At 42.0% G+C, this 285168-nt stretch overlaps 4 protein-coding genes across 14 annotated transcripts; 3 read left to right on the top strand and 1 right to left on the bottom strand.

The window, feature by feature from the left end:
• The first annotated feature begins 48181 nt into the window (after positions 1–48181).
• Positions 48182–63118, top strand: USP1 (ubiquitin specific peptidase 1). 3 transcript variants are annotated; one of them, XM_084637486.1, is made up of 9 exons: positions 48182–48360; positions 49094–49341; positions 51391–51514; positions 53084–53191; positions 53777–53937; positions 55285–55991; positions 56712–56882; positions 58383–58584; positions 61103–63118. In XM_084637486.1, exons 2-9 carry the CDS (start codon positions 49172–49174, stop codon positions 61839–61841), a joined length of 2382 nt encoding a protein of 793 aa, XP_084493612.1. In that variant the 5' UTR covers positions 48182–48360; positions 49094–49171; the 3' UTR covers positions 61842–63118. The 3 variants fall into 3 exon arrangements, with proteins under 3 accessions (XP_084493612.1, XP_084493613.1, XP_084493614.1); XM_084637487.1 differs by lacking the exon at positions 48182–48360 and adding an exon at positions 48409–48428; XM_084637488.1 differs by lacking the exon at positions 48182–48360 and adding an exon at positions 48621–48847.
• A 5453-nt stretch (positions 63119–68571) lies between these two features.
• On the bottom strand, positions 68572–216462 carry DOCK7 (dedicator of cytokinesis 7). 5 transcript variants are annotated; one of them, XM_084637481.1, is made up of 51 exons: positions 216372–216462; positions 207448–207655; positions 198885–198990; positions 178739–178914; positions 178415–178483; positions 175401–175530; positions 175078–175290; positions 174553–174638; positions 171027–171093; positions 169384–169533; positions 166378–166458; positions 163999–164164; positions 163210–163352; positions 161478–161571; positions 160810–160972; positions 136286–136403; positions 135332–135402; positions 131874–132012; positions 131510–131611; positions 131173–131259; positions 130299–130530; positions 127007–127171; positions 126011–126180; positions 121571–121663; positions 120207–120296; positions 119101–119196; positions 118837–118977; positions 118574–118687; positions 117442–117612; positions 116523–116662; positions 108447–108616; positions 106146–106300; positions 104884–105066; positions 104055–104190; positions 102668–102764; positions 98190–98286; positions 97113–97247; positions 95998–96150; positions 94218–94376; positions 93803–93903; positions 92029–92221; positions 91393–91536; positions 90032–90163; positions 88372–88386; positions 78893–79018; positions 77321–77410; positions 76320–76556; positions 74775–74918; positions 72545–72651; positions 71307–71474; positions 68572–69927 (listed from the first exon to the last, which is right to left on the bottom strand). In XM_084637481.1, exons 2-51 carry the CDS (start codon positions 207483–207485, stop codon positions 69885–69887), a joined length of 6396 nt encoding a protein of 2131 aa, XP_084493607.1. In that variant the 5' UTR covers positions 207486–207655; positions 216372–216462; the 3' UTR covers positions 68572–69884. The 5 variants fall into 5 exon arrangements, with proteins under 5 accessions (XP_084493607.1, XP_084493608.1, XP_084493609.1 ...); XM_084637482.1 differs by lacking the exon at positions 88372–88386 and having other exon boundaries at positions 78893–79027; XM_084637483.1 differs by lacking the exon at positions 121571–121663.
• Positions 147352–155821, top strand: ANGPTL3 (angiopoietin like 3). The gene is made up of 7 exons (XM_084637485.1): positions 147352–147902; positions 149040–149150; positions 150048–150165; positions 151041–151154; positions 152352–152447; positions 154160–154432; positions 155255–155821. The coding sequence occupies exons 1-7, from the start codon at positions 147408–147410 to the stop codon at positions 155434–155436; spliced, it is 1389 nt and encodes a 462-aa protein (XP_084493611.1). The 5' UTR covers positions 147352–147407; the 3' UTR covers positions 155437–155821.
• A 12880-nt stretch (positions 216463–229342) lies between the features above and the next one.
• ATG4C (autophagy related 4C cysteine peptidase) lies at positions 229343–268143 on the top strand. 5 transcript variants are annotated; one of them, XM_084637127.1, is made up of 12 exons: positions 229343–229466; positions 234061–234189; positions 239691–239774; positions 240489–240722; positions 244877–245207; positions 247217–247287; positions 249144–249280; positions 252989–253067; positions 253735–253811; positions 258010–258129; positions 259267–259337; positions 262680–262815. In XM_084637127.1, exons 2-11 carry the CDS (start codon positions 234114–234116, stop codon positions 259315–259317), a joined length of 1260 nt encoding a protein of 419 aa, XP_084493253.1. In that variant the 5' UTR covers positions 229343–229466; positions 234061–234113; the 3' UTR covers positions 259318–259337; positions 262680–262815. The 5 variants fall into 5 exon arrangements, with proteins under 5 accessions (XP_084493253.1, XP_084493255.1, XP_084493252.1 ...); XM_084637129.1 differs by lacking the exons at positions 259267–259337; positions 262680–262815 and adding an exon at positions 267617–268143; XM_084637126.1 differs by lacking the exon at positions 259267–259337 and having other exon boundaries at positions 262680–266104.
• Positions 268144–285168: the final 17025 nt, after the last annotated feature.

Raw genomic sequence — 285168 nt, 5'->3', positions numbered from 1 at the left:
TATAGGGAACCTCTGTGTTTTTGTACTCATGTCCTGTCATTGTCCACAGATCTGGGAAACAGAGAAATTGGAATTGGTCCGTTAAGATTTTTCCCTCTCAACATCCAGAGCTGGAAAAAGGTGAGCAGATTGAGCTCTTGAAATACAAAGTGGGCCACATTCTTGGCATACCTACACGCTTCCTCCTTTACACCCATTTAGACCTTGATTCATTGAAATCTGTAAGAATCTTGTCTTTCTGCTGACTTCAGTAGACTTACATTCAGATACATAAAGAAGTAAAGAAATTAGTTAACAGAATTGTGTTTCTTTGGGATGCTTCTGCGATGTCAGAGCCTAGTACAGCAATGTAATACAGCCAACCTTTGGCCTTTCGACTAAGAGACCAGTCTCTCTGGAATCAGTGAAACCAGCTTGCTAATTCCAGAGTTGCACCTGCTTATGCAAAAAGTTAATTAGGCCCCCTGTCTAGCAGGGCAGAAACAACCCTGCTGCTCAGAGCCACCAGCCACTATCACAGAAATAGAAAGGAAAAAGAAAAATGAGGATGGTTTAGAAATGCAGCTAACGCGAGAAATAAAGAAAAACAAAGTGTGACCCGTTCTGTATATTAAAACCTGTCAACATTTAAAAGAAGACTCCTGTTGGGCTAAGTTTTCATAAAGGCAACCCTCGCCGCAGCAGTAAGCAGCCCTCCTTTCTAACTGATGTGTAAATAGAATTCATCAGAGCTCTACATTTGGCTGACCATCAGGATATTCAGCAAATCGACTATGTGGGGAGCTGGGTTAAAAGTCCAAAGGTGGGTGGATGCGTCATTAACAGAGAGAAACTGCTTTGAATGCTGTGAGCTGTAGCTCATGAAAGCTTATGCTCAAATAAATTGGTTAGTCTCTAAGGTGCCACAAGTACTCCTTTTCTTTTTGCGAATACAGACTAACACGGCTGTTACTCTGAAACCTGTCACTGTAATGAAATTACCTTTCAAGACTCCAAGGACATAAAGAAATTAGTTGTGTTTAGTGACCTTATGCTGCGGTTTTTATTCTTCTTATTTTGATACATGTACAGCTAGACTCTGACCTCTGTCTCATTCTGAGTGCTCTCTGTCTGCCTCTATCTCTCTCTTCCGCTCTATGACCTCTGAAGCAGTGCTTCTCAAGCTATCTGATGTGGGGGACCGGCAATTTTTTTTCCCAACGTGCGTGCAGACCGGCCTCCGATGGCTCGCGGACCGGGTCCGCGGACCACCACTTTGAGTAGCACTGGTCTAAAGTGTTCGGTCATATTAAGACTTTCAAAGTTCCTTGCACAGTCAAAAGAAGAAATTCTATACTTAAAACCTGTTAACTACAAACCAAACACAGGCCACCAGGCGGTTGCATATATTCTGCCATTGTCCCTTGGGCCAGGTGTTGGCCAATTGCAATCTTGGATAGGAGACTGCTAAGGAAAACATAGATGCTGCAGTGATGGTAAAACATCCCACAGCACTTTAAAAGGAAAAGAAGTGTTAATCTAAACTGAAGCTAATTTCCAATTTGGGTAATTATATGTTGCCTACACTAACCACACTACTAATCTGCAGTATTCCACCCCGGTGGAGCATGGAATTTCCCTGGAAGTTGAACAAAGAGAATGAGATGTTAGCACAGCCTGTTAAAAACATGGAGGGACTCAGAGAGAGGGAGAACAAAAGGGACAGACTTTAGGAGGAAGTTAGGGCATGTTGTCTGAGGGAACAAGTGAAGCTGAAGGAAACTGACTGTAGAGGTCAGAGAGAGACTCCATGATTCAGAGAAGTCATGAACTGGAGAAGTGTAGGGTTGCCAGGCATCCAGTTTTCGACTGGAACACCGGATTGAAAAGGGATCCTGGTGGTTCTGGTCAGCATTGCTGACCGGGCCATTAAAAGTTGGGTTGGCGGTGTAGCGGGGCTAAGGCAGGAAGCGGCTGGAAGCGGCTGGCGTGTCCCTGTGGCTCCTAGGCAGAGGGGCTAAGGCAGGAAGCGTCTGGAAGCGGCTGGTGTGTCCCTGCGGCTCCTAGGCAGAGGGGCAATCGGGGAAGCTCCGCGCACTGCCCCCACCCCCAAGTGCTGGTTCCTGTCTGGGAACCGCAGCCAATTGGGGCCAATGGAAGCTGTGGGGGCAGCACCTACGGGCATGGGCAGCACACGGAGGCCCCTGGCTCCTCCACCTATGAGGCGGACATTCCAGGAGCCATGGAGCCAGGGCAGGCAGGACCTTAGCCCTGCTGCGCCGCTGACCGGGAGCCACCAGAGGTAAGTGCCACCCAGCTGGAGCCTGCATCCTGATCCCCCTCCTTCACCCCAACCCCCTGCCCCAGGTCAGAATCTCCTCCTGCACGCTAACTCCCTCTCACAGCCCACACCCCAACCCACTGCCCCAGGCCCGAGCCCCCTCCCGCAGCCTACACCCCACACCCCCTCCCGCATCCCAACCCCCTGAGTCCATCCCACACCCAAACTCCCTCTCAGAGCCAGCACCCCCTCCTTCACCCCAACTCCCTGCCCCAGGTCAGAATCTCCTCCTGCACGCTAACTCCCTCTCAAAGCCCACACCCCAACCCCCTGCCCCAGCCCTGAGTCCCCTCCCACAGCCTACACCCCACACTCCCTTCCGCATCCCAACCCCCTGTTCCAGCCCTGAGCCCATCCCACACCCAAACTCCCTCCCAGAGCCAGCACCCCCTCCTTCACCCCAACCCCCTACCCCAGCCCTGAACCCCCCCTGCACCTCAAACCCCCCATCCCTGGCCCCACCCCAGAGTCCGTACCCCCTCCCTCACCCCGACCCCATGCCCCAGCCCAGTGAAAGTAAGTGAGGCTGCGGGAGAGCAAGTGATGGAGGGATGGGGGATGGAGTGAATGGGGGCAGGGCCTAGGAGAAGGGGCGGGCCAGGGGCGGGGCCTCACGGCAGAGGTGGTCGGTTTTGTGCAATTAGAAAGTTGGCAACCCTAGAGAAGTGCGACCCAGCTAAGTGCACCTGGATCCTTAAAGGACACTGTCCAAATCATGCTCCAGAATGGTGAGGAAACTTGGCCCGGTATTTGTAAACAGGCATGTAGTGAAATGGTTCTCAAGAGATTAACTGGGTTACTCATAGTATTACTTCCTTACTTCCTGTTTAGGTAGTGGGTTCCCCCACACTCTTTTTGTTATGTAGTTTAATAAAACAGCACATTCCCATCATGCAGTACTGTGTTTCTTGTGTACTGAACAGTCCCTTTACAAAAGGTGTTTCTTGTTTTGCTTAGATCAATATACCTCTTGTGCTATCTAATGAGTAATTGTTTTAGAAACCCTATGCAAATCTTGGGACTATTTGTCTTAACTATCATGTGAACCTGAAGAGCTAAACTGTATGTAGTATCTTACTGAGGAGTAGGCCGGTTTCAAGATAGTTCTTGAAGAGTTTATATGCAAAAATGAGGTAATAACTTTCTACTGCTTGGTCTGACTGCAGCCTGCTGCTGCCCTGTCCTGGGCATCTTTGTTTCTGCCCCAGCAGGCAGTGTGTCTCAGGAAATCAAAGTCTGCAGAGTGTACAGGAACTGTGGCATCTCTCTACTTCCTGGAGGACTTACTCTACAGTACGTTTTCCTTTTTTTAGATCCCTTTTTTTAGCTTCCCGACTTAGCTAAAACACCATTAAACTGTCAAACTATTACAAATACAACAACTGACTTAAACACAACCCAAACATGTCTCAATCAGTCTCTTAAGGCATTTCAGCAACCTTCCGAATCTGCAGTATTGCAAACCTTTTTTTGTCTGAAACACACTATTCATTCACATAGTCAATAACAGGGTCAGTTTGTAGATTGCTTTCCGCTTGTATGTCTGCTCTCACTTCACTTGTCTTGGCTAAGTCAGGTATCTTGAGCATAGGGTGACCAGATGTCCCAATTTTATAGGGACAGTCCCGATATTTGGGGCTTTTTTTTTATATTGGCTCCAATTACCCCCCACCCCCGGCCCGATTTTTCACACTTGCTAACTGGTCACCCTAGTTGAGCAGATGCTTACAATTCCGTCATAAGATTTTGCCTTCATCTGCGATCACCAACTATGAGCAAGGTACCTCTTCTTTGAACACTGTAGCTTTCACTGGCTAGTGTCAAATGCTCACTGAGTCTTTGTTTTTGACTGTGGAAGATGTCCTGCTCCTTTACTGTAATATGTTGTCTGACTATACTTACCCAGTCTTTTTCTTACTACCACACCCTCATCAGTCATCCTTTGTTTTTTGGTAACCAAGCATTTATATGTAGGCTTGGGAGATTTATATCAGTAAATGTCTATTTCACTGGACACACACAAACTGATGAAAGAATATTTCCATTAATAATTATCCAAATAAACAGATAGACAAAGTGGGTAAAATGCTGCTTGAGAACTTATTAAAGGTTGATTTAGAAATATTTATTTGTATATTTTGACATGTGATGTTGACAATTTGTGCTTTAATGGTTATAAAGCTTTAACTTTTTGAATTGCAACATCTCGTGCCATTAATTGTTGTCTGATTCCCCCATAATTTCTTGTAAAAATTTAAATAAACGTTTTAAAAGCTTAATTTTGTACAATTTTGGAAGAATTAAAATAGATAAAAATAGAAAAATACTTAAAATAAACATTGATATTATGTGTTAAAATTATATTTAAAAAATTGAATTCTGCCAAGCCTATCTGTACATCTGTCGTAGAGGCTGGATTCTCAGAGCTGATGGCAGGGTGACGTGCATTGCTGTACAGCCGTTTCAGTGGCTCTGTACAGCCATTTCAGTGTTACCTCTCTCATTGGGTCTTCCAGCACATTGTCTGATGAGAAATCTGGAGTCAAGCTAAGCCCTCTATTATGAACAGGAACAATGTATAGCAGTGAGGTCACAAAACGTTCTGCTGCTCTGTGTTCCTGCAGTGTCTGACCGTCCTGAGCTGGGCTTCTTCTTCGTTTCAAATGCTGCCCCAGCAGAAAATGTGTCCCAGGAAATCGAAGACAGCATCTAGAGTGGACAGGAAGTGTGATATTTCTGCACATCCTGGAGGTCTGTCTTATTCAATAGCACACTGTAAACCAGAGTACCCACATAGTTGGCACTCTGGGAAAGTATGTGCATAAGCAGCTGGGAAGCTTGGGGGAGGTGCCATGAGTCTCAGGGCTTAGGCAATTGGACTGTGGGGTCTCAGCCCTCAGAGGGGGTTGAGAGTAATAGGATCTGCACCCTAGGGGTGTGCCTTGAAACCCAGAGGCAACGTCTGGACTCTCCTAAGACTCAGAGAAGCTTAAAAGCAGATGAGTCCAGTATGTGGGACCCACACAGCAGTGTGGTGAGTGTCCAGAAGGGGGAACTTGAGCAGGGCTGTGACAGCTGTGGAAGGTTGGTTTTTGTTTGTTTTTAACTTATGAATCCATCCTGCCACATTAAACATTAACAGGAAAATAGTTACAGTCTGTAAGAGTGGGTGCCTAAAGTCAGGATACAGCCTCGAGCCTTCATTAGGCTTAGGAACAGTGAGTGGAGTGTGTTGCTTTCACCCTTTGATCTCCCTTCATGCAGAAAGACTCAGGATCCAGGATTCATACCATACAGGCTCAGACAGACATCTGTTATATATCAGACTTCTGCTATCTGTGTAGCATATTTTTGGGGAGACGGGATACTTTGTCATCCCTGGGTGAGATTGTTCAGGAGGGTTTTATTAGGTGGGCAGAGGAGACTTAGACAATTTCAGTAGCTGGTGGAATGATAGGTAAGGGTGTCTGTCAGCAGGGGTAGGACATGTTGGGCTCCTAAATTAATCTTTCAAATTGGTGGTGGCAGAGGAAATGAGGCAGTCATAGAAGGCCAGCTAACTAGAGAAGTTGTAGGTACATGCTCAGAGAGGATATTTACATAGCAGGAGTCCCAATATAGTGGTTCAATCTCTGCCTATGCCTGGACTCATCCCTTGAAAGCCTCTTTTGTTACAGGGTGGTACTTTTGAGAACACTTTTTTCAAAATCTTTAATGGTGACAAAGAATAATGGTTGATTTCCACTTCTGGTTGACGGTGTGAGGGGAGAGATGCAGGATGGATGCAATATGAATTTCTGAATGCCCTCCCTTCCTGGAGCTAGACTGTAGCTTGAACTATTCACCTACACAAGGAGGTGAGTAGGAGTGATAACACCCATTATATCACTCTAGAGCTACTTTGTGTCCAGGCACGCAGGAGAAGTTACTTGCTGTTAGGGGGCTTATTCCTTCACCCACTTACTTCCCTTACTTCTCACATGAACAGAGAGCAACAATACCTGAAGTCCAAAGGTGCAAACAATTCGATGTTTATTGGGGTGAACTTCCAGCAAGCATGATTCCAGTTTCCTTCCTTGGTGTCCCCCTTCCCATCTCTGACACCACAGAGCCTTACCTGTGGCCCTGTTCCCATTCCTGCCCTTAGCAGGACATGATTCCAATTTCCCCACCCCCATTCCCTGTTCCCATTTCCCCCCCCCCCACACACACTTCCTGATTGACTGCAGACTATATAGTAAAAGTTGAGTTCTTCTTAGCTATACCGTAACCAATCATTTTACTGAAATTTAACTAACCAATCCTAACATATTGTAACATGATTATTTAACCAATTATATCCCACCACCTTAATTGGTTTACACCCAGCAAAATTAATTATACAGCAGACAGAAACAATCACAGAACCAGACAGGGATTATACAGACAAACAATAGGGAAATGGGGACTAGAGTGACAGAACAACAAAGAAATGAGGATTTCACATCCCAGCTATTGATAAGTGAGTTCTTGCCAGACAGGATGCTATCAAACTAAGTTTCCTTTTACATCTTCTAGACACTTCCCTTTCTCTGGAGGTGATAGGCACTATCAGGACAGGATTGTATTCCTAACAGCCCAATAGCACCTTATTTCAATGTGACTAGTTTGGAATGTGAGGATCTGACCATTCGCTTCCCAGCTTATGGCTGCCTCTGTTGCTTAGCCAAAGATCTTAGCCTAAGCACAGGGCCTCAGACTGTCATAGTAAGAGAAGGACCTTACACCGGCAGACAGTAATTTTGATTCTTTCTTTTATACCTCTATAACTAGCCAAGTGATAAGAATACACCTAAATTCTTAGAGTATAGGCCTTTTCAGACAGGCCTGAATATCTATATCCTAACACTTGCCTTCTGGAGAAGAAAAGGAGTACTTGTGGCACCTTAGAGACTAACCAATTTATTAGAGCATAGAGGTCTTGGCTCCACCCCCACTTGCTGGCCAGAGTAGGGGAGGGAATAGTGATTTACTGCTGGTTTAGCAGGGTAGCAAGGAATTGCTTCATAGGCAAGTCTTTGATGTCTCCCATGGCTACTCCTGCAGTGAAGTAGGCTAAGCACTATCCCTTGTTCAGGGCCATGTCTAAAGTCACAATGGAGCCCTAAATACTGCTAGTGAACACGTGCAGGTTTGGCAACAAATACCCAGGGGACCCTGCATGTTTGGCAGTCCTCTGTGAATGCTCTTCAACTTTAGTTTCTTTTTAGGATTAATTTAGGACTCCAAATAATTCCCAAGATTTGTGCATTTAAAAGCTGAGAAGTAGGGAGCCGGTGTCTTTACTAGACATATACACTATATATAATGAAGAATTGTTCGAACTCTTGTTTGAATTTGTCCAGCTGCGAAGATGTAAAATTCCAGTGAATAAAATTCTTCTTCAGATATGATCCCTTTTAATGCAGGGAGTTACTGCTCAGGCAAAGTTTGCCCACTGAACTTACAGAAGTTTATGATAAAGAATGGGGAACATTTTGCTGCCTATCTAAATGGCAAACTATGTTTAAAAACTTTCAGAGCTATGGATGAGTATTTACTTGCCAAACAATAGATACTTAAAACTGATCATGAAGCCAGACAGCCTTTAAAAAAAATTTTGTTTTTAAAAATCCCTCCACTGCAAGAGTTACTGAGTGAAATTCTGTGGCCTGAGTAATGCAGAAAGTCAACTAGATGATCATAATGATCTCTTCAGTCCTTAAAATCTATTAATCTGATTCTTACATTATAGTTGGTCCCAGGGCAATCATTTCAATTTTAAAGTAAGCATTCTTTAAAGATGACTGGAAGAGGTGGGAACTAATGTTTGTGCCCTCTTTTGCTTCTTTACAATCTTCCAAGACGTGACGGGTGGTCTTTAAAAGGTCTACAGTACTTGTTTTTTTACATTAGAATTTTCAGGAGAGTTAGGTCTTGTCTTCCTCTTTGTAGCCGGAGGACTTGCAGGCTTCAGTAATGGTGGTGACACTTAAAAAGTTTCTTCCATTTTGAAAGATTCTAATAGTGTGAAGACATTTTCTATACTTAAAATGAGGAATATCACGCGCTAGGAACATTCCTTGAAACCGAAGAACCTTTTCAAGTGTGATCACTATATGTGGCGTATGAGCTTTTCAGTCCTTCTTGAAGGGGCAGGGTGTTGAATCTTTAACAATATTTTTTTCAATTTTTTCAATTTTTTAACAATATCTGTTTCTCAGATAGTTAAGGTAGGTTAACAAAAGACAAACAAAAAACAAAGTGTTGAGCAATCTGAATAAAATAACTTTCCTTCTGAATTAATTAGGTTATACTTACATGATATCTTTGATGTCATCATCCTGTCAGAGTAATCCAGGAAAAATAGGGTAGACAAAACATGAATTTCTAATGCAGAAAAGAAACTGACTAACTAAACTTTTGTGGGTTCTTTTCTTATATCATAAAGAACCGAAAAAGGGCAAAACCCACTTTTTACCTTCTTGGAAGGGGAAATCCTATATAAAGACCTGTTTAGACTATGCATCCGATGAAGTGAGCTGTAGCTCACGAAAGCTTATGCTCAAATAAATTGGTTAGTCTCTAAGGTGCCACAAGTCCTCCTTTTCTTTTTGCGAATACAGACTAACACGGCTGTTACTCTGAAACCTGTTTAGACTATAAACTCCAGTGGTCAGCGGGACTTTGGCCTAGTTCCCCAAAGGTATTAGATGCTTAACTCCCATTGATTTTAATGGGAGTTGAATGCCTAAATACCTTTGAGGATCTCTTGTCTTCCTATTTGCCTGTAAAGCCCATGCACACCTGTGTGGACAGATGAGCTAGAAACATGTCAGAACTGCAAAGCTAAGAACCAGATCTGAACCTGCCCATAGCTTTGGGGGTGTTCAGATCTGGGGTTTCATGTTTTGGCTTGGACTGATCTGTAATGCAAATAATCATAACAATGTGGTGTGGTTTGTAGCTGCTGCATATTCACTCAACCGGAAATAAATTAGTGATTTATTAATCAGTTTAATATCTCCTTTAAAGTGGGAGAGCAGCCCCCCAGGCTGGTGCGGGGTTCAATGGAGGAAGGTTTCCCTGTAGTGGTGGGAGTGGACCTGAGCTGGGAGTTGGTCACCCCTTGGGAGAGGAGCAGATCCCACTCCTGGCAAAGTGGCTTCTGGAATTTGGCACTAGTGGGCATGGTTGTATGGCTGTGATGGTGTTTGCAGTCTCATCTAGGTTCCTTCCCCAAACTCAAGGTAGACTGTGGGTGAGGCCAGAGAATCTAGCAGTGTGGATATTCTGTTGCTTGTTGCCACACAATGTGGTGGGGGCTGCAGAATTCTGCTTCAGCCCTTGTTGTTGCCTCCGTGGAGTGACTGACTCTGCATCTGTTCTGTGGCTTCAGGGGGAAGATTCCTTCTGCTCAGTCATCTCAGGCTGGCCCTTAGTGCAGAACAACAAGCTCGGAACTCCTCATCAGTGGTGGAATGCTCTGTATGCGGGCAATAGCTTTATTTTAATTGGACATTGGGACCGACGAAAGGTGGTCGCCTGGCTAAAGCTCCATCTATGGGGTATATTATATGAACGCTGGGCTTCAATCCTGCGCTGTCTCTGAAGCCACACTCTAGATGATATACAGAAATGTAACCAAAAAAACTCTTGTGTAAATTCTGCTCTCAGTTACATCAGGGTTAATCTGGGGGTGATGGCCTTGTGATTCCACTTCACTGGTGTTACTCCAGATTTACACCAGAGCGACTGAGAGCAGAATTTGGCTGATATACTTTAAAAGCAGTAAACGCTGCAGAAAGATCAATTTAACCCCTTTCCTACTCTTACTGGATGGTCACAGGTTTCAGAGTAGCAGCCGTGTTAGTCTGTATTCACAAAAAGAAAAGGAGGACTTGTGGCACTTTAGAGATTAACCAATTTATTTGAGCATAAGCTTTCATGAGCTAAAGCTCACTTCATCGGATGAAGTGAGCTTTAGCTCATGAAAGCTTATGCTCAAATAAATTGGTTAGTCTCTAAGGTGCCACAAGTCCTCCTTTTCTGGATGGTCACAGGCACTTGGCCTTCAGCTGTGTATTTCACAGAACATCTGAGACATGCTAGCATCTGCCAGAACCACACACCTTGCTGTGCGTTAGTGCTCTCATGTGCAAGAGGAGCTCACTGCATGAAAGTCAGTTCAACTGGCCCCTCGAGAAGAACAGCCTGTTACGTCTGTAATGCACAAAAACATTTTCTTCTCTTGTGTGTTGTCTCTGTTGACATAAAGGAGAGAGAGCTGAGAGGGAGAGTTTGACAAATCTGGCTGACTCTGGCCTCCCAACCCTGCAAACTTTGGGGAGATGGGAGAGAACGTGGAATTTAAAGTTGAAAACAATGCTTTGTGACCTTTAGTTTTGCTTTACTCAAAGCTAAGAGAAGAGAGGATGGAAAGGAAAGGAGGCCATGTGGCTTATGCTCCCAGAGCTGGCTTCTGCCATCCTGTCTGTATTTAATTGCTCCACAAAGCCCAAGCATGGTTTGTTCATGTCACCTACAAAGAGACTGTGGTTGCTGTGTGGCACGGGACACTGTAATGGCTGCAGCTCGGCTGCTCTCCGTCACACATACGTGTATGGCCCAGTGGGTCTGTGCTGTGTATTCAGTGGCTGTGGTGTCACCATGCCCCTCTTCCACACTCCCGGACAAAGCTGCCACAATTCTTTGTTCTACAGCTGGCAGGATTGTTCAACATCCCGTGTACACTGCCTGCTGTTTCCTCCCTGGGTGCAGTGCAAACATGCAGTCAGTGGCTAATGCATCTGGGGGCTTGCACTGTCATTTAGCTGGCCACAAGATTTTCCTTTTCTAGTCCATCTGCACTACAAATCTAAACCTGCTAGCACACAAGTGGCTGGCACAGTTATAGTCATCCATGTTCTAACACTGTTTTCGGTTGGTAGTGTGGAGAGATCAGTGTGATTAGATAATTCTGTTTGGGAGTCATGTTACAAGGGGCAGCTTTAGCGTGGGCTCATGGGTTCAGCTGCACCCACAGAAATCGTGAAAACAAGAGTGCCAGACCTGACTGGTGCCGCTCTCCCATGTGCCAGGTTGCAACACCACTCACTCAGATTTGGCCCGGAGGTGTGGCTGGGTCAAACCTAAGTGGCACTGCAATCCCATGCTCCAGGTTGCAATTACTACAGCAAAGAGCCAGGTCCAGCCCTGTGGGACAGGAGCTGCCTCCATGGGTGAGTGTGGGGTGGCCTCACGCTTCAGCCCCACCCTCTGGTGCTCCTCAGCAGCACTGGGTTTACAATGGCGCCGGGCCCATGCTCAGAAGGGGCCCCAGCCCAGTCAGCTTGCGCTGTGCCCCGAGGCCCCACTAGCTCGCTGGCTCTTCTCTGCCCACTGGCCCTTTCCCACCACTCAGTCCTCTCAGCCCGCCAGCCCAGGGCTCCTCTCTGCCCCCTGGATGGACCCCAGTGCAGCTCCAGCTCTGGCCAGTCTTGGCCAGTGTTGGGGGAGGGGGCAGTTTGGGGGGCTTAGCTGGGCCTCTCCAGGCAAGAGGGTCCTGAGGGAGCCCATTTGGGGTTGGGGCAGGCCCTGGCCTGGCTGATCACACTGCTCCCAAGGGGCCAGAGCGATTCCCTGCCCCAGGACTGGGACCAGCCCTGGCCCCACTGCCAGCTCAGCCTGGCAGACCCAGTCACCTCCCAGCAGGGCCAGTGAGTGCAGCCAGGAGGAAGGGCATGGGGGAGTGGGTCTCTGGGAAGTCAGTGGGGGGGATGCTGGGCTGTGAGGGGGTGGGGCGTACTGGGCAGTGGGGGAGGTCAGTGTGTGTTGGGGTCCTGGGCAGTGCAGGGGTCTGTGTGGGGAGCTGTGTAGTTGTGATGGTGGGGCTGTGGGGAAGGGCACTGGGGGAGATCTGTGTGTTGGGGGGGCTAGGGAGTGGGCATGCTGGGCAGCTGTGGTGGGCCTGTGGGCAGGAATGGTGGTGTGTAGGGCAGTGTGCATTTGTGATGGGCGGTCCAGGGGAAGGCACTGGGCACAGGGAATCAGAGGGTGTTGGACAGGGGGGCTGTGTGATGTGGCATGGTACTGCCCCCGAGTGGAAGGGACACACTGGCAGGACAGGGCTGGACAGGGCCAGTATGTGTCTGGCGACTGCCAGTTTGTAAACAGTGCCCTCGCACTGGGCTGGGCAGAGCAAGGCCACCCCCGCCATGCCATGCCCCATTTCCCCTGGCCGGCCCCTCGCTCTGGGGACTGGTGTCCTCATGCCATGCTCCATTGCCCCATGGGGGCCCACGGATATGTTTGGCGCTGGGCCCACAAAATGTTAATCCAGCCCTGCTCTTTAGGGCCTCCCATCCTCTGGGGGCTATTTAAAGAGCCCGCGGCTCCCCTGCTTCTACCGCCCCGGTCCTTTAAATAGCTGCCGGAGCCCTGCAGCTGCTACCTCAGGGCTCCAGCAGCGGGGCTCTGGAGGCAATTTAAAGGGCCTGGGGCTCCAGCCACTGCTGGGAGCCCCAGGCCCTTTAAATTGCCCCCTGGGGAAGCCGGGCTGCCCCAGTACGGTGCACCGGCTCTTGCCAGTATGCTGTACCAGCTTACTTTCACCTCTGGCTGTGCCACACCAATAGATGCTGATATAGAACGACCTGAAGTGCAGATGAGGTCTCTGAGACTAAGAAAAGGGAGAAGGAAGCAGATGCATGTTAAAACTTCAGAAATCAAACTGACACGACAAAACTGAATGTTCCATACCATAACTTGTCCTGTGCTCCTCTTGTGATGTCCAAGTAATTTAAAGTACTTATTTTTTTTTATGTCCGTTAACTTTAAACATTCTGTTTGTGAATCTGTATCACTTTGAAACATTTAAACAAACAAACACAAAAATATGAACTTGCCTGCCAAATAAATTTGCCCAGGCCAGCTCTGCTGAAAAAGTCACTGTGGCTTTGCAAACATAAGCAGTATAGGATAGTGCTTACAGTGCAGTCAGAGAATTGCTGCAGATATATCTGCAATTCAAGTGCCACCCTTGACTACAGGGATTTATAGGTTCCAACTCTAAAAGAAGAAGAAAAAAAGAAAATTCATATTTTAGGACAAAAAGAATTCCTGTAAAGTATAATTGTCATTTTCCCATCAAATTCCCTTTGATTGTCTTCCTTTCTGTTCTTCTTTTCTGGCTGCAATGTTGTTCTCTGAAACGCTTGTGTGCTGAGCACTAAGTTTTATGAGACTGCATGTTTCCACCCTAAAAATAGAACAAATGAATAAGCAGTGCACAATAAACAGAAATGGCTAGTTGATATTTACATTTTTAATCAACAGCTGCTTTGTGTAACTCCTGTTGAAACTGACATGTAGACACAACAAACAACTGAGCTTTGTTTCAAAACATACAATGGATGTAGCTTAATCATCTAGATTGTTATATTTTCCCATACAGCAGGAACAAAGCATGTATTTCTCTGTGCAGATTGCTTTAATTTCAGAGTAAGGAAAACAGCAAACAAATAAGGAATAAATATGAAGGACAAAATCATCAGTCATCACTCCAGGCTTTTTGGTCCTCTTCTTAAAAAGACAGCTATGGATTTCCCTTGCTTGTGGGAATCTTCAACAGACTTGGATGCCTAAAACTAGGCACCTAAATCAGTATTTAAGCAGTTAAATAAGTGGCTTGACTTTCAAAGGTGCTGAATTTTATTTCAGTGATTATATTTGTAACTGAATGGGCAGCTCCCTATCCATTTGAGAACATTCAAGCAAGCGTATATGTGCATTTATCTGATTCTGAGCTCATGTGTGATCAGGCATCAAGCTAGTCTTTCTCTTTTGTTTTTTTAAAAGGACACGCTGAAAATGGTGTTAATATAACATTATGGCAGAAGGCCACAGAACACAACATTAAAATGAACACCACATGCAGTAATACACAATACAACATGTACACCAGAGGGATGAATTACAATCACTGTGGGAATCCCATAGCTTTGATTTTCCTGATTTTTGTGATTATGGTCATATAGGATTTGCCATACTGGTCCATCAAATGATGACTGTTGATCCCTCATGTCTGGTACCCTGCCTGCAGTGATGTATCAGAGTGAGATGAAAAACTCCCATTATGCACTAGCCAACTGAGCAATGCCATACAAAGAGAAAATGTTCCTTCCTGATCCTGTGGTGTTTGGTTTACACCCTGAATCATGAAACTTGATTCCCCTTAGCATTATCACAGCCCATATAGGTACACATTTTGCTGGTTAGATACCTGTCAAGCCATTTTTAAAATCCAGCAAGAGCATTTGCCATTATGATCTCTTGCAGCCGTGAATGCCACAGGCTGGGTGGAGGCATTTGCTTTCCTTGACTAAATTTCTCTACTGTCCATTTCATCCAGTTATACCCCTATGACACTTCTTGGGGCACTCAAGGCTGTGAGTCTTCTTGTTACCATCTGCCTCTGGCATGAGGGAGTCTTGCCTATGCTGACTGGGTGTTAGCTCCCTAACACAACCAAACTGTCAGCCACTCAAGCACTCTCCTTTGGGCTACCCCAGCCCTGCCTTGCAGGTTAACAATAGATGCACCTCAGCCCCTGAGACCCTTCAAAGTGTCCCCCTGCAGTAGTCCAGCCTCTGGTCATTGGATAGCCACCAAAATCCCAGATCCTCCATTCCCAAAGGAACAATATACTCTAATTTACCAGTTTTACCTTAAACTACTGTATCATACACAGCACTCGAGTTCTATTTTAGTAAATAGTAATGTAGTAAAACAAAAGGAAATTTACTTAAGACAGGATAGAGATTCAAATAGAAACAAGTGTGAGTGATGGAAACAAATGGTAATATACCAAACAAAATCATAAAACGTGAACTGGGGCCTACACTTTTTAATAGTTATCTTTCGTGTCAAATAAAGTATATTTTCACTCTAAAGTTCAGTCTTTTGCAGCGCTTGCTAGCCCCAAAGAGCTTGGACACATGAAGCACCCCAGCTCATCAGGGTACCTCCTCAGTGAATGGATGCAGAGAGTCTCTTTCCATCCTGTGAGATGCTGAATCAGTCTTTTGTCTTTATTCACAAACAGGGTGATCCCTTCTCTATCTTATCAATCTTTTTCACTTCCATGTGATTTCGATGTTTACAGTTTGTCTTTGATAGTTTTCCATTGACTTGACTTTTCTGGATTGGTGCAAAGGTGGACAATTGAGCAAAACATGATATAATCGGCTAGCTAGAGAGGGGTACCAGCTCCACCCACTTCAAGGGGCAAGCACCACAATATATTACTTCCTAAGGAATCACTTTCACTCCAAGACCAAAAGGGCATAATTATCAATATAGTTACATTATTCCTGAAATATTACCTGTACATACATCTCACAATCATGATGAATATTGATATGTTACAAGCTTTCAATAGAGACCTCATATGCTATCCTTTATGGCTAAATACCATGAAACCAGTGTATCAGAGGTAGTGAATTTGTCAGGTCTGAGACAGGAGTTGCTTGTAAAGAACAGTAAGCCCTTTGCCAGTTGGCATTAATGGACCTCTGTGTCACAACCTTCTTCTTGTGCGAGGTGACAGTGCAGAAAGGGGAAATTGATCCATTCCCACGTATCCTTCACTTAAATCAAGTGCTTTCTTTTACCAGACCGATTAATCTCAACTATAATGTCTAAACATCATTGGACCCAATTTTGCAAGTTGCTGAGCACCTAACAGGAAGTTTCAACAACTCATGAGATTGGACCCATTGCTTTTGTGGAGTAATGTTTAGGGATTCTCTAAATCCTTTTCACAAAATTGTTCTGTTGGGGTAAGGTGTTTTTTCAAAATTCTCCTGGCACGGCTATAGTTTCTAATTAGTGACAGGCCCAAGCCACTAAGTTTGGGGCTATTCGTATCCATAATAGATACTGGATACATTACAAGAGTGCTCTAGAAATTTGATGTCTGTAAATATGTAAATAGGTGCCAGTAGATGGTACTCAAGAATATGTAGCATAGCTCCTGGGTTGTGTAGGTTTTACTTTGGTCCCATTTCTACTTCATAAATTCAGATGTTGCTTGGTCAGATGTTGTTCCATATTACTGGATTATTGAATCACAGAATCATAGAATATCAGGGTTGGAAGGGACCTCAGGAGATCATCTAGTCCAACCCCCTGCTCAAAGCAGGACCAATCCCCAATTAAATCATCCCAGCCAGGGCTTTGTCAAGCCTGACCTTAAAAACTTCTAAGGAAGGAGATTCTACCACCTCCCTAGGTAACACATTCCAGTGTTTCACCAACCTCCTAGTGAAAAAGTTTTTCCTAATATCCAACCTAAACCTCCCCCACTGCAACTTGAGACCATTACTCCTTGTCCTGTCATCTTTACCACTGAGAATAGTCTAGAACCATCCTCTTTGGAACCACCTCTCAGGTAGCTGAAAGCAGCTATCAAATCCCCCCTCATTCTTCTCTTCTGCAGACTAAACAATCCCAGTTCCCTCAGCCTCTCCTCATAACTCATGTGTTCCAGACCCCTAATCATTTTTGTTGCCCTTCGCTGGACTCTCTCCAATTTTTCCACATCCTTCTTATAGTGTGGGGCCCAAAACTGGACACAGTACTCCAGATGAGGCCTCACCAATGTCGAATAGAGGGGAACGATCACGTCCCTCGATCTGCTGGCTATGCCCCTGCTTATACATCCCAAAATGCCATTGGCCTTCTTGGCAACAAGGGCACACTGTTGACTCATATCCAGCTTCTCGTCCACTGTCACCCCTAGGTCCTTTTCTGCAGAACTGCTGCCTAGCCATTCGGTCCCTAGTCTGTAGCGGTGCATTGGATACTTCCGTCCTAAGTGCAGGACCCTGCACTTATCCTTGTTGAACCTCATCAGATTTTTTTTCGCCCAATCCTCCAATTTGTCTAGGTCCCTCTGTATCCTATCCCTACCTGCCACCGTATCTACCACTCCTCCTAGTTTGGTATCATCTGCAAATTTGCAGAGAGTGCAATCCACACCATCCTCCAGATCATTTATGAAGATATTGAACAAAATCAGCCCCAGGACCGACCCTTGGGGCACTCCACTTGATACCGGCTGCCATCTAGATATGGAAACATTGATCACTACCCGTTGAGCCCGACAATCTAGCCAACTTTCTACCCACCTTATAGTGCATTCATCCAGCCCATACTTCTTTAACTTGCTGACAAGAATACTGTGGGAGACCGTGTCAAAAGCTTTGCTAAAGTCAAGAAACAATACATCCACTGCTTTCCCTTCATCCACAGAACCAGTAATCTCATCATAGAAGGCGATTAGATTAGTCAGGCATGACCTTCCCTTGGTGAATCTATGCTGACTGTTCCTGATCACTTTCCTCTCGTGTAAGTGCTTCAGGATTGATTCCTTGAGGACCTGCTCCATGATTTTTCTGGGGACTGAGGTGAGGCTGACTGGCCTGTAGTTCCCAGGATCCTTCTTCTTCCCTTTTTTAAAGATGGGCACTATATTAGCCTTTTTCCAGTCGTCCGGGACTTCCCCCGATCGCCATGAGTTTTCAAAGATAATGGCCAATGGCTCTGCAATCACAGCCGCCAACTACTTTAGCACTCTCGGATGCAACGCATCCGGCCCCATGGACTTGTGCACGTCCAGCTTTTCTAAGTAGTCCCTAACCACCTCTTTCTCCACAGAGGGCTGGCCACCTACTCCCCATGCTGTGTTGCCCAGCGCAGCAGTCTGGGAGCTGACCTTGTTCGTGAAGCTAGAGGCAAAAAAAGCATTGAGTACATTAGCTTTTTCCACATCCTCTGTCACTAGGTTGCCTCCCTCATTCAGTAAGGGGCTCACACTTTCCTTGGCTTTCTTCTTGTTCCAACATACCTGAAGAAACCCTTCTTGTTACTCTTAACATCTCTTGCTAGCTGCAGCTCCAGGTGCGATTTGGCCCTCCTGATTTCATTCCTACATGCCCGAGCAACATTTTTATACTCTTCCCTGGTCATTTGTCCAATCTTCCACTTCTTGTAAGCTTCTTTTTTATGTTTAAGATCCGCAAGGATTTCACTGTTAAGCTAAGCTGGTCGCCTGCCATATTTACTATTCTTTCGACATATCGGGATGGTTTGTCCCTGTAACCTCAATAGGGATTCTTTGAAATACAGCCAGCTCTCCTGGACTCCTTTCCCCCTCATGTTATTTCCCCAGGGGATCTTACCCATCAGTTCCCTGAGGGAGTCGAAGTCTGCTTTCCTGAAGTCCAGGGTCCGTATTCTGCTGCTTACCTTTCTTCCCTGTGTCAGGATCCTGAACTTGACCAACTCATGGTCACTGCCTCCCAGATTCCCATACACTTTTGCTTCCCCTACTAATTCTTCCCGGTTTGTGAGCAGCAGGTCAAGAAAAGCTCTCCCCCTAGTTGACTCCTCCTGCACTTGCACCAGGAAATTGTCCCCTACATTTTCCAAAAACTTCCTGGATTGTCTGTGCACCGCTGTAGTGCTCTCCCAGCAGATATCAGGATGATTAAAGTCGCCCATGGGAACCAGGGCGTGCGATCTAGTAGCTTCTGCGAGTTGCCGGAAGAAAGCCTCATCCACCTCATCCCCCTGGTCCGGTGGTCTATAGCAGACTCCCACCACTACATCACTCTTGTTGCTCACACTTCTAAACTTAATCCAGAGACAGGAAAGTAATTTACCTGAAATGGGGCAAGCAGCCATGCAATAGGGCACCTGGCTTTTCATTTGAATTCTAACACATTATGGAAAACTACACTTCCTATCGTAGCAGGGAATCTCAGGGGCCATGTGTTACCTTGAACTGTGCTTCGACTCCTAATTATGAAAGAAAACATGCATGCCCTCAGTGAGAGAGAGAGCAAACACAACACTCTAAGACCACTTACATAATGTGACCCTTTCTCCAGTGTTATATGTAGGCTTCAGAGGCAACCCCAGGAAAAAAGAAAAGGAGGACTTGTGGCACCTTAGAGACTAACCAATTTATTAGAGCATAAGCTTTCATGAGCTACAGCTACAGCTCACTTCATCAGATGCATATCGTGGAAACTGCTATCACCAGCAGGAGAGTGAATTTGTGGGGGGGGGAGGGTGAGAAAACCTGGATTTGTGCTGGAAATGGCCCACCTGATGATCACTTTAGATAAGCTATTACCAGCAGGACAGTGGGGTGGGAGGAGGTATTGGTTCATATTCTCTGTGTATATATAAAGTCTGCTGCAGTTTCCACGATATGCATCTGATGAAGTGAGCTGTAGCTCACGAAAGCTTATGCTCTAATAAATTGGTTAGTCTCTAAGGTGCCACAAGTCCTCCTTTTCTTTTTGCGAATACAGACTAACACGGCTGTTACTCTGAAACCCCAGGAAAAACATTCAGTTGGATCCAATGGAGGACCCATTTTATATCTGGCATAGATTTCTCAGTGTACAGAACCATGTACACATCAATGTTACAGTCTTATGCATTTATCTACCTATTATATGTGTAATTATATCTATATAACTTTCTTGTGTGTAATAGATACATATGCAATTATAGGAAGTTCATATAGCACATCCAACTGTGTTTCCCCCATGTCAAAAGAGAAACTAGAGCTCTGTGGCTATGTCATGAATTACCTGGCGCTGTAGATTTCAGTCTTAAAAACAAAACACTCTGTGGTACAGGAGGGGCATGTTTCAAAATCTCAGTCTGTTACTGAGATACTCATCCAAAGTAGCCAGGCCTCCATTCTGAAGTTTGCTTTTTTGAAACTAAAACAAAAAGGCATTTGTTGCATCACACTGATGGTTTTGAAGCTTGGGTAACTGTAATAATTTCCAGTGTATTCATTGGTCATTTCCTGTTTTTTTTTAAACTGCTCTAACTAAAGCTTTGTAAACAATTAAAGGATTTTAAGTGGCTAACAAGTCAAAATTTTAGATGACTTTTCAGAACGATGTAATGGGCCTGGTTAGGCTTGCCAATTTTGGTTGGATGTATTCCTGGAGGTTTCATCACATGACATAATCTTTAATTAAAGATTAATCTTTAATTCCTGGAGATTCCAGGATAATCCTGGAGAGCTGGCAAACCTAGGCCTGGTGTAACTTCTTTGACTTCATTAGGTCAAGTATGGCTGAAACAAGCATTATCCTACAGTCTTATGCTCTTTGACATACTCCCCAGAGTCGCTCTAAACCCCTATTAGCAGTTCTGCACTTTTCTGGAGAGGAAAGATCCAACACCTGTCATGGGACAATGCCTCTATTGTTGCATCTTGCAACTAGGCCTCCTTTTGTTGAGGTCATGTCAAATCTCATAGTTAACGACCCATCAATATCTCTGAGAAGAGAACTAGAGCATCCCACTCCCTCCCCATCTGGTATTATGTTGGATCATATTAAAGTAGTTCTGTATTAAAATCACAAATGAGTTTGATTCCCCATAGTTTAAATTCTAGAGTATTACTAATTAAGAGGTCGCTTGGTTTTTGGTACTGTTTCTCTCCCTCTATGTGTGAAACTTGCAAGCTGCTAATTGTGTTAGTACATTCTAAGACAGAGTCTGTTCTCAAAGCAATTCTTTGTAACAACAACTACTCACACAGAGATAGACTCAAAGCAATACTCTATAACAACAGAAACAGCACCCAGAGACTCCCCGCCCTTTTGTTGTATTCATCTCGCTTTGTTAACAATTGTGATTAAAATAGAGATAGAGGATGTATGTGGATGGATGCTTGGTGTGGATAATAACTGAATGATCAGGGAGGTGCCAGCCTAAGAATCCAGTGTCCATCGGCTGCGGCTGAAGAAGGCGTCAAGTGGATATAACCAGAGGACCCCCCGGAGGGCAGACTGGAATCCACCCAACAGCCTCAAGAATGGGAGAACCAAAGAACAAGATAACATCTGGCAGCACGGAGCCATCAGGAATGTGCCATCTGCTGAGTGATTCAGAAACAGCATGATGAAGCAATTCCCATAGACTGGCATAGGAAGAAATTCCTATAAAAATGGACTCTAGAAAGTGAGAACTTTGGGGTCTGATTCTGCAAACCAACCTCCAGGAGCATCAGATGAGCATCTGACAAGGCCCTGCTCCCTCCTCATGTCCAGGCCACCTGGCCAGTGGCTTGGCATGAGCAACTCTAAGGCTGGTAACTATGATAACAACCTTGCAGAACCTGTGTGTGTGTATGAATGAATGTGTGAATAAATATGAAATTGAATGGAATATTATAGCTATAACTAACTGCTTACTATGAGTCTTTCTGTATTCACAATACATGTGGCATTTTGCCTTTTCCCCTTTAATAAGATCCTGCTGGTTTTTATTTTATTGGTATAACATTTTAACATTAGAGGTGACTGCATTTCAGTGTTGGTTGAATTGATTCTATATATAAGAATATAAGAACGGCCATACTGGGTCAGACCAAAGTTCCATCAAGCCCAGTATCCTGTCCACTGAAGTGGCCAATGGCAGGTGCCCCAAAGGGAATGAACAGACTGGTTATCATCAAGTGATCCATGCCCTGTCACCCAATCCCAGCTTTTGGCAAACAGAGGCTAGGGACACCATTCCTGCCCATCCCGGCTAATAGCCATTGATGGACCTATCTTCATTGGGGTGATATTAAAAGACTAAGGGATTGCACACTTTGTAGCTTGTGTAGACTGAATTTATTGCACACACCAGGGGCTCCCTCCATTCCCCCCCGCCCTCCACACTCCCTGTATGCCACCCTCCCATCCCCCTCTATTTCAGGGGCTCCCTGCAATTTCTCCTTCTGGGGTTCTATGTGCCTCACATTCCCCCTCTTCCCACAGTTGGGTCCACCATTCTCTGACGCATGCCAGCAGGTTCAATACCAGAGTCTCCCAGTCTCCCCTCACCGCCATGGCCAGGGATTCTGTGTTCGTGTTCTCTACCCCATCCTCCCCTACCATTATTCTTCTTTCTGTCTGGAAGATAAGTCATTGATGGCTGCCATCAACCAGTTGTTTGATCTAAAGACAACTGCAGAGGTGCTTGAAACTGTGTGTGTACTAAAGAACTAGCAGTGGCTTCCTGTGTCCTCCATGTTCCCTCTTTTGATTTTCTAATTTCCCCCAATTCAAGAACGTTCTTCTGTCTGTTGATGCCTACAACATTTTCTGAAATTTTAGAATTGATAGCTGCAGTGTTCAAAAGTTATCACATTAAATACATACAAACACAGAAATGCCATTGAATTGACTTTAAGGCCTCTGCACAGATGGCCAATAAATAAATGGTTACAAAGTGCTTTGAGATCCTGGGAATATAAAAGTGGATGTACCAGTGTAAGCATGAAGGGTTACTGTATCTCTGAATCTGAGGAGAACCCGAGCTGTTAGAAGTGGGGAAAGTCAGGTGGTTTTCTGTTCTGGTCACTGGAAGTGGTTAAGGAAATTGGGCACGATGTTTCATCCCGCTTCAATCTGCTTGTGAATGGTAGAGTTTGCATGAAATGGGAGTCCCCAAAAGAGTGGAATCCTGAGTGTTCACCGATTTTGCCAATATTTAAAGCCAGTGCTGTTTTGAAGTTTGTTCAGTATTCTCATCTTGTGCCAATGGCTGTGGCCCCTCCTGACAGAAGGTATTTGATCAATCCTCAGAAGCCAAATTGATTTTGTAAACGTAAACAACTCAGGGATACAAGAGCATTTTACAACCGTTCCTACTGTGAGGTCCCTATGTCTGGTTCTGATATGGGGGTGGGGAGGTTAATGAAAGAGCATATTGTCTGTGTACAATTCCCACAATATCCACAAAATTCACAGAATGCTTTTGACAATGCAGGAAACCTTATAGATTTATATGCCTAATGCTGATAGAACCCAGGGCTGACCAAAGATTTTAAATTGATCATTTTTCTACAATGTATATAACTCAACAAGTAAAGGTGGCAGAGTTCTTTCCTGCAGGGGCTAATACTCTGTAATGGAGACTCCCTCCAGGACTCTACAAATCCCACCTGCCTGGGAAGCTGTGCTTTTCAGCTACTGCGTATGGTTATTTCTGGCTATGTCTATTGAGGTTTTTAGTTTCCTAGTGCAGCTATTTTCACAGCATATGGCTACAAATCTTATCACATCAGGAGTGGTTTAATCTCTCACATCTGAGTGTTTCTGAACGGTATGCAAGTATTGCTCCTTAAACACTGCTCTTGTACTGCAAGGGAGCCAGGCTTAGGAGGCTTCTGGATACATCTCCATTATGACAGGTTTCAGAGTAGCAGCCATGTTAGTCTTTATTCGCAAAAAGAAAAGGAGTACTTGTGGCACCTTAGCGACTAACCAATTTATTTGAGCATATTTATTTGAGCTACAGCTCACTTCATCGGATGCATTCAGTGGAAAATACAGTGAGGAGATTTATATACACACAGAACATGAAAAAATGGGTAAGGAGAGTGATCACTTAAGATGAGCTATTACCAGCAGGAGAGCTGGGGGGGGGGGAGAAAACCTTTTGTAGTGATAATCAAGGTGGGCCATTTCCAGCAGTTAACAAGAACGGAGGAACAGGCTCCAAGGAGAGACTGCTGAATTGGAATTAATTTGCAAACTGGATACAATTAACTCAGGCGTGAATAGAGACTGGGAGTGGATGAGTCATTACACAAAGTAAAACTATTTCCCCATGTTTATTTCCCCCCCCCCACTGTTCCTCAGAGGTTCTTGTTAACTGCTGGAAATGGCCCACCTTGATTATCACTACAAAAGGTTTTCTTCCCCCCTCCTCCTCCCCTCTCCTGCTGGTAATAGCTCATGCATCCGATGAAGTGAGCTGTAGCTCAGGAAAGCTTATGCTCAAATAAATTGGTTAGTCTCTAAGGTGCCACAAGTACTCCTTATCTCCATTATGTGCTTTGTTAAACCTCAATATATATTTGATTAGGAATCATTTTATTTTTAAAAAACACAGAAAAACTGCTTTCTTACACAAATGGAAACTTTGCTGCAGACTGATGCTGCGGCGTCTGTGCATTACTGGTGGTGGGCTGCATTTTAAGAGGATATACTAAAGCTGGAGAGAGGGCACAGAGGCTGCTGAACAAGGGGTTTAACCTTCGCTCAGCTTCCCCTCCCCTTGCACACATGCTCAGGAGAAGAGCTATAAATTGGCTGCTGAGAGACAGTGGAGACTAGCTTATGCTCAAATAAATTGGTTAGTCTCTAAGGTGCCACAAGTACTCCTTTTCTTAGTGGGCACTAGATTGCCTCTGGGAAGGCAGGGCTTCACATAATGGATATTGTAGTTATTTAGTTCTTATGCTTAAGAGAAAACAAAAGCAGACAGTGTAATCCTCTTGGTTTGACTATGCAGTACTTAAAAGGCACCACTAAAATAAAATTTAGGTGAGATTTTCCTCAAATCCACTTTTAATAAACCTTTCTAAAAGGGTTTAGTATATAGTTAGTCCAGTACAGAATCCAGGTCTGAGCCCCTAATGCAGGGGTGGCCAACCTGAGCCTGAGAAGGATCCAGAATTTACCAATGTACATTGCCAAAGAGCCACAGTAATATGTCAGCAGCCCCCCCCATCAGCTCCCCTTCCCCCATTCCCAGCCCCAACGATCAGCGCCTCCCGCTCCCTCCCCACACCACCTGATCAGCTGTTTCGTGGTGTGCAGGAGGCTCGGGGGGGAGGGGTGGGAAGGAGGGGAGAGGAGCGAGGGCATGGCAGGCTCAGGGGAGGGGGCAGGGCCTGTGAGAGAGCCAGGGTTGAGCAGGGAGGCACATTGGAAAGTTGGCACCTGTAGCTCCACCCCTGGAGTTGGTGCCTATACTAACCGGAGCTACAGGTTGGCCACCCCTGCCCCAGTGTTACCATACATGGCCTGCTTTGAAGTTGCATCTAAAAATGCACAACGATCCCAGGGAATGATCCCTGACTTCTCTTTTTAGGCTATAACTGGGCAAAAATGCTAACAATAGCTAGTCTTATCTCCTCAGCCACCTCTAGCTATGGCAGAGTTTGACTGTACCTATGTGGGTGACTCTGGATGCCCCATTTTGCGCTGTATCGAAAGCCCTACATAGTTTGTTTCCATGCTCTGTAGGTTCCCACCCATTCAAACTACAGTCTCATTTACATAATCTCTTTCCTCCCCACCCAATATTTACTCAAGAACTACCTGAAAGAGTTTATATGTAAATTTTGACATACTTAAAAATAAGGACAAGGTAAAAGGGCCAGATCTTCAACTGGTGTAAACTGACGTAACTACATTGACTGTAGTGGTGCTTTGCCAGTTTACACCAATTAAGGATGTAGCTTAAAAGTATAAATAATACTGAAACACACATCACCAGCAACTGATGTGCCACTAAATATAACCTTCAGTAAAAGTATCAATATCTACATTATCAATTTTTTTCTGGGTAGCTATTAAAAGGAAAGTGTAAAGGTAATTCAACCAGAATGTCTTATAATTTGCTTTGACCTTCTCTTTAGGAGCTGGAGGGACTAATTTATGAGGAAAGATTAAAAGAATTAAATATGTATGGCTTGGTCAAAATAATGCTAAGGGGAATAGGATAATAATCTGCAAGTATTTGAAAGGGGAGGAATTATTTACGACTGTCAGAGGGCTATAAATAATCAGATGAAATTACACGTGGAAAACGTAAGTTACGGTTCAAGAAAAAGTTCCTTACATTGAGATCTATTAGACTGCAGAATAGATTCATCAAGGGATCATATGGAAGCCACATTGCTTGAGAGAGTTTAAAGCTAGACAAGGAGTACTTGCGGCACCTTAGAGACTAACCAATTTATTTGAGCATAAGCTTTCATGAGCTACAGCTCACTTACTGTAGCTCACGAAAGCTTATGATCAAATAAATTGGTTAGTCTCTAAGGTGCCACAAGTACTCCTTTTCTTTTTGCGAATACAGACTAACACGGCTATTACTCTGAAACCTAAAGCTAGACAGAGCATTGGGGGATGAACTGCAGGGAACAATCTTGTTTTAACAGGGAGCAGACTCCATACAATGGGTATTTTCTGTCTAACTTATTTGACTTGTTGATCACATTTGAGGGGCTGGAAATCTGGATAAACATGATTTTTCTTGTGATTGTTTCTCCTAGGGGAGCTGAGATTACTGCAACTGCTCTGGTTATTTATCTCAATTAACAAACTAAAACAATAATCCCTGTGACAGGGCGCACTTGCCCTGCACTGGTACTGCGAGAGTTAACGCTACTCTCTGGGCTGAGGAGGCCATGCCCCCTCGGCCCTGCTGGGCATGCTCTGGCTGGAGACTAGGTATAAAGGAGAGCAGCTTGACTCGTTCAGGGCTGACCCCTGAAGACGGAGGATGCACGCTGCGAGCTCCAGCCCGGGAACCGTGGACGTCCCAGACGCAGAAGCCAGGGACGCTGAGACTCTGGAGGATGCCCAAGGAGTGACGGAGCTGCTGGGAGCTGCACAGACCGAGGAGCCCAGAAGCCTTGGAGACGCCGGGAGTGGAGTCACCATGTTTTGGGCAGATTCCCCGCTGACCAGTGGTGGGCATACTTGCCACTGAAAAGGCCCTGAGCGGGGACCTGGTGGAGCAGGGAGGGCCCGGGTACCCTACTTGGTAGCTACCCACCCTGGGGTGGTGGCCCGCTTCCCTAATAGGCCACTAAGCCATACATCCCTATGGAAGGGGCAGTTATACTGACCTTGGCCATTTGGCCATGCAGCCCTTAGAGAGGGCGGTCCTACTGACTCTGGCCACTAGGCCACACCGCCTTGCTAAGCCAGGTGGGCACACTGACTCTGACCACTAGGCTAGCCATAGTGACTCGGGCCCTTTGCTTCCACAACCCTGTGGGAAGGGGCCATCACCCTGACTCTGGCCATCGGGCCACATAAACTTGAGAGAGAGTGGCCACATTGACTTTTACCACTAGGCCATGCTACCCCAGGACAAGGGGTGGTCGTAAAGACGTGGCTGTGGGGAAGTAATTACCCTCACCCTGCCCCAAGAGGGGATTGGGTGCACTTGCCCCACAACAACCCCCCAAACATGTATACATATAATTGTATACACTTTTAGTCTATGCAAAAGTACCCTGTACTACTTCTTCTCTCCTTTTCGTTTGTGTCACCCAGCTACTGCATTTGATCTTAAACTAAGGCCCTGAGCCTGGAAACATGCACATGCTTAACTTTAATTACAAAAGTAGCGCCACTGAAAGCATTGGCCCTATTCGTATGCTAAAGCTTAACTATAAACACACAAGTGTTTCCAGGATTGGGTTCTAAGATTGTAAACTCCTTGGGGCAGGGACTGTTTTATTGTATGTCTGTAGAGTGCCTAGCACAATGTGGCCCTGACCTGATTGGCTCTGAGCAATGCTGTAATGTCATAATACAAATAATTAATAGTCTAAATCAGTGGTTCCCAAACTTGTTCTGCCGCTTGTGCAGGGAAAGCCCCTGGCGGGCCCGGCCAGTTTGTTTACCTGCCGCGTCCGCAGGTTCGGCCGATCGCAGCTCCCAGTAGCCGTGGTTCGCTGCTTCAGGCCAATGGGAGCTTGCGGCAGCCAGTATGTCCCTTGGCCCGCGCTGCTTCCAGCAGCTCCCATTGGCCTGGAGCAGCAAACTGCAGTCATTGGGAGCCGCAATCGGCCAAACCTGCGGACACGGCAGGTAAACAAACCGGCGCGGCCTGCCAGGGGCTTTCCCTGCACAAGCAGTGGAACAAATTTGGGAACCACTGGTCTAAATCAATCATAACATTTGGTAGTTTCATAGAAGTTTTTATATTAATAAATTTCTTCACCTCACTGTTACCTGCATAATCAGAGTAAGGATTTTTTATTCAGAGTAACAGATATTGAATTCCCTATTGATAAATTCAAAGGTTACTCCTTCCTCATGTAGTTAACAAACCACTGGTTTTAGTTAATGTGGCTGTAAACCATCAGCCACCCCTTTCATTTTAACTTCTTAGCTTTTTAAAGATTTGATCAAAGCCCCAAAGTTGCAATTCATCAGTTCTGTGGAAGTAGGAAGGAGTCTGTGCTTCAGGTTAACAGCTTCTGCTTTTCTAGCGCTGTATCTTTTCCTTTGATGTGTCAAAACATCATGATGTTCATATAAAACCTGGAAAACATTACAAACTTTTCACAGAAGATTAAAAAAAAAATCCTATGAAATCTATTGCAGACACTGCAACTGGCATCAAACATGCTCTTCTCTAAGACATATGGCAGCAAATTAAGTGCCTGATCTACAAAGGTGCTGGGGTGCCACATCTCTTTGACTACAGTGGGAGTGCTAGGTACTCAGCACCCAAGATCATAGGGTGAAATGATCTCATGTGGTGCACAGTCCTTTCTATGGGTTTCAGAGTAACAGCCGTGTTAGTCTGTATTCGCAAAAAGAGAAGGAGTACTTGTGGCACCTTAGAGACTAACCAATTTATTTGAGCATAAGCTTTCGTGAGTTACAGCTCACTTCATCGGATGCAACATGCATCGATGCATCCGATGAAGTGAGCTGTAGCTCACGAAAGCTTATGCTCAAATAAACTGGTTAGTCTCCAAGGTGCCACAAGTACTCCTTTTCTTTTTGCGAGTCCTTTCTATGTCATTCTGCTCACACTTTCGATAGACTGCAATCATCTCTTCTGTAATATTCTGAAGCAGTGGGGCATGCATCGCATCATCCCTGAAAACAGCTTTTCATTATCTCTTTTCCAGGCGGAGGCAGGGACAGGTTTGTTTTAGCCAAAACAATGACTTTAACTCCTCCTGAGATACTCCCTTGTGTAAATGGAGTGTCAGGGAGTACTGTATCCACACCAAACACAAGCCCAGCCCGAACAAAGGGACTAATTCCTTGGAAGCGTATTCCAAACTGTTACTGATTCAAGGTGCAGACAGATGCAGAATTCTGTGCTGTCTCAATGCTTACTCCACTGTCCTGCTACTGAGGACTTGTTTCTCCACTGCCTTCCAGCTTCCCACACAAGGGGATTACTCGGTTGGCCACAAAGAGCTAGTCTACACTGGCAACATAAAAGCGCTGCCGTGGCAATGCTTTAACATGGTTTGTCTAGTCACGGCAAAACGCTGGGAGAGAGGTCTCCCAGCGCTCTAAAAAACCACCTCCACAAGGGGTGTAGCTCCCAGTGTTGGTGCACTGTCTACACCAGTGCTTTGCAGCGCTGAAACTTGCTGCGCTCGGGTGGGGGAGGGGTGTTCTTTCATACCCCTGAGCAAGAGATTTGCAGCGCTGTAAAGTGCCAGTGTAGACAGGCCCTTACATTGGCAGCACGAAGTAGACTTAATGGAACCCAGATTACTGAACAACCAAGAAATGGTACTGCTTTGTCACCACCACCTGGGCTGGATTTGATTTTACTTGTTGCCTTAGAAGGGATCTATATAGGAATAAATGTTTATGTATTTTAACTGCTATGAAGTGCCAGATTTTTCAGTGTGAGCTAGATGCCTAAATCCCATTGAATGTCAATGGGAGTTAGGCACTTCCTGCATAGGAGTTTTTGTAAATCCTACTAGGTGTTTGTCTGCATCTTTAGGCACCTAAATACCTTTGTAAATATGGCTCTTGGTTCTATAGCTTAAAAGGGTATATGCTCACAGTGGTGTTCAGGCTCATGCAGAAATTCAAACTTTACACTCTTACTATATTTATGTGTAAAGCAAATTTGTACAACAGTTCTGTTATTACTCCTACAATATATAGTACTAGTACCATAATTCAAGGGTACAAACTCCATTCAGGAATATTGAAATATAATAATTTACTCTTATATAACAAATTACATAAATCCAGAAATAGCACAAAAAGCTTTTCAAACTTAAATTGATATACCAACTCTATACAGTATACCAATCATTTTAAGGGAATGCAAATAATAAATAATAATACTTGAGACAGATATGACAATATCCTGGACAAACCTCGTAGGATTAAGATAAACGTTACTGAATTAAATTCAACACCTTTGAGATCCACTATATTAAAAATGCAATTGTTTATGTGTTGTGAGACGGTATGTAACTTTGGGGATGCTAATGTCATTCCTCTAGTTATCGGCCCTTTTTAGCCACCCCTCTGGAGAGGTTCACATATACTAGTTCAAACTAAATTCTCCAGGGATCAAGAGACAAAGAAAGGATTTGGGGATAAATAGCCTGATTTTAAACAGGCTCAGGGCCTTTTTCCTGATCCCCCAAGCGGACAGACACTATGGTCCATGGCGGGCCCCAATCCTTCAAGAAGGGTTGGAAGGACTTGGTCTACTGATATTCCATAAGACTGGGTGCCTGTTATGAGCTGAAGCTATGAACTTGAACCCACAAGGAACTCCTTGTTCATCTTCGAGTGCTTGTTCATGTCCATTCCAATCAGGTGTGAGTGCGGGCACATGCACGGCAGCCGGAAGTTTTTTTTCCAATAGCAGCATCTGTTGGGTTGGCCTGGGCACCCCCTGGAGTCGCATCTTCATGGCGCTTAATATAGAGACCTGCAGACCCACCACCCCCTCAGTTCCTTCTTACCGCTAGTGACAGTTAGCTGGAATGTCCCATAGCTCTTGCTTTAGGAAGTGTCTCTGTCCATTTCGTTTGTTTATAGTTCTTCTGTAGTTAGTAGTAGTAGTTTTATAGGTATTTTAGAGTGTGTTGGGGGTTCCCCCCCACGACTCCCCGGAGCCGTGGTATGCCGTGGTCCCTGGGGTTCAAAAAGTGTGAGGTCTGTGCCAAGTGCATGCCAAAAAGCGATCCATACACCGCATGTTTAAGCTGCCTAGGTGAGGGTCACCAAAAGGACCATTGCAGAATTTGCCACGAGTTTCGCCCAAGAACTTTAAAAGAAAGGGAGAAGCGGCTCAAAGTTCTGCTTATGGAGGCAGCTGTTCACGCCCATTCACCCGGGATCCTGCGCCCAGCGCCTCCTCCTTGGTGGGGAGCACCCCAGCACCGTCATCCAGGGAACCGGTGCTGAGAAAGGACTCTGTGCGAGACTCTCAGCACCATCATGGGTCCTTCCGCGTCCATTCAGCGGGTAGGCACCGGTCGCAATCACTGGTGCCTCAGAAGAAAAAGAAGCTGGAGAGTGATCATTCTCCCCCGGCCAAAACTAAAGAGCCGACAACTGTGAGAGCCCAGTTGGATCACAGCACCACGTTGCCTGTGAGGGTCGTGTCGACGCCAGCCCTGGAGGGACAGTTGAGTCCAGGCCCACCCTGCTCGCTGGAACCTAGGAGTCAGCAGCTGCAGTTCCCATCGACCCCGGAGGCATTTGAGGCAGCTCAGGACTTATTACGCCAAACAACGCCACCCTCACCTCCAAGGAGGGATGAACCACTGGCACCGACAGCACCGGCCCGCCCCACAGTACAATCAAGAGGGAAGCCAGCCACATTGTCCTGGTGCTTGCCTTCTCCATAGCACCCCGTGCCGCCAGTAGCCCGGGAACCAGAGCCCAGTCGGTCCCCTAGCTTCCGACACTCTGCGCCTCGCAGTGGTCTTCTTTTTCAGACATCTTGGAGTCAGAGTCCAACTCCTATCGCTCCAACAGGAGTAAGAGCAGGAGAGCCAGGTTGCGGTGGGAGAGACAAGCCTACCCAGCACCTTGGCCACTGCAGTGGCAGAACCCAACGCAGTGGCCCTTCTGGACGCCCTGGGCCTTCCATCAAAGCCAGGTACAGAGGCAGAGGTCGCGCTCGGCATCAACATCTGTAGCTTCGGCTACCTTTGTGCCACCTTCTGTCCCTCATGGACCTGCAGCTCCAGCACTCTCTGAGCCACTGCGTCTAGCTACTGAGGCGCCGCCAGCACTTACTTTGACGCCGTCGGCTGTGGCATCGTCACCAGCACCACTGACACTGGTGTCATCTGCGGCACCTATATCGGCATCGACACCTATGGTAGCACCAGCATCAATACCTCCTCCGGCATCGACAGCGATGCCTACATCCCGACAGGGGTGTCTTCTGTCCCGGCACCGAGGGGCATGGCCCCATCCGGGTCGGCACCAGCCCACGATCCACAAGATTCATGTGACCCCTTGGGTGTGACAGAAGAGAACAGCCACGCTTTATGGGGGCTTCTTCCTCACCAGATGAGACGCTGGCAGGCACTGCTATAGCCCCAGCCCTGGAGGACAACAGGGTGTTGCAGCAGTTCCTGCAGGGAGTTGCTCAGGGTCTAGGTATTCAGGCAGAGGAGGTAGTGAAGGACGCAGATCCGATGGTGGATATCCTCGCGCGCTTTGGACCTGCACGCATTGCCCTGCCTCTTATCAAGACCATATTGGACATGACCAAAACTTTATGGCAGACCCCATCCTAGTGGCCCCCCACAGCTAAGTGCAATGAAAGGTGCTATTTTGTGCCATCTAGGGCTATGAGCATTTATACTCGCACCCGCCGCCTGATTCCCTTGTCGTGGATGCTGCCAATCAGCGTGAGTGGCAAAGCTACCAGGGACCCTCCCCTAAGAACAGGGAGGTGAAAAGACTCGATCTTTTGGGGAGGAAGGTCTACCCTACGGGCAGGTTGCAGCTCCGCATTTCAAATCAGCAAGCCATTGTCAGCAGGTACTGCTATAATACATGTGGGGCAATGGCAAAATTTGCAGAGCTGCTGCCACAAGACTCCCATGCCGAATTCTTGATCTTGACCGACAAGGGTAAGCTCATTTCCCGAGCTTCCCTGCAGGCAGCTCTGGATGGAGCTGATGCAGCCACGAGGGTGATGACTACAGGCGTGGCCAAGAGAAGGGGTGCCTGGCTCCAGGTCTCTGGCCTCCCTTGCAAGGTCCAACAGACAATACAGGACTTTCCCCTTGAGGGTGTGATTCTGTTTTCCAAAAAAACGGTGTAGTGGGGCGCCTGCCCCACTCCTGGAAAACAAGGGTTAAAAGCAGCCCTGGAGAGGGCTGTGGTTGTGAAAGTCTAGGCTGATTGGGAAAGCAGCCACAGCTGGGGCCACGCCTGGCCCATAAGAGGGCTGCGGGCCAGAAGCTGGGAGAAGTCTCACTCTAGCCCTGGAGTGAGAAGGGCTGGCTGCCTGGGAGCTGAAGGTGCCTGAGGAGGGCTGGGGAAGGGCAAAGGGGAGCTGAGGAGCTCCTGCCTGGTAAACCCCCAGGCTGCAGGCCTTCGTGAAGGCCTGCACAGGTACTGGGGTTCCAGAGGTGCAGCCCAGGGTTAGGCAAAGGCAGCTGGTCCTACCCCCTTGCCTGTGATGAGTGGCCATTATAGACTACAGTCTGCCCCAGTGAGCAAAGGCTAGATGATGACTGGCAGTAGCCACTGAGGCAAGGTGGGTTTAGAGGGTTGGAGGTTCCCCAGGGAGGGGAAACCCAGATTGTGGGTTACTGCTGGGAACAGAACCCCGAGATAAAGGGGCACCGGGGTCTGGGAGGGACACGGGGCCAGCAGCAGGCAAGACACTGGCCTGCGGAGGGTGCTCTGAGGCTGGAAAGAGCTAATTCCCAGACAACCAGCAGGAGGCGCCACACCAGTGAGTCATCGACTCGCCACAGATGGATAAAAGGCTTCATAGCCTGAAGGACTCCAGAGCCACCCTCAAATCCTTGGGCCTTCACACCCCCACCACACAGCAGAGACACTCCAGGTCACAACCTCTGCCATGGTTCTTCCAACAACAGAACCGACAGGACGGTTCAAGGAGGAGGAATAGGAATGGCAGGAAGAGGCTGCAGGAATCCTCAGGCCAGGGCTCTGGCCAATCCAAGCCACCTTCGGGCCCGAAACAGGCCTTCTGAAGGGGCAATCAAAGATGGTGTACCAGTGCAAAGACTGGATCCACCCTGTCTTACCTTTTTGTCCCAACTATTTCCTTTCTGCCCTGCGTGGTCCCGCATCACATCAGACCATTGGGTGCTCTGCACAGTAGAGAGGGGATACTCCATCCAATTCTGTGCACTTCTACCTCCTTTCCCCGTCCCTCTTCAAGGACCCCTCTCACGAGCAGCTCCTTGTAAAGGAGGTGCACTTGCTCCTATTGCTAGGGGCACTGGAAGAGGTTCCTCAGGAGCAGAAGGGCAAGGCCTTCTATTCCCGGTATTTTCTAATACCGAAAGCCAAGGGGGGGCTCAAGCCCATCCTAGACCTGCAGGAGCTCAAAAGATTCATAAAGAAACTGAACTTCTGCATGGTCTCCTTGGCCTCCATCTTCCCTTCCTTGGATCCAGGGGACTGGTATGCCGCCCTCACTTTGAAGGATGCATATTTTCATATTGCAATCATTCCGTCCCACAGAAGGTACCTCAAGTTTGTGGTGAACAACAACCACTCTCATTTCACAGTCCTCCCGTTCGGCCTGTCAGCGGCACCTCAGGTGTTTACCAAGTGCATGGCAGTCGTGGGTGCATTCCTGTGCAGATGGCAGGTACAGATGTTTCCGTACCTCGACGACTGACTCATCAAGGGCCGCTCCAAGTCTCAAGTGGAGGCACAAGTCGACTTCATAAGAACGATGTTCGACCAACTGGGCCTTTTCCTCAATGTGAGAAATCAACTCTGTCCCTGGTTCAGCGGATAGAGTTCATAGGGGAGGTATTGGACTCGACACAGGCCAGAGCATACCTCCTGGAAGCAAGGTTTCAGACCCTGGGCGACATCATCCGAAGTCTCAGTCAGTTTGCCACCACCACAGCAAGAAATTGCCTGAAACTTCTAGGACACATGGTTCTATACCTATGTGGTGCAATACGTCAGGCTCAGACTCCAGCCACTCCAGTTGTGGCTAGCCTTGGTGTATCGGCTGGCTTGGGACAGTTTGGACAGGGTCGTGACTGTACCTCACCCGGTCCTTAACTCCCTCCAGTTGTGGCTCGACCCGCAGGTAGTCTGTGCAGGGGTCCCCTTCACCGGTCCTCAGCCATCCCTCTTGCTAGTGATGGACACGTCAGCCTTGAGCTGGGGAGCACATCTGGGAGACCTCAGGACACAAGGGATCTGGTCTGAGGCAGAACTCACTTTCCACATCCATGTCAGAGAGCTGAGAGCCGTGTGCCTGGCATGCCAGTTTTTCCGAGCCCATTTGACAGTTGTGTATCAGTCATGACAGACAACACCCTGGTGATGTTCTATATCAGCAAATGAGGGAGTGCACACTCTTCTCCCCTGTGCCAGGAAGCCCTCATATTGTGGGACTTGTGCATAAAGCATTCAATACACCACCTGCAAGCATCATACCTCCCTGGGGTACAGAATGAGTTGGCAGACTATTGTTGGATCATATTAAAGAAGTTCTGTATTAAAATCACAAATGACTTTGATTCCCCATAGTTTAAATTCAAGGGTATTACTAATTAAGAGGTCTCTTGGTTTTTGGTACTGTTTCTCTCCCTCTATGTGTGAAACTTGCAAGCTGCTAATTGCGTTAGTACATTCTAAGACAGAGTCTGTTCTCAAAGCAATTCACACAGAGAGACTCAAAGCAATACTCTGTAACAACAGAAACAGCACCCAGAGACTCCCCGCCCTTTTGTTGTATTAACAATTGTGATTAAAATAGAGATAGGTTTCAGAGTAGCAGCCGTGTTAGTCTGTATTCACAAAAAGAAAAGGAGTACTTGTGGCACCTTAGAGACTAACCAATTTATTTGAGCATAAGTTTCGTGAGCTAAAGCTCACTTCACCGGATGCATAAAGTGGAAAGTACAGTGAGAAGATTTTATACACACACAGACCATGAAAAAATATACATTGTAAGGAGAATGATCACTTAAGATGAGCTATTACCAGCAGGAGAGTGGGATGGGGGGGAGACAAAACCTTTTGAAGTGATAATCAAGGTGGGCCATTTCCAGCACATTTCCAGGAGTTAACAAGAACCTCTGAGGAACAGTGGGGAGGGGGAGAAATAAACAAGGGGAAATAGTTTCACTTAGTATAATGACTCAACCACTCCCAGTCTCTATTCAAGCCTAAGTTAATTGTATCCAATTTGCAAATTAATTCCAATTCAGCAATCTGTTGTTGGAGTCTGTTTTCGAAGTTTTTTTGTTGAAGGATAGTCACTTTGAGATCAGAAATCGAGTGACCAGAGAGATTGAAGTGTTCTCCGACTGATTTATGAATGTTATAATTCTTGACATCTGATTTGTGTCCATTTATTCTTTTACGTAGAGACCGTCCAGTTTACCCAATGTACATGGCAGAGGGGCATTGCTGGCACATGATGGCATATATAAAATCGGTAGATGTGCAGGTGAACGAGCCACTGATAGTGTGTCTGACGTGATTAGGCCCTATGATGGTGTCCCCTGAATAGATATGTGGGCACAGTTGGCAACGGGCTTTGTTGCAAGGATAGGTTCCTGGGTTAGTGGTTCTGTTGTGTGGTGTGTGGTTGCTGGTGAGTATTTGCTTTAAGTTTGGGGGCTGTCTGTAGGCAAGGAGTGGCCTGTCTCCCAAGATTTGTGAGAGTGATGGGTCGTCCTTCAGGATAGGTTGTAGATCCTTGATAATGCGTTGAAGAGGTTTTAGTTGGGGACTGAAGGTGACGGCTAGTGGTGTTTTGTTATTTTCTTTGTTGGAACTATCCTGTAGTAGGTGACTTCTGGGTACTCTTCTGGCTCTGTCAATCTGTTTCTTCACTTCAGCAGGTTGGTATTGTAGTTGTAAGAATGCTTGATAGAGATCTTGTAGGTGTTTGTCTCTGTCTGAGGGGTTGGAGCAAATGTGGTTGTATTGTAGAGCTTGGCTGTAGACAATGGATCGTGTGGTGTGGTCTGGGTGAAAGCTGGAGGCATGTAGGTAGGAATAGCGGTCAGTAGGTTTCTGGTATAGGGTGGTGTTTATGTGACCATTGCTTATTAGCACTGTAGTGTCCAGGAAGTGGATCTCTTGTGTGGACTGGTCCAAGCTGAGGTTGATGGTGGGATGGAAATTGTTGTAATCATGGTGGAATTCCTCAAGGGCTTCTTTTCCATGGGTCCAGATGATGAAGATGTCATCAATATAGTGCAAGTAGAGTAGGGGCATTAGGGGACGAGAGCTGAGGAAGCATTGTTCTAAGTCAGCCATAAAAATGTTGGCATACTGTGGGGCCATGCGGGTACCCATAGAAGTGCCGCTGATTTGAAGGTATACATTGTCCCCAAATGTGAAATAGTTATGGGTGAGGACAAAGTTACAAAATTCAGCCACCAGGTTTGCCGTGACATTATCGGGGATAGTGTTCCTGATGGCTTGCAGTCCATCTTTGTGTGGAATGTTGGTGTAAAGGGCTTCTACATCCATAGTGGCCAGGATGGTGTTTTCAGGAAGATCACCGATGGATTGTAGTTTCCTCAGGAAGTCAGTGGTGTCTCGAAGATAGCTGGGAGTGCTGGTAGCGTAGGGCCTGAGGAGGGAGTCTACATAGCCAGACAATCCTGCTATCAGGGTGCCAATGCCTGAGATGATGGGGCGCCCAGGATTTCCAGGTTTATGGATCTTGGGTAGCAGATAGAATACCCCAGGTCAGGGTTCCAGGGGTGTGTCTGTGTGGATTTGTTCTTGTGCTTTTTCAGGGAGTTTCTTGAGCAAATGCTGTAGTTTCTTTTGGTAACCCTCAGTGGGATCAGAGGGTAATGGCTTGTAGAAAGTGGTGTTGGAGAGCTGCCTAGCAGCCTCTTGTTCATATTCCGACCTATTCATGATGACGACAGCACCTCCTTTGTCAGCCTTTTTGATTATGATGTCAGAGTTGTTTCTGAGGCTGTGGATGGCATTGTGTTCTGCATGGCTGAGGTTATGGGGCAAGTGATGCTGCTTTTCCACAATTTCAGCCCCTGCACGTCGGCGGAAGCACTCTATGTAGAAGTCCAGTCTGCTGTTTCGACCTTCAGGAGGAGTCCATCTAGAATCCTCCTTTTTGTAGTGTTGGTAGGAAGGTCTCTGTGGATTAGTATGTTGTTCAGAGGTGTGTTGGAAATATTCCTTGAGTCGGAGACGTCGAAAATAGGATGCTAGGTCACCACAGAACTGTATCATGTTCGTGGGGGTGGAGGGGCAGAAGGAGAGGCCCCGAGATAGGACAGATTCTTCTGCTGGGTTAAGAGTATAGTTGGATAGATTAACAATATTGCTGGGTGGGTTAAGGGAACCATTGCTGTGGCTCCTTGTGGCATGTAGTAGTTTAGATAATTTAGTGTCCTTTTTCTTTTGTAGAGAAGCAAAGTGAGTGTTGTAAATCGCTTGTCTAGTTTTAGTAAAGTCCAGCCATGAGGAAGTTTGAGTCGAATGTTGTTTTTTTATGAGAGTATCCAGTTTTTAGAGCTCATTCTTAATCTTTCCCTATTTGCTGTGGAGGATGTTGATCAGGTGATTCCGCAGTTTCTTTGACAGCTTGCAGCGTGGAGCTGTCAGGAATGTGCTATCTGCTGATTGATTCAGCAACAGCATGATGAAGCAATTCCCATAGACTGGCATAGGAAGAAATTCCTATAAAAATGGACTCTAGAAAGTGAGAACTTTGGGGTCTGATTCTGCAAATCAACTTCCAGGAGCATCAGATGTGCATCTGACAAGGCCCTGCTCCCTCCTCATGTCCAGGCCACCTTGGCATGAGCAACTCTAAGTCTGGTAACTATGATAACAACCTTGCAGAACCTGTGTTCGTGTGTTTGTATGAATGAATGTGTGAATAAATATGAGATTGAATGGAATGTTATAGCTATAACTAACTGCTTACTATGATTCTTTCTGTATTCACAATAAATGTGGTATTTTGTCTTTTCCCCTTTAATAAGATCCTGCTGGTTTTTATTTTATTGGTATAACACTATCTCAGCAGGTAGTTCCACGGCCAAGAGTGGTCCTTATGCCTGGACGTCGCAAACTCAATCTTCCAACGGTGGGGCTTTCCCCAGATAGACCTGTTCGCCACGCGACACAACAGGAAGTGCCAGCAATTTTGGTCCTTTCTGAATCACAGCCAGGGCTCCATCATGGATGCGTTCCTCCTCTAAGCGTTCCCGCCCTTCACTCTTATTCACAAGGTGCTCCTCAAGATACGTAGGGAAGAGGCTTCAGTGATATTGATAGCTCCAGCCTGGCCCCACCAACACTGGTACACAGCTCTCCTGGAAATGTCTGTGGAAGCCCCAGTCACCTTGCTGCTTCTCCCGGACTTAATAACTCAGGATCATGGCCATCTCAAGCACCTGAACCTCGAGTCATTGCACCTCACAGCGGGGAAGCTCCATGGCTGTACCCCATGGAGCTCTCCTGCTTGGACCCAGTTAGACAACTCCTCCTTGGCAGTAGGAAACCCTCCACCAGGGCTACCTATCTTGCCAAGTGGAAGAGATTCTCAATCTGGTCGGCACAGTATCCTTCATCCTCAATGTTTGCCTCTATACCACTCATACTGGACTACCTTCTCCACCTCAAGCAGCAGGGGCTGTCCATGTTGTCATAAGGGTTCTCTTGGCCACAATCTCTGCCTTCCATCCAGGCGCAGAGGGCCAGTCAGTCTTTGCCAACACTTTTGTCAGCCGTTTCCTGAAAGGTCTCGACAGGCTGTATCCACATGTCCGACAGCTGATCCCAGCCTGGGACCTCAATCTGGTCCTTTCCAGACTGATGGGGCTGCGCTTTGAACCACTGCTGACAGGCTCCCAGCTCTATCTTTTGTACAAGGTGGCATTTCTGATAGCGATAACTTCAGCCAGGAGGGTGTCTGAGCTAAAGGCCCTAACATCGGAGCCTCCTTACACCGTGTTCTACAAGGACAAAGTTCAGCTCTGGCCACATCCAGCTTTCCTCCCGAAGGTTGTTTCCCAATTTCACATCAATCAGAACATCTTCCTTCCAGTGTTCTATCCTAAGCCACACTCAAGTGGCAGGGAGCACTCACTGGATGTCTGCAGAGTGCTAGCCTTCTACATCGAGAGAAAGTATCCGTTCCGGAAGTCAATTCAGCTGTCTGCGGCTATGGCAGACAGGATGAAAGATCTTCCAGTCTTCTCCCAACGAATTTCATCGTGGATCACGTCCTGCATCCGCAAGTACTACACCCTGGCAGCAGCACCTGCTGCTTCCGCTCACAGTGCACTCCACTAGGGCGCAGGTTTCTTCAGTAGTGTTCCTGGTGCAGGTTCCCACCCAGGAAACATGTAGAGCGGTGACATGGTCATCTATACATATTTTCACTGTATGTGATTACCCAGCAGGCCAGAGATGATGCAGCCTTTGGTAGAGCAGTGCTCCAATCAGTGCATAACTCCGACCCAGCCTCCAGAACTTAGGCTTGGGAGTCACCTGATTGGAATGGACATGAACAAGCACTCAAAGAAGAAAAAACAGTTACTCACCTTCTCATAACTGTTGTTCTTCGAGATGTGGTGTTCATGTCCATTCCAATACCCACCCTTCTACCCCTCTGTTGGAGTAGCTGGCAAGAAGGAACTCAGAGGGTGGTGCGCTGGCATGGCTCTATATTGAGTATCATGAAGGTGCAACTACAGGGGGCAACCAGGCCAACCTGACGGATGCTGCTATGGGAAAAATCTTCCAGCTGCGGTACACGTGCACACACCTGATTAAAATGGACATGAATAGCACATCTTGAAGAACAACAGTTATGAGAAGGTGAGTAACTGTTTTTTAGGGTTGGGTTGATCTCAGGTAAGCTTATTAGCATGAGTTGGTTCTTTTATTGTTTTTAATATGGCTTCTCTGTAGTGCTTTTAACTTAAGAATAAAATAGGGTTGCAAAGAAAGTCCTGTATGGCAACTTATAACTAAGGCTGCGATTTAGTCATGAAAGCCATGGAATCCGTGACTTCCAAAGACCTCTGTGACTTCAGCCAGTGTCAGCTGGAAGCTGCAGGGTCCCGTCACCCGCGGAGGCCGGGAGCTGGGGGTGAGTGGCAGGGGTACCCTGCAGAGCTCCCAGCTGCTGTGGGAGGCATGGGGAACCCCCGCAGGTCCCGGCTACAGCAGGAGCCAGGGGGAACCCCACAGCTTGGAGCTGCTAACAGAGGGGTGACCCTGGAGCTCTGAGCCCTCACGGGTGGGGCCCCTGGAGCTCCCAGCTTGCCTGCTGCTGCCCAGGCTCCCCATTTTGTCATGGATATTTTTAGTAAAAGTCAGAGACAGGTCATGGGCTTCTGTGATTTCTTCATTATAGCTTGTGACCTGTCCCTGACTTTTACTAAAAATATCCATGACAAAATCTTAGCCTTACGTATAAATATTGGCAATTACTCTGTTTATTAGTCTCTGAAGAAACTGCCTAGGCACACTGTCCCTGCAGGGAATAACACAGTGAAGTTAGGGAACTGTTCAGCTTGGAGAGACGTTGGTCAGAAGGAAAAGAGATGTGTGTCTCCATGTACAAGAGGTGAGGGCCTTGGGAGCTTGAAGCCTGAGAGTGGTTGCTCTTGCTGTACCAGGGGGAGTACAGGTGCAGTTGCCCTGAACTGAGACAGTACTACCCCTAAAATGCTGTCCCCTCTTGGGTGAAACATGGTAGCTCTTTAACAGCGAAGAGCAACATTAAACAGACTGACGCAGGAAATGGAAAATAACATATGCAAATGATATTACAAGGGGAACATCAGGGAAGTAAAATGTAATTATTTAAATTGGAATTTGGCCAAGATACTGTCACTAATGAGGCAACTCTTTTGAAAACTGCCATGGATCTTTAATAAGTATGTATAGTTGGGCTTTAGTTTGCCTTATCCAAAAGATAGCATAGTAGCCCTAGTACGATACTGGAGCATTGTTTCATAACTGACAAAAGGAGGAAGGCCACCTACTGAATCACCACTTGAGTTTTTCTTTCATCCTTTCCATTTAAGTACTAAGTAGGCCCAAAGATAAATTCTGATGAGATCACAAGGCTTAGAATTGTGCACTGTTTAAACCTGTTATGAAACCAATTTCACCTGACTATACTTTATTGAATATTTTTAGAATGTTCTTTCTAAAGGAATTTTCCAGCTAAGCCACACATGTAGTAGCAACAGACATCTGCATCTGTGTTCAATAGGCTTTTAACTTGATGTGCATAGCTGTTGCACCAACCCCAAAAAACAGTGAGCATCAAAGGAGGTTTCTTAGCTTCCACCGGATAAAAAAATAAATCTTGAGAAAAATGTTGACATTTGGGACAATATTAAATTATGCACCATCATGGTATATGGTTTTAATGTATCTGTTTCATATTTAGTAAAAAATATTTACTATAGCAATATCTCCTTCATATGGCGTATCCCATCTCTCTCCGTATAAATCCTGTCTATGAAAAAGAGCTGTGAAAAATAGAAGACCGTATATGGAGTAAATAAAGAGCAATTTACAGACCAATGATGAATCTGTGAGATATGGAAGACATCCTAAGGGTAACCAAAAAAAAAAAAAAATCCTCATAGTTCATATCAAGGGAAGCCACAAGTGAAATATGGAGGCCTTTCATCATAAATAGAATGATTCTGTGTTCTACAGATGTTCACTTTGTCATGTCTATTTGACAGATTTAAAATGTTTCATTCTTTTGTATTAAAATATGATAGAATTCTATCGTTTCAGGTTGAGCAGAGCTGTTTGTGTGAGTAGAGAACCTCTCCCGCTGAAGTCACAGGGGACCTTCTGCAATCTGCTTTGCCTTGTTCCCAGAGGGTAAAAAAATATATTCCAAAACTCCTTATTAGTTTGATATTCAGTCAAAGATTTTTCTTTAACAATGGAAAGATATGATTAGTCTGGGAAGAAAAGTTTTGCTGTACATAGAAAGGGTTCTTTGTAAAACTCCAGCTGACACTAAAACAAGGCTGGTTGAAACAGCCTGCTGAGTCTGGAACTATAATGTACATTGTATGTACTGGCTTCAAACCCTCATCAGAAGTAAATGAGGCCTTGTCTACACTTAAAAATGTTTGGTGGTATAGGTATCCTGGTAGAGCTATATTAAGCAAAACCTCCCTAGTGCAGACACAGCTCATAGTGGCAGAACCAGTTCCTCAAACAAAAAAAAAAAGCAATACTGTCAAAAGGACTTTCTATCTGTATAACTGTGTCTTCAGTACGGCTTTTGTCAGCATAGCTATGTAGGTTAGCGGTGTGATTTTTTTTTCGCACGCTCCTAACAGACAAAGGTATGCCAGTAAAACTTTCTAGTGTAGACCAGCCCTCAATAAGGACAGTAGTGACTGCACTGATTCCAGATAAGCAAAATGGCTGCAATGCAACTATTTTAGTACGTTTAGTAAACTGGGTTGAGTCACGACACATTTCATCCCCAACACATAAACCGAATGCATCCGATGAAGTGAGCTGTAGCTCACGAAAGCTTATGCTCAAATAAATCTGTTAGTCTCTAAGGTGCCACAAGTACTTCTTTTCTTTTTACATATACGTGTGCTTGTGTGCAAATCATACCAGCCAGGGACAATGCATGGGTTAGTAAAGGATGATGAGCAAATCCCATGCAGCCATTACTCTACTAGTCATCCTGCTTGCACAGAAAAGTAGTATACAAGTGGCCTGTGGCAGGGGATGTCCCTGGAGTTATAGCAAAACCTTAAGATGTACATACTTTGTAGTTTAAGGAGACTGTTTCTTTAATTTTGTAATTAAAATTCATTATATCCCTTAAACTGAGACACCAACCTTTTAAACTAGATGTACCCCTACACTGAAAAGTGTAAATGCACTGTTTATACTTGGCTTAAAAGTATCAAAATCCAAAAAGGAATTATAATAATCTCTTAAATTTAGTTATTAATTCAAACAAGCCTAAATTAAACTGAAGCAGCAAACTATAGAGGGGGAAAATTAAGTCTGTCTGGTTGCACAGAAACTCCATCCAAAGCTCCTCACCAGGCTATTGTTACAAAGTTTACAACAATTAGAACCAGCTCATTTCATGTTTATTCTTGGAAGGCACAACTCAGAGTTAGCTGCTTATTGGAAATAGTAATTTTACAAGTTAACTCTTTATTAAATGTCACAAACCCCAGAGTGGGTTTGTACTGTAATTAGACCAAAAGGCATTTCTTACTTTAACAGTAAAAAGACATTTTTAATGTAACAATATTTCAGATAAAATATTAAATGTTTTTATAACAAAAAAGATGCAAATATTCATTAAAATTGCAATACTTAGAACACACACAACACCTTTTACTTTCAAAGTGCTTTACAACCATTTACCAAATAATATCTCACAACACCCTTGTGAGGAAGGTATTACGCACCATTTTACAGGTGGGGAAATTGGCAGTATGTGATTTACTCAAGACACAAGAGGGGGAATCGGTAAAACATAAGACTAGAACTCAGGAATTCTTGGCTTCCAATCCTGTGCTCAGACCATACATCTCAATACAGTTGTTACTTTTAATTTTGTATAAGAACACCAAAAAAGTTGTTCTAATAAGAGGCAGCCTCCATATAATGATTTGGGTACAACAGGATGTGCAGAGGTTTTGCCTTATTTTTAAGTTTGGTGCAACAGCAAGAACCACTGTAAATAACACTAGATTTCCCCATTCAAGAACTGACCAAACATAGATTTAATTAATTTATGAGATTATCATTGTCATTAACTATTTATGTTGCAAGAGCACTTGGGGCGCCATTCATGGATCAGAGACTCATTGTGCTAGGAACTGTGAACAAAGCCCCAAAAGATGAACATTTTAAACTTTTTCTTTCATCTTGCTAATATAATCCATCCTGTTCAGATCAAGAAAAAAGCCTTTAGATCTAGTACTTATGTATTTCAACTACTCAAGTAAAAGAAATGAAATATAATTAAAATGTTGGCAATTAATGTCCAAAGAAGAATGTGTATTTCAAAGTACTTTTGGGAATTGTTCCTTGACACAAAATATTATTTGGACCTGATATTTGATGTAAGTTTTCTTTTTATTGTTTTGTCTATTTTAAACTTGATATTACCTCCAGAAATACATAAAAAAATTGAGCCTGGATTAAGATAATTCAAAACTGGCTATTTAGCAACTTCTTTTCAATAATATAAACTGAATGAAAGCAAACATTTCTAACTACAAGACCATGAATATAAGTATTCTCTACTCTTGTTTTTTTGAACAAAGTCCACTTTTACTTGTTTCAGTTTTCCTGTAAAGGTCATGTGCAAAGGGAAAAATGGGGTTGTGCCCTTTTTTGCTTTTTTATGATAAAGCCTTGAATATTTTTTCTGCTTGTTTTTTTTCTTAAGCCTTAAAAGGATGTCCATTCTTATTTCCTTTTTTGGTGGTGGACTTCTTGGTGACTCAGATGTGCATAGGAAACTTATTCAGATAATAACTGAATGGGTAGGGGTATTAAATCTTTCCAAAAGTCTCTCAAGTGTTTGAAATAGGTGTAAACATAAAAAACCCAAACTCGCAATTTTAAGCAGTCTGGGTAACCATGTCCTGTCTACTAATAAGGTTTCATTTCCTTTGGCCCTGTCTACACACTGAGTTAGCATGCAGCAAGCCAAAGAGTGAATCTACAATGCATCACCTTAGAATCATAGAATATCAGGGTTGGAAGGGACCTCAGGAGGTCATCTAGTCCAACCCCCTGTTCAAAGCAGGACCAATCCCCAATTTTGCCCCTGATCCCTAAATGGCCCCCTCAAGGATTGAACTCACAACCCTGAGTTTAGCAGGCCAATGCTCAAACCACTGAGCAATCCCTCCCCCCCTTGCTGTGTAATGTCCCATGTGGACACTTGTACCATTTAGTGAAGGTCCTGGAGTGTGGCTTAGCAACTATGCTTTCAAACAGTAGTGTGCTAACCCACACTCCAGGACTTTCACCGTGCTACACTGTTTGTAAGGGTGTCCACATGGGACTTTGTTGTGCTGCAAGCTGATGTGCTGTAGCTTCCCACCTTGGGTTGCCCTGCAATAACTCGCCACATCTATGATCCCTTTCTATCTTTGTCATAATCGTACTAGTTCCTCCACTGTCCATTGAGTCTGTCACAAAGTCTAGATTTCTAAAGTAAAAACAAGCAGGAAAATATTTTCAAAGAAAATCTCCACAAAACTTTCAGACCTACTACTGTAGAAATCAGAAAGAGGAAAAAAGGGCACCAACCTATTTTTCCCTTTGTACATCACCTTTAAAGTAAAACTATAAGAGAGAACTAAAATTTGACTTTTGTTTAAAAAAGAAATTGGGTGAAGCAGAAGCAAGCGTACCGGTGAAATGTTTGAGGGGGGGAAAAAAAAAAAGATATGAGGGCTATGGCCTACTTTCCATGTGCTGATTTGAACTACACATTGTGGGCACCACCTAGTGGAGACAGGGAGGATTCTTCATCTTGCATTCTTTATTATCTTTATCCCTACTACTGTACGACAGGGTGCTTCTTGCCCAAAGGCAATCCTCCGCCTCCCAGACCAGAGTCACCTTGACTTGAGAGGGTGAGCATGCATCTGAGCTGTTTCTCAGTCCCTTTGCAATGAGAATGTAAATACTGGTTAAAAAAGTTAACTGGTTAAATGTTTAAAATTGTATCATTTAATCGGTTAACCGTTAACCAAGGTTGCTCTGGCTGGCCTGGCGCAGTCCCTCTGGCCAATGGTTAAGGTCTGGTTAACCGATAAGCCTAATGCTTAGGTTAACCTTTTACATCCCTCTTTGCAACCCTTATATTCACGGTTGGAGTTTTATCCTGAGTCTCTCATGTATTGTTTTTTGAAAGCCCAGCCCGGGGAGGCCAGTGGTGGTGACATAGGGCTCTCAGCTTCCAGGTGTCCAAGCTCAATCGGTTTCTCGCAGCTGGCTGCAGGGAAAATCTTGAGCGCAGGGCCGAGCAGAAGGCGAACCCGCCATGGGCTACCCAACGAGCTCCTCGTGCTGGCTGAGCCCAGGGCAGGTTCTTGGGGGTCGGGGGGAGAGGTTGCAATTTTTTGACCAGACTCACTCAGAGATGCTGCTTGGTTTAGGCCACTTCTTTCCAACGCTCGCTCTCCCCCAGCCCTGGGGCTGCCAGGTTAGGGTGACCAGACAGGAAGTGTGGAAAAACCAGGGTGGGGGTGGGGGGTAATAGGCACCTATATAAGACAAAGCCCCAAATATCGGGACTGTGCCTATAAAATCGGGACATTTGGTCACCCTACCGCCAGGCCGCACCACCCACAGCTCGGGCTGGCCTCGGTGCTCGGACTGTTACAGCGCCCCGGACCACGGGGACCACGCGGGAACTGCTGCCCACAGGGCACGGGCACAGCCGCCTGGGCCTGCGCCGGCTTTGTCCCGTCCGTCCCCCACACGCCACCCGCGCTCCGCCCTACGCCTCCCTCTCTGCGTCCCCCCACCTCTCACGCCTCGCTCCAGTCCGAGAGCCGTTAAATTACCCGGGACCATTTGAACAGCCTCATAGGAATAATCCGCTCGCGCAAAACGCTGATTGGGTGATCTTCTCGCGCGGTTATTGGCGGAGGCGGCAGAGGGTGGGTGGGGTTGAGTCTGCGTGTCAGGACCTACTCACTTTCCTTGGAAAGGGAGGGGGGAGCAGACATCCATGTACGATGGTTTAACCCGTCCCATCCCCTTCCCAGGCTCGAGCCCTCTGGCCAGGCCTCTACCGCCGCACGCGCGCGCCCCGCCAGGACCCCGCGGGCTGGCAAATATATTGCCTGAGTCCAGGAGACAGACAGTTGTGGTGGGGTTCCTAGGGCGCCCCATAATGCGGCCCAGCGCGCCTACCAGATTTTTGTGAGGAGCCGACGCTCTGTTAGCCGATGCTACCCTTTCAGTCCCGAGGGTCCTGGAGGGATTTCTCTGCTGGCGTTTGCTCTGGAAGGCCGCACACGCCCTGGCGCGAGGGGGCAGGTGTCGGGTCCTGGGGCTAGGGAAAACCCGCCAACTTTCCCGTTGTGGGGAGCGCGGGACTGGGGCGCCCTGTAGTCGCCATAGCAACCAGGGAGGGTGATTCTGGGAGAGCATGCCCCCTCCCGGCGGCACCGGGGCCAAGCGAAGATGTAGCGGGTGAGGAGACGCGGCGCCGGCAGGGACCCTCCCCCCGGGAGTCAGGGGACTCACCCCGTCCCTTGCGGGTCAGGAGCGGGGGAGGGGGAGAGGGCGCCTCCGCTCACCTTGGGGCCGGTGGAGTTTGGGGGTTTCCCCGCCCGCCTCAAGATGTGCCTGGGGAGCCTGTAATTCCTCCCCGGGGGGAGGGGGCATGGCTGGAATAAAGGGCTTAGTCTGCTTTAGTCTCGCTCGCTGGGTGCGCCAGGGGCCCTGCGGCGCGGGGCAGCGGCCGCTTTCCCGCGTCGGGGCCGAACCCCGCTGCAGGCTCGGGTTGTTAGTGCTCGCAGAAGGTGCTGTCGCTGGGCGGGCTTCCCCGCCACTGAACCCCCAACAACAGCCCTGCTCTCGAGAGCGGGTCAGGCAGGCTCCAGCCCATTCGTCCCTTGGCCTCCCTGCTGGAAATGCCGCACGGGCACCAGGCGGTGTGGACCGTGTCTGCTGTGAGGTGGGCCCGGTCTTCTACACGACACTGAAACGTCAGCGTAGCCCCTTCCAGGCAGGCCCCTGGACACAGAGACGACCTGGCTTTGGTCGTTTCCAACCCCTGCCTAGATTCGGAGTGCTGAAGGTGGAACGGCTCTTGCCAGTCCTCTGAGCCACGCGGGCCACTAGAAAGTACAGTCATGAACTTTTACTGCATGCATGGCCGCTTCCCATAATAAAAGTAAATGTAACATTATGTATTTGACAGGTGTTACTACCGACTGCAGCTTTCTGTCTAGGGTGATCTTATTCCCCGTCCCCATTATTATTTGTGAGTGAGGAAAAAATGCCAGGTGTATTACCAACTGACGCTACTGGGCTTTTGAGAGGTAGCCCGTCAAAGAAAAACAGGCTTTCCCTGAAGCTTTTCCAAAAAAAGGAAACTAAAAGAGCACTGGATTTTACAGATTCACAAGAAAATGAACAAAAGAGTCCAGAATACAGAGGCTCAGAAATGTATGTAAGAGAAGATTTTCTGATTATAACCTAGGTCAATGCTAAACGTTCTAATAAGTATTTTTATTTTATATCAGAAATAGTTTGTTTAATAATGGACAAGTGGGAGTAAAAACCATCTTAATAAATGGATGTCTTATCAACCTGGCTCTTGAAAACTAAACTGTTATGCTTACTGTACTGCTCCAATAGAGAGTAAATGTCACAAAGCATATTATAATGGAATGCTTGAGTCGGTTTCATCTAACTGAACTGATTTTGGTACTTGAAACCTAATTTAAGAAAATGAGAGGTGACTGAGTTTACACTTATTATGGATGTTAACCTTGCCTGTAGAATGTCTTTTTAACTTGTGGAGAATGTGATCAATATACTAAGCTAACAAAGGATACTTATTCAGATTTACATACCAAATTATTTTAAACAAATTGATATTCTGGCTTTAAAGAATTTGCAAACAACAAACCTGTTTTTCAAAATGAGATTGAAGTGAGCCTGGGCAAGGTTCTGGATTTTAAAGTCCTATTTCTAGTACTTGTACAAGCATTGGCAGTCCCAGTACTAGCTTTCTTCCATTGCATTTCACCAGTGTCCTCAATTCCAGAATGAGGCTTCCAACTCACTTCCTACCAGCTAATGAAGAGGGTTAGATGGGAAAAGGAAAATTACAACTGCACTGATGACCATTTAATGCGTTTGTTCTGTTACACCAGTGGAATGTGTTATCAGTCTAATGCTTCTACATTAGCTTTTGGTTGCTTCGTTGCATAATGGACTGAGTCTTGCCCTTGGGTTTGTGTGCAGGAATTTCTGTGACGATAAGCTTTTGGTGATGGGATGGGGAAGGGTTAGAATGGAAAGTATACACTGTGGCATTTTTCACTTAGTGCTGCAGTAACTAAGTCTATGAAAACTCAACCGTTATAGAAGAACTTGTAGGATTTTTTCCATATTTGTTTGAAGGACTTCAGAAAAAACTGCCTGACCAGGTGTAGCACGTACATAGGTGTCCTACCAAATTCACGGTCCATTTTGTTCAATTTCACAGTCAGAGGATTTTAAAAATAATTTTCATGATTTCAGTTATTTAAATCTGAAATTTCATGGTATTGTAACTGTAGGGGTCCTGACCCAAAAGGGGGCTGTGGTGGGCAGGGTTTGCAAGGTTACTGTAGGGAATCATGGTACTATCACCCTTACTCCTGCACTGCTGCTGGTGGTGGTAGTGCCTTCAGAGCCTGGCAGGCGGAGAGCAGCAGCAGCTGCTGGCTGGGAGCCCAGCTCTGAAGGCAGTGCTGCCAGCAGCAGCGTGGAAGTAAGAATGACATGGTATGGTATTGCCACCCTACTTCTATGCTGTTGCTGGTAGGGTGCTGCCTTCAGAGCTGGGCGCCCTGCCACCCTGCTCTGAAGGAAGCGCAGAAGTAATGGTGGCAATTCTGTGACCCCCGCCACAATAATCTTGCAACCCCCCCACCTTCCCCAACGTGCTTTAGGTCAGGACCTCCAATTTGAGAAACGCTGGTGTACCATGTGAAATCTGTATAGTATAGGGTAAAAGTACACAAAACATCAGATTTCATGGGGGAAACCAGATTTCACGGCCCATGATGCGTTTTTCATGGCTGTAAATTTGGTAGGGCCCTACACGTGGGTATTGTACTATTCCTGGAATATCTGTGTGCTTATTGCAAATCTTTTTGCATAAATTCCTAGAAAATACTGTTTCTGTTGAGTGGTTCCATCTTTGCGCATACAGCATAGCACAAGTTTCAAAAACTGGTAGTTTTGGTACCATCTATGATCTGTTGACAGTATACAAAGATTAATTTTATATAGTAGTGTAAGGGCCAGATTTTTAAAGGTATTTAGGCACCCAACTCCCTTTAAAAATCCAGCCCTAAGTGTTAAAATATGTTTTGTAAGAAGTTAATAATGTGAAGGACAAACACTTCAAAAGGTCAAGGAGATGTATATGCATGTGTTCTAAGATATTTTAAAAAAAAAAAGCCTTGCTTTCTATTACATACTCTCTTCTCTGTTTAATAGTGATCAGGTTGTTCCTGCAGCACAGCCTCCTTCACCCATTAGTTGTGAGAAAAAAGACAATATGCTGCCTTTTGTGGGCTTGAACAATCTTGGCAATACTTGTTACCTTAACAGCATACTTCAGGTAAATTCATATTTTGGGGATTGGAAAAGATATTTGTGTTGTTGTTGTTAAACATTTTATACAAGCATTTTAGACTCCTAGTTTGACGAAGTATTGGGTAAAAATGGGACTGAAGGGAGATACCACACACTCAAGGCAGCCAATGGTGCACATGTATCTATATCTACTCCTGCTCACGTGCAGGAGTAATTGTTTTATAAAGAAATTACTGCGTTGCCCTAAAGGTTTGCTTCCAGGATTGGGCATGAGTTGACCAGACTTGTTCTCTGACCACACCACTTTCCTCGTTTTGCGTCATTGTGCCAAGTTGGGTGCACGAGTGGAGGCAGAACTTGGTGGTGTAAATCGCTTTGTATTCTGCAGAGGGATGCAGATTGCCCTTTAATTTAATAAAGCAAAGTTCCATCCAACACTAATAGTTGGAATATTCTAAGGGATGCTATCAAGTAGTTGAAACTCTCAATTTTATTATTTGTTTTCCAATTTATGAAATTTAAAAAAATAACTAATTTGAATCTCTTAAAACTGAAGCACTCCCCTGCAATGTTGGAAACTCTATCTTTGTACTAGTGCAGGAAACTAGAAAGACAAACCGATGACTAGTCACTTCTCTACACAAGTTTAAAAAGTGTAGTAAAGTGAAAAAATAAACAGTATAAGTGATGAAAATGAAACAACTGTTTAGTTTACTTTTCAGTCATTCATGTTAACTGACTTATCTTCTATCCCTTTAACCACTTGGGTGGAATTTTCAAGTGCCTAAGGGAGTCAGTTGCCCAATTCTTATTAAATTTTGAAGCTTTAAAATCACTGGGAGTTGGACATCTGACTCCCTTTGGCATTTTAAGTATTATTAGTGAGACTTTTTCATATTTCCACCTTAGTTTTAGTTAGTGGAGATAACTATATAAATAGTCGGGGAATTCAAAAGTAAGCTTTTCACTACAGCTATGCATTCCTGAATATCAGCAGTATTTACTCTCACTGTACTGTAAAATGAGTGTTGAGTAGCAGGGAGAAGTTTAACTTTTGAAGGATGGTCTCATGGTTAAATTGTTGGGCTGAAATTTGGTAGACAAGGTTCCCTGATCTGCAACAGACTTCCGGTGGATGTTGGATTAAGCACCTAATCTTTCTTCCTCAATTCCTTACCTGTAAAGTGGAGATAGGAAAGAATTATCTCACAAGGACTTTGGGAGGATAAATTCATTAATGTTTGAGGTATTACGGTGTTTATGACCTCCATTTCCTCAAATGCCACAGTGATTAGAACCACATAAGTACCTAGGTAGAACTTCTTTACCTTTGTGCTTAAGTTTTTAACACATTTTTATATATACATAAAATATTGTTTTTAAATTGTACTCTACCTATATTTGCAAAGTCTGGACCATCAAGGTTTCTGCATCCTTGCGTGCTGTGTAACAACCTAGGAGATGCAGAAGCAGATCTTGGCCTATGTGCATGGACTTTAATATTCGTTTTAACTTTAGTTTCATGTACAACTTTTGCTAACTTTACAGGTTTTTTTTCTTTTTTTTTTTTCTTGTTTTATACTGCTGCTGCTAGGTGTTATATTTTTGCCCTGGCTTTAAAACTGGAGTGAAACACTTATTTAACATTATTTCAAAGAAGAGAGAAATGTTAAAGGATGAAGGAGAACAAAAGTCAGACAAGGTAAATTTTATATGTATCATTTGATCTTTCTTTAGCTGTAATTATGCATAAAAGCAGCATAAATTAAAGTGTCATATCTTGGTATATGTAGGGGCACACAGTAAAGAGCTTTCTTTAACTTCCTGTTGAAGAAAATTTACCTTTATTATAGTGGAATAATTTTTGACTCATTTACAACTTATAACAGTGCTCTTCAAAGTTATTTCTGGGAGGTTTATAAGTAAGACTGCAAGTCTTTCACGGAGGTCACGGAAGTCAGATTCCGTGACTTTCTGGGACCTCCGTGACTTCCGCAGCTGCAGCGGCTAACCTCAGAGTGGCAGCAGGACCCAGGCCGACCCCCGCCCTAGAGTTATTTTGGGGCTAGAATATCCAGTGGAATCTGTTCGTTTTTCATATTCACTTTCTACAGGCAAAGAAGCAATATATTTAATGTTTCAAGAAGCACCTGCTTCCATCCCTTTAACTGATAGAAATGCTGTCAATGACTGACAGAAAAGGGATGAAGGAGGCAGGGTTAAAAACCTTCAACTGTTGTATTCAGAGGCAAAAGCTCAGCTATTGTCTTTTCTTTTATGATTACAGGGAAGTTGTAAAGAAGATCCTTTGGCAAGTTATGAACTAATCTTCAGTTTGCATTCCTTGATTCTTTCAGTGGAACAGCTTCAGGCCAGCTTTCTATTAAATCCAGAAAAATATACAGATGAACTTGCTACTCAGCCAAGAAGGCTACTAAACACACTTAGGTATAAATAATCTTAAATGAAATGTCGGAATTTTCACTGAAATTTGAGCTGATTATAATTTGTGTATTACAATTTTAAGAAAAAGTTGGGGGTTGATGTTCTTAAATTTGATACACCAGCGTAGGAAATGTGTTGTTTTTCCACATTCCATGCAGGGGATTGCATCAGTTCTGCTGCTCAGTAGAATTCTCTAGCAGCCACATAATGAAACTGATATAATCCCAGTCAATTTTACTGTGGGAAGGTGGCCCAAGATAAAATTTGTGCATCTACTGTTTCAGCTATCTCTTGTCGTATCAAAGTTTAGAGCTAAGATTACAGGCCTTGATCCTGTAAGGTTCTGAGTACTTTGGCCCAGATCCAGCAAAGCATTTAAATACGTTTGTCACTAGAACTACACAAATGCTTTAATTTAAGTATGTGCTTAAGTGCTTTGCTGGATCAGGGCTAGAGTGCTCAGCACCTTGCAGGATTCAGTCTGTGAAATGGCCATTTGCCCCTAGCCTCCTTTCCATGGCTACCTGTGGTACATGGACCTTCTCTTCAGGCCTGGACTTTTTATCCAAACATCCCTAATTTTGAATCTCAAATCATATTATAGTTAGCTACTTAGTAAATAGTCTGCAGTGGTGAATGTCTATTTTTTTATTCTTAATCCAGTGCCGAAGTAGTTCTTAAAACTGCTCTGCTTTTTGTCAATTGTAGCACTTAATGGGGATGGGCATTATTAAATAATTGAGGTAAACTGATGTTGTTTATTGATAATACACCTGGACATTGATCTTGTGGTATTGTTCTATCACAGAAAGGCAGTGTCTAGAAAATAGAGAGGGGACACAAGGAGTTAGGAATGTGGGTTCTATGCCAGACTGCCTCCAAATTATGACATTGGTCAAGTCAATTCACTTCTTTGGCCTCAGCTTTCTCATCTGTAAAATGTCCAGAAACATTTATTGCACATGAATATTGTGAGGTTGTGTCTGTATTTATATATAGTCTTTCAGTTGAGAACATAAGTGTTTATAAACTAATACATCTGTATCAATCCTTTAGTATTAGTTTCTTAACGTCTATTGGAAAAGGTAGTCTTATGTTCCAATATTTTCATCCTTTTGCGATTAACACAGAAGTGCTACACAATTTTGTATTAGTTCCTGAAACGATCAGATCCTTCCTCTTTGACTCTTCTTGTGTTTCCACCCCAGTCTGTGGACTCTCTCACTGCCAGATGTAAATTAAAAATATAAAATCTGTGTAGGAGTTCCATTGTAACACAATAACTGATCAAGTGGTAGTCTCCAGCTGTATCATTTCAAAACTATATAACACTTCCCTTTTTCTTTATAGAGAACTTAACCCTATGTATGAAGGATATCTGCAACATGATGCCCAGGAAGTATTGCAGTGTATTCTTGGTAACATCCAGGAAACGTGTCAGATATTGAAGAAGGAAGAATTGAAAAATATGCCAGTGGAAGAGCCTGTAGCTCACTTGGAGAAGTCTAATCAAAATACTGAAAGCAATGGCATTAACAGCCCTGTTGAGGAAAATGACTATGCAACAAGCAGTCACACTGCAGAGGGTTCTGAAGACAAACTATCCAAAGGAATTGGGAAAAGGAAAAGTGACACTGAGAGTGGGAATGCAAAGAAAAAATCTAAAGTATCCAAGGAGCATAATGCAGTAGAGGAAAATCAGAGACAGACCAGATCAAAGAGGAAAGCAACAGCGGAGAAACTAGAAAATCCTACGGAAGCCATTGATAAGTATTCTATTGAAAATGAGATTGCAAAGCCAACACAGAAGAAATCACGACTTAAATTAAATTGGTTTAAGTCTTCAGGCAAACAACCCAGCATTCTGTCTAAATTCTGTAGTGTCGGAAAGCTAGCAAACAACTTGGGATCCAAAGAGCAGATGAAAGAAACTGATGCCTGGGAGATTGAAAAGGCATCTGTAAAGTGTGAAAATGGTAATATAAAAGAATACTGTGAACTTGCATCCCCTGTGGAAAGTGCTGGTGAAAAAGGAACTGAAAAACCACTACAAGAAGGTTAGTAAAAGTGTGGGCTTAATGTAAACACAGTAGGACTAAGAAACCACTACATCGGGGAAGTTGGTGCTCAAATACCATAGTGAGGATATGAAATCTATTTTTCCTTAAATGGAAAATTTCTACACCCAATGTAATCCTAGATTTTTTATATATATATATAAAAAATACCTGACATACAGATGTATCTAAGACATAGAATAATAATTAGAAATTAAAGCATGAACAGAAAATAAGGCTCATTATAGTAATGCAATGTAAAAACCTTAGAAGAATGCCAAGTTTATACTTGTATTACCTCTTGCTAATTTATAATGTAGAATGTGGGTTGTGAACTTGAAAAGTCCACAAGTGTTTGTTCCGCACAAGAGAATTATTTATCATTAAGGTTAATGCCAACATATACACAATCCATGAATGATACAAAACAAATTACCCAAGCTGAGACATTTTCAATAAAAGGATAAATCTAGAATCTAATCTTAAAATAAAATTTGAGTATTTCAAGATCAAGATTTTTTTTTCATATGCTTTATTCAATATACAGTCGTCATGTGCTGGTTTTTATGGTCTGTTAAATATTATAATACAAATGAAGGAATGTGAATATCTAAAACTGAGACCAAGTCTGTTGTGCTTAATGCCAGTTCAGGAAGAATAGTACCAATAACTGTCCTTAATGTACTACTCTGAATAAGAACTTTATTTAACTTTTTCTAGGTTCAGAGTTAGCTGTTTTTGAATTAGTGGAGAAACTGTTCCAGGGTCAGTTGGTATTGAGAACACGATGTTTGGAGTGTGAATGTTTTACTGAAAGAAGAGAAGACTTTCAGGACATCAGTGTCCCAGTACAAGAAGATGAACTTTCTAAAGCAGAAGAGAGTTCTGAAAGTAAGTAACAGTAAAGGGTCACAATATACATATCTGATTCATACATTTATAGTTTTGGGGTGCCCTTGATGTTTATAATGTTACTAGAAAATGCTTTTGGTCCTGGCCACGTCAATATCTTATGATTTTCTTTAGAATTGGAAACCATAGCCTTGATAACATGGATGGATCCAAAAAGCATTAAAAAAGTTATTTTAAATTCACTCTCCTGATATGACACAGGTGCTTGCAATCCTTTTATTCATTTGAATGGACACTATCAACTTGAAAGAGCATTTCTATCTGGATTTTTTTTTTTTTGCCTAATGTATTTATAACTAACCCTTCAGAGTAAAATGTTAGGGAAATATTTTTTTCCAGCTTGTTTTGTGCATCTAACAACTTGGTGTATATAGTCAATTTTAGTTCCTCTCTCACAATTGATCAGTTTGATAATAATGATCGTGGGCCTACCCTTTCTCCCTTGTTGTAAAAAATCCTTTTAAGGAGCAAGGAAGTAGAAAACCCCATATCTAACCCTTTGAGAAAAAACAGGATATATACTGCATGAAGCATGCTCAAACTTTTTTTAAGTTTCAGTTTGAAAATGTAAATTGTCATTGTTCCTTTAGAGTGTCACCAAGATACTATGCATTTTATATTTTTGTGTATTTTCTCTCTCAAATTATATTGGTGTTTCTTGTATGGTGTCCCTAAGGCTACTTCACAAGTATCGATGATTCATATTTGTTTTATGTGAATTTTCCAAAACTGATGCACGTATATATTAACACACTAAAATTTATTTCAAAGTTGTAAAAACTGATTTTAAAAACTTCTAAATTCAGGGTAGTAAAGAAAAGGTTGTTTTAACTCCCAATGATGTAATTTGGGGGAGATTTTACTTTTCCTGACTTCCTATTACATTAGGTGGGGAAAGATGAAAATATTAATGTTGAATTAAAATAGACTAAACCTAATTCCAATTAAGTTTTCTTTTTTAAAGATTTAAAAGTTACTATCACTGCAGATGTTGGCAGTGAAGCTTTTTAATATATATATTTTTAAATCTGGTTTAAAGCTGTGAGTGCAAGCCAGACATGACAGGGAAGAGAACTTGCTAGTTATTTTGGAAACCTACCTACCTTTTAAAAATGGGCCAAATTCTGCTCTTAGATACGTGTGCACAATTCCTAGGGAAGTCAGTGGGAGTTGTGCACTTGTCTTATCTCAGCCTTTGAAGACCCTTTGTTTAAATCTGAAATACAGCAGCACACCAACTGTTTTTCAATCTGAGTTAATCTACATCCTGGGTAGTATCTCTCATTTTTGCACTTCCTGAAATTCAGTGAGCAGAGATGATTTGCTTATCTTGGTTTTCAGTCTATTTGGTGCATTTTTAATATTCTTAACTTTAATACTAGTTCTTGCAAGTGTCTTAACTTTTATAGCTTTGTTTTAAAATTCTTGTGGTATATATTGGAAATGTAAATAACTATCTGTAATAATTCTCTTTTGTAGTTTCTCCAGAGCCAAAAACAGAAATGAAGACCCTAAAATGGGCAATTTCACAGTTTGCATCAGTAGAGAGGATTGTGGGAGAGGATAAATATTTCTGTGAAAACTGCCGTCATTACACAGAAGCAGAACGCAGTCTTTTATTTGATAAAATGCCTGAAGTTATAACCGTTCACTTGAAGTGCTTTGCTGCTAATGGTTTAGAGTGAGTATTGCAGATAAACTATATTAAGAAACAGTGCTGCTGGAAGAGAAACCTTGCCAAAACAGATGCAAAAGTTTAAATAACAAAACTTGTTTGTAGCCTGAATTTAACTTTGAAAAATCCCTTGTGAAAACAGGAATACAAGTAGTTTATTATTTAGCTGTTTAGCACAGGCTCTTCATATTTTAGCAAGCCACAAAACAATTTTCTCAGTGTTTAGATTACCAAGTTTTGTAATACCCTTGTGAAAGCTGGCGAAAATATTCTCAATGTCTCATGCCAACATTATTGTTTTTCTTGTGTTCCTAATGGAACTTGAAATTTTTTTTGGAGGGGGGGGGAGAGTAAAACTTGTTTACTTGCTAATATCAACTATGGGGATAGGGATAGGTTAACTATTTCAGGATAGGTAGTTAAAGCTACAGAGCATAAAACTGGATTTGGCAACTGTAGATGGTAGAGATTTTGTCACTGAGGGAGTAGAAGACATTTTAGAAAGGAAAATATTGGAGATTAGCCTCCCAAGTTCAAAACATATTTTTAAGGTATACCAAATTTGGACCATAGTAATTTGACTATGTCTTTGACTTTTAAAAAACTCAACTAAATTAATTCAGTTACTATAAGTCCCATTTATGTCCATACCTGTAGCTGAGCATTGGCAATATGCTCTTATACTATGTAAATCTTTATTTTGCTGACAAGGTTACCGTGCCTAATTTCAATATCTACTTTTTCTTCCAAATTTATGAATGTGAATAAAAATATTATAGCAAATAGAAATGAATATGAATAGCACAATAACAGTACACATCTGAGAATTGGCTACAGCAACATACTTAATACAATTGTTTTGGGAGTAAATTGGAAAAGCGCTTGAGCAAGTCACAATAGCACTATTCAGATCTCTGTAGAGAAATAACCTTAAGGTGACAGAAGGCCACATCTGAATACATTTTCATTATATTGTGAAATGTATTAAGGTTATTTGTTGTAATCATCATCCAACCACTAAATTGGAAATTTAATGATATAGCATTACTGAGCTCACTTACAGTTTTTCATATGTTGAAACAACATATGCAGATTTGATCTGGCTTTCCAGCCCTCCCAGTATTATAAATTACAAGTGATTACTTTCCTGCCATCTGCATCATTTCCTCAGGAAGCAGTAAACGGACAAACTGCTTATTGTCTCAATATTCCACCACTTTACTTCAGTCCCAGAACATGTTCCTGCCACTCAATACTGCACAGAATCAGAATTCAAGATATTAAATGAAATTACCCAATGTTACAACTTCACTTACTGATTTAGGATGTTTTAGAGGTTGAAGCATGATGCCTGGGAATCAGGAGATATATTCTGTTCCAAAAATCTGTTAGAAGCTTCCTGTGTGACCTTGAACAAGTCACTTAATTTCTTAGGGCTTTAGTCCCGATCTATAAAATGGGGATAATATAAAATGGGGATAATGAATCAGACGGAAGAGCCCATACATTTCTGATCCTTCTGCAAGCAATTCAGAAATAAAACTATAGGGGGTTTTTGTCACAGGGACCCTCAATATTTTTGATCCTCAGTTTGTTTATAAGCTTAAACAACACTTTGTCTTCCTTGAGGATTTAGTTAGCAATTTCCAGGTGACATAGACATTTTCCAAATGTCGTATCTTTTTTTCTTCTGTCCTGGTGATCTTCAGATCCTCACTCAAAAATATTCACACTTCCATCCAGGCAAGTGATGCTATTTTGAACTGAATCCAGTCTCCTCATTTTCCCTTTGAACGATCTTGAATGCTTTCTGCAAAGGTATCGTCAGCCAAAGTGCAAGGAAGTAAGAACAGAGATCAAACTTAATACTGGAGTCAGGGATGCAGCTGAAACTGTCTGGAAAGTTTATTCTAAGGTTCCACTTTTTGGTTTCAGCATTTTAACGTGGAATAGCAATACAATATTGAAATCACTAGGCTTGGAAGAACAAAAGACACCTGCAAAACAAACAAGAACTGCCTAAGACAGTGAGCCAAAACACTGTCTTAGGTCACACCCATTGAGAGCCTTTCTAGTTTATACATGAGAAAGTCAGCTCCTTTCTAATCTGGCTGGAAGAAAAAAATAGGACAACAAGAGTGAAAGCTGAGCAATTGAGAGAAGAAGGGATTTTTAATCACTGTTTAAAATTTTGGATTTTTAGTTAACATCTAGTTAGTGCCAATAATTAACATTTTAGAGAGAGGAAATCTTGGTTAAAGATTCAGTTTCACCCTTCTAGTTAAGTTGTGTGTTAATACACATCCCCCAATAATTTTTTTAGTGATACTGGGGAAGACCAGAATTGACATTCCTATTATTTATAAGTTATAAAACAAGCAGAAAAGTTTTCTGTTGTTGTTTAAGTGTCTATACATTGGAGTAGCAGAAAAAGGCTAGAAACTTCCCCCCCATCATTTGTAGGTCACACAAAGAAAAATGTGAAATGATGTAGTAATCTAACTTTACCATTTTTCTTTCAAAGGTTTGATTGTTATGGTGGACTGTCAAAGATAAATACTCCCTTATTGACACCTCTTAAATTGTCACTAGAAGAATGGAGCACAAAGTCTACTAATGATACCTATGGATTATTTGCAGTAGTAATGCACAGTGGCATTACAATTAGCAGTGGACACTACACTGCCTCTGTCAAAATTACAGATCTTAATAGTTTAGAATTAGACAAGGGCAATTTCATCACTGACCAGATGTATGAAGTGATTAAGCCAGAACCACTGAATGAGGAGGAAGCAAGAGCTGTTGCTGAAGATTATGATGATGGTGAAGTCTCTTTTAGAGTCAATGGAAATGCACAGTCAAGTAAAACTTTGAGCAAAAAGAATATGGAAGCTGTTGGACTTCTCGGAGGACAAAAAAGTAAGTCTGACTGTGACTTGTACAACAACAAAGCAACTAACCCTGATAAGGTTGTTAATACACTAACTGAAAATAAAAATTTTGAGTCTACCAGTACTAATGGGATCTTGGAGTTTGATAAAAGTACTGAAAATGGTGATCAAAATGGTATAGCTTTCAGTGGACTAGAAAACAAAGCTTTGTATGTGTTACAAAGCTTGAAGGAATATGAGGGAAAGTGGTTGCTTTTTGATGATTCTGAAGTGAAGGTTACAGAGGAAAAGGACTTTCTGAACTCTCTCTCCCCTACATCGTCATCTACATCAACTCCTTACCTTTTGTTTTATAAGAAAATTGTAGAGTGATACTGTATTTTGTAAATATTACAGATTTGCATACATCTGTTGATGTGCTTTTTGCATCAAGATTACCTTGATGTAACAGCTGTTTGTCTTTTGAAGCTACTGGATGATATTATTATAGATCTTACAATTCTGTGTAAACAGCACAATTTGAATTAACAAACCATGTCATAGAACTTTAACTCCTACTATAACTTCTGTGCTGCGGACTAGTGATGTCACCTTCTAGGAATACAAATCTGTATAGATTCTTAAGATGTCCAAAAATACAGTCGTGGCTTTTAAATAACTAGTTCTGTCACACCTGACTTGTGTATTATTAGCTTTTTTTTTAAAAAAATAAAGTTATTTGTATTCACATTCTGGAGTAAATTTATATTAACTACTAAAACTCATCAGAGGTTGTGTATTTTTGTAACACTGGAAGCAATATTTCATATCTAGTCTTTGGGGCATCAGTACAGGGCACAAAGTAACAGCTATAGCTTATTGATGACCTTCTTCCCCCCCCACCCCACATATCTTTGCTGTGGTGTTCAAAGTACAAAAACTAACGAGGTCTTGTTAACTCATTTAGTGGATTGGAAGGAGTGGTACCACATCTTAAAGTTTAACTTAATAGTGGATGTGATGCATACTAAGATTCTTTATATTGCAAGTATTAACTGATTCCTGTTCTTAAAGATTTGAATGAGCAAACCTGCATCTGTTTTACATAGGTGTTAAGTGGACAAAGTGTAAATATGTGTGATATTGTAGGTATACCAGATGTATTTGTGGGAGAAAGAAAGCAATTCAAATTGCTGATCTGTATGCAGTGTAATAAAGTATTTTGTATTTTAAAAGCCTTCTAATTTGCATATGTGTTTGGGTGGATTAAGAATTGATCTTATTACCTTAACAGACTAATTTGTACTAAGAGCTCACTGAAATATGGGAAAACTAAAGCATTGGCTTGATAGTGTGTGTACATAGATGTATGAAATAAAAACATAAAATGATATGCATTAATTTTGTCTGAGATGAATAGATCAGATTATGTGTTTGAGAGCTTCTATAGCTCTGGCATTACTCTCTCTCCAATAGTATGGCACAAACACATTCTGCTTCTTTGATCTTTCCTCAAGGGATAAATGTTAACTAAAATTGCTTAGTTATGGCTTTTACAATAACAAGATAATTACACTGGACAAAATTTAAGCCCTTATGTGAACAGCATTTCTGATCCATCTCTTAAGTTTTAAGGCCTACAGTAATTCATATGTTAAACTGTCAATAGTCAAAGGAGTTTACCAATAAACTTTAGGAAAAAGAAGAATAATTTGTCCCAATTAGGACTAGGGTGTTTGCCGGCAAAGGCAAAGATTATTTTGAATAGGTGCTAGAAGAAGTCACTTAAGGTAAGATTCTGCTGTTGTCTGCCAGAGTCTGCCAGAGCACCTTAGTAGTGTTCTGGATCGTTCTTATTAGGGGCAAGGCCACCGTAGATGGACCCTCTGGGGCAAGGATGTCAACCATCAGGTCTGACTCTTCCGTGACTTCCTCTGCCTGGAGATTCAGGTTTAGGGCCACCCTCCTAAGAAGGTCTTGGTGTCCATTGCCGGAAGTGGGGTGGTGGTGCCCACCACCGCCTAGTCTGGCGAGGAGGAGGCACGTGGGACAGGGTCTTCCTGCCCTTCTGGCTCTCTGGAGGCTGGGTCAGGTACTTCAGAGCCCCCCGGGTGACTGGAGGTGGCTCCAGTACAAATGATGGTGCTGGTTCGGGCGCTGCACCTGAGTGTGACAGCCCAAAGTCTCTGTCTCGGGCGGGGTCCCACGGAGCCCTGGGGGTGTGGCAAGCCAGCAACGTTGCTGAGTCGCCTGTGCCCGACTACTGGGGGGGCAGAGCCCAACAGTGCCAGGGAGCGGTACCAGGGTGATGGTGAGCGGTGCCGTAACATCATGGGCTTGCCGCGATGAAGAAGCAGGGGCGGTGCCGCCATCACCATAGGCAGTGCCGAGATAGATGCTGCAGCCAGTGCCAGCGTCGGAGCTGCTGACAGGGCCTGAGCTTGCGGAGCTGGAGCTCGCATGTGCGGGGCTGGGGTCTGCAGCATCATGGCAATGAGGTCCCGTGCAGCCTCCTAGGTATCCGGCGTGGAGGGGAGGTCAAGCTCTTCCTCCAACTCCTCCCAAGTTGGGGAGTCCACCAGCACCGGACTCAATGGTGCCGGGTTTTGAGGTCCAAACCGTGGGTGTCCCGCTGGAGGACGCATCCCGGTGGAATCCCCTCGTGGCTTCTTGACTGGTGAACAACCCCTGTCCGTCTTCTTTTTCTTATGCGGCACTGGGGCCTGTGAGAGGTGCCACCTGGTAGCACTGGCCTTACGAGCTAGGGAGCAGCGCCGTGCTCCTTGGAGGAGTCTTTTCTCGGTGCTGGGACATCCCTCGCCGGGGCGCTGTGCACCGATGATGCAGGTGCTGTTCCGGTGCCAACTGGGGACGGAGGGCTGACTCCATCAGGAGGAGCTTTAAACAATAGTCCCACTCTCTCTTAGTCCTGGATCTAAAGCACCTTCAAATTGGGCACTTATCCGTCTGATGGCTCTCTCCTAAGCACTTGAGACAAGCAGCATGCGGATCGCCTGTGGGCATAGGTTTCACACACCTCTCGCATGCCTTAAACGCCTGTGACCAAGGCATGCCGCGGTGCTTGGGGAAACCGCCCCAAAGTAAGCCCAACTAACTACAAACGACTATATAACTAATAACTATTTACAACTAAGAAAAGGGAACTACGAGGTAGGCACTTGCGAATGCAAGAGACTGAGCTGCTCCAATGAGGGTCACTGGTGGTAAGAAGAAACTGAGCAGGCGGTGGGTCAGCAGGGACCTATATACACCGCCATGAAGGCGCCACTTCAGGGGTCTCCACAGCTGACCCAATGGGTACCGCTAGGGGAAAAACCTTCCGATGATCATGCACACAGCGCACACATGCACCTATTGGAATGCACATAAGCAATCACTCAAAGAAGAATAAATTCTACTCTGCTCTTAACTGGTGTTAGCTAGATATCAACAGTGAGTTCATGAGAATTGTACCTATGTATCTGAGGGCAGCATTGGGCTTAATGAAACACACACATCCCGTTATGGCAAACTAATCTTTAAGTGAATGTTTGTTCTCTATGTGGAAACATCATTGCAAGTACTAGCCAGAACTCAATCCAGTAGCTCTGGGCAGAAAAGAGGTATTTGTTCACAGATTAAAGGATTTACAGGCAATTGGAGTGGGAGGATTAAAACAAAGAATCTATACTATTTTCTATTCTGTAACCCCTCTGTGGGCTGGCATTTTACAAAGCCGTGGTAAAAGCACAATATATATTTTACATCACACATAATCCTAGAGATTAAAACTTCAAAAGGTACTATCATTGACAACTGTTGAGGGGACGCAGGAGTCCACTAATCAATTAGGAAAGACAAGGACTAGAACTCAGCCCTTACTGTTCTAACATATGAAATATCCTGCATTCTTTGAAGTACAATGAAGTCCTTTCCTGATTAAATCTAGGCTGAAAACCATCTTCCTATCAAACACTTCATTATGACTATAGTGGAAGATGTCATATTTTCCAGTCTGCTCTTAAAAGTATGATGCATACATAATAGGATCAGTAACTTATATCTGTTGTCATGACAGTGGGGGACATGGAAACTTTATAGAAAAAAATCATGTCTGGAGCATTCTCCATAGAGAATTATAGTATGCCCTCATTTCTAGCTCATATTTAAAATTATCCTTGTGTAAGGAATTAAAACTATAAGTTAGCCTATGCATCACAAAAGAAAGGGTGATAAAGCTTTAATCAAACTTCTGCAAAACTAAAATTATCTTCAAGGTGGGTAGGGCAAATAGGATAAAAATCTATTAATAAACATGCTTCAGCCTTGGAGAGATGTATGTCTGTAGTGTTACTGAGGAACACATTTAAAGGTGGCTTGGTAAATATACTTATGCTAATATAAGCTCTTTATTATTTGAATAAGTCTATAATGAGTCTTTTTCAAAAAGAGAGAAAAATCTGGCTCTGCATACCTCTTGATGCCTTCTTTCTCCACAGTAGGTATCAACAGAGTGACTGAATTATTTGGTCTAAAACAAGAATTGTCCAATTTGTGTATAATCCTACCCTGCAAAACTGGCACAATCAAAAAGCTCCTAAATATAAAACATCTTACCACACAATCCTACAACACCTAGTGTAGGGCTCACTTAATTTCAGCCTGCAAATGAAAATACATTTTGGTCCATAAAGGGATTACAGCCCTGAAAGACTGTTTCCTTAATATATGTCCTTCAATCAGTCGCAGCCACAACAGGATATTGAAACAATAATTTTACATGGAACAAAGACTACAATACAACCAATGCTAGATCCAGCTCTCTTCCATAATTACATGCAACAGCTGTAGAGAAACATCTTCATTTATAAACAATCAAGCATTTTACATGAGCCTACTGAATACTGACTATGAATGAAAAATATCCTCTGGCACAAGTTTGGAACAGATCTATCAGATGCTTACTCGCCTAAAGCCATTTCTACCATTCCTGAAATGTCAATTTGCAATAGTTGAACAAATGCAGTTTTAAATTACTCAGACTATTGTTTCTCTGCAACTGAAAATAAATAGGTCAGAATTACTATTTGACTTTACAAAATGATACATACGGTAATTCTCCATCACAATTTTTAGATTAATCATCTAAATATAAAATCATCTAATCATCTAAATATAAAAACTCTCTGAATCTGGGATAACCTCTACAGATTTACACTGACTTGGGGTCCTAGTTTTACACCCATTGTAGTTAGTGGAAGTCTTTCCACTGATTACAGTGGGTTTAAGATTGGACAACGTCCCTTCACATGTGAATGTATAACAGAACATTGTATGTAATGAGTTAATTATTTTGGGGCTATTTACCTTTCCTTCTTGATTCTTAAATATCTCTACAATGTAGGAAGAAAATAAGTACTTGTGGCACCTTAGAGACTAACAAATTTATTTGAGCATAAGCTTTCGTGAGTTACAGCTCACTTCATTGAAAGCTTATGCTCAAATAAATTTGTTAGTCTCTAAAGTGCCACAAGTCCTCCTTTTCTTTTTGCGGACACAGACTAACACGGCTGCTACTCTGAAATCTACAGTGACCTTTATATTTAAGTTGCCTAACATTTTCCATTATAAAAGGTTCTTGCATCCTTTCTGCTACAAAAAGTTCTTGAACCTCATTTTTTGCTGCCGGCCTTTGAAATTGGCTTGGAGAAAACCCCTTAGGCTAGAGAAATGCATTTTCTTTGGCCATAAAATTCCATTCAGATCTAGCGGAGATATAAACTGTTAAAAATAATTACTTCTGTATAACTTGTGTTCTTCAGAAAAATTTTGGCTGCCAAAGTAATCTTCTAAAGATAAGACAAATGCTGTTCAATTTTTAACTTAAGAGAAAAAAAAGGCAACACAAAGAACATACAATAAAATTATGTTAAAAGAAAGAAAAGGAGTACTTGTGGCACCTTAGAGACTAACAAATTTATTAGAGCATAAGCTTTCGTGAGCTACAGCTCACTTCATTGGATGCATACAGTGGAAAATATAGTGGGGAGATTTTATATGCACAGAGAACATGAAATAATGGGTGTTACCATACACACTGTAACAAGAGTGACCAGGAAAGGTGAGCTATTACCAGCCAGAAGAGTACCCAGAAGTCACCTACTACAGGACAGGCCTAACAAAGAAAATAACAGAACGCCACTGGCCATCACCTTCAGCCCCCAACTAAAACCTCTCCAGCGCATCATCAAGGATCTACAACCTATCCTGAAGGACGACCCATCACTCTCACAGATCTTGGGAGACAGGCCAGTTCTTGCTTACAGACAGCCCCCCAACCTGAAGCAAATACTCACCAGCAACCACACACCACACCACAAAAACACTAACCCAGGAACCTATCCTTGCAACAAAGCCCGTTGCCAACAGTGTCCACATATCTATTCGGGGACACCATAATAAGGCCAAATCACTTCAGCCACACTATCAGAGGCTCTTTCACCTGCACATCTACCAATGTGATATATGCCATCATGTGCCAGCAATGCCCCTCTGCCACGTACATCGGCCAAACCGGACAGTCTCTACATAAAAGAATAATTGGACACAAATCAGACGTCAAGAATTGTAACATTCAAAAACCAGTTGGAGAACACTTCAATCCCTTTGGTCACTCGATTACAGACCTAAAAGTGGCAATTCTTCAACAAAAAAACTTCAAAAACAGACTCCAACGAGAGACTGCTGAATTGGAATCAATTTGCAAACTGGATACAATTAACTTAGGCTTGAATAGAGACTGGGAGTGGATGGGTCATTACACAAAGTAAAACCATTTCTCCTTGTTTATTTCCTCTCCTACTGTTCTTGTAAAGTGCTGGAAATGGCCCATCTTGATCATCACTATGAAAGGTCTTCCCTCCCATCCCACCGCCCCCCGCTCTCCTGCTGGTAATAGTTCACCTTTCCTGATCACTCTCGTTACAGTGTGTATGGTAACACCCATTGTTTCATGTTTTCTGTGTATATAAAATCTCCCCACTATATTTTCCACTGAATGCATCCGATGAAATGAGCTGTAGCTCACGAAAGCTTATGCTCTAATAAATTTGTTAGTCTCTAAGGGGCCACAAGTACTCCTTTTCTTTTTGCGGATACAGACTAACAAGGCTGCTACTCTGAAACCTGTTAAAAGAAAATTATTTAGATTTCAAAATCCAACACTCAAAAATTAGGAGACAGGATTTATAGTTGCACAAGCAACCTTAATTGTGCCCCCTTGTGCATATGCAGAATGATTTAGTTACACTATCATATACCATTATTTTTATAGGACCCCTCTCTCAGTGCATAGGTTGGAAACATAAAGAGACAGAATTAAGGTTGCAAGGCAACCATAAATATGGGGTTTCTTGATTCAGCAACTTAAATAACTTTCTTTAAAATGTAGTTTTCTTGTATGTAATAAAATATAAACTGTAATTTCTACTAAGCACCAATGGTAATTATATGTATATTTTATTTTAACTTATTTAAATGTGTATGTCATTTTCTTCCAAGATGTGTTTTTATAGATAATTATAATAAAAAGATGACAATAAGAAGTAGTTTTACCTCAAGCACACTGCAAGAGTCAACTATACACATGAGGGGACTACTATGCTGTAACTGGGTTTCCTGGTTTAGTAGAAATTACAGTGTAAACAAGACCGTAGCAATACGTCTACTTTACCAGTACAGAAGAAACAGGTTAGAGTAAGTGGTAACACATTCGTATGTACCACAAAAAGTCATTATTTTAGGAGCATACGTAAAGTTATTTTTCCTTGCAGCAGTCTTCATCAAAGATACAAAAACAAGTTGGAGATGATATGGTCACTGCACTCATTTAAGAATTGTTGGCTTAAGACTTACCTTTCTTTTTAGCTTTCTCAAGGGTGATGAGCTCCGAAGTCCAACACATGGTGAATTAAAATGTAAACATTCACATATTTAATAGTACCATTGAAATAACCAGCACTACATTAAAAACTCTTCAAAAATGCATCTGCAAATGCGCCTAATATAAATTAAATAAATGAACTAAAAAGGAAATAAATTTAACATTAGGTAATGCTATAAATAATGATAAATGCATTTAGTGTACCTTTGAGTCATAAAAATGCCTTAAAAACAGGTAAGTTTACAGCATATCACGAGTATTTTGCATACCACTGCCATTATTTTTTTTAAACATCAATAAGTCAACATTTGACAATTCAGAATAATTTTTGGCCACTTAACACTTCAATGTAAGGAAGTAAATTGTGTGTACGTATGGAGTCCAGGACGAAGTCCAAGTTTTATTTCTCAATAAAACTTCTTTGATTCCCAACGTTGATAACATGGTTCGCTCTTTTCAATACCTTAAAATTAACTACATTTTTTAAAACTTGTTTAGATGTCCATTTTGCGAAGGCTCATTCTGCTGAAGGAGTCTCTGGGGGGGGAGGGGAGGGGAGGAGGAGAAAAAAAACAAGATAAGCTCACATTTTCCATTCTAAGTTAAAAAGTCCATGCTCTCCATTAAGATGAACAGTGCTTTTCTGTACATGATTTCTATGTTTGCTAACTTGCAAAAACTGACTTGAATTTTTAAAATTAGTTTGCTAATTTGGGTTTGCATTTTGAGAACATTTGAGTGATTTTGTGTTTTATTGACATGAATATTCATAAATATTCAGAGATTATGAAATTCAGAGGGACAGCACAAGCTCTGGGCACCTCTTAAATCCTATGGGAAATTTCACTCACGAAACATATTTCTAAACGTCGTGTGAGAAGATCAAATCTGAAATTCATGTGCATGAGCATTTGTGGCAGAAGGCCTCATAAGATCAGCCAGCCAGGGAACAGAACAGAAACAAAACTATGTGACTTACCTGACCAATTAACAACAAACTACAAATAGCTCAAATAAGGAATACTCAGAGAATGGTTCAGGAGCCATCCACAGAGTTGAGAACAAGAAAAATTTTGAATGATGATGAAACTGGAGGAATGGCAATTAGGGATAAAGAGAAGGCTAATTTACAGAATTGCCAAGCATGCCACTTCTTCAATAAGCAAGGAATGTGTAACAGGAGACACTTAACCACTATCCTGTTCTCGGGATTGTAGATTGAGGCCTGCCATTTGCAAGGGATTGTAGTAGTTTTGGGTGGATGCTTTTTACCCTAAATCCACTCCAGGAACTGCATGCAAATTCCACTTGCTCAATCATAATATGTGCACTTGTTAAAATCAGCTCTCATAACACTAATCGTGTAAATGGCTCCTGACCTGGTTGATAAAATAATTAATGATTGTATGTTAAAACTCATTGCAGAGGAATGGAAATGGTCAGTCTGCTTCAGAAAGGTCTCCCAACATGGACAACATTCACTGGCTTTCTAATGTGAAGCTCTACAATCCATACTGTGCATCTGCTAGGATACTCACCCCAGGGGTTCTTTAGCTACCACTCAGGGGATCATTGGGCTTCACTCTCTGAAATTTTAGGTACAGAACTGACTGGACTTAGAGGAGGAGTGGTCTTGAACCTGCTATGAGGAAGGAGCATCCTAATGGAATGAGGAAAAGGAGGCCATACCAGAAAAATCTGCAAAGGCAAACTGGCCAACCAATACATCCTGAAGTGCAAGACACATGGGGAAGGGGAGGGACCCACCTGCATTTCCTCTTGAAAGATCTATGGTAAGGAAAGTGGTTTTAAACACTCCCATGCCTATGTCCTCTTTATGCCATATCATTCCAGCTGAGTTTTTGTTTTTAAACATTACCCAAGCTAGGGTGAAATAGAGTAAAATTAACATCCACCTGTGGCAAGCGACAGGCAAAACTGCCTTGTATAACTGCGGGATCTTTCTATTTATCAAGGGCTGGAGCGCTTCCTTGAGCCGGTGATAGTTCCTTTCAAGCTCCCGCTGATATTCCTTTTGGTCTGGACCTATCAGGCTTTTGTTTTTGCGTAACGCATCTTCACACCTAGAAAACAAAATTTTGTAAAACTCTGGCAGACAACAGCCTGTTAATTTATTAGTATGAGAGCATTTAATACAGTTCTCCTGGCTTGACACTTAATATCCTCTATCTTGTCTTTTGGGTAATAAGAACTCAGCTTATCTGGTTGGTTTCCTTGGGGAGAGGATAGTGAGTCACATTTCCATTTCCATTTTATTCATAGAGTTGTGATTCATTTTTAAGTTTAATTTGTTCTCTTATAACATTTCTCCTCTGTGAGGAGGAATGGAAAGTTTATCTCCACAGCCATTTTCAGTCCAAGGGGGTTTAAAGATGGATGTTTTCACTGTCAGCCCTAGGAAAAGATTATCAAGCAGCTGACTATTAAATGTTCACTGTGAACGCTAGTATTTTGAACGATGTAAATTAAACAACGTGTCTAAAAAGGAATTGATAATATCGATGGCACTTTATTTCATAATGAATACCCAAGCTGCTTCTGGATCTACTAGCTCAGAAGAGGAGGGCAATATTGTAATTTCAATTATTTTCACCAATTGTTTAAATGCTTGTGAGATTTAGTGCTGGATTGAGACTGCAATTCTCTTTACCAACAAGGAAGGAAAAATATAGCAGCGGCACACGTCCTCAGAGAACTCTGCCAACATGCTTCAAAGCCACTTGGAGAGGGTAATTCAGCCTCCCTGCCAAATCAACAGTTTGCCTTTTCTGTTGACACTATCAATAAAGATATTCATTAGTGCCAATTATGGTAGTAGGGTTTTTGAGATGAGGACACCTGTCCATAAGGAACTCAGCCGAGACCACCAATTCATTTCACATACACACCCATGCCTAATGACTTGGGCCACTTGACAGTAGTTCTCAGAGACAGATGGCACGAAGGAAACAGAAAACACATTTTTTAAACAGGCTTGTTCCTTGAACAGAGCAAATGGTGAGTACTGTATCTTTTGCTACATTACAAGTGTATTCTTTTAACAGGCACTGGACACCCCCTTATATTGCTATATCAATTTCTGTTTGATGCACTGAAAGGAGTTTTTGGAAGGAGTTTGAAGCCAACACTCTACCTTTTTGTGAAGTCTTTGAAACAGAGCCGTAGTTTGTTATGGTGTCTGAAGAGCTTTGGATCATTGGGTATTTCAGACAAGAAAACCTGTGCAACTTCTAATGGTCCCTTTAGGAGTAGAAGAGAAAATAGTAAGTTTCTCTGCACTGCCTGTCATATCCATTGGAGAGATTTCTTACAAAAAGGAACTTTCATAAAATGCAACATTCCCTTAGAGCAGCAATCTCAAACTCAAAACATCATGAGGGCCACGTGAGGACTACATTGGCCTGAGGGCAACATCACTAACACCTTTCCATATAAAGATACAAAAGCCCCCCCTCCCGGCCCCGCTCCATCCCTTCCATGAGGCCCCGCCTCTTCCCACCCCTTCCCCGTCCCCATTCCAACCCCTTCCCCAAAGTCTCCACCCCAACTCCGCCCCCTCCCTGCCCCTATTCCAACCCCTTCCATGCCTCTTCTCTGCCTCTTCCCCTGAGCGTGTGGCTCCCCACTCCTCCCCCATCCCTCCTGGAAAGCGCTAAGCGCCGCCAAACAGCTGTTTGGCGGTGGGAAGCGCCTGGAAGTAGACAGGGGAGCAGGGACGCGGCACGCTGCGGGGGGGGGGGGTTGGCGGGTGAGGGGAGCTTGGCAGGCCGCAGCAAATAACTCTGCGGGCCATGTGTTTGAGACCCCTGCCTTAGAGGATGTTTCTTGGTGAATTGTGTCTTCTAAATTCAGAGTAAATCACCAACTATCGTGACAAGTGAAAGCATCTGTTTGCTCAACATAATCTTTAAAGTGTGGGTCTGCTTTTGGAAAGTGACTGTAAAATACATGAGATTCCACATTTATTCTTTCTCAATGGCTTTTAAATCAAATGTGCTCAGTTGTCAAGTAAACAGACATTTAACACTGAAAACTGAACCAGTACAGTAGTTGTTTGCCAGCCCTGCAAAATGAACATAGGGTCTGAAACTCAAGTTATAATTTTTCTGGCTTGTGCATTAGTAACGATTCTGCAGGCAAAAATCTTCCCTCATCTTTTACCTATGCAATTGTATTACTTTCAATTCCATTGATATTGCAGAAACCAAAATACAATCCAGCTCACTCACTCTTAGCTTTGGTAGCTGTGCAGGGCTAACCAGAGTGAGAAATAGCAATACTTATTTTTATCAAAAAAGCAAACAGATCATCATTCAGGATACCAACAAGCAGCAGGTCAGCTGACTAAGATGGGCCAGTTTCACATACTCACTGTATTGATCATAACCACACTTTCAACAATTGCCGCTCAAATCCTAAAATCGGTGATAGTAACTAGTCCAGAATCAACATAAAATTAATCTTGCATATGTGGTTTGGGCTGTAATCTTACGGCAGAGGAAAGGATATTCACCAAATCCATCATTTAGAGTGAGGTACTGTAACCTATTATTTACCACCTCACAGAAACATACAAAAAGCTCACTGGGGTTCCATCATTCAATTGTATTTGCCATAACCTAGAGCATTTGGACAGGAGAAAAATTTCTCTGGGAGCAGTTGTATTGGAAGTGCCCCCATTCTATGGTATGCTTGGTTTTAATTCAGGGCACTGCAACTATTTTCTACCCATAGTTGACTTTCTGTTGCTGAGGTTCTTGAGTGCTGTGTTCCCTCAACGACAGAGAGAGTAAAATCTTTTTGTAACCTCTCTGGATTTTCACTTCTCCCCTGCTAGACTATCCCTAATGCTAAAGGTGTCCAGTCTTTGCAACACAAAGGGCTACAGTGGCAATTTGCCAGGATCACAATGCTGCCTCTCATTTGTAGGGTGACAACAATTTTAAAAACCAAACTATAATTACTATTTACAGAGAACGAACAATATGCTCAGTTTTGTGCAAAACACAAAGGAAGGTACCAAACCATCACAGTAGCCACTTTCACTTAGGACCTTGATAGATGAAGAGAAATTGTATGTTGTTTACATTCCCCAGCAATAAAAACCTTCAGTTGATCTGCTCTGTCCACTTCCTGCAGAGACCAAGCTTCTGGCTGCTTGATATTTTCATTGGTACTTTAATTCTGCTACTAGCTGTCAAGTATGTTTCTAAAGTGACTGCACATTTTTAAAATTAAACAAAACAAATCCAGACGAAAGCGGTTTCCACTGACACAACTTTAAGCCTCCACCATGCTTGAACATCCAACTGAGTGATATGCAATATCCGAGTGTGTTTAAAGCACAATAAAGTGATTCTCACCTGATTTACCGTTGTACCTACTGAACCTTGCAGCACCATCTGGAGCATCTTTGGGTCTGCTGGATCTTGATGAGTTGCAAAAGCTAATTCCTGTGTTTTTTTCTGCATGTCCTCTATGGCAACTTCGATGGGTGTCAAAATTATCTGCAGAGGCAAACATTAGCCAGAAATCCGTGGACTGTATTTTTTTTTTATCATGGCCAAGATTTTCAAAAAGAGGCACCTAAAACTAGGCTCCTAGGGTGGGATTTTCAAAAAGCACCTATGTGACTTGGGAGCCTAAATCCCATTAGAAGTTAATAGGACTGGTGCTCTGAAGTCACTTTGGTGCTGTTGAAAATCCCATCTCTAAATAAGGGTCCTAAATAAGTGACTGGATTTTCAGAAGTGTTTCTGTGGCTGGATGCTCAGAGCTTTTAAAAATTAGGTCCCTTGTGCCTGTTGCACCACATTGTGTTCAATCAACCCACATGCAAGAAATTGCAGGATTACAGCCTTATTCAGGTACCTAATTATGCATTTAGGACCCTGGCTGTAGGTTCCTGTAGTGGAAAATCTTGTCTTAAATTATGTTGGGGACAATTTCTTTCTATTAATGGCAGGCTTCTGAAATAAGTGAGGGAGGGACCCAGTGTAATTGCAGAGGTGGAGCACATGTTCCTTGAGCAAAATGGCAGAGATATACATGGCAGACTCAAAGCTTGTCTACATACACAGACTTGTACAAATTCAACTTCAGGGATGATTTTAAACCAGTTCAAATGGCTATGTGGACACACTTACTTTGGTTTAAAACAGCCTCATTTTGGTTTAGTTTAAATTGATTAATTAAATAAACAAAATAAGCTAAAATAATGAGTGTTTCACCGAGGAGTTTCCACTGGTTTAAGTTTGTGTATAGAAATGGCCTCAGATAGACTAAGGTCTGAAATACTCACAAGGAACAGAAACAGCTGAGTCTGGCCTCCTCAACGGAATGATGTAACCACAACTGTTAAACTTGTAGGAACTGGCTTTGTCATTCGGGATGACACCACAAAGCCTCTGGCTTTGAAGGACAGCCCCTCCTTCTTTATTTGATTCAATACATGCAGCTGTGCTTTCTGGAGCACACAAATGCCCATGATGCAGATGAACCGCTAGTGAAAATGAGTCAATCTGCCATCCAACAGGCTAAAGTTTCATTCTTTATCCCCTGCAAATTGTTCCAATAAGAACCTCTTTGTAATGTTTTAATAAAGCAGATAACTAACCATTACCCATCTTTGTCTGTGGCAGCCTGGCCTGCTTTACAGAGCTCACTGTGCACAAGTCTCAGCAATGCAGGAAGAAAAGGAGGACTTGTGGCACCTTAGAGACTAACCAATTTATTTGAGCATGAGCTTTCGTGAGCTACAGCTCACTTCATCGGATGCAATGCAGGAGAGGCTGATAAGCTTGTTTCCACATAGTGTATTAGACTTTTTGTTGTGGCAGTACAATACATCCCTGCCCCCCCAACGCCACTGTTTGGGATTCACAATATACCTAATACACAGGTCTCACCTCTTCTTTGTGACTAACATTTATTCTAGTTTTAATGTAAGGGAAAGCATGGGAGGTCGTCAAGATTGTCTTCCGCTTGAACTGTTCATGCAGCTCCCCGTGAGCACGTCCGTCCAGGGTGAAGGGCGTGCAGTACATGAAACGCCGCAGGTTGTAGTTTTTGTCAAAATAGGTGATCCTGTCCTTCATCTCGTATGTGTCAAAGTAGGGCTCCACATAGGTTATTTGAATGTAGGCCTGGAATAGGGAAAACAAGTTTTCAGATAACAAAACACAATGCAGAGGGAAGCAAGGAGATAAATTCTGCTTCCCTCCATTTAGCTCCAAATAACCAGCCTCACCTTTAAGAAACAGGACTATTTTTTACTCTCCACTTTTTGGGGTACCTCCTGTAGACCTAAGTCACTTTTTACTCTGTCCTTACTCAAACAAAGCTCCCACTGGCTTCTGTGAGAACTGGGCATGCTCAGTAGCTTGTGGGGAGGGGGAAATGCAGCCCCCCTCCACCCCATGTGTTGGTCTCCTTATCTGTGCTCATCTGCAACACTATTCCCGACTTCCCTATGGCATCTCTCTGCTGGTCCAGGGCCCTGGAGGAAGGAATGGGCAACCCAGGTGCTCGAAGATGTGGGCAAGGAATATTGCACCACCCCTTGTACACAGCAGAGATGATGAAGAACAGATAATGCAGCATGAAGCTGCATTATCTTTTTCACTGAGCTCTCTCTGCAGTGGGGATTTCAGAAGGCCCTGACTTCCCACTGATCGCCCCAGAATCCACAGGGCCATGGCACATGTCCTGCAGCCTATTCTGCATTCTTCTGCGGGAACAGTGGTGTGGGTGGAATCTCCACATGGGGATCCTCACGGGTTTGCCATCTGTCAGCCCTCTCCAAGGAATTTAATTGCAGAAGAGGCTGTATCCAGCCCAGGATTTTGCCCTTTGTGTTTTAAGTACTTAGAAATGGCTTAAACTCGACAGTTGTGCTTTGCATTCTTACCTTGTTAGGATCTAGTTTGCATTTGTCTACAGGGTTAGAGTCCTTAATCACTTCAACCACGTCTTCACCAAATCGCTCGCCGTAAAATCCCTGAAATGGAGAACACTGCGTTGAAAAACAAACACCTATCTCTGTAATCACAGCCAGAGGATTGGGGCGATCAGGCCAAATTCAGCACAGGTGCAACTCCAATGCCTTCAGTGCAAGCTGGGCCTGGGCTGAATTTGATCTGCTGAACTGGGAAAATTAATCAGTTCAGTTCTAGAGGTTACAGCACAAAACCTGGAAGCCAGGATGGGCCTGTATCCTTCCAATCTCAGATACGGACAAATCATCTGGACTCCTTGTAAGTCTGTCACAGGCTGAACAGTGGGCACAACACAGGGTCTTTTTGAAAAGCAGATGGAGCTCAGAACTGGCATTCGCTGGTTTGAATAAATTACATGTGGGGTGGGGGAATCTGAATATCCAGATTCTAACCTCAGTTACACAATTTTAAATTTGGAGCAGCTCCATTAATTTCAACTGAGTGACATCATCAGGGTAACTGAGATAAGAATCTGGCCCTATACTTGCCTCCATTTGATCAGGAAAGGTACGTCGATAAGTGAAACAAACTTTATAGGCTACAATTTCCCGTGATTTTACGTGCCTCATTTTTTGGGACACCGAACCTGAAACACCAAAAAGTGGCCTGATTTTATTTGGGGAGGGGCAGACGTAGGGAAGGGAGGCTCATCTCTTCCTGAAAACCCATTTACATTTGTCCATAGGGTTATATGTTGTCTCGAGTTTTTCCAGAGCGAAGATTACCACTTTTCTACAAACTGCTCTGATTCGATCTCCAAAAGCATTTCTTGAGGACATGGAAGAAATCCTAACAAGCCAAACTAATATCTCCTTTATGCAGTCTCACTAAGGGGAAAAAGATAAACATCATCTGGTTTTGGTGGAGCAATGAAACAGAAGGGCTGCCTGGGGGTCAGCTGAGATCCCGGAATGAAATATTAAGAGAAAGGGGGAAATGTTAACGCAGAAAAAGAAAAAATTTGAGAAGGATTGAGAGGAATGACTGCAATAACCATATTAGTGAAGATCAGCTGCACTGACAAAGATTAATACTCAGTACAATACACCAAGAACATGGAAGTGATGTAGCAAGTCTTGGCCTCTAGCTACAGTAAGTCAAATTATTTATTGTTTCTGAGGGGAAACGCAGGGAGGCCATGCGGGCCCCTCTCAGCACAGAGTGGGGTCAGTGGTTGGAGGGAGATGTGATGGGGGCGTTGCATGCTAGGACCATTCTTAGCAGCTGAGTCACTGAGCAGGGCTCAGGGAGGGCTGGGGTAACTTAGAGCAGCTTACGTTATGCAGGAGGCTGTTTTGGTCCCTGGAGCAGCCCAGAATCAGGCTCCAAGAGGCACAATACAAAATCTCACCCACTGCCTTTGCCTAGTGATTGTTGTTTCAGCCACTACCTACGTTTTATGATAACAATCCAGCTTTCAAGGCTTGAGCAGCTCAATTGCAATTTCCAGAGGGAATTTACAGAGGTCTGCACAACAATCTCACCTCTAGTCTATGGGAAATTTCGGCTAGCTTTGTTATCGCAGGCTCCTTGTACACAAATTCTTGTTCATCCAAGTCTCCAAATTTAGTCCCGTAAAAACCAACCCGGAAGTATGTACCAAACATCCGCTTTCCATCCTACGTTTGGAGAGACAAAAGGCACTTCAGTATAAAGACTCATTCACATATGTTGTAAACTTGAGTGTTTGTAAATTTGCTCCTAACTTTGAACTGCCATTTGCTATGGGGGGTGGGGGAAGGGATAGAAGTACCTGGGCTAATCAACAAACACCACACTGAAGGTAAACTCAAAACTAGTATGAAATCGACGTTATTGGAGATAATTAATAGCCTGATCCTGCAATGAGTTCCCTCCTGGGAGGACCCCTATTGATTCAGGAGCACAGCCATCTCTCAGGCAGAACTCACTGCAAGATCCTGACCCCGCCCTGAACTCAGTGAAGCTCTGCAGATGTACATCAGCTGATTAGCTGGCCCTAGGTTTAAGGCTAGGTCAAATCAAGCTACGGTCCTTATCCTGCAATTTGTAGTGAACAAGCAAGCAGACTGTTGCATGTCTACACAGCCCCATTAAAGTCTGAGCGGCTCCATGTCAGAGCCATCTGTTCATGCACAACTAACTGCAGGATCAGGGCCTAAGTCAAGATCCACTTATTCTGTGATTTAAAAATAATCCAAAATTTAAAAGGTGTTTTATTTATTTTTTAAACAGTGCACTTTCATTCTCCTAGGGTAAACTATAGGGCCAAAGTCACTCTGAGTGGAAGCCGTTGCAATTCCATTGGCTTCCAGGCACTTGCTCCCATTTAAGCCAGTGGTGAATCTGGCCCACAGAATGTAACAGCCATGACAGTTAAACTGAAACACACAGGGTTTTTGTCGGAAAAGTCACATTTTAAAAAAGCGAGATTGAAAGATTGGAAGAAACATATTTAAAAAAAATAAATCACACCTCTGATTTTGTTAAGGATCAAAACAACTCATCACGCTGCATGCAGAAACTAGACGTGCTTTTTAGAACATGTTCACCTTTACTCTCATGGGAAAGTGTGAGGCAGAACAGAACGCATTCTCTCTCTCAGTCTTAGTGTTTGGGTGTCAAATGGCACCTCTACATGTCCAGCCCAGAGGGTGGGATTTGTATTCACTATTTTGCGGTGGGGCAATGCCGCAAGGCATTTTTGGCGACATTTGACTACTTTTTGGGTTAGGTGCAGAACAATTTCTGCTGTAAGTTGATCTTTTGTGGTAGTGGTGAAAACAGTCTGGATGGCAGGAAGGATACAAAACTGATAAGATAAAAAGAATCTGATTCATGAAAAGTGAGCAGTCAGAGGAAAGCATTCAGATATCTGATGGGAGTTCTCCTTACTGCTTTTAAATAATAAAATTGTAGTTTAGGTACATTTCCCTCATTTCAATGACTGTATTTCTTTGTAATGAAAACACATAATTGCTCGAGAGCCACATGATCCCCTCGGCCTTGGTGGTGGAGAGAACAAAAAGCAGGCAAACTAGGAGGGGTGGATATGCCATTCGCACAGCATCACCTCCCCCAGCCCAACTGAATGCCACTGGGAGTTGTGGCTGCTGAGCCCTTCAGTGCAGGGAGCTGCAGCACGTGGAACGCTCAGGTCCCTATGCTCATCGCAGGAAGTGGTCTTACTGGTTCCTTGTTCAGCAGAGGTGCCTTTTCCCTGGACAGGGCAGCCAGCTGGGCTGCCTGCATCCCTAGCTCCCTGCATCTGGTGTGCCCACAAGGCCGTGTACAGCAGAGAGCCCCCAGACAGCAGGAGCTTTGGCTATTTCCATGTTCCCCTAGGCCACAAGAACAGGAGTTTTCCATACTCCCCTAGATTACCAGAACAGAGTAGAAAGGAAGAGCTGGAAGATGCTGGAGGTGCCCATGGCTGGAAAAAAAAAAAAAAGCCTCTGATTTGTTTTTGATGGGTCACATGCTGGCCTTGTTACAGGGAAGTGAAAAGAGAAAAACATTCAGGCCCCACTTCAGCAAAGGACAGGATGTAACTTTAAGCCATTGAGGAATCACGCTGGGCCCGGCTTCACACGTGTTCAATGCTCTGCTGGATCAGTGCCCTAATGGATTACGGTATTTTAATCAAAGTATTGGATGCTACATTTGGGGACTATCAATCATGACTACATCCACATCTCTCAGCTACCCCTTATTTCAGCCCCATACCTCCTCCCATCCCACTCAGCCTTGGTGACCCTTACTCTAACTTTTCAGACGGACCCATGAAACCCAGACAATGGACAATGTTATCTATGCTAAAGAAAACACCTCATCATTTCCAGCTCACTGTGCTATTTGTTTTCTTCCTTCCATCATCTGAATAGCAATGCTTGCATGTACATGGCACCTTTCACCAGAGGATCTCAAAGCACTTCACAAAGAATTATTTCCATTATGCAGATGGGGAACTGAAACACAGAGCTATTCAGTATCTCCCTCAATGTTACGCGGAGCCTAACCCTATACTACCTACATGTCAATGGGAATTTTGCCATTGGCTGATAAGCACAGGATCAGGCCCACAGCGAGTAAGGAGTAAGTACTCTTAATTCCTAGTGCTCTTCCCTGTTCACTAGGCCATGCTGCCTTCCTTTTTGGGTCTTTGTCCCATGCTACAGGCCTGATCCTGTTCTCATGGAAATAAGTGGGATTCTTGCTATGGATTTGCACTGGTAGGATTGGGTCACGTGTCTCTTCTATCTGGGCCTAGTCAAGTTGAGAGGAAAGCCCTGCATCCTTTAGCCTTAATGGTACAAAGCAATATTCCAAATACGTTTTTAAAAGTTACTACAAGTCTCCACCGATGGCAATTCCAACGAGCACCTCCTGAAAGTCACTGGGCACCCAGGGTAACAGCTGAGCTCAGTGGGAGTGGAGGGCGCTTCCCACTTTCCAAGAAGTGCTCAGTATCACCACTGTGCAGGATTGGTCCCTGTGTTTCTGATCGTCTAAAATGCTGAGCACCGCCGATGAGGTGCACAGTGCCCTTAGCTCCGACTGCGCTCAGTTCCCCACAAATTCATCTCTAAAACTAGCTGAATTCAGTCAGCACGAAGGGGTTTGGACCTGATACAAAGGGATATTGGCTTCATCAGTGCAATATATTATTTTTAAAAAAATATAAAACTACCGAAGCAATGGTTGCTTAAAATAAAATGTGAAAGTCCTTTCAGGATGCATGTCTATGCACCCACCTCGCAACAGAAAAAAATCAAAACCCACGGATTTTTCAAAATCCAGGGCTCAACCACCTGCATGCTACTCCCTCTGAGAGGCTGTCCCAGCAGGAAAGGAGACAAAAATGGCTTTCAGCCACCTCTGTGATCTCCTGATCTTGGGGCTGGTCCCTGGCACAAGTTGGAGCAGCCTTCAGGCTGCTCTATTGTGTGCAAGTTCCCAACAGCCTCCTGGGTCACAGCAAGGGATCAGAGGGATCTAGGGGTATCCTGGCCATACCCTTATTCCCCAAACCATGCCGCTTCCCTACACCAGCCAAGGATTCCCCTAAGATAGAAGCACATGGCCAGCTTTTCCTGCTTTAGGGCTGCTTTGGGTTGTTGGAGTGGAGCCAATAAGCCTTAATCTCGGGGGGAAATGGTGGCTAATGATTTCAGTGGCATGACGCACTAAGCCAAGTAATAAGTGCTCGCAGGATTGGGCCCTTAGATTGTAAAGTCTTGGGGCCTGGACATTGTCACAGATACTTTGTTAAGCACTAGGCACATTTATGCTGCTATGCAAATATCCAGAAGTAGGAAAAGAAAATGTTGGCCGTTCATCATTGCAAAATAGTGAAGCTTTATTGGGGAAATTTACTAAACCCGCATAAACCCAGCGTGGTCAGGTTGTGTGTGCACATGTACAGATACACACATATGGACAGGGCAGGGACGGCAAAGGCAAAATCCATCTCCCCAGTCTGGAGCCAGGGTGGGGGCTTAGTACAGCCTCGCAACACATGCCAACATCCTTCACCATCAGAAAGTCCATTTACAGCGGCTTTTTGTGGCAACGAACAGTGTTTTAAGCCAGAAACCAAGTCACTTAAGATGAATCTCTGACTCTTGAAAATGATCCAAGCGAGACAATATGAACAGCAGGTGTGAGCCCTGCCGCGTGGCTATGGCTGGCAGCGTTGGTTAGCACATTAGCCTTTCACCTCTGGAGTCCTGGATTGCAGCTCCCTCTTAGTCCAAATCAAAAACCTGCCCTGCGACGTGACATCTGTGTTTAAGACTCAGGACCTGAACAGCAGGGATGTTACAGGTCAGAACTGAGGAGTGTGGGCGGAGCTTTCATGGCACCTTGCTGCAGGATGTGAGAGCTTCACTCCTGGGCTCCATGGGCTTTGGTTTACACAAGCCACTCTGCTGCACTGGGGTTTCAACAAAGACAGTCACACAGTTCCATAGTGTGCTTCCAAACGGAGTGAGCCAGTGTCAATGCCAGCCCATGGTGGGCCCTAAGGAGGAATATCCCCCCCTCCTCACAACACATACTAGTAATTAAGAGGGGGGGCTCTTGAGCTGCTCGGGGACCTAAGCAATTCCTTTGTCTGCTTATGCCTAGCGCCGGCTCTGGATTGAGCCCATCTACATAAGCAAAACAATCATTTTCAGACACTATTTTGTGCTAAAAAGATCCTCTGGTGGGGGTGGTTTGCCTATGTGGACATATTGTTATTCTCCCTTCCATAAACGCCCACTTCAGGCACAAGCTACATCATTAAAATGTCTTAAATGAGTGAGCGTTTCAGTAACAGTTAGCCTCTGGGCAGCAGGGGCAGGATTTCTTTGAGGGTTAAATAACACGGTGGGAGTGCTAATGGCACAAGCCCTGGATCCATGTACGTGAACCCTGTAGCCGAGCTGCCCAGCATGCTAAAGAACCAACTTCATCCTCCTTAAGCACCATAAAAAAGCAGGTTTCCCTGATACAAAAACAATTAAATATCTCCTAAAGCCTCCTTTCGTCTGCTGTTCCCTCAGCTTTAACCACTGGTGATCTCCATTGTGCTGCCAAGTATGCCGCTTAAAATGCATTTTTAAAGCCATTTTTAGCGTTGGGAGGTCAGCCTTGCTAAGTGGGCACAAGATCACTGACAAACAAAGGAAACAGAGCAAAGGAGAAGGAAACACTTTAACGTTTATTTGAGTTTTCAAAGGAGCATAGGGGAGTTAGGTGCCCAAATCCCACTGAATTTCAGCCTTAATGTCTATGTCCCTGTTCTCATCAATGAAATGCACAGCTGCCAGGCTTTGTGCAGTTCTGTGTATGACATGACATGCAAATTATTTGCAAATATGCAGATAAGCTCATTAAATGTGCATATTTGCAACTACCTTGTATATGATTATAAAACTTTGGTTTAAAGTCAATATACCTCTACCCCAAGCACTGTTGGGGTGCTGACAGGTGTCTGGGAAATAGGTGGGTGATATCTAGGTGGAGGTGGCTGGAAGAAGCTTTGGGGTAGTTAAGGGAGGCTGGGTTTGGTGGGAAGGCCAGCGGGGGGGGGGGGGGAGGTTAGGGTAGCTGAAAAGCTTGAGGTAGAAGCTGGGGGCAGCTATGTTTGTGGGGTGCCTTTTGATGGAGGGACGTTGTGGAAAAGATGAGGACAGCTGGCTGGGGTAGAAGTTAGAATCTTCCAGAGGTGGGCTGGTTGGTTACCAGGTTTGGGGGAGATCTGGGACCAGTACTGAGTCCCCTTCCCCTCAGTGCCACTTGCTACTTCCTACCACCACCACCGCTGCCTCCTGGATGCTCTTTTCCTGCTGAAATCCAGCAGGGGGTACAGCGACCGGGAGCCGGCTTAGCTGCCAGCTGACTATGAACACTCATGCACAACTAATTACCCCTGGTGCAGCCACAAATGAGTATCTGCATGTGCAAACCAGACAGCTGGGTGCACACCAGCTCCATCACTTTGGGCAAATGTTTAGGTGCTATTTTTAGTAACATTGAGCCTCCTGGAATTGGGAAAAGCCCAGTTTCCAGCCTGGCTGGGAAATACCTAAGGGCTTTTGCTTGTGTTAAGCCGGTGTTTGCTCGAGTTACTATAACTAGGAGCCAAGTGAGCCAGTCAGGCAAGGGTTGATTGCTGAGTCAGAGGCAGTTACATGCAAATTTGGGATTAATCAATTCAAATCATTCAAGCCTTTGCCTAATGGCGTTAAAAAAAACAAGTCAGACACCTAGGACAAAGTAGGAAACTGGACACAATGGGGAGGTGGTTGTTCTTTGAATTCCACTGGCGGGTGCAAGAAAGGTGGCTCTCCAAAGGTGTTTGTTGACTGGGCAAGACTGAAGGACAACGTCAGTCTAGGCCATACTCAAATGTACCTCAGTAGCACCAGAAGTGAAACAAAGAATTGAATTCCATGGCTAGTCTGCTTGCAATGGGCTAGATCAGCATTTCTCAAACTGGGGTCCACGGACTCCCTACTCCAGGGGTCCACAGGCCCCGCTGATCAACTCCTCCCCCTTCCTCCCTCAGCTCCTCCCCTTCTCTCTCAGCGCCTCCTGCATGCTGGGGAACAGCTGTTCAGTGGTGTGCTGGGAGGGAGGGGGAGGAGTGGGGACCGGGCATGCTAGGGGGAAGGGGCAGAATCATGTCCAGAGACGCCGGCCCCACTGATCAACTCCTCCCCCTCCCTCTCAGTGCCTCCTGCACACTGGGGAACAGCTGTTCAGTGGCATGCAGGAGGTGCTGGGAAGGAGTGGGGACGCACTTGGGGGAGGGGCCGGAAAGAAGCGGGCAAGAGGAGGGGGGCAGGGGTGGAGTGGGGCAGGAAGAGGTGGGGCGGGGTGGGGTCTGAGTGGGGTACTAGGAGGTCCGTGAAAATTTTTAAATCAAAATGGGGGTCCTCGGGTTGCTAAAGTTTGAGATCCACTGGGCTAAATAACATAACCTAATCTAAAGGGTCTTGTGTTATGAGCATGTGTTGACTCTAAATTTGCCAGGATTTTCCCATAGAAATTAAATCAATTCCAAAGGCCCTGTAAACATAGTACTGAAAACAAAACAAGTAGTTTCAAAATACTACATTGTTTCTGAAGAGAGCTAAAAATGCAGGTATGAGGGAGAAATTATTAACAAAGCATTTTCTCACCTATTATTTCAAGAAAAGTAATAGGTCTTTGGTAGGAGACGAGAATGAAGGTGAACACTGAGTAGCCATTTCAGAACTGGCAGAGCAGATAACAGCCACCATGATTTATGAAGGGTTCATGATTGTTATTATGCATGGTAAACAGCTTCCAAAATTGCTGGGAATAAAGGTTTAAAGTTATCTCTTGCACACACACACCAAAAGCTTTGCCAACTAGATTTAACTGATCAAAGGGCTGAGAAATTAGACACAGCAGGGGGCCATCTATTGACAACGGCGTAGCCTGGGTATAAACGCAGGCAGAACTGGCTCAAAATAGGTATGAGCAAAAATAACTCCTTCATACATGTTAGAGAGGGGAGTTCATAACCCCAAATCTCTCTGTTATGGTGTTTGACATTTTCTTGCTGATTTTAATCCAATGCACAAAGTCTTTAGACAGTCTTGCCAACTCTTGGAGTCTTGTGATTTCAGTAAGAATCTCCACTGGCTTTGTTTTTAAACCCTCACGGTTGCAGTGAAAAGCATGAAAAGGTGAACCCTAACAGCTCAAAAACCAGAAGGTAACTAAAAATATTAAAAACTCATGATTTTTAAGCAACATCTCATGAACGTATTGAGACCTGACTCCTGAACACTTGAGTTGGCAATACTGCTTTCCCTGGATCTGTGAGTTGGCATTGCTCTTTGGTAAAATGAAATTATTGAGGTCTCCACAGAGTAAAAAAAAAAAAGAAAAAATCCACAAAGTAGGAACTTACCACAACAGACAATAGTAAAAGTGGGGAGTAGGGTCAGCAACCAGGGCGATAGAGGAGAAAACAGAAAGTATTTTAATTAGGGAAATTCCAAAAAACAAAGCAGCAGCAATTGGCAGCAAATAAATAAATTAAAAAAAAAAAAGAGGTGTGCATCAATTAAAATATTTTAAAAAATAAGGAAAAAGAAAAACATGCAACAAACGTGAAGGCTACGAAGAAAAAGCTCAGCAAAAAGTGGCAACGAAAGTGCACAACAGTAGACGAGAACATAAACCATGGGTGTGTTTTACCATGCAATAAAACAAGACTGAATGATGTTAAAATCATAACCAATGACAAGGGGATACTTCAGGGGTCGATTTAGCATCATGAAGATTGATCAAAATAGATGCTCACAGGCTTCCATTACTTATTGGATACTGAGCACACATAACTTACATTCTATGATACAAACATTGGATTGTTGGGTCACAGTAAAAAGCAAGCGATTTACAAGGCAAGTTCTTTTACAGCAGAAATTACAAGTAAACTATTGAACTTTAATTCTTGACAAGCCAGAATTAGACATGAAGTTTATACATCTCTGGCCAAAACTCTAGGTGTAATAGAGAATATGTAGGACCTCTTATATGGGCTCCAACTCAGGACCGCGTGGGCTTACGTGCTTTCCTGAATTGGGGTCTTAAAGTACTGAACAATCTTGATAGTAAGAGTGGACCAGATTGAGTTGCTTGATTCAAAGTAAAGCAGAAGCAGATATCAGTGCTTGAAAAGCTCTTTTGGGAACTGAGGAAAATAATCTAGGAGTATATTTACAAAAAGTTAAAAAAATTAAAGTTGATGCATAAGAGCAAAAATGCAAACACAAGCAACTGACCTATTAACTGATTCATCAAAATCACAGTGAACTGGTTTGTGTGAGAGATCTAGTGGACACCGTTTATTTTTAATCCGAACGAGTGTCTCTCGTGATGGATATTGTAGAAATGCAAGCATAGGGCCTCTGCTAAAACTAAAGCAGCAGAACAAAATCTCTGGCGTTAAAAGAATTGCGCTATTTTATCCCCACCCAAAAATCTGCGTTCGAAAAAAGGTATTCAGCATTTGTTAATTACCAAGATGGAGTGGCTCTAGTATGAGCTAATGTCTGCTTAACCATTACAGGTTTCGCTTTCGACACCTCTGAGCATAAGCACTTAAATCGACCCCTGTGGGTGGGGTGAAAATATGGTATGAAGAGATGATATTCTGTGTCAATGCTGATGAGAAGAATTATAAACAAAATATAAAAACAAACTAGTGATGATACAGTGGCTCATTCACCAAAGAACCTCATTAGTGGAACACATTGGCAACCATGCACTACCTACAGCTTCTTAGCAAGAGTTTCCTACAACTACAACGATCATTTTATTGATATTTCTTTGGTTAATGAATTCAGTTTAAACAGCAGACAGCAACAGAAATACCCACAACTAGCACATGTGGGCAAAGCATTGGCATGAGTCATCTGATCAATTAGTGTTCTTTACTAACTAAAATATTACCTACCTCCCAGCCAGTACTCTGTATAATAAAAAGTAAAAAGGGCATGTCACAGAAACAAAAAAAAATGTTTCAAAGGCCAAAAACATGACCACTAATGTAAGGTATTATTAATCTGAAATGGTCTCAATGATTATAAGTTACCAGGCATCTGCTGTGGCCTATTGTTCCCTTTGGCTGAGAAGGACATTACATGACTGATGAGAGAGAGATCAACCACATTTTTGTCCTTTATTATTCTTTTTATCACGTCTGGTCAATATCCGGAATTCTGGCACAGCCATGCCACAAGTTATAATGTGGAGAGAGCAGGGCCAGATCCTCGGCTGGTGTAAATCAGGACAGTCAGTGGAGCTCTGCAGATATCCATCCACTGAAGAACTGGCTCAGCTTACACTTTTATAGAAGCGTAATTAAACCAGCTGTCACACAACATACCCAGTCCATGTGAGGGCCACTGTTTTGGTATTTGTTTTAGAATTGGCTGCTGAGTTCTGATGCTCCCTCACAGGAAAGGACAGGTGCTGTGGGCCAATCCTGTAAGGTAACAAGCACTTCCATCTCCCACTGAGCTGAGGTCCACTGAGCTCAGTGGGAGTTGATGCCTTTCAGCATCTTCCAAGAAGTGCTCAGCACTTCACAGGATGGGTCCCGCATGGCTGCTCTGACCCTGCAAGATGCTGAGTGGCTCCTATGTGGTGCCTTCAAATCCCACTGAGCATAGGCCTCAGTTCAGGAAATCTTCCCAGTTCAGGACAACTTTTAAGCACGTGATTAACCTTTAGCTTAAAGTTAAGCACGTGTTTACATGCTTTCCTGAATTGGGGCCATAGCTTTTACAATGAGCCTAGTCAGAAGTGAGCTCAGTGATTAGCAACCTATGGCTTGATCTTACATCACTGCCTACAGCCGGAGCAGGATCGGCTATGAGGTAGCTAATGTTGCACGGAAAAGAGCAGGAGAATACAGAGAGGAGATTGCACAATGTATTTAACTGAGGCTGCTTTGCTAACAACACAGCCCAGCTACCTCCGTCCTAAGTGTTTGCTTTTTCAAAAACATGGATAATGTTGTCTAACTTTTAGTTATACTGGTGGATACAATATTAAGGATTTTTTTTTTAAATAATAGGTGTGTTCAGAATGAAATCTAATTTCAGAGGCAGGAAAACAAGGATATTTTGATTTCCTTTTGTATTTTTGTTTAATAAGAAAAAAAGATTTTGGTGAAGTTCAAAATAGCCCATGCAGCCTACAAAGAGCTAAATAAAACCCAAACATTTCTTAATGCTATTTAGTAAGCTAAATGTAACAAACCTTTTTTACCAGCATGCAAACATATTTTAAAGTCACACCTGAAATTATACATCTATAACTAGTATGCACAATGCAACTGACAGATTTCTTAATAACTCCTCCTCATTTTTGTTATTTACATGAAAAGTTTGTATGTGCAGACTTGACATCCTTGTATGATTATAAAGGTCCCTAGAGTCAATACTCATCAGCGATCCTTGCATTTACTGTGGACCATCATTTTGATGTTATTCATATAATCTGATTGAAATGGCTGTCTCCTTGATAGTTAGCTTTTGGTGGAAAACAACACTAAAACATTTCAAATATCTTCACAGTTCATACTGCAGCTGGAAGATTAAAATCGTTACCTGATGAACAATTTTGCTGAATGCTTCTTGGAGTTTACCATGAATTGTGGACAGTTTCTTGGCATCTCTGTTAGCTTCGTGAATAGGAATAAGGACTTTGTAAACCTCGTTAACGGCTTCATACATGCCAGCCTACAAAAATAATATGTATCAGATGGATCCTTTTATCAATTCAACAGGAAAAGAAAAGAAATACACTGGTATACAATACATGCCCACAGTACTTCAGTAACTAAGATTACAAAATTGAAGTGGTCACTTATATGCTTACATTTATTGTAATTTAATCAGGAATCTTTTGTAGAAGAGGTATCAAATCCTCAGTAATTCATAGAACCAAAAGCACGTATAGTAGCACATTTCTATTTATTTTTAAAAAACTTATTTATTACTGAAGTTGGGATGTTCTCTTAATTTAAAATACACGCGCAAGAGGGGAGAGGCTGAACCAAATATTAAACAAGTCAATGGGAACAGTGTCTACGTCTGAGTGCACAGTATAGCCCATTAGATTTAGTGCGACTTGGGTCTGTGTAACTTGTATATTGCATTCTCAAACTGCATGAGATGGGACTTGTGAAGTGTCTCCCTGAAGCCTGCCAGGTGTCTGTCAAATAGCACCATTTGCCCTCTCACGCATGGTGATCTGACTAGGGTTCCACCTGTCACAGATGAATTTAGAAGGATCTGCAGAAGCACTATGCCTCCCTACTCCCTCATGGCTTTGCCAGTCCATTGCAGGAAATGTGCTGCCAGGCTCTGTTGTCTGTTGCCACAGGGAATTCCAAATCACGTTGTGGTAAATAATTACCTTGTTCTTAAAAGCCTGTCTCTGATGGGTACACTGCTACCATTCCATTACCTTCCCAACCTCTGCCCACTCCTAGCACCAGCCTGCGCTCTCCCGAGCCACAGACCCTGCCTAGCAATCCGTGGAGGGACATCTGCAGTATGGGGACAGGGAGGCCACAAAGATACCACCCACCAGCTGTGTGTGTGCCAGTCCCCTCTACTCAAAGGGGTGGAAGGAACTACACGGTCTTTAACTAATAATGTAGAGATAATATTTGTCTTTCACTAATGGTGAATTAGAACTAGAATTAGACCTTCCCAACTAACTAAAACTCAATTACCTTAAATGATGAACTGAAAAAACCCACAAAACGCACTCAGTGATAGGCTATGGTTGATTACAGGGGCTAACTGAGCTGCCCAGGAGAAACATTGCTACCAACACCATCAAAATAAACAAAGTGATACGGCAGAATTATACAGTCTCATTTACAAAACTTTTTCCTGAATATTGCCCAGCACTATGAGTGTTGCTGAAATAGATATAGAGAGAGATTAAAATCTTCTACCATGGAGAAAGATGCTGCAGCCTGTTCCAGCAATCCCACCAGACCTGCTTCTGTAAAATACTTCCCAGAACAGATACCTTCTTCGTCTGGTGAGACAACATCATCAGAAACTGCGGATTCTTCCAAAACATTAGAAGATATGTTCTAAGGAGACACAGTTTAGATAGAGTTGAAAAGTTTTATTTAAGCAACTACATTTAATACTCCAAAAGCTACAGGTAATCTGATACTGGGCCAAAAAGCTTTACTCAGTTTTTACTTAGGCAACATCCTCTTTGAAAGAGGCAAATTTCAAGTATTTTTCATTTCTCCACAGGCCTTGATCCAGCACTTACGCATATGATAAAACTTTAAGCCAGTGCGACTACTCACATGCTCAAAACTAAGCATGACCTTACATGCTCTGCTGGATTGAAGCCTGATGCTCTTAGTCACAACCTAATCACAAGAACAGTTTTCAACAACTGTTTCAGAAAAGTTATACCTTGTCTGGAACAGCAAAATCATATTAGATGAAGCTGTTTTCAGGACTGCTTTGATTTGTACTTAGGACTTTTATTATTGCTTTGTATCTCAGCATTAGGCGGTAGAAATGCAAAATGTACAATTGAGGGGGGGATGGAAGCACATTCCTACCTGAAATGTTACACACCCTACGGGAAGGTATTTTCGATCCTCAAGCATGCTTAAATATTCAGCCACAAGGGCTGCCGAGTGGACCAAACACTGGGCAGATTCGGCATGATTGCTCCTTTCAGAATGCTTTCCAGCCATGTTCTGTAACCAGGTCAGTCGCAGATCTGGGGAAGTCTGATAGCCTTTCGCAATTCTAGTTGCAAATAAATGTCTCGCAATTAGTGTTTATTTACTTTTATGTATATTTTACAAGTGCCTACCCATAGTTCTAGGCTTGATATAAACAGATATGAACTAGAATAAAATACAAAATAATTGCCTGGACTTCCAAGCCAAGAAACTCTTGTTGTTATCATTTCACATTTATATTGCAGTAGCACCTAAAGGCTAACCAAGTGGGGGCCCCATTGTGCTCGGCGCTGCACAAACACTGGTGTAAACAAATGCTATAGCAGTAGCATAGGAAGAAACAGGGCGGTGTTTAAATAGAAGAACTCATTTTAAAAACACTTTGACAGTTACATTAATGTTCTTGGAACATAATAACAAAGGGCTTAATCCTGGGAGGTGCTGAGCCCTCTAGCTCTGATCCAGCGAAGTGCTTAAGTACTGAGTAGTCCCCCTGGCTTCAGGTTAACCATGAACTTACATGCTTTGCTAGATCAAGGCCACAACACTCAGCTTCGTGCAGGATTAAGCTCTATTGGCTTTGGACTGGACCGGGCATACCGTGGGCAGACACTGTGTGAGCTTCCCCCCTCTTCTCTGCCAATGCACTTGGAGCATAACCTGAAATACCCAGACTGATTCAGTCTGGGGCCCCTTCTGAGCAGACACTGCCCACTGGGCTGAACAGTGCTAATTTCTGTGGTGGTCTGTGGGGTGGAAATTGGGATCAGACCCCCAAGTTCACCACTTGTCACCTGACCCTTATCCAGCTCTCTTAACAGCAAACACACTCCCAAAATCTAAGACATTTGGACCATGCCTCTCTGCAAACACCACAAGCTGATCAGATTCGTTCACCAGACTCCAGCACCTGGCCTCATAGTTTCAAAACAGACTAATAGCAGCCATTTTAGCAGCCTCTTTCTGTCCTGCTGATCACTCCTTTCCCTTTGCCTACTGCTCGCTATGGGGCTGCGCCAGGTCCCTCTGAAAACACTAGTTGTCTTTTACTTCTGTGGAGCTAGACTGGGTCCTGTATCCCAGACACTTTGCACTAGTACACAGGTCAGAATCCGGAATGGAAAATGTTATCCGAGGTTTTCCCTTCCGGGACTGATCTCTCTCCCAGTCTGCCCCACTCATGAGATGTCCTTCAGGTATTGCACAGCCGAGGAAGGCTGCACTGCTAATAGCTTTTTATAAGAATTCAGTGTTTCAATGCTATTTTGGAAGCACTAATCTTGAGCATGGGAGGAAGAGGTCTGGCGAAACTCTGAGGCCTGTGGTGAGTCTCAATGACCTCCTGTATTTGCAGGAAAGGTGGTGCCACCGAAATAGCTCAAACTGGAGGAGAGGTCAGCACAATTTGACCTCTGCATTTAGTGATACTGGCATGCTCAGCACCATGGGGATCATGGTAACGCAAGGAAAGCAGTTTTAAATGTAAAAAAGGCGATTGCTACTTTAAAAGAAAAATCACTATGACAGGGTGTTTCAAGTTCTAAAGATGGGAAATACAGCAAGAGCTGTGAGAAATTCAAATACCGTAGCTGATTGTTCAGTGGCATCCACTGAACATCTTCTGCAATAGGCATATAAACTCTACCTGTACATCAAGTCTATCAGCATTTCTGGATCTTCCTGGTGTTCCTTCATTTTCACTGTATCAGAGAGGATCATATGGAGGTTGAACACAAGATCCTGGACCTGTAATACAGAAGCCGATGTAGTGAATTGCCATCAGGAACCTCACTATACACTAACACATTAGGGCAGCTGACTACTCTGAATCTGTGCATTTGCTCCTTGTTATCAGTGGGAGCTAATCAAGGGCTTGAGTTTTATAGAGCAGCTCATGGATCCTGCTCCAGGAAATGTATCCGACAGCCCTGCTATACGTGGCTTAATCTAAAATCAGCCCGTTTTAAAAACCTAGAATGAGCCATGCCCGAAGGATTCATGAAAATCCAGCCACTCTTTCCAGCTAAATGTAACTCTTGGCCTGGTGGTATTTCTCTAACCTGATCGGGGAATGTTGTCTCCCGGAGTTCCAGATCTTCTTCAGCGTACGTCAAAATAGTCTTCAGAGAACGTCTCAAAAATTCCTCATTGAAATTCTGGGACGTTCCCACCAGGGACGAGAGGGACATGGTCACCTGCATTTTCACTCTGGCAAAGTTCTGCAACAGAAAAGTTACTACAATGAAATGACTCCGTAAGAATCGTAACTGTTCATTGCAACGCCAGCACAGTGGCATGTGCATCCTCCCACCAGCCATGGACGCAGGACAAAAACGAAACATTTAGTAACACCTTCCCTTTCTTAAGGGGGCTGGCCAGCTGAGCAGCTTAAGGGGGTTGGCCAGCTGGACAATGCACTTGTTTGGTGTCCCTGTCATTTTGTTTGTTGTGCGTCTTTGGCTGGCATATGGCAGGGGTACTTTGTTCCAGGCCAGTGTTCTCCAGAAAAGAGCTGTTAAATTTCCCTGCCTCTTCTTGCTCCCCTCTTGAGCATGGTGTATGAAATGACCTGTTGGCCCCTGTGGGACCCAGTCCCTTTAGAGGAAAAGATTACCCCATGTGTGCATGACCTTCTATTTCAGGTACCCCATTCTGTGTTGTTTCAGACCACAGGCCAAATCCTCAGCAAGAGGGTACAGAGAGCCATTGTAATTTCAGTGGACAGAGCCCTGTGATAGTGACTAAGTGAGCTCCAGTTTCCTTCCCCTTTTTGCTCTCAAATTAAGAGCATCTGAGCCCAGAAGCCTGTGCATGCTTCAGCCTCTGCTGTTCATGAACAGCAAAGATTTTATCACAAGATGAAAGAAGATCTAATCTCAGCTACAGGAACTGTGTAATGAAACACCAGGTGTTTGGGGTATACTTTGTGAGATTGCTGCAGTGGCGCTGTTAAAACATTTAATAGTAAAGTGAACACTGGGAGCTCTCTTTGTAATGTAAAGTGCATATGGGGAGAATCAGGCTGAGATCCAATTAGATTCATACAGAAAACAAAACCAACAGCACCTAATTAGTCTAGATTCATGCAGACCTTTCACAGAGGACACACTTAAGCCTTGTGATGGGACAGCCGAGGGGGCAGGTTGTGGCGGTCTCTTACAGGGGTGTGCAAGGCGGGCAGAGGGCAGTTCCTGCAGTGGCCTCAGGGGTGCCCGCTGCCCCAGCAAAGGGTACAGAGGCATAAGGAGCAGGCAGGGCCACAGAGGAGAATGCCTGCTGCACTCCCCTAGGAGGTAGTGCAGTGGTGGCATTTCCCAGGAGTGTTGCGTGTCACTGTGCGCTCCTGGCCTAATGTGGCCTCACATCATCTCCTGCCAGGGGCCTGTGCCTAAGAGCCTGACCTGGCCCTACAAAAACAGCGAGTAGTAAACAAGTCATTCGGCTTGAGAAAAATTCGACATTTCAGTGGAGGTCCCTGTCCGGCTTTTTTTAAATAAGTCCCTATAAAATGACAAAAGAGGCAGCCTGGTCTAGGGGACAGGGCATCAAACTAGAACTCAGCAGGCTGGGGTTCTAATCTCTGTGCTTCCACTGACCTGACGTGTGACGCACGGCAACGTCACTTCACTGCCCCGTGCCTCTGTTTCCCCCTCCTGTTCTTTACATGTCTTGCCTGTTTAGATTGTAAGTTCTTTGGGGCAGGGAATGTCTCTCACCAGATCCAGATACAGCGCCCCACACAGTGGGTCCCTGATTGCCAATGGGGCTTCTAGGTACTACCGTAACATAAGCAAACACCAAATGATGCTGATAGAATAACAGCAGCAGCCTTATACTTACATTTCCAATCTCAAAGTTCTGCCTCATAAGGAGGTAAAGAGAGGCACTCGCATGGGACCGTATGCTACTAATGCTGCTGCTGCAGTGTCGCAGAAGCCTCAGGCAGAGATCAGCGCACTGCTCGGTCTCCTCTTCGAACAGCAGCTCGGGGAACTGTAGTGACAGCACATGAGAAAAGTAATTCTGCTGAGGCTGCCAGCACCAACTAAGGGACTGAATTCAGAGGTGAATCTAAGGGTTCAGCTATGCGGACAATTAAACCACGGCAAGCTGGGATTTGAATCTACCATGCACTAGTCTGCTGAGGCCTGTCTGCGTGCATTAACAGTTCAATAGAGTGCTCTGAGCTAGTCCACTTACAAAGAGGACTAGATCAAAGCGCTCAAACGAACTGCTAACACGTGTCAATCGGTTGCACATGGACAGATAGACCACAGCTGGCTAGTCGGGGGTTAGATTCACACCCCGACTTGCTGCGGCCTAATTGTTCACAGAGGCGAGCCCTAAGTAATATTACAAGGAGTTTATATCGGTGTAAATTACTTTTTCTTCCAGTTCCCTTGGTTTCTATGTTAAGCCAGCTTTGACTACTAGCCTTTCTTACTCAAACTTCATTAGACTCATGGATCAAAATCCAAGGTCCGAGGGTCAAATTCTGTACGCTAGCTTGGACTCCATTACCCATGTCGAGAGGGCGAAAATTACATGATGAGGAGCTGGAAGGAGAAGAAAGGTGATGTTACATTAGGATAGAGGGTCCTTGGTGTGCATTACAGCAACATGGGCTCCTTTGGCACTGGTAGGGTGGGGGTAAATAGCTCTGAGTAGGTCTCAATGAGTAAGAGAGGCGCTAACTTGTCCATCAGCTCAGTGTGTGTAGAAAAGATGTGATATAATTTTAACAAGCAGCCCAGCAAAACAAAGTCATTTTGTCCACAGTAGTCAGACCTGAAGTGTATGACTGCAGGTAGCAAACATGAAGAATAAACAGCCTCCTTCCATTCACCAAACCCCACAGCGTAAACACTAACGTTAGGAAGTGCAAAATAACAGCCTTGCGGTGACATGACCCAAATACTGAAGAGAAAACCCCACTACATGTGCAGGACACTCACCTTTGACACCAAAGCTCTCTGCGTGGCGAAGCAGTGTTGCAGATAAAGTGCACTTTGATTACAAGCCATGCTGTGGAGAAGAACTTTCAGCACCCCACCGAGAATGCTCTCTTTGGATTCCGTCACAGACACAGTCTGTTGTCAAAATCAAATCAACAGTCACATGAACAAAGTTAACCCTTTGGCCGATCAGGTGGTGCTACTGTCCCGAATAATCTGCCCTGACCTATTACAAATGTGTGAAACTCACAAGTTTCTGAGCCAAATCCTCAGTGGGTGGAAATCAGGTGCCCTATTGAAGCCGATTTACACCTTCTGAGGATCTGTCCCTTGAAGAATTACGTAGCTCTAAGCTCTATTACAAATACTATTTTAGAGACACTTTGGCTGGCTCTTGTGTAGGTTTGGAAGGTGGAAGATGCTCCCAACACAAGAGCCAGCCACAACTGGATTCTCTGTGTTAAATTCTGGCTCTACGGAAGTCAGAGGATTTGCCATTGACTTCAATGGGGCCAGGATTTTACACCCTGAGCATGGGGATTTCTCCCCACTAACATTTAAACAACCTGAGAGACAAACAACAACAAGGCCATAGTCGCAGAGGGGAGCTCACTGCACCTCCTTATGGGATCGTTCTGGTGGCACCATCCTCCCATGCCTCTGGGAAGCACAATGCCTCCTGCAGAGCCCTGGAGCAGAATGGCAAACCTGGGAAGGAACTAGCAGGAATTTGTCAGAGGAAGGCAGGACGATGGAGTTATTACAGATTCTTCCAGGCATTATTTATACATTAAAACATGCAAGAAAATATTTCCTGCATTACACTAATGAGGGGGACAAGCACCTTTACAGAAGGCTGGAGGGATGTTTGTGATTTACGAAACAGACTGTTATAAGGCTTGGAAAAAAAATCACTGATCTTTTATCTGTTCTGGGATCTCACCTCCTGGATCCCCCTTTCTCCTGCAGCAGCAAAGCTTAAATACAAACAGCAGGAGGGCATAGTTTAAGAATCTGAACCACTTAACCTGCTAGCAAATGTTATTCGGACATCAGCAAAATCCCCCTCATCCTTACCTGGACAACTATTTCTAATGTATCCAAAATAATCAGATTTGCTTCAGTTGCAAGATTTCCATCAATAAGCGCTTCATGTTCTATCTCTGCCCTTGATCTAACAGAAGAAAAGACAGCACTCAAGTTAGAGTTAGTTTAAAAATCAGGCCAGCACATTCTCAAGGCTCACCAGTGGGAAAAACCTTGTTATAAAAGCACACAGTTAGTTACGGACAACACCACAAGAATATCTAAATGCATTAGTATATGTAAGAGTACAGAGGGAGAAAGAATTGGGTTTTTTTTATTAATGTATAAAAAAATTCAATGTGATTTAGGTTTATCACCCTCAGGCTGGGTCATGATAATTTTTTTTCCTTTCATTACTCTACCAGTAACCCTCTAATAACAGCGTCAGCAACAAAGTCCTGCTTCAAAGGTGGTTTAATAGCATTGTAAGGCATGCAACAAAAGAATGATTTTATTTTATGTTACAGGATCTGAACACAAGATGGTGCTCTATGAGCTAGTATTTTTGCACTGTTCGCACTAGTTTGCAACTACCTAGTAGCTAGGTTGGGTCCAGTATATTGTACATAGCATGTATATCTGGTATTTATGTTTTTGCCTCTACATTATATTAAAGGTTTTTAAATATCTGCCTTCCAGAGAAAATCAAATGATTGTGCTATTAAATACAATGGACCTGCTTTCCTGGAAAAGCTGACTGTGGTCCCAGTCCTACTCACACTGGTGGTCCCATGTCTTCAGTGGCACTATTGAACTTCAGTAAAATTAGCTGGATTCGGCAAATATCCAGTAGTAATTTTAAGTGTGTGATTGTGGCTTGCCTTGCTTGGCTAAGCAGGAAGGTGGCTGGGGAGGGTGCTCCCCTTGCAACCTTATGTAGGGAAAAGCTACAGTATGGGAGGGATGCACAAATGAGCTGGCTGGATGCAGGCAAAATGCACAGGCCATCCTTTAAAGATGCCAGAGCTCCCGCTATAGCACTGGCTCCTCCAGGGCCCTGGGAGCAACTCTAGCTGACTCAACCAAATTTTCTCCTGAAGCTCCTGCTGCAACATGCCTGCTCCACACCCTGCCTACCATGGAGGCCGTGCTATAAGAGAATACTTTAGTCCTAAATCTCTACATTATGAAGGCTCTGGATTGAGGCATAGACTGTACCACTATTTAAAGGATATCAATTACAAAAAGAAGGGCTGGGTGGGATCACTTCACTTGGCTGTATAGAATTCTTTGTATTGAATAATACTCTACATTCATTTGTTATAAAGTGTATATTCTAGTGTTAAACTCAACGTGTCATATTCTACCCGCAGATGGAGTATGTGCTCACAACTCTCACTGCAACAGTGGAAGTTGTGCAGAAAAGAGAGGCCAGATTTGGCTCAGAATAGCATGTGCAAGTATGACTTGGAGAGCGGGTTTATGGAGTTGTTTTAGCAGATTTTTCTTTTAAGAAAGAAAAGTAAATGATCTTTTGGCTACCATGGTAGTTCCATTAGAGACTCCAGCTGTTCAACAGGTATGTGAGGCCACTAGCAGGGATGAGAGAGATTGTTTGGGGTACAGTACCATCAGCAAGATGATGAGACACAGCTCTATAAGCCAAATTCATATCTGGTGGGGTTTTTGTTTTTTTTTTATATATTCGCTGCTATGGAATCACCCCACGGAGGAATTTGCTCCTATGTCTCTATTTCATTGGGTCCGACAGCGCAGTTCAGCTTTGCCAATGTCTGGAGGTTTGGATAAAAGCTACCTGGCTGACAAAACAAAAGGTTACATTCCTGAGTTGGGGAAAAGCAATTGGCAGAGATGGTAGAGGTGGGATTAGCCCTTTCATTTTCAGGAGCTATGCCTGTCTTTTGTTGTCAGCTGCCTGGCTGCTTCTGGATATCCAGATTGCAGCAGTAGCCAAGAGAGCCTTTTTCCAACTTCATGCAAAGTATTTTTAAGGGACCCATCGCCGTAGAATTTAAGTTCCCTTTTGCTAGATGGTTACAGGCTTTCCTTTTGGACACAGACCTCACCACAGTCATCCATACCAACATGTGCTCCACTTCAGAGAGACCTTGGAAACCTCAACCATTGCAGAGTAAGGCTGCTGGCTTATACAGGGGAGTTTCACACCTGGACCATTTCACACCTTTGCTCCACAGACTGTGCTGATTTCCCATCCATTTCAGCATGCAGTTCAAGGTGCTGATTGTGATATAAAGCTCTTTGCACACAGGAGTCTGGTTGCCTTAAAGCCTGCCTATCTCCTCCTACACTTGACAGCTGAGCCAAAAATTCCTATGTCTGAGGGCTGGTGGGTGGTCTTAGTGAAGAGTCCTTGACTATCTCCTAGATCTAGGTTTGATGGCTCTCAGAATATGTTACAAAGGCTATTTACTCAAGCTTTTCCTGAGAAGTGGGGAGAGGGTTAAAGAGTTCTTTTAGCATGGCTGACTTGTGTCCGTGTAGCTCATTTTGGCATGTGTTTAAACATTGTATTATAAGTGGATGAAGAGGCATAAGATACACTGTACATATGCAACATTAATTCATTATGTAGTGTGTACCTGTCTATCTGTGTGTGTGTGTGTGTGTATATATATATATATATATATATATATATATATATATATATATATACACACATACACACACTTCATATTAATTCTAATTTCTAAAAACTCTTGGGTTGATGCATGTCTGCAAAATGCAACAGTGAATCTTCTGGGATTCTATTCAAAGCTTGTTACACAGACATGCTAGGGCCAAACAGCAAAAATACTGCATTTCTATTGTGCCGGTCCCAAGTGCTCTGGAGATGTCATGGAAGGAGAACTATGTACCCCAGTGTACGTTGTTGATAGGATGGGTGCTCTGCAACCTGGAGGGCATGAGGCAGAGAACATAGAATCATAGAATATCAGGGTTGGAAGGGACCTTAGGAGGTCGTCTCGTCCAAGCCCCTGCTCAAAGCAGGACCAATCCCCAATTTTTGCCCCAGATCACTAAATGGCCCCCTCAAGGATTGAACTCACAAGCCTGGGTTTAGCAGGCCAATGCTCAAACCACTGAGCTATTCCTCCCCCCGAGGCTTGCGCCAAGATCAAAGCACAGGAATCCATGCACAGCAGAAATCCACGGGACCACAAATGAAGGAGGGAAACAGGGTCCAGCCATGTGGGAGGAAGGAGTAGATGCACTGTGGGTGGCTTGGCCTTCCGTCCATTTGGGCTCTAAGGCTGCCATTTCTCAGTTCCTGAACACCATTAAATTAGGCTTGAATAAAGACTGGGAGTGGATGGGTCATTACACAAAGTAAAACTATTTCCCCCTTATTTCCCCCCCTACTGTTACTCTCACCTTCTTGTCAACTGTTCGAAATGGGCCATCCTGATTATCACTACAAAAGTTTTTTTTCTCCTGCTAATAATAGTTCACCTTAATTGATCACTCTCTTTTTAGTGTGTACAGCAACACCCATTTTTTCATGTTCTCTGTGTATAGCTATCTATCTATCTTCCTACTGTATTTTCCACTGTATGCATCCGATGAAGTGGGTTTTAGCCCACGAAAGCTTATGCTCAAATAAATTTGTTAGTCTCTAAGGTGCCACAAGTCCTCCTCATTCTTTTTGCTGATACAGACTAACATGGCTACCGCTCTGAAACCTGTCATGAAACATGGCTACCACTCTGTCACTTGAGCTGTTTGAAGGCCCAGCAAAAGGACTGGCCCTAATCCATGAACATCAGAGTACCACTAAGGGAGAATGGAAGCCTGTGGGTTGCAATTTTAGAAAATGGAAAACGTGCGCAGCAAAATTCACACACCGTTCCTGAGCCTTCTAGCAAAAAACAAAGTGAACTTAAAACGTCATGGGTGTGACAAGCAAAAGGGATTATTTCAGCCAGTTACACACACAAAAAACCTTCTGCCGAGCATCACAAACAGAGCTGCAATTGTTGAGAATGCAGATGTACAAAATGAAAATTACACAAAAGAGCCACACACCAATGCTACAGTACCTGAGTGGTTTGTGGCTTCTAAAAACACAGCACATGTGGAAAAACAATCAAAGGGATGGATTAGGACAGGAAAGGAAAGCATGCTTGGACAACTCCAGAATGCTCTCATGGAATAACGGAAAGATGACATGAGACATAAATGCTATCTGTGAATATAGCTAATGGATCTTTCCTTTACATTACAACTCACTACAGGCATCTAAGAAGATAATGGAGTTTACTAGTCTTAAGTCTCATTCTGAAATGCTGAGAGAGAAATGGAAAGCGATGCGATGCCTGTCAGCATTAAAACTATTCCCCTATAATCAGCCTGTCTGAGCTTATGGCCTGATCTTGCTCACACGGAGGACAACTGGACTGTTGCCTTTGGCTTCAATGGGAGCAGAGTCAGGGCTTGAATTTTCAATGTGACCGTTCAGTTATTGATGTAGAAGGATTAGATAGAGTTACTTGTCAAACTTTTCCGTGTTTTGACGCCAGTGAGTCATATCCTTTCTCCATCTTAGATTCTCTTGACTTCCAAACGCACTCCCAGATGGACTTCTTTCTGTTGGGTAACATCAAATTTTTTAAAAATAAATCAATATTAACTTTTTCCATGTGGCAACCAAAGACTTGGTTGCAAGTAATGTGACAGACAGCATGATAAAACTCTATAGCACGCAAAGCCGTAACACTTATCTGTCCATACAGTAGAACTGCAGAGTTACGAACACCTCGGGAATGGAGATTGTTTGTAACTCTGAAATGTTCATAACTCTGAACAAAACATTGTAGTTGTTCTTTCAAAAGTTTACAACTGAACACTGAAAATACAACTTTGAGACTTTACTATACAGAAGAAAAAATGCTGCTTTTAACCATCCTAACTGAAATGAAACAAGCACAGAAACAGTTTCCTTACCTTGTCAAATCTTTTTTTGAAACTTTCCCCCCCTTTTTTTTTAGTAGTTTACATTTAACACACTACTGTATTGTATTTGGGGTTTTTCTGTTTGTTTGTTTTTGGGTCTCTGCTACTGCCTGATTGTGTACTTCCAGTTCCAAATGAGGTGTGTAGTTGACTAGTCAGTTTGTAACTCTGGTGTTCGTAACTCTGAGGTTCTACTGTACTTATATGGCCCCCCATTACCGTATTATCTAAGCACGTCTTAATCTTTAATGTATTTATCCTCACACCACCACTGTGATGTAGAGAAATACTATTATCCCCATTGTACAGATGGGGAACTGAAATACGTAGAGACTAAGTGTCTTGCCTATGTCACACAAGAAGTCTCTGGTGGAATTGGAAATTGACCCTGGTTCTCCTGGGTCTAGTGATCTAGCCAGCGGACCAGCCTTCTTATCATACTCAATACTTAGCAATATTACTCTCAATGGGGTGTTAATTCTGACACATGATGGCAATATAATTACCAAAATTGTTAACTATTTCACTGCTTATCATTTTAGCAGAAACCACCATCCATTCAGGGACTGAGTTTCCACTCTGACTCTTGACATACAGTGACAGGGTGTTGGTTCTGCCTATAAGGTCAGGCTAGCATTCCCAGACACTGTTACAGGAGTGCTCTATAAATGAGACACGTCTACACGTGTAAATAGTTAGTGCCCACACATGGTGCTCACAAATATGCAACATAGTTCCTGGGGTTTATAGGACCAATAAAACTTGTGCACTGCAAACCGCTTCCTCTGTGCAGCTCTTCAGATGGAGCTCTTAACTGATACACATATCATCCTGCAGCACTCTACTGGATCTGGGGGCTCTCTGGGGATAGTTTCAAGTGACTCTCATATAGGAAGGTCAGCAACAACAGGCACGCTTACTCACCTAGCTGCCCTCTGCTTCTTCGCACCATTTCTTGCCTCGCCCCTATGCTTCCCAAAATAGCTTCTTCAAGTTTTGCTCTCATGTCCTTCGACTTCTTAAATGTCAGACTGTTCATTCTTTCAAACACTTTCTTGCCCTGCAGATTTCAAACCAGAAAAGCACAGATGTTGAGGGAAGCCTCCTTTTACCTGGGATGGACAAGGCTAAATGCATAGAACTCCTGTCCCTGGAGACCCACAGGGCCAGGATGTTCTGCAGGAGATGTCCAGGCCATGATATCCTCTGCAGGGTCTGACAAGCCTGCAGCGGGGAGAGGACAAGGGAGACACGACCGAGGGAAGGAGCAGAGGATCAACCGGTGACCTGGGAAGCTGCTAAATCTCCACCACAAGAAATTTTCCCCGATGCCTGAGAGTGAGTAAATATGACTGTCAGCTTCTCTCTTCTCTTACTTCCTGTGGCAGCCCCTGGGGTAATAATAGGGGAAGGCACCGCCTGCCTGCCCATGGGAGTGGCAAGCTGGCAGAGCCTTTTTTTAAATCAGCCACTCTGTGATGAGGGGGCAGAGTCACTTGGTGGCTGGAAGACAGGGGGGGAAGGGACAGAGGCAGAGGGACTGGGGGCTGGTGTGTGTACAGAAAGAGGCACGGGCGCTAGGATTTTGAGGGTCAGGAGAAGAAAGCCTGGAGAGGGTGATGGATGGAAGGGGTCTCTTTGGCACTCTGTAAGGGGTGGGGACATCTGTTTTTCACTTTGTGCCTGGGTGCTTGTCTAAATCCCATTTCATGCCTCGAGGGAGCTTGAATGCAACTAACCAATATTTCCGTACCTTGTACTCAAAACAGGAGACACAGAGATACAGCAAATCCAGCAAGCGATTGAGTTGCAGCACGGAGAGGTCTGCGAACCATTTCTGCAGGACGCTTTCGTCGGCATTCCTGAGGACCCACAAGAGGCAGATCAAGAGGCTCCGGCTCGATTCTGCTGAGAAGGTCGAGTGCTGCCGACCAGTCTGAACAGACAGGAACAATCACTTCAGCCACACTTATTAGTGCCCCAAATACTTTGATAGTCCATTAAAAATAGCTGCATCAGGTAACTATGCTGGGCTAACCGATCACCATCCATCAGACAAGGGCAGGGGCGAGCAGATTTGCATAAATAATCATCATGAGTGAACGTCTGAATAACCCACGTTTCCCTTGACTGACGCAACACCTTGACAGAGTCCAGATGACACTGGAATTCAGTCCTAGCAATGCATTTTAAGCTAAATTCAAGCTATGAGAGTGTCCTCCTTTAAGCTCCTTCTCAAGACCCACCTCCACTATGACGCTTTCAATAAATTTCCAGCTAGTTAGCAGCCTGGCAAGGGACCTCCATTCATTACCAGAATTACAGTAGAGGGAAAAAAAAAAAACCCCAAAAACCTTGAAACCTGCAGATGATGGGTTTGTGTAATCTGATGTTCCCTTCATCCCAGACCATCACCCCCTCCACTAAGTCATTCAGCCTCTTGGTTTCGGTCTCATTAGACTGGAAACTCTATGTTGCAGGGGCTGTCCTTCCTTTGTACGTGTGTAGCACCCAGCAAAATGGGGCCCTAATGTTGACTGGGGTCTATGGGTGCTACTGTAACCTAAATAAGGTGAAATCCACCCCTATGCAGAGGGCCAGCCCAAGGCTCACGCCTCACTCAAGCTCCATTTATTACTTGATTAAGTGGGATTTAAGTGGGGCAGAGGCCTTGTGCTGAGAGCCTTGGCAAAAGGGTGAATTTCACCTACAATGACCATAACAGCAGCCATGGTATGGCATTTTCATCAGCTTGCTTTGAGAAGGAGGAACAGAAGCTTGGCAAAACTGACCATTCTAACTATGTGCCCTCCCTCCCATCGCAAGGACAGGAATAACCTAGTGCAAATGTTAGCTGTTTCACATCTCCCACCACCCCTGCCCTCCCTCCTGCTACATGACATGCTCAGGTGCATGCTGATCTCTGTCCCTGCTGCTTTGTGATCATCACTTTCGGGCATAATCGTATAAATATCTGCCTGTTTACACGTGCTCTGAGGGGGAACACTTTTGTACCGTTGATGTGAGTAGAAAACTGCTGGGCCGGGTGAGCTGGGGGACAGATGTTCCCGCAATGGCCATGGCAACTGTCTGACTTATCATGCTTCCACCTTCGCTTTCATAATCGTCGATGGCGACGCAGCTTGGCCTTCCTCGCTGATTGTGAGTCTCTGCAGGGAAACACACGCACCCCAGTCAAATGGTGCATTCAAAGGTCCATTCCTCACAGCTTCTCTCTGTTGGTTTCATTTAACTGTCTGGTAATGGTCACTGAAAAAATTACGTTAGACTGGTATCGCTAGCAAATGGGGATTCTCTCTCTCTCTCTCGTTATGTTATAGTTAGACTGGTATCGCTAGCAAATGGGGATTCTCTCTCTCTCTCTCTCTCTAGTTATGTAAATCAAACATATGAGACTAAGGGAAAATTTTTCAAAAATGACTATGGAATTTTGGAGTTTTAGTCTCATTTTCTAAAGTGACCTAGGCACTATGGAGTCCACGTTTCATTAAAAGTCAACAGGACTTAGGGAACCTAAGTGCCTAAGTCACTTTTGAAAATGGGATACAGACTCTTAAGATACTTAGGCACTTCTGAAAATTTCTCCCAAAGCCTTCACCATGTCATTTAACTTAAAGGGCTGAAATGCTCAAAGAAGCATGCTAAATTGCTACCAAATTCAAGCCCATGCAACTAGTCACAGACCATGAAATCTGGTCTCCCCCACGTGAAATCTTGCCTTGTGTGTGCTTCTACCCTATACTATACAGGAGACCAGTGTTTCTTGAACTGGGGTCCCAATCCAAAAGCGGGTTGTGCAGGGTCACAAGGCTACTGTAGAGGGGTTGCACTGCCAATTTTACTTCTATGTTGCCATCAGAGCTGGGCGGCTGGAGAGCGATGGTTGCCGGCCGGCCGCCCAGCTCTGAAGGCAGTGCTGCAGCCAGCAGCAGCGCAGAAGTAAAGGTGGCAATACCATAGCATGCCACCCTTATTTCTGCACTGCTGCTGGCAGCGGCGATGCCTTCAGAGCTGGGCTCACAGCCAGTAGCTGCAGAGCTTCCTACAGCCTGGAGAGATTCCTGGAAGTTCGTCTGACCAGCCCCAAGGAGTGGCCCCTGCAGGGGAAGAGGAAGTCCCATCCCACAACAGCCCAGCCAGGACCAGCAGTTGGAGCCTGGCATATGGTAGGAGCCCTTGGCCAGGGCACCCCCAACCCTGCCCCTCCCCAGCTCCAGGCCCAGCACCCTGGCACCCAGAGGTTAAAGGGGCCTTGGGTTGGCTGTGGGTGCCCAGCTCTGAAGGTAGCTCAGATGCCAGCAACAGTGCAGAAGTAAGGGTGGCAATACCACAACCCCCCTACAATAGCCTTGTGACCCCCTCAAAGCCCCCTTTTGGGCTGGGACCCCCCAAGGTTTATAACACCGTGAAATTTCAGATATAAGTATCTGAAACTGTGAAATTTATGATTTTTTAAATCCTGTGACCGTGAACTTGACCAAAATTGACTGTGAGTTTGATAGGGCCCTAGCTATATGTCAGACTATTTCATATCCAGCTTCCCCACCCTGGTCTGAAATAGCCCAAACATTTCACCCTTCAGGACACGGTCTGGCAGACTGTAGGAGAGCTACTGCAGAAGAAAACATCAGGTAATGTGTAAAGGAACATGGGAATTTGGTTTTTTGGTGCTGTCTGTTGGTACTATTGTTACATGTATGGAGCTGTTGTCTCTTTGATTGGATGTATTTTTAAGTATGTATCAGAGAGGTTTAGGGTGTCTAGATAGACATTTCTTCTTCTATTAGTCTATATAAAATAAATTGTGCCTGCAAAATTTGCATGTGGTAAAATCCTACATCCACACGGGCAAAAGGACACTCATGCACAATGAATTACTGGTTATGTGCAAACAAGTGGACAAATACAGCTTTTATGCAAGGCAATGTTGAGCATACATTTTGCAGCTGGTAGCTTACTGTGCTCACTAGCTATCTTGACGATCAATATTGTCTCATTGTTTCCCTGTACTCCCAGCCACCTTTCTGTAGCCACCAGTTGTCTCTAGATTTATATGTAGATTTTAAGCTGGAATCGTCTTCTTATTCTCTTTGTATAGCATCTAGTACAATGGGTCCTGGTCCTTGACTAGGGCTCTTGGTCACTATGGTAATACAAATAAATAAATAAATAATATACGTTGAAAATAGCAAGGCTACCAGAACAGTTTGGTTGCTCACTCCAACAGGACTGACTTAATATGCTCAAAAGTTGGGAGTAATTCAACATATATGCAAAGCTTGGTGCACAAAATACCTGTAAAATCATATAGCTGGGGCACGGTTTCCATGATCACGCCAATCAGAGGTAGATACAGCATAGCCACCCGGGCCTTTACCTGTGGGTCAGAGTACCGTGGATCGGAGTCGTGACTGGACAGTAAATTGTGTACCATATTGATGACCTTCTTATGCAATCCAAACAAACTGTTAAAAGAGAGTTGAGTCATAGGGATTGGTTAATACCTTGAAAGCAAACACTACTTTGTAACTAAGTACCTTTAAAAAAAACAAGTGTTTTTTATTTTTAACCTGGCGTGCATATACACGTATCGTTATGCAATATTTCTCAATCTCAGACTCATTTTGGAGACAGGCTTTCATGAATTCACTGGCAGCTAAGTAGTAATTTTAACTGTAGCACAAAGAATGTAAATGAGAAAAACTCCTTCACTGACATACAGGTCTGCAGGTCCTTCAGAACTGATACTATGTGAGTGCCCCAGAATCCTTCTATTGAAGAAATCTACTCGTGCTACGTTTGACGTACCAGGTCTTGTTTGTAGAGTCTCACAAATTTACAACTGGAGAACTAATGGGATTACATCATCACAAGACACAAAAGAAAGAAACCTGAGAAGGCCCAGGGTTTTTAGTTAGACTGTTTAAAACTTTGGTTTTTGTTAATACTTATTTAACTGAAACTTCTGACGAGCACCTTATGATAAAAATTCTCTTTATACAAGATTTGAACATGCCTGACCCTTCAGCTGAAAAAACTTTTCCCCAGTTCTCTGGTCCTCCAAGGAGTCAACTAGCGAAAAAACAAGGAGCTTACTTACCTGAAACTGGAAAGTCTTTGAGATGTGTGGTCCCGATCTGTATTCCACATGTGGGGGCACGCGGCTACCATGCGCCAGAGTCCAGAAATTCTAACAAGCAGTGTCCGGTGGCCCACACATATGCAGTAGTTCTCCTTGTGCTCCAGCCTTATGAGCACATAAGAAGAAGTGGAGGCCAGCACCTCTCCAGTTCCTCTTCTTACAGTGAATCCATAAAGCTCCAAAGCAGAGGAGATGGAGGGTGGGCAGTGGAATACAGACAGGGACCACATATCTCGAAGAATTTCCAGTGACGGGTAAGTAACCTCCATTTCTTCTTCAAGTGCTGGTCCCTATATGTATTCCACACATGGGTGACTGGCAAGCAGTCTTCAGACTGGAGAAGGGTGTGAGGAAGCTGGCAAGAAAGATGTCAAAAGGACTGCATCCACAGCGGAGGCTTGAACGATAGCACGTAATATTTTGTGAACGTGCAAATGGAATTCCAGATAGCCGCTCTGAATATGTCCAGTAACGGTTCTTCCTGTGGCGATGCTGTAGAGGCAGCTTGTGCTCTGGTGGAGTGTGCCCTTCTCCCGTCAGGTGGAGGGATATATGCTAATTGGTTGCAGACACTGATGCATCCAGAAATCTATGTAAAGATTCTCTGAGAGGATACAGCTTGTCCTCACAACCTTTCTGCTACGGCAAGAAATGGCCTAGGAGACTTTCAGATAGATTTGGTTCTCTGCAGGTAGAATGCTAAGGTATGTCTGATGTCAAGGGAACGAAGTTCTCCTTCCTCAGTAGAGTTGTGGGGTTTTGGGAAGAAAACAGGAAAGTGACACAGAATTCCATAAGAACCTTGGGGAGGAATTTAGGATGTTATTGAAGAGAGACCTTTTCCTTGCGAAAAACAGTATATGGTTGGTTTGCCATGAGGGCTCCCATCTCATTCACCCTTCTGGCTAAGGTAATAGTCACTCAGAATGCAATCTTCATGGACAGGTGGGACACGGAACTTGTTGCCAAGGGTTCAAATGGTGGCCCAGGGAGTGCTGATAGTACAAATTGAGGTCCAACAGGGGTGTAGGTTTGACAACTGGTGAAAAGGTCCTAACTAGGCCTTTCAGAAATCTCATTGTAATAGGGTGAGTAAAGATGGAACATCCATTACTGGAGGAAAGAAGGCACTGATCACTGCTAGATGGACCCGCAGTGAGAGCAAATGGAAAGACCTGAATGTTTTAAAAACAGAAGTCAATCTAAAACTGGGATACTTCCAGAATTTGGAGACAGCTGCTTATGCTGAACCCAGGCAGAAAAAGTCTCCATTTAGCTAGGCAGCAGGTTCTAGTTGAGTCTTTTCTACTTTGAGTAAGAATAGCTTGGAGGGATGCTGAGCAAAAGCATCCTAGTTCTGATGCCCATCCAAACACCAGGCCATTAGGAGGAGTAGTTCTGGATTGGGGTTTCTGCTTCTGCCCCCTTCTTGAGTAAGGAGATCCAGGAAGGGGTGGATCCTGATAGGAGGACAGATTGACATCCTCAGGAGCTCTGTAAACCAAAACTGTCTGGGACAGTCCTGACAGATCTTCTCAAGACCTTTGTAACAGGCAAATAGGAGAGAAGGCATGTCTGAGATTGCATGTCCACAGAAGAGCATGCCCTTGGAACCGCAACCCTTAGCTCCTCTGGGGCAGTAAAAAGGAAGCTTCCTGTTCATTTGGGAAGAAATCCCATTGAGGTGCTCCCCAGTGAGCGACTATCTTGCTCAGGATAGAGCTGTGTAACTCCCTCTTGTGAGATGCAGAGAAGTGCTTGCTCAGGTTGTCTGCTAAGGAGTTTTGGGCCCCTGGAAGGTGTGTGGCTTGGACAGCGATGCAGTTATAAATTATTTACAGATTTATTTACAGAGTATAGGGATAAAAGCTGGAGAAATCTGTGGACACAGGGATTCCATGTAGTGGTAAGAAGGAACTGAAGAGGCATTAGCCTGCACTGCCTCTAATGTCCTCAGTCTGGAGCACAAGGGGAACAAGTGGACACGGCTTGTTGGAATTTCCAGGCTCAGGAGCATGCCATGCATGTGCAGCCCATGTGCGGAATATACATAAGGACCAGCACTCAAAGAAGAACAGGAAGATAAGGGTACATATTCCTGATATTTCTAATTTAAAAAAATCCCCCAAACAAACAGGAAAAACAAGAGCAAAAGAACCTTTCTGCTCTTGTTTTTCCTGTAAAGATGCAAAAGAGGACACAGTCTAGATGTTTTTTCCCCTTTTGCAGGTCACCGGCAACACATTCCTTTTCCAATATGTAAGTTATTTTTTCTCTGAACCGCAGGAGAGCCCCACTCCTTCAATACGCTGACGGCCTGGGACTTTGGCAACCTCGGTGGCCTCCGTGAAAAGGAAAGAAATCGGAAAAACCCTTGGGTAGTTCTATAACTGCCTGCAGAGCAGATGCAGAACCTCTCTGTCCTCTATAGGCAACAAGCTTGACCCTCCTCAAGGTTCTTTGATCCAATCCATGAAGCAGGGAAGACTTTCCATGCTCCACACCTTTGTATTACATGGGCCCCAGGATTTGACTCTTAGGTATTAAAGTGCGCTGTGTATTTCAGGCATCATCTACTCTACAACTATTACTAAGTCAGTGGACCTGGTTACAAAAGGCTACCATTTGTAAATAAACCTTGGATTGTCCTACTTTTTAAACAGGTTACAGGGACATACTCAGGGTGTTACCCCTGTTAGCTTATAGAACGACTGCATTGTAACTGGGTCTTCCAGCTTGGTTATATGTGCGGTGTCACTGGGACCTAACACAACGAGGAAGGAAACATTTAAAGTGTCAGGAAATTACAAACCATGATCAGAAAAAAGTTCTTTGCTATAATTGTAAAGTAACTGCCTTTATGTCCCATTAGTAAAAGCTAAAGGAAAAACTGCCTTGGAGATCACAGGATTGCCCAGCTTATGTAACACAATCAAACAGAAATTTCAGTGCAACTTTAACTTTGTCTCTGCTCCACCACCACTTTCCATTGTTGGCATGAAGGAGATGGAAGCTGATATTCCAGAACCATATCAGAGAACAACAAAGAAGAGCTATTAGTCTTGCTAGCTGAGCTTGCATTAAATAGGTCTCGCTGCCCACAGCTGGTCTCTTTGCCATCTCAGCCCAAGATTTACCCTATATTCAGGTGTTGCACAGTTGTATTATATATTCTTTGTTTTATGGGGAGCTGTCCCAAACATGGAAGGCCAGATTCTGATTCCCTTGTGTTCAATAGTACGTACCTTCCTCCACAATTCCACTGAGTCAATAGGACTCTTGGAGGAGGAAGGTGCTACCCAACTTGAGTAAAGGGATCAGAATCTGGCCCTTAGGCAGTGAGCAACGTGGCTATATTTTCTAACAAAGGACTAAACTAGTTTTTACTCTGTTTTCCCTTTCCAGTTGCAGCTTCTTTGACCCATTCCAGGGACTCCTCCTTGAAATTATGATGTGTGTGTCATCAGAATGGAGCCAGCACATGTGAGCCTGGGTATAGAAAGCTTCAAAAGCAAATGGGAAAAGCACTTTTAAAAATGAATGGGTGAGTTACTTGAACATATGACTCAAACAGGGGAAATAATGTTTAAAGTATCTATTTGCAGCACAAAATATAATCAGCCAAATAGGCAGATCTAGTCTTAACCATCACATTAAGGATTTTTTATTTATTTTTTTACCCCTTAGACCTTATGGACCTCACATTTTCACACAATCTGTTTCCCAGTGGCTTTCCATCCAGCACCAAGTTGTGTGAGAGTGTGTGGCTGCTCACAGTGTAAGTGACCACACTGCCAGGGATGGAGGTGAAGCTGGTCTGAGCAGTGAATTCCATTGTGCGGCAGGGCAGCTGAACAAAAGCTTGGGTCAATGTCCAGACCCACTGGAACTAGTCCATGCTTAGCACTGATAACGCTGAGGGCTCTGTGTCTTTGGGTGAAAGGGGTTTCCCATGTGAGAGAGAGCTCAGCAGGCAGGCTAGATAAGAGCAGACAGAGTGCAGAGAAGAGGAGGTTACTCACCTATGTAGTAACTGATGTTATTTGAGATGAGTATCCCTGTGGGTGCTCCACTCCAAGTGTGGGTGCGCCCCTGTGCCTTCACTCAGAGATTTCTACAGCAGTACCTGTACAGGCCGTGCACGCACGGTGCTACCACGTGCGCCAGCCGTGACTCAACAGCACGTGTGCATGGCCGGGCTCCTCAGTTCCTTCTCTACAATGGAGACCACTCCAACTCCAAAGTAGAGGGGAGGAGGGTGGATAGTGGAGCACCCACATCTCGAAGAATGCAGTTACTGCACAGGTGAGTAACCTCCTCTTCAAGAGAGAGATGTCCCTGTGGGTGCTCCACTCCAGGTGACTGAAAAGCAGTGTCTCTTAAGGAGGTAGGGACTTCGGATCTGGTAAGAAAGCTGTGGATAATACAGCCCTGCCCATACGTGTATCAGTTAGGGGTCCTCGGGTAAGAGCACAGTGTTTTGCAAAGGTATGTTCGGAAGCCCAAGTGGCAAGTATCTGCGAGGGGAACGTTACGTAGGAAAGCCACAGCTGTCGACAGGGATCTGGTGGAGTGTGCTCTGATAGAAGTGGGAGGAGTCATGTTCTTCAATTGATAACGAAGGCGAGTGCAACCTGCTATCCAATTGGAAAGTCTCGGAGTAGAGATGGCTGTACCTCTGGAGCATTCCACAATGGAAACAAAGAGTTTCGGGAATTCCTAAAGGCTTTGGTCCTGTTCAAGTAAAAAGACAAAGCTCTGCACACATCTAGTGTGTGTACTGTTGACTCAAAAGTGTTTGCTTTGCAGCTTAGGGAAAAAGGTAAGTGGATAGGTTCGTTGATGTGAAAATACGCGTGCACCTTGGGAAGAAATTTGGGGTGCGGTCGGAGGGTGACTTTTGTCCTTAAAAAATACAGTGTACGGTAGATCCGCCATGAGCGCTCCGATTTCTCCTGCACGTCTGGGAGAGGTAATTGCCACTAAAAACGCAGTTGTCATGGATAGGTGCAGGACAGAGCATGTTGCTAGCAGTTCAAATGGTTGTTACGTCAAACATGGTAGGACTAAGTGAAGGTCCCAAGGTGGAGTGAGCGGTTTAATGTCTGGGTATACGGATTGGAGGCCCTTGAGCAACCTCTTTGTGATGGGATGAGCAAAGATAGTGGTTTCTCCAGTCTTGTGGTAGAACACCGTAATTGCAACTTTGATGGAGCTGAGGGAGAGTCCAGATAGTTTAAGCTCTAAAAGGTAGTTGAGTATTAATGGAAGAGGTGCGGAAGTAGGAGAGGTTTGTTTCTCAGAGCACCAGAGCGTGAATCTCGTCCACTGACGAAGATAGGTGGTACGTGTGGAATGTGTTCTGCTATGTAAAAGTACCCTTTGTACCTGGGCCAATGAGAGCTGCGAAGACAGCACTCTGGGCAGAGGCAGCGCGCAGAGCTGCCTGGCCACGCCTCTGCATAGCAACTGAGTGAGGAGGATGGCGCCGCTTCCGGGGAGCCCCAAGGTAAGCACCACCCAGCACCCGCCTCACCCCGTCCAGTGTCCCAATCTCCTTCCCCGTCCCATACCCAAAATCTCCTCCTGCTGGGGGGAGGGAAGGGGAGGTTGGTGGCTGCTGCAGGCGCACTGGCTGCTGCAGAAGTCACCGAGTCACTGACTTCCATGACAAACCCGCAGCCTTACCTATGAGGGAAGATTGAAAATATTGGATTTGTTTAGTCTGGAAAAGAGAAGACTGAGAGGGGACATGATAGCAGTTTTCAAGTATATAAAAGGTTGTTACAAGGAGGAGGGAGAAGAATTGTTCCCTTTAACCTCTGAGGATAGGACAAGAAGCAATGGGCTTAAATTGCAGCAAGGGAGGTTTAGGTTGGACTTTAGGAAAAACTTCCTAACTAACCTAACTTTAGGAAAACTTCCTAACTTTAGGAAAAACTTCCTAACCTAACAGGATGGTTAAGCACTGAAATAAGTTGTCTAGGGAAGTTGTGGAATCTCCATCATTGGAGATTTTTAAGAGCAGGTTAGACCAGAGGTGGGCAAACTACGGCCTGCGGGACCGTCCTGCCCGGCCCTTGAGCTCCCAGTCGGGGAGGCTAGCCCCCAGCCTCTCCCCTGCTGTCCCCCCACCCCTGCAGCCTCAGTTTGCTGCGCTGCCAGCGCTCTGGCCTGCCGCTCCTGCCGGGGAGCACGGCGCCATGGCTGCAAGCTCCTGCCGCTCTGAGCGCCATGGTAAGTGGGTGGGGAGCGGGGGTTGGCTATGGATAAGGGGCAGGAGATTCCGAGGGGCAGTCAGGGGGTAGGGAGCAGGGGGCGGTTGAATGGGGTGGGGGGCGGTCAGGAAACGTGGGGGATTGAATAGGGGAGCGGGGTCCCGGGGAGAGGTTAGGGGGTGGGGGTCCCGGGGGGGGTGGTCAGGGGACAAGGAGCAGCGGGGTTGTATGGGTTGGGGTTCTGAGGGGGGTGGTCAGGGGACAAGGAGCAGCGGGGTTGTATGGGTTGGGGTTCTGAGGGGGGCAGTCAGGGGACAAGGAGCAGCGGGGTTGTATGGGTTGGGGTTCTGAGGGGGGCAGTCATGGGGTGGGAAGTGGGTGGAGGCAGATTGGACTAGATGACCTCTAGAGGTCTCTTCCAGTCCTATGATTATTGGGCAGTATTCCAAGCTCTGAAAATTTCTTGCTGCATAACCTTGCCAAACAACTTTAAAATACTCTATGTTTCACTTTATCCATCTGTAGTACAGCTATATTTACCGGTCTTACAGGGGAGTTGTGAGACTTAATTTATATTTATAAAGTGCTTTGAGATCCTCAGATGAAAGGCGCTACTACACCTAAACCCAACATCAGCAGACATTTTCTGACCCTTGAAAATTATGTTCTTGCTACTGCTGCAAAAAGCTACTTTCTGATACTGCTCAACAGCAGCCTCCAAAGCCAACTGAAGAGTACCATTGAAAGGCTCCAATGGGAGACTCTCATCCCCTCATTCTCAGCTAGGAGAATGTGCCTGTAAACAGGATTGGAGAGTCAGGGTTAAAAGAGATAGGAATTGGGGCAGAGCAAGTTGGAGGGGAGGATTCTCGGGTTGGAGGACTTGTTTCCTATTCCCACTCTCCTCTCAGATTATACATGTAAATTAGCTCTGACCATGGCAGTAGTTTGCTTGTGAGCCACCATCTACTTAGATTATGGTAACCTCTTGGGAAAAAGTTGAAAACTCACCCTTCAGCATCAGGATCTAAAATGACAGCCAGCTCTGTTAACACAAGCCCTGCCAAGTAATGCTGCTGGCGGAAAGGCACAGACAATTCAAACATATTTGCAATCTTCTGGTCTTGGACATTTGTAGAGAATCCAGAACTCTGTTGAAAAACCCAAGTGTTAAAAGTTGTGTAATGAGCAACTGAGGACACAGAAGATACAGTTTATGAAATACATGACAAGCCTGTGCAGAATTCAAGAAAATCTTAATGTCAGCCACTATTTCACTCATTTTTTGGCTACATATCTACTTATGTCACATGTAACTTCATTAACCTTCAATAATTCAGAGTAGATACATTTTACTTTTGTTCCCTTCTTAGTTAAGTATATGCATTACAAACCAGATGACGAGAAAACAGCTAATCTGATGAGCAAGAGCAGTACTATTGAACAAGGCAACGTGCTTGCTGAGAAATGACTATTTTCTGCCCATGTACTCTTTTGCACAGGATGGGACAAGGTAGTAGAATGATGCTTGGATGTTACAAAGTGATAATAAATGGACCTTGGTTATTTTAATGATCACAGAAGATCAGCACAAGCCTGAATAAAAGCCTACTGTTCTTCGCTTCAAAGAAAAATGTTCTGCTTGCACAATATGGCTAGAAGTTTAGGGTTTCAGAGACACACTTTAAGCTTTCATTACGGCAATTCTAAGACGGGTAACTCAGCCGCAAAGAGTAATGCCAAACGTATTGCCCATAGGCCCCTCTAAGCCACTCTACCTGCATTGCCCGTACTTTTTAAATAAGTGATCAAAGAGGCATTAGCAGGAAAGGAACTTGAACATGTGTGTGACACACCTGTCTCTGAAATTTACTCCTATGAACAAAGCTCAGCTTGAATTTCCACATGTGGCCTTTGCTGCTTTGCCTACCTGAGAAGTTGCTGAAGACACAGACGGTGAGGGAGATGCAGGTGGCGTGAGTAGGCTACAGGGTAAATTCAGGGTGACGTAGTGCTCATGGCTGCAGATAATGCGGAGGAAGTCCAGCCTCAAGGACACAAGGATACTTGGATTTGGTAAGGAATAAAGCTTTGAAGACACCTGGCAAGAACACAGTTATACAGTTAATAGTAATACAGCACACAAATGCAGCATGTGACTTCTGACATATCCTCCATCACTGTGTTATACAGCTGAAGGACCAGATTAAAGGGGTTTATAATGCTTTAGCTGTCGTTAAATAGCAGTGAGACACACACCACTTCTTTGTAGTTTCAATTAAAAGTCTCACATAGGGGAACTGTACATTTAACATTTATCACAGCCAACAATGCTTATAACAATATAACTTTTGCATGACAGGCATACTATTTACAATTAAAAATTAAGTCCCATCTACTTCACATGCGATATTGAACTCCTACTGATTTCAGTAGGCAGTTGCACAAATAAGATCAAGGACAACACATCGGCAGGCTGGCTAGCCACACACATAGGTGCTGCCGCACCCCCTGGCTTGAAGTGGTTTCCATTATGTGCTGGGTTTACAGTTTGGTTCAATGGCTCTCAGCATCCCCACTATACCAATTGTTCCAGCATCCCTGGTCACACAGTAGGCAACAGATTTCAAATACTATTATCGTTCAGGCCATCTACTATGGAATGTTTTAATCTGTAGTAAAGATGAACCTGAAGCCCAGATCCAAATACCCACAAACGTCATGGATGCTCAGATCCAAATTTTGCAATCAAGCCCGTTTCTAATCTCTTCCTCCATTACTCTGGTGGCAACAAGCATGGAAAGAGACTCCTCTCTCCCAGTGTAACTCCACCGACTTAGTGGACTAACTCCCGATTTAGACAGTATACCTGAGAAGGAAATCAGGCACAGAGATGTAGAAGCATTAAAACACAAGCTGAATGAGACAATCAAGCTAATTTTTTTTGAAGAGACGCTGATAATGGAATGTTGTGCCCCTGCTTCACAGCTGGTCCTAAGGAAGTTACAGTAGTGTGGTGTGACACGGAACCCAGTTAATATATAACATTTCTCTGCATTTACCTGTTTGTAGCAGGCCTTAATAAGGCTAAAGACAAACCCTCTGTCCATGATAGACAGCAAATCATTGAGGAAAAATGCAAGACTGGTGTTGAGCCTTTCAATCATTTCTGTATCCTGAACAGGAGAACAAAAAGAGAAAATGCAAGGAAAAGAGCGCTGTTATATATGGTAACAAAACAGTTTCAAATTAAGGCCCCCATCTATGCACCTGGATGGAACAAGCTGCAGAATTGGCCAGGGTGCAGCTAAGTGCTTGCTATTACCTTCTGAAACCGAGAGACTATATCATTGGCAATTGTGCTGACCAGAGCAGCTATGTCATCCATGAAACGTTCTGGAAAACGATTCTTCCTTGGAGCATCCAGTTTGTCAGCAAAATACAAATGATGCACCATACTCTTCACCTATAGGAAACATATATTACTAGTAACGGTCATTTGTGAAAAGCATTATGCTATTAACAGTGGTGTCTGTTTTACTAAAAATCTGGATTAATCTTGTAAACAATGGGTTTCCAATTTGCTCACCATAAGCTCGAAGAAGAACCAGGCCTGCTGTAAAGCTGCCTCCCGAACGCTTCCACTGCAGACAACCCACTGTAAGGCCAGTTCTTCGTGAAAAAGCTAAGCAGATTCAAATCCAAAATTAGTCCCAGTACCCACGTTGGCTTGCAACACAATCCACGTGAAAAATGGAAGCCCAACACATGAAAAATATGGAGAACAATGAGGATAAGCAAAATAATAAATGTTAATGCAACAGCAGTGACAATGTCCCTTAAAGGAGCCCCCCATTAACAATATAGAACACTGTTATGATGTGTAAAGTGAGAAACATCACGTCATTTTGGTCCAACATTAAATTTTAAGTGTTGACAATTTTCTTCCCCCTCAAAGTGGTTGTTGCTCAAATTAGTTTAAAAATCTACCTTTCTGCCTGGTCAGATTCTTGAAGTAAAAGGGAGTAAAAAGGGGACATATAAAGCAATTTGAACAAAAGTGTATACTTATTTTGAGAAAGAACTTTAGCAAAATGGTACATATGGGAAAAATAAACCATACTGCGCTAACAGCCACCTTCTTGATTTAGTTTCAGTTCCCAGAAAGAACAAATCACAGACGAGCAGAAGTCCCTGGTGGTGTTTTATTATTCAAAAAGTCAACAGATTTTGTGTCACTGGCATTATTTAGGAGTAGATTCCTACTCCTTTCAATGGGCGTAAATCCAGAGTAAACCCTGATGTCACTACAGTTACGCTGGATTTACACTCATGTAAGTGAGGTCAGAATCTGGCCCTCAGTGTTAGATAGCTAACAGATTTTAATTCATTGTAGTCAAGTAAGTCAGTTACATAACCCAACAGGAGCACTAATATTTTTTTAAAATCTATAGTAATTCCATCTAAGCAACAGGAACATTCATCAGACAAACCTCTCCTGCTGTTTTGACTCATCCTCATTCACTGGGTCAGGACATTTTATATTTGCTAGTGGTCTAGTATACAGAAGTGCTCAGCAAAAGCAGTTCCCCACTGACCTCTGAAAATCAGGTCAAAATAAAAGATAGACAATCATGTTTCAGAATGACTTGACCTCCCTGCCCCACGATATCAATTGCCTTAACTGAAATCTACCTTTTTAGTTGGTAACCGTCCTGTTAATGTTTGTAAGAAACTTGACGTCTCTGTGTGCGAAGACATACGATTACAACTTCGATCTGTAGCCTACGGAGTGGAGATGAATGAATGATGACAGCACATTAAAGTTTGCTGGGGATGGTTTCTGCAGCTCAAGGACAATGTACATTTACAAAATACTGTTTAACAGTAGATTTCACAGGTTTTTACACCTTCTCCCCCCTCTCAAACTCTTAGTCATCTGTTTAAACAAACAGAGTGACAACAATCAAAAGCATTGTTGTGGTTTGGTTTGGTTTAGGTGTTTTTCTGGGTTTTTTATGGTTTTTTTTTAGATTTACATGTTCTTTAAATAAAAGCATGTTTTTATGCACAAAGACATTTAATGCTGCAAAGCATGAAACTTTTCCATACTTATATTCTGTCAACATGCAGATGTCTGGAATGTAACATTTTTATATGTTTCAGTGTCGTACCTCTCAATCTACCAGTCCAAATGTGTGGACACCCCCTCCCCCAAATGGCCCACCTATTAGTACAGGGAATTAGAAAATTACATGAGTTTTTTTCTTTTAGCATACACAACTTTATCCATAAACTCAATTTCAGGATTCAACACTTCTGATGGAAATAACTTGCCTTAATGCAAGTTAGTTCACACTAGATTTGTGTGAGAGGGAGGTAAATTTGAGTTTACAAGGAAGGAAAGTTGAGAGGTATGTTCAAAACAATCATGCAGTGTAAAGCAACAGGCAACAAGGGTTAAATAAGTGAAACCTATCTTATGTAAGCCACTACAAATTTCATACTTTGCAACACAGAACAGCTACAGCTGCATCTTATGAATCATTGCTTCCAGCACTTCATTTTGGTTTAATTATCTCTCATTCAAACATTCACATTAAAAAGGAAAGATCGATTGAATATGAAGGATACTAAATGCTTTATGAAAATGGTAAAATGGCTCACAACGTTAAAACAAAAAGCAAACATGATGCTGCATAAAATTGTGATCAATGTTCCCATTAAATAATGTGCTTCACCTAAAATAGAAACTAATGTTAAAAAACAACAACAACAAAGGAAAGGAGCTGTAGCATCTAAATTTCACAAACCAGCAACTACTGAAATGAAAGGAAGGGGACATTGTTTATGCAGTTTGTGGGTTTTCATGCAGTGTGGCGGGGAGGGGGAAGAAGTGCTAATTTTAAAATAAAAAATAAAAATCGCTAACTTTTCAAAGACTGAAAAAAGCAAGCCACCAAAACTATAGTATACACTTAAAAGGAGATGTTCTTTAGGGAAAGATCAGCCAATAAAAAACAAAAACAAAAAAAACAAAACTCTAATGTAGACACCACCTGTGTTGACTCTGCACTTGGACTGGGGTTGGATCCCCATGGGGCAGCTTTGGGACCACCAGTGTTTACCCAGGAATTGGAGCGGTCTAAACCCTGGGCATATAATAGAAAGCAGTTGGGAAAGGAAAGACATATTACATGTTGCATGCCATACAGTAGTCTAATTTAGAGATATGCAGTCCTTAAAAGAAATCAAAATGTGTTTAACACACTTGTCACCAATTAGTACTGTTAAAGCAACCTGAATTCTCAGGCATGTGTCGAGAAATTTTAGTCCCAAAGGTTATTTTATTATTTTTCAATCACACAAACACAACATAAACATTGATGAGAGCACCTGTTCAGGCTACACGTGTTGTATTTGTACTCTCCATGCACCAAAACCATTATGACACCAAATTCTGCTCTTCCTTACATCTTGAGTAAATCCAGTGACTTCAGTGGAGTTACTCAGGATTTACACGGGTGTAGCAGAACAAAATCGGGCTCATAGATGATGGGAACCACAAAAGATGGTCTGTGGGGTCTCTACATTTCTTTAGCCAGGCTACTTGCCATATAGTGTTCATAAACCCCACAAGTCCCGTTGAAAAATGTATGAGCTCTGAAGAGACATGTTCATAGCAAAGAACGCTAATATTCTGAAAAAATAGTGCCAAGCACTGGATTTCAACAAGGACCAAATGGGAAAAAAGGTGTTTTTCTAGACCCAAAGCTATATTTGAGATATGACAGTTAAAAAAAAAAGTTAGGCTTTCCATAGCACAACAAATTTTTTTTTTTCAAATTTTCATAGATTGAAAAAAACCAAACCCAGTCTAATTAATATGGAATTTGTTCCCCAAATCCTCCTCCACAAAGAGACCATGCATACAACATTTCAGGTGGAAAAGAATTATGTTCCCACTCATCCGTCCCAAGAAAGTTAAAGAAAATGTCGGAGCAGAGAAAACTGAGCTCATTCCAGAAACCGTTTTACACCATCAATCTGATCCAAATGCGATGGGAACCTATTAACTCCAAGGGGCTTTGGATCAGATCTTATGGAGTCATTACTACATAGATAGCTCCCCATAACATTCTCAAATGAGCTTCAGTTCTCACCTGGGAGAGAGGACTTTTCTAACTCCATGCCAACTTTGCTTAGATGCCAGCTAGGATGGTGGTTTTTAAAATACAGACTTTTGTCAACTACAAACTTGATCCAGACCACCAATTCACTTCTCACAACCCATTAAAAACTCACACCAAACTTGAGTCCAGATTTAAACAAGTAATCTTGAGGTTATGCCATTGAGCCATCCAGTATGAGAGAGCACAGCATTGTTGTAATTTTGCTCAAATAGACTCAGGAACAAACAAACTGACAAAACAAACTGAAAAATGCTGTTTTGTTCTGAATTGTTATTCAGCAGAAACAAACAAAAGCCCTGATCATGCAAAGGCCCAGCTTTTGACTGAGTAGAAGTCAATGGGACTACTTGCAGTGAGTCAAGTTAAGCACATGTCCTGATCCTGCAAACACCTAAACACATGTGTAACTTTGCTCACATGCACAGTCCTAATGACTGCAATATGGATCAAGTGACTTACGTGTTTACAGCAGTGGGAGCCAATTTTGTTTTATATTGGAAAACGTACAAGCCCTCCCCCAGTCACAATGTACAGAATTGAGAGTTTCTTCTTTTAAGGAGGAGTAAATACGAAGTACATACAACTTGTTAAATTCCAGGCAATGGCTGAGGTCCCAGTCCTGTAAGAGGATCTGTGTGGGTGCATCTGCTTGCTTGTGCAGATCCACTAGCAGGATTGTATTCAAGCATTATCATAGAATCATAGAATATCAGGGTTGGAAGGGACCCCAGAAGGTCATCTAGTCCAACCCCCTGCTCCAAGCAGGACCAATTCCCAGTTAAATCATCCCAGCCAGGGCTTTGTCAAGCCTGACCTTAAAAACCTCTAAGGAAGGAGATTCTACCACCTCCCTAGGTAACGCATTCCAGTGTTTCACCACCCTCTTAGTGAAAAAGTTTTTCCTAATATCCAATCTAAACCTCCCCCACTGCAACTTGAGACCATTACTCCTTGTTCTGTCATCTGCTACCATTGAGAACAGTCTAGAGCCATCCTCTTTGGAACCCCCTTTCAGGTAGTTGAAAGCAGCTATCAAATCCCCCCTCATTCTTCTCTTCTGCAGGCTAAACAATCCCAGCTCCCTCAGCCTCTCCTCATAACTCATGTGTTCCAGTCCCCTAATCATTTTTGTTGCCCTTCGCTGGACTCTCTCCAATTTATCCACATCCTTCTTGAAGTGTGGGGCCCAAAACTGGACACAGTACTCCAGATGAGGCCTCACCAATGTCGAATAGAGGGGAACGATCACGTCCCTCGATCTGCTCGCTATGCCCCTACTTATACATCCCAAAATGCCATTGGCCTTCTTGGCAACAAGGGCACACTGCTGACTCATATCCAGCTTCTCGTCCACTGTCACCCCTAGGTCCTTTTCCGCAGAACTGCTGCCTAGCCATTCGGTCCCTAGTCTGTAGCTGTGCACTGGGTTCTTCCGTCCTAAGTGCAGGACCCTGCACTTATCCTTATTGAACCTCATCAGATTCCTTTTGGCCCAATCTTCCAATTGGTCTAGGTCCTTCTGTATCCTATCCCTCCCCTCCAGCGTATCTACCACTCCTCCCAGTTTAGTATCATCCGCAAATTTGCTGAGAGTGCAATCCACACCATCCTCCAGATCATTTATGAAGATATTGAACAAAACCGGCCCCAGGACCGACCCTTGGGGCACTCCACTTGACACTGGCTGCCAACTAGACATGGAGCCATTGATCACTACCCGTTGAGCCCGACAATCTAGCCAGCTTTCTACCCACCTTATAGTGCATTATATTCATAGCAGTCAAAACCCGGATATTTTTTGGTTTTTTTCCCAGCATACTTCCAACAATTTAGGAAATCTACATATTTTTATTACAAATGCAAAATGGCATAAAGGCTATTTTGGGGGAGATGTCAAATTTGCTTCAAAAATAATACGAATCCCAAAATAGTGCAAGACAGAAAGATTAGTATCAGATCCAAAAACTCCTGCATTATGTTGATCCAAAGCAATGCTTAAACACTGTAAGAGAAATAACTTAAAGATTTTTAGAATAAAATCAGAAATATGACTCAGTGATGGCTTACATAGAATCTACCAGATAACCCATACAACAGATAACAAATATAAGGGTTTAGTCCAAACAATTAAATGAAACAAACAAAATGATGGGTGCTTTTTAAAAATAAAAACGCCTCCCATGATTGGTCCTATTTTCAAGTGAAGGCTCTTTAATAGGATGGTCAGAAGCTTAAATCGTTCTTTGGGCAAGTACAACTTGTATTTTGCACCTATGTATCACTTTCAGCATTTTATGAAGACATCTATATTTTGACTACTGGATTTAATAGATTTAAATGTAATTATTTATCTAACATTCTGTATATTCATATTCAGCCTAGTATCTGCTGACCAAGCTACTGGCAAGAAATATTTCCATTAACAGTAGTCTACACATTAGCTTTTTAAGCACAGAGTATGTATCTGGAAGAAAAATCTCTTTCCATTTTCTATTGCCACATTATTCACTCAGCCACCACATGGAAAGCGTCTAATATCCTGTGTAAATTCCACATGCACATCGCTCCCCTAGGCATTTCACAAAAGGTCAAGGTTGTTTAATTAGTGAGACAGCTAAGTGGATCTTTAAACTTTTTTAAGTCTTCTAGTCCCTGCTTTATTTATTTATTTAAAATAATGATTCACCAAACAGAACTTATCTTGTCATCTGTCTGGTGAGAAAATTACATTTTTAGTCATTCAAAAATTAGTGACATCTCTAACTCAGATCAAGCCTCCCCTGCCTTTCTTTGAATACAGGATTGACAAATGTCAAACTGACCCAGGTGTGTGACTTTACTAACAAACCTGATTAGCTGATTTTTCAAGGACTGGGTGTAAAAGTTCTTTCAAGATAGAAGGAAGAAGGAAGGGTGGTGGTGCTGGTGGGGAGTGGCTGTGACACTTTATACCAGCGGAGGGCCAGAGAATATATATAAAATTAAAAAAAAGAGTCCTGCCCTCTCAGCCACCATGTCTTTACAGAGAACACTTGTCAGGAGGCAGGGTAAGATCTGATTGGTACTTGTTTCTCTCTCCTCTTAGGGGTCTTTAGCAAGTCAAATAGAAACAGTGGCATGTGTTCTGGGAGCAAGATGCCGGCTACTTTCCCAGCATAGGAAAACACACTGAAGGGGTCATTAGTAAGGATGAGTGAATATAGATTTCTTTTTGAAAGGACAAACACATTAAAGTTCCTTCTTCATTTGCTTTAAGATTGAGGAGAAACATGGAGTTTCCTAGGAGCCTTAGTTGTGCAAACGTACCTTACTTCCAATGATTGACCGTACTTCATCATCTGGTGAGGTCGGAGTCCCAGATATATCCGGATTGCTGTTACTAAGACTCCTTGAGCGATTCAGGTTAAGGCTTGCTGGTCGGACAGCTGATCGAGCCATAGTAGCATAATGCACGGATCCCCCCAAACCACCGGGACCTACAATTTCACACAAGAGAACATCTTGTAATGTTATAAATCATGGCCACAGAGTGGCTGCTTTGCACCAGTCTGCTGCTGCAAAGCGTCTGCATACCTGGTGGATCCGGGCAGCAGGGGACTCCTCCGATGGCATAGGGTAGCTGTAGCAGCTCCTGTGCCATCCCCACACCTGGCTCTCCAGTATAGGGGATGTGGCTGGGAAAAAGGGGGCATGGTCAGAACGCCATTCTGTCCACTGATCCCTGACTATTGGAATGGCCCCTGGGGACTTTTGGCAACTGATGTAAGATAAAGCAGCCTTCAAGCTGCTCTATCTTGTGCTTGGATTCATGCTGATATTTGCCGGCCCCAAGCCCGCTTGGAGGGGCGGGGGAAGGGGCGCTGTGTCACAAACATGGCTTAATGTCACATTAACTCCACTCCAGATTTGTGTCAAGCCCAGTCTGTCCAATCTGGAGAATATGGTCTTATGTGTACATTCACAAAAGAATACATTTACTCCTAAAATAGAAGCCTTCTGCTACGTATGCTTTGCAGTTATAGAACACAGCCCATCTGACATGCTCAACACACCTTACAAACATTAACTGATTAAGCCTTTGAAGTAGGCAAGTACTATTAAACCCATTGTACAGATGGGTCCACTGAGTCACACAGCAAGCTAACGACCGAGATGTAACCCAGCAGGGATGGCTGCTAGCACCTGTTCTAAACAAGGAACAATATTCTCTCTAACATTCAGCTACATATAACAAAGCTCTTTCACCAAACTCAATTCCAATTTCTCAATAAAATGTGTTTTAAAAACAAGAAGTGAAGATACCTGGTGAAGGTGAATTGGGATAGGTATGTGGTAGACGAAAAACATAATAAATATAGGAAGTGAGAAGGTTGTTTCTGCCATGCTGGTCCTGGTTTCCTTCTAAGTTTTTGTGCAGTCTGTTTATGATTGATGCCATCGCTTCAAAAGACGCTTGACCCAGGTTAACTGAAAGAAGTAAGGTGAGCAGTTTGGTCATAAGAGTTCAGCAGTACCTGTGATCACACTATAATATCTCATTCCATTCAGAGCAGGTCATAAAACACAAAAAGTTTCTTATGAAATATTGCAAAAAGAAAAGGAGTACTTGTGGCACCTTAGAGACTAATCAATTTATTTGAGCATAAGCTTTTGTGAGCTACAGCTCACTTCATCGGATGCATACTGTGGAAAGTGTAGAAGATCTTATTATATACACACAAAGCATGAAAAAATACCTCCTCCCACCCCACTCTCTTGCTGGTAATAGCTTATCTAAAGTGATCACTCTCTTTACAATGTGTATGATAATCAAGTTGGGCCATTTCCAGAACAAATCCAGGGTTTAACAAGAACGTCTGGGGGCGGGGGGGGAGAACAAGGGGAAATTTTCCCCTTGTTTTTTCCTACTCTCCCCCCCCCCAGACGTTCTTGTTAAACCCTGGATTTGTGCTGGAAATGGCCCACCTTGATTATCATACACATTGTAAGGAGAGTGGTCACTTTGGATAAGCTATTACCAGCAGGAGAGTGAGTTTGCGTTGGGGGGGGGGGAGGAAGGTGAGAAAACCTGGATTTGTGCTGGAAATGGCCCAACTTGATTATCATACACATTGTAAGGAGAGTGATCACTTTAGATAAGCTATTACCAGCAGGAGAGTGGGGTGGGAGGAGGTATTTTTTCATGCTTTGTGTGTATATAATAAGATCTTCTACACTTTCCACAGTATGCATCCGATGAAGTGAGCTGTAGCTCACGAAAGCTTATGCTCAAATAAATTGGTTAGTTTCTAAGGTGCCACAAGTACTCCTTTTCTTTTTGCGATTACAGACTAACACGGCTGTTACTCTGAAACCTGTCATTATGCAATATTGTACTTGAAATTTGGATCAACTCTAACAAACAGTTTAAGGAGCAGATACGAGCTGCAGTGATAAGCCTCCATTTGGTTTAATACCAAATTTAATGATGTTAAGGCTCAGTCTTAGAACAAATGGGAGCAGGCTAAGGCCACAAGTTAATGAAAAGATAAAATCCTTGGGATGTTCACGGCATTCTTCTCCACTAACAGTTTTGCTGCAGTCAAGCTGCAACTGAAGTTTGAAATGTACCAACAAGAATTGCCCAGTTCTGTATCTGAACCGGTTATGTTCTAAAAATGAGTACACAGAAAACCTAATGTGGCTATAGGCTAACAAGATATGGGCAGACCCATGTTTGTAGCTGGAACCTGTGTATGACCGCAGTTATTTAAAAGGCAGCCACCAGTTTCATGAGCCCAAAACAAAAAACACTTGTGGAACAAGAGAGCTTTTTTCAAAAATAGAGCCACTCTTCAAGTTTCAAAAACACACCGTTTCCCAAACAAATAAAAAAGAAAATGATTAGTGATTTTCAAAGATGTCTAGGGGATTTAGACATATCTTCCATTGGGTCTAAATTCATTAAATTGCTTTAAAAATCTCAACTTATAGTTTTAAGCAATGAGGGCTTGAATATAATTTTCACACAAGACCTCTTTAGATTATTAGAGTGGTCTAATAAGGCTTAGGACAAATGGGACTCAGATCCTAAGATTTAAAATGGTTACTATTTGATATGCTACGTTTTAATAAGAATGGGCCAAATTCTGCTTTCACTAACACTGATATAAATCCAAAATAACTTCAATGAAGACAGTGTTGGATCTCTAAAAGCAGAATAGGACCCAATGCCTGTACTATATAAACTGACATTCACACTTGAAATCCTTCCTCCTTTTAGAAGGCAAGCTAAATCTCCGAACTGGCATACAATACATATCACTGCGCAAACGGTGCAGAGGTCACTGTAGTTAATTTTCAAGTCTATTTCCCTGGAACACCTACATCATCAACCTCATCCAAAGTGTATTAATTCTATTCCTGTCTATTCAAGATATCATACCTACATACAGCATGGGTAAGTATCTGCATGACCTTAGAGTACAAGACTCATTCATTTTCAAAGGCAGCCACCAGTAAATTCCAACTGTATATATTTATTGTCGGTGCTCCAGGAGTGAAAAGTAACTTGCTTATCAGAAGCACACCATACCTGAACAACTTGCTCACTTATTCTACCTAATCAAACAATCCCCTGAGCACACTGTGGACAGTAAGTACAGAAGTAGCTTCTTCACCTGTGTTTGAACTGTAGGACTTTAAATACTGACAGATTCTACTAAGTGCTCAATTATGTCATTTAAGCCCAGCCCATAAGAGAGTTGTGTGGAGCTGCCTTGCTCGTGGTGGAGGCAAAGGGTGGAATTCCTGCTGGCAGGATTAGATTCATAATGACTACATGAACTAGATAAGTTCATGGAAGATAGGTCCATCAACGGCTATTAGCCAGGATGGACAGGGATGATGTCCCTAGCCTCTGTTTGCCAGAAGGTGGAAATGGCGACAGGGGATGGATCACTTGGTGATTACCTATTCTGTTCATTCCCTCTGGGGCACCTGGCATTGGACACTGTCGGAAGACAGGATACTGGGCTAGATGAGCCTTTAGTCTGACCCAGTATGGCCGTTCTTATGTCCTCATGAACGAACAACATCTAAATCTAATCTTAGCTAGGCCAAGATTTTTCAAGGTGACTAGGGATGTTTGGGGTCCCAAACTCTCGGTGCTCAGCTTGGTGATACCTTAATGGGTCCTGGTTTTCAGAAAGTGCTGATCACCCATCCTCTGAAAATCAGGTCTCTTTAAGAATCTTAAATTGGGCACCATAACTCATAATAAAGGTGACCAGATAGCAAGTTGAAAAATGGAGACAGTTTTTTTCAGGGGGTGGGGAAGGGGGATAGAGTTGCGTATATAAGACAAAACCCCTAACATCAGGACATCAGGCGACCCTACTCATATGTCATTTTGGAAAAATCTTGGCCTTAGATATTTCTAGTATGTATCACTACAGATCCAGATGCCAGCATGTTTTATTTTGAGGATACATTGTATATTTGCATTCCTAAAATGTTGGCATGAATATGGGACTATTTTAATTTCTACACAAATATAATAAAGTTGAAAGCATCAGTTTATCAACTGTGTTTGTATAAAACTTCAAGAAAATACCTATTTGGCCTGCAATGACAGGAGGTCTCACTACCAGAAGAATCAGCTTGTCAAGCAGGAGATGAAGAAATCGCACTACCGGCTCCAGCTGAGATGAATTTAAAGCTGAAATGCTGCTCTTCAATTCATTTTCCAAATTGTTCTCCATAATTCTCATGTCTCCTATTCGCACAGGGAACATGTGCTCGTCCAGAGCATGAACAAGTGCAAAGAATTTGTCGAGGTAAGGGTCCTACACACAAATAAAATGAGATTTATAAATATGTTACTTTCAAAGCCTCAGTGGATCTATCTTAAGTGAGCCATTCATTGTGGATTTATCAACAAAACAAAAAGCACATGCAAACCCCCTCCCTCCAATCACATCACACACAAAACACAATATGTAAAAACAGCCAAAAAGAAACCTGGGACTTCAAAATAAAGTATGTGAAGGATTTATTAGTCAAAAGAAGTGCAGTTTCACATTACAGTTCAAGTACAACTGGAAGAGGATACATTTAGGAAAGAAAGAGAAAGATAAACAGGAAAAAAAATGAAAGTCTGAGATCTGAGTAGTACACGGTATCTAAAATTTCAAGGATATAGGCCACAGGCCAAAGAGCTGAAAGTGTTGCAGGCCATTCTGTCCTTAGGTATGCACCCAAAACTCCCACAGACTTCAATTACAGTTACCAGGGTGCACTATGAGCAGAATTTGGGGCAACGGTTCAGTTTTCAGTCCTCTCAGAACTTTACATCCCTTGTTACTTTAAGCTTTCACTGAAATTGACATGAGTTTATTACACGTTTATTACAAGAGGGAGATTCAATGTTACCATTGTCAAATGACTATCAAGCTACATGTGTGACTACGTCCACTATTAGTAGTTACCTGTGTGTGGATGGATGATACGGCAACAACTTCTACATTGAAAACTCCTTTGTGATTATCTACCCACTTCATTCCAGGAAGGGGCACCTATAGGAAATTAATAAAATCATTAACTGTGAGACACCACAGGCATTACCTGCAGGAAAAGAAAAAACACCTCCTTTGTAGAGCTACGGTTCTTCTAATTAAAATACTAACTCCATTTTATTGTCAGATGATACACACAGCACTTTTTAGAGTTAACAGCTTCCAAGAAATAGCCTAGGAATTTCAAAGGTTTCTATAGTTTTTTACTTATATCTTCTGCTGAGGAATTTCAGCATGAGCAATAACTGACCTCTGGAGAAAGCACTGAATAAGCCTGTGGTGGTTTTTCCAATGAAACAGGTAGGCAGAACTGACCAGTCTTCAAACGTCCATTTTGAAGCATTGGTATCCACTTTAAGAGAGGGGGGGAAAAAACAACACAGTATCTTGAGTCCTACAGGGTTGAAATTCACAGCAAACTTTTTGGATGGAAACATGGCTAATGTGTGATTAGTGGCCATTCTAGACTTTTACAAGTTGAAGCACTATTCAAATTATGTCATGTAATGATGTGACAATGCTGAGGGAAATAAAAACAAATACATTATGAATATATCCTGCTTTGGATCAAAATCTGATTTTGTTGAAAGCAAGACAGAAAGAAAGATGCTTACAGTGTATCCAACTGGTGTCTCAAGAGGAGTGTTTTGTTTTTGTTGGCAACTGACATGATAGAAAGTAAAAAGCAGGTGGTGATGATCAGTTAAAGTGGCAGGGAGTTTAATTTTGATTTCCTCATGAAAATCAGGAGATCTGTTTAGAAACAAAATCATCAACTCAGTTATCAATACAAATTCTGTAATTAGGATTATTACTGGCATTCAAATAAACCACGCTTAGCCTGGTTGCTTTACCTTTTGGGATGTTTATTTTTTCCAAAATCCTTTCTAGATTGGTTTAGATTGAACTCTTTGTGCAAAGAAGGAAATAAATGGAGTACCTCAGAGGGTTACAAGTTTTACTTTCTGATCAGAGTTTGGAAAAATATATTAGTCCAGACAATATTTGTACTGGTCTGCCAAAAGTTCTCATAATACTTTGGACCTTAAACATGGGAGTCATCTTTTTGAATAATTAGAAAAAGTATTTTCGCTATTTCATTGAACAGTACATAAAATCTGATCAGCTTCCAGACTTTATTTTTTAATTTAACATTTTACCAGGCTGCATTTCTTCTCCCATCAAAATCGGAGTGAACCCTAGATTCCCATGCTGCTGCTGATGTCATCTGCAGTCAGGGCTGTCCTTACACATACGCAAAGTATGCGGCTGTGTACGGCACCAGGAAATTTGCCACCAAATTTCCTGGTGCCCTGCGCAGCTGCATGTTGCTCCAGCCCCTGCCGCACCTCTTCCCCATAGCCCCCAGCCCCTGCTCGGCCCCTTCCTGCCCCTGAGGACTAGGGTGACCAGACGATGTACAGGCGGGACGCCATTTGTCCCGATATTTTGCTTCGGCAGCATTCCGGCTTTTTTTTTTTTTTTCTTCCGCTTGGGGCAGCAAAAAACCTAGCGCCAGCCCTGGTGCAGGGGGGTGAGCCTGTGGCTGCCCCTCCATGTGTCCTGATATTTTGTTCTTGTCATCTGGTCACCCTACTGAGGACTGAAGCAGGGCCGGGCTTGCACTCACTGGCGGCAGGAAGCACAGCAACCCGGCCTCAACCACGCCGCTGGTGAGTGCTGGGGGGCGGTTCCCTCTTCCCCCCCAAGCCAGCCCCACCCCCACCCCAGCAGAGGCCTGTGGCCCCACACACACACACCCTCATGGGGGGGCTGCGTAGGGACCCAGAATAGCTAGGGACGGCCTTGTCTGCAGTTCCTGTTTCCAAGTTCAAGAGGCGCCCTAGAGTCTACTGTGCCAATTAAGGCCAGTTCACAAAGCACTTAAATGGGTGCTTCACTTGAACCACATGAGCCATGTGCCACTCACACCACTGAAGTTCACTTTGTGCTTAAGGGATTTGCTGGACTGGAGCTTAATGTTTTATGCCATTTGAACGCTGAGTTTTCCAGGTTTCTGATTCTGGCTGGGATTTTTAAGGGGATGTCTTTCCGGCAGAGTTAACTTGGGATCTTATTCAGGTATTGCTGCTAACCTCATTCCCATTTACACACAGAACCCCCTCACCTGATCTGGATGGTGGATTAAGCCTGGGCTAGCTGGCCAGGCTGGAGCTACAGGCTAAAGCCCTCAGAAATCTTAGCAACGCACATGGGGGAGCTTAGCATCAACGAGGACACAATAATTTGAGTCTGGCTTTGCAGTGTGGCTGCTCACACCCAGGGCTAGGCTGACCTGGGTGCCGATCACGAGAGTTAACCTTGCAGTGAAGCCAGACCCTAAGAGAGTGACGTGGTCATCTTCTTGTGCAGTGGTTTTCAACCTGGGATCCGCGGACTCCTGGTGGTCTGTAGACTATGTCTAAGATTTCCAAAGGGGTCCACACCTCCACTTGAACATTTTTAGGAGTCCACAAATTAAAAAAGGTTGAAAACCATTGTCCTAGTGAATTTCACTGGAATTTGGGTATTTTAGGCTCCTTTGAAAATCTTAAGTTTTAACAGTATTTGTTATAGCTCTAACCAGTCTAGAGACTGTGGCTTCGGAAAGAAGGTCAGAACTGAAATGGGGAAGAGGTACAACGGTAATCAGAATGATCTGATTTTTAACATGTCCTATGTCTTGTGAATCATCAGAACTGGAAATGAAGCCTACATATTTCTGGAAAGCCATAACTCTAGGCTGTACAAGTGTATATAGCACACATTGTTAACCCTTGCTGTATGAGAGCTATTCAATAGTGCCTGTTGGAAAATCTTCATAAAAATACTCCCAATTTTTGATTGACTAATATTAAACATTAAAATGTTCACAGGTCCTTTGGACCAACAGTACTATTTTAACAATGGTCCACAATTTAAACAATCAATTCCTGGACCTCACGCCACCTCAAGCTGGAAGTAGATCTATAATTTATCAGCGTTTTTGCTCATTTTCATAAACATCTTTGAGTTCAACAAAGGCAATTTTCCTGTCTACTAATAAAAATAATAAAAAGTATGCTTTATTCTAAAAAGGAAATGACTAAATGAATTTGCTTTCTGGAAATATAAAGGACAAGTGGAGTACATAGACTTGTTATTTAATGGCTTTTGAATGAATGTTAATAATTATAAATTAGGTCAATTTTCAAATGAGATGTTCATTCTATTTACAGCAAAAAGCAAGCACATGACTTCGTTTCATAGATCTGGCATGAAATCTTTGTAAAGCATCCACTGACTTCAATGAGGCCAGGATTTCATGCTTGATTTTTGTATCGAACTACCAAATTGTCTGCTTATTTTAAGTTAGAACCATACGGAATACAGTTTTCACTAAGCTTTATACATTGCAATCAGAGTCCAATCCCAGCCCCGCTGAAGTAAGAGCCTTGTCCTTTAGTGCATTTCTGTAAATGTAAGAGGTTGTGAACAAATGTAGAAGGGGGGCCAACTTATGCATTCTTTACTCAGGTGAGTACTCCTTGCCTCAGGTAGTGCCGCTGGCTTTAATGGGACTATTTTCATGAGTAAGGACAATTAATTTGAGTAAGGGTGTCTGAGTTAGAACTTTTGGTCTCAGAACTGCAAGATGCCAAATACTCTGAGCATGTGCTTAACTTCAGCACATGAACAGTCCCCATTGATTGATATGCCTAACTTTACGCTTGTGCTTAAGTGTTTCGCTGGATCAGGCTGGCGTGCTCAATGTTCTGCAAGAAGGAAACGTTTAGGAGTCGATTCACCTCTCACATCAGTTTTATCCAGAATACTCCTGATTTACATCCCTGTGAGAGCAGACTCCGGCCCTCAATCTCTATAAAAGTACAACTGGAATATTAGGAGCGGTCTTTATTATTTTATATATGATAAGCGCTGACTGTATTGTCAGTGCTAAATAAACCATAATGAGTCAGATTCACATTGAATTGCTCCACATTCACACCAGTAAAACTCCTCTGACTTGAGTGGAGTAGCATTGTGGTGAATTAGGCCCTATCATTTTTTAAAAGCAGGTTTTGTATTTTACCTGTTATGATATACTACAGCTGTGTATGCTTCTTTTGAAAATTCGGGACAGCTAGATTTACCAAAGATAACCTGCAGAAACACAACATAAGAAGCGTTAGAGTTTGCGCCAGAGTTCTACGTCATTTGAGGCTTAGGTCCAGATCCTCAGCTGCTGTAAACTGAAGTCAATGGAGCGGTGCCGATTTAGACCAGCTGAGGATTTGTCCCTTCGTTACTATACAACATCTTTCTTGATCATTTTAAAAATTATTTCATAAACTCAGTTGCAAAAATTGGGTGGAGTGGGGCCAGCCAAAGAATGGCCCACGAAGCCATGTGGTACAGCTAGCTCTCATTCTCAGCTGGGCAACACCAGGAGAATTTCCAGACCCTGGCAAGAGAGTGCAAGATTCCCAGTCTGCATGAGAGCAAGAGGCAGGAAAACAATAAATTGAGAAGATACCAGAGAAAGAAAAGGGGATGAGATACAGAGGGAATCAAGCAAGTGTGACCAAAGGAGGAAGGAAGAAAGGGGAACAGAGAGAGCAAAAGAATGGGAGTGTGAATGTGGGAAAGGGAGAAGGAACCCACAGAGAGATCCTCAGCAGGTGTAATTCAGCGAGCTCTGCTGGATGAGGATCTGGCCCTGAATAAGACTAGATCATAAGATTCAATTTTTTTGCCACTGAAGCAAAAATATTACATTACCAGCCTAAAGGGCGGTCACTACAGACTTCCTGAGTCTGGCGCTGGAACATCAATTGCAACTCAGCTGCTTGACAAACTGCATTTAAATGTGTGCTGTGTTCTGAAATGCTCTTATTTTAATTCCAACAGAAACAGTCATCCCGAAAGGTCTTTTCAGAGCATCGCTAGTTACTGCACCACCTTTCTGGCTGCGGTGCAGACGGTAACACTTTACATTGGCAGCACCCAGCCATTACAGGAACTGAAAGCAAAGCATATTCCTTACTGGCATGGCATTGCTTGGATCCTCTCCATACATAAACTGGACTTTCACAGTGATATTCCTGGCAGAGCCCTGACGATTGGCAAAGTTAAGGCTCTGAGGGTAGACATACAGAAGATTTCTGCAAAAGACAGAAGCATTAGCATTTACCTCAACATGAAAACTCTGGGTAGCACACACAACTATTGATGCTATAATCTCCAAAAACAAATAGAAATTCAATGGAACATATGAAGGACTTGGTATTTTTTTCCTTATATCCCCCCTCTCACTCCACCCTCAAAGGTGATTTGGTTATAACTCATGCGCCAAACATCAAACCTCAATTCTCCCAACTAAGTGACAGGCTCCGATACAGTAATTCTAGGTCCTTGCCATTCTAAAGCTTTCTTGCCATTTTAAAAAGAATTCTGTTCAACGAGTATACCACATCAACAATTCCCTTGGAAAGTGAGAGCATCAATAGGGAAGCATGTGCATGGTTTTAAACTGTCCAACACACCCACCCACCCGTCTCCCATGAAGCACCTGCCTTGCTGACACTTGTGAGGGGATGACGGAGAAGACACCATGACAGTCTCAAAGTGCAGTTCTCCTCTGAAACGTGACTATATAGAAATGGAACCTACTTACTCAGCAGATCTGCACGCTCTGTCTATTAGTTGTAGCTGCTCACTCTGGTGACTGAAATAAGGTTTTACTATTTTTTATTCCTCTTAGGCCTGCAAAACCCATACAAGTGAGCTGGATTTTATTCTGACTCGTGCATCACCAACAGAATTGTGAACCATAGGCTCCATTCTCTCTTATGTAGCAATTCCCCCTGCAGGGGAGAGAAGAACCTCCAGGTGACAAATTCCTCATCGTCTTGCTCCTTGTGCAGTCATCTACACCAGTGCAAAGCAAGCGTAAGGCAGATGTAGTGCATTACTATTCTGATTTGGTGGAAGTTTTTGCACTCCCTTTGCACAGGTATAAATGACTACACAAGGTGTAGGGCAAAGAAGAATCAGGCCCCAGGAGTTTCAAACACTCAGCGTTTCCTACTCACGCTTCTATTGTGGGGGAACAGTTTGCCCCAGCCCAGTGAACCAGAGGAAGCTGGGACATCCACCCACTTCACAGATCCACAAGCATCAAGACCTCACTGGCTCCTGGAAAGCACAGATCAGAGGAGACCAAGCACTTTAAAGTCTCATGGCCTTACTCTCATTCACACTATGGCCCCTTTACACCACTCTCGCAGCACAGAGTCCTTACATTGGACATGTATATAATTTACACCCACTTAAGGGTCTTCTACGTTGCCAAAAAACAATTAGGGCTTGTCTAAATGAACAAGTCCTCTTTGAAGTGGAACTAGCTCAAAGCACTCTAATGCACAGGTAACAAAAAGATGGTCCTTGCCCCGAAGAGCTCCCCAGTCTAGGTTACTAAGTCAAGAGACAACAAGTGGACACAAGACACAGATGTGGGGGGCACAAAAGAACAGCGAGACAATTCATCAATGTAATAAGCAGCAGCCCCAGAGCATCAGCAGTGACAGACTAAAAACAAAAGGCTCCTCTTAAGATTGTCATCACAGATAACTTGCTCTCTTTATGCATCCAGAGCCCCCACTAATTTCTATAAGAATTCTGTGCATGTAGAGTGGGAATAACACTGGGCTTGAGATCGTCTGCAAGACTCTGAGAAAAGAAAGCTGCTTTTAAGGGGGTACCCACTGAAAGTCGGCTCCTGTACAAAGCAGCTCAACTCTACAGCTCCAGAATGCAACATGGGGCTGCACGGTGAACTCAGATTACTTTCCCTCTCCAGGCAGTGGAATGTGCCTACTTCTCACACGGCAAATTTACTCTCTTCAAACAAAGTCCTTCATGCCGAATGAAGCTTTTGAATTTCATCCCCATTGTTCCCCATGCCTAATCAACGTTCTCTTGTTCTTTCAGAGGGTGGCTCATGCTTTTTTTGTGGCTCTGCGAAATGTCCTCGTTCAGGCATGAATACATTTACTCTTCGATGTTCTTTTTAAAAACAGAAATTAAAATTTGCTTTAAAATGCACTTTGATCGCAAAACTTTCATTAAATATTATTAGTGCTTAAAATATTAAGTGCTTAAAAACATTATTAGTGCTTAGGGATTTAATATATTTGGGAAGCCATGCTACAAGACCCCTATATTAAAGGCAGTGTTAGGGCTGAGTTATGTAGAATGGTAGAGTTGGGCCCATGCCAAAACCCTAGATCCAAACATCCATTCTTCTCCGAGGGGCTGGGAGGAGGTGGTGGGGTAGAAGCTATCACAGCTTCTCTGTTCCACCCAAGGAATCCCCAAGCAGGGAGGGAATCCACAAGATGACTTTAGAGAGGTTGTCACACTGCAGCTAAGATCTGGCTCATCAGCTTTGGATAAATTCACAACCAAAAATATGGGGGGGGAAGACGATTAGTTGCTTCCTCCCCCACTTCCTTTTGATTCTCTCTCATTTAAATAAAGGCTGCTAGGACAATCATCATGTATATTAAGAGGAAATTTTCAAAGGCAGTAAGGCGTATGATTTCCATTAATAGCCAATGGGCGTTAGGTGCCTAACTCCTACTTGTGCCTTTGAAAATTTGCCCCTGACGATTAGTTGATACAGCCAGTGGTGTCATAAGTGTGCTTTGTCGGGGACTTAAATACAGTTCATAACAGGATAAAAAATGCCTAGCTATTCAATCAGAATATGATCCTGAATCAGCATGTCCTGGTTCTCCGCTCACTCACAAGGCCCTGGCATCAGTGATGCTACTCCAGTGTAAAACTGATGTAACTGGAACCACTTCACTCATACAGATCTTGTACAGTAAGTGCTAGATCCCAGTTTCATCTTCATTTCCCCTTTCTCCTATTAAGTTCTAATTATTTTTCCTCTCTGCTAAGCCATCAAGCCCCACCAAACAAGCCTTCCCTCCTTCATTAGAGTCACTTCATCATAAAGGCTCATTTCATCACTTGTTTTGCACAACATTCTGGGCACTTGATAACATCGTCAGCATCCCAGCCAGGCTATAATGTTCCTCTGAACATGCTGAGAGAATGTGAAGTCATGGCAAAGATTGCCTAGCTATGTGGGCTTTGTGCCAAGTTATTGGGCTGTTAAGGGTTAATTATTTGGCACAGCTTTGTTGGCAGGGTCCCTGAAGGTCAAAAGTCTACAGTCTTAGCATGGTTTCAGAGGAGGAAAATAGAGAGACAAGACTGCGTGGTTACAGAGTAGCAGCCGTGTTAGTCTGTGTTCGCAAAAAGAAAAGGAGTACTTGTGGCACCTTAGAGATTAACAAATTTATTTGAGCATAAGCTTTCGTGAGCTACAGCTCACTTCATTGGATGAATGCATCTGATGAAGTGAGCTGTAGCTCACGAAAGCTTATGCTCAAATAAATTTGTTAGTCTCTAAGGTGCCACAAGTACTCCTTTTCTCCTTAAGACTGAGTGGGACACTCTGGTGGGGCCAGAAATTTGTGTGGAGGACAGGGCTAGAGAACAGAGGGGGGATTTGCCACTGGAATGGGGCTGAGGTGCCAGTAGACATGCTCGATCGATGATGATGAAGAAAGGACTCCACAGGGACTTCGGCTGCCAGGTAACAGTTAATACCTTGTGGTTTTATTCACAGGTTTTTAAAAGTTGCAGCCAGAGGCTCTAAATCCAAAGACTTGTGTCTAGGGCTTTTACTGCAGGACATCCGCAATGCTATGCAAAATGTATGCAAAGCTTATATTATTTGCAAAGGAGCTCAAAAGTACTTTTACCTTCATAAAATGAACTGTTAAACTGCAAAGTCTTTCTCAGCCCAGGAAATTAAAGCACCAGGCAGTTCTCTAAATATTTGTGTAATGTGATTGCAGCCATTTTCTCAAATCCTTAATTTTGAATACATTTATAAAGAGGCGATCCTGAACTCTTGAAGGGATTTTCTCACCATTATTAAAATTTCCCTTTTCAGTAAAATCCAAAGACATTTTCTTTGTTTTATTCATAGTATAAAAATCCTTAAAAGTTCACTTAACGAGGGTCAGCCAGGTAGCAAGACATGAATGCCCTTCAGGATCGTGTTTGTCAAATACATCTTTTTTTTTCTAGCAGTGTGAGGTCTCAGCTCTCAGAGACAATTTTCTCCTACAGGCTCTGAATAATCTCTTGAAACTTATCATTTAATCAGGCTGTTTTTTTTCCCCTGGACCCCGGCTTGTATAAGGGTATGAATCTCTTCTGTGGCTTTGTTGTGGTATTTTGAGGGTTGGACTTTCAAAAAGTGCTTAGCATTGACCTAAGTCCAATGCTGTTGAAATAAATGGCAAAACTCTCACTGATTTTGCTGGAAATAGAATTGGCCAGTGACGAGTGCTTTGGAAAATCCCACCCATCATTTTTTTATTTTTGACTTTAGAATTTTTGACTAGCTTCCCCATTTTATTTGTTTAAATCCATTTTTTCAAAGCTTAATGTTAGAGTGATACTCATTTACACCACTTCTTCCGCCCAAGAGCACTGGACTTAATTATAGTGTGGTGTACCGTGGCTCAACTCTAGTTACTTCTTGAACCATCTTCTGAGCCTTACTGAGGACAAACTCAAGGGTCGATTCTCTTTTCCTTGGGAAAAATGGGAATACTGGAAAAGTTACTGGGGGGAAATTATGAAAAATATTTGAAAAAAATAAAAAGTGGCTTTGTTTTAAACTCTGAAAAGGAAAGCAACTTCAAACATTTGCAAAAGTGGTTTTTAATTTTTCAACCAGTTCTACTATTTTGTAACTTACAGAACAACCTATTTCCCCTTGTTTTTTCCTACCCCCCCCCCCGCCCCCCCCAGACGTTCTTGTTAAACCCTGGATTTGTGCTGGAAAGGCCCACCTTGATCATCATACACATTGTAAGGAGAGTGATCACTTTAGATAAGCTATTACCAGCAGGAGAGTGGGGTGGGGGGAGGTATTTTTTCATGCTTTGTGTGTATAAAAAGATCTTCTACACTTTCCACAGTATGCATCCGATGAAGTGAGCTGTAGCTCACGAAAGCTTATGCTCAAATAAATTGGTTAGTCTCTAAGGTGCCACAATTACTCCTTTTCTTTTTGCGAATACAGACTAACACGGCTGTTACTCTGAAACCTTACAGAACAATAGCAGTATGGGAAAACGACAATTAGTTGTCTCCCCCTGTTACAAAGTGGTGCCTTGCTTAACTGAAAACTTTATCTGAACTGCATTCACCAAGTTAAGGGTTCAATGACTTTCAGTCTTTTGACTATATGACTATCATGGGTTTTTCCATGCATAAAATACATATGTATTTATCATGCATGTTTATCTTCCTTTTTTTAAACACTGGAAGGGGAGGAACAGGCTGGGCTAATAGGTATTTTCCATCTTTAATTCCTATAATAAGGGATCTATCCATATCAATCATTTAAAATAAAACTCCACCAATGTTACAAATTAAACTGTAAGGGCCCAAAGAAATTTCGGCACAGACACAAGTACAAACTCAGGCCTCGATCTTGAAAATCCTTAAGCATGTACTTAACTTTACTCATGTGAATAGATCCTTTGAACACTATGGAGATACTCACATGAGTAAAGTAATGCAGGATGTAGTTTTTAATAGGACTAAAATCAATAGGGCACCATACACATTTAATGAGTTTCTACAGAAAGTAATCTGAAAATGCTTAGAATTTAGTAGAGAATTATATTGTGCCAATAGAGTAGTTTTGGTTTAAAGTAACTTCTTATAGGCTGTAATCTCATGGACACACCCCTTAAAACCCTGATACTGTGTGGTATAGCAATCAATCTCACTGAATCTATATAAAGCACTATGCATTCTATATCACAGTTAATTACAGTAATCATTATCATCTCAGTACAAATATGACTACTCTGTCACAGCATTATTATTATTTTACTCGCGGAGTTAATACATAACATAATCTAATAAAGGCTAAAGAAGAAAGATTAAATGGGGCTCATTTTAACAAATAGGCCAGAAGTGATTTGAGCTAACACATACTCTGTGCTGTTCCTTCAGGATTTGTTTATAAAGAATGTGTCCTGCAAGTAACATAATTTCTTCACTCTCAGTTCCATTAAGCCACAATATTTGTGGATACGACCTCCTCCACCCATCTTGTAGCCAAGTTTGTAAGCAAGGCCACGGTCAACGTCAAAAGCCACGGCCAAAGTCACTGTTATTCGATGGATTAGCCACATTCATCACAACGTACCTGGAATCTAAAGCCCTGACAAAGCAACATAGGACGTGAGCACATGCCCAACCTTTGACATGTGACTGGTTCCATTAAAATCAATGGAACTACTAAACATACTTAAAGTTATGCATGTGCAACGCTTTGCTTAAATGCGTAAACTTTTGGTGTGTATATGGACTCCACTGGCCTAGGGAATAAGTGACTAGCGGCTGCTGTCATGAAAACAGCTCAGGAGACCACAATTTTCAAATTTTATTAACAATACCTCGTAATACAGTACTATGAGTTTGTAGCAGACCTGGGGATAGTGAATATTTCTGTTAACTTTGCAATGATTTCTATATAGTCACCCTTTAATCGTGCAGAACAAACATCTTTAGATAACATTACACTTGTTGTTCTGTAGATACACCATCAAATACTGCTGACAAAAAATGAATGCACTGGTTTTATTCCCTTTTATTTTCTCATACAAACAAAACAGCACAAAACAGGAACCTTGTAAAAAATTACCTGACATTTCTCTAACACTATTAATCTGAAGATCTCAAAGTGCTTTATAAACATAAATTAGGTGACAGGACTCTTATGAAGGAGAGTATTACCTCCTTTTTACAACTGAGAAAACTGAGGTACAGGCTGGTTTAAGTGACTTGTCAATGCTAACACAGCAAGTTAGAGAACACAGGAGTGCTGACTCCCCTTCTCCTGCTCTCTTCATTCCTCTACACATTCTCTCAGGGAAATACTAAACCATTCAATAAATTACAAACTACTTAACTTCTATGCTGCTACTTAACATGTTGAATATGTTGGCGAAATACACCTTCAATGCCACCACAATACTTTGTCCATCAAGACACATTGCTTTGATTTCAATGGAACTCTAGAACATCAATGCATAGCAGAGGGAATGGGACGAACAGAGGTGAAATGATTAGGCACAAATGACCAAAAATAAACTCCTTGTTTCCAGTGTCCTTTCACACTGAAAAAACTCCACTGTTTGTTATGTCTGACAACAAGTGACCAGAGAGACAAGGTGGGTGAGATCACATCTTTTACTGGATATGACCTCCCCCACCCACTTTGTTTCTCTAATATTCTGGGACCAACATGGCTACAGCAACACTGCATATAACAGGTGATCAGACAGACTTCATTATTGGCTGGCTGGGCTAACTGCATGCCTCCTGCACATAACCACAGCCAAAACTTGAACCTGGACCCTGCCTGTCACTTTACTAGGGACATCAAAAGAGAACCTGCTTGTGACATGGTTACTAGGAGCTGTGCTAAACTTCTCTCAGCTAGAAATGGCTCCTTCTATATCTTACACTCGCTTATTTCTTACCTGACTTAAAGTAGGTTCTAATCAACTAAAAAGAAACAAACCATCCAAAAACCTCTCACATTGAGGGAAGGTAGGGATGCATGTGTGTGTATACATGCACCTATATTCATAGAATCATAGAATATCAGGGTTGGAAGGAACCTCAGGAGGTCATCTTGTCCATCTCCCTGCTCAAAGCAGGACCAATCCCCAATTTTTGCCCCAGCTCCCTAAATGGCCCCCTCAAGGATTGAACTCACAACCCTGGGTTTAGCAGACCAATGCTCAAACCACTGAGCTATCCCTCTCCCCCATGATGGCCATTCCTTTCGTGATGGCCATTTTTTCAGTTTTGTGATTTGTTCTATTAAGTAAAGAGACAGGCAGGGTAAAGTCACATCAGGTTAAACATGAAATCTTTTGGAAATTTGGTTATAAATTAAAAACATGTTAAGATAATTTGTGCCATGGGCTGGGCTGGCCCCCAGCAGCACCGTAGACCAGAGGAACGCAGAGTGGCACAAAGCTGTCTTTGACTCCCTACCCCACTTGAGTTCTGTACTCAGCGTAGCTCCATCAGATCTAAGGACTGGGCCAAAGTCCTCAAAATATCTGAGGGTAAAGAATTAAAAACCATGGATTGCCCTCCTGATGTTTAAATCTTTTCTTTGCCTGACTTTTTAGATACATTTCAGGATCAAATGCCTAATTATTCACAGCCCCTTGTGATGCTATCTGTTCATTCATCCCCCTGTCACTGCACGAATGTTTCCACAAGACATTTTCTAGTGATTTGTCTCAGCACTGTTCCAAAACAAAATCCTGAAACATGGTCTCCTACTGCAGGCTCCTGTTAGCAGACTGCATTGCAGGGCCCTAGTCAGCCGGATTGTTGTCTCATCAAGATTATCTACTTGGGATACTATGAGAAATGTGGTTGTGGTCTGCTGTGAAGTACTGACTATTATATCAGATTATTTCTTGTTTTTTCTTTGACCATATGCCAGCCAATTTATAATGAAGTTCTGAGCAGTAGAATTATGGACTTTATCCAGATTCTCTCCTACCGTTTTTCTGTGGCTGGTGTACATGAGCTAATCACTCAGATTCCTACTGCTCCAATGTAATATATTACTCTAGTTATAAATCTATGCAACAGAATTTTAAAATATTTTCATGCCACTTAATATTTTATGTTTCACTGTATGTCACCAAACTTTTATCATGCAGAGGTTCAGTGCCCAGGTTAACAACTTCATTTCAATACACCTTCCTGTTTGACACGGAGTTATGTGCACATATGCAAATAAAAAAATAAATAAAGTTGAGCAACTAGGAGGCTCTCCCCACTCCAGCACTCTAAAGAAAAACCTTGAAAATCCTCCAAAAGTGCTAGAGTGCACATTATAATCAGCGGGGGCAGATTTCCTATATTTGTACGTGACTGCACCACAAGCCACTGTTAATTCAAAACTTCATTGTTTCCTTGCAAACTGGTTGGTTCTAAAGCAGGCAATCGTTCCAGTCATAAAGCTGAACACTTTCTTCAGATCATCCTTGGAAGACTACCCCTACCCAAACTTTATTTATTTAGGGCCAAATCTAGGCTATGGAGAAGGATCTTAGGGTGAGAGAGGTCTTAGGGTATGTCTATACTATGGAAACAATACTAGCATAGCTAAATTGGAATAGTTACGCTGGCATAGCTTCATAGTGTAGACGCAGCCTGTGCTGATAGAAAGGGTTTTTCTGTCCATGTAGGAACACCACCTGCCCGAAACAATGTTAGCTACGCTGATGGCTAAACAGAGTGACACAGCTCTGTTTACATTGGGGATTATGTCAGCATAGCTATGCCAGTCAGGGGTGTGGTTTTCCCCCCCACTCTTGACCGACATAGCTATGCTGATATAACTTTCAAGTACAGACCAAGCCTAAGTATGGCTTTGCCCCTCTCACCCACCCTTGGAATGCAGCATTTCAAAGTTTGAGGTTTTGCATAGCCAAGCTAAATTAATGGCTGGTCTACACTGGGAATTTACATTGGCATAGCTACGTCTCTCAGGGGTGTGAAAAATCCACAGTTCTGAGAGACATAGCTAGGCCAGCCTAACTCCAAGTGTAGATCGTGCTAAGTCAAAAGAAGACTTAGCTATCATCTCTTGGGAGGTGGATTACCTATGCTGATGGAAGAACCCCTCTCATCAACGTAGGTAGTGTCTACACCAAAGCATTACGACGGCACAGCTGTAGCCATTTAAATGTACACATGCCTTACGACCAGGAAAAGTTTCTCTTGGTTGCGTCATCCACAAACCCATGAAAATTCACCCTGCAAACATATGGAAACCCCTGCAGAATTTCCCGCTGAAACTCACGATGTCCTAAAATCACTCCCAGCACTTAAGAGGACTGTCCAGCATAGGCATAAAGGAAATGGTAGCACGGCTACTCAGGAAGAGGATATCAAGGAAGCGGGTTAGCATGGATTGGCAGACACCCCATGCGGATGGCTCATGGTTTGCTGGAGTTTCCTTTAGGTTCCTAGGGAATCATGAGCATCAACCTTTGCCCTCCAGATCACATGATGCCTCAGAAACCCAGTGATTCACTTGTGCAAAATGATTACAAAGTGAATCTGCCAAATCAGAATTCTTCACTCACGTACACCAGTGGTAGCATTTTACATCCATTGTGCACAGGATTAAAAAACTTAGAGAAGGTGCAAGGCAGTGGAAAATCAAGCTCAATGAGTCTACATTTACTGTGCCTAGTTCTGCTGTCACTTATCCTGGGGTAGCTGAGGAGGAAATCAGTTGAAGTACATTGAATTACACCAGTGTCAAATTTCAGAGTAGCAGCCGTGTTAGTCTGTATTCGCAAAAAGAAAAGGAGGACTTGTGGCACCTTAGAGACTAACCAATTTATTTGAGCATAAGCTTTCGTGGGCTACAGCTCACTTCATCACATGCCACTAGTACTCCTTTTCTTTTTACCAGTGTCAAAGTGGTGTGAAATCAGAGTCAGGCTCAGTGAATTGCCCTTCTGTAGGATGTCCCGCCCCCTTCAGAATCTGAAACACAGAGATTGCTTCTCATTTATGGTAAGGCCCTTTTACATTCCTCTGGCAATGTAAAGAACCCTTACACTGTAATTTAGACCCTTATCCATAGTTCAAGATTATGATAAAAAAAATGAACCTGTTAAGAAAGGTGTATATCCAGCAATACATCACGTTTACCAATAATTTTAACAACAGAATAGCTGGCATATTGGAAATCTAAGTACTAGTTTAATCTGCACCAGGCTGGTCACACAGGTTTATCTTTCCAGATATCAACCTGGACAGGACAGAGGTTACATTAGTTCAATTATACATGGTTTAATGATCAACTTAATCCGTTTGCCTTTTCTGAACCGAACAGGCATATATATAGGCTAAATTCTTTAACCTAGAACCATCATACAGCAAAAGCTAAAACCAGGGAAAACATCTCTGTTCAAAACTACCTTAGGAAATTGGAAACAGACACCATGAAAATAGCCCTCATCTTTCTTTTCATTGCCCCTTGTGCTATTTCAAGTAGAATTGACAAAGACTACTCTTCCTTTGATTCTGCACCTCCTGAGCCGAACTCAAGATTTGCCATGTTAGATGATGTGCGGATTTTAGCTAATGGGCTTCTCCAGCTTGGGCACGGCCTTAAAGACTTTGTCCACAAGACCAAGGGGCAAATGAATGACATCTTTCAAAAACTGAACATTTTTGACAAGTCTTTTTATGAGCTCTCACTGCAAACCAACGAAATCAAAGTAGAAGAAGAAGAACTCAGAAAAACAACTTCCAGATTGCAGGCCAACAATGAAGAGATAAGGAATATATCCCTCGAGCTGAACTCAAAGATTGAAGACCTATTACAAGACAAGATCCAGCTTCAAGAGAAAGTAGGGGGGCTGGAAGAGAAAGTAATTAAATTAGTCCACATCCAGCCTGAAGTTCAAGAACTGAAAGAAATGACTTCACTCAAAGTAAGTAGACTTGAGGAAACCCAGAGGGTAGAAAGCCAAAGTAAATCAGGATTCTATTTTAGGGAGTGATGCTCAGACAGCCATGTTTCCTCCACACATTTCTAGAAGCAGTAATATGTATTTTGAGAAATAAGCTTTGTACATGAAACTGGAGAATAATAGTCTTGCAGAAATCAATTCAAGTGTCTTACTGAAATGTCACCAATTTTAAAGCATAAATCCCCAAAGAAATCAGTGAGGAAATATGCTTGAAAACAGATGGAATGATATGGCTCTACATATTTTGCTTTGTGCTTAAAAAAATAAATCAATTTCAAAGTACACTAAAGCATAGTGGTAAAACCCTTGGAAATCAGATTAACAAAACTACAGCACAATACAGCTCATTGCAAAATGGTGGTCTATGTGAATTCTGATAGGTTTAATGTTAAGATTTAGTAACATTTATTTTAAAAATTAACTTTAAAGAGGGGCTATCTATTTACGGTACTTATATGGTCCCCATTACCATAGTACCTGAGCGCCTCACAATCTTCAATATATTTATCCCCACAACACCCCTGGGAGTTAAGGCAGTTCCATTATCCCCAATTTACAGATGAGAACTGAGGCACAGAGAGGCTAGGTGACTTGCCCAAGGTCACACAGGAAGCACGTGGCACGGCAGGGAAATTAACCCAGGTCTTCCAAGGCCTAACCACTGGAGCATCCTTCCTCTCTACTGGCCTAGTGGTATGTGTTATTTATACAGTTCAATTAAAAACACAAGACAGCTCCACAAAAATTCATTCTTTGAATCACCTACAAAGTGGGATTAAAGTGTTTGAAATAAAGGGCCAAATGAAGGTCTCTGAAGCTGACAGCAGTTTTGCTCAAGTAAGAGCTACATAATTTGATCCAAAATTGGTGTAGATACTCATTGCAGAGGAAAAGAGAGGATTCTACCTCACAAGGCAGGACAGGGAAGGCAAAATAAAGGAAAACGATGACCATGGATGGTGCAGTGATTTTGCCTTTAAAAACTGACACCAATAAAAAAGGTTGGTTGAAGACTACTTTTGCTAAGGCATTAATCTGATCTTTCTAACACAGAATGAAAGTTGTCTTTGGTGAAGTTCCACTTTTTTCCCCCTCCAGAATTTTGTACAGCAACAAGACAACCACATTAGGCAACTTCTCAAAGTTGTACAAGAACAGCATGCACAACTTGATAAACAGCACAATCAAATAAAGGAGCTGGAAGAAAAGGTAAGAGGAACTAGTTATCGAAATACACTTCTCCTTTCCAGAATTCATTCTGATTGTCTGAGATACCTAGGGGGGAAAATAACCCCATCAGCCAAAATGCAAATCTTGGGACACAATCTTTTTATGGGTGTGCAACTGCTAAATGCTGTGGTTCTGTGGTATGTGGTTGGGGCTTAGGGCACAAGAATGCTGAGTATAAAGCTCTGCACCATGGACCATAAAACCCAAGTGGGGCATGTTTGGGGATTGTAACTTTTCTAATTTTGTTTAATTCTCTAATTACCAATCTCACTGTTTTTCCTACTCTTTCCTTTCTCCTGCTTCCCAGTGTTAAGTGATTTTCTCTTTTTCCTCCTCTCTGCTGCTATATTTATTTCAACACAGCACCATACCTCTGCACTAAAATGTTTAACCTCTGTTACCACAGCTGTGGGTACAACTGACATGGTTTTGAAATTGACATGCTCATATTTAATTTCACTCCTCAGAGCAGGCCCCAAAAGAAAAGAGTTTTTAGTGCACGGCCCAAGGGCTCCGTAAACCCTCTACAGGTTGGGACTGGTTGTCTGAGTGGTGTTATATAGGGACCAAATTAAGTTCATCCACCGATCAAGATACATGTCAAATGGACAGCTAAGCAAATTGGCAGCTTATCTTAGTGAACAAGTTTCATAGACAAAACATGAGTTTCAAAGAGGCATGTTAGTATTAATATATTCAAAATCTCCAGGAACATTTATAAAACACTTTACATATTGTACACTGATTACTTTGAAAGATTAAATTGATAATAAAAATGGATATAGTACCTTGGATTCTTGTACTAAGTATATGACTTTTGATTATAATTCCAAGATGCTTGGGAGATCCATAATACATAAATATGCTTCTTTTCAGCTAAGCAATACAAGTTTCCAAGAAAACACAGAGAGTTCATTTTCTCTGAAACAAACTGAACCAAAGATCATTCCCCTTCCTTCACATAATTCCACAGCTCCAGTTCAGGAATTCAATGGTAAGATCATATAATGCTTTAGGTATGACTGTATAACCCATTGTGTTTGCAGTAGTGCATATGTGTGCATGCATGTCCTCACTGTTAAATGGTCAGATACAGGAGGTTTTTACCTTTCTTTTTCTAGTTTCTCTATGAAGCCAGTTCTTATGAAAGGGGCTGGGTTTTCAGCTTTGGAGACTTGAGTCCTTTATTTAACCATATAAAAGGTGTAGCAGTGCACATTTCCACACACTACCCCACAAATTTGCCTCCACTTTCGTGAAGTGGGACAACTTCTAGGGTTGAAATAGTCCAGTCTTGGTAGGCAGTTCAGTCTCTGGCCTTTCTTTGGGTTACATTTTGTATCACACATACAAGGCAATACCTTTATTGTCAGTTTTGATGATGCAGGCATTTGTCCACTGGGAAATGGACTGAGACTTGGATTGACAGGACTTGGATTAGATTTTTAAAGCTGATCAGCATTTTTAGACTTCAGCAATAGTAACGTTTGGGAATTCAGTCTAATTCAAACAACCACGATTAGAACTTCGTGGAGAAAAAAAGTCATTATGTCCAACAGTCTGTTCTTAGACTATCCCTTTTGTAAGATTATCTAAATTGAAACCTTGCCTAATTGAGCAAACACCAGCTGCCCAACAGCCAGTTGGCCACTTTTCCTCTGACGTAATTTTTAGCCCTCAGAATCTAATTTGCCCATTTCACAGAAGGAACCATCATAAAAGAACACTCCCGCTGAACTAACTATTACAACTTCTGTTTTGTTCCAAGAGGTTCAAAACAGGCAACTACCTCTGCAATGTTGGATTCTGTCCTTCAGGCTTCTTAACTGCAAAAATATATTTGTAATTCTTTAATTATTGCTATTCCAGGTGTCGCTACTGATTGCACTGCCCTTTATAAGAGAGGTGAACGGACCAGTGGCATTTACTCTATTAAGCCCAACGGATCTGAAGCTTTTAATGTCTATTGTGAAATGAAATCTGGTAAGACCAGCTATGCTAGAAGCAGTAGAATTCTTCCTTTAACAGTTTACTGATAAACTGTACTGTGCTTACTGCCCTAAAATGTACACAAACTTACAGCAGACTACCCAAAAGGTTGTCATCTATTAGAAAGCTGACTGCAACCAGTGGCATTCTGAATTCGTCCCGACTTTTCAAAATACCAGAGAGAATTGAAGAAAACACTTCCACTCTTTGTTCAGTCCATTCCTCACTATAAGCAAGAGGCAAATCCACTGGCATCTACAGGAAATAGCTTTTCATCCCTTCAGCCAAATGACCACTAAAAAGCAATGATTACTAACACGGTATTACAAACAACTAGTAACTTTTCTAAATTAAACCAGTTAATTGCATAACACTCAGCATAGGCAGCTAACAGTGGTTATGCTTTGAATAGTCTGACACACATTCTTTATAAGGTTATTCCGGGGTACAGAACTGCCATGAGTTTATCAGGCCCCTCCATGCTATCACATTTCAATTAGTTTATCACCAGTCAGTGACCATGTTGGATCTAAACAAGGATTGTGTCCATGCACAACATGGCTGATACATATATAATAACTATGGCAACTACCGATGGTATATCTTTGCCAGCAGCCTACGCTGGTATCTGCTTGTCTTCCTATAACAAAGTCATAATGCTGTTATTTTGTGGTACACATGCATGTGTATCACCAGTTTGGCCAGTTGTTCTTTCTCCCATTGTATCAGAGCACAGCACAGTGCCTCTCACACTGGCCGTGCAGCTCTATGTAAGTGCCCTCTTGGCTCCCTGATCTCTGGCACAGCTACCTAGCATTTCCAAGAATACACTGATGCAAACATAGTTGGCCTGTGGTTTCATTGTGAAAAGAAGCTGCTGAAGGGTCATAATTCAAGCATGTTTGTTGTATCTGGGTCAGATGAGGGTGTCATGACCTGGTTACTACAAAAAAGAAAAAAAAAATCAGTCACGCTTCATATGAATGTTAGCGAAATATCCTAAGCAGTCAAGAGCTACCACTTGAGAGAATTTTGTTGACTGTAAATGGTATTTATTAAATGCCCAGCAAAGCTACTAACATGGAACAATTAATTTCTCTTTTTATCTATTGCTCTACTCTTGTCAAAGTCCAAACAAATGCTTAAAATGACCTAACAGGCTGATGGTTTCTTTCCCTTTGTCATTCACAGACAGCTCATGGACAGTCATTCAAAACAGAGTCAATGGATCACTAGATTTCAACCAAACCTGGGAGAGCTATGCAAATGGTTTTGGTGATCTCAAGGGTAAAGGCACTGTTTTTACTCCTTCATTTTTTATAGGTTGTTAGCGGCTTTCAAATGCTAGAATCTTCAATGACTCTAGTGCATTCACACACCAGCAGGCAGAAACAAGCAAGCCAGTCTGAGCAGCTCATATAGCTAATGTGAGACACTGTCTATTGCATACCAGAAAATATAAGGCCCTGAATTCAGCAAAGCACGTAAGCATGTGCTTACCCTTAAACATGTGCTCAAGACCTTTGCTAAATCAAGACCAAAAAGACATATTTCAAATGTTATTTTATTTATTTATATTCTGCCCTTTTCAAGTTCCCCATCCAAAGTTTTAGGTTTCCTTGACACAGATTTCCAACCACAAGAACACAAGAAATACACAGTAAACACCACCAAAGTAAGCAGCACTTCTTCCTCCCACCATACCATGTTTACACTAAACACCACCACATCAATTGTTCAAGCTCAAGACACCATTAGACTAGACAGTATTTTCTTCTCTACACGTCCAGTCTCCCAATCATTGGCAGCCAATCATCTTACCTGGCATGTGAATGGTGAAGAAACACCCATGTTTATATTAGTTATTCATCAACTCTAAGATCATTTTTAATGCCAAGCATTGGCTAACAGCTTGCCTATCCAACAGATTTGTCTATGCATCTATTTAAAATTACTTGATTCTCCTTTTACAGAAAAATGACTCACTGTGGCAGGACTCAGGTGGCAGATTCAAGCCACCAATTTCCCAGTCTGGGCACAGAGCAGAGGGTAGATAGCAGCAGGATATCAACTATTGCCTTCTTTCAGATCTGCAACAGTGAAGAGTTGCTCTATTCCTCCCTCTGGTGTTGGAGCAGTAAATAGGACTGAGACAAGCATTCTCTCATGTAGGAGGATTCTCACCTCATATTTTAAGGAATGTGCCTTACCTGGTGTAGAATTCCCACATCCCTTAACAATATAGGATGCATTTTGTTCCATAGATCAGAAAAATTCATGCAAAGGATCATAGAAGTATACAGAGATACCAATGTATGACTGTGGCCTGTGAAGAATTTTCTAACATGAATGGAAAATGGTGGAGTGCTGCTTCTTAAAGTATTGTCCTGTATTTTTTCAAAAGTGCTTGTCCTTTGATCCTTGAAATGTAGGTGGGCACCTTGCTTGTGAGGCATTCACATTTGGCAGTATTGTTTTTGGTCGGAGATCAGCAATAGACATAATAAGAAGCTGGTTCATATTTTGCTAAACAATATGTTCAACTATCAAAAAGTCCATGAAGGAGAAAAACTACTCAAATTAAATCCACTTTTTTTTCTATAAGGGCATCAAAATCCCAATGTAGGTCCCCCACCACAACCACAAGTGAAATCCATTTCCAGTACAATTAAGTTTTATATATGCCACTTGCTTCACTTATCATGCTGTTTCAGTTACGTATTTTTTTTTAATGTCTGGAGTCCCCTCTGCAGTCCTTCACAAGCACTGTGAAAATTAGGAGAGGTTCCGTTTAATTTATATATCTAGTTTTTATTGATCACGAGTGTGTAATTAAAAAGATGTAAACAAAAAGAATGTTTCAGGAGACTCTCTGAAAAGATCAAGAGTTCCCAAGACTCATACTATTGATTTAATTAAAGCAATGAATAAACCTTTTAAAATAATTGTGCTCTGTCTTAACTCCATACTAATGATATTCATGCAACCTGTCCTTGCAGGGGAATTTTGGTTGGGACTAGCGAAGTTATATTCCATTGCTAACCAAGCTGACTACATTTTACGTATTGAGCTGAAAGACTGGAAAGATAATAAACGTTACGTCGAGTACACATTCACCCTGGGAAGTCCAGAAACAGACTACACACTTCATCTTTCAGAGATCTCAGGAAATATTCCCAACGCACTGCCTGAACAAAAAAAACTGAGGTTCTCTTTGATGGATCACGACAATGCTACAAAGAGTGATTTAAACTGTCCAGAAAGATATTCAGGTACCAGTATTTGAAGCACATTAAAATTCCAGTTCCTTTGTTACATTAGATATAACTTCATGAATTACTGGGAATCTACCTATAATGCTCAGCTGTCATGGATGTTAGAGACTGAAAAGACTAGTTCACAAAATCTCTCCCCTGCAAATGAAGAACATAAAATGAAATAATAATTATCAGCACTTATATAGTGTTTTTTGTCCACAGATTTCAGAGTCCTAAGACACCACCTAAGCATTATTATCCCATTTCACACATGGGGAAAACTGAAGCACAGAAATGCTAAGTGACTTGCTCAAGGCCATAGAGTGATTAGTAGCAGAGATAGAAATGGAACTCAGGGGTGAGTTCCTTGTTCATTTAAGTCAATAGGAGTTTTGCCACAGACTTCAATGGAGCCAGGAGTTCATCTCCCGTGTACTGGGTCCTAGTCCAGCGCCCAGCCACTGGACTACATTGGCTTTCTACATATAATCCCTTCTTGCACACAACACAAGATGGACTGGATATTAATTCCACTCTATCATACGCAGCAGACTATAGTTAAGCCTGCAGCCGAGTTTCCATTTAAAGCCTGATTTTGGTGCGCTCTAAAATATACAAAATAAGTCACATTCACCTCAAAACTGATGGATATATCTAGGACAAAGGTAGAATTTTCCTACACATTTATAAAACAAAAAAACAAAAACCTCAATGGGAGTTGGATCAGGCCTAGAGAAGCCTCACTTTGAAAATGCTGTCCAAATCAGTGACTAGCCTTCTGACGTCAAACAGAAAAAGTAAAATTTGGACTAAATGACACCAAAATATTGTTTTTAGGTGGCTGGTGGCACAGAGCGTGTGGGGAAACCAATCTGAATGGAAAATATATCAAACCAAGATCAGAAGGAAAACTAGAAAGGAGACGAGGAATATACTGGAAGCCTAAGAAAGGAAGATTCTATTTGATCAGGTCAACCAAGCTGATGATACATCCTACGGATTTAGAAAGTTTTGAGTGAATCCTCATTCTGAAGTGTTTAATTGAACACATATTCACTGAATATGAAACATAATATGAACTAATAATCAGGGCCGAATGCCCAAATACAAGGCATTACATATACAGTATTCCATACTACTCAATGATACAACACGGAGGAGTCTACTGTGGTCTTATGGTATATTTTGAAAGTATTATTATTTTTTCCAATATAAATATATTTCAAGTTCAAAACTACCTACGCATCCCCACCTTTGAACACTGGTGCCTAGAAACTGGATGTGGTTTTGATATTTTGGCAGACTGTATTACATGTGGACAAGAATTTTCAGGCCAATGCATTCATTTCTGGATTATGTAGAGGAGAATATTCAAAATGTTTCAATAAAAATAACAGACTGACAGAATTCTACAGAAAACATGTAAGTATTAGTTTTGAAGAAAAAAAAGGTTTTACTTTATAAAGTAACTTACTTTCATGTTAGACTCAAGTACTGTAGTCTTGGAATGTGTCTATGCATGACTGAATTGGCAGATAATTCTGCATTTTATGGTACTATGTATTTAAATGTGAACACCCAGCTGTGTATCTTGAGCCAAATATTCATTGTTGTGCTCATGCAACTATGAAAACAGCGCATCTGGAAATCCAGAATGTGAAACTAACCTTTTATATTATACTTTGTAGAATAATTCTTAGGGCCTGATCCAAAGACTGCCATTAGTTTTTTTGCACGGATGTCAACTGGCTTTGAATCAGGCCCTTAAATTACCTTTTGGTACACCTTATTTATGGAATCAAATGGACAAAGTGCTGTGTTTGAAACAGACCGATTGCCTTTAATATAAATAGAAACCAATCCTGCAACCTGTACCTATGCAAGAAATCCCACTGAAGTCAATGGTGCAACTCAACTAATCACATTCGTAAGGACTGTAAGATCCTGCAGGACCTTCAGCCCCAATCCTGCAAACACATATTTGCATAAATTTACTCAAAGGAGGAACCCCCAAAGTCGATGGGACTATTCACATATTTATGGTTAGGCGTGCCTGTAAGTGTTTGCATGGTAGGAGCCATAGAATGTGAATATTTTGAATCATATTGACTTTTCTATCTTACCTAAAAACTGTACTGTATGAATTTTGTAGCATTTTAACATTTGTCGACATTAATAAAACCCACCTTTTTAAACTATATTTTGTCAAAATGAAAACAAGGTTGAATATAATTAGCAAATTTCAGAGAAACAATGCACTAACTAATTGAATTAGAGGTCTGATGCTGTTGAAATGCACTCATTACAATCAAAGTAAGATAATCAAGCAAGAGGAACTGCACATTTGTACTGATGTCCTGGAAATGTTTAGTTGTTTATATTATACTTTAAAAATCAATAAAGAAAATTTCCAAAAAGAAACTAATATGTAACATGAATAAAAGAAGTCTTAGGCCACGTCTACACTACCCACCGGATCGGCACGTAGTGTTCGATCTATCGGGGATCGATTTACTGCGTCTAGTATAGACACGATAAATCAATCTCCGATCACTCTGCCGTCGACTCCGGAACTCCATGGCGAGAGGCGGAAGCGGAGTCGACGGGTGAGCGGCGGCTGTCGATCCCGCGCTGCGAGGACGCGAAGTGAGTGATTCTAAGTCGATCTAAGATACGTCAACTTCAGCTACGCTATTCTCGTAGCTGAAGTTGTGTATCTTAGATCGATTCCCCCCCCCAGTGTAGACCAGGCCTTAGAGGATTAGTTTTCTGTGAGTTGGTTGCACCCATACAGAGGTTTGTCTAGTTCCAAGAGGCCAAGGAGACCCACACCAGCTTAGAGGAAAGGTAGTCTGGGGATGAGGATAAGAACTGTCTTGGGGCTGCTTATCCTCTGTGCAAATCTCAAGTCCCTTCCTGCCAGCATCCATGGAAGACAAGAAACAGCAGAGCTGTCTCACCAGTTTTTCCCACCAGCTGTTCCATCCTACCCCCAGGACTGGATCCTCACTCCCCTGTCTTGCCCCTTGTAACAATGCCTGAGTGATAGATCTACTGTGCAGCTAATTAGACTGTACTTTGAAGCCCTCCAACTTCAGTGATCTGGAATTGGGTTTTTTCATTGCTAGTAGACCAGGACTGGCCAACCTGCAGCTCCAGAGCCACCTGCGGCTCTTCAGAAGTGACTATGCCGCTCCTTGTATAGGCACCGACTCCGAGGCTGGGGCTACAGGCGCCAACTTTCCAATGTGCCGGGGAGTGCTCACTGCTCAACCCCTGGCTCTGCCACAGGCTCCGCCCCCTCCCCTGAGCCTGCCATGCTCTGGCTCCTCCCCCTCCGAGCCTCCTGAACACCATGAAACAGCTGATCAGGAGGTTTGGGGAGGGAGGAGGAGGTGCTGATTGGCAGGGCAGCCAGTGGGCAGGAAGTGCTGGGAGCAGGGGGGTGGAGCTGCTGGGGGGGCTGCGGACGTATGACTGTGGCTCTTTGGCAATGTACATTGGTAAATTCTGGCTCCTCCTCAGGCTCAGGTTGGCCACCCCTGTAATAGACTAATTCATAGATACAAACCAATTCACTTTCCAGTCAAGAAAAGTCATTACTTCCTGTTAAGCCCCAGTCACTAGATCCACAGAAGACTGCCAAACATCCGGAAAAAAGCAATGAGCGATGTCCTGTCCCTGGGGAGCAGGAAGTTGGGTCTGTAGAAAGGCTAGAACATACAGGCCATGGGAATTGTGGGATAGCACTGCCGGCCTATTCAAACATGACCTCAGCAACACATGCTTTAGCTTCATCCTCATTGCAAAGTGAGTGGGCTGAGATACAAATTTCAGTAAGACATAGTTATGGGTACCTATACTCCTGGTCAAGCTAGCACGCATGTATTCTGAGGACTTAAATACAAGTGTCAAGGGCTTTATGTATGGATTGTAGGATGGGATTGGGCTAAAACATGTATCAGACCTGCAGTTTAGACACACCTTCAATGGACTTCAGCACTAGCTACTTCTAGCAAAAGAGCTCAAGAGTTCATAGAATCATAGAATATTCAGGGTTGGAAGGGACCTCAAGAGGTCATCTAGTCCAACCCCCTACTCAAAGCAGGACCAATCCCCAATTAAATCATCCCAGCCAGGGCTTTGTCAAGCCTGACCTTAAAAACTTCTAAGGAAGGAGATTCTACCACCTCCCTAGGTAATCCCTAGTTCAACTCCTTAGTAAAAATCCTCTAGCAGGAGAGAAGGTCTTGACTGACAGGTATAGTCCCATGTTTTAGAACCCCAACACCTGACCCTTAGTGTTCTATGATGAAGAATGTGAGATGGGTTTTCATCTCTCTACTTTCACTGCCTCCATCTCCTTTCCCCAGCTGCAAAACGAGCCCTTCCCCACCTCATCGGCTCCATCCCCCATCCCCAGTCTTTGAAAGTGAGACTCCTGAGTGAGCAGAGACTATCATGCTCACAGCCCATCACCAACTCCTAATGGCCAGGCTTTGAGCTAACAGCTGTGTCCTAGAGCCAGGCTAGTTATGCCCGGCCCACAGTTGCCCAATGACTGCAGAATTCCAGCATGGGGAAAGGGATGGAAAAGATTACAAAGGGGAGGCAGGGCAGATCAGGATGGTCAGCTAGGAGAAGAATGAAGTAATTTTGAAGGGCAGAGAAGGACTGTCTCTCCCCAGAAGAACCCAGCCTCTCTTCCCCATAAAAACAGCATGTCCCTACCCAACACGGGTATAGTGAGGATAAATCCATTAAAGATTGCGAGATGCTCAGATACTATGGTAATGGGACCATATAAGTACAATAAATGAAGCAGTTAAAGAATATACTTTCAGAAACAGTTTAAATGGGTAGCTGGTAATAAAAATGTTTGTTATATACATACTACAGGGAACAAAAGAACATTTTAGTCTTGTAATGTGAAGTGCTGCTGTTCCACATGATCTGTAGGATATCAGTATAATTTCAATGCAGGTAATTGATTTTTAAATGAGCTTAATCATTTGGCTATCCATAGGATTCATATTTGAATATGTATCCAAGTGCTATGAACAGATCAACAAAATATTTACTGTGACTATATTTAAGCAGATATTAGAGATCTATGAAATATTTATACTAAAATGTAATGCAGATATGTGAACTGGTGAAATGACTCAGCAGAAAAGGACAGTTCCAGTCAGTAAGGGTTAATGTTTATAAGAAAAAAGCAAAATAAGTTAAGATAGTACGAAAGTAAAGACAGCAAATCTGTCCTCCAGCTTGGAGGGGAGCTATGGTTGGCCAAAAATGGTAATAATTTTCTGCAAGAATTCTTATTATTTAAATTGATCTTTTCCAATTTTTTTGGTGGATTTTCTTCTATTTCCTGTGAAAAATAAAAATAAATGTTCTTTCTCCTCCTCCCCCCTCTTTCCCTCCCCCAACCACCACCAAAAAAGGGGTAGGAGAGGAGAAAAAGTGAGAGAAAAGTTTTGGGGAAACCAAAATACTGAAAACTGAACACACAACATTTTGTGTTTTGTTCTGGTGCAATATTTTGAATGATAAACCTGCAATGCACCATGTAGTTCTGTCGACACATCAGAGGGCTGGGTTGAACCTAAAGCTGGTGGAAATTTTTTCTTCTAAACATTTTTTTCCAATTAAAAATAGCTTTTCAAATTATAGGAAATTTTTCTCCTAAAATTTTCATATAGTCAAAGACATTTTGCATCAAATAATTTTTTACAAGAAACATTTTTGATCTCTAGGTCCAGCCCAATCCTATGGCCCCTGAGCATGTGACCCTATCTTCCCAAAAGGCATTCTCTCCCTTCGGCCTTCCAAGATGTCACTCTTACAGCACCTCCCCATACCATATGTGCAAAAAGAGGGAAAAGATGTGCTGAAATTAACCCCTTGTTCACTGATACCATGACTCCGATTTACTGACACAGTTGTAAAACTCAGCTGGATTTGAGTTTCATTATGTAACTGAAACACTCAGGTTTATGGTTTCATGTTGGGACTGTGATGAAGTAATTATGATTTTAACACAAAACCACATGAAACGTGTGAGGTTTCAACTGAAATTTCCTTTGAGGTTTTGGGTTGTTTGTAACCGAAACTCAAGCAAACCTCATATAGACTAAAAATGAAGAAAGCTCACTCAGATATCCCCACAAATTGCTGCGTTTTATGCAGCTAGGTCTACTAGGTTCTGCAAAGAACTGTTCTACAGCTGTTTATTTTTTGCCATAAGAGAGTCTGACTCCTTATGATGTCTTTGGCACAGAGGATCTGATGCTGTGGCAAGTTTTGCAGCAAACCAGCGTGGATAAGCGTGGAAGGTCTGGACCTGCTGATCTCATAGGGATTAAAATGTATTTCAAAAATCTTACCTGTAAGTAGTATTTGGAATATACACATCCCTAGCAGGAAACTCCAGTATCTCTCTTGTAGGTCTAACTCTGCTATCTGGGTAAAGTTTGACTTGCAGCAATTCTGGAGTTAGACAGTAATGAGGATTCTCTGGGGCTGGAGATATGTCTATCTTCAGCTGAGCTATAGAAAAAAAAATTATTACAATAATTGAAAGAAAAACACAAATTCAGTGTGCATATTAATGCTGTTTTCTAGAATGGAGAAGGTTAATATACTTGCCTTTCGCTTCTGAAAAGGAAAAAAAAGTATCCTGAAAGTAACATCTATTAGCCTGTGAAATAATTTACTAAGGGAAACATCTAGACACCCATCACTTGGCACTTGAAATACTAGACTGGGTAATAAATATACAATCAGGAACTATCCTGAACTGCCAATGATATGGTTTACAACAGTAGGATTTTCCCATCTAAAAGATACACATAGATTCTATGATGCCACAGTCCTGAGGCAAATGCATTTGTGCAACACTGAAATAAAGGGTTGGGGGGGCACAGATGGGCAACAGAGAATGAGTAAGGGGATAGGAATCAGGTGGGAGTTGTGAGGGGACAGACAAACAATCTTATAATATACAATCCATAAAGGTTTCCTTCCAGCACTTTCCATCAGGATAATTAAATACCTGTAATGGGTCTCAATCTCCGTAAAACAGAAGATGGTCTTCTCATATCTGCAAGGAACTTGTACAAATCTTCATCACTCAAGCGATCCCCTTCCTATTGTTAAAGAGAAAAAAAATGCTTAATACAGTGCCTGCATAAGGATGCAATTAGGAAAAAAAAAATCACCTCTCGCCTTCCTGCACCTGACTCCAAAACGTACTTTCTTGGAACAAGATGGTGAGAACATTAATAGGTTATGTTAATATCACGGGCCCTTCCTTATGAGAACTGGGTGAAATTTTTTATTGGAAACTTTTAAAAATAAAAATAGCCTTTTTCAGATTCCCCCCCCCGCAAAAAATTTCCTACTTTCATCAAAACAGAAAATTGAATTTTCAAATTACGAAATTTCAAAGGACTTGCCCCCCTTTCTTCCCTCTGCCCTTTCTCTCCCCTTTTTGCCAATGAACACAATAGAATTAATGATGTCTACAGTTTTGGGGCGGGTTGAGAGAGAGCAGGGAGAGGAGTTCCACTTTGTCCTTTTTCTTTTTTTCATTTGCCACTTTGTAACTCGCCAAAACTTCCTCAGCTTTGGCTTGGGAGAAGCTAGAGTGGCAGAGTTACAATTTCACCTTTCCTTTTGCCGCTCGGTAATGCTTCAAAAATTAACGACATTTTCTAGAGCAGCAAAAAACACCGTAATACCACACTGAACATCATTTTATTGCACCTGGTGGCCAAAAAATAAAAAATAATAATAATTACCTCATACATTACTTAATTGAAAACAAAATAGCTTCCATTTAAAAAATAGTCCAGCCTCCCTTACCATCCTCTTATCCTTAAATACTAAATGTTTTGAAATCTTTCCCTTGCTGCTGTTCCTCAGGGAAATCCACAGCCTCAGCTGAGGAGAGCTGACATCAGCACCACAGTATCAGAAAGGATCTGTTCCACCATGGGATCTGAGCTCCAAATGCTGAGAGAATTCCAAGAACTGCTGGCCATTCTTATCTCCCACTGCAGAGCATGGTCTTGCTTCTATTGAAATCAGTGGCAAATTGCCCATTGAATTGAATAGGGTTGTTTCAACAGAGATTGAGGGCAATCTAAGAACTGAGGCCATTATGTGTGAGCTAAAGATGCAACCACCATGGTAAAGGTTATGCTACAGTTCATGGCCAAGAGCAGGTCAAATACATCAACTATCCTTTGGCACATATTCACTCAAATAAAAATAATGGATTCTCACTGGCTGCTTTGTGATTTCTTCTGTGATTATTCGAGCAAACGGGTATACTGCAGGAATGTTCATGAAAACAGCGAATTTTAAATGTTTATTAGAGAACACTGGAGAAGAATGAACTAATATTCCCCGAGGAAACCTGTTTCTATTAGTTACACTGATACAGTCAGGGAACAGTGACAATGCCATGTGACCTAAAGGTCCACTCAGAACAAACTGACAAAGCTCAAATTTCATAAATCAATTTTTCACAATGAACTTCTCAGAAAGAATCCACAGATCATGACAAACTATTTGCAAAAATGTGTCTGTAGAATAAACTTCCAGTAATATAAATGAAATCAGATGCTGCTCAAACATAATCCGTGAATGGGAAAGCAAGGCTAAATTCAGTCAATGGATTATGAATTATCCACTCAGCTCTACTCTGACCTCACCAGGAGGGCGAACCAAATCATGCTGTGTCATGGGAAACACCGCAATGACCATGGCTCTTACAGTACCTGTTTAAAGAAGTTTGTCACCGTAAGAGTAGCTGGTCTAAAGCTAGTAAGGTTGCAAGTTTCATCTCCACTGGTTGTCCTTTCTAATGAACGCCTTCCAACAATACTGGAATTCCGTCTCTCTGACCAAGATCCTTTGCGTTCTAAAAGAAAAGGAAGAAAAACAAAGAGAACTACATTTGTTTCAAGCAGATTTTCTACACAGGAAGACAACTGCTGCATTCAAAAATTATGCAATAAGCATGATAGAAGAGGTGGTTATGCTAAGACAATCACACTCCTGAGGCATCAGGAAGCTATGAAGCACAGCTGAATACCTCTGCTCCTTTCATAGCAACCTCACCCCAGTGCCTTATTGCTATTATAAAAGTCTTTATTGTGTGGAGATTTATGTATTTCTCTTGTGCTGAAAGATGATGAAGTTGGCAGTTTTGGGGATGCTGAAGAGCAGTTTCAGATGAGCTGTGTGGTTCAAAAAGATTAATCCACTCCTTTGGAAAATGTTCATCAGCCTACAATGCTCTTCAGTCTTAGCAGCCTGGGTATAAATAGCATATAACAGATGGTTTGCTTGTAAAATTCTTGAAAGATAAACCTATTTGTTACCACAGCCTTGTCCTTTTTATTTCAACCCTTTTCTAGGACTGTTACAAAGGCGTGCGTGGGGGAGGGGGAGTGGAAAGAGAGAGAACAAGCTGGTAAAAGGAAAGAGCAGTGGCCATAGGGCCTGATCTAAGCTGATTTAGCTCAGGCACATATTCCCTTATGAAAACGCAGGATATACTTAACCTCCTGTGCCAATTTCAACCTCTGTGGAATCTCTCTCCAAACTTCCAGCACTGCTGACTATGTTCATTAAATGAATGGCTGTCCAGGCAAAAGGCATTCGATATTTGCCGAGTCTTTGGCAAAACTGCTCTGCTTGGCTTTTCAACTTTTCCAATTTCTCCTTATTCTGCAAACAAAACATTAATTCCAACAGATTAAAAAAAAAAAAAAAAAAAAAAGGAAAGGGAAGGGAAGCCAGCCTCCGCTTATCAAAAACGTTTCCAGGTGCTTTGTCCATGCAAAGTAATAATAATGACTTTTACACTGATCCCTAGTATAATAAATAAATAACTATAATAATAATAATACTTTGCATTTCCATAGCACCATCTACCTGAGTATTCCCAAGTGCTTTACAAACAATAAGGAATTGAGCCTCAGAACACTCCCATCCTGTAGAGCAGTGATGATCTAAAAGAGCAGCTGATTTAATGTTCCTAAGCTTCCAGAAATTGCCAGTTCAAATCACTTGGCCCTCTGCCCTCACAAGGCAGCTAAATTATACTCCAGGAAGTCCACTAGGGATTTCATTATTGCTATTGATTTTATGAGGTGATACTATGGTGACGGGAGCAGCATAAAACCCTAAAATAATAATACCACCAGCTACCTTTTACATAGCACTTTTCCTCAGTAGATTCCAAAGTGTTTTACATAGGAGATCAGTCTTTGTCCCCATTTTACATATGGGGAAGCTGAGGCAGAAAGCAATTAAAGGGACTTGCCCATGGTCATATATAGTCTGTGGTAGAGCCCGAAATAGAACTCAGGCTTCCTGTCTCTCAGTCCTGTGCCTTTAACATGCAGATCCTGATTTATCAAGGCATGACTTTAACCACGAGTAGTCCTTCGAATTCCATGGAAATCCTCACATGCTTCAAATTAGACATGTGCTTAGGCACCTTGCTGCAACGAGGCCTTACAAAACACCACTTGCCCAAAATTCACAAACCACCTGTCTGATTCCAAAATACAATATACGTGCAGGGTCACCTCACTCATCACAGGAATGGAGGCCCGTCTAGCTTAGGGTTTATACTGCCACCCATCACCATGGTATCTGAATGCTTAGGGAGCATCATTGCATAAGAGTTCAGAAGAGAAAGTGAATATAAACTTTGCCAGCTGGAACTATGAAGGAATTTAAATAGCAACCAGAGGTTTGCAGTCTTAGCTCTTAGAAAATGTATGGTGACAGATTTGAGGGTCACATGCAGGCAGAACATCCATTCTATGGTGCAGCCAGGCTTCACCATTTCCTTTTGCTTTTCACTTCATCTGCAACACTCATTCAGGAAATCAGAAGTAAATTAAATGATAAGCAAGAGAAGATGCCACGCACCACCTCATTCTATATTCCATTAGATCGGGGGCGGGGAGGGGGGGTTTTTCTTAAGATGGCTGTGAAATCGGTTTTTAAAATTAAATTGTACAAAAACTGACTGAGCTTGGGTAAAGTTTTACAGCTCTAAACTGTAGCTCTTCTAAAGATAAAATGGAGATTTCCCATTCTATAGCCATTGCTGATCTTGGAGTAACCTACAAAGGACAACATCAAAGAAATGCCACAGCACAAGTTGTCTCTTAGATGCTACTAGTATTCCTGTCTGTTCCAGAAAGCCAGCAAAAGAATGCACTCCCTTCTAGCCTCTGATCCACAGTGATTTACCATATCCAGGCTTGCACAACCACCACTTTAACAGCTCAGAGTTCAGTAAAAATTATGGTATTCTTCTAAGCTATGAAAACTGCAGTTCCAAGCCTTCTGCATCGTAGGTAGGATTTCCACAGTAAAGTATCTAGTTGTTTGGAAGGGAAGCAGGGACGGAGAGGTAGGAATTCAACTCTAAGTGTGGGCCAAGAGGCCAAGCCTTTTGCTATGCTTCATTACACATAACTAAAAAAAATATTAGAGACAAAAATATACACTGTCTCTCTTTGTTCAGTTGGCTATTTTGTACATGCAACAGGAGCACTGGGATTACAGTTTGTTTCATGATAGTCAGTTTCCCCCCCCCGATGTGTGGGTGGATCTTCCACACAACATCAGAAGAGAGGAAAACATTTTAAAACGTGGTTGTAAAAGCACCACAATTCAAATGCTAGCAGTGGACCTCCCCAGGAGCTGTGATACTGGGATTATTTTATAATTCCCTTTTAGAAGTTGACAAGAATCCTAGTTAAAGGTATCGTTTTAATAACAGGAATAGCAGGAACCGGGACAAACCACAGTAAAGGGAAATAAGGTCAATACATTTAATTAAAATATGAATGATTAAACTTCAATATCTTTGGAAGTATCAATGCCAACATTTCCTCTAAACTTCTAAAAATCCTTACCTTTGCCGCATCCGCTTCTTTAAAAATCATATAGGGCTCTGCGCATTCGCCAATATCCCCCTGCTGTAATACTTTTTCCAGCTGTGAAGAAACAACGGGTGTTTGTGAGGACAGGGACATGTATTTATCAGAGAATGGCAAATTAATAGAACACTCTATGTAGTTTAGACATGTTCTGAAGAATAGACATTCAAAAGAGCTGAAGCTCGTTTCCCTTTTGCACCAGCAAATTTAACCATAGATGTAAATCAAAGAACATTCTCCTTGACCAGATAGTCGGAAGTGTGAGTAACACAACTGAATTGTGGGTGAAAACTGGAAGTGCAAAAATGAAGGTGCAAATTACAGCCTTTTGAACGTTTAGCCAATTGCCAAGGGCTTTTAAAGAGTTATGTGTCAGATTATTACTTCATGATTCTTCTGAATTTGGTTCTTCTCCATGTTATTTTATCTATTCGCAGTAGCACCTAAAGTTCTCGACAAGACTGGTGTCCCGTTATGCAAGGCCCAGTACAAAGGTATAGAAAATTACTGTCCCTGCCCAAAGAGCCTGAAATCTAGGAGATGAGACAAAACAGGTGGCTCACACGAATGAGCAGTGAAGAGGGCTGGGGACATATGAATTGGTTTAAAAAGCACCCCTGCCTTCACAAGCTAACCATTGCATACTTGCCATTACTTAGACTGTCAGCTCTTTGGGGGCATCTTTTTGTTCTCTGTTTGTACAGTGCCTAGCACAACGAGGCCTGGCCCATGACCAGGACTCCTAGGTAATACCATAGTACAAATAATAAAGAAGAATGTTTACCATCATCCTTTGCATGCCCAGATTAGCTAGGATGATTAGTTAGAAATGTTCAAATGCATAGCTAGTGATTTCATAATACATAACAAAGCTAACACCTATGTGAAAATTCAACTGACAAGGCAAGCTATTTTTCTATCTTATTTACTATTATCACATGATAAAAATCAAAATGTCACTGTTAAATAAATGGCTACCAGCTGTGCTTACCTCACTGGGTTTACAAGTCCTAATGTGCAAACACAAACTCCTCTGGCTAGATCCTGATTTCAGTTATATGGTGTATATCTCTGCCTCTCAGCTTGTAAAAATCAGCTACTGTGCAAACACAGACCCTGATTTTACAAGATATGCAATGACACATGTGGCAAATCTGAGATCAGAATATGACCTAAATTACCAAACTCCTTGATCTTTCTTGGGACAATTTTGACTGAGCCACCACATTAATTTACTTCCAAAAGCTTAATCTATCTGTGCATACATTCAGAATCAATTTTTAACACATGGCTTGCTATAGGGTGATGTAACCAATGGCTGTAAATACAAAGGGCGTGTCACATTCCCTTTTCTCCAATGGGAAAGAATTCATTCTGGGACTGAGGTAGAGAACTGATCCAATTGCCAATTTCAGCCAGCTGGGGAATGAATGTCCCTCCCATTGGGGCGTTCTTCTAACCAAATGAGAGGAGGAATAATGTTTTTCATCTTCACGCACCTTATTCCTGAAGTTACCAACACTACATTTTATGGGTCTAATTTTCCACCAGGCCTTATCCCAGCCTCCCTCCAGGGGCCCACAATTTTGCAGGTGCCAATAAAAAGTAGATGCAATGTATATAATTTCGATATTTATCTACCTGATCATGCTCACAGATCTGGTACTTAGATATCTTACATGACATATATGGTTCTTTCAATTACTGACCAGGTTTGAAGATCAAGCCTTTTTAGTTTTTTGCAGCTTATGTAAAGTCAGCTTTTGTAAAGTCTGCTATAGACAGCATACTAGGATGTATTCATTGACATATAAGCGGTTTCACTGTATAAGTAACTATGAATGAAATGTATTAGCACCTCAAATATACACTCAATACCAAATCAGAATACTTTTTAGAACACTGAAGCCTCTGTGCATGATAACTTTGAAGTCTATTTAAGGAAACTCTCCCCCTTCCAACCGTTAAATAGGATGCAACATTTATTTAAAAAATAAGATGTATGCTGAAAAGAGAGGACATGCAGCAAATGTAAGATGACCCTCTTAGTAATTTCTATAGAAGTCAATATTTGCCTTCCAATCAGTAATAGGGGAATAATTATTAATAATAATAATAATAATAAAAAAGACAGTTATTTCATATACAACAGACAGATACAACAGCTGAGCTTTTGATAACTAGATGCATGTGTGTGAAAGGAGAAACTGTTAAAATGATACAGTAACTAGGCAATAAATGGCAATAGAATCGTGGGATGAAATGCAACATTATTGGCACACCACATACTTAGGTCACAATTAAAAAATTATATTTAATTAACTTCAATGGGATTTAGGCTCCCAAGTGTCTAAATCACTTTTCAAAATGAGATTTAGGCTCCAAAATCAGTTAGGCATTGCAGCGCAGCAATGCCTAAGTATCTAGCTATCTGGGGCTCAGTAGAACTTCAGTAGGAGTCTCCTGATAAGATGGTTTTGAAAACGCTCCTAGGTGCCTATCTAAATCTTTAGGTGCCTAAATATCTTTGAAAATCTGGCCCTAGGTCACTTTTGAATATGGTACTTAGGCTCATGTGCTTCTTTTTTTAAATTTTACCCAGTGGCTTCTCTATCATTTTAACGCTCCACCAAACTGTTTCCTTTCACAGAAAATAGCAATCCCGAAAAAGAAGCTATGCACTAAGCTGTTTTCTAGGGTTTTCAATATTAAAACCAGCCTACTTCTCCATTGGAGAGTATCTGATATAAAAAATGTTTAACATAAAAAGAGCTATTGATACGAATCAAATTCTCAGACGCTCCTATGGGAACACCCCACGACCATCTCCTAGGGACAAAATTTGCCTGAATACATTTGAGTCACAGGCCTGTGTGGTCTACAGGTCCTAGTTTTTTATTTAAAATAAACAAGGAACAATGACATTTCTCTCTCTCTCTCACACACACACACACACACCCACCCCACACACACCCTTCTTACCTTTATTACCAGAAAAACATCCTGAGAGGGATAAGTAATAGAAAAGATGGCTGATCTGGCCAGAGTGGTAATGGCAGCAGGTGGGACATGAGGACGCAGCATTCCTTTCATTTGTTCAGAGTTTAAATCAAAGTAGAAGTTCTCTGAAATCTAAGGGAAATGTTAGCTAGCTCTAGATGTTTGTTACACTTAATAGTGAACTCTTCACGAACACCCCCGGCAATTTGAAAACATTCCTGAAAAAGACTGCACAATGCCCTCTGTTGATATCACTTATTTAGCAAACAACATTACCAATCCATATTGTCTGAAGTCCAAAACAAACAGTCTCATAAAGGCAGATGATAAGGGGAAGAGGAATGCAAAAAGAAAAGAGCAATGTAAGTTATTTATAAAACCTACTGTACCTCTCTCAAACATGATCCCTTGATTAACTATTACAACAGTTTCAAAGTGTCAGAGAAGGAAAGGTTTCAGAGTAGCAGCCGTGTTAGTCTGTAACCGCAAAAAGAACGACGAGTACTTGTGGCACCCTAGAGACTAACAAAGTTATTTGAACATAAGCTTTCGTGAGCTACAGCTCACTTCATTGGATGCATGCAGTGGAAGTATCTATAAAAGAGTAGTGTCCCCAGTCTAGGCTGAAACACAAAAATTGCATGGCATGGGGCTGAGTAACCTTAGTACACTGAAACATTCCACAGAGACATCAAATACCAGTGTCTGTAGTAAGATTCCAATGCCAAAAGGAGTAACATGCCATTATCAACAGTAGAGGTCACTAAAGCCACTTCACAAACATACTACATGAAAGAAAATGACTGAAACGATAAGATGGTCAAAACTGGCCTGAGAAATGTGACTGAAAAATTAAGCAAAGTTTACAAAGTCTACCTACTCACATTTAAAAAAGACTATTTGAGATATTCAAGCATTGAAGGGACAGTGTCAAAATAAGACATATACTTTATTTTTAAAAATATCTTTACCTTGGTTACTAACAATATCTTGGATTATAAAAACCAAAAGAATTTTCAAAATCTAGCTTACTTCTCACTATTTACACTCCGTTCACTTTGCATTTCACTCAACTTGAACTACAAAAACAGACTGGTCAGTTTTGTTTCTAGTCAGTTTCCTATTCTCATGCACTAGCAAAATGTTATTTGGATTGACAACATGCCAGGGCAATGTTTGAATCACTCAAAGAAAAATCTTTATTTTTAAAAAATCATTTTTTAGTTTAAATTTTCCATTCATACATTTTGAACCTGAAACTAGCTGACAGTGTCCCTTTACAGATATGCAGATTTAAGTTGCTTACATATTTTTAGAAAATCATGTATGTTTTAACTGATGTGTCATTAAAGACAGAGAGAATGCAGCTTTTTGAAATTTCTGTAATACCATAAACTGGGTGCCTGAGCCTGCAAAATGTACTTGTTTAAATATATGAGCAGTGCAACTGAAACCTATACTTTACTACTGGATGTTGTACCTCCTACCATAAGTAGTCCCATTGGCTTCATGATAGGAAGTATTTGCAGGATCAGGGCCTTCAACCATAAGTGCTTTGGACACATATCTTTAATGCCCCATACACAAACATGTCACCATGTAAGTAAAAAATAATAACTACATACCTTTTTCTTTTCTTTAACATCATACAAAGCCAAACTTGCAAAAATGGGTTCAATTTCAATTTCAAATCTTTAAGGGAAGAGACAAATAAATAAATTGATCTGACTTGAGTTTGACTCAAAAACAAAAACCTCACAGGGTCCTAGAGCCCAGGCTCCAGCCAGGGCCTGGAAAATCGACACAGCAATTAAACAGCATCACACCCCGAGCCGTGGGTTTTTCTTTGCTGTGGAGACATACCCAAAAAGGACCAGAATCTTATTACAGAATTCTTTCAAATGAAAACAAATTCTGCAGACACTCATGGGGCTACCAAAAAAGTGTTACTAGATAGCCACCAGCATTAGCTCAGTCTGACTACCGGATATATGAAACTTAATAGTATCCTTTTTTGTCCGGCTTCTCTCTCTTCCTCAGTTCGCATCTCAGGGAAAGATACACAAGTGGAATCTGAAACTGCTGTCAACAGGCAATGAAAACTAGACTATTTCTTCTTTCCTAGGAGCAACTGATCAGGGAAGAATTCCAGGGGCTGATCCTGATCTCACTGATTTGCAGTGGTGTAGGATCAGAATCCTAAACTCAAGCTATTTATTTGGTTATCATCTGCTGGTGCTATTGGAAGCCAAGGAAAGCACTCTAGTGGTTTCCTTGAAGAAAAGCAAATGATTAACTGATATAGCTGGACCATTGGAAATGGAGGAACCTTAGCTTCTGTGAACAGAAATTAATCTAGTTCTTATTCTTTGTATAGCTTTTCTTGCCATGCTTCTGAATTATCAAAAGATAATTTTTTCAAAAGATATATGGAGGAGTTGCTGTGTGTCTAGTGATTGGAGCAGGAGACTGGGATTCAGAACGTCTAACTTAGAATTGGTAGAATTTCTTACCCACAACCAATTTCATCTGAAAAGATTCCAATTTTCAATGGAAACATTTTTGCCTAAATTTCCTGACCAGCTCTATGGCTGGTTAGAAAACCAAAAACAATTTTTCTAAGGATTTGCATAATTTTTTTTTTTAAAACTCTTGGCATCTGAATTTTTTTCTTTCATGAGAATTTGGCACCTAGATCTCTTTTATTCCCAGAACTAGCTCTGACTCAACATGTGGTCTTGGACAAGTCACTTAATTTCTCTGGGCCGATAACCTCCCATCTGTAAAATGGTAAAATAGCACCTACCTTATGGTAGTTTATATTTGTAAATATATAGTATGCAATATCTACCATCTATTATTACAGATGGTATTATATTGTTATATTTGATGGCATCTTAGAAATCCCTGGATTAAAGATTCTAACAAAGTACAAATAATCATGGTGAATAATAATTAAGTGTCCATCTTTCATCAGAAGTATCATGATACTCTATTGATGAAATTACATTCATTCCAATGACAGGTTTGATGCCACTATTCAAAGTTATGACTTTGCTGCATGGCCATGTAGTCAAGGCCGTTGAGTATTCACAACACAAATATGTGAAAAATAACTGGCAAGGGAACACAGCAAATGATTGTTCAAGTTAGTTACTGTTGGGTAATTGTTCACTTCTCTAGTTAGATCCTCTGTGCCCTTTTGGAACCTGTCTGGTTCGCTGTGGTATATGCTTTTGAAATCAATGAAAGGTCCCAAGAGCAAAGGTATATTTTAATAGATAAGCAGCAATCTGGATTCCTGTATCAGAGAGCAGCATGGTGCTCTTACGGGCTAGTCCTACAAAGTTCTGAGCATCTCTCGGGAGACCTAAGTCGCCTCAGCTCCTTGTGAAAGGAATGATGGCCAAGTGGTTAGGGCACTAACCTGGGATTGAGAAAAACTGGGTTCAATTCCCTGCTCTGTCACAGACTTCCTGTGACAAGTTGGGCAAGTCAGTTAGCCTCTCTGTGCCTCAGTTCCTTCTCTGTAAAATGGGGTGTGATGCTAAATATGTTAAAAGATTCGGAGGCATTCAAATACCACAGTACTGAGGGCTATATCAACAGAATGAGGCAAATAGGGATGGAGCACGTTCAGCAGCTCATGGGAGGCACACAGCACCTTGCAGGAAGGAGCCCCTAAACCTCCGCATGCAGCATCATTTCTCTGTAAGAATCATACATAACATGAGCATCTGAACTTGATAGTTCTGCACTGCTCCTAACAATGAGGAGTGGAATGTCTTGGAGCAGAACATAGGAAAGGTAATTTTCCCTACATTTGCAATAAGGTCTGTCTGGCTCAGCCTGACAATGGTCCCAGGTTACAGTCCTGCTTGAGGTTTGTTTTTTTAATTGCTGTTACCCTTGTCCTTCCTCATCCCCCCCCCGCTGTTTGTTTGCCACCATTCATTAACTCACCTGTAGCTTTAAACAGTAAGCTCATTGGGGCAAGGCCCACGCATCTCTCTCTCTACCACGAAGCATCTAGCACAGTTTTGGGTGCCATAAAAATAACAAACAGTAGCACAAAGTACAAATAATCTTTGTATTAGGGGCAAATATGGTTTTGATAGATTTGCTATAAATTTACTAACACACAAAGGATAACCTCAAATAGCAGAACTCATTAATTTCTAAAATTTAACTCACTTCCATTAAATACAGCTATTTTTGGAGAGATAGCTCCATTGCTACTGCATATTATCTTGTTCTAGCTCATGACATCACTCAGTAAAATAAAAGGCTGAAATATCAGCTCATCTCTAAGGCTACATCAGGCCCTGAAGTGTTTTACCTGCAGGGGGTAAGTCCCACATATGTCTCAGTTATGAGGGGCAATGTAGTCTAACTTGAGCTCTCTAACAAGAAGGCTTGATCTAACTGAGGACACAGAAGATGAATACAGCAGTGTGGAAAATCAGTTTTGTACTTTATTTCTCTAAGGGAATAACAGTAAAATTTTACCTTGTGTTAATAGAGAAGAGTTATAGGCAATGATCCAGCAGCAGGTAACCCTATATTCAGGAGCTTCACTTCATTAAACTTGTTTAACAGGTTTCCGTTCCTCCAGTTAAAGCTTGCTAAGTGTACAAAGACTTAGCTTTTAAAAGGATACAGTCAAGGTTGTTGAGCCTGAACCTTCACATAACCCTGCCAGTTGTCTCACACTGTAAAGCCTTATCTTAAAAATCTGCAGCAATGTTTTCATTGTGATTTAAAAAAAAACAACAACAACAAAAAACTTTGCTACAGGGCAAAAAACAAAATGCCTGACTTACTCCAAGGCCCAATGTAACAAATTGAGCGTGTATGGGCTCATGATAGGTGATAGGGCACGTCGACAGATTTGTCTACAACGGATGTACAGTGAGCCAGGGAAACATGAGTGTTTTCCATTTCACACACTTACCACAAAGGTTTGACACATAAAATTGGCTGATATGAGTTCCATAATATTGCACAACTAATGACAATATAATACATGCCTTTTTAAGCCTAAGAACAATCTTAACTGTGTCCCTTTAAGTAAGGGGTAATCAACAGAGTTACTCCCATTAAACATTGGTATAACAGCTGAATTTGACCCTATATTAAAATAATACTCACTTAAGAGACAAACACTTCACAAGAAGTCTCTGACCAAAATGTTCTTTGGGTACTTCTGGGACACAAAGCCGTTCAATAGGCTCCTCCTGGAATTTGTCACAGAAGCAGTCATTTACACATGGGTCATTGCTACACTCCAATAGTATCATTAAAACGCTAATCTAGGTTCAGATTTTTTTTCTTCTAAAACATAAGTAACAATTTAATCCTCAAGATTTAACTGCATGTTGCATTCACTGTGACTATAAATAAGAGCTACGGGATTTAATTTAGGGTATCTACATAATAGGGGACTGGAGATCTACAAAGAAAAAAGGTCTTTGGAAAGTAATATCCTTGGCTAGTCCACATGCTCAAAACATATGCTACTACAGGCAAATTGGAATACAGTTTTATGGAAATTAAACTGAGATGATCTTATTTCCTTAGTACTTTAAATCCATTGTAATTTGACTTTGTCCCACATTCCCCTTACTCCTTATGTTTTCTTTCTAGACTAGTTTACTCCACATTCACTCAAAATACCTCATCTGGTGCTGGATGCAATGCAAAAAGCTCCTTGTGTCTGTTTGACTTCCTCTGATCATCATTTTGATGGTCGATTTCCTCATTTGGGGTTCGGTCAAGTAGGTTTGGAAGGAGAGCATCAGGAAGGGAGTTCTTCAGATCAAAAATACTGCATGCCCAGCTGCCCCGTGGAGTATCATCTATTGACATTGAACGTCTTTTAAGGTCATCCTGAGATTTAACAAATTAAATGTAATTAATAATGCAATAGGGAAGGAGTCATATTTTTAAAACATGGCTATCGTGTAGCTTTTACATGGCAGGGTTTTAAGGCACATTACTTGTTCATCTTGGTAACTGTTGCCATCTGGAGCTTCATCCGACTCAAAGATCTGTTTGGGGAGCCCTTTTTGCCTCTCTTTCTGTTTGTCTAATGTGTTGGGATTAAATCCGGTTCCCAGTTTGTGATATCTATTCAAAACAGAATATTTCAAGTAATTTTTATCCTTCTCACCCCCATCTCCAAACAAGCATACTTGAGCATATACAGGATTATCTCAGCACCATTTTAAATTATAAATCACTCCCAGAAATATTTGTTGTCATGCTTAACAGTAAGCTTGTAATGATGTGTGCTGCTGTGTGGAAGACTCAGGTTTATTTCCCGTTCTCCCGGTCACTTCTTGCTCTGCACTGGACTGGGAATGATTCATGTCACTCCACAGCAATATGACTGCTTTAAGATACAAAACAATACTGACTAGCTTTGAAAGGAAATCCTATGTAAGCCCAAGTAACCTGGGTGGAAAATATGGTGATTTTAAAGCTGGACCTAAAGGCAGAGTGGGTTAAACTGGCTAAAAGCATGGGGATGAACAGCCTTTGGGCCAACTTCAGGTCTGATCCTATGAAGTGCTGAGTAATATGCTGAGGGACCTCAAATTCCAATGAAATTTGAATAATACAGGCCCTGGTACTATTACAATTTATCAGTTAGCTACACAATGTTTTACCCAGATTATCTGAATGTGCAAAGCAAAGACTCAAAAGTATTACATTTCAATCACGGCTTAGCTGATAAAAGTAAAATTTGTTTTAATCTTAGCTTCATTCAATGCTTTCTAGGATTGCTGCCTCCAGTGTAGGGTAGCAAATTACTGCAAAGGTCAGCATTAGGAAACCCTATTATTTTTTCAGATAATTAGAGAAAATGTGTTTACAATTAGAGCACTCACTCAAGAGAGCCAAGGGCCCACTAAATGCTCTGGGCACAGAGAACTGCAAACAAAGATATTGGAATAAGGGATTTCTCCCCCATTAGGTTTTGCAGGATCAGAAGGGAGACATGTCAGAAGCCCCTTTTTATAGCATCCTTCTAATCTAGATAAGAAGGGCTGGATTTAGCTCCAACCAAAGCTAGTCAATGCCACTCTAACCACTGACCTGAAGGGACTGCTTATGAGCAAGTCTGTTACTGCCCCTTTTCATGTACAGCAAGCTACTCCTGCAGCAGTCACAATCCTGACAACCCATAGAGCAAGCGACCAAACTTTGAGATTTAAACTCGGTCCCTCCCAACTAGGCAGTCAGACTCTTCTCCCGCTTCACACACAACCCTGCAGCCCTTATTCAGGCAAGACACCCGCTGTCTCCCACCAGTGTTTCATCTGCACTGTTGGAACTGCACGGAGGGTTCAATCTGCAAGATTCCTATCAGTTCCTGGAGGTGCAGAGCACCCTCAACTGTAGGTAAGGGGAACTGGGTGCACTCAGCACTTCCAGGAGCTGCTCCACACTTGTAGGATCAGGCCTTCCGAGCCCCCACCACCACTTTGCTGTGGTGATAGAGCATACCCTCTGCAGAGGGTGGAGGTGGAGGTGGAGGGGGGATGTTACCTCTAGCAGTTGGTGGCTAGTATGCATCAGCTGGACCACAATCTGGGAGGCTAATTTTGTCTGTACTCCTTCTGGTCTCAAAGGGCTTAGCGATGCCTCTAGCAAGACCGAGTTGTGCCAAGGAGTGGGAGGAGGCTCACCACTTCCATGGCAGAGGTTGGAGACATTATGCCTTTGAAAGACACAATGTCTCTTGGGCACTCAGCATGCTAATCTGTACAGGGAACGCTTTCCTCAGGGCAGCCACCTGGGTCCACAACGTGGGAGTGAGAGCCAGGCCTTGTCCTCACCCAATCAGACACACCTAATTTTGTGCTGTTAACCTCCAGTGGCTATGTCTATTCTGAATACCCAGTGTTGGGAGTCAGACTTGTTTGCTTCCTGTATGAGTGGGGTAGTACTCCTTGCACTCTTTCCCTCTCTGGTGCACCCACATAGGGGAGGGCAACATTTAGACATGCACATTTGGAAACGGTGCAAACCTTTGTTAAATTTAGTGATGCATGTCTGCTGGCTATGTGGGTTATGCTGCCCCAGTATATGGCGGAAACTAGACTATTTGCTTACAAACACAGGTGAGTAAATAAAGCCGCCCCCCTCCCTTTTTTTTTTTAAAAAATTACAGACCTTGTTTTTCTTAGGCTATGCTATCTCTGAAAAGCAAGTCTTCAGCATTCCCTACAGTGGTGCTTGGGACAATATTAAATCCAGTGAACTGTAGCAGCTGCCACAAGGACATGGCAGCAGCTATCGTAGTGTCATTTTTAGGTGATGTAGCATCACACGGATCACTTGCTCCTTGGCCGTGATTCTTTTATAGTTGCCAGAACTTTAGTCATTCAAGACACACTTTTAAAAGAAAAGCTACCCAGACATTTTCCTACTGATTTGCATAAATTAATCAATTTATGTTCAGGCTCTAAACAGTTAAGTCAAAGCATTATGTAAATGTTGGTAGAGTTTAAATATTACTAAGCATTTTTAAAGTAATGTACAACTGCAGAACCTCTTTGAGAACACATGATTATTACTTTAGACACCTTTACTACAGAAATGCTCACCCACCAAAAGTGTACACTAAACCTTCCCAAACCTATTTTCTTTTTGTAAGAAACTGATGCCGAGAGAGTGAGAGAGAGATTTGACCTGCATGTTTATATTCCCTAATTTTTTCCTACCGTCCAATACCTAAAGGAAGTTATCACTGATGACAAAAAGGATTTCTGGTGCTTCAGATTCTGGGCATGGAACATCAGATACCTTAGAAGGGCCTGATTTTCAGAATGTGTTGAGCATCCACTTCACTTGGTTTAGGAAGCCAAATATGGAGAGGCACCCAAAATCCTAGTCACTTCTGAAAATGTAGGTCTGCAGTTATCATTCTGTTTGCTCATACCAGAATCCACCTTGAAAGATCAGGACCTTAAATCAAAATGATAAATATCACATTGTAACTTACTTTCTGTTCACAATTGCCCAATCTTCTGTGTAACTTCTTACACAATCCCTCACATGAGGGTCCATTTCACTGTAAAAGAATAAGACAATCTCTTCAAATCACAAAAAATTAATTTTTCTAATGACATATCGACTTTTCACTTCATAGTATATTAAAGTACGATCTTTTTCACGCACATGGAAGAATTTATTGTAAAAGAAAAATTTGGCCCCCACCTCGCAAACACTTATACCCCAAGCAGCTCCTTTGAACTCAATGGGGTCCACTTCCATGTGAAAAGATACATGTGTTTGCAGGTCAGGCCTGCAGTTTTCTGCACCTTACCTCTCTTCAGGTACAGCTGACACAAGAGTCCTACATTCTCGAGGACTGTACACAACTTCAATATCATCTGGAGGAAATTCAAGCAAGTCCCTCAAAGGCCCGGAATCCATTGCAAGTGGATGTGTAATAAGATATTCTTCCAAATCCACTGGATCCACAGCTTCCGTAAGTGGAACCTAAGAGAAGTCAAGCCGTGGGAGAGTTTTTAATGAGAACAATCAAAAGCAAGTCTTATTTTCTACTGCACTTTTAAAACCAGATTGACCTCCCAATTAAAACAGCAGCTTGGTCTATTGCCAGACTGCAGTTAGTCTGAACCAACATACAGTATGAAGCTAATTTTCACACCCTATGTTTTATCCAGCTACCTCTCCTGGTATGTATATTATGCTAATCATTATAGTATCACTGACATTGCTTCTACCACATTTTCCATAAGAGCTGGAAATTCATTAGTTTAACTCAAAAGTAAATCTCTCATTTTATTACTGGTGATCTGTCACTTTCTCTTTGATTACCCACAAATCTGAACTACCACCAAAGGTCACTCTTTGACTCAAGAGACACACAGAACTCATTTACCCTGGGGAATGCAGATACAGTTGCAAAATCACTATAAACAGTGAAGGGAACACCCCTATGAAAGCTAACACTGTCTCCATGTAAATGTCTTCTCTCGGGAATGCAAAACATAATCTACTCTTCCCCCTCAAAAAGAGTCCCACAGACTTATACTGAAGAGTAAATTAGATTCATTTACTATGCACTAAATCCTGTAGTCTTTTCCCCAGCTCCCCAAAGGAGTTTTACTTGTGTAAGATCTATAGGATTTGCACCAACCACAGCAACATGAATGGCAGATTCCGACACGTGGCTATCCCTTGACAGCATGTGATCTCCAAAATTAACAGCGTTCCATATCCCCTACACAACCATCAGATAGTGTAGGCCCAAAAACATGTCTGATCTGAAAATGGTTATAACCTGGATAGGGAATGTACTCTGTACGAAAAAGAATGACTCCTCACAGATTCTCAAATGGAAAAGTCTCCAAAATGAAAGCTACCTGCCTCTGTTGATCTATTCTGGACTATATCCTATTCTGTATTGGTTCTTATATCACACTTATCGTCATAGTATCTGAGTGTCTTCCAGCAGTGCACACCAACCAGTTTTTTTAATGCATATGCAAACGCCACCTCGCTAAGGGTTTTTGGGGGGGCACAAGCTGGACCTACTGTCAACACCCAAGGAGTATGTCTACACTGCAATGTAAGCCCAGGCTCAGACTCAGGCTTGAGCCCAAACCTCTCTTCCGTCTTGGACTCAGGCTCAGACACAGGGTCCTAGAACCCCAGGAGGATGGAGGGTTTGAGTTCAAGTTAAACTGGGACCCAGGGCTCAACCACTATTGCTTTGCAGTGTAGACTCCCTCCTCCAGACTCGGGTCCTGGGAGTCCACCAAAAGTATCCCACAATCCCATGGGCCAACTTCCTCTGTCCTCTCTATCCTAAGAATCACCAAGTGACTTCAGGGAAATGGAAGCAAGCCCCCTTACTGTAGTGCAGCAGCTCAGCGAGTCAGCGTTTAACCCTTCCATATTTTTTTTTTCCTAACTGCTGAGCTGCACACACACCTTTGGAGAACCTGTTGTGTTTGCCATGGAGACTGACCAGAAGCAGTCCTCCGCAAAGCACCCTGCTTCATGGTCGCGGGTGCACAGCCAGATTGTGGTTAATCTCAGGTGCGAGGCCCGCAAAACAGTGGACGGCAGTAAGAGTACCAGGAATGACCACACATACCAGCCAATAGCAAAGAAGCTGGCAGTGTTGGGAATTTACTGGACTGGTAACCAGTGCAGGGAGCAAATTAAGCAGCTCAGGACCAAGGACCAGAAAACTGGGGACCAGAACTGCACCTCGGGCAACTCACAGACATCCTGCCCATTTTATGAGGAGTTTGACCAGGTGCTGGGTAGTGCACTGAGCACAAAGCCAATGGCGCTGCATGATGACCTGGTTAGCAAAGTTGGTGACCTGCTGGCCCCAGAATCCAGCATGGGAACTGATGGAAGCCAGCAGCAGGTGCCAAATGAAGCTAGTGAAATGACTCTGCTGCTGACACCAGTCCCTGAGGAAGCTTTGCCACAGGAGCAGCTGCAGCATATCCTGGGGCTTTACTCTGAGCCACTTTTTGACGTTCTCTCCCTCCCCCCGAGGAACAGCCAGCGATGGAACTGGCATCAGAAACAGAAGGGACAGAAGCTGCCCCAGAGCCTGGTATGTTTATTAATACAGAAACGGGAGGAGTTTCCATTCTATGAACCAATGCAAAAGTTATTACAAGCCCCGGCTAGCAACATATATCTGCTGATGATGGATTGTATGCCAGCGTCTTGGTGTCCCCCCAGCCTACCCACCCACTTCCACCATGTGGAATTCAAAATGGTAACTAGGAAATGCAAAGAGTAAAAAACGCCTTGAAAAGTGATTTTTTACTGGAAAGGCACAGATCTTTCCTGTTTGTCAAAAATAATAGCCTTACATTGCCATGCCTGTAAGGACGCTACTCTGTAAACACTCAGCGTGGTACGTGTAACGTGCTGCCTGAAAACAGTGAACTGGGGAGCTGGGGACAATGGAAATGTGTTCCATTTATAAATCTGTTTTGCAATTTTTAGGAAAATAAAAAAGCAGCTGTGATTTTTTACTTACCGTTGTCTCTGCACTTCTTTCGCTGTGATGAACCCGGCTGGGTCCAGGGAGCTTCTGTGGTCTGAAGCAGCCCTCTCACAATATACTGAAGTTCAGGTGTCAACAGTAACATTTCATGTCCTTGATATTCCACGAGGACTTTTTCTGCACTGACACTAACTCTGTGTGTCTTGTCCTATTCCAAGGCCCTTTGACCTCTACAGCCTGCAGCACCTTCACAGCTCCCCCACATTGCAGCAGAAGCCTGGGCCAACACACCTTCACGGACCGTTCCACGAGGAAGCATTTCCATGGTGAACTTGTGGTTGAAGTTCTGGACAGGGCCAACAAGCAGCCCCAGTACCAAAGACAGAGGGACTGACGGCAAGAAGAAAGGCACGGGCGAGAGGAGAGGGGAAAGACTCAGGCTGGTTGCGCAGCTTGAGGACAGGGTTTCAGCGGGGGAGCAGGCACTTCCTTCACAGTTCCTGGAACAGGAATGGCAACTAAAGGAGGATGCCAGAGCTCAGCAGAAAGAACTTTGGAGCAGCTGCTACAATTAACGGTCAGAAGAGCACTGGCTCCTGTTGCACCCACACCACAGCCTGAGTCCCCTGCATGGTACCCTGGGATGTAGTCCAGGAAAACCTTGGACAGCGTCTCCACAATATAAACAAAACACAGAGTATTTTAGAAGTAAAGAAATTCACCATGACAGTCACCCAAACAACCTTAACTTTCCCCCTTAACACCATTAACATTCCCCCTTAACACCATTAACCATCTATTTCCCTCTCTAACCTTACTTTTTAGAAAATGACACTGCAATTATACAGCTTGCAGGTGGATTTTGAAAATGTGAACCATAGACAACTGATTTTAAGTGGCTCCCTACAAACATCACCCTAATACTAAATCATAATTTCATCATACCAGATTAGGAGGTATATACCTGTAGACATACTAGCTCTGTTTTACACTTGTACAAGTGGCAACAAGTGGCATAGCTGTATGTAGTATGCTATTTGGATAATTAGGAATTCTTCCATGGACTGTATATAGCTGTACAGAAGGACAGAGCTGTTAACTAACTAACTAGGTATGTATATAATGCTGTGCATCCATAGACCTCAAAGCACTTCATGAAGGGTGAATAAGTATTATTCTCTCCATTTTACAAACTGGGAAATCGTGACACAGAAAGGTTAAATAACTGAGCCAAGGTCACAGAATGAGCCAGTGGCACCGCTGGGAATAGAACTGAGGTTTCCTGATTCTCAGTCCAGAACCCTATCCATGTACAATCCTGATTCCCCTGGGCATTACTAAACTGAACCTACATGCAGGAAGGACAAAGGTTGTTAGAGTTTTTGGCTGTTCTCAAGGGTAGCATAACAGGGGTAAAGTTAAGGTTGTTTGAATGATCATATATAATTTTACACACACACACATTTTGGGTTTAAAATGTGCTATCCTTCCTTCTGCCCACCACCCCCACACCGGCAGTTTCAATCTTCATATACCCTAAGGAGCACTGTCCCAGAGCACCTAACATTTGAACCAAAAGTTCCACCACCAAGTTACACGTGTGCACAGCTTGACAGAGCAGCCCCCCTTTCTCATTTCCTCCCCATTTTTCTAAATTCCTCTCCTTCAGAAATAGTATGGGGGGGAAAAACACATCACTGCACAGTTGTGGCTGGAGACTGGCCACACTGCACAATATATATTAATTCAGTACCATACAGAATAACTCAGAATATGTGATCTATGTAAGGATTCAGTTATGGTTGCAGGGGAGATGCATAATTTGAATTTCCTGACTTCTGTGCATATAAAATCTCAACTGCAGTACTCCAGCAATGTAGGTTTCTTATATTTAATAGAAGAAAAAAACCTACTACCCACATGATTGAAGGACTTCATCCTGAAAAGCGCCAAAGGACCTACTGGACACCTGCCAATGCTACTGCACTCAGTGGGAGCTGTGGGTGCGCCACATGTCTCCGGACTAAGCACAAGGTTAGGCTTAACAGTTTTTCCACTATGTCTCTTCAGATGACTTGTACTGTGAAGATGTAAATAAACATAAAAGTCAAACCCAGAAGCCTAGTATTAGAATCACCATCTGTGCAGCCAAAAATACTGTCTAGCACCTGAGTAAACAGGCCAAACATAAATTCATGGTTATAAAGAGGAACTAGTTCATGTTAGACTACTGGCAGATAAACGGAAAGTGCATTGTTTTAAGCTTTAGCTATCTGTGGGGTAAAAGGTGAAGAAAGAGGAGGGAGAAGTAGGGATGAGCGAACTCGTCTATACAAAATAAGCACCAACCCAAATCCCACCAGAAGTTTAACTGAACCAGGACAGACGCTTTTATGAAGTTGTTTAAAGTTCACATAACTTTTCCTCTGCGCTGTTTTTCACTGTTACACACCTCTGCAGGCCAGGAACAGAAACAATGCACAAGTGGCTGTTCTCATGGTATTTCCAGTTTGACCCAGAGCAGAAGCTACACACACCCGATGAATTAGTTCGCCTAAGATTTCTGGACCACATATGCAGAGCCAAGGAGTCTGGATAGTTCAGATAAGCTCTGGATAAGCATCTCAAATTTTGGTTACTTATACAACCCAAACCTCTAAACCTTGTCATTTTAGGCTGCACTGCTCCCACTGAGATGAAGAAACTGTTTTATTGGTCCAGTATTGGAAGCTACAGAACTGGTTCAGTTTCAGAGGACCCTGAGGAAAACTGTGATGCAGCGAATAGATGACTACTGATGACCTATCAGGACATTATTATACTTTGTTTATGACTCATCATCTCCACAGATCATCTTGGTCTACAGCAGAAGTGAGGATAAATGACAAGAACACTGGTAAAAATCCCACACCTCATCACATAGTCAAGTGTTTTGAAATCTTACACTGCAGTCACTCAGGAAGCAAAGGAAGAAGCCATGAAGTCCAAATCAGTGAATCTGTTTCAGGCCATTAGACAGTTTGATAAATGCTCAATGTCTCCATCTGGAGAGAGAGAGTTGAGTATTATTCACTCCAAGACTACAATAAATTGTTATTGTACTTTATGGATAAGATTGTTTTAATTCAGTCTGAACTTTGGTTTTTGTGGAAGACAGCCAGTGTCTTCTCTATTTAAGTTTTGGTCAGTTCCTCTCACTGAGGATCTAAAGGTGCTAGCAGATCTTTGGACAAACATCTGCATGTTCAACCCCCCTCCTTCCTGGCAGGTAAAGTCTAGTGGCGAAATAACAGGCTATTATTATAAAAGATGTCAACAATTCTCTTCAGGTGGGCACAGTGCCAGCTTCTATTAAAGAAGTGGTTAGTAGGCCTTTTCTCAAGAAGCCACATCTGGATATTGATAATCTTGCCAACAACAACCTTGGAGGTAAAAATCCAGGCCCCACTGAAGTCAATGGCAAAATTTCCATTACTGGTCTCTAACCTTCCTCTATCTTTTTTAGAGACAGTGGTGTGGACACAACTCTGGCTGTCCCTATACTCCTCAGATTTATTTCACCCAGACCAGTACAAGTTTGGGCATAGAGACACTGTTTCTATGCCAGGGGTCAGCAGAACTAGCAACAGAGAATAACTAAGTAAGCATCCACATTGTTCCTTTGAGACCTATCAGCTGCCTTTGATACCACTGACCATGTGGTCTTGAAGGGATGAACAAAATTCTACTTGAGTTGCTCCGTTCCATTTTTCTGAAAGGACTCCGAAAGTCGTGTTTGGTGACTGCTCATCTGGCCCAAGGATTCTCACATATCTTGTCATCCCCACCTCCTCAATGTGTGCATGAGGCTGTTGCAGGCTGACAGGTGCTATGCATTTCCAGTATTCAGTGGACACTTTACATCTCTGGTCTATCAGACCTACTTGGCAAAGGTAATCAATTTACCACACTGTTTTGCTGGGACTGAGTCTTAGATGAGGTCAAACTGTCTGCAACTCAATCCAGACTGAGATTATGCTTGGGGGAACCAACCAGAAGAAATGGCAGAGTTGATATCAGTTCCCTCCACTGGTGCAGGCTGCCAGTGCTTTGTTACTCCAGCTCAGAATCTGGGGGTCCTGTTGTTGGTTCCAAGTAGCTGCAATGGTCTGAGGGTCCTCCCATATGTCTAGCCAGCGATGGGGCCAAGAACTTTTCTTGTCATTTACACTTGGCAAGAAGGTTGCAAAATGTTCCTTCTGATGTGAACCTTGGCCATGAAATGAATGGTATTACAGCGGAGATGGAGATAGGCCATGAAGGGCACCATTATTTAGCATGTGACCCAGTACTCATTGAAGTCACTTCAGTGGGCACTGGATCAGTCCCTTATAGCACAGGTTTTCAATACTGATGTCTCAAAATATGTACAGCGAAACCTGCCCTGAGATCCGCCTACAACAGCTCACCCCATGTCTCAAGAGACCTCCAGTGTTGCAGCTTGGTTTTGCCTGACCCCTAATTAAAGCATATCAATTTTTGCTGATCCCTGGGAAAGTTGCTCAAGACAGACTTCATTCCATTTTGATTCCTAAGGTCAGATTCTGCCATCCTTACTCACAGTAAGCAGTACCTTACTCTGCAAGTAGCCCCACTGAAATTAATATGGATAAAATGCTACTCCTGGACTAAGGTGCTACTTAGTGTGAGTAAAGGTGGTATAACCTGGCCCCTAGATAAGAGGTTGTACATCAAGTACAATATATAGATAAACTGCAGCTCCTACAACGCAGGCAGAACAAAAGAAATCACTTGGAGCTGGCTCTTTTCCAGGGCTAGGCCAATAAAGTCTTTATCTTCCTGAATCAAGCACATCACTTGTAACTAAATACTTTGCATATATTTTTAATCTGTCCATAGACTGACACCCCTTCCCTGCTTAACTAAGATACCAGTTTGATTGATTGGGTTTATATAAACTATTATGCATTACATTGGTGTATTTGGGCCACTGGAGTTAAGGCTGTCAGCACCTACATTATAAAACCCTATTTCAAAGGTTTATAACTCTACTGCAACAGAGACAGTCAAGCTTCTGTCTTTAAAACTCCATTATTCTTCACTGTTCCCTTAAAAACTTGAAAATAAAATTTTGTTTCCTATTGACTTTGTCCTTCTCTACATGGCAAACATAGTATTTTACTCAAGTTTAGTGCTCTTCCAGCCAAAATGCGGCTCCTTCCTGTTTATTTCCCTCTCTGTGCACCTGCAGTATCATTGGTTAGGACACAAATATGTACACCGCTCTGGCTATAAGAGGCCATATTCTCAGTTTGAGTAAATGGGCGCTGCTCCATGAAGGCCAATTCAGTGCTCTACTCTCAGAATGGTTCTCATAACTTATGTCGCTCCCCCCGCCCGCCCAAGTGACATAAGTTACGACAACCATTTTGAGAGTGGAGTTGTGGCCTGGCTCATGGCGTTGCAGCGTCACTCGCTCAAATTTGGCCTACCCGGACTCCCGTCATCACGACGGCTGGGCCAAACCTGAGTGGCGCTGGGACTCCTGGAGCAGGAAGGTGAGCCCAGCCAGCCCCAGCCACAGCAGCTGCCACAAGACCGTTTGAAACATTCTGGTGATGCAATTTTGGGTCCCAACTCAAGGGCTGAGAAACCTTTCTCTCATTCATCCCCCTACACTGAGACAGGACCAAGTATACCTAGGCTATCCCTGACAAGTGTTTGTCCAACCTGTTCTCAAAAATCACCAATGATGGGGATTCCACAGACTCCTCAGGTAACTTGTTCCAGTACTTAACTTTCCTTAGAATTAGAAAGCTTTTCCTAATTTCTCACCTAAATCTCCTTTGCTGGAAACTAAGCTCACTAGTTCTTGTCCAACCCTTGGTGAACATGGAGAACAATCCCTGTAGCTCTCCACAGCAAGCGGTCACCTCCACCTGCTTAGCCCATTCAGTGAAGCCACTGGCCAGTTTCTATTCTGCCAAAATACCATACCATGAAAATGACACTGAAGTCACAGAGACTGAATCATTCCACTAGTAAATGAAATTGATTGGAGACTGATTACATGGGACAAACCATGGTAATTAGAAATGCTGGAAAATAAAACACAGAACAAACAAATTTGTACATGACAAAATGCGGTTTTGGTTTACAATCACTAATTTGCTGAGTAGGGACAGTAGATTTTTTTACCTCCTAAACTATGAGTTAAGAGCAGTGTTCACTTTAACTGTCTAATCTTGCTCCCTTATCTCAGGTACTAATAAGTAAGTTTTTACATTTCATTTTACAGATGTGAGGAGGCGGCAGACCTCAATAACCGTTTTTGCATCACTATTAATAAAATTATTACAGATTATTTTTATAAAGTTAGGTTATTACAAATTTACCGTTACCATCACTGAATTTTAAGAGATACTTACACTTCTTGTCATAAACACAATGCTTGGAGAATTCATTAAGCAACCAAAAAAATAAGCTTGTGAGCTATTGTAATGAAATGTTCAAGCTATTTAAGAAAATTCCTAGAAAATCTCTGCTTTCTGTCAACAAGTGACAGGGAGCAAGTATCGAACAGGATGACAGCTCCTTAGTCTTAAATCCATATTTATTATCTCTAAGTGTGTTTAAAAGATTCTGGGATGCAGCTTTAAAACTTCTACTTTGTTTTAACATTCTATATACTATTTTCTTTTATACTATGTTTTGAAAGATGTAGATAAGTGTTAGTTATTGTGATTTGTGCTTTACCTAGAATATCTAGTAGGCATCTTTAATTGCAAACTGTAAATGTACTACTAATGGTAGGTCATAAAGCTTGACCAAATGGTTCCTAAAGGCAATTAACCAACACTTGTGTCTTCACAAAGAACAGGATCCCGCCCCCATCTCCAACTTACCCAAACATAAGTGTGGTATAGACATGATCTTTATCTCAAAAAAATAAAAAATTCTTGATGTTTATGTTTTAGAAAGTGATCTGGTTGTGTAAAAGAATGTAAGTCTATTCCTTATTCAGAATATTCCAAAGAGGAGTGATGTTTAGGATATGTTATCAGAGCAATAAACTAATAAACTGGGCCTCTTTACCCCTCCTCTTTGCAAAGAGAAAAACCTTTGGTTTTTAAACTCACACAAATAGAAATATCCTTGATTAACCTGATTTATTTCTAAAGTCTTCATTCTTTAAACACTGGGACCATTTATGGTTAGGAAATGTTTTACAGATATTTAAAGACGAAAACCTTTGTTGTTCTGCAAATACTTAAGAAATAGTCTTTTGAGATGCATATTTGCAAATACTTTTATCTAAATGCAAGCCTTCATATAGTAACTGCCTGATACCATTGTTAAGTAAATAGTAAGATATTTTTGGCGCAAATCTAGCAAGGTCATTTGATGCTATAACTGGTTACTAATGTAAACAGCCATTTGAGTATAGAAATATTTATATTAATTGTGGAATTAGTTATCTGGCAATGCTTAAGCCACCCCTCACCAAACTCAGCAAGACAAGAGTCACCTCTCCAAGGATTCGTAAGATGAAAGAAAATACCTTTTTTCTTGACCACTTAATATTAAAGACTCCCTTTAAAATCATTTAATTTAAAAAGACTATTTTAAGAGCAGAAAGACTTTGATATAGAAAATAGGAGTGTTTTGACTTATTTGAAACAGAATTTTAACTACTACTATACCATGAATCAACTAAAGGGATAGCTCAAAAAATGAACTTTAAACTTTTTGTTTTTTTAAACTACAGCAGAACCCCATTTATCGGAGCCTCCATTATCCAGCTCTCCGTATTAACTGAACGGGTGCTGACAGCCCTGCAGCCAGGGGCTGAAGCTCTTTGCCCATTCTCCAGATTATCCAAATTTTTGATTATCCGATCCGGCCCAATTAGATCAGATAAACGGGGTTCCACTGTATCTTTAAAATGTTATGAGAATTCCCTGCCACAAAGACAAGAGCAGTATAACCCCACAACTGAAGAATTACAACCCTGCTGCATACGCATTAGCAGGCTGCATATTCATGAGCTGAAGATGCTACCAAAACCACCCCATGAAGGTGTTGAGCCAATGAAAGGTGAGAGCGACTAATATCTGAATCCAGACAAGCCCCTGAAAAGGTATCTTCCATCTTCAGTGAGACTGTGGAAAGAGAACAGTATAAATTCCTCTGACTTAAGACACTCCAAAACACTATACTTTCCCACACTTACTCTTATTACACTCTTCCAGATATGCTTTCTTACGGTTTCAGTGCTCATCTCTAACGAAAACAGCAGCAGTGACAAGACAACTATCAAGAAGGAATGAGCTTCCAGCCCAGCACTCCTTCTGTAACATGATGACATCACCCAGACTACAGGATTATTGGTAAAATGGAGCATACAAAAGCCCTCCCAAGGGACTAGATTTAACTTGTTCTCGTTATAATGTTAATGGGACATTGGAATGCTCTAGTAATTTCAGGTACTAACAGTTTAGTCTGATTAAACATCAGATTGTTTAAACTCTGTATTCCTGGAGAGGAGACATTGTTAATGTTAGTAAACAAAGCAAAATGTGGGATTTAATTTGATTTTAAGATTCTTCATATTAATTACTATGCCTGCCTTGAATGGCTTCTTTTAAACAAGTTAAAAAACTCATTTCATGGGACTTCATTATAATCATTTACCTCTGCCCATTTATGAACTAAGTGTTCCATGATAAACTAAACCTCATTGACCAACCCTTAAATGAAATTCCTTTGCCCATCTACATGCTGCTTTGGTTCTCTCTGATATACTAAAATAGGACTCATTACTGATTTGGGGAATAATAAACTTTGGTTTACATTTACCAAAGGAAGAGTGTCACTACCAGAGAGGACCCCCTCAAAGTATTATCTCTGTTGAAAGCTCTCCACAGAGAAACAGAGGAGATGGTCACTGAAGTAACCCAGTGATGGCTGGTGAACCTTGGGGTAAGTGCGACATACCAGGAAAATAAAAAAAAAAAAAGCCTTGTCCCCTGGGTAATATATCTTGGCCCTGGAGTCACTCCAGTTGCACTGGGGCATGTGAAAGCTGGTCCCTGCAGTCTGGGTGTGCACTGGAGGAGTGTAAATTGTAGATTGCGCTAAAGTATTGCGCTCTACCTGCCCCATGTAGACCCAGCTGATGTGCTCCAAAAGGTATCTAGAACATGTGAAAGTAGTCCTGTTTGAAATGGAACTATGTCAACGAAAAGTATGTATCTTTTAGAGCCCATCAGCAGGATCTATATGGGGTGGTCAGAGCGCAAGACTTTAGAGTGCTCGACAGTCACTGCAGTCTGTGGCTTGGGCAGAGAATCCAGCACCCCGAACCCCACTGAAAAATGGCAGCAGCTCTGCCTCTTGATTGACCTTGACTGCAGTCTATGCATATGCCACAGGAGCAATGGAGAAGAATACCCGGCTACTAGATATATACAGCGAACACAGAAAATCTATAGCAGGCTGCTACAGATTTGCTGTATTCAAAATCGATATGTAGTCTCTCTCACAGACTCTTTCCCTCACACACAAGTGTTGGGTTTGTGTGCTTTGGTGAGCCCCAACACCCTCCATACATGACCTGCCACTGAAGTAACCACTGTTTATTGTCTGTGTTCTATTTAGCTTTATTTTAAATAATTTTAGTTTTAATAAAATAGCCATAGTTAATAATTGTGATTGTTTTGCTTGTCTTTAATCCTGGTGTCCCCTAAGGCCAGGCAAAGAACCTCATGTGACTAAAACAGTAAGAGTCACATCCCTGAATCCGAAGACTTGGTTCCTACCATTTCTTGTTTCTCTAGAGCATATATTTTTAGTGTTTTGGGGCATAAAGTTACGTGGCACTCGATACCTTAGAACACCTTTTCTACCCCATGGGGCAGGCCGACGGAAAGAGGAGGGTATTATAATTTTTTCCCTAGCAGTATTTTCCATTCCTTGGCAAACATTATCTTTTCCTCTTCTTCTGAATAAAGCTAAAATTAACATTGGTTCTTTTGTATAACTACGATATCATCTTATGTGATAATTACATCTTAGCTTCCATAGACGCTGATCTCAACACCGATTACATCCATGGAAAGGCTCCAACTGGCATTGGCTCAGAGATCTGAAAGTACTTTTCAAAGGGAGGAAGTATCATTAGCCTCATTTTACATGGGGAAACTGAAGCACCGAGAAGAGAAGTGTTAAGGTCAATGTCACAGTGGGAATAGAACCCAGGCCTCCCTAGTCCATTGTCTTACCCCTTGGACCACGCTGCTTGCTAACATTAAACCCAATGATGCAATAAAATGTCTTTGCACACCAACATAACAGGCAATGTCAGTGCAGTTTCAGTTGTGGAACAGTGTTTTGCTTGTGCAAAACCAGCTGAATGGCAAAATATTTTCCAGATCCTACAAAATGTTACTTTTAAAATGAAAAATACATATTTACAGTCCAGACTATTTTCTTCCTACCCTAATCAAAATATAACCATTTTAAGGTATTTTAGATAAAATTTTGGTCCCAAAAACATTTTTACCATGAAATGTTTGCCTTTCCAAGTTTTGACACAACCTTACTATTCTGCAATTTCCTGCTATAGCTTTACAATGCACAAAGAGATGCACATTTAAACATACACATAAACTGAATGTTTAAAGTATTCACAAATCAGTGCATGCATAACTATCTATTCCCATTTTAACAATGTAAATATCGTTAAACAGCAAAAGCTTTCAAAACTGCTGCTAAAAAAAGAGCAAGGGAGAGAGAGACAGACAACTAGGCTAGATGTTAGGAGATGAAGAGAAATCTTTATATTTACTGATTATTTTCCAGCTTTTGAGGGCATGGTTTGTTCTCTGTAAACGGACAATAGCAAAAATGTCAGTCAAAGAAATATAACAACAATGGATACTTGACCCTCAACCTCAGTCAACAGGTCTGCTCTTACTAACCCAAACAAGAATAACCACAAGCCCTTAAACACCAAACCAAAAGTCTGCACAACAAGATTCAGAGAAAGAGAAAGTCCCTGTGTTGCCCAGACAATAACCAGAATTAACCCAAGACTTCTACCTAACATTCCAAAAACACCCAGGTAAAACCACACCTGACATGCTAATGAATGTGTCAGCCAGGTCCCTAACTTGCCTTTAAATTCAGTGTAAAACAGCACAAACGATGAGTGCATTAAAGGCTCAGCAGTGAAAGAGTTAACAAGCATCACAGCATAATGAGTTGCTGAAAAGAAAAAGCAAACATTTAATGATGGGAAAGAAAGTGGTCACAAACAGATGAGAGTAGTCCAGACTAAACTCTTGAATTTAGCAGAAAAACAAGGCAAAGGCCTTCAGCTCTCATTGGGCCCAATCCTGCAAACTCCTCCTGAGCAAATTTCTTCAGAGGGGCTGAACACCACGAAATCAATGGGAGTTGAGGGAGGCATTCAACATCTTGCAGGATTGGTTCCCAACAAAACTCCCTCAGTAAAATGGTTGGAAGAGACAACAATCCACTTACCTGTGCAAAGGGCTGCTAATTCACCTCCTAATGATAGGGTCCAAATGCACCCAGAAGTCTATTGGGCATTACTAATATTACACAAACTCCATCATGATGGAGGGGCTGCTGGGCCAAATTTCACTGAGTGACATTGCATACAGGGTCACAACACCACCCAAGCCTGGTCTGGCCAACCCTCGGGCCGCTGGTCCTAACCTGAGTGGCATTGCGACACCATGTGCTAGGTTGCAATGCAACTCGTTTGGGGGCTCTTTCAAACAGGAGGCCCAGAGCAAATTCCTCCTCTTGTCCCCCGCCATCCCAGGCAGCACCGAATCAAACACTCTGAGACCTTAACTTTTATTTCTTACAGATAAATTGATAGTTGGGGTGTGTAACTGGGTTTTCAAATCTAAGGCCCTGAGCTTGCAAAGACTTATTGCTGTGACTAGTCCCATTGCAGCCAATAACAATATTCAGTGGGTAAAGTTAAGCACATGTGGAAGTGTCTGCATGACTGGGACCTAAATTTGTGAATTCCCCAAAGCACAACTAGAAAGAGCTGCATTTAAACTGGGAAGGGAGGAAGGCAGTAACTCATAGGCTCCTGTATTGTCACCTTAATATACTTAGTGTATTTCTCCCTCGCTTCTACGAGTAGCAAAGATAGAAACAATCATGGAATTATTTTTTCTGTTGCTCATGCAGCATAAGGATCTCGCCAAACTACAGGGAAGAGACTAGTTACATTTCAGCTGACCGTTTACTGAACTAAAAAAAAGGAGTACTTGTGGCACCTTAGAGACTAACCAATTTATTTGAGCATGAGCTTTCCTGAGCTACAGCTCACTTCATCGGATGCATACCGTGGATACTGCAGCGGACTTTATATACACACAGAGATCATGAAACAATACCTCCTCCCACCCCACTGTCCTGCTGGTAATAGCTTATCTAAAGTGATCATCAAGTTGGGCCATTTCCAGCACAAATCCAGGTTTTCTCACCCTCCACCCCCCCACACACAAACTCACTCTCCTGCTGGTAATAGCCCATCCAAAGTGACAACCCTCTACACAATGTGCATGATAATCAAGGTGGGCCATTTCCTGCACAAATCCAGGTTCTCTCACCTCCTCACCCCCCTCCAAAAACCACACACACACAAACTCACTATTCTGCTGGAAATGGCCCAACCTGATGATCACTTTAGATAAGCTATTACCAGCAGGACAGTGGGGTGGGAAGAGGTATTGTTTCATGATCTCTGTGTGTATATAAAGTCTGCTGCAGTATCCACGGTATGCATCCAATGAAGTGAGCTGTAGCTCAACGAAAGCTCATGCTCAAATAAATTGGTTAGTCTCTAAGGTGCCACAAGTACTCCTTTTTTTTTTTGCGAATACAGACTAACACGGCTGTTACTCTGAAACCTGTTTACTGCACTGCATCCCATACTCAACTGCCATCTAAGAGACTGCAAATGTGATTCAGTCAATGAGAAACTAAGGGAGAGACCTTGCAAGGTGCCAAGTGACTTCCATGTTACCAGGTTTCAGAGTAGCAGCCGGGTTAGTCTGTATTCGCAAAAAGAACAGGAGTACTTGTGGCACCTTAGAGACTAACCAATTTATTTGAGCATAAGCTTTCGTGAGCTACAGCATCCGATGAAGTGAGCTGTAGCTCACGAAAGCTTATGCTCAAATAAATTGGTTAGTCTCTAAGGTGCCACAAGTACTCCTTCTCTTTTTTCCATGTTACCAACTCCCTCACGAAGGCATATTGTTTTATAGAAAATGCCTACACGTGTCATAAGACTAACAGGATAATTACCCGCAGCCATTGCTAATGAGGAAATTGCCAAGACCGGTCAGTGGCGTGACCTCATTCGGATCGTAGCCATCTACAAATACAACTGAGCAGGATGTCTTTAATATTATAGGCTGTGTCTATGCTAGCATTAAAAAATCCTGCAGACTCAACAGTGGGAACACTAGTGTAGACCTGCTGCCAATGTTTGAGTCTCCACATTGAGGCAGCATTGTCTACTGGACAGGAAACAGGGCTCGGAGTCTAGAGACCTGGGGTGTATTCCTGGTACAGACAGTGAGCTGCATGACCTCTGTTTCCCCTCCCACCTTTTAACTCTTTCGAACGTAAGCTCTTTGGGGCAGGGATGATCTCTCACTAGGATTTGTGCAGCACCTGGCACAATGGGGTCCCAATCTCAGTTGGGGTCTCTAGGCACTAACTCTAATATTATAAGTGATTAATATGTGGTGGTTGGACATGCCTTGTCTCTACTAGAGCTACCATTGGAGACATGCATCAGAGGGAAATATTAAGAAAAAAAAATAGGGTAGATAAAGCCAGTGGGGGCCTTCACCAGTCCTCTTCATTAATCCTGCTGTACACCACAGCGGGCTACAGCAAATGTTTAAAGACACTTCTCCAACATGAAAAGGTAGAAGAATTCATTAACCTTTTCATACCTAGATTCAATAAATGAACTCATTCTTATTTAATTTTCCACCAGACTTTTTCACAACCTCTCTGGTGATTGGGCAATAATATATTAAACAATAAGTCAGATAATTCACTCAAGCAATTACACTATCAAATGCATCCAAAACAGCAACTTAGGCCCTTGTCTTGCAAGCTCGTGTGTGTGTGTGTGTGGGTGGGTGGGTGGGTGGACCCCAATGCCTGCAGAGACCGGCTATGCAGGATCAGGGCCTTATATTTTATTCTCCAGAACACACACACCTTTCCCAGAACAAAGACTATTTCTGCATAACAAAGACAACTTCTAAGGGTGTGGTTATCATAAAGCACTCCCTCTAAGGGAATTTACTGCCCAATGCCATGCCCAGTTCTTTCTAGCATCCCAGAGGTATAACACTCAGCTGAATTCTGCCCCGGACTCATGCATGACTCCCACTGACTTCAATGAGAGCCTGTCATGCATGCCCAAAGAGCAGAATTTGGCCCTAAATTCTTTACAACCAAGTCCCTGTCGTATTAGCTACACATTCAAAAAGAAAGATTCTTTACTTGCCCAGCCACGTCCTGTCACCATGCCCACTATCACTTTGAGATAATCTTACTTCTGAGTAGCATCTAGGCTCAGTGTAGAATTTAACATGACAAGCACATCAACCATTGTGAAGTCTGATATGAAATGCTGAGCTTTCAAGCAGTGTGCCATTTTCTGAGATTCTTGAGATCCTGTTTTACATTTCCACTGACTCCCCATATACACACACAGACACAGGATGCCGCAGAAGTACAAGTACAAAATAATTCACTAGGATTGATAGGAGGGAGCAGCGGGGGATGACTTAGAGCAACACACTAGTAAGGCAACATACCCCTAAGGACCTGATCCTGCTCTGAAAACAGCATGGGTAAATCCCTGTACTAGCAGAGTCCCCACAGTGTCCACTCATACAGTTCTCAGCATAGCACTGGAACACTGAATGTTTGTTTTGATGCCTGCATGATGGAAAAATCTTACAGAAGAAAGAAAATCAGAGGATACAATGCAGCTAGAAGAAAGATGACAGAGAAGAAGAAATGATACCCAGATTTACCAAGGTACGGTCAGCTGAGCAGCATCTGGGATAGGTGCAGGAAGAGATCTTACTTATAGACCTACTTCTGGATTACAAGATGGATCCTATGGGACTGGCTGGGTCATGACTGCTGTAACCTGCTCCATCTGCTGCCATAGCCCCCATGCAGCTTGCAGCAGTCCAGGACTGCCCCGGCTAAGGGACTCCTGCCATCAACCCTCTCCTTCTTTCTGCCTCCAGCCTGGAACACCTCCAGGGCTTCTGTGGCAATAGCACAGAGCTAGCCCTATAGTCCCTTTGTGCCCGCATAGCCAACATCACTGACAAAAAGGGCCCATAAGGCAACTATGGATGTGGCCCTCGACATTTGTCGGTGATCGTGGTGCTGCAGCGGCTCCACGTGAAGCAGAGGAAGATATCACAACTACTGCAGGTACCAGGAATGATAAATGTGGCGCTTTGAATAAAACTTCAAAAGTATTCCCAGCATGAAGCTAACTCACTTCTTTAAGCTGGAGGTTATCCCTGCCTTCTGCGATGCAAGCATGGCCTTTTAATGTTAGGTTGACTCTAAGGAAGTATGTGTGCTCTGGATGAGAAAGCTGGAAAGGTTTTAAATGCATCACAGGGGATGCAGACTAAAGTAGGAGGTGCTATATCAGAAGCTGATCCTCAGTAGGCCCTTACTGCAAAACAGGATGACCACATCGTATCCCAAAAGCATGTGTGCCAGGGTTCCATGCTCCAGGGAGGATTTCCAGCAACTGATACTACACAGAAGAGAACACTTCACTGCACAGCTGGTATGAAAGATGAAAAGTTACAGGTATCTAGAACTTGGAATGCAACAGTTAAGCAGACCCATTTTATGAGGACAGGGTGATGCAATGAATTATTTTCAACATAGATTGGTCTAACACAGAGCAATGATGTAGGCATCATGAATGTTTCCCAGAATGCAGTTCCACCTTGAGCAAGTACATGGGAATTTTCACCCCCTCTGTATCTGATGACTTGGATTTATGTCCAGAGAGCTGGTTCAATTCTGAAATCTGAGCAGAAGATGGTGAGTATAATTTGCCTCAATGTGGGCAATGCTGACAATTTTGTTTCCAATATTCAACTGCTCTTAAAAAAAAAGAAAACCAACCTCAGCTCATCTGAATAATTTCACACATTTAAATAAATGCATACTCCTCAGTGATAACCATCTCCAAACTCTCACCTTCCCTTCTAAAGCATTTTATCAGGGAAACTTATTCCATTTGCTGCCATTCCATCCCCAAAGACCAAGACAAGACTCCAACTTTCTAAGGCCATGTGTACACTACCCACTGGATCGGAGGATAGTAATCGATTTATTGGGGATCGATTTATTGCATCTAGTGCAGACACGATAAATCGATCCCTGATCGCTCTGCCGTCAACTCCAGAACTCCACCACGGCAAGAGGCAGAAGCGGAGTCGACAGGGGAGCGGCAGCGGTCGCTCCCGTGCCGCAAGAACACGAAGTAAGTGATTCTGAGTCAATCTAAGATACACAACTTCAGCTACTAGAATAGCGTAGCTGAAGTCGACATATCTTAGATCGATTCCCCCCCCCCAGTGAAGACCAGACCTAAGGCCCTGACCCTGCATTAAGCTGAGTGGGCAGAACCCTGCATGCATGCAGCACTGATTGCAGGACTGAGACCTTAAAGGGATAAACAACGGCTACAGTCCTACAAAGGGAGCCACATGAACATATATTTGGAGTATCCACCCATGCAGACTGTTTGCAGGATTCAGACCATTGATCTAAAGAAAGGCCAGCCTAATTGCCTCTGCCATCCCTTTCCTGCTCCTATGCACCAGTGGTGGAGTGCAGCTGGCACAGAAGCTGGCTATGCTGCTTTGTGCCTGCTGAGAGCTCCCCTAAAGGAATTCTCAGCTAGCCAGTTAGAATCAGATTCTCTCTTTTGCACTGCCTGAGTTGTGCAAAATGGATGGAATTTGGTAAGAGAATCTGGCCCCATGTCTCAGAAGAAGGCCTCTGGTCTAGATTCACATGGGAAAATTCAGCTGAGTACTGCAGGACCTAATAGGTGGTATTCACAATTCTGAGTGAGGCACGGAGGTTCCCCATGCATTGTATGGGGAGAATTAGGTGCCTAAAAAAGGATTCACAGAAGCCAGCAAGCTGAGGAAGGGCTGCCTAAGCTAGCCAGTAGTAAATTATTTGCCTAAATGTTTTTATTATCAGTTAATTCATTACATTGTTATCACTTATAGAACAGTGGTTTTTTTTCCTGACTTGCAATCAAAACAACTTGCATCTTCTTCTTTACTGTGGCACTGTATAAAGGAAGAGCGTTACTTACAGTTGTATGATGGGAGACACTGCCTCCAATACTAAGGTTTTTGAGAAGTTGAGGAGACCCGCCATACTGCCCCGAGATCTGCTTCCTGACTTCTGCTGCCACAGTTCTGAAACAAGAGAGGAACAATTTAACTTTTGTAAACCAGGGCAAAATGTCAGGTAGGTGCTTCCGCTGTAGGAATATTGTTGACCCGTGAGGACAGAATGTGTGTATGAGACTTCCCAGTACTTACAGAATCTACTGCAGGGCAAAAAAATTCAGATTCTTAAGCCAAATACAAACATTTTCCTCTTGTGTGGTGCATTTCCAAGCCACAACAAAATGAGACGTGGCATCCAACTGGCTGAACCCGTCCCTAGCAAGCTCCTTCCACTTTTCCTGTGTGGAAAGACCTTCTGCAGCACTCTCGGTGCCCCCCAGCAGTTCAGACCTCAGTCACAAACCAGCTCTTGTATGTGCTCGCTCACTCATTCCTGAACCGTGTGTGTGTGCCATGACTTCTCTTTCACCTCAATGATTACAGATTGGCAGAGACTTCTTCGCTGAAGTCCAACCCCCACCGCCCCCCGAATAACTGTGCAGCCTAGAAAGTAGGTTGGGATAGCTGAGGAGGCGACACCTGGAAAATGCACTGACTAAGCCCTGGACGGCATTTAAAGCCATTTCTCCCAAGCTCGTCGAAATCTTAGGGGAGGGCAGCAAAAGTGCCGCTGTGATGGCTCTGTAGCTAGAGACTGAAACAGGCCCACATCCTCTGTGGCTCAGGCACAGAAAAAGACATGTAACGTACACTGACCTGCTGGGTTGTACTGCCGCATGCTCTCTGCTACAGGTGAATCCCACCATTGCTTTCCTCTTGGGCACAGGGGAATGCAAATTATGCCCCTCTGTGCCTGCAGGGTGAATTAAATACTATGTGTCCCCTTTGCTTTTTTTATGTTCCTAGGCGAGCATCCCCCCCATCACAGGATAGCATTAAAACATAAGACAGCTTTATTTACAAACAGTAGCAAAGGGACAGAGACAACATAAGGAAAAACGTGGGTAAAAAAAGGAAAAGGAGTACTTGTGGCACCTGAGAGACTAACCAATTTATTTGAGCATGAGCTTTCGTGAGCTACAGCTCACGAAAGCTTATGCTCAAATAAATTGGTTAGTCTCTCAGGTGCCACAAGTACTCCTTTTCTTTTTGTGAATACAGACTAACACGGCTGTTACTCTGAAACCGGTAAAAAAAGGAACATCCCTAAAAACAACACTGGGCCAAATCCTGGGCCTCAGGTTGTCCATAGTGCTCAGCCCTGCAACCCACTGGAAACTTTCCCATAGCCTTGGAAGGGGATGGAAATGGAACACTCCCACCAGAAACTGAGCTGGTCAAAGCGTTTCAAATTTTGAAAACTTGACCAAAAAAAAATAAAATAAAAAAATAAAAATTGTTGAAAAATAAAGTTTTGCCAAAAGAATGTCATCCAGCTCTTTGCAATACCCTTTCTCACGAGCCCACCCCATTAGCCGAAGGCAATGCCCAGCTTGCCCAGCCTCAAGATAACCCCCAAAAATCTTCCAACATTTTTTTCAAACACAGCTGGCTCTGTGGTGTAAACCAGCAGAGTCACGGCTAATTGAACGAGCTCTGACTTAACTCTTAGGTAAGCCACCATAGGGTGTGATTGGCGGGTTCCACTTGCTGGAAAGAAGGTTAAAACCTTTCTGAGCAAGGACTTGACAACAGGGTCTGCTCTCATTGTTGGGATTGCCAAGGAAGTTAGCAATGGCAGAGTGCAAGGGGGCTGGCAGCAGGGGAAAGCCATTGATGTCAAGGAGGGAGGAAAAATTTATAAAAAAGGAAGAGGCTAGAACAACCAGGCCTAGTGTGGAGAGCAGATGTTTCCTCGGTCCAGAGAATGGGGGTAAGATTAGCTAAAGGAAGCACTATTTTACCTTAAAAATAACTTGGACTATAGAAAACTGTTTTTATGCACTCTGGCTGCAAGAAGTCATTTGATTCATATTTGACTTTACCACAGGAAGCTTTGTTTTCACTTCCAGAAGCTGAAAGTTGAATGTAGACCAGCCAGCTCCTGCTGGGGACTGACAGGCAGCCTATTCTCGTCCATAAGGATCTATCATCCTTGTGTTGGTTTTTCCCCTATCTACTTGGCTGTTAATAGTCATAGAAAAGTTTGGAATGTACTAAAATTAGTCTTAGACATGGAAAATATTCTGCATCTATAGCTGATGAGAGACTTAAAAGCATGCCTTATGTTGCAGATGAGCCTGGCTTTAAACCTGATCCCTTACTTGTTACATGTTTTGAGTATCTCCTCAGGCAACACAGAACAGAGCTCTTCATTGCATGGCTGGTATGGAGGCTACAGTTATCTAGGACTTGGAATGCAACAGGGGGAGGGGAAAAAATCTGACCACAGATTTACAGATCTAAATATTGTTTCTAGATGGAAAGTTTAGCCAGAGGAGCAAATTTATCTTCAACTGTGAAGCCACAGCTGATGTCTAGATATGTTACTAAATGTTGCACCTTTGGCTGTGTGGTGACTTCTTTAAACTTGACTCCATCATGTAACAAGCAACCCATTCTATTCTGATGTAGTTCTTGGTTCTTGTTCTTCTTTGTAGGTTCAGCTCTTGCATGATAATGACCTGGGTGTTTGGGAATTCTTGCAGTGGTAGGAGGGCAAAAATGGAGATTTGTCCCAGTTTCAAGCAAGGGCCAGCTACACTACAATTGCGGTGTTGCCTGGGTACACGAGTTTGCATGGGTGCAGCTATGGCGGTTGAAATAATCAGTACTGACAAGGCCTTAGCTCGGTAAGTCAGTGCAGTACAAGCCTGCATGGAGGGTAGGAGAAGGGATGAAACATCATAAAACAAAAGGGGACATTGCTATAACCATGAGATGGTGCTTCTTTGAAGGATTCTCTACTACTATCATCCTCATCTTCCAACTATTCAAACGAAGACCTAGTTAAGTACTTCTGCCCAAGAAACTAGAATTCTCTTCTCACAACAGAGAATAGTGACAAGACTAATAGAAAAAAAATGAACATAAGTCTAGAAGCCAGAAATCGTGAAGTGTTTGGGATGATTTATAAATTCAATGGAGTCATGATATCTGAGCCCCCAGCAGGAGTACAAAACAGAAAAGGAATGTGCTATATCAGATAGGCTAAAAAGGCTGCAATGCTCCAAAGCTAATCAGAAAAAGCTTTCCTGACACAAGCCTCTGATTCAAAGACTCTTGTGCTGGTAATAGAATAAAATGAACAACAATGGTAAAGCTTTTAATTGGAATGACAAATCAAGAATTAGTTCTACCGTAATCATCTGACGCTAACATCATACTTAGTTTATCTGGAATTCTTAGACAAATATTCCACAACTTTGTCACAGGACACTGTCACATGACTGACTATGCTTAAAGTACACTTTTTCCTAGTAACACTCTTTCTGATCTTATTCTTCACTGGATAATTACTGTGAACATATGTAATGTCACAAAAATACAGAATATGCCAAAGGAGGGGGGCAAATCCCCTAGGAGCCCGTTTTTAAAGAAAAACAAAACTAGTCTTTTTTTTTAAAGTACTATCACTAACTAGACAATGAGCTGCAAGCAAAACCAAACTTGATTGCACTTTATATATGATGATATCCAGGACATATGTTAACAATGAGTTTCTAATCATGTGTCTATTTGCTGGTGTTATTCACTTCTAAACTAGAATCAAGCTGCTAAATATTATAAAGCCCATACATCACCCTTCACTTCTCCCTAAAACATGCTCAATTTTTACTCACATTTTAATATGAGATCTTATTTTGTCATGTAGTTTGAGGAAGTATCTTTCCCACAGTTCTCCATATTTTGAACTGTGGAATAAAAAAATGTCTGTTTCTCTCTCCCATCAAGATTGTTACTCTTTCTGGCTTTCCAGTTCTTTTGTTGTCTTGTTTATGATCCTTAATCGTGTATTTAGTGATGCTCTGCCTACAGTATTTTACTGTAGAAAGACAGCCTTACAGTAAAGTGTGCTTGCAGATCTAACAATCAAGCTGCTTCTCTTTCAGCAGTTCAGAGAATTCTGTTCAATGTTTCTGTTTCTAAAAGGGTTTTGAGCATTGTTCATTTCTCAGTTGGATTATTTGTAGCATGGCTTTGAACATCAGTGTATAATGTTATTCCACTCCCAGATCTGAAGTTTGTGTATTGGTCTTCTAAGCTTTCTCTACACTGGGGATAATTTCTGGAAGATTTTTCTGGAGGGAATATAACTGTTTCTAAATTTGATAAGAATCTGAGGAAAACTTCCACGGTGCAGATGTGTTCCAACTGTTCTGGAATAAGAGTGTGTCTTGATTAAGATGATACCAGAACTAGGTATCTTGTGGGGTTTTTATATTGGTTAGCAGAGGAATGACCCTGTTCTAATACTACCAATATAGTAAAACCAATAGATTTCTAGAAAGGCAAACAACTGTCTCACCCTTCATCCCTGAGCTGCAGTGGGGAGAGGTGTAGCCCAAGTTACATCTTGTAAGGGGTTCCCCCAATGAACTTATCAAGATCCTCCACCAAAGAGGGAAATTACTTCTAATATGAACTCTCTTACACCAGGAGGAAGCAACAACGGAAAGGTTAGTCTTTTGTTTTGAGGTCCATCTTTAGTGATGAACTGTTCTCCTTGCCCTTATTCCATTGACCAGTCAGTCATTTTTCTGAACTCTCTCTAGAATGGTGTATACTCAAACACGTTTGAAAGCCAAAGGTTAAACAGGTGCAAAAGTCCCAGCACTTATTGTCTCTCTTTAGGGACTGAGGGTCTGAGGTTGGGGAGAGGGAGTGCTGACGCTTTCACTAAAGGCACCTTACACCTTAGCCTCTTCTAGTTTGCTGCATTTGTGATAACTGTTATAAAGCTATTTAACGTGAAGACGACATTGCCATCATTTGGTGGCTGGTCCTGTGCCCACTGAAGCCAATGAGGGCTTTGATATTGGTTTCAATAGGTGCAGGATCAGACCATCTCAGCATGTGAATTATTTGGGCTAAGAACAACCCTCAATCTCTACTGGACCTAAGCAGACTAAAGACTGAGGGCCAGAGACTCACAACTTCATCAGATACATGGAGTGGAAAATACAGAGGCAGGTATAAATACACAGCACATTAAAAGATGGGAGTTGCCTAAGGCAATATATAATGTTGTTATATCTGCCCCTGAATTTTCCACTCCATGCATCTGATGAAGTGAATGTTAGCCCACAAAAGCTTATGCCCAAATAAATGTGTTAGTCTGTAAGGTACCACAAGGACTCCTCATTGTTTTAGCATCCACGGTAGAGTTTATACCGATATAACTATATTTTTTTCTTTTTTTAAATCACATGCCTAACTGACCTACATATACTGTTACAACTTCCAGGGCAGACCAGGCCTCAGGCATTAACTAACCCACCTCAGTCAGTCGGCTCAACACTGAGGCCTTTTTAGATAGGGTGAGGGAGGAATAGTACATACATAATAGTCATAGTGCAGACCAAGAATTTTGCATCTTTTTGAACACTTCCAGTAAGAAAATGTTGCACTGCAGTGGTGTCTGGCACCACTTCTGTTGCTCATAGTAAAATAACCTCATAGTGATGAACGTATACCACTGATGGGACTCCTATTCTGCATCCACTTGTGAGGTAGACCACATTGGTTAGGGGAAATAGTAGACAATGTATCAGTGCTATGATGACTAGGAAGCACAGAATTACCTGGATAGTATTTCAGAAAAAGTAATAACGAAAGTCTGTACACTTCCTCACTCAGAAAATTCTTCCCCAAAACTACTCTAAAATCCAACCCAGAATCCCGCACACACTCTGGCAGGTAATCCTACAAATTGTATTCTGCTTTAATATTACCCAAAGTGTGTGATAGCTACATGAACACACTCACTACAGGCCAAACTTTGATCTGTGTGACTAGCTCTATGAGTATGGCAAACAGGATGTCAATGTGTGAAAAATGTATCACGGATATTCTACTTCAAACAATGGCATGAAGATTAAAACAAGAGAAGGCTTCCGACAGCCACAGGGAAAAGCTCTAGGAACCTACAAGTGCAAGCAGTTTGCCAGAGTTCAGATTCTAGGACTCCACAACAGCAATGTTTTGAGGAGCCATTTGTGTATTGGTATAAGTACAAAAAATAAGTTACCTGGCTTCAGAATTCCTAAATACTGCTCTACCAGAATAACTAGACATAGGGCTTATCCAGTCATATCCATTAACAGTAGTTTTGCTCTAAGAAACTGTCAGTGTAGTGTGCTATATTAACCTGTCCATGTGCAGGTAAAATTTGCATATAAATCACATACTCCATGTCAGAAGGTCCATAACTCTTCTCTGCAAGTGTCAGAAAGGAAACATCTGTACCTGCACAGTGTCATTTGATTGCTTTAAAACACAACAAAAGGCTACAGCACTGCAAGGTATACAAAGATGGCATTATAGCAATTTCCTCCCCTTCCTATACTGTGAGGTTAACATCTGTAACAGTGATTTGGAAACTTAAAAGCTACTCAACTAGAGCCAGACAGAGATGTCACAAAGGGAGGGTGGCAAATTATTGTGTAGACTCTTCACCAGAGCTGCAGAACTCACAAATTCTTACTCCTGACTTTCCTAGAATTCCTGCCTCTCATGCAGCTGTACCCATGACTGCAAGTTAGAACCAGGAAAAGTGCCCTGATGGCAAAAGCAGCTCCCGCCACACCATGTGATGGGAAGAGGTCTGGTGAAATTCTTGGGTCATCGATTTTTCACATCAGTCTCTGACTAGCACATTCTAATAAATCTGAAGCCCCTCTTCTCACCTGCCTATGCCCTAAGAAGGAAGGAGCACAGAGCTGCATTCTTTCCTGTAACCCCTACAATGGGAGGGATAGCACTCTTCCCCTCCCCCACCTTCTCCCATGAATCACTTCAGTAACTGCTTCTGCAGCTTTCTGATTCTGAAAACTGAAAGTGACATTCAGTTCATGGCTGCCCAGAGCCATCTGAATAGCAGCAGTGAAACTGACCAGTCTAGGTAATTTCACTCTGCTGCTTGGGAAAGGAAGGAGCAGCCACAGAGACCCTTAACCAATCTGCTCTCAGGCTCTCAAAAACAGCACTGCATCAGTTCACACTTGGAAGCATGTGTGTGTTTGTGGCTGGAAATGTAACTTTTAAAAAGGCTGTAGAAAGTTGCTAGTGGAATTCTTTTAAATTCTGCTCTGTACCAAAAAACCATTCCATATTAAAATGTTATATACACCTTAGTGTTTGCACAGGTCTCTAGAGGCACAAACCTAGCTGGCTTATCACAGCATGTATAAGGAAGGGAGCTGTATCCTGCATTTTACAGAAGGGGAGAAGGGACTGAGGCAGAGGTTAAGTGACTCTCCCAAGGTGCCCCTGCTGAACTGGTGCTAAAAGTCCATGGGATTCCAGACCCATGCACCTTCCACTAGACTAATCTGCGTGACATACATTTGGTCAGTAGAGGAAGAATTATATTCCAGTAGTAGTTCTAAATTCTTGATACAATGTCTGAGTAATATTTTATACTAGTACAGCCCTAGCATCGTACCCCTATATCTAGACAGCACACATGGAACAGCTCTAATTTTTCAGAAGACTTCAGAGCCACCTGGTACAAAAGCAGAGGTGAAATGCGAGGGTGCAGAATGCTGTCAGCAAGACTTGCCCAATGTGTGTTTAACCCAAAAGAGTTTCAATGAATTGAGGTGACACCATGTACACATATATAAACACACAATAACAACTGCAGATGGAGCTTAGCCCAGGGATCTCCTTCCCCCACCCCCTTTTGTGGCGGAATGAGGAAACACAATCTCCACAGCAACCCCATTAATTGCCTTTGTTGTTTTGATTAAAGCAGACCCGTGGCTAATTTGAGCCTTCTCTTCCGAACGGATCTTCCCTCCTGCCGGGGCCGGGGGGATGTCAAAAGGCCAGGAGCAAAACATTACAGAAGTGTTTTGCTTCTTCACGCTGGACATCTCGCGCTGCGCCCTGCACCCCACCCCGCCCGCCGCACTGACAGCGCCAGCCAGGGCGGCGCTGGGGAACCTGTCAGCCTGCACAATGGGACTGTGGCCGACCCTGGGTTTCTCCAGCATCCAACGCACGTAAACAAACCTCCCCAGACCCTCCCTGGGAGCACAATGCACCCGAGCCGCCCCGGCGGAGCGCGATGCATCCCAGCCGCCCGCGCCCCCCCACCCGCGATCGGGACCACGCACAGACACAACGCAACCCGCGGCAACACAAAACCAACCGGCCCCAAGCGGGCCGGCGAGTAACCCGGGACCGGGGAGCCGAACCGCCAGGCGGGTGAGCGGGGGCATCTCCAGCCCCGACTAGGCCCCTTCTGCCGCTACCGGCCCAGCCCGGCGCTCAGTGCCCGCCCAGCGCTGCTCCAGCGGGAGGCGGCCGCGGTGCACACGCCTCCCGGGAGCGCGGCGCTCCGCGGGGGCCCTTTACCTGCTGATCTTCTGGGCGAAGGCGCGGCGCTCGGCCATGGCTGCGGCGGCTCGGGCTGGGAGCCGAACGCTTCTCCCCTCGCCGCCGCCGAGCCGGGAGCAGCGAAGGAGCCGGGAAAGGGCGCCGTAATGCTGCGGAGAGACACGCAGCCGGAATTTGCCGGCCCAGCACGCAACCACGATTCCACGCTGACAATCCCACCCCACCCCTTCCAGGCAAGGCAGGCGGGGGGAGGATGAGCCGCTCTTCGCCGATATGCGGTACGGCGGCGAGGGGGTGCGGGGGGAAGGCCAAGGGCTGTCTGAGGAGTTATTGTCCCATTGTAGGGCGGGGGTTAGGGCAGAGCGGCCCCAGGCCCCCGAATCTCCTCTTGGGGAGTGACTGGGAGTCGCCCTCGCCAGCGCCGGGAACAGGGACCTGGGGGGGACACAGTGTCACGGCCCTGAACCCCACTGAAGTACATGGAAGGGGGGAGCCGGGCCGCTTTGCAGGCGGACGCGGCCCGGGCAGAGATGCTGCTGGAAAAGGCAGGGAGCGTCCCTCGTTGGCAGATGATCGTTTTCCGGCCTTTCCCCGTGAGGGCGGTTAAACAGATTGTGTGGGAACCCACGTCCCCGACCCAAAGGGCGTGGCAGTCCAGCCCCTGACTTGGGCCCCCCAATGCATGGGCCGCGCTTTGTCCCACCGCGTCAGCCCGGAGTCAGCCCCTCAGCTCTTCGGGCAGGGGCCCTACTTCTGTACATGGCACAGGGTTAGGCGTGCCGTTTTCCCTCACCAAATAACACTGCTCTCTTACCGCGAGGCAGGCTAACACGCCTCACCAGGAGATCTCAAAGCGCTCTGCAACCCTTCTTGACATGTTTAGCCTCACCCCAAAGTAGGATTATCCTCATTTTACAGATCGCTGCGAAGGGAGGCATAGAGAGGCCAAGTGTCTTACCCAAGGTCACGCATACAGTCTAGAGCAGAGAATTGAACCCAGGTTGCCTAAGTCTTAGATTTCTGCCCAAACCACTGGGTCATTCTTCCTCTCTAGAAAGTTGGGTTGCCGGCCATTCTGACTTGTGAGTGCAGTCTCACCGCTGGGTTCAGATTACAGAAATTTGAAGGAATCCTGAAATATCTTTTGGTGTAGACACGACATCACGGTGCTGTGACTCTCTTACATTTTATAACTTTTGATTTAGTCAAGTGACAAGCCAAATGGTCCATTTTTCTGCATTTTTTTTCATTTTATTACATCCATTCTGACCCCTGCCCATCTGTTTTGTCCATCTGCATCTTTAAGCGATGGGGCTGTCTTCATTTGTCACACAGCACCTAGTACAATGGGTCTTGATCCTTTCACTGGGTGCTGCTGTAATACAAATGACAAATAATAGCCGTGTAATGTTGCATACTGATGATCGAATACACTTTGTACTTGCCTAGCAGTTCTTCATCTAAGATCTCAGCATGCTTTAGAAAGGATAAGTATTGTTATTCCCATTTTACGGATTAAACATAGAATCATAGGACTGGAAGGGACCTTGAGAGGTCCTCTAGTCCAGTCCCCTGTACTTGTGGCAGGACTAATTATCTAGACCTTTCCTGACAGATGTTTAACCTGCTCTTAAAAATCTCCAATGATGGAGATTCTACAACGTCCCTAGGCAATTTATTCCAGTGCTTAACCACCCTGACAGGAAGCTTTTCCTAATGTCCAACCTAAAACTCCACTGCTGCAATTTAAGATCATTGCTTCTTGTCCTATCTTCAGAGGTTAAGAAAAACAAATTTTCTTCCTCCTCCTTGTAACAACCTTTTATGTACTTGAAAACTGCTATCATGTCCCCTCTCAGTCTTCTCTTTTCCAGACTAAACAAACCCAATTTTTTCAATCTTCCCTCATACGTCATGCTTTCTAGACCTTTAATCATTTTTGTTGCTCTTCTTTGGACTCTCTCCAATTTGTCCACATCCTTCCTGAAATGTGGTGCCCAGCACTGGACACAATACTCCAGTTGAGGCTTAATCAGAGCGGAAGAATTACTTCTCGGGTCTTGCTTACAAAACTCCTGGTAATACATCCCAGAATGATGTTTGCTTTTTTGGCAACAGTGTTACACTGTTGACTCATATTTAGCTTGTGGTCCTCTAGGACCCCCAGATCCCTTTCTGCAGTACTCCTTCCTAGGCAGTCATTTCCCATTTTGTATGTGTGCAACTGACTGTTCCTTCCTAAGAGGAGTACTTTGCATTTGTCCTTATTGAATTTCATCCTATTTACTTCAGACCATTTCTCCAGTTTGTCCATATCATTTTGAATTTTAATCCTATCCCCTAAAGCACTTGCAACCCCTTCCAGTTTGATATCGTCCGCAAACTTTAGAAGTGTGCTCTGTATGCCATTATCTAAATCATTGATGAAGATATTGAACAGAACCAGACCCAGAACTGATCCCTGCGGGACCCCATTCGTTATGCCCTTCCAGCATGACTGTGAACCACTGATAACTACTCTTTGGGAATGGTTTTCCAACCAGTTTTGCACCCACCTTATAGTAGCTCTGTCTAGGTTGCATCTCCCTAGTTTGTTTATGCGAAGGTCATGTCAGGCAGTATCAAAAGCTTTACTAAAGTCAAGATATATCACGTCTACCGCTTCCCCCTAAACACAGGGCTTGCTACCCTGTCAAAGAAAGCTATCAGGTTGGTTTAACACCATTTGTTTTTGACAAATCCATGCTGTTACTTATCACCTTATCTTCTAGATCTGGGGTGCGCAAACTATGTCCCGTGGGCCGGATCCAGCCTGCTAGTTGTTTTAATGCAGCCCTCAAGCTCCCGCTGGGGAGCAGGGTCTGGGGCTTATCCCGCTCCAGTGCTCCAGCTGGGAAGCGAGGTCTGGAGCCGCTCCACGAGGCTCCTGGAAGCAGCAGCATGGCCCTGCTCCTGCTCCTATGCATAGGAACAACCAGGAGGCTCCGCTCTGCATGCTGCCCCCGCCCCAAGCACCGCCCCTGCAACTCCCATTGGCCTGGAACTGCAGCCAATGGGAGTTGCAGGGGCGGCGCCTGCGGACAGTGCAGCGCACAGAGCTGCCTGGCCGTGGTTCCACGTAGGAGCCAGCGGGGGGACATGGCTGCTGCTTATGGGAACTGTTTGAGGTAAGCGCCACACTCCTGAGCCTCTCCCCACACCCCAACCCCCTGCCCCAGCCCCGATCCTCCTCCCGCCCTCTGTTCCCCTCAATCCCAGCCTGGAGCACCCTTCTGCACCCCAAACCTCTCATCCCCATTCCCACCCCAGAGTCCACATCCCCAGCCAGAGCCTGCACCTCTTATCCCCCTCCTGCCCTCCGAACTCCTCGCTCCCAGCCTGGAGCACCCTCCTACACCCCAAACTCCTCATCCCCAGCCCCACTCCAGAGCCTGCATCCCCAGCCAGGGCCCTCACCCCCCCCCCCCGACTGTACTTCCCCACCCCAGCCCGGAGCCCCTTCCTGCACCCTGAACTCCTCATTTCTGGCCCCACCCCGGAGCCCGCACCCCCAATCAGAGCCCACACCCCATCCCCAATTTTGTGAGCATTCATGGCCTGCCATACAATTTCTATTCCCAGATGTGGCCCTCAGGCCAAAAAGTTTGCCCATCCTGTTCTAGATGTTTGCCATAATTAAGTCACACCTTGATTGCCATGACATCACAAGACCTTTTTTTTTGCTTTAAGAAGTAATAGCCACTCATAGCTATGAGAAACCGATCTCCATCTGATGTGTTGACTCAAAACTTCACTCCAGTGAATTATGTGGCTCTAATACACATTAATTTCACTTTATGTGGCTCCGGCTCCAGTTCATGTAGATTTGTATTCCCTGAGTTTGATTTCAAACCACCCCTGAAGCTCTAGGATGAATCTACCAAGTGTCACCTGGTTTTGAACTTGAACCATGAAAACTTTGCATGATTTTTAGAATACAGTTTATAATGAAATGGTAAACAGATCCAGGTTCTTTCCCTTTAACAAACCCTCTGTTGAATGCTGCTGTTATTATTTGCATTGCGTAGGGGCCCCAGTCATAGACCAGGACCCATTGTGCTAAGTGCTGTACAAACACAGACCAAAAAGACGGGCCCTGCTCAAAAGGGCTTACTTAAGGGGTCTACGTATAAGACAAGCGCCAACAGATAGATATAGACAAATGTGGGAGTCCAAGCAAACAATGAGTCGTTATTGGTCAGCATGATAGGCAGTGGTCTTTGCATACTAGCAGCCTAACCATTGTCACTAACCTATGCATTTTAAGTTTGTGATTAAACCAGTTACATTTCACTTTGTATAGCATTTGCAAAAAACTGAAACCATCTCTAGCATTTGCAACAAGGCGAAAGCTAGGACAAATACTGAACAAATAGCTTTGACTGGAGAAAGGAGGGCTTTGTGGAGACAGCAGGAGTAGCTGAGAAGAGAATTGCTGGGCTGCAAAACAGATGCCCTGTCTCCACAAGGGAAATCTTCTAAAACATTTTCACGGTTGCTAATACTGTTCCTGCTCACCATGTTTAGTGTAGGCTAAATTGGGATAGAGTCTAAAAACCTGGTCAGCTGCCCATCTACTAAGGCTCCTAATGATGCTAATACCAGTGACAAGGTCATAGTGAATGGACTCTGACTCCATCAGGGCTAATGGGGCTAGATTCTATGCTGCATCTCAGTAGGCAAAGCCTGAAGCAGTAGGCAAAGCTGGTTTTCTGCCACCTTTGCACTGCCTAGATTCTGAGCTGTTGTAGGGGTTGTAATGGACCCACTATAAACTAGAAGAGTCCAGGGGCAGCCTTACTTAGGCTGCCTATGGACTTCTCTGAAGCCCAGAATCCCTATAGTACTGAGTGCTGTGATCATATCCCCTCTCACCCCGATTTGTCTCCGCCCAGCTTTGCTGCTCCAGCAGCTCACCTTGGTCTGTGTCTGTGAGGAGGCTGGAGAGCATCTCACAAGGCTGCTATGCCAGGGGAATTCTCCTGTACATCTTTTATGCTGTTGCAGTAGCAGAATATAGCCCCAGGAGTCGTGGTCAGAATCCTGCCCAGTAGCTCTAAAATCTCCCCCTATATATTTTCTCTTAAACTTTGAAAATCTCCCCTTGCCTAATAGTAATTTAGAAGGGAATCAGATACATGCACCGTACTTTCAACCCAAACAAGTACAATTTATGTTTGTTAAGGTAGCAACTGTAAAAGGGGAGTGGAGGTGAAGCATATTTTGGTGTTTTAGAAAAAAAAAAAGAAAGACTGAACTGTTACCTAGGATACTTTCTAGATGGCATTGTTTCAAAGCCACTCTTTCCCAACATACTCCATACATTAAATCTACAAATGGAAACTATTAATAGTAATCAAGGAAGTGTCCATTATACCTACTGTTAATTCATCAGGTTCCATCTGTTTGCATTGTATTAATATTTCTAACCCACTGAGTATGCAAGCTAAAATCTATCACTTTTTAACACTTGGAAAGATACTATTTTCCAGTAGCATAGAATTATTCTGCTTCTCAGTTCATGTACATGCACTGTATTTACATTGTGCATATGACAGTGATAGCCAGGGCCCCAATTCTGCAAACACTTGCACACATACTCAGCTTTCTGCACATGAGTCACCCCACTGGAGTCAATGGGTCTACTCACATATATAAAGTTAATCAAATGCTGGAAGGATTGGGGCCCGTGACAAACTGCAGAGTCATGTAATAAACTGGATGAAAATATGTAATACACACACACACATAGTCAAAAGCAGAGACTTATTGTATGTCACTTGAAAATAGCTTCTTTACAGAGGGGGGGAAATGGATTCATTTTAGGGCACACTGAAGATGTTATGTAGAACTGCTCAGAATATCAATCCCTTAGATTGCAGCCTCATAAAGTGTACAGGATAAATCAATTAGCTCACTCACACATGAATGATTTCACATCCGAGAATACATGAGCTAAGCAGACTTGGCCTTCTGCGATCCTGACCATAAACCCCTCAGCAGCTTCAACAAAGTGCGCAACCTGTGGGTCCTGTGGTCCATCCCATTACCATCGAGACCAAGCACATTTACAAGCACATCAAGACCAAGTTCTACATCTGGCCCACCGATGGCTACGAGGTAGGTGTGCAGGGGCAGGCGTACTGGCTGTGGGTGGAGGACCTCCTGATCTCACTCGTATTGCATAACCCTGACGATGTCGACAGTACTAACTACTTTGGGGCCCGCAGAGCTGCTGCGAATGGGGGGCCTCGGTCACCTCCCCCTCCCGTCAGTGCATCAGCAGCTTCCACCTGACCAAGCGCTCCTTTCGGCAGCCAATTGTGGGCCCCATGTGCGGGTGGATGCTGACCCATGACCAGTTAAATGAGACACTCGGGTGGTTTTGCATTGCTCAGATAAACACCTTCGGGCCTTTCCCCAACAACCAGCAGTACGCGGGCAACTACAACAACGTGTACACCATGAAGTCCATCATAGGGGACACCACTCAGGACTGGGTGGGCTGGGCGCGGATGATCATCAAGACACACTGGAAGTTTTGCTTTAACGAGATTCCCCCCTTTGAGAAACGGCGAGGCTTAATGCACATGCTGGAGGGCAACACCATACTGCAGGCTCATCACCAAAAGATGATGTACGGACGCCCCTTTACCTTTGATACTGAGCGCGAGGGCTTTGAAATGCTGTAATCAATAACATGGCATTGTACCCAATCAAGCATGTCTGTCATCATTAGGGCCTTAAAATAGTGCCATCTTCTTAAAGAACCACCACAAAATATTTCCTTCTTCTCTTCCTCCTCACCATATGGAATTTCCTTTTTGAAATTCCACTAGTCTGAGATGCAGGATGGACAATATTCAATCCTGTACCAGTGGCAAATATAAGGTCCTATTTCTTTCAACTCTTCAGACCAAATATTGTGAGACTTACACCACTGGAAAGAGAAAATTCTTATCACTACAGCAGGGGACACAGCACATGGCTCTAGTCCTGTAACTTACTGAGAGACTGGGCTTTAGAATTACAATGATAATGCATACAGAAAAGCTAATACTGATGATTCAGAGGTTTCTAAGATTCTGATTATAACTCTTCTTTCCTTCCAAATGCCGAACTATTGGACTCATAGTAACAAAAGAACCTGGCTTGGCACATAGGGACATGAAAAATAGTCCCAATTTTTTTAAACTTTCTAAATATAGGTTAAAGACTTTCTAAAATAATTTTTCTGTTAAATTTGTGGCATATAGTGAATACATAATAATGTGGTGTATAATTTTCAAAAGCACGTTAAGTCCCATTGACTTTCACTGAGCCTTAGACTCCTAAGTCACTTTTGAAAATGGCATTTATGGCACTTGAAAATTAAGTCCCATTTTCAAAAGAGACTTAGGAATCTAAGTCTCAATGAAAGTTAATGGGACTTAGGCTCTTAACTCACTTTTGAAAATGTTCACCTGTGGTGTAAAGATTTTATGACTGATTACTTATCAGGATGGCTTGACTTGTAGAACTTGAGTAATGTGGCTTTCCTAAATAAAACCTTTAAACTACACCATCGCGCAGTGTAATATACCATTGCAAATACCTGTAATATATTCTTTATGCATTCTTTCTGATTATATTTTCCCTTCTCACTGTAGCTCTAACTTGATCATTTGATAAAGTTTGTATTATCCGTTATAGCTGGCACTCTGTGGTGTTCTTTCAAGATGTGCAGCACAGCAAGGCATAACGCAAGGGGGATGGACTACAAAAGTAGCTTTAAGCCACATTTGCATGCATTTGATTCTGGGCTCCACTTCCAGGGTCCCTTGTAGCACTCAGTAGGCCCTGCACAGGGAGGTTGCATCCACAATACACTGTAAAGTACAGAATTCAGGAGCTGCTCTAATTTACCATGTCCCCCTTCCAGGCTTCCTATTAACTGCTGCACAGCAGCTGATAAATGAGAATCTCTGTCACTAAATGTATAGGATAGAGCTGGGCAAATTTTTCTTTTTCCTTTAAGAAAATAGTAAAGTCACACCAAAAAATGTGAATAGTTTTAGTGCCCTGAAAAATGCAAGCTTAGGTTGAATTTGGTAAATAGTTTTGACTGGAAAAAAGCCTGGAAATGTTTAAATATTTTTTAAATAAACCATTTTGACATTTTGTTTTGAAATGACCTTTTCAAAATGAACTGTTGATTCAAAAGGTTATGTTCGACCCAAATTACATTTTGGGGTGGTTTTGGCAACAAAAAATTGGGGGAAAAGGTCAGGTTTGGTTCAAAAAGAACCAAATTTGGGAAAGAGGGGGTAGATTTTTGGATTCAGACAGTGAACCAAGAAGTCAGTTAATAGCTCAGCTCTAGTTGGGATTCCATTCCTGCTCTGGCACAACACGTGTGAATAAACGTGTAGGAGGAGGCCTATGCCATGCCCATGTCAGAAGATTTCTCCCTCTGCCAGCTAAGAGGCTCTTAGGATGCCCGTACATCACTGCAGCAGCATACCCTACAGGGGCCAAATCCTTCCTTTTTCTTTTCTTTTTTTTTTTTTAAATAAATAATTTTGTTTTCATTCTGTTCAAGCAGGTAAATATCCATAAGTAGCAAAGTACAGAAGTAATAACAGAGATGAGAAAATCCTGACTTCATGTTATCTAATGTGTAAGATCTGCCCACAGAGAGAAGAATGTATATTTAAGTTTCCAAGCTATAAAATGAATAAAACGAATATAGTCTTGTAGCTAACGTAGATTAAACCATAATTTATATTCCCTCCGTGTAGAATTATGCACTGCAGATTGATAGGCTCTCTCCATATATTTGGTCTAAATATGAAAAAAATCTCTCAACCCAGTGAACCTCAACAAGCAAATATCTGAAAAATAATAGAAACATTTCTTGTTACTTTCCAGATAGCTACAGCCCAGCAACAAACTACCACATCAGTGCCAATGAATTTAAATCATATCAGATGGGTGAGGCTGGTAGAAATGTATACATGACCTTGTAAGGAAGACCAACAGATACTGTAGATTGACGGTCTCAACATTTTTCAGCGCATGGAACATTAACCAACAGAATGAAGGAAAAATTGAAGATCTGTAAGAAAAGATGCAGTCTCTTTTCTAGTATGCTCCCAATAACACCAAACACTAACATTCATGTTATCAACAAATCTTTTCTTCATACTGCTGACAGGCAGTCTGACTGATCTTCTGGTTCAGAACCATAAACTCTGAATTCTAATCCTAGCGCTGCCACTGACTTGCTGTGTGAGTCACTTACCCTCTCTGCCTCGATTTCCTCATCTCTAAAACTGGATATAATATTTACTTGAAAAGGTGGTGTGGAACTAATTCGCTAAATTTCATACATTGCTTTTGAAAATATAAAGTGGTACGTAAGAGCTAAGTAGTACTGTGATCCTGCAATAATTACTGGAGTAGTGCCATGAATAATGCTATGAAAGTCAATGGCAGGACTCGTAGAAAGCTCTACCCTGGGGTAGTATGTATTTGCAGATCTGAGCCAATCATAATTAAATGAACTTAAATAAACTGTTTGTAAGCACACACATTCTTTATTATATACAAATTCATTTCTTTAGAGAAGAGAATGATTTTACAAACCTCACACACATAAACCTGCTAAAATGCAGTTACATTCTATGAATTGCCTCTGTCAGAATGGTATTGTGGGGATCAGTGTTTGACTTCCACTGATTCAATAACAAACTTCTTAGATTCATATTAAAAAGCTGCTTTTTCTAACTGCCATTTTGGCAAATTCAGCTTGTCCTTCGAAAGCTGAGTTGTGTTCTTTCTGAAATTAAAATAAAACTGGACCCTGTAAGCAAGAAAGAGACCAAACCTAAAATCAAACTAAAATATGTTAAAGGAAATGGACACATACCAAAATTCATAGGAAAAGCTTGTGAAAATAATCAAGAAGAAACTGGTCAAGAAGGATTCCTCTATGGAGTGAAGATAAAGGAGCTGTTTAGGGAGGGACAATATACGGAACATCTCAGCTACCGTCTACCCGTGCTTTTGGAAAAGCTCTAACAGGCTTATACTTTGCTGATGACAAATATCACAATTGTTGAAGACACTCTGCTTATGTCTGAATTTGCAACACCTGAGGAAGCAGATGCATCAGATGAGGTATTCAACTTGGGTAGTCGCTCTCTTTGGATCAAAAATTACAACCTATGGCCGTGATCCTGCAAAGGCACATACACATGCTTAACTTTACACACAGCAGAGTCACAACAAGTTGACATTTTTATTTTCAACTGAAAGGTCATGAGATTTTAAAAAATTAAAGCAGAACTGCTTCAGTTTCCATGGCATGCCTAGAGTAGGGGCTGAGCCAAAGTTACTGCCACAGGAACTGACTATCTATCTATCTATCTATCGTATCTCTCCTAGGTATTCTAGAAATTCCTGAAACTAAAGTACCTAAAGGCTGAATACATTACATACATTTCAGTGTACACACTCTAGTCAATAGAGAACATCATAATGTAGAACTTGGGAGAAGCATATTGACCTTCTTGACTAAAGCAACAAACAAACAGTAGAATAGTGGTGTTTTGGGTCTATTTTTTAGTATTTTATGATTCACAAATGTGTTTATTCACACACACCATTGGGGCCTGGAGATACTTGCAAGTGTTTCTCAAAAGCCTGGAAATTCCTATTTCTCCCCTTTAACTCTTCCTTCACCCTTCCTCCTGCCTTTGCAATACAGTTATGGATGTGTGGGGCTTAGACCTGGATTCCTTCTGAAACAGTCTGTTAAACAGCAGCACAGTTTAGAGCAACTCTGGACACTTTCTAAAATCCTATTGGGCATGAAGCATAAATGTTGACCACATGGATACATTACATTTCAAAATCTATCAGACTAATTAAGAAAGCAGTTTAAAAGAAAGTTTCTGAGTGATCAAGTGAAGCTAGACTGCACTCACTGCTCTTCACCCAGTGACTTAGTTTCATGGGCAGAAATGTGACAATTTCTATTACTGAAAATGGAAATATGTATCTCAAGTACAGGAAACTACTAAATAACTGACTTCAGGGCACTGGCCCACTGCAAGTCAAGTGCTGCAACTTGATTTTCTTTGTTGGTGTTAGGCAGTTGAGGAAATAGTTTGCAGCCAATTATTTAAGCATAAAATTAACAATGATTTCATTTTTAAATGAATGCAGCTAGTTATAAAACCTGTACTAACATGGTTGTAAATAGGAGTTATTCATAGGGACATAGATGTTCAAGATGGAGAGATACTGGATGACCTAGCCAGTATATCTATGTGCAAGTGCAGGATTATTGCCATATATAAAGGCAGAGATGTGGAACCTCTCCACTCCACCGATCAGCAGAAGGGTTGTGAACACTGAAACTACTTTGGAGCCTCATTGGCTGGGGATGGGCAAATAGGAGAAGCTGACCTCTCCACATCCCAGAGTCCTGGTTGGCTAGAGATCTGGCACCAGCCAGAAAGCCAGGGGGCCATGCCCCCCACTTTTTAACATAAGAAACATATGTGCTGTGGGAAAAACCATGATCGTACTGCTAATGGCCAAGATGCACTATGAGATCGGATCAGATGCATTCCTAGATATCCACGGCAATCTGGATGATCACATAATGAAAACTGCATTAAGTTTAAATTTTTTTGCTCAGCAGATATTGTATTACTTCTGTCTGCTACAGCCTGTTGATGGTGTTTACTAGGTTTTCTACAAATATTTTTTACTTTTTATAAAACATTAGAAAAAACATCATTTTATATGGTAGCTCTTAGATAGGGACACATTTACCTCCCTTCAAAGTTGTTTGTTGTTATTTATTTTGATAACACCTTTTTCCAAGGAGATTTAAAATTTAGGGTTACAATTGTTAAAACATGCATTACAAATAAACAAGGATGATTTGACACAGTGCAGTATTAATAGTGGAGTATACGCAATAAAATGATAAATGTAAGTGATGTACAATAAAATACAGACCCAATGTTTAGAACTAAAGTTGTTTTTTTGTTTGTTCATATTATAATATACCTTAAATATTATAATGTGGCTACATTTTGTATTCTGGTTATTTGTGTTACAGTTGTACTCTGCAGGATATTTAAGTAATATTTTAATTCCCCTGCCACTTTGGCCTTGGCCCCGCCCCACCCCCCACTTCTATAAATGTTCCGACACCCTTGGCTGGCAGGAAATACCACTCCTCCTTGCTGCTGCCAGTTCTCCACTGATTAGATTGCCAATTGAGAAGGGACCGTACAGGCTGCAGCAGGAAGTGCATGCTGCCACTGCAAGGATACAGCAGGTTGAGACTTCTCCACTAAAGAATCAGCCACTGTCTGAAGGGAAGGAGGGGCCTTACCCTGGGACAAAGGAGCCAAGACTGGGGCAGTCAAGATTGTTTTTGATTGATGGAGCTTGAGTTCCTTGTAGGCATCTGGGATTTCTGTGACACATCCACTGACTGTTCTTAGCAATGTCAGTGGGATTCTAATAAAGCTGATGGGAGAAAGCTGTGCCTTGGACTGACGCCTGGGTGAATTCCTGCCTCCCAAAGGCAGGGAAGAGAGGCCCCAGCACAAAGGATTAGACTGAAATGGATGTTAAGGGAAAATGAGTTTCACACAGTCTAGGCCCAAACACCTGCTGACCTAACATATAATCCTTAAAAGGCACATGCTGAAGCCAAACCCCAGAATGAGGCTCCAAGAGAGCTCCAGTTAGTACTGGAACAAATTAATTAGGACGGTTGTGGAATCTCCATCAACAGAGGCTTTTAAGAGCAGGTTAGAAAAAACACCTGTCAGGGATAGTCTAACTAATACTCAGTCCTGGCTCAGTGCAGGGGATTGGACTGGACGACCTATTGAGGTCCCTTCCAGCCCTACATTTCTATGATTTTTATGAAATATAGCCAATCTAGAGTCTACCATTAAGAGTTTTTAAAACTATCAAAGACAACTTACATGGATAGTCTTTAGGCCCCATATATGTTGCAACCATAACTTCATCAGGGGCCCCCAAGTACACATGGTTGAAGTGTAGATGGGACCTAAGTGTCCCTACAACTAGTTTAAAACTCTGAAGCGTCCAGAGCTTTAGCCTGGTTATTCTAGAAAGGGCCTAATGCACTACAGCTCTTATCCAAATTATAATCAGAGTAAGGGAAAACTCTTGGTGTAACTAGCATTCCTGACTCTTTATAGTTGTAATGTAAACAGACCCTTCAATTTAATTCACTTTACGGGCCTCCAGTGTAAAGAGTGCATAATTGAGCAAACAAGCTTCTGTATTCTGGTCTAGACTCCAGCAATAAACAGGCATTGCTAAAACCTTATCAAGAGGGAATTAAAATAGCCCAGTTGTATGGTCATAAGGAGAAATCTTCTTATAAGGTTGGCACAGGATTAAGAAGGGTGAAGCCTGGCCACATTGGACAATGGGAGACACTCAGGGACATAAGACTGGGAGGGACTGACTGGGACATCAAGTCTCCCCCCACCCCCCGCCGTTGCACACAACCCCATCATATAATCCCATTCATAACTTTATCAAACTCCATTTTAAAACTAATTAGGTCGTTTGCCCCACTGCTATTGTTCCAGAACCTCATTCCTTCTAATTATGTACTATATCTGACCCAGGGCTTTCTATGGGAAAAGGCATGAGCAGCAGTAATAGCAACATCTTAACTAATCTGCTATTTTCAAATAAACCCTCTCCAAGAAGAGGAGATACGAGGAATACATCAATAACTTCTTCCAACCTTCGAGACTTTTGTTGTGAGGTGCTGGGCGCCTTCACATACCCAGGATGCAACATTATCCAAAAGTTACTCCACTAAAAGGGCTGAACTTGTAGTGAGAAGATGAGTTGGGATTAGACTACTGCAGAGATGAGCGGGTTTGAGGTGAAACAAAGTGAGGGAATAGGATAAAGAGAGAGAATAGCAGAGAAAGAAGGAACAGGAAAATAGGGATGAGACAGGTGACAGAAAGAACCAAAAATATAACTGTAAGCTTTTCAGGTCTTTTCTCTGTCTTCCTAGGCATTTGTACAATGCTTAGCACAATAAAGCCATGATTCTGACTAGGGCTTTTGGGGGCTGCCATAATATAACCTATTTAATATTTAAAAGGAACCCGAACGAGAGGATAGGAAAGGGGAGAAAGACAAAGTAATACAGGAATGAAAAGGAGCAGAAGACACAGGAGGAGAAGAAAAGGGAAGACAGAAATGGTTTGCTATAGCAGCATCCCCTCCTGTCAGGCACTATTTCATAGGCAAGAATGACTTGAAATGTGATAAAAGAGGTAACGCTGTTGCATTGTTTGGGGATAACAACAATGTTAATTTTCAGAGTAGCAGCCGTGTTAGTCTGTATCCGCAAAAAGAAAAGGAGTACTTGTGGTACCTTGGAGACTAACAAATTTATTTGAGGATAAGCTTTCGTGAGCTACAGCTCACATCCGATGAAGTGAGCTGTCGCTCACAAAAGCTTATGCTCAAATAAATTTGTTAGTCTCTAAGGTGCCACAAATACTCCTTTTCTTTTAACAATGCTGCAATATCTAGACCAAATACAGCAACTTTGAGGGACACTATAAAGCCTGACTGACCCTAGTTGTTTTTGCCAACAATACTTTTTTAAATGTCCATATATCTTTTTTAATTGCTCTGCTGATCTTGGGAGTGGGAGAAAACTATTAACTCACGACATCAAGGGCTAAAATGCTGGATGGGGGAAATCCACATTTCTCTGCTGGGAGATTTAGCAACAACAAATTCAGGGAATGACCAATCTATTTTATGTATCTCAGAGTTATAGTTAGGTTCAACCTGTGTGTCTATATAATGAAGGTTCACACACTGAGTATATCTAAGAATATCGATGTATTTATGACACTGTGGCAATTCTACTACACTAAAGGCCTTCTGCACCCAAGTGTAGTGGGATGGAAGAGAAGTAACTCATCTATTCACTTAGGCATCTGTCCACTAGCCAGATACCTCTTTTAAAATAAGTGACTATATTTTGTTATCTTTATTTTCTGAACTTTTTAGAGAATTTTTACTTGGTTCTTATCACAGTAGGTGAGTGACTTTCTGCCAGTATAATGATGAGTCATCAGGCTTGTTACCTGTGCTGTCTAGCTCTTCCACACCAGTATAAAAGATCTCTTTCACTACCTTCAAAGCACTTTGCAAACACCAGTTAGGAAAAATATTAAATAATAATAGATATTGTCTTTATTAGCCTATTCATTCAATTCTGTCAGCTATTACTGCTTGTTGTATTATTCTTACATAAAGTTCCTCAAAGAAAACACACTTTCCACTGAAAATATGTCCAGCATAACCCAAAGTGCAAATAATATAAATATTTCATTGCAAATTAAGAGAGCCATCTACTGGCAACTAGGTGAAACCTTTTAAATTCATTAAGGGCCAAATCTTGTCACCTAACTCATGCAAGTAGTTCCATTCAAGTCAATGGACTAAACATGAGCAAAGTAAACTGGATAATAAGGATCTTTTCATTTTTATGTTCTTATTACATCCCTCAGATCTATCTTGCTCCTTTTAAAGATAGGTAAATTAAGGCACAAGGAGGGTAAGTGATTCAGCAAGTCAGTGACAGAGCTGGGAACAGAACCTAGGCGTCCTGCCTCCCTGTCCCTTGCAGTAACTATTAGGCTCACGCAAGCACTGAAGATCAAGAAGTTTGGATGGTGAAGGGTGTTCTTTATCCCTCTCAACTTTCTCCATCAATACAATAAGTCAGGGACAGCTCATTAGTTTTGAATATCAAAGAAAATCATGCTAAGAAAGTTGTAGTGCAAAGCAAGCTTCTTTCTAAACCAATGGTTCCTAACCGGTGAGGCCCACAAGGGGATCATGATTCCTTTCTGGAGCAGGTACAGCGGTTCCAGTTCCATCTCATCTCAGTTGCCACTAAAGTGATGAAAAAACAGAGCGGAACTCTGAGCTTCTACCCTGCCTCTGTCTTTGGTCCCAAAGAGACTAGGAGAAGGTGGTGTTTACCAGGGCCAGCTCCAGGCACCAGCGAAGGAAGCAGGTGCCTGGGGCGGCTAATAGAAAGGGGCAGCACTCCGTCCGTCATCGGGGCGGCACGTCCGGGTCTTCAGCGGCGGGCCCTGCAGTCCCTCTCTTCCTCTTCGGCGGCAGCTCAACCAGGCTTGGGGGTTTTTTCGTATTTTTTTTTCTTCGCTGCTTGGGGCAGCAAAAAAGGTGGAGCCGGCCCTGCTGTTGATGCTGGAGCAGTGGGACTGGAGCAGCTCTCCTTTGGAGTGGCGGGGAGAAGATCTGAAACCAAAATTGCATTGGCCTCTTCTGCAGCCTATGTAAGGCAAGTGAAGTATAGAGCATCTCCCTTAACTTTTAATCTTGTTTTTGTCACAGGTTTACTATTGTTCTTGCGCGCTAATATAAAAAAGTAACATACACTTATATTATGTTTTCTATCAACAGATTTTAAATATTTACTTGCTGGTATTGCATAATTTAGCACTCCTGGAGCTGGGAAGTTGTTTGTATGGAAGTTCATGCTATTACAATGCTAAAAGTATAAACTTCCTCTATGACTTTTGTGTGAAGTTTGCTATATGCAAGATGTTTCCTCCAATCTCTCTTCTACAGAAATATAACTTGGTGCATTGGCTCTCAACCTTTCCAAACTACTGTACCCCTTTCAGGAGTCTGATTTGTCTTGCATAACCCCAACTATCATCTCACTTTAAAACTACTTGCTTACAAAATCAGACATAAAGATACAAAAGTGTCACAGCACGCTATTACTGACAAATTGCTTACTTTCTCATGTTTACCATATAAATTATAAAATAAATCAATTGGAATATAAATACTGTACTTACATTTCAGTGTATCATAAATAAAGCAGTATAAACAAGACATTGTCTGTATGAAATTTTAGTTTGTACTGATTTCACCTCTTGTAACCTATCCCTGGTTGAGAACCACTGACTTATAGTGTATGTGAAGCAAACTAATCCACGTATATTGTTATTTATGGTTGCCTGCTGTAATTATTTTGTAATCAAAGCCTTGTTTTGCATGATCTGACAGATGCACAAAGCAGAAAATAAATATTTTCATTCTCATAACCTGGATGCCCTAGGGATTAACAGTGTATATCTAGATGGCATGTTGTGTGTCCTATCAAATCAAGACATAGTTATTAGATTTCATTGTAGGGAGGTGCAGGCAACTAATGTCAGGCGAGGGAAGAGTCATTTTATTTGATACATCAAGCAACTCTTTGTTCTTATATTGGTAAATTCTGGCCACCCTAGCTGCTCTAAACTCCATATGCAAGACCATACACTAACAGACAAGTACCCTAATCTGTCTTTGTATCTGAAAATAAAAACAAAGATTCAACTTTAAAAATATATTTTCAAATTAGGTTATAAACCATGAAGGGCAGGGACCTTGTTTTCCTCTCTTTGTACAGTGCCTACCACAGTGGACCCCCCCACTCCTGATTGGGCCTTTGACAGCTTAGTTCAAATAGCAAATAACAATAGATAAGACTACAATCCTATTTTGAATAAACATTTTATCATTTTTTCTGGCAGACAAGCACATGCAGCATAAATTACTTCCAGTCCTTCCTCTTCTCTTTCTTGAGCTAAAAAAGGACAATAGAGAATTGTATGCTGCAGGTGCAACAGTAAAATAGAAGCTTGCTCTTTTATAACATTTTTGATCAGTATCTCTCAAAGCTCTTTGCAAAGGAGGTTGCCACCATTACCCCCATTTTACCGATAGAGAAACTGAGGCAGAGAAAGGCAGTGACTTGTCCTACCAACCTGCAGTGGTAGTGGTAGGCGAGAATGGAACCCAGGACCTGTGTTTGCTCTCCACTAGGTGTATGGTACTTTCATGCTTCATGTGATGCAGCATTTCTCTTGTGTGATTGTAACAAATATGTATCTAGAGAGAACCTGGAGATCTTTTGCTCTAAAACAGCTCCAATAACATGAGACAAGTAAAATATCTATGGACTATATACTAGCACTGAGTCTCATTTCCCTACATAGGTCAGCTGATATGGTCATATGTTTGTAAGGAGATCTAAATTTCTACGATTCTATGAAATGTCAGAACTGGAAGGGACATCAATAAGTCATCTAGTCCAGTCCCCTGCACTGAAGCAGGACTAAGTGTTATCTAGAACATCCCAGACAGGTATTTGTCTAACTTGTCCTTTAAAACCTTCAATGACAGAGATTCCACAGCCTCCCTAGGTAATTTGTTCCAGTTCTAAACTACCCTTATAGTCACAAAGTTTTTCCTAATGTCAAACCCAGGGGTCGGCAACCTTTCAAAGATGAAGAGCCATTTTTTTTGTTTTTGTCTTTGACCAAAATATTTCAAGAGCCGCATCACACACAAAGTATTGGGGTGCAGGAGGGGCTGAGGGGTGTGGGCAGGAGTTTGGGTGCAGGAGGGAGCTCCAGGCTGGTGCAGAGCGTTGGGGTGCAAGGAGAGGGTGCAGGGTCTGTAAGGGAGTTTGGGTGCAGGAGGGGGTTCTGACCTGGCTCCTGCATGCCGTGGCCCCATGCCGCTCCTGGATGCTGCCTGCTGCTGGCACATCTCTGCATGCCCCTTGGAGGGAGGAGGGCAGCGGGTCTCCGTGTGCTGCCCACAAGCATTGCCCCCACAGCTCCCATTGGCCAGTTCCCAGAATTGAACACAATACTCTAGCTAAGGCCTTATCAGTGCAGAGGAGAGTGAAAGAATTACTTCTCATGCCTTGCTTACAATACTCTTGCTAATACATCCCAGAATGATGGTCACTTTTGGCAACAATATTATATTGTTGACTCATATTTACTTTGTGATACATTATAGCCCCCAGATCCTTATCTGAAGTACTCCTTCCTTGGCAGTCATTTCCCATTTTGAATTTGTGCAATTGATTTCTCCTTCCTAAGTGTAGTACTTTGCAATGTTGTTATTGAATTTCATCCTATTTATTTCAGACCATTTCTCCAGTTTGTGAAGATCATTGTGCATTCTAATCCTGCATGGTGTTTTCTCCAATCCACAGGGCTTGCAGTATTGTTCACAAACTTGATATTGTTCAAAAACTTGTTAAGTGTACTTTCTATGCCATTATCAATTAAGATATTATATAGAATCAGATACAGGATAGATCCCTGCTCTCTTGAGTATTCTTTTCCAACCAGTTGTGCACTCACCTTATAGTAGTTTTGTCTAGGCTCTATTTCTCTAGTTTATTTATGAGAAGATCACGTGAGACAGCATAAAAAGCCTCACTGAAGTCAAGATATATCACATCTACTGCTTCTCCCCATCCACAAGGCTTGTTACCTGTCACAGAAGGACATTAGATTTGTTTGACATGATTTGTCCTTGACAAATCCATATTGACCGTTACTTATCTTATTTTCCTCTAGGTGCTTACAAATTGACTGTTGATTATTTGCTCCATTATCTTTCTGGGTACTGACGGTAAGCTGACAGGTCTATAACTTCCTGGGTTGTCCTTATTCCCCTTTTTGTAGATAGGTACTTTATTTGTCCTTTCCCAGTCCTCTGGGATCTCTCCCATCCTCCACGAGTTCTCAAAGATAATCACTTATGGATCAGAGATCTCTTCAGACAGTTCTTTAAGCATTCTAGGATGTATATCATGAGGCCCTGCCGACCGTAGGACATTTAACTCATCTAATTAATTCTTAATTTGTTCTTTTGCTATTTTACCCTCAGATTCTACCCCATTTACATTGATGTTCACTATGTTAGTTGTCCAATCACTGCTAACTTTTCTGGAGAAAACTGAAACAAAAAAGGCGTTTAACATTTTGGCCATTGCTGCATTTTCTGTTATTGTCTTTCCCTCCTCGTTGAGTAATCAGCCTACCTTGTTCTTCCTCTTGCTTCCAATGTATTCGTAAAATGTTTTCTTGCTACCCTTTAAGTCCCTAGCTAGTATAGTCTCCAGTTTTTGCCTTGGCCTTTCTAATTTTGTCCCTAAAGGCTTGTGGGTTTTTTAAAAATATATATTCATCCATTGTAATTCAACCTCATTTCCACTTTTTGTATGACACTTCCCCGAGTTTCAGGTCTCTGAAGATTTTCACTTCCTATCTTTTACCCAGAAGAAGGGAGTAGTGCAAAGAGAGGGCATGTAATGTATTCTTTATGCACCCAAACCTGCCCCTAGTGGAATGGGAACACAAGGAATGCAGGAATCTATTACTTATATAGTATCTTTAGAAGAATTGCCAATCCCATAAGTTCAAAAATCTTAAGTCAGATGCCCAAAAATCATGAGATTGGGCCAAAAATGGCAAACAATTTTTAAAATATTCTATTGTTTATTGTCCTGTTTTTCTATTTTTTGAACTTCCTCTGCACCCCTTCCCTCTCCCCTGCTCATGAGTTTTACAGTGTCACCACGTCTCCCAAACTTTATAGAGTAAGGTGATTTTTGGCCCCTGCTGCAAGAGCTCTTACTAGAGGACGCAGTTGACATCAAATGACAAAGATTTGTGTGAAAATGCCATCTGATGGTGCAGAACTTCCAGCTTCTCCTCAAATGTTTACTAATTCTGTGTTCCACTGCCTAGCCCAGCAATTAATTCTGCCCCACCATTCATCTGCACCTTGCCCCTCAACACATCTCTACTCCTTCTGCAATTGTGAGGGCTTTTCACCCCTGCTTCCAGGATTGGGCTGGCAGCTGCAGCAGGGGCCTTTTCTCTCCCAGACTTGATGTTGCACTGGTGGAAAGGAAAAACAGACTGACCTATTTTTTGGAGGGGTAACAAAAAAAAAAAAAAATGAGAACTACCTTGAACTGATGGACATTTTCTGCTGCCTCCTCCCTGGCTGTGAAAATGTTATGGGCTGCTCCCTCTCCCGCATGCAACATCTCTTCTCTGGAGGAAAGGAGTACTTGTGGCACCTTAGAGACTAACCAATTTATTTGAGCATGAGCTTTCGTGAGCTACAGCTCACTTCATTGGATGCGATGAAGTGACCTGTGCTCACGAAAGCTCATGCTCAAATAAATTGGTTAGTCTCTAAGGTGCCACAAGTACTCCTTTTCTTTTTGCGAATACAGACTAACACGGCTGTTACTCTGAAACTTCTCTGGAGGGAATACTAGCTTCCCCTGCAGCAGTTCTGATTGGGAGGCAGTGGTGCTTAGTGGATAGGGCACTAGACTTGGACTCAGGAGCCTTACGGCCAAGTCCAGGCTTTGCCATGCACCTGCTAGGTAACCTTAGGCAAGCCATTTCACTGTCCAGTGCCTGGGTTTCCCCACGTATCAAATGGGGGGAAACGATACTTACCCTCCTGTGTAAAGAGCTTCGAGCGCTTTCTGATGAATATGCAAGAGCTAGGCACTATTACGATTGGCTGCTCCTCCCCAGGAGACAGGTACGTAGGGAAGGCAGCCAAGCAGAGGAGATATTCCCCCGGGCCAGTGCTGCAAATCAAGCTTCTGGAGTTATTGCTAGTCTGGCTCCAGCGACTAGTCTGGCTCCAGTTGCATTAGTGGCGATTACACCTGACACGTGCTGACGCCGCTCTGGTGCTTTTAACATGCAAATGAGCCGCCCCCGTCTCCAAAAGGGGCGGTGCCAGCGACGCGGAGCAAAAGTGTTGTAACCGCAGCCGAGCACGAGGCCGGGGGCGGGGAACACAGCTATCCCAGGGAACACGGCTCCCGGCATACCGCGCGCGCTGTTTCTCCCCGCCGGGAGCAGGGCATGCTGGGACTTGTAGTCGCTGGCGTGTCCAGCGCGGTTGACGGCGTCCCGTGACCGGCGGCCGGAAATGGAGGCCAGCAGGTTCCGGACTCTGGAGCGCGCTAACGGGTCCTGCTTCGCCTCCTGAGCCGTACGGCGGCCGCGAGGGGCCAGCCGGCGCGCGGTGGCGGGGTGAGCGGCTCCCTTTTCCCGCCCGCCCGCTGGGGCGGAGGGAGCGTCCGGGTCCTGCCCGCAGGCTGGAGGGGGCGAGCGTGGCTCCTGCGGGCCCCTATGGGGTCGGGACAGCGGGAGGGGGCGGAGCGAGCGCCCCTCGGGGGACCGGGAGAGCCAGCGCTGGGGGAGCCTGACTGTCCCTGGCGGTGTCACCGGGAGGCTGGCTGGGCGCCCCGGGGTGCATGGCTCGGTGCCTTGGGGAGGGTGGCTTTGGTTCCCCCAGTGAGGTGGGCGAGGGATGTTTAGTGAGAGGCCTGTGTCTTCCTGTCTGCTTCAGTTTTGGCGCCTGGGGGGCAGGTTAAGATCTTAACAGGCTTTTCCATCCCGGGAGACCACCCTCCCCAAGGGAAGGGGCGCAAAGAGACTGCCCTGGGTGAGGCCGTGCTTGGTGGTGGTGTCATTATGCCAGCAGGAGGGCGCGGCATAGAGCGGCTACATGGGAAACCTGTCAGCGGCGCCGCTGTGCTGCTGTAAGGTCTGTAGTTTAGACGGAGCCTTGGTGCAGTACGCCCATTCTACAAGGGCTGCAAACTTTGGTGTTCTTTAAACAATTCTGTATAGTTGATGGCTTAGGCCTCACCAGAGAGAGCTGCTCACTTGCTGTTGATGAGTGAGCAAGCAAAGTTTTCAATACCTGCAAGAACAACGAGGAGTCCGATGGCACCTTAAGGACTAACAGATTTATTTGGGCATAAGCTTTTGTGGGTAAAAAAACACTTCTTCAGTTATGCCCAAAGAAACCTTAGTCTTTTAGGGGCTACCGGGAGACTTGTTTTTATGGATACAGACTAACACGGCTACCCCCTAATACTTAATACCTTCAAGGGTTTTAAAAAAATTAACAGTATGCGTACGTTGATATTTCATTATTGTACTATTCATCCATCTCTTCCCCTTCTCCACTCTTTATCGTTCAAAGCAAGCACCTGTAAACTTTGTTCATAAAGTGCACGTGTATCTATGATGCCTTCTAAGTACCTAGGCAGTTATATTTTGTAGTACAAAATAAAGTTGTGAATAGCTCTTTATGCTTAAGAGCATAAAAAAATGCAGCGTGACACCCTTCATGCTTTCAACAGTCCGATACTAACATTCAAAAGCCTTCAGAGCAAACAAATCCCAGAAGAATCAGTATCTTTCTTCTCTCCAAGAAGTTACTAACAAGGGTAGTTTGCAGAACTGGCACTAATTTCTGCCAATTTAAGTACCAAAGAATAATCTGAAACAGTTCCTAAAGGTCTGCTTGTCAAAAGCTTTTATTCAGCAGTAAATCCTGAATGGGTAAAATGTTCTATCTTTGTCTGAGAAAAAAACTTGTTCTCTTCACCTGCCCTTCAAGGATACTGTTTTGAAATACCCTTTACATTTATCAGAGTGTAATTTATTGACTGTCTGAATGTGTGGTTTTTGTTAGAAAAGTGACTATAAAAATGATATTTTGGCATTCCATATTTAGTCTCTGTCAGTGACTTCCATATGAATTTTGAACACTGTCATTACTGCAAGTGCAATCTCTTCTGAAAAACAAACTGGGTTCTTTTTTCTTCTCACATCACCAATAATAAAGATCCTGGAATCCAGAATTTCTCTAGCGATCTTACTGGTGATGCATAAAGCAGAGTAGATTAGAGCTTGCTCTTCTGTCGCTAAATTAGTTAGTTAATAAATTAGGCTGTTAGTAAAAAGTCAGCAAAAACTTTCCACAGTACCTAGGAGCCTGATAACACTCAGAGAATTTTGTGTGTATGGTGTCTTCTGGCACTTTGTACTGTAGGATTATATTAATAATGTTTCTTATTAGACAACTTCTCAAAATTATAATAAACCTTTCGTAGAGAACAGAAGCTCTAGGTTTTAGAGGGGGCTTGCAGCAAGCAGTGTCTGTTGGGTCTGATTCTCTTCTCATACTGACCTTTTATTGCTATAACTCCACTGATTTCAGTAGAGTTACTCCTGATTCCTATCAGCATGAGAATTGAATAGCCCAGTGTGTTTTCTCCCAAAGTGAAACATTTGACTCTTCGAACTTGGTATTCTTTTCAATACTATACTAAAGACAGGAGGATTTCTAGGAAAGAAATGTATGAGGGTAAAAAGAAAAGTGTACCAGTGTGGCTAGCATCTTTTAGGGGAAAACAAGATTTATGTTTCTCTTCAGAATACTTTTAGAATTTCTTTCAATCCCGAGGTTAAGCAGAGAGAGCTTTTATAACTATAGAGGCCATTGGTTGCCATAAATGACCGTCCTTGATTGATCCTATGAGAGCAATAACAGAATCACGAAGAAGCTAATCTCTAGCTCCCTCAGATAATCACAACTATTATCCCTGTTACCTGTCCACACAAAGTCTCTTCTTTTCTTTCCTTCTTAATTTTCCTCCAAAACACACACACACAATCTAAAGGACCCGATTAATAAAGGAAAGGATGTTGAGTTGTCACTCTTTATGAAGCTTTGTTTTCTGTGTTTCTGTTAGTAAAATAGTCGTTAATTTATTTTATTTCTTGGTTTATGTGACTGAACAAAAAGAAAACTAATACCAGAATTGCTCCTTTCTGTGGGGAAGAAAAAAACTTAGAAGAGGATGTTTGACAAGTTTCCACCCAAATCATTCCGTGGATGGGGACGAAGAGAATAACATGACAGTGTTTACACTCTTGTGCCATAGGCTGCATTTTCACTCCCAACTGTACAGAGCTCTGGAGACACAATGCCTTGTAACTTCTCACTGGTTCTGGGGAACTTGACATCTCTTCTCCATCCTTAACTCTGATGGAGTTATGTCAGTGATATGCTGCCAGGACTTTTCTTGGTGCTGGCTGCCAAGAGTTAAACGTGTCTTCCCCAAGGTGGAGGGAGTAAGGTAATACAGCCTCGTCCCATGCATTTCTGTTCCGATCCTGCCCCCAATGGAGAGCCTCTCGTGTGAAGGGGAGTTTTGGCTTTCGATTTCCAAACTTTTAAAGGAAAGAAAGTGTAATTAATGTCCGTGATGGAGTTGCCCACATCTCAAGCCATTTAATTATAATAGTAAGCCCTCTTGTTTGATAAAACGCTGAGTGAATTATTCTACTTGGCTACAAAGAGGGCAATGACTATAATGATCTACCTATAATGCCAAGATCCATTTTCGAGGCTAGAAAAGTTTGGTCTTGTAGCAGGGACTCTTAATTCGTTCAGCCTTTTGTTAAAACTTTTGGTCTACTTAACATGGGCAAGAAAATGCTCCTCAACCAAGTATTTTAACGTAAATGTATTTCTGGTGAAAGGTGCCAGCTTGACAACTATAGAAACTGAAGTCCTCTATTTATTGGTAAAGCATGTGCAATTTAGGCAGTTGTATTGTTCAAAGCAACCTTTCTTGTTAAGTGGCACTGATGGACAGACTACCAAGGGAGTTCTGTTCAGTTCTCTCAGACTTCTTCGGAGAAGAAAAAAACCAGGTGAGGGTAGTATGCCGCTTTTATGTATTATAAAGAAATGGGGCATTAGAAGCTGCAGCACAAACTGATTCAGCTTTCAAACATGTTAGTAAGTATGCACTGCATTTCGCATTGTTTGATTATTCCAGGAATCAGTTTCCCTTTCTTGACAACTTGTAAGTAGCTTTTTAAAACATTAAGTGAATTAGTTTGCAAGGTAATCGCTGCTCCCACTATTTTATGTATTCGGTCTAGTTATGTTGCTAAAATGATCACCTTCTAGCAACATAACTAGACCGAATACATAAAATATATGTATGAAAACCCTTTTTGTCTTTTGTACAAAACAAGATAAAAGTAGAAGGGAAACTGCAATTAGCCTGTACATGTAATTAGAGGTGATGTAAAGTACACTATAAAAGATCTCTAGAAAATATTGATAAAATAAATACTGTTGCAAAATAAATTTAATTTTATAATCTTCTATAACAAATTGTTTCTGTACAAAATAGTCTCAGTTCTCTTACACATAAAACCTGTTTTCAGTAACTATTTTCTTCCTTTTCCTCCACAAGCTCAACATCTTCCTCTTTGTCTTCCGTCCCACTTCTCTCCCCACTCCAGCACCACCTCCTCATCAAAACACACACACACTCTGCATTGGAAAGGTCTGGTTTATATCTGAAACCAACACTGCAGTGTCCTTTTTTTAAAAGTTATTTTTATATTATTTTTATGTGCTCATAATCCTAGATGTGAGCAAAATAAACTTATAAAACTCTCTAATATAGGGATTCAAGCATTCCGCTCTAACTACAAATTGAAACTTGAGTGTGAGGTTACATACACTAGTGTGGTCTATGTGGTCTAGATCAGTTTCTGGAACAGAGAACCGATGGAGGGCATATTTTATTTAGCTTTGTACAGTAGTTTTATTGTATATTTCGAATTAAATGCTTTTATTACACATTCATAGAACATATGATTGTTTTTCAGTCCCTGGAAGTGGAGGATTCTGAAAGTTTATTATTGTTTCTGGTCATATTAGGTTTAAGTACCTAAGCATGCTGGTGATACTATACAATGTATACTCTATGCCCATAGTTATGTTTATTTTTTGTTTTTGCAGTGACAAATTCATGTCCTGCAAGACAGTGATGGCTTTTTCTCTAGAATTTGAATATGGAGGCCACAGGGACAGATGAAGTGGAAAAGCTAAAATCCAAGTTCATGTCTGCATGGCACAATATGAAATACAGTAAGTGAAACAGTGGATAAAATCCTGACTCCATTGAAGTCAATAGTTTTGCCATTGACTTCAGTGGGGAGCCAAGATTTCAAACAGTAAGTATATTTGTATACATCTATTAATCAGAAATGTAACTTGGACTTTGAAACCAATTTGTTCTTCAACAATAAACTAAATAATCTGGGAAAACAAACTCATTTAGATATTCTCTTTCACTTTAAATATTTTAAGGATTTATTTTTTCAGTGACTGACTTAGGTCAGAAAAACAGATTGGCATTAAGCACAGATGACATGACAGTTTTGCATAGGATCTTAAACAGAGAAGTTGTAAAATCAGGCTATAGGAATGTCTACACTTGTGAGTTAGAGTGCATTAAAGCAGTCCAGTGCTCCCTAACTCACAACGCATCCACGCTGGCAAGGCATGTAGAGCACCCTGACTCCGCGGCTGGAGCGCTCCTGGTAATCCATCTTCATGATTGGCATAACGCTTGGTGCACCATGGCTGGAGCGCCGCAGTACCAGTGTGGATACCCTGGTCTGTTAATGCGCTCTGATCAGCCTCCAGAACTGTCCCACAATGCCTGTTCTAGCCAGTCTGGTCGTCACTTTGAACTCTACTGCCCTGCCCTCAGATGATGAATCATCAGACCTGCCCTTTAAATTCTCTGGGAATTTTGAAAATACCCTTCCTGTTTGCTCAGCAAGGCATGGAGTGCTCTCAGTGCATCTTTCCAGGTGACCATGCCTCCACGCACCAGGCGATCTCTGGTATGGAGCAATGGCAAGGTGCTGGACCTCATCAGTGTTTGTGGGGAGGAAGCTGTCCAGTCCCATCTGCGCTCCAGCCGTAGGAATTACGATACCTTCAGACAGATATCAACGGACATGATGGAAAGGGGCCATGACAGGGATGCACTGCAGTGCAGGGTTAAAATGAAGGAGCTGCAGAATGCCTACCACAAAGCCTGTAAGGCAAACTGCCGCTCCGGTTCTGCCCTCCGCAACCTGCCATTTCTACAAAGAGCTGGACGCAATACTGGGGATGACCCCACCTCCACTCCAAGGACCACCATGGAGACTTCAGAGCCCAGCTCAACAAGGCAGGAAGAGGAGGAGGAAAGCGGGAGTGAGGGTGCTGAAGAGGAGGAAGACACCCTGGCAGCTCTAGATGCATGCAGCCAGGAACTGTTCTCAAGCCAGGAGGAAGGTAGCCAGTCACAGTGGCCAGTGCTTTTTGAAGGACAAACACCAGAGGACATGCCCGGTAAGCGGCTTTTATTTTGGGAAGGAAGTTATTTGGTGCAGGCTCTTGGGACGAGGAGGATTAGGTCTGCATGCATGCCTAGATGTGGAATAGGGCATTGATGTGCTCTCTCACATCCTGGTAATTTGCCTCAGTGATCTTTTCAAAGGTCTCATCCAGAAGCCATGCAATGCGCTTGCACAGGTTCCTTGGGAGCGCTACTGTACTCCTTGTCCTAGTCAGGCTAACATGTCCGTGCCACTGTGCCGTGAGGCAAGCTGCATATGGGCCAGGGCAGAAGCTGCATTGTAGTAGAAGACCCTCCCTTGCTTTCCAGGTCACCCTGAGCAGCGAGATATCTTCCAGGATGAACTCCTGTGGAAAATGTGAGGACAGTATTCAGTATAGGGGCCCCCTGCAACTGTTGGCTCTCCCCAAGGCACAGAAACCGAGAGGACAGTACGGCAGTGAAACAATCAGTCCCCCTTGACCCCTGTGCTTACTCACCATTTTGGGGCTTCTGTGGGTTACGTGAGCTCGCTTTGGGCTGGGCAAATTCTGCTATTGTTTAGACTGTGCTCGTCTTTAAGTACGGGCAAATCATTGCTCTGTCTGGTGTGAACAATGCTGCCTCTGTTAAGTGTTGCATTTTGCCTTTACAGATGCAATCTTGAGATCTCACCTGTCCGTGTTATTACCGGCCAAAAGACTCCAAAGAATTAGGAAGAGGCCATGTAGAAGCAAAGAAGACATGCTGCATGAAGTAATGTAGCAGCCCCTTCATGAAAATCAAAAAGTGCAGGAGTGGAGGGAGAGTAAAAGGAGGTTCTGCCAGCAGAATGCAGAGCGCTGGCACCAAAGAACGGAGCAGCTGATAAGCATTATGGAGTGCCAAGCGGACTCAATCCAGGAGCTTGTAGCCATGCAGGCGGAGAACTACTGCCCCCCCCCCACTCCCCCAGCCCTTGTCCCAAAACTCTTTCCCTTGTGCCCCCATGTCACCTCCAACTCACTTTCCCCAACATCCGGGTTCTTATTGCCACCAGCTGCCTCCAACACCTGTAGCTTCACCACCCAACCCTGTAAACTACTACCATTACCCACTGCAGTCAGCCCCCATCACCATGCATTTTAGCCAGCCTGAAGTGCAGCACTCATTGCACAGCACTCCAGACAGGAAGGCTGAGTATGAGAACAGGACAAGCAAATCTGTGATTGAACTGTTCCCTACCCCGTCCCTTTGCCCTTTCTGTTTCCCAAGCAGTTGTTTCTTTTCAATAAATGAATCTTCTTTCTTTATTATTGCATTAAGTAAAAGATACTTTAGCCCAGGAAAGCAACAGGCACTGCAAAGCAAGCACAGATTCCTACTAACATTGGAACCACTGCACTTCACTCCCGTGCAGGGCACCAAACATTACTGGTGGCTTTCAGTCTCAAATTGCTCCCTCAAGGCATCCCTAATCCTTGCAGCCCTGCTCTGGGCTCCTCTAATAGCCCTGCTCTCTTGCTGTTCAAATTCAGCCTCCAGGTGTTGAACCTCTGAGTTCCATGCCTGAGTGAATCTTCCACCCTTTCCTCTGCAAATGTTACGGAGGGTGCAGCACGCGAATATAACTGCCGGGATGTTGTCATTGGCCAGGTCCAGCTTTCCATACAGAGAGCGCCAGCGGCCCTTTAAACGGCCAAAAGCACGCTCCACAGTCATTCTGCACCAACTCAGCCTGTTGTTGAACTGCTCCTTGCTGCTGTCAAGGCTCCCTGTGTAGGGTTTCATGAGCCATGGCATTAAAGGCTAAGCGGGGCCTCCAGGGATCACAGTGGGTATTTCAACTTCCCCTATGGTGATTTTCTGGTCTGGGAAAAAAGTCCCGGCTTGTAGCTTCCTGAACAGACCAGTGTTCTGAAAGATGCATGTGTCATGCACCTTTCTGGGCCAGCCTGCGTTAATGTCAATGAAATGTCCACAGTGATCCATAAGTGCCTGGAGAACCATAGAGAAATAGCCCTTCCGATTAATGTACTCGGAGGCTAGGTGGACTGGTGCCAGAATTGGAGTATGAGTCCCATCTATCACCCCTCTGCAGTTAGGGAAACCCATTTGTGCAAAACCAGCCACAATGTCATGCACGTTACCCAAAGCCACGGTTCTTCTGAACAGGATGCAATTAATGGCCCTGCAAACTTGCATCAACATGATTCCAACGGTCGACTTTCCCACTCCAAACTGGTTAGCGACTGATCGGTAGCTGTCTGGAGTTGCCAGCTTCCAGATTGCAATAGCCATCCGCTTCTCCACCGGCAGGGCAGCTCTCAATCTCATGTCCTTGCACTGCAGGGTGGGGGCGAGCTCATCACACAGTCCCATGGAAGTGGCTTTTCTCATCGGAAAGTTCTGCAACCCCTGCTCGTCATCCCAGACTTGCATGACGATGTGGTCCCACCACTCAGTGCTTGTTTTCCGAGCCCAAAAGAGGCATTCCACGGTGGTGAGCATATCCGTGAATGCCACAAGCAATCTCGTGTCATACGCGTCATGCGAGTCAACGTCATCGTTAGACTCCTCGCTGTCAGTTTGTAGCTTAAGGAGTAACTCGACTGCCAAACATGACGTTCTGGCAAGACCCATCAGCATATTCCTCAGCACTTTGGGATCCATTCCCGCAGAACGAAAGGGAAGACAGAGCGCACAGAACAAAAAACGTTAAAATGGTGCTAAATGTGGATAGAAGCACAGGGATTGCTGGGATGCGAAGCGATGCATCATGGGGCGTTGGGACAGGACCCAGAATGCCCCACAACCTCCTGCCCCCTTCCCACAAGCTACAGCACTAGAATGGGAAGAGGTGCCCTGTGGGATAGCTGCCGATAATGCACCAGTCCCAATGCCGCTGCAAATGTGGCCACGCCGGTGCGCTTGCAGCTGACAGTGTGGACACGCTGCAGCGCTTTCCGTACTGTGCTCTCCGAGGGCTGGTTTAACTCTCAGCGCTCTACATCTGCAAATGTAGCCGTGCCCTGTGTGTAAGACTACAGCAGCACAGCTGCAGCTATGCTGCTGTAGTGCTTGTAGTGTAGATGCTTCTTACATCGATAGAAGGGGCTTTTCTGTCAGTGTAATTAACCCACCTGTCCAAGAGGTCGTAGCTAGGTTGACGGAAGAATGTATTTACACTGGGTGGGGAGTTAGGTCTACGTAGCCATGGGACTCAGGGCATGAAATTTTTCACAGCCCTGAGTGACAGAGGTAGCTCTATCTAATTTTTAGTTGTAGACCAGGCCTCAGTATGAGCAGTTCTCATTGGTAGTGTATTTTGATAAAGTTAAGACTCTGGGTCAAATCCTGTCTCCATCAAAGTCAATGGGGTGTGGATTTCACCCTTTGTCTCTTCTCTCTCAAAACAGTTCAGAAGTAGGCAAATCTCAAAACTTGGTCACGAGGAATTAATTAGCTTTTATCTTCCCATTTCCCCTCAAGGCCTGAGGTCAAAATTTACATCTTAAGTCAGTGGAAGTTATTTTTGAGTGAAGACTGCAGGATTTGGGCCTAAATGGGGGGGGGGGAGGGGGAATTGGTGCAATGTTTGCTAATATTAAATATTCAAATCAGGACGTGCAGCGGTTAAGATTAAACATGGAACCTTAATTCTACCCTTTGTGGCTATATGTTACACTATTGTGTTTCTCAATGAAGTATGTAAGTGTTGAAGTTCTGACAGCAACATTAACTCACCCATTTTGTGCATATATATTTTTTTATTCCTGTTTTTCTCAAATATGCATCTTAATCTTGTGACTAAATGTATACAGTAAAACTTTGCAGGTTGTGCATTGTGGCTTTTTAGTATTGCTGTTGGAAGCTTAACTTGAGTATTTTAATATAGTAATTAAAAGAATCACAAAATTAAACTGTATAGTAATGAGTTCATGCAAAAAGGCAGAGTTAACATAAGTTCAAACTTAACTTTTGCATTTCATGACTTCAGTGCTTACCTATGAAATTTTCAGGTTGCATAACATCTTATGTGGATGATATTGTTTTTACAAGGGCTACGTTACTTTAAGCTTGTTGACTATAAATCCATTCATGTGTCTTAACAATAGAACCTGTTTGTATTATTCAATCTATAAAATAATTCCAATTCCAGTGTGGTGTTTCCATGTTCTACTAACTTGTGTGACTTTTTGTATAATGAAATGTTTTTGGAAGTGTTTTGAAATATTTCAGCGACAAACTTTTGTTTGCTTTGTATCTCTTTTAGGTTGGGTATTGAAAACAAAAACTTACTTTAGAAGAAATTCTGCTGTCTTCTTGCTGGGAAAATGTTACCATTTCAAGTCTGATGGTAAGTGTAAAGGATTTAATTGATCCCATTTTGGCACTGCTCTGTGAAGTCTTTGTAATAATCTACCAAAACCTTTATTAATAGAGAATTAAAGTTCACAATTTAAATATGGAAAAGCTAGAATATTCTCAGTTAAGTTTCCAAAACCAGTCTTAATACCTGCCCCATCCCACTGTTCACACATAGGCCAGAGAACCCAGCCATTGTCAAATCAGACTTCATCCTTTGCGTGCATACGTTTTATAACCTATGCTTGAGTTTACTCATCTGTAAAATGGGTACTGAGGCTTAATCAAAGGTACTGCATAAACTCAGCCTTGTTCAGGAGAATGAAATGGTAATACCAACATCAAAGTAACACCTTCCTTGATGATTTCCTAGTCCCTGTTAACTCTTTCCTGTGCAAATTTGCCCTCTTATGGTAGCCGTTTTCCCAGCATGCCTTTCTCAATTTGGCCACTTATATTTAGTAGGACCAAGCAGCTGCAGCCTTAAAATGGCCGTTTCAATTGACAGCTGCTACCTGAATCATTCTTTTTTTCAGCTGCTACATACCTTTTATGTTTCTCCTCAGGTTTCGCTACTTGTTGCGGAGGAGATACTGTAGTCTCCTAGGGAATTCCTATTTTTTAATAGTATAATTTTATTTTAATTAACAAAAGTCCTGTGTCAGTTAATTTCAAAGCTGTAACTTGTGTTATGTGTGTCTTGCAGAACCCAGTGAACTCTCTCCAGATGGATCCTGCTTCGATATAGTCGACAAAGTCATTTCTGGAAATGTAGAAGAGTTTCGTAAAGATTTTATTTCTAGAATATGGTTGACTTACAGAGAGGATTTTCCTCAGATAAAAGAATCTGCTTTGACAACAGACTGTGGTTGGGGTTGTACACTGAGAACTGGCCAGATGCTGCTGGCTCAAGGGCTTGTGCTTCATTTTCTTGGTAGAGGTAAGCATGAAGAGTAGATCATTTTTGGTTTTGTCAGGAGGTAGAACCAAGCATCAGGATGCAGGTGGCCCTTTGTTAATGATGAGGAACATGTATCAGCTTTCGCATATGCATCCAGTAAACTTAGCTAGCTAAAGTGCTTGCTTGCTTTTGATTCTGGACTGCTTTTTAAGAATATAGGAATTGCTTTACTGAATTAGACTAATGGTCTGTCTAGTCCAGGAGCCAGTCTCTGATGATGGTGAATACTAGCTGCTTCAAAGGAAGCTTCAGGAAACCCTGTAGAAGTTAGTTTTGGCCACAGCGAAAATTTCTTCCTAACCCTTATTATCCAAAGGGTAGCTTATGGCTGAAGTATGAGAGTTTATGTCCATTTCAAAACTCCTAACTAAAAAATAAAACAAAACACGCACCTTTACTTCAGTAACTGCATCTTCTTGTTATCCATGTAAATGTTCAATCCTTTTTAGAAACCTAGTAGGTTCTTGACCTCAGTGATATCTTGCGGTAATGAGTTCCACTGCCGAATTGTGTGCTGTGTGCAGAAAGTATTTCCTTCATCAGATTTAAATTTGTCATCTTTCAATTTTCTTTAATTCTTGTATCATGAGAGAGCATTAACAGAAGTTTCTAATCTATTATCTGCATGATTCACTATTTTTTTTCCCTGGTGGGGTTTGGAAAAGTTATTTTTCTGCTTCCCTTTGTGTTTTCTTATCTTAACCTTGTTCTTTCAAGATGTACTGTCTTACAGCCGCAGTCCCCTTTGGGGAAAATTGACTGCTTTCTGGGGTTGAGCATATTACCTCTCATGCTCTCCCCAGTCTTTTCAAACCCAAGAGGTGATAGACTGGAAATACAAAGCTGTTTCCTGCATGGTAGTTTGTTTCAGTACCACTAGGTCTGCAAGCCAGCCACCGTCTCAGTATTTCATCCTCTTTCCTTCCATCCCTTCTATAATACATGTATCCGTTCCCTGTTGATCAGTTCCTGTGCTGGGTTGGCTGTCCCCCATTGTCAAAGACCTTTCAACTCTGTCAGTCCCAAACTATGGTTTATTGCAAGGGAGTGTGTTGTTTTGTTTACTCAGCGATTTGGTGGTCTATGAGGGTTGTATTTATAACTAACATAAAAACATAGCATTCCGAAGGTCCAGCTCAGTAATATTTTGCAAATACTATGTAAGCCAAGAACCAAATCTTGCATGGTTCTTAAAGCCCTAAAACCACCACATCAGAAAATGCAAATTTGACTATTCTTTAGTTGTCCAGTAGCAAAATTGAACTGTGGAATTGACATAGCTAGCATTCTTTTTGTTGTAAGCACTTTGTCTGCTTAAAATATTATTTTGTTCCATTTGCCCCAACCCCAACATCCAAACATATGAAATTATTGTGTTTGGAGATGGCTTATTCACTGATCCTACCCCAGTTTCCCCATAAATACAGCTTTTGTTGCACATAAATCTTTTATTTAAATTTTTTTAAAACCCTGCACAATCTGGATAGAACACTAAACATGAATATGCCCGTGAGGCTGTAGGAGTAGCCCAGTTTAACATTATCAAAACAAAAGGGTCTTGACTAGTCTTAATCTAAAGTGTATTTTTTAAAAACTGTACTTAAAAATCATTCTTGTACTATCCACTATGTATCCTCACTTGTGAGTCATGTGCTGCACTACTTCGGAGCTCCCAACCTCCCACATTTCTGTGGGAGCCCATCTGTGTAGGGAAAGGAGACATGTCTGGTCTACATGAAAGTTTTCTGTCATCACTCTGCCCTTAAGGGATAGTAAATCTTCTTTAGAAAAGCTTTTGGTGAAAATTGGGGTAACTGAAATGTGTTGTATTCACATCTTCATATGAAATATTTCATTGGTTGTGGATCCTTTTCTGGACATTTTTTTAATAGTATTTTCTTTTAACCAAAAAAAAAAAAAACTTAAATGCCACTAATAGCTAAAATGCTTATCTTTCTACAGCTACGTGAAATGCTCCAAATATTGCAGTATGATGTTGTCAATAAGTTTCTATTTTTAATTTTTATGTTTTGGAAGGTTTTACATTTAATTTTTTGGTACGTACACAAATATGGCAGCTTGAGATGTCGAGGTTCAGGAACAACTAAGTCCATTTCATCTTTCTGTTACATTTGCATCTTCCTTGATTTCTGAATCTTCCTCTGAAGGGCTTAATATGAGGCTAGAGTTTGGTAAGTCACTTCCTATGACTGAAATCTGTCTCTCTTCTACATATTAGAGCAGATGTTGTCAAACTGTGATCCATGGTACACTTGTTAGTGCCACAGAGCTGGCAGCTCACATGATTCTTGTGTCTTCTCATTTCCAGTTGGTTTTACAGGCCTCTTGGCTCTTTATTGGAAAGAAGAGACTGGAAGTCTGTAAAAGCATCTGCAAGCAAGGAGGAGGATCAGCTCTAATTGACTGCCTCTACCAGTAGCAACGCTACTACCTGCCTTATTCCAGCAACTGCCCTTTTAACAGGGTTTCCCTCATGATGCTTCACATCTCTAGAATGCTCCTCTCCTAATTGTCACCTCCCAAAGAGCTGTACATCCACAGACCGGCTTTCTGAGCTAACAGTGACACCCAGACCTCGTACACACCTGTATCACCATTTATAGTCCCTCCAATGGCTTCCTCAATTTTCCGCTGCCCACAGTCTATCTGGTATTTGCATTAGACAAAGTGCAACAGAGGACAGTATATTCAGACACAGTACACATCCTGGTAGCTTTAGTTTTTAGCATTTTAAAGCTAAATAAAACTTGAGTTTAAAAAAAAATTGTGCAATCTGCCTGTATTTTATATGCAATTTACAAATGATCCGTCAAATGTTCACTTTACATCTACCACCATAAGATAGTGAAAAGATACTACTTACAAATCTTAAAGTCAGGTGGCAATATTCTGATGTCAGCATTATCATTTCTATTTGTATCCCTTGCACAGTGCATTTCTGTTAATCAATAGCCTATGTACTTTGTGGCAAGTTGGAGCTAAATTCTGCCTCAGGACTTCTGGATTCCATGGCACTCTGATGGAAGTTCTGTAGCAATTTCAGATTAAACTAAAGATGAGATTTTTATTAATATGAGTAATACAATTGGTACTTTTTTTTTATTTTGATACTAAATTCATTGTACATCATTCCATATCTTAAGTTTTGATGTGCAGTAGAATTTTGTATTGAAGATGCATCATAGTAGTTATTGGGAGAAGCTGGAGGAGGTTATAGCATCTGGCCAGTGTCAGTTTAGGCTTTGTTGGGACCGATTGGGAGGGACCCACAATACACTGGTAAGAGAAGCGTTAGTGAATTATTAGTGTTGTGTTGACATGCTGAACCAGTTTACACCAACTAGGCTAGTAATGTGGACACTGCGTGTAAGGCAAACTGTTACAGAAAAAGTAGTTCCAGAAACATGGACAGGAGATGCTTTGCTACAATAGCTAACCTTGAAACAGTTCTGTTCTCTAGTATAGACAGACGTTACAGTTTACTTTGTTTGACAAATCTTATGTTCTGGAGTGTCACTCTGCTGACCTTTTTTTGACTGATGTGCATTTTGAACATTGTTTGGGAGAATGGTTCTTCTGTTCATATTATAAGAATTCTACATCCCTGTTTAAAAAAAAATTATAAGAATTCTTCTCCATAAACTTGTCTTAGGAATCAACAAACAAGAAAGAGAAAGAATCAGTCATCAAAGGCTTTGCCTTGAATAACTATCAGTTGAACCTTTTTACATGTATTAAATAGTTAACTTACTGTGTTGATGGTATGTAAATTCCCCTAATCTCTATCTTGTAATTATACCCTAACTGGCTAAGTCTGCAGAGTCTACTATATCCTCTCCTGGAAAATCCTGCTAAAATTAAGGGCTAAGAAAGAAATGTAATGTGGCTAGTGTCTTCATTGCTTCCTCCTTTCTCCCTCACAAGTAAAAATAGCACAACATATTATACTGAGTTGAAATTTTTTTTGCCTATATTCTCAGCAGGAGCATTTGCATGTCTGTGTAAAGCATAGATTATTGGTTTTATTAAAAATTGGCACTTTTTTGGTAATTATACAAAAAACTTACTGTTAAGAAGTGTAAAACATATCTTTAAGAAATATTCTGTTTCAGCCTGGACCTGGCCGGGTGCGCTGAACATTGAAAATTCAGACTCTGAATCATGGACAAGCCACACAGTAAAAAAGCTGACTGCATCATTTGAATCATCACTTACGGGGGAGAGAGAACCCAAGGTCCTCTCAAATGGTCATAAAGAAGCTCTAAAGAGAGACTGTGATGACAGTGAAATGAGAGATGAAGTTTATCATAGAAAAATAATCTCTTGGTTTGGAGATTCTCCACCTGCATCTTTTGGCTTGCATCAGTTAATAGAATATGGAAAGAAGTCTGGCAAAACAGCTGGAGACTGGTATGGGCCTGCTATAGTAGCACATATTTTAAGGTAAAAAATATCTTTAAATTGTCCTTCATTATTACAATGCCTTAAGTGTTACGGGAGAAACACTTAGAAGTGTCTTGAGATTTCTTCAGATTAATTGGACACCTAACCATTAATTATTGACTTAGCAACATGTCCATGTTACTAGCAATTTAGAAGAGCTTTTTTTTTTTTTTTTTTTTTTTGCTATAGGAAGGGAAAAATAGTAGATTCAGGAACTGAAGTATGAGCTTCTGTCCAGTCTTGTCATTTATTTCTGAAACATTCCTATTTTCCTCCAGTCTGAGCAACAAGAGACCCAAGGTCTCTCCATACCTGATCTTTAAATAGGGCTGCCTTTAATGAAATGTTCTAAAAACTAACCACTCTTTCAACCTTGGAACATGCATAATATTATAGATTTTTTTTTTATACTGTAACCTGGGGGCTGTAATGTACTGATAGTGTAATGAAATGTCAGAGCTAAAATTGATGTTTTCAGCATTTCTTTGCACACATCAAATTCTTGTGAAACTGTCAATGTATGGGACTATTAATATTATAATTATATTATAGTAAAAGTAAAGGATCTTTGACATTCAATATGAGTGTAAAAAAAAAAAAAGGCCAATTTCTCTATACTCTGTGCCTTTATATGCCATTTCTTTGGATACTACTGATTTTGTTTTTTATAGTCTTATGTTCTAGGCGGGTCCCAGTTTAGCCATAAACGGAATCATTAATAAGTCACCTAAACATGAGAGGTCAAAGTTCAGATGTAATTTTTCTACATTTATGTAGATGCTGGAATAATTTCATATACAAATATACTCTCCTTGAATGAGCCTACATTGAAATACTACAGTGTTTGTGCTATGACAGGGGACGGTTATTTATGTATGTGCCTGTATTTGTAATATTTTCTTCACGTGGTAGATATCTGAAATTGACTTTTTTGTGAAATTTCAAAACAAATATTTTCTACTACTCCATTTTCTAATTTGCAAAGTATATTTGGCTTCAGGATCCACATGATCAAATCATGCATTCCCTTCAACATAATTCCTACCATTATTCAAACATTGCAAAGCTTTCCTTTCTTAGAACTCCCCTTCTCCCTTACTGCAGTACTGAGAATGTATAGCTCTCCCATAACTTGAGAATGTCTGTAATAAATGATTCTTCAGAATATATTGTGAAATAAAGGGATAGTGACCATTTAATACAATTACATATCAGAAGTCAAAGGCTAATCTTTTATTTTGAGCAGTTTAATTTCTTTACAAATTTTGTCCTTCACTGGTGATCATGATTCAGACTATCGACATATATTTTCTTTTTAATCTTTAGGTTCATTACTCTTATTCTTCTGAGGCTAGTTTAGTATTGCCATTATCTTTTTAAAAGTTTCAGTGAAACCATGGAGCTGTTCAGATGTTAGTTTTTGTTCTAATAGATGTCTGAAGCTAATTCTATATGTCTGAAGCTAATTCTATACATCTTTAGCTTGTCTTCTTAGGTTAGTTGTGTGAGCTGAAAAACAGTTCATACTGAGCCGATACTACTTTGAAGGTTAGTTAAAGGAACCCTATCAACTTGAAAATCACATTTCTGTTGGCAAATTTAGTATTTCCTATAGTTACAAATAAGACAAAAGATTACTATAACCAAAGGTATGTCGGGTGGTGGTGGTGTTTGTGTTTAGTTAATTTTGTACATTTAATCAGATTCTGTGTATTGTCACTTTCACTACTTCTTCTTAATAGCCTGTCAGTTTCTGCTTTTGCTGGAAAGGCTTTGAAATATTCTACAGGGTTTGCTGAAAAAATCGCACAATAAAATAAATAAACTTCAGTTTATTTTTATTTAAGGGATCCCCGTTTAAAAGGTGATCTATCAAAAACTGGAATATTTTGAAATCAGTTTCTTTTAAATTCAAGTTAATAGTATCTCTAAAAATCAAGAATCTAAATTCAGTTTACTGTTAATTTCTTGAAATGAAATACTCTAGCAAATCTTTTATTTGCACTTAGAAAAGCTGTTGAAGAAGCAAGAGACCCTGAGTTACAAGGGATAACTATCTATGTTGCTCAGGACTGTACAGGTAAGTGATGTGGCTATTGCAGGTTTTAGCCAACTTTATAAGCGCTTCACTTATGCTTTTCAGTTAGTGCTCAACAATATTACGATTTCAAAAGAAAAAACTAAATGCTATCCATATGTTTTGAAAATCTAAAAATTGGAATCATGAGCTCAGAGTGGATATTGATTTCTGCACTATATCTTTGTCCTGATGAATCAAACATAATAAGTGGAAAGGTTGGTAAATTGCTTGTTTGACATCTGATTAGGATAATGGCACTCAAAATAGTTAAATGGAAAAAAGCATCCACAAATCTGCCTGGCATGTATAATTTCACTCCGATGACTTATTATTTGTTTCTAGGGAGTCTGTTGTTCTTTCTGCTAGATCTACTCTTTAAAATAAATAAAAATGGTTTACATTTCCCTTCCCTGTCTTCCTTTTTCCTTTTGGTGAAGTGCAGAAAGTGGTAGAGATTTTTCTTAAAAACAAAAAACTGTCAGTAATTTAATTTATTATGCATTTTCTTAAATATTAAGCTGCATTCTCTTTGCAACGAACAGTCCCATTTCTTGCAGGAACGTGTCCATGGGAAAGTTAATGCACCAGTTTCTAGTAGTAATAAATCTGATCAGTTCAAAGATGTGATCAGTCCAATAAACCAAGCACTATGGTTACCTATTTTCTACTCTAACACGATGTATAGGACATCTCACAAATACAAATGCTTTTAAATACTTGGCTGTTATCACAGGTAGGGTAGATTAGGGCTCTGGTGGATGTGCAGAAGTGGAGGGTGACAAGACAAACTAAATGTGTAATAAAACTTTACACTAATAACTATGACAATCTAGGCTTTCAAATGAAAGCATAATGTATTACTTCTATAGCTGTGTTCAGTTGCCTAAACTATTACTTTCTATGGTCTACTGTACCTGATCTTGGGAGATAATACAGGAATATCATTCCTTTCTGTGATCAAGCTAGTTTTAAAGGGACATACTCAACTTAATTGTATATTGTAAACAAATTTCTTTACCATGTTACAATTAACACCTATGGGCAGGGGTCGGCAACCTTCGGCACACAGCCCATCAGGGTAATCCCTGCGGCTTGCGCTGCTTCCCGCAGCTCCCATTGTCCGGGAATGGCGAACTGCAGCCACTGGGAGCTGCGGGGAGCCGTGCCTACGGACAATCAACAGAAACAAAATGTCTCGCTGCCTGCCAGTGGATTACCTTGATGGGCCGCGTGCCGCAGGTTGCCAACTCCTGCCTTAGGGTATTAAAAGTGAGAGAATTTTAAAAATCTAATGTAGTCTTAATTTAAATATTGGAAGTGGATTTTTTTGTCTTTATGCACTTTCTGAGTGGAGGAAGTAAAACAATGGTTTTATATTTTTGTTTAACTCAGGATCTAATACTATATTGTTTGAACATTAATGTTTTTAAAAAGCTTTTCTTTGAGATACATATTTTTAAATACGAAAGTTAGTTCTAGGACCAAATTTTAAACTATCCATTTATTTTAAAACAAATAGAAGAAATGTTTCTCTGCTCTTCTCAATAACTACTTTCCTACACCCTACATGCCACTTATCCAAACTGTTGAACTCAACAATGTAGCATATCTTTCTACATAATGCCACTCGAGGTGAGGAAAACGTGATTAGTTTCTATTAATACAGGTTTTTTCCGAAAGACCATTTAATGTGGAGAGTCTAATTTTTTCAGAAATGTACAGGTTTGATTTATCGTGCTTAAATATAATTGTGTAGGCATATAAAATTTTGTAAAAGGTATTCAGTATATTTTTACTTCCAAAAAAATTACATGTGTACCTTACTGATGCTCAAGTATTTTCATTCTTATTTTCAGTTTACAGTTTGGATGTTGTTGATAGACAGTGCTCTTCTATGGGCTCTAAAAAAGCAGATATGAAAGCTGTAATTATATTAGTTCCTGTAAGACTTGGTGGAGAGAGAACCAACATGGACTACTTGGAGTTTGTAAAGGTATGAAATAAGAGTTCATTCTCGGTTTCAAACAGTAGCACTGGGTATGAAAAGATTCTTCATGGTGGTAATCTTCTAGCCATTAAATGCATGGTGATGATTTTACAGTTGTAAGTTGTAAAGTTTGACTTAACAGATTTTAAATGTCAGTATTACAAGATCACACATAATTGCAGAGCACATGATGTCCTATGGCAGGGGTTGTCAACCTTTCAAAGAAGAGCCATTTTTTATTTTTATCTTTTAACCAAAATATTTCGAGAGCCGCATCACACACAAAGTGTTGGGGTGCAGGAAGGGGTGTGGGCTGTGGGAGGGAGTTTGGGTGCAGGAGGGTGTTCCGGGCTGGTGCAGAGTGTTGGGGTGCAGGAGAGGGTGAGGGGTATGGTTTCTGGGAGGGAGTTTGTTGCAGGAGGAGGCTTCGGGCTAGGGCAGGGGGTTGGGGTGCAGGAGGGGGTGCAAGGTGCAGGGCTCTGGCTGGGAGGCACTTACCACAGGTGGCTCCCAGCCAGCAGCACAGCAGGGCTCAGACAGGCTGCCTGCCTGCCTTGGCCCCACGCTGCTCCCGGAAGTGTCTGGCTGCTGGCATGTCTCTGTGCGCCCCTTGCGGGGAGGGGGACAGCGGGTCTTTGTGTGCTGCCCATGCCCACAAGCACCACACCCGCATCTGTGAGGACGGTGCTGGGGGCAGGGGCGGCGTGCGGAGCCCCTTCCCCTCTCCCCTCCACAGAGGCTCACAGGGACATGCGATCAGCCGGTCGCTTCCCAGAGTAGCCTGGGGCCATGGCATGCAGGCAGCCTGCCTGAGCCCTGCTGTGCCGGACAAAAAATGTGTTCTATAACATAAGGTATTGAAGGGTCAGATTAAAGAGCCGCAGGTTGCCAACCCCTGGCCTATGGTAAAGCAGTGATAAATATTTCGTTGCTAAAGTAATTTCCTGAAAAGGCACTAATGCAGTGACTCAAATTACAAATATAAATACCATAGATATACTAAATTATTATTTGTGGTGTCTTAAATGAACTTTCATATTAACAAACACTCAAAAAATATAAACCAAGCTGCTTATTTTCTTGTCTGTCTTTTTAATCTTTAAATAGCGAATATTGAAGACTACTAGCTACACTTTCACAGCTTATTCCTTCTACCTCTCTTTTTTCAGATTGAAGGGTTATAATCATTTGACCCAATTGACAGTTTTTGTGGCCATTATTTCATTAGCTGGAGGTTCGGATGACTCTGTATGTGGAAGAAGAGAGTGACGATTAAGAATGAAAAACCCACCAGTGTATCAAATTTCAGGACAGAGCCGGGAAACAAACAGTTTAGTGTAGGGTTTTTTTGTCTATCTTCTCATCAACAAATATTCAGCTTTTTTAATTGAACACTTAAAAATGGTCTCTAAGAAACTAGACCATAATTCTCATGCCCCATGAGCACATGTTGGTAGTTTGCTGGTTGAAGGGAAGAACTTGCGTAACTCTGTTCCTTCGTCTTTACTATCCTATTGTTAATCACACAGATTCATCCTTTTGAGTCCCATCTAAATTTGTATGATTGGACAGTTTAAGGAGCTGCTCAGTGGCATTAAGATAATCTGAGTTGGGCACTTTTGTTACCATACCTATTTTTCCTTTCTCTTGATTATCTGTTCCATTTTATCACAAAGTTTCAGAGAGAACTATGAAAAACTTTTATAACCAAGGAGGAGAGAACTATGAAGTCTTTTATTTAAAGTATGAAATAGCTGTTCTGTCTTGATTCCTTTTTTGTGTGTCTAGTTGTTTTAGAAGAGCTTTTGCTCTTTGCTGGTTAAGTCTGGCACAGTGAAACATGTCCCTGGTTGTAGATCTGATCTAAGAACCCAATTCCCATTACAGTACTTCTGCAAAAGAGCTTTGGAATCTCTGAATGTGGAATCATAATACCTTTATTTGTAGGCTAACACACGCGCTGCTTTTGCCTCTATTTTCATAAGGGTTTCTGATCTTGTGTGGTCACTCTTCTTTAATGTGGGCTTTTGTATTGGTGTTGACCATTGTTTTACTGGAAAACGTGCTGTCATTTGCAGATATAGCTCACGGGGGCTAGGATAAAAGGGGCTTCAGTTGCATGCATGCAATCATCCTGTCTTTGTAATTCATTGAAAGTGACTTAGTATCTTTGGTGTGGATTTAGGTATATGAAAACACAAACTTCCAAACTGAATTAAGTAAATAAGTGTTTACAAAGGATTTGGCAATTTGTGGATGATGGTTGTTACTTGATTGATTTTATAATACCTTTATACAAGAAAAGTACCTGATTACCATAGGGAAATCAGACCTTTGCTTTACCTAAGTAGCTCCTGTTTCAATTTTGGTGCACTGGAATAGGTTGAGTGGACACGGTCTTAAACTGTTTTCTCCTCTTTATCTTATATGCATAAGCATGTTTTGTAATGTTTATTACCCCTTGGTAATATTTGAAATAAATGGTATTTCCTCCTTACCTATTTGAACCACTCAGAAGTTGGTTTCCATGTTTTAATATCTTGGGTTAGTAATGTGATAGCTCTGCAAAAGTAGAAATTTTGTTGTTTGTTAATATTGTCTTTTAAGGCCAAATTTCTTGTTGAGAGAGTCTTCACAATGTAATTGATGATATGTAATGGTCTTACCTTTAGTGGCTACAGCCCTAGAAATTGGGGCATAAGAGCCACTGCCATTTTAGCTCAAATGGTAGCCTTTTGGAGGTGGAGACACTAATTCCTCATTTTGGCCAATAATGGACATCAGAGTCCTTACCAGACTCTCTTCTATTCCCTGGTGTCTGCTATTCTGGGGGGGAATGTTTCTCCCTCTATCTCTCTACACTTCTAGAGGTTCCTGCATGAGGGGTGACACGTGTACTTCTGCCAAACCCCCTGCTGTTTACCCTCTTCAGGTAAACATATGATGTTTCCTTCAAAACAGCCACACATTAGATCAGTGGGATTTTGGTGATCAAGAGGCAGCACTGGTGCACCTTTCTTATCTTCTCTTGTCTTTTAGGGTAACTGCTCTTAGAAGCAGCTGCAGCCTCTTCCTGTGAAGTAGGGCTTTTACCTATGAACAGGATGGAGGGACTCAGTGAAGGGCCACTGAACATAACACTATAAAATATGTAAAACTTCATGCCAGGCAGCCTACAGTGACTCCAACTTTTGTTATGTTACATTTATTCTCTTCTAAACTGTCCTGCCTGTCTTTGAACTGTGAACACCTCAGAACAGATCGGGGTCATCCCTTCTTGAATGTCTCCCAGCCCGTGGTCAGTTATGCCAATCACAAGCATTCAAAAAATTTACTGAAAAATCATGGTGGTTGTTTTTTTTAATATCAGCCTTATTTATCTTTTGATCTTTGAGTGCTTAAGGCTTACATTTCCTAGATTTTTCTCCACAACCACAAGAGCTGGATACATGTTTTAAAATTGAGTACTGAGGTTCTAATATAATTGCATGACTCCAGGAGCTGGGGCTTTCAGAAGAACACCAAATCATGAGACTTGCAATAAAACTGTAAAAGTTGGCAACACTGGGCACTTCCATAAATCATTCACCCTGACCTCACTCTACATGTGATGGTCAGGAAAAATTAAATGAATAAAGTTACACCAAGTTACTTTAATTCATCACCTTCTTCTGTTAGCCTTTAAATCTGAATTATTTAATATTTTGTTGGCAGGGAATTTTGAGTCTTGAGTACTGTGTTGGTATTATTGGTGGGAAACCTAAGCAGTCATATTACTTTGCTGGATTTCAAGGTTAGTGTTTTAATAAGAGATGTCTCTTTAGTGTTTTCCTTTTAAAAGCTAGAAAGTTAATATAGGATCAGTGGGAAGCAGAATGATTAAAATAGCAAAATGAGTACCTTATTAATTCATCATATCTGCCAAAGTCCAGGCATTTGTCATTTGCCCCACATAGTAATTGGATTCTGTAAAATGTACATTTAATTTCCTTTGTTTTATAAACAAGGCATAATTTATCCGTTTCACCAAAACTTTAGAAGCCTTTGCTGCTACTGTCTGGCAGTTCTTATTTCATATTTACTTTTTACCAGTTTAAGTAGTGCTAGTTGATGCTCAAATGACAAGCAATATGTTCTTCCTGTCAGGATGAAGTAGCACAATACATTTTTCATATGCAAACTCTAGAATATAATTGTGTGTTTGTAAAAGTAATTTTATCACCAAAAATTAAATGACAGTCTCATCACTTTATAAAAATTCTGCTTATACAAGCATATTTGATTATGCAAAAGTTAATCTGTCCTGCAAAAACCGATGCTTCCGTCAATGAATATCAGTCTGGCAAGCAGTTACTTGCTGGCTTTTTTTTTTTTCAGCTGTTCTGCATAGAAATTGGATTGTAAGCAGTGTAATAATAAGGTGTTTTTTGAATTACTTGTCTTCTGTTTTGTCCTTGTAGATGACAGTTTGATTTACATGGATCCTCATTACTGCCAATCTTTTGTGGATGTCAGCATAAAGGATTTCCCTCTTGAGGTAGTGTGGATAAAGAGCTGGTACTGTTTTTTTCCCATATGAATCAAACACTAATTATTTAGAGCTGTTCTAGCTATCTGTATTTTTACAGTTTTAGTTACATGTTATTTGTCAAATTTTTGCCCTTCTTTATAGACTTATAATCAACAAAAATGACTAAAGGTTAAATACTTGATAGTGGATTTTAATTTATTATGTACTTATTACTTCATTTATCTTTGTCTGTATCTTGTTATATACCAGAAACCCTCCACAAATAAATGATCATGCCACTAAGTAATTTTCCATTATAGACAGCTAGGCAGTACCAGCGAGCTTAAACATTACACATGGATTCTCTTAAAATAATAATAATGAATTGGTGTCAGAAATATATGTTAGAGTGTAATAGGGTTCAGCTTTGTTTTGAACTTTCGGCTATACAAATTTACTCTCTGCTTCTTTGACCAGTAATTTTCAGTGTGTTGTCTAGGCAGACTTGGTGATTACCATTTCAGTACTGTTGTCTACTTGTAATTACTTTATAGGTCATTTATTTAGCTTCTTAGATCAGAATTTTCCATTGTTGTATTGCTTTTACTGATGTCTTCTATGCTGTTCCTCTCAACAGATTGTTTTATTATTATTTTTAATCAAGTTAGCTCCATGGATCAGTAGCTTTCAAGGACTTGTCAAGTCTGAAAGTGTAGTTACTGTTTCTTTTTTTAGCTATGGCATGCTGTCTCCTTCAGGTTATAGTTAATGCATCCTGTCAGGCTCTGTCTAGGTCTTGAAAAATCAGACTTTTACATTAGTATTTTCTCCCCTTCTCCTCCGACTCACATAAAAAAAAAAAAGGAGTAAATCCAGGGAAAGGTACTAAAGAACTGCATTTACAAGCAGCCCATAGACAAGCCAATATGTCCCCAGTACTCATGCTAAAAGAGGTATTCAGTACAGCAGTTTAAAACTTCTCCTTCTGGATCCTGTGATGTCCAGCCCTTACATGAACCTCTCTGAATGACACTTTATCAGCTACGGAACCCATCTGGGGCCTGCTCTTGTTGACTTCATTGCGCACCCAGGGTTCACAGCAGCTTGCAGGATCAGGCCACTAGAGCACAGAGCTGGTCTCTGGACTGTAGTTTTTAGCACTGGGGTTTTTCCAATTAAAAATTACAAAACCTAAAACACAATTTCACAAAACCACACCATATTTGGGGAGGGAGGAACATTTGCTTGCCATCTATTAGTTGGTACTAGCAGGGTTCTATGGCTGTGATGTCACCAGTATAATGAATACGATGGTAACACTTAAAGTTTTGCTGCAAATACTTGCGCAGGGTTGGAGGTGGGGGAAGAAATACTCTTTTAAGCTTAAATGTTGTGAGTGCATCCTTTAACCTGCTAATTGGGGAATTCAGCACATTCTTAAACTGATGACATTTAGTTAAATGTAAAACATAAGTCAAATGGTTTGTAATGAAGTATACAACTATATTGTGGCCCCAAAGCTGTTGCTGCTGTATAACAATTGGTTTAAAAACAGAGAGAAGAGCAGGAATTATTTGAATTTCCTTGTCTAACACTATTGTGAGTAAAGCGCAATTAACATACCAACTTCAAAGAGGTAACAGGCTGAAGTCAATCGTAATATCTTAATCAAAATATTATCAAATAGGGTGTTGAGCAGAACTGTTTGGACCCCTTTTAAGCTTACATAAACACTAGTAAATTTTAAAACCTAGCACGGGGTTAAACCAATAATGAAACTACTTTTAATGTTTAATTTTAACAAGATGCTTTAATGAAGGTGTCATGTAGTCTGAGATTATAAAGTTCCCCCTAGAAAACTAGTGGTTCTGAATTTAAAAAGAAATATAGGTCGTTTTTATAGTCTCAAACAAAAAAAATGTTCTATACTTCAAACTTTCTTCATTTTATAGTGCCCTTCTGAGGTCCTCAGATGGAAGTTGCTAAATGACTAACTTTATTTGTATTAGGATAGTGCCTGTAGACCCTAACTAGCATCAGTGTCCCATCCTGCTAAGCACTGTGCAAGTGCATAATAAAATACAGTCCCTGCCTTGAAGATCCTACAGTCTAACTAGATAAGAGGTGGGAGTCATAGAGCAGCTCAGGGAGCCAGGAATAGAACCTACATCTGTGGGCTCCTAGTCCAGTGATTTGTGCACCAGAGTGTGCTGCTGGGTGTCATTAATATGAATTTCCAAGTAATAATATACTTTAAATGTATTTTGAAGATGCAGAAGCAGCCAGCTTGGCTTGATCACTTCATATTGCTTTTCTGGATACAGGATTGTGTATCGGAAGGTCATGCTCAGTGCATTGAATAGTAATGTATGAGTTGTCCAGAAGTGTCAGAAAGTAAACAGAAATTGCTCTCTTAAGGTGGATAATAGCTTGTTAGCTTTCTCTATAGGAAATATTTTCAAAATTGACAAATTGTCCAGAATAAGTTGGAAATCAATCCAGTCTGTGCTGGCTTCTAGAATCCATTTGTTGGATGAGTGGAAAAAAATATGCCTATCCACTTCTCTCTGTGGTAGTGACTTTCACAGCATTAATAAGACTGCTCCTAAACATTCTACAAAACTAGTCTTAGGATGTTCCAATACCACCAATAACAATTAATGTTACTGTTCGAATGCTTTTCTTAAAGCAGACTCCCAGTATCTAACCTTGGTTAACTGTGAACTGCATAATATTTGGGCAGTATTAGGGAAAACACAATAAATAGGTGTCTCAGTCTTGCAGAAATATAACTTGCTAGTCTTTATTGATTTTGTAACAAAATTTAATGTAAAATGTAAACTGTTTTATTTGTAATTGGACCAGTCAGTAGTAAAGAGCAGTACATGCCAATAGTGTACAACTACCACAATGAGAGAAACCTTAAAATTTTATGTAGCAATCTGTACTCTTGCAGATCTGCTTTGTACCGAGTTCAAAAATGAAAAGTAGGAAGGTGTTAGGAAGAGGGATTCTACACCAATAGAGTGTTGGATATTAGCTTGCTTTTTGCTGTTTCTGTAGAGCCAGGTTAGAATTTAACAACTGTTATTTTGACACAAGGATAAGCTAACTGAGTTTGTGCCTGATGCATATCTACATATGTATTTCACATTACTTCCTTTCATAGCGGAAGTACTCAGAGAATAAAACTACTAGTCCAGTCTCAGTAGAACATGAAATGTGGAGCACTAAGATTTGTTAGATTTAAATACTAAGCTATTATAAGAGGATTAATAGTGATTTAATGGAGGGTCTGGGGTATGGATAGCTCTGAGTAGTAGTAGGATACAGAGCCTTACCCCTTTAGATCACTGACTGCAGCCTAGATCAGTAGTGACCAAATGGTTTAACCATCAGGTGGCTATACTGCGACATGTGAAATCAGTTAATGACTTTTGTCCAGCTCAATAAACACGAAACTAACAACTGTTGCCCATGTTCAGTCTCCATGCCAATTTAATTACTACAGAGCGTGAAGTGAAATACCCTATATGTGTTTTCTAGATCTGGGTGAAGTAGTGAGGGGAAGTTTGCACCGCTAGCGCTCGTAGTTTCCATTTCGAAGGCTGTCAATGTGTCATCTATCATAAGAACAAATTTTGCATTTAAAATAAAAATCCTTGTGTGTAAAATATGAAGTGGATTTTTGTGGTTGTGGTATATTGTAGTACTCGGCCCTTTTTTTTTATTTAACCCACTTCTCTTGCTAATGAAAATACATTCCATCATTTCTCTTTTAGGGAGGTGTGGGGAAAAGGGGGAAATGGGAAGTGGTGGTAGAGCAGTAATTGTAAGAGTGCAATTACTGCTACAAATGCACTTTGCAGAGCAGCATTCACCTTCTCTACCTTGGAAATGTTCATAAAATGCTCTCTAGAGCCTCCAACTTTTGACAGATTTCACATCCTTTTTTGGACTGGCATTAATGTGGCCTAATGTGGAAGTTTGGTAAATAGAATATAAACAGTACTAGCTTATATGGTCTTATGAATGTCCAGGGGTGAAATAACTTGAATGTTTTGGGGAACAGAAATAACTTTAAAGCTTGTACTGGTTTTGGAGCGTATGTGGCATGGTGAATTATATGTTAAAACCATTACTAGAAAGGCATGTGCATTGATATCTGTGCCTCCCTCATGTCTTTAAAAGATATTTTAAAATGTTTTTATCTCCATAATTGCAGTCATTTCACTGTCCTTCCCCCAAAAAGATGTCATTCAAAAACATGGATCCCAGCTGTACAATAGGATTTTATTGTAGAAACATGCAAGACTTTGAAAGAATTTCTGAAGAAATAACTAAGGTAAGTGTTGAAATTATGAAATTGATATCTGCCTGATACCCACTATCAAGAACTACAATAGTATGTACTGTATATACTAAGGATAGAAAATATAGTTTTATCTATACTAAATGGAACCCATCCTGTTCTAGAAATAGGGGTTATTGATGAAGTACAAACATACAAGAATTCTAGAATATTTTTACATCCCATAATATGAACATGTAAAGTCGAAAAGGAGAATAACTTCTGTAATTGTGTGTTAAGAGATGATTGCTAGGAGAAGATGAGTATAAGAGACAGACTGAAACAAACTAGTGTAGTATCTGTTATGTAGACTCAGTATAAGATTATTCCACTAGGTGGCACTATTGAAATGAAAATATTTTTGCAGACAGCAGCTTTTACAGTCATTGGATTGTCTTCTACCTGAAGAGGAATTTTTAAAATGCAATCCATCCCTTGGAGATGAAATTTTTAAGAAATGGAAATGTTTGAGCAAAGCAAAACTGTGCATTATTTCTTGTTAATATAAGTGCTTTTTTGATTACATTTAAAGATAAAGCAATATTTTTATGACTTGGAAGCATTGTTTTAAATTAGCAAAGCAGGTATCATACAGTAAACCTGCCTAATCATGTCCATTCCACTTTAAGAACATAGGAATAGGTTTAATTAGGTAGGTCTGAATTTAATTGACAGATGTTTTCTGCTAGACTATTGCAGTGTATGATTGCCAATAATGTGATACAGTGCTAATGTGTGTTGTGTTAGCTATGGTACCAAACAACCAAATGTTTTATTATCAAAAATTGCCTATAAAAGGATTCAGCAATAACAAAAGATGCATCACAATATTAATACATTTGACATAATGGTTTTCACATCTCTGCAAGGAATTAAGGTTTGTACAACACTTAGAAAATATAACTTTCTATGTAAGTGGTAAATATTTTTATTAGATAAGGTATGAACCAATAAGTAATATCCAGATTTTAAACTTAGTAACCACATATAGTGGTCAGTAGATTTTTGGTTAATGCTGAAGTTTTTTCTTTTGTATGATTCAGACATGGAGAACTAGAAAGTAGATTTAGAGAACAGGAACAATAGAGACATGGAATGAAAGTTTATAAAGAAAAGTTTCTTTATGTTTAGTTTATCTGCCCTGCTGTGTTTGAGAGGAGTTTTAAGAAAATGACAGAATAATGAATGAAAAATTGGGATATGTAAGAAACTTCTCTTATTTTTTTTCCATTGTCTTCCTCTTAAATCTCAGGCCAGGTGAGTTTCTCTCCCCATCCATTTGTTGAATGCTCTGAAACAGCATATAGTTTAATGTCAAAGGAGCTGATTTTAGTCTTAAAACTATTTTACTAACATTTTGGATTGGGGCTCTTTAATATTAATATGATGACAGCAATGTAAGTATACCCAAAAATAGATCATGTATTTTCCGAAAAAATAGGAAAGTTTTCATATGAATATTGTGTGAAGAACAGTCCTACTGTCATCCTCCAGTCTGCCCCATCAGTTTGTTCATTTTTCCTGCTCTGCCTCTGACTACTACTTTTCTGTTCATTTATTATCACTTTAAGAGTAACTTAATGCCTTGAATGGTAGCACAGTGTACTTCCAAGTGGGGACACCCAGGTTAGGTTAATGAAGGACTTCAGATTCTTGCTTCTGTAGCAAGTGAAGTAATAGGGTTCTGTAGACTCAGCCTCTGAGACTTGCTGCTACTGGTTTTAAAACACAGTGTAGATATATCCTTGAAATCACAAAAAATAAAGTTTTTAATCTTTGAAAGTAAATTACTGACAATGTACTTTAAATTTTTACAAAAATTTAAAGAAATGTAGCTAAATTCCTGTTTTGGAGAGAGAGAGAGTAGTTCTCGGGCTGCAGAGCTGTTTTTGTCATGCTTTTGCATCATCTCATAATTCATTCAAGCAATGATATTTCTGGTACAGGATAAAGCTTTCCCTGTGTGTACAAGTGTGTGTGTGTGTTTTGTAAGCCAACTAAATTGAAAAACAAGCAGCTCTTTGAACACTGTTCAGTTACTTTGTTCATGTTTTTTTAGAATGAATGTTTCTTTGATAAAAATGCAACAGTGATCAAATTTGTACTATAGGTTTCCCAAAAAAAGGAGGTTGTAGGAGTGATTGTAAAAAATATTTATACATGTTTGAGAACCACAGGGATTTATTCATTTGGAAGTGTGTCCTCTCTGTCATCTATATCCATTGAGCAGATACTATAGAAATAAATGCTTTAGAAACATTGCTTAGCAGTCAGTTAATGGGACTCAGCATGTCAAATTAATGAGATCTCTTCTGATAATTGTCTCCTGTTCACGTGAACGTCTGGGCGGAAGTATCTTCTATAACAAATATTATGTACATACACACTTTTGCATTTTCTTTTTTCAAAGCTAGAATACTGATTAAGAAAACCCACGTCCGGAATTTGCCCATTGACTTGGAAGGTAGTGGTAGTCCCTGAGGGACATGCAATTCGGAAATAATTGCTCATTTTAATCAAGTTCCATACTGCAGTTGTTTTATGATCAGCTTTCTGCTACCTTTTCTAGTTTACTTTCTCTTTCTCTCTAATCTTTTATAATTTCCCTTAGTATTTAGTACTCGGAGAGGTGTCAGAGTAATGGCTCTAGAGAATGAAGTCTTCTGTCATCTCCCATGCTGCCTCATTCATGTATCTCAGTCCTGACCTAGAGGGACCACCTTTAGGGGGTGAGACAATGGTTCAGTCTCGTTACTACTTTGGCTTCTCTGAAACTGTGGTGATGGTTTTTGTGTTGCAGACCACATGTCATTTAGGAGCTGGACTATGTGTACTAACCCATTTCACAGGCCACCAAGCAGCTGCCATGTGACTGTCAGTTGCTACTGACCCAGGGCTGGCTTCATCTAATGACCTAGTGATGAAAGGCTCTATATAAAATTACGCAGTCCCCTGAGATGTACAGTCTTTCTTCTTGTCTAAACTTTTTTCTTTCTTCCCCAGTACTCATTCTTTTCTTTTTTCCTTTTTCATTGCCTTCTGCTCATCGCAGTTGTCTGCATGTCTCTCACTTTCTCCTTGCCCTACTCTTTAGGTACAATAATAGAATGAATTAAAATAATCTAGAATAAAGTGGAAAATTGCAGAGCACAGTAAAAATTGCAGAATCTGATTTTACTTGGAGCATAATTTTCCAGTGCCTTACTTTTTTAAATAGCTCATACTGTTTAAATATCTATTTAAGATTTTTAGTGCTTCAGATTGTTTTTCATTAAGACAAATTATTTTTGGACTTCATAGTTTGATCACTTCAATGCAGATTATATCTGTAGACTAATGTAGCTTTGCATATACTATAGCTGTGTATCGAGATTTACTTTCAAAGGTGATCAGCAATTTTTTTTTTTAACTTCAGTGGGTGTTGAATCCCTTAAACAGTGGAAAGCACATTTAAGCCCTTTTGTATATGGGCCAATAGCACCTACTATTAAAACTTTTTATTTGTACCTGTGGCTGATCACCCTTAGTAAGAATAGCTTCCTTGATAGAGGCTCAGCTTCCTCATCTCTGAGGAGACAGGTGGTATGTCTACACTGTATTGTAAATCCAGGTCTGTGGGACATGGGCTTGTGGACTCGGTATTTCCAAGCCCACGATTGAGTGTCCACATGGCATCATAAACCTGGGTTTACAATTGCTGGACCCTGGTCTCTGTCATACTAATGTATCCATCCTGCATTGCACAGACCTTCTGACTCCAGTCTGCAACGTGAGCTGCATCCACACTGCAGAATGACAGAGCTTGGACCTGAGTCTGAGGAATTTGGACTCTGACACACCCTCCTGGCAGGGCCTTAGGACCTGGGACCTGAGTGTTTGCTGACCTGAGTCAGATTGATTTGTGTGGGAACTGACGAGGGGTTTGAGCTCAAACCTGAATCAGAACCCAAGCTTAGTGTGCAGTGTGGACATACCCAGGGAGGTTTCTGACATGTAATTAAAGCAGTCTGATAGCATTTTTAGTCCACTGTCAGATTTATCTGCTCTTGAGCTGGCTTATTTCCCTTAAATGTATATGTTTAAACTTAATAAAAGTATTGATGGCTATAAGTGCTCTGTCTCTGCCATAAAAATGCTTCCACAAATTCCAGAAGGTGCTAACCTGCCCACAAATCCTGCTTGCAATTCAAGAGATGACAGAAGATATGAAGATTGTTCTGCAACTTGTTCCACACGAGTGGAAGCTAATGGAGTTCTGCATGTGTAGTGGTTCAGTTCGCGTGTGTGGAACAAGTTGAAGATTGGGGCCTGAAACTCCAAGTGTAGCTATTGTTTCATGAGGAGACTGAGTTAGAAACATATTTATTTACCAGAAGAAGTGGGCTATTGAGAGTCTGTGCAGTTTTATTCTAATGTGACAAATGAAAATAAAAACAAATATGCATGTTGTAAATTATGTGACTGTAATTAGATCAATACACCCAGGGACTTTATCCCTTCATTTTCAATTAACAGTTTATCCGGTATGTTATCTTGCATTATAGATGCTGAAATCTTCATCTAAGGAGAAATATCCCTTGTTTACTTTTGTAAAGGGTCATTCTAGAGACTATGACTTTGCCTCCAGTCCACTCCATGAAGAAAATGACCTTTTCTCCGAGGATGAAAAGAAAAGATTAAAAAGATTTAGTACAGAAGAGTTTGTCTTGCTTTAAGGACATTTTACAATAGGGTCCTGGCAGCTGTCTAGGAGAACACTTGCCCTTAAAAAAAAAAAAAATCACACAACACAAGACAAGCAATATTGAAATGGATCTATTTTCATAAAGATTATCATGTCGTATATGTTCGGTCTTTAAAATGTCACTTATAAATGTAATTAATTATTTTTGTTTGTTCATTGATGGATGAATATGATGACACTTTTTGCTAGTGAAGACAGACAGCATTATTTAGAGCCAGACACAATGTAGTGTGGTTGGGTACCATGCATACCCTCCTGGATAGCTCTGCCAATGAGCCTCAGTCTTGACCTGCCGTCCGCACTGCTGTTCCAGTCCTGAACAGTCTGCCAATTATGTGGTGGTTTTGTGGTGTGGACATGTCATCTAGTTTTGAGACTACTGGATTGTTTCCAGTTGTAAGCAAAACCTGAATCTAGGGCTCCTGAAGAAAAAGCCTTGTTCATTTAATCTATTTTGCTGCCTACGCCCCTATAATGGTTAATAATGTAACCATGAGATACCTTTCTAGCATTGCACTACTCAAGATGTAACTTTGATATATCAATAGTAATTGTTAGCTACAATCCAGATGCAATTATATAAGCAGAATTGTGAGTTAAGGTACTATTTAGCAATATAATTTTATAATGGCTACTCATTAAACTTCTTGTTGAACCTTAAAATCAGGAATGAATATGAAGTATTGGCTTTTCCCTACCATTTTTAAAGGTTATGTTATTAATATTAACTGCAACCAATCAAAGCAGATAGACCGTTATTAAATGGGAGCAGTGTTTGTTTCCTGTCTCTACAATGTAATTTTGAGACTTCTATTCCTACCCATGCAGCTTCTAAATCAGAGCATAAAACAGCAAATTGGGGGTAGACAGTAAATATTCTGGGATATGATCTTCTGGTATGTGCCATTACTGTACACTCTTTGTAGTGATTTTAGATGTACAGAACATCTAGCAAATAAATCTACATGAACAGTTTCATGCTTTAACAGAGCAAATTCAGAATTTAAAATACACATTTAATACTGCCTACAAATTTAAAAATAACTTTATTAAAGTGTGAGATTAAATGCATGTACTTTTGAACAGTAATGGTAAATTTCTCTTGTTCGAATTCTTTGAATTCTGGATCTAAAAAAATATTGAGGTGCAAATACTCTGTAATAAGGTAAATTTTATTGTATTGTAAATGAGCTATTAACTTATTCTAAAGTGCCATTTAGGCACAGAATGCACAAATGTTGTCTACCCAAACAATAAATATTCTATGTACCACTAAAGTAATTTTTTTCCTTTTATGAGAACAGCGAGTAGTTACTAGTAGGCAGATTTTAGGCAGATCTGGGACAAACGCATGTTCGTACCAGAGTTGAGTTGTTCATTTTCACATTTGTTCATTGAGTTACCACTCCAAAAAAGGGGGATTGTTTTTCAGTTTCATTGGTTTTCATTTAAAAAAAAATTCTCCAGTTGATTGGATATGGTAATCTGCTCCTTATTAAATAATATTTTAATCAGTATAATATTACTTTAGGTCCTGCATATACATAAGGAATCAGTTAGGGCTGATCTTGTTTGATATTTTTTCCTTAATAATCCGGAAGTAGTAGTAGAATTAACGTGTTAATGAAACGCAGATGCTAATTTGGGAAGAATTGTGAATACTAGTGAGGACTAGAAAATACTATAAAGATACTGTAGATTTGAGTTTGGCTTGCATTTTTCTAATGCTACTTTTGCTGTGGAAAAATAATGCAAAAAATAAATATTAGGGAGTATGTCCGGAAAACAAAACTACTGAACAAGACCTATGTGGGATAGTGGACAACAAATTAGACATGATCTTGCACTTAAGAGAAAAAAAGGCCAATGCAATTTTGGGCTTTGTATCTAGACACTCATGTCATAAAACCGGGAGGTAATAATTCTTTCTGATCTCACTGATAGTTTCGTTTCTGCTGCTGCCTCTTTACCAGGAAGGTATTAACAAATTAAAGTTCATAGAAGAACAATAAAAATGATCAGGGGCCTGTAGGCGTGGATTTAAGGCAAATTAACAAATATGTATGGCTTGTTAATCTATTACTAAGGGGAGGGCATGACACTTCAGAAATATTTAATGTATAAACACTGGTGAGGAGAAGAGGAATTACTTGGGTGGTACAAGGACATATAACTTTCTGAAAACTTTCCGAAAACTAAACGGAAAACTTCATACAGGAGAATATTATGCTGTGTAACACTCACAAGGAAGTGTTGGAAGTCCCATCACATGTGACTATTGATACCTGACTGACCCAAACACTAACAAATGTACAATAAGGAATAATTACGCTTATGGTGAACTAGATAAACTAATAGCATCCCTTCCGTTTCCAGTTTCTATTCCTGTAATAATAAAATAATAAAAATAAATTTAGTATGCCTAAAAGGCTTTAATGCTTGGGAGTTTACAAGTAACTTTTTAAGCAAGGAACCAAAAGTGGCATTTAGTTTAGTGAATATTTTTTGAAGTGGATATCCAGTAGACTTTTTCCTGACTCTATGAAATACTTAGTTTTGATCATGGGGAATAAATTTGCTACAGGAAATATTACAATAAGGCTGTATGTAAGCATTTCTTATACATAAAATATCACATCTCTGTTAAAAGAAATGTCCCTCCATTTCCTATTAGAGGCTGCATTCTTTACAGCAGTAACCGTAACTGAGCTGCTAATCTGACGGATGTCAGTTTTGTCCCATGGTGGATAGCTAATAAGCAGAATTAAATTTTGAAACTGGAGTGGGTTTGAGAGGGAAGGACATATTTGCAAAGTGAGAAAGATTAGGTTTGGTATTTAAACTAAAACAAAATTACCTGGGCTAGGTAACTTTATAAATCGTTCATCTAAGAGTGAGTCTGTTTGCCACAATTATAGACTTCAATTCAACAAGCCATTTCAGCATGCTTTAACTTTAAGCGTAGTACTTCCTGTTTTTAATAAAACCTTCTTGCAGCAAACTTACCTACAAATGGATTATAGGTAAAAGTACCTACTGCAGTACAATGCATGTAACTTTTACCCTAGTATGCTGATTAAGGATTGCCATTTCCTCCGCCTTTGCTCCATGGGGGAAGTTACGCTTACATCAGAAAATAAAACATGCATGTAACCACACAAGATAACGGTCTATAGATATGCATGTAAGAATTATTTTATGTACATGAGAAGAACGGATTGGCATTCTGACTGTAAATAGAAATAATTTTATTGTAAATAAATGTTAAATATAAAATGTATCTAAACACTTCAACAGGTTCACATTGTTCTAGTATCTGTAAGAACATTTTCATTTCTTACTCTAACTTGTGAAGAAGGCCCAATGGTTGAAATACCTTAGCTAACTTAATTTTAATGATAGACCTTTTGTTCAGTGTCTATTTATGATAGATAGGAAAACTTACATAGCAAAACTGTCAATAATGTTAAGACAGCTGGTGATGATGTTTTTGGGTCCTTTAGTCTATCAAGATATCTTGCCACTCAAAGCCAGCTGCACAAATTTGTTAGAAACTGGTAGCAATTTTCAGCTACCTTTTCTCTCACTTCTCCAGCTTCCATCTTGTTCCTTTTTCCATGTTGGTGATTTAGGTAGATGCCCCAAAATCTGTGTCAATAAGCATCTAACAAGGAAAGGGGAGTCGGGGACAGAAATGAAAACTGGGGAATCTTTTGAAGGAGGCATGGGGGATTTAATTATAATTCTGTGGTACTTCTTGGGGAAAAGTAGGGCAGTCCAGGCCAAATTCCAGCTTGGGTACTTAAGGGAGAATTTAAGTTTTCCACTTGTACTTTCAATGAAATATGGTGCTTATTTCTGGCCTTAATTTTTTTCCCCCCATCCCTCTTGGTCAGATCACTGGCAGCCTCTGTTCTGTAACCTCTCTTTCCTGTATTCCTGGCCAATTTGATCTGTTACCATGGATTTAACTATCATGTCTATGTTAGCGACTCTTGCATGTCCTTCGCTACCCATGACATTTCACCTTTGGTAGTCCTCATCTCTACCTGTCTACATAGTTTTCAAAATGCCCGATACTAGGCATCAGTATTTTAGAAATACAGCGAGTTTCATGACTTTTCTCTGTTGCCCATAAAGCTAGTTACATAGGACTTGAAACGTAATAGTTCAGGATTCTAACCCCTTCCAGTCTTACTTTCTGTTTAGAGCCCATTGTCCCAGTGAAAAATGGCTAGGGCACAGAAAGAAGACCTAAGAACTTCTGACACATTGGGTTTGGAAAGCATTCTAGTATATTTCCTGACTCCAGCACAGGCAAGCTCACAGGTTGTCCTCATCCCTGAAGGTCCATGTACAGTGGTGACACAAGTTAAATTACCAAGTTACTAGAAATAAATGTTTTTCTGTAACTACAGGGGACTTTAATTGGAAACTATGTTAATCGCATAGTAATTATCTTTACTTCTACTGCATTATCTCCTGAAAACTGTGCAATTAATTTGTGTCATCACTGTTGCTGCTGCTGCCTTCAAACACAAACCAACTGTGCATTAGTTACTCACACACCCAGCAGTGGCCTATATTCTTAAGTGGCTTATACAAATCATTGACTGATTAGTTACTTGCTTCCTTGATGGAACCAGCCTCTCAATATCATGGAATGTGGCTTCTTTCAAATAGGCCTGTTCTTTCCCCACCCAATAAATGTTTCTGCTGTTTCTTTTCTTTTCTTAGGACGGGCGCATTTTTGTTTATCAAGTCTAATAGCAGTAGGAGTCACGTCTGCCAGAGCTTTGAATAACTAGCTGGGACTTTGTCTTCTGCATCTAGCAAGGGCATATGCCTCCATTTATCAAAGTGAAGCAAAGTCTTGGGGTTGACTTCCACTCATCTCTAGGTGGTCAGTGACCACAATCCCTTTTTAAACCAGCTTTCTATGAAAACCTGGTTCTGATGGCCTATGTGTTTTGTCACCACCAGTCTGGATCACTGTAAAACGCTCTATCTAGGATTGAAGGTGGATGCAATACGGAGGGTCCACCTTTGTGACTGCACCTACCGACTCAGTGAGACAGACTACCCATCATGAGCACTTCGTCCACATGTTCCACTTTCTGTTGGTTCCCAGTCTGTGTCCAGTATCCATTCAAAGCCATGGTCCTGATCTTCAAAGGCATCTGTGGGAGACCACATCATTCAGGATTTACCAAGACAACTGCTCTCTGAGACAATGCAACTTTCAAAGCATTTGTTAAATAAAAAAAAAAATTCAAATTATGTCCCACTTTTTTTTTTTTTTGGTGCCTTATTTTGGTTTCATGAGTCATTTTTTATTTTTATTATGGCTAGGGGCCTCAAAAGTTGGAAATAGCAGAAGTGCGCATGAAAGAAGGACTAAGATTCCTATCTTGGAAGCTCTCTGCTTGTGAAATGACCATAGAAATCTGTGTGGGCAGCTATGTATTAGTTTTACAGCAATCAAGTGTGTTAGGCTTGGATGGTTGGGTCCTAATTTCTTATCTTGTTAAGCAAAGAATTTTTCAGCCCAAGGAAAGTCTTGTGAATTTTTAATCCCTAAACATAAGAAATGTTGTTCATGGATGATATGATGCAACCTTAATTGCTGAAAGTGTAGCACTAACATGGGGGAGCATGTTTGTAAGTTACGTTAATTACAGTAAAGAATGAGCTCAGTCCAGAGACCTGCTTTATTTCCAGGAGTTATTGATGACCTGTAAAATCAAATGGTGATTGAGTTATAAAGGTCAATAATAGCAGCAATGAACATAAACAGCATGTTTAAAGTCCAGCCCACCTGGTGTTCTTTTTATCCATCGTTTGTATTGATGGACTATTTTTGTGTATGTGATGGAGCAAATAGTCTGTGGCTGCAGTTCCAGGAGCCCCCAATAGGGGCAGATTGTGCTTGATTATTTTAAGGTCTCCCCAGTCCATGAATTATCCATGATCAGGATGTGATTTTTAACAAATTTGTTCATTCTTTACAATTATTGGACAGCTAGGCCCTGATCTGGCGCTGAACATACTGTGGCTGCAGGGTGAGAGTATAGATTGCGTAACAAATTTTACCTTGTTGTTTGGTTTTGAACACCTCACTGATGGTCTGATTTTCATTTACACTAAGGGCTGTTTACACTTCTATGGCAGTGTAAACTAGTTACATCCATTTTAAAGCCCCTTTATAGCATCACAGCCATGTAAAAGAGCCTTAAGCTATGTCAACACTAGAGACCTTACAGCGGCACAGCTGCACCGCTGTAAGGTCTCCTGTTAACCGCTCTCTACCAACGGGGGAGAGCTCTCCGGTCGGCATGATTAAACACCCCCAATGAGCGGCAGTAGCTGTGTTGGTGAGAGAGCATCAAAAGTTTTACCAACAAAAGTGCTAGTGTAGACATAACCTTAGTGTAAATGAAAATCAGGACCTGAGTAGTTGTCATTGGACCGTACGATTGGTCACCTTCATCAAATGGTATTGTTTCTGTTTCCTCATTAGATGATACCAGCTTTATAAATAAGAGTCCCTTTCCCAGTTTGCAAGCAATCCATGGGCAGTCATAGTTGTTTGTCTATTGTGTGAATAGTAAAAAAGGATTTTCTTCATGGTCACAAGATCTCTTCTTGTGTGAAAGCTCTGGAATGTTTATTCACACGAAAATTCATGATGGTTTTGTTTTCTGCAAACGCTCTTTCAGATAAAAACTTACTCTGTTTATGAATAAAAGCAGTTGTAATTGCCATCAAAACAAATCAGTGTTTTTTTGTTGTTTGTTTAAACCCAAGAAGATGCACAATAAATGTTTAGTGGTTTTTGCCTACCACTAACGTGCATGTGTTGCATATGTTAACAACCAGGGCTTTGTGAGTTCTGTGCTTAATATAAATGAGAGTAATACGTATACAGTCTTTCCTTGTGCTCGCCTTTTAGGCCCTGATCCTGTAAGCTGGTCTGCTCAAGTGAACCCCTGTGTCTGTAGGGAGCTCCATTTAAGTTAAGGGGCCTCTGTGCTGGCTAAAGGACTACACATGCAAAGCTGCTTGCAAGATCAGGGCCTTGATTAGGATAAGGTTATCCAACTTAGTGGGACCTCTTCTGAGAAAGGGTTGCAGGTTTGGGCTCCTATCCTTAGACAGGTTTCAGAGTAGCAGCCGTGTTAGTCTGTATCCGCAAAAAGAAAAGGAGTACTTGTGGCACCTTAGAGACTAACCAATTTATTAGAGCATAAGCTTTTGTAGGCTACAGCCCACTTCATCAGATGCATAGAATGGAACATATAGTAAGAAGAGACAGATATAAATAAAAGTTGGAAGCTGCCATACAAACTGAGAGGCTAATTAGTTAAGGTGAGCTATTATCAGTAGGAGAAAAAAACTTTTGTACTGATAATCAAGATGGCCCATTTAGACAGTTGACAGGAAGGTGTGAGGATACTTAACTGAGGGAAATAGATTCAATATGTGTAATGACCCAGCCACTCCCAGTCTCTATTCAAACCCAAGTTAATGGTATGTAGTTTAAACTAGGTTTCAGAGTAGCAGCCATGTTAGTCTGTATCCGCAAAAAGAAAAGGAGGACTTGTGGCACCTGAGCGACTAATTTATTTGAGCATAAGCTTTCGTGAGCTACAGCTCACTTCATTAACTTTAAATATATATCTAGATACCATTAACTTGGGTTTGAATAGAGTCTGGGAGTGGCTGGGTCATTACACATATTGAATCTATTTCCCTAAGTTAAGTATCCTCACACCTTCTTGTCAACTGTCTAAATGGGCCATCTTGATTATCAGTACAAAAGTTTTTTTCTCCTACTGATAATAGCTCACCTTAACTAATTAGCCTCTCAGTTTGTATGGCAGCTTCCAAATTATCTCTCTCTCTGTGTGTGTGTGTGTGTGTGTGTGTGTGTATATATATATATATATCTTCTTACTATATGTTCCATTCTATGCATCCGATGAAGTGGGCTGTAGCCGACGAAAGCTTATGCTCTAATAAATTTGTTAGTCTCTAAGGTGCCACAAGTACTCCTGTTCTTTTTATCCTTAGACAGTAAGAGTTGGCAATTATTGCAATCCCATAGTTTCTGCAGAGTGGTACTGAGTGAATGACCGCACTTGTTTTATTGGCATGTGCTGACTCAGTGGAGCAAGGTTGCTTAGATTCTGTTTTTCAGGAAGTTGCGGGGAGGGAAGGAATTGTTGTTGCTCTGCATCAGTCAGTGGCTGTCTTAATTAAATGAGGAAGATGATCTTCATTTTTAAATGTAAATGTCAATTCCACTTAAAGACAATTAAAAATCACGGCAAAATAATGCAAGGAGAGCAGTGTAGGATGCTTGGATTAGCATATTTATTTATTTAATATTAAACGAAGTGGGATGTTTCCTCTTTGGTTTGTCCTATCTCCACTAACAACTAGGTTGGTTAATAAATAAATTTAAGAAGAAAAACCCCTTCATGTAAATCTAATGAAACATTTAAAAAGAATCTTATTAAAAAACAGAACTAATTCTCCAAAGTTGTTACCTAATCAACAGGCCAACTTTAATCCTTAAACTGGGACAATTGAAAGTTACTTGCATCGTATGGCAGGCCACTCTGATTTTTTAAGTACCTCTCTAAAGCTTGCAGTGTGGGCATCTCTTCTAAGAGTTGCTGTGCTTTCTACACCTAGAAATAATCTGACAGTTGTCTGCTTCAAGATTTACCAGCAACCTTAAGTTCATAGTAGATTAATTTGAAATCGGTGCAGAGGTTTTAAAATCTACACAGTATTGTGATAATCCATATTTAAACACCATACAGTGGCATCTAGCTACCTTAAATTAGAAAGGGTCTGACCCAATGGTGTGGATCAGAATTTTGTAACTCTGTAAGAAGCAGAATCCAAATGCTGGATCTGAACATACCTGAATGTACAGGTTCGAAATTCAAACCCTAATTTTGCCGATGTTTCAGGGTGTTGGGATTCAGCTGGCAACAGAGCCAATCATGAGCACTGAACTGAAATATGAACCTGAGTTTAGACTTTTTCAGCCCTATTTCTCCTTCCAATGGGATGGGTAAGAAGACATTAAATTTTTCAGCAGCTGTGAAAAGCAGAATGAAGTATTTGCAAAACACAGCAAGCTGATGTCTTGCAAATATATGAAGCTCTCTGGCCTTCACAGCTCAACCAGTGGTTTGTTGTTTTCATGCTAATACAAATTCTTGTATTAATAAGAGCACGGCCTTGGGTTTCTTCATCCGTATGGGAAAAAGTTACTTGTCTGCTGGTAAACAAAGAACAGAAGAATTGATTCACTGTCTTCAATTTTAAAAAGACGGTATGAAGCAATAGTGGAGCAATTTTAATTGTAACTATGTAACACTTGCGATCAGTAAGATCATTTGTGTTCTGTTTTTAGGAATTGGGGTACTAAGGAGTACACAGAGCATTAGAAATGCAAAATATGACCGCATGTTCTCAGGATTTTGTCAGTGTTACATGAAAGAGCGCTTGTGCTGGGATGCTCAACTCTGAGGGTATTCTCTGTTCAGTGTGTATTTACAGAGATGTATGAATATTTGATTAATGAGTCATGGTCTCTGGAGAAATTTAATAACTGTACTGCTGTACAAAGCCAGCTCCTTAACTGTTAACACAGCTGCCAATAGTGTCATTGACACTGAAGCCCTTTCTGCATCTAATATATTCTGTGGCGTAAATTCCTTCGTTACAAGGGGATCTGTGGGACACATTATTCAGTTATCTGTTTTGAACTGTTACAAGCTCAATTTACAGACCTTGATTTGTAAAGATTTTTCCAGTAGAAACAAGCAGTGACACATGAGCTGTAAAACAGCAGTTTCATGTGGTTATGTTTTTACAAAAGTTAGTTGGAAGGTCAGATTTACAAAGTGTTGTTTTAAAAACTTCTCTATATATTATAATAAGGTCTGGGTACAAAGTGTCATTACCTGCAACATTAATATGACGTTTGTATACTATAAAAGCATGTGCAACATAAGAATCAATTACAAATGTGGGTGTTAGTGGTTGTGTGTGTAAATATCAGTATTCATACAATCCAGTAAATAAAAATTGAAGTTAGCAATACTTTAAAAAATTGACCTAGTGCATCGCAGGTTGATCCTAGTAATCCTTACTTACCTGAGCAATGAATTCAGTGGGACGACTGGTGAGAAAAGACTCTTTTGATGTCGTTTTCAGAGTGAGGTACTAGTTGCGGGTTTTGTTGTTTTTTTTTTAATGTTAGGACAGATTCATTATTAAATTTTTGTTGAACACTTTTCCAGAAATAATTCACTCTAATTTTACCATTTTCTCCCTTTTTATTTCTAATATCTGTGAAGAGATCAGTTCTTACTTACAAAGTTAGGTGGATATTTTAGCGGTGTTACTTCAGTTAAAGTACTTTAAATAATAGGGGGAAATGTCAAAAAAAGATAAATTTAGTGCTGAGGCTTTTACTGGAAGCTTTAACTGCAGGTTAGAATTATACATGCTATGCAGAATTTCCTGCAACACTTCTCCTTAGGGCCACAATGCATTACAGCAGACGTATAATGAAGCTGCTATAAAATCTCTGGTAATTAAGGGGGATTTGACAGTAATTGCAACAGTGAATCAACTTAATTATTACCTGCTTCAAAGAGAGCTAACCTGATGTTATAATCTAACCTTTTCTACTTTTAAAATGAGAGATTAAACAAGTATATGTAGCATTTAAGAATTAAATCTGTTGAGATAGAATTCTATTAACATACTTTATTATATTATATATACTATATTATATAGTATGTATATACTATATATAAAGTTCTTCTCCTTTAGTTGCTGTGTACATATAGTATGAGTAAAAAGCAAAGCAGCTGAAGGAAAAGAACGGTCATCCAATGAATTAGAAACACACAGCGTGTGTTTGTTCATATAATAAGCAGAACCTTAGCCCATATCTCTGATGCAACCCTCGTCTTGACTGTTAACAGCATAGGGACCCATATAAAGACCTTTGTTATAAATTGCTACAATAAATGCAAGTCTAGTTCCTTGAAGAGCTTTGTAAAAGAGACATGGTGAAGGTACTGTATTTGTGGACTGAATTTTAAGCAAACTATGCTGAAATATATTTCAGATATACTGTAAAACCACAAAAGCAAGGGGATGCTGGCTTGAGGATGTCACAGCACTATTGTTTACACTCCTGTTGTGGCATTCACAATACTGTGAGAAGCTATGTAGCTTTTACAAATGTGTAATATTGAAGTAAAAGCGTACACAGAATAGTTAACTCCTTTGGTCAAAATTGGTCAGATCCTTTTGGAGATGTGTAATCTGGCCACGTACTGGGAGGAAGACTGTTGACAGAGGAACTATTTTAACTTCCTCTTCAATATTTTGTCCAATTTTAGTATAATGACATTGTCAGCAAATTACAAACAACAAAACAATGAGGTTTAAAGCTCCTTGGGCTGTGGAGAAGGCAGGTTCCAGCCTCAAGGAGCTTCCTGTCTTCTTACTTTCATAAGATCTTCACATAAACATCAAGGGAAGAGTAGACCCTAATAATGGCACTATGAGCTCACTCATGTGCATTAATAGAAAGGATGAGTTGGTGACTAAACATCAGGGGCTTGATCCAACTCCTTTTAATATCAACGGACTCTGAGACGAGTTGGGTTGGATCCCAGGTTTACATATCTTGAAGCATACCTTAACTCTCTGGAGGACAAGTTCAAATCCTGGCAGGTCAACCCAGCTTTCCATCCTTCAGAGGTAGAAAACTTGAGTTTCATGGGGTTAACCAAGTATGGGTCTTTTGGAATAGACAATCAAAAAATGGAGGCCTTTTCTGCATAGATTTTTAAAGATCCCATAGCATCTCACATAAGACTAATGGGTTGCCTAGAGGATATTAACCAAAATTTTTCTCCCTGCCTCTCTTGCAGGGTGCTGCCCTAGTTGGTTTCTATCCTTCCTCGTAGGGGTAAGAGCATTTCATCAGTGTTCTATGTATGTCTAGTATGTGAAGCATCTTGGAGGATGAGAGGCACAATATAAAATCAAATTGTATTCTCCAAAAGCAACAGAGAACTGGGCACAATTATGATGATGAATGTTTTCCATAGCACTATCCACACCAGGATCACCAGCCACAGAAACTAACAAATTTAACCTCTCAACACCCCTGCGAAGCAGGGATTTTACAGATAGAGAAACTAAGGCACAGAGATGTTATGACTTAACCATGTGTTCTTAGGATCATACAACTACTCTGTTATTGTATACATCTGCTTGTTAGGATGTGGAAAGATAGACAAAGAGATTTTTGTTTGTTTTTTCTGGTGCCATAACATCCTGCCACTTACAATGTTAGTTTTGCCACTGTAGCCCTCAGTTTTCAGTAATTTGATTAGCCTGACCACTTCAAATGGCCAACTGCTGAAAACGTTCTCAACCCATGCAGCAGTTCCATGGTTTGTGTGAAAATGCCAGTTTTTCATGCACATAAAAGGAATTTAAATTAACTGCATGGCATTAAAAGGGCACAGCTGTGATGTTGCCATTCTAAAACAGCCATCTCTGGGACTTGTGGTATTAGCAGAACGCAGTAGTTAAATCTCTATCCTTCAAATAAGACTTAGAACACGTACAATAGAAATAACTGCTGCAACAGCTTGTTTCAGTTTTGTTGTTTCAAAATCTAGTGCTGTTGCTGCCCAATGACTGGCAATTAAAACAAAACAAACCATGCTAGGCTATGTCTTCCATTTAATAATGGAATAACATCTTAACCGTTACTCTGGAACTCTGTCTAGCTCCCATAGCTACAAAACTGTTAGGGCCTGCAGGGTACAGGATAACTTCCTGTGGCAAAATAGAAACACAAGCCTAGCCCAAGCTGTGAAAGCTACCTTCAGTAGAGAGAACTGAGCCACAATCCCTATGGTTTCTGCTATTCATATCTGGTACTGAGGCTTCCCCCTTATGTGATAGGGAAGTTCCAAGTCTGGAGAATCCCTTTCCCATGCCTGTAAATCAACAAAGAGTAAAGGTGTTCAAGCTCACCCCGCAAGGATGACTACTCTGTGGCATAATATACTCAAATAAAGCACCTTCTGTTCTACCACCTATCAAAGTGGCCTTGTTTATTTTACTTCGTAGCCCCCACCAAGTGACGGGCACATCACAATATTAAAAAAGTGCATGGGTGGCTCAATGGCACACTGCTAGTACTACTTATTAACTGCTGTCATCTGCCACAGATAGCAGTTAAATGCCTGACTAAACAATTGGGCCTTTCTCCCTGCCCTGAAAGGCATCAGTCCCCCGGCTCTGGGAGTTCAGCTGAGGAAGTGAATTCCAAAAGCAAGGACCCCCTGCTGAAGAGAACCAAAACGGTTTATCTCAAAAACTGACCCTACATGTGCCCCAGTTTTTAACAACGTGCAGAAAGGGGTGATCTCTTAGGTTACAAGGGCCCAAACTGCCCAAGAGACTGGGGAGAAATCTCCGTGACCACAGCCTCTGTGAAGTGTAGTCATAAGATAGGTAGGAACCTGCATCTTCAGCAATCATAACTCCTATAAGATTTGCTGTAGCCTGTAACCTGGTAGCAGGCAATGGAAACTTGAGAACATTTCCTAGAATTCACTTGTTCATAGCAAAAGCTAAATATGTGATCAGATGCTTTTGGTCTCTCTAGTGGCATCAGTGGCTTCCTGCTCTCATATTCATGGGGGGGAAGTGGCAGACTTTTTAAATAAATTTTCACTGATGTCTTTTGCTATTTTTACAATGCATTTTAACATAAATGAGAGATTAACGTAGGGAAAAGTACTTCAGGTGCATGCTCGGTAACTATTTTTTCATAACGTTTTAATGGATTCAGGGTTGAGCGCTACTAAAATCTGGATTTATTAGAAACGCTCCGTGCATTTCAATGGCGTTTTTCTCATGAATCTGGATATTTTACATTATTTCAATGGAGCTGACCCTCTGATTCATTAGAAATGCGCTAATATAACCAATGGACTATTTCTAATGATTCTGGTTTTACAGTAAATCCAAGGGTCAGCTGTACTGAAAACAGTGGTGCTAACCCCTAGGTTTATTAGAAAAATGCTTCAGTGTCTCAATGGAGCATTTCTAATCAATCGGATAAATAGGAATCCTGCACCCAAAAATACCCCTTCTATTGGTGAAACAGGCCCATGGATTTGTTGTTCCTGGCATCCTTTAAAAAATACAGTAGGACTTTTTTGTTCCTTCTAGTGAAATTCCCTCTCCGCTGTACTCACTTCTCTGTGAGGCAGAGGAGTATTTTTCATTTCGTAGAAGAAGAAACTAAAGCACAGAGAAGTTCTGTGAGTTGCTTGGAGCTGGGATTAGAACTTGCAAGTTCTTGACTTTTTAATCATGCAGATGGTTGGCGCACACCTCTCTCTGCCCTCTTCCCTAGATGCTGCAGTGGCAGCATCATCACTGGCCATCCCTGCAGCAAGTTCATCCCAGTCCAGCCTGCAGCTGTTGCTCTAGATCAGACCCTTAGGGATCTGCAAGTCCTTCATCTTTCCCCGCAATTGGCCTAGGCCCACTGAAAAACTCTATTGAAATGCATGGAGTGTCCATCATGGCAGACCAATGGGAAGATGCAAGGAGCAGCCTTAGGCATCCCTCTTCACTGGGACAACCAATAGTCTTGTTCCCCTGAACTGTGGCCCCACCTTTGTAGCGGGACTTGGGGTGATAATTGCAACTGTCTGGGCTGGAGAGGGGGAGACCCCCAACCTCCTCTTTTGGGGTCTCCCCATGACCTTCCTCCCTGGACACTTGTTCCCCTGTATTCGGGAGGGTCCACTTCTAAGGAAGGAGAACTCAAACCCCACCTAATGGAGCAAAGGGCATACATCTGTGTGTGTTTGCATGTGCGTGTGTGTGTAAGACACTGCTGACACCATCCCAGAAGAGCCATGATGGGGTATTGGAGTGAAAGAACACGCACCTCCTTCTCCTCCCCCACCTTCCCAAACAGCATCCTTTCCTGGGAAGTTCTGATTTTATTATGTGACTTTAGGAGCAGGGACCCTAGTCATGGGCCTAGAAAGCCTATGTAGTAACCCAGCCATACAGGCAAAATTGTATGTATTTTGGGATGGGGCTTGTGCAAAAAGCTGCTAGGTAGGTTGAGCCTAGTAGGATTTGTGGATGAAAGGAAAAAAACAGTCAGGCCATTTTAATTATTTCAGATTTGTTTCAAATAATTTTTAGTTGAACTGATCCTATACAGGTTTCAGAGTAGCAGCCGTGTTAGTCTGTATCCGCAAAAAGAACAGGAGGACTTGTGGCACCTTAGAGACTAACAAATTTATTTGAGCATAAGCTATTTACTAAGATCCCATTGAGGTCAAAAAAGCACTGGTAATGAATCCAGATTCCTTGTCCTCTTTGTGTGAATTACAAACCAGCTTCGTCCCGGAGTGAGCAATATTCTAGCTCTCCTTGTCACACTCTAGGAAATGCACTGACCAACTCATCTGGAAAACCATAAATATAAAGAAAAAGCTGTGGTGGTGACAAATCTGCAAAAATGGAAACTCCTCTTTAAAAAAGTTTAGCGTAACTTAGTTCTCTCTTTTTGGGAAGCTACATGATTTTACCTGAATGTGGAAGTGGAGAAATCCAGGCTAGAGCCAAAAGAAAAAGATTCTGTTCTGAAGTTGCTAAAATTTTGTGCCTCTGCCTAATGCTTGAATATATGATCAGTGTATTCCCTGAATGTGGGAAGACATTGAACCTGCCTACGATGCTTACTGAGAGTCCATCATAAAGACTGAGTATGAATGAGACCACCCTTGATTTCCTTGTTTCTAGGCCCTTTTGTACCCATAACACCCACTGCTTCCAGTTCAGTTGTCTTCTAACTGGTAAAGCCTTTACTGAAGAATGTAGATCCTGGTGGGAATACACTTGGTCAGGGGGATTATAGCAAAGATAGCAATGTGATTTCAAGTCTTTTCCTGCCCTAGAGGTATTCACAAAATCACCAACAGGCAACCTCCCCCTACCCACTCAAATGAGATACAGCAGTTTATCATGTCAAGCCTCACTGCTGAGCGCAGTGTCTAGGGCCTCTGGCTGTCAGAGGCAGGATTTCATCTTGGGGTCCCTAAGGCCAAATAGAAAGCCTCAAATGTTCATTTGTGTTTCTTATTGCCTGGCCAAACCTGTGTGTGCTTAAAAAAGTTTAAAAAGCTGACCCATGTATTAATGGGGCTCAGAAAAATACCCAGTAAGTTAAACTGTTAAATACATTTTTTAAACAAAAATGCATTTCACTCTCTCCTTACTTCTTTTGCATTAGTTGCCTGTATGATATGCTTCCTTCTGTGGTACTAGTTCTTGAAATGAATCTTTCTTATTGAAACCTTGGAAGCAATCCAATTTGAGATAAATCTTAAAATATTGTTGGACAATCTGGTTCATAGACATAACTACACAGAGGTGTGTGTGCCTATAGTGAAGTACGTGTGAATATATATTATATACATTACATTATCTGTAAAGTCTGTGTGTGTATATGTATATTCAAGTTATATCTGTTCACGTATTTGTATGTGTATATAACACACACACGCACATTATATGTATCTCCATATATCTCTGTGTTCAAAATGTGTCTATAGATGCACATATATTTGAATTGTGTTTATATATTTATAATCCTTGGAAGGATTAGATTTTTATTTGGTAAATGTTGGAAAACATCAATTTCACCGAACACCCACAAACCAAACGAAAAAATGTCTTATTAATTTAATAATAGAAATTTACAGATAGGCAAAGTAAGAAAAATGCTGGTTGACAACTTATTAGAGTTTGATTTAAGGATATTAACGTTGTGGACATCACATTCAAAATATACAATTTGTGTTAGAAAGCTTTAACTTTTTGAATTTCAGCATCTAATGTTATTGAATAATTGTCTGACCTCTCCATTGTGTAATCCCCCGCCCCCATAGTTTCCCACACTTTTAAAAATTTAGATGGCTAAAAATAGGAAAAACAGCTAAAACCCATAATTCTGTGCAACTGTGAAAATTTAAATAGATAAAAATAGAAAAAACACTTAAAAATAAATATTGATATTATCCGTCAAAATTATAAAAGCATTAAAATTGAATTCTGCCAAGGGTATATATTTGTGTGTGTATATATATATTATTATATGCATTGTATCTCTTATGTACAAAGTGTATATATATGCATATATACTTGAGTTATATTTTTGTGCGTGTCAAAAAGAGTATGTCTGTAAAATATTTACTATAGTGTGTGCACATATGTGTATTCATGATGTATGTAAATTTGTGTAAGGTATTTGTGCAACCATAATTTAATCCTCTGTTCAAAATTTATTTCAGCTTACAACATGAGCTCTTTGAAACAATGTTAATTGTTTCAGAACCAAAATCATTGATGATAACTCTTTTAGGAGTTGTCATGTTGTCTATAAATATTTAGCAACTGGATTGCATTTGCCAGTGTAACCCTGTATTACAGATGAAAAGGTAGCATCTGCTGAAATTAAAAGTGGCCACATTTTCACTGTAGCTTAATTAAATGCCAAAATTTATCTACATTAACAACAAAGTGGTGAAATTTATTGATCAATTCACATGATATAAGTTGACAAATGGCCTGAGCAATTTCCATAATTTTCTACACGTGTTAAAATTTGTAATGAAAAAAGAATACTATATTAACATTAAATGTAAAATGAAAGGGATATTTTGTACTGGGAGCTAACGCCTGGGGCAGTGTACTTTGTTTTCCATGCCCTGTCCAGGCCTAGGCTGCTTGAGCTGTGTACAGATGGGTCTCTGACAGTCCTACAGCTGTTCTCCTAATTGTCCATTAAGTGTTCTATTGATTCTCTGATTCAAAGTACATGTCTTTCAGCTCAAGCTAGCCTGTGAAGTGGCAGGCACATTCCTTGCAGAATGACAGAGGTGCTTAAAACCTTAAAATGTGGGCTGCCACTTTCAATTGAGGATCCTGCTTTCAAAGGAAAAGGCTTGGTTAAAGGAGCTTTGTAATAGCTGGTGAGGTTTTAGTTTCTAAACTTTTAGCATCAATCAATTAAAGCAGCGGCAACATGAAGAGTTTTAATTCCTTGTTAAGCACGTACAGATTGTACTTGGCTGATAAAGGGCTGTGAGTATATCAGTGCTTGCTAACAAGTGATTAGGCTTGTTTAGCTGTATGCAGATTTTTTTTCCAGACCCCTGACATGCGCAAAGATGTTCTCTTCTCATTTGACTTGCAAGTTCACTTTTTGCATTTTTTTTAAAGCGAGATCATCTGCAATTCCAGATTATGCCAGTCAGAACCCTGTTTAAAATCATCTTCCTTTAATCTGAAGAGTGAAAGATAAGATGCATATCTGTTCCAAGGACCATAAATCTTCAAAGAAACAAATAGCCATAGATAAAACTGTAAAAGTTATTTAGTTCTCCACCGAAAGAGGTTTATTAATCTAAAATTTCCAGTCCATTGTGCCATGATTTGGTTATCACACTGTATCTCATTTCTTGCAATTGTGTAAGCCTTGTATCTCAAGCAAAGAGATGATAGCTCCATAGCTTAAACTTTATCAATTGAATTCAGATGTATCTCTATCTCTAAGCATATAAATAAATAAATAAATTGCAACATAAAAAATACCTTCCTAAACACAGAGATTTGGATTGTACAATGTACAGATTTTTATCTAGCATTTTTACCCATATTTGTATATGTTGATTTTGTAATTAAATAATTTTAAGTTTCCACTTAATTTAAATTTCTGTTTTTAAAAAAAGTATAATTCTCCATATAGAATAAGCAAACAACAAGGAACTGTATATAAACTCCATTATAACTTACTATTTAGAAACCATCTGTTACTTGTGCAAAAAGTGAGCTTTTTCTAGATAATTGAAATTACAAAACGGTCCTGTATATTTTTCTAAATGTGTATATATAATTGAAATGAGACATGAAACTGTTTCAGATAAAACTTAAAATAAGGAGAGTTGTTTCTGTGCAAGAAGATTTTTATCCTTTATAGTTAAAGAAAAATCACTCTGGTGTGAATGTGTGAGATGCTTATTCTTTAATCATTCCCCTTATATTATTCCGTATTTTACTTTTTGCATTGTAGCTAGCAAAATTAACAATCATGGAAGATAACACATTACTTTGACCCATCAATCAAATTTTTCAGAGCCTTTTAATTTAAACCAGAATCTTGCTCCTTGAATTACATTACATTTTTTTTTTCTTACCTTGGCCCAGTTGTCTTTGGGATGTCAAAATTACAAGCAACAACAAAGCGTGGTTCTAAGAAGCAAAAGAACTAGCCAAAAATGCAAGTGAAATTTCTGCCTATGATTCACAGGCAAAAAAAAGATGCATTTGAGATTTTATAACCACAGTCTCTCCCTATCCCATAAAAAGGAATATGTGTCAAATTAAAGAAGTCATCTAGGAGGTTGTAGAATATGTTGTAAGGCACATATTCTCAATTTAGGGATGTAAATTTCCACCCTACATGCATGGGGCTGATACACCAAATTCCCTGTGCATCAAGAGGACAATAAACCACTGCCTTGTTTTCACCTTCAAACAGATTGAATAAAAAAAGTCTCTTTAATGTAATAATAAACTATATATTGATACCTGCAAAACATTTTGTGAATCTACTTAGATTCCAGCACTTTCAATTACACTGTTAGCCAGTTTTTTAAAAAGATTTTTAGAAGCTTTCAGCTGTAGACTTTTGTCTTGTTGAATGAACTTCAGCTACACTAAATTTTAAGTAAATTTGTGATGACTGAGCAATATACATTGGCTGAGCTAGAATCCAATAACCCACAGGACAAATTAATTTTCAACAAAAAGGGCAGAAACCTCAAGTGCCATGAGTATATGGAATCTCGGTCTATCTCTCCGGAGCCATTTTTGCAAATCACTACAGCTATTCATAATCTAAATCAGTCTCCTTTAGCAGCAGAAAGATCTTTTTTCATGACAAAACAGAAGATGACATTCATTAGTGCCTAACTTGCATAAGCTACCTTAAATTTATTGGTGCTCTTATACTTATTGGGATAAGAATTCCTTTGTCTACAGCTATTGGAAAATTCCGGATGTACTACTTAAAAATATAAATTGTCACTTTTATCAGAACTTTTGGCAGTTTACTTTATTTTAAAAGTAAAACCAGTGGTTAAGGTTTTAAGACTTGCAATGGGCGTTGTTTCAATCGTGGTTAATATGCACCCAGGATAGCAATACCAGTGTAAGTGAGTGGCTGTACAAAAATCCACACTTCTTAGAGAATTGCTGCTGCTTAGAGCGAGAGGTGTAAACTCTTCACTATACGGTGTATAAATACAACTTAGGGTATTACAAATGAACTCTACAATTTATGGGTGGATTCTTGGCTGAGGGCCAAATCCTCAGCTGGTGTAGATCAGTGTATCTCCACTGACTTGTAAGCAGTATTATGCAGAGAAATGGTGTATGACAGTGCTTCTAGTCTGGACCACTCCCTATGCTGGAGATCTTCTAGTCAGTGCACTCCGATTCCCTTTCCAACATCCCACATCCTGCAGAACCTATAGAGCTTGGTTGTGTGAAAATGTATTATTAGGACAGTATTAAAGAGTGTAAATAAATGTGCTGAAGGTGCCTGATGGTTTCTGTCCTCCCAGTTTATACTCTTCATTCCATGTCCTGGGTATAGGACTCTACATTTATTAGTATTGAATTTCCTCTTGTTCCATGCAGTCTCCGCTCTTCTCAACTTTCCAAATCTCTTTGCAGTATGTGTCTGTCCTCTTGGATATTTGCAATGCCTTCTGTTTTGGTGCCATCCACAAATTTGAGCCCTGGGGGATTGGGCTACAACTAGCAGAAAGTATATCTGCTTCAAGAAGGACAGAAGTTCATGGGTTCTGCAGACCACTAGATGTCCATGAACCACAATTTGAGAACAACTTCTCTATCAGAGCCTTTAAGAAATGAAAAATATATTGAGATCTGTTGGAATGCATCTTTCTGATGTGGAGTCGGGGGAGCAATTTCTGCCTGCAGTTCGGCTTATCCACCTCCCATTGCCAATGGCAGCTGCCTGTGCATATTGGAATGTGTGCAAGATTGGACAACAATGTTTGTTGTCTTATTGTTATTTAAAAGCTGACAATGTGACTGATGTGACATGAAATACATCCACCAGTGGATTCAGGGGCTAAAACCACTTTAAGGATAATTCTCCCTTATCCATTAATCATAAAACATGGACAGCAAGGGCAGAATACTTAGATTAAGTGCATTAGGGCAGGGACCCTTTTATTGTTATGAATACAATGGGTCCATGGCTCCTAGGTGCTACCACCATGCAAATAAATTATAATAATAATATATTTCCTGCTTATACACGGTTAGTTTTAGGACATGCTCTTTAGTATTGTCTCTCTTGTGATCCCTACCCTCTTTAAATGTTCTGCTAGCACCTAGAGGCAAGAGTAAATTCTTCAGGTCTCTTCAGAAAATCATAGTAACTCGTCCATCAGGAATCATCTTTGCATCTTCCTAAAGATTAGAAAGGAGGCTCAAATTTTAAAGAGAGGGAATTTGAACACTCAACAAATTTACCGAAGAATGTGGTGGATTGTTGATGACTTGAAGTCTTTAAATCAAGACTAGCTGAAACTGAAGTTATGGGCTTGATGCAGAAATTATTGGGTGAGGTTCTTTGGTCAGTGTTATGCATGAGGATTGACCAAATAATCAGGCTGTAAAATCTTCTAATCTAGTCTATCTTCATGCATCACCATATGCTCCTCTATCTGTAGGCTTTAGCCAAAGTGGACATAGATATTTATATTAAAATTCTAAAAATAAAATAGTGAACTGACTTGTGTCTGTGGGCACCACTCCTCTCTTCTGGATGGAACTGGCACTGCTTGACTATAACTTGTAGGCCCTAGACCAGGCGTGGGCAAACTTTTTGGCCCGAGAGCCACATCTGGGAATAGAAATTGTTTCATGGGCTATGAATGCTCACAAAATTGGGGTTGTGATGCGGAGTGGGGTGGGGTGAGGGCTCTGGTTGGGGGTGCAGCCATAAATGAGCTAAGAGCGCAGGAGGGGGCTCAGGGTTGGGGCAGAGGAGTGGGAGGGGTTTGAGGGCTCTGGGGTGGGGTTGGGGA

This window comes from Lepidochelys olivacea (genome assembly GCF_965140295.1).
Source record: "Lepidochelys olivacea isolate rLepOli2 genome assembly, chromosome: 8".
Lineage (NCBI taxonomy): Eukaryota > Metazoa > Chordata > Testudines > Cheloniidae > Lepidochelys > Lepidochelys olivacea.
Note: the sequence above shows the minus strand (reverse complement) of the source record. Positions and strands in the feature narration are given on the sequence as shown.

Excerpts from the sequence above, each read along its gene's own strand:
- ATG4C (XM_084637126.1), top strand. The coding sequence starts at position 234,114 with ATGGAGGCCACAGGGACAGATGAAGTGGAAAAGCTAAAATCCAAGTTC. Across the intron at positions 245,208-247,216 it reads ATAGTAGCACATATTTTAAG|AAAAGCTGTTGAAGAAGCAA; the intron begins GTAAAAAATATC and ends ATTTGCACTTAG. Across the intron at positions 258,130-262,679 it reads TTTCTGAAGAAATAACTAAG|ATGCTGAAATCTTCATCTAA; the intron begins GTAAGTGTTGAA and ends CTTGCATTATAG.
- DOCK7 (XM_084637480.1), bottom strand. The coding sequence starts at position 207,485 with ATGGCCGAGCGCCGCGCCTTCGCCCAGAAGATCAGCAG. Across the intron at positions 163,353-163,998 it reads GGTTGAAATTGGCACAGGAG|AACGCAAAGGATCTTGGTCA; the intron begins GTTAAGTATATC and ends CTTTTCTTTTAG. Across the intron at positions 119,197-120,206 it reads GACGGTTACCAACTAAAAAG|CTTTTTCACGAAGAACTGGC; the intron begins GTAGATTTCAGT and ends GAATCTGCTTAG.
- ANGPTL3 (XM_084637485.1), top strand. The coding sequence starts at position 147,408 with ATGAAAATAGCCCTCATCTTTCTTTTCATTGCCCCTTGTGCTATTTCA. Across the intron at positions 151,155-152,351 it reads CTATTGTGAAATGAAATCTG|ACAGCTCATGGACAGTCATT; the intron begins GTAAGACCAGCT and ends TGTCATTCACAG. Across the intron at positions 154,433-155,254 it reads CTGTCCAGAAAGATATTCAG|GTGGCTGGTGGCACAGAGCG; the intron begins GTACCAGTATTT and ends TATTGTTTTTAG.
- USP1 (XM_084637486.1), top strand. The coding sequence starts at position 49,172 with ATGCCAGGTGTATTACCAACTGACGCTACTGGGCTTTTGAGAGGTAGC. Across the intron at positions 53,192-53,776 it reads GAGAACAAAAGTCAGACAAG|GGAAGTTGTAAAGAAGATCC; the intron begins GTAAATTTTATA and ends TTATGATTACAG. Across the intron at positions 55,992-56,711 it reads TGAAAAACCACTACAAGAAG|GTTCAGAGTTAGCTGTTTTT; the intron begins GTTAGTAAAAGT and ends AACTTTTTCTAG.